Source organism: Rhineura floridana, chromosome 2, assembly GCF_030035675.1.
Source record: "Rhineura floridana isolate rRhiFlo1 chromosome 2, rRhiFlo1.hap2, whole genome shotgun sequence".
NCBI lineage: Eukaryota > Metazoa > Chordata > Lepidosauria > Squamata > Rhineuridae > Rhineura > Rhineura floridana.
Genome location: NC_084481.1, coordinates 58,191,475 through 58,479,832, shown reverse-complemented (window position 1 = coordinate 58,479,832; position 288,358 = coordinate 58,191,475). Strand labels below are relative to the sequence as shown.

General features: G+C 42.5%; 1 long non-coding RNA gene across 3 annotated transcripts; it reads left to right on the top strand.

Annotated features, from left to right (window-relative positions):
- Positions 1 to 119,206: 119,206 nt before the first annotated feature.
- Positions 119,207 to 283,234, top strand: LOC133378150 (uncharacterized). Of its 3 annotated transcripts, none has more exons than XR_009760877.1 (5): positions 119,207 to 119,367; positions 129,302 to 129,379; positions 145,966 to 146,077; positions 147,393 to 147,456; positions 147,766 to 147,843. It is a non-coding gene; the product is annotated as an uncharacterized LOC133378150 (long non-coding RNA). The 3 variants fall into 3 exon arrangements; XR_009760878.1 differs by having other exon boundaries at positions 147,815 to 147,826; XR_009760876.1 differs by lacking the exons at positions 145,966 to 146,077; positions 147,393 to 147,456; positions 147,766 to 147,843 and adding exons at positions 255,173 to 255,405; positions 282,885 to 283,234.
- Positions 283,235 to 288,358: the final 5,124 nt, after the last annotated feature.

The following is a 288,358-nucleotide window of genomic DNA, read 5'->3' as shown; positions in this document are numbered from 1 at the left end:
CCGGAAGGAAGATCTAAAGGCCAGGAAAAAGATTGGGGGGAGGGGATAGCAAACACACCCTTTAGTATTTATTTTCTCTCTGCCCTTCTCTAAACTTATACTATGGACAACTTTGTTTGTCAGGTGGAATCTAAAACGAAGATACCTAATGCAGCATCAAAGCCAAGGTCAGGAGCTCACTGTCTTTACCAAAGTAGTTCAGTTCATGAAGAATCATAGAATAGTGGAAGGGACTTGTAAGGCCATGGAGTCAGCGGCGTCACTAGCGGGAGTGCGGGGGGGTGCGGACCTCCGGTGCACGCCCTCCCAGGAGCATGGACGAGGTGGCTGGGCTTGTGTGCACGCATGCATGCGCGCGCACTCGAGGCCAGCCACCCTGTCCATGCCCCTGGGAGGGCACGCGCCGGAGGGGCACCCAGCCGGAGAAGGCCTGGGGACGCCGGCGCGCCTCCCTCGCCCCACCGATGCGCCTCCCTTGCCCCACCGACACTGCTCCTGGTCTCGCCCGCCTGCCTGGGCAACGGCGCAGGGCGGGGTGGCTCTGGGTGTCACCCCCCCTCATGGTGACACCTGGATGCGGGCTGCACCCTCCGCACCCCAGTAGTGATGCCCCTGCATGGAGTCCAACCCCTTGCTCAATGCAGGAATCTAACTTAAAGCATGCCTGACAGGTGGCTGTTCAGCTGCCTCTTGAATGCCTCCAGTGTTCCTGATCATCCTTGCTGCCCTCTTCTAAACCTGTTCCAGATTGCCAGCATCCTTCTTAAAGTGCAGTGTCCAGAACTGGATACAGTACTAAAGATGAGACCTGTGCTGAATAAAGGGGAACTAGTACTTCACATGATTTGGAAATTATACTGTTGCATGCCACTGCAATCTCCAAGCAGTGAAAGATCTTCAGGGGTCCCTGCGCTTGCCCAGGATTTGGTTTCCTTGGAAAGGTGGCGGAGTCTGTGATGTGGTGGGGACACCATTTCTGTTGGAAGTGGGACAACAGCAACTCCTGTTTGGCTTCCTTTGTTTGTATTCCAGAAGGGAGATAGAGTTAGGGTCCTCCATCTGGCTAAGCTTGACTACCTTTACCTGTGCTCTTCTTTACCTAACTTCCTTCCGTTGTAAACTGATATGCTCAGGGAAGCTGACCTGCCCCTCCTTCCTTTGTCTTCTTTGACTGACCAAGGAGAGAAGAGACATCTTTGTCTTTGCTCTCTCTCCTAAGCCATGAAGGCAATACCAGAGCTTGGAAAAGTTACTTTTTTGAACTACAACTCCCATCAGCTCAATCCAATGGCCATGCTGGCTGAGGCTGATGGGAGTTGTAATTCAAAAAAGTAACTTTTCCAAGCTCTGGGCAATACCCAAGTCTGGGCATTGCACCTCCAACTTGGTTAGAACTAGGTATGCCTTTCCTATTTCTATAAATAAAGTAGATTTTCTTATTTTCTTATTTTACTAAGTCTTAAGTCTCAGTGATCTAAATGCAGGGTAAAAGTCTGCTACTTAGGTAAATACACACACTGAGTATCTCTGCATATTTCCATAACAATTTCCCAGGGAGGGCAAACTTGTGAGTTATTTTTCCACCCACCCACAATCTTGATGTCTAGATCTTCCCTCTGTAAGACGCTCAGTTCCAAGGTCCACTCCTGTAGTGCCACAGTCTCTACAGAAGGGATAGTTGTACCTCTGCAAACCAAGAGGCCAGGGCCTTCCATCTGCTTTTGCCCTCTCTCCTCCTCCCAGGCAGCCAACTCTTTGCTTTCCTGCCTTGGGCAGTAGCTGCAGTTGTCGTGCCAACAAGGCCACCTGGATAAAGCCCACCTCAGTCTGTTCTAGAGGGACCTTCCAGAACAGCATGAGAGGTGATCCTCAGAGCTGCTGGGAGAAGGGGGATAGGTGAAAATTGCCACCGGTGCATGGTAATTCCAGATGCTGATGTTTTGTATATTATGTATGGACATTACTGTATTGGCCATTTCATTGTCAGTGCCTTTCCTAATCTTAGAATTTTCCTTCAGGATTGCACAACATTGAGCTATCCACTCTGAGCCCAAGATCTTTCTGACTTAATCACTGCCAATTCAGACCCCTATCAGCACATATATGGCTATGTTTATATATGCATAAGTATATATGCATCAATTTACACTAACTTACACTGAATCTCATTTGTCATTTTGTTACCCATTCACCTAGTTTTGAGAGGCTCTTCTTGCAGTCTGTGTGGGTTACTTGTATGCATGCAGATAAGATTAAGTTCTATATTCAACTTTAAATCAACACTGGGAACATATTTTTTGATTCATTTTTATTTTGGAACTTTATTTAATTTTCTTAGCAATGTTTTGATATAACTTGATGGATAACCCTGCTTGTTTTTAAATGTGACATTTTCAATAGTCTTTAATATCCTTACTGAATGTTAAGCTGAAGAAATATGAATAACATCAATCTGCTTACTTTAAATGTTCTGGCATGCACAGTGTAACTGCAAGAAAGTTTATCAGGCTTAAATCAGTACTTGTTCATTTTCAGTGAATCCCTAAATGCAGCTAAACTTGCCAAAATTTATTTGTTTCCCCACCCTTTGAATGAAGACGGATTTCTTGAGACACAGGAGCACAATGGCAGCTGATGCCTGTTGGGGCTGGTAGGGCGGATGGGGAACCTCTGGTCCTCCAAATGTTGTTGGACAGCAATTTCCACAATCCCTGAGCATTGGCCATGCTGGATGGGGCTGATGAGAGTCCAACAACATCTGGAGGGCCACAGGTTCCCCATTCCTGATAAAAGATAAAAACACAGGTATTTGTTTCATATTTGATCCCAACCTGCTCAAACAGGCCTGGTTTGTGAACCTCACTTACAAATTGCCTGTGGACTACACATCCAAGACCCTTTTCTATCACTCCAGGAAGCTGGCATGCATTCACTATTTCTTAAAAACAGAAAAGAAAAATTGCATGAAGAGCGCCAGGGTCTCTGACAAATACACTTGTGATGAGCAGAATAAGGAATCAACATTTTATAATCAGCTCTTAGGCACAGGTAAACCTTTGGGAAATATCTCATATTGCAGAGGAAAAAACATTTTACTGTGCTATTTAAATAAATAAGCTTTGCTGCCTCAAACAATAAAATATAAAATAAGATGCTAAGGACATCTTCTGTTAAGAGTAGCTATGTGTTCTGTTAACACCTACCAATCCCCTGATGACTCTTCAGGGAAGAGTTGAGGCACAAGAGAGACTATGTGAGGTTAGGTTAAACTGACATTGAAGTTACAGTTCTCTATATATGTACTCTGGAATAATCCTACTGACTTTACTGGGCTCTGGACAATTAGAGGCTAGGCATCAATTGACTCTTGCCAATAGCATTCTAATTCTAAAATGGATTGTTCAAAAAGAAGGTCAAAAGGGGCAGTTACCACTTAACAGAGCCCTCAGAATATCAAGCACTGTAGTAGTATTCATATGGAGTTACATAATTTTCTCTTAGATCAGGGATGTCAATAGCTTATGAGGCCAACAAGGGATTTCAGTCGTGCCCATAGATGCACAGCAGTGCTGGCATTTTCCCCACTCCCTATTAACTCTTTATCGGCTCTATAAAGTTCTTGAAATGCAATATATTCCAAATAATATCAGGGTTATTATCCCTCCGAAGAACTAGTGTGCAATTTGATCACTTGTTATTTACATGGCCCCATCATATCCCAGCCCCATTTTCTGCCCTGATACATTTTCTCCCATACCTTTGCTCCATTTGTAGTAGTGCTGCCATTTTGTGTTCGCTTCCTGTCATGAGGTTTGGTGAATGGTTCTCCATCCTGCAATTCTGTAGTCCAGGGGTGGGCGATGTTTTTCATCCTGGGGACCAGGGGGTTGGACTCGATGGCCTTGTAGGCCCCTTGCAGGCCCATGTCACGGGGAACCTATGGGCACTGCGTGCCAGTGGTGGAGATGGCCAGAGGCAAATGTGGGTAGAGCAATGGATGTGACTCTTACCTTGTACAGTAGGCTAAATGTACCGTTAAGGTTCTTATGGCCTGGGTCAAGTGGAGAACATTAAACGTTATGTCCTACACTGCCCTTTTGATGATGCAATAAGAGACAGGATGCTAGATCAGATTGTTGACAACTTCTCCTGCTTAAAAGCAGAATGTATCATCTGTGTGTTGGTGGATGCATTTCCTTATGTCAGCTATCAAGTGGCCACTTTTACTCTTTTATCTTAAAATCAGAAAGAGTTCTGCATTTGCAAATCCTACTAGACAGTTGGCTAAGTTGTAGCTTTAGGACTTGCCCTAGAACTGGATCATTTTTATTAGTGTTGTAACTACTATTTGATATTTTGAATTTGCAGTTTTATTTTCATTTTGTTAATTGTTGAATGTACGATGTTTTAATGTTTTTGTGTATGTTTTGCTTTGTTGTGTTATGACCTGTGGTTACAGCATTAAACTTAGTTACAGTGAGCTACATTGATTCCACCCATGCAAAATCAGACATTTTCTAAACAAACACATCCCCCTCTCCATCATCCATGCACGCAAACAACAGGCAATTCAAAGGCACATCCCAACCAAACACTTTGGAGGGCATGGAGCAAAGCCAGTGAGGGACATGGATTGGGGAGAGTCCTTGTTGTTGTTATTGTGTGCCTTCAAGTCGATTACGACTTATAGCAACCCTATGAATCAGTGACCTCCAAAAGCATCTGTCATGAACCACCCTGTTCAGATCTTGTAAGTTCAGGTCTCTGGCTTCCTTTATGGAATCAATCCATCTCTTGTTTGGCCTTCCTCTTTTTCTACTCCCTTCTGTTTTTCCCAGCTTTATTGTCTTTTCTAGTGAATCATGTCTTCGCATTATGTGTCCAAAGTACGATAACCTCAGTTTCATCGTTTTAGCTTCTAGTTATAGTTCTGGTTTAATTTGTTCTAACACCCAATTATTTGTCTTTTTCGCAGTCCATGATATGCGCAAAGCTCTCCTCCAACACCACATTTCAAATGAGTTGATTTTTCTCTTATCCACTTTTTTCACTGTCCCACTTTCATATCCCTGCATAGAGATTGGGAATACCATGGTCTGAATGATCCTGACTTTAGTGTTCAGTGATACATCTTTGCATTTGAGGAGCTTTTCTAGTTCTCTCATAGCTGTCCTCCCCAGTCCTAGCCTTCTTCTGATTTCTTGACTATGGTCTCCATTTTGGTTAATGACTGTGCCAAGGTATTGATAATCCTTGACAAGTTCAATGTCCTTGTTGTCAACTTTAAAGTTACATAAATCTTCTGTTGTCATTACTTTAGTCTTTTTGACGTTGAGCTGTAGTCCTGCTTTTGTGCTTTCCTCTTTAACGTTCATCAGCATTCGTTTCAAATCATTCCTAGTTTCTGCTAAGAGTATGGTATCGTCTGCATACCTTAAATTATTGATATTTCTCCCTCCAATTTTCACACCTCCTTCATCGGTCCAACCCTGCTTTCCATATGATATGTTCTGCGTATAGATTAAACAAATAGGGTGATAAAATACACCCCTGTCTCACACCCTTTCTGATGGGGAACCAATTGTTTTTTCCATATTCTGTCCTTGCAGTAGCCTCTTGTCTGGAGTATAGGTTGCGCATCAGGACAATCAGATGCTGTGGCACCCCCATTTCTTTTAAAGCATTTAGTTTTTCATGATCCACAGTCAAAGGCTTTGCTGTAATCTATAAAGCACAGAGTGATTTTCTTTTGAAATTCCTTGCTCCGTTCCATTATCCAACATATGTTTGCAATATGATCTGTGGTACCTCTTCCCTTTCTAAATCCAGTTTGGACGTCTGGCATTTCTCGCTCATATACGGTAAGAGCCTTTGTTGTAGAATCTTGAGCATTACTTTCCTTGCATGGGATGTTAAGGCAATAGTTTAATAATTACTGCATTCCCTGGGATCCCCTTTCTTTGGAATTGGGATGTATATTGAACGCTTCCAGTCTGTGGGCCATTTAGTTTTCCATATTTGTTGGTAAATATTTGTCAAAATGTGGACAGATTCAGTCTCAGTAGCTTGTAGCAACTCTATCGGTATGCCATCTGTTCCTGGTAATTTGTTTCTTCCAAGTATTTTAAGAGCAGCTTTCACCTCACAAGGAGCTTTTTGACCTCTAAAATTTCTGGTTCTTCATCATACGGTTCCTCCGTGAATGAATCTGTCATCTTTGCATCTCTTTTATAGAGTTCTTCAGTGTATTGCTTCCATCTTCCTTTTATTTCATCTCGGTCAGTCAATGTGTTCCCCTGTTGATTTTTCAACAGGGATTTCAGCAGGCCTCTTTTTCATCAGGCCACCCTAAATGTCAGTAAGTTGGGATGGGATGGCATCCTACTTTTCAGGAGGACCTAAAAGCTCCTGTCTTGTTCATCTTCCCCCCCGCCTCCCCCCACTTTGAACACCAGTTGGTAATGATTTTCCAACAGTAACTACAAGGTAAATTGTTCTTTTGAGATCCCAGTGAACATTATTGGTCATTACAGTTGACACCTCTGACGTTAGGGTAAAAATGAATGAATTATTGAATGCAAACTTTTGTATTTTGATTTAATGTAAGAGCGTAATATAATTTATTTTCATAACTTTATTTGTAAACATTCCACGATCCTAAGCAGTGCACACCCACTCATTGTCATATCTCAATAGGGCACATCCAGATTACTAATTTCGGTAGCTGTTGATTTTCTCAGAAATCTGCTAGATAGCCTAAACTTGGGATAGCAATTTATATAAATGGTTACAATAAGGAACTTAATTATGTTCTGCTGCTAAAAAAAATAAACTTACATATAAATTTTTAATTTGATTTCTGGCAAGAAGTATGTCACTAGAGATTTAAAATATTAAAAACAGTGCAAGAGGCACTGATAAAATATTAAAAACAATTGACTAATCCATGGTGTTATATTTGTTGGTAATGCAACTTTTAAAATCTCTTTGATTCAAACAGCGTTACTACTTTTGATTTATATTTCAATAATTGCACAAATATGAACACAAGCTAATTGTCTTGAAAGGCATCAGGTAAAACGAATGATACTATTATGACTGACTCAATTGCTTTGAGTCTCCTATCTTACAAATTAAATGAGAATAAAGTTTGTTTTTGTTTTCATTTTTTAATTCAGGCTGTCACTGCTGTTTGGGATTATTCTGAGGCAATCATTCACTATTCTCATGCAAAAGAAGTACTAGCTTTAAAATTCTTCTATACAAATGCAAGGTAATAGTAGAGATACAGGCCTTCTCCAGACTGGTGCTATTTTAGAGAGGAATTCAAACACATGCTGGCAAATTCAGGTTGTGTAATTATAGTTGAGCAGGAGGTCTTGCGCAACAAACCTGCATCCCCCAAAGACTGGACTTTTTGTAATAAAGAAAGTGATGGGAAAATACACTGGTAACTTTGGGCTAACACTTGCTTTGACATGTCATTTAATTTTCGTAGAAACCAATCAGGATGAATGTTCCATAAACAGGCCAGCTGAAAGCGCCCTTACTCACCAGTAAGTAGAGATGGGGAGAAATTTGAGTCAGGCCATATTGTGACCATACATTTGAAGTGCTTTTATTCCACTTCAAACAGTTATAGCTTCCCCCCAAAGAATCCTGGGAAGTGTAGTTTGTTGAGGGTGCTGAGAACTGTTAGGAGATCCCTATTCCCCTCACAGAGCTACAGTTCTCAGAGTGATTTAACAATCAATTCCTCTTCACAGGGAATTCTGGAAACTGTAGCTCTGTGAAGTGAACAATTATCAGCACCCTTAACAAACTACACTTCCCAGGGTTCTTTGATGGAAGTCATGCCTGTTTAAAGTGGAATAATAGTACTTTAAATGTATAGCGTGAATGCAGTTAAACATTTAAAACTGAATCTATCAAATCCACACTTTCCAAAAATATGAGAACCGAAACCCATCCATCCTTTGAAATTCACACTTATCTGAATTTTGCGATGCAGTTCTCTGTTTACAAAAATGCATATATTGGGGGAAAGTGTGCCTCATACCGTAGTGAAAATGACATATAAAATGCATTATATTAGCAGAAATTGCTTGCAAAAATGTGTATGCTGGTCAAAACTGCCTACAAAAATATGTTTATTAGGAGAAATTCACATTAAAATGCTGAAGAATTTTCATTAGGATTTTTTTTAAAAAATTGCAAATTACTGTAAAAATGTGGAGAACTGAATTTAAGATTGGAAAAATGAGAAATTGAAAGAACTGAAATTGAGAGATCCTTCCATTCATTCCAGTATAGATATATGTTCCTGGTTCCCCCTGTAACTGAGCCTAAAAGGGCAATGGAATTCTTGTTTCCCATTCATTCTTTACCATGCACTCTACTTTATCGAGGATAGGCTGTCCAGTTCCAGTCTATTTTAAATATAAAGAATTATAAGAAGGGAGAGCAAGGCCCTCAAAGTTGCTCATCAACAATTAGTATCCTAACAATTTTGGTATCACCTTGAGCAAGTTCAGAACTTGGATGATTCCTTTTAAAAAGTAATAAATTATCATTACAATTGCTCTGAAAGGAACTGATTACTGTTACTCAGAAGTACAGTATAATTACACTAAAGTTGCTTTTTAAAAATGGACTGCCTACAAGGTCCTGGCCTTGGCTGCTGCACATCGAAGTAGCCTAAAACAGCATTAAAAATAAACACACACATAGAAGGTAGTACAATAAAAAAAATATCCATAAGATTAACAGAATGACACAACAGAATCTCACATTCACCCCCCCCCCCCAGCAATGGTGATATGCTACAGTTTCCATCATGCCTGGGTTGCCAGGTTCAGGGCCTGAGACTGATCCTGTATCTTTAGGAGAAGAGAAAGTCAGCCAAGTGCAGGTGTTCTTGCAACACTGTAATGGGAAAAACCACAAGGTGGAATTCTCCCTTCCCCCTGCACAACTTTTAAAGATACAGAAGACCTCCTGGAGGCTGGGCCTGGCAACCAAGAGGTGTTCTGTATCTTTAAAAGGTGCACAGGGGGAAGGCAGATAATATTCATATCAAAGTGAGGTTGGCAACCCCCTGCCTGGAATGCCCTGCCTGACTTTTACCATGGCTTCTCCAAACATCTTTACAGACTTGACCCTTCACTGCAGAGAGAGGTTTGAGAAATGAGAAATGAGTTAAGAAGATTCTCTACTCTTCCCTGCCTACTCTGTGGGTGCTATAAACTCACTTTGACAGCCAACCCAATTCCAGTGAGTAATAATTGACAGAGAAAAAACACACATGGTTTGGTCTATCTTCACAGACAGTAGCTTGGGAACAACAGCAATTGAAGCCACACTTCCCAGTATGTGACTTCTCTTTTACCACTATTGGGCAAGAAACAAACCATTATGCAGATAACAACGTGCATCATCAGTTGGTTTAAGGGGGTTGAGCTGACCACATGGAACCACTGTTGTTGCTTCTGCAGAGGTATATGAAATGCAAATAGAAAACAAAAACAAAAGACAGTAATGATTTCCTAAATGCAATACCATACCAACCACAACAAGATTCCTATGAGTAAGACAGAAAACTCAGCATCCCAAAACCAGTAAGTTCCTAACCAAAACTAAAAAAATCCTGGCAGCCAGTCAGACAAGGTCACAGAAATCCCCGTGCAGCACAACCTGTCCCAGGAGCTGCATTTAGTGCAGAATGCTATGGCATGATTGCTGACATGAGTGAGTCCCTATCAGCACACAATTTCTCTGCCCTGAAATCTGCAGTGGTTGCCAATTTGCTACCAGGCCAAGTTCAAGCTGTGCTTTCCATGTTATGGTTTCCACATAGTACTTTTTCTACTCTTGTTAGAAATTGATCCTTTAATGTAGCAGTTCCTGCACTTTGGAACTCCCTGCCTATTTACACTAGGCAGGCACTTCATTGTATTCATTTTGGCACCTGCTAAAAACGTTTTTGTTTAGGCAAGCCTACCCAGGCATGTAGAAGCTATTATATTTTTTATCTTTTTAACTCATTATTGGTTTTATTTGAATGCTTTTAAATACCTGTCTGTTTCTGCCAATAATTTCATTGTTTTAATTCCTTCTATAAACTGCTTTGTGTTTTTTTACAAAGCTACTGAGCTAGTGTTTAAAAAAGTATAGTTTAAAATTGTTCTTTTCAATTCACTAAATTTAAATTTAAAGCACATTAAACATATATTTGAAGCACATGAATCCCATCACAGAGTCATGGGAACTGTAGTTTGTTAAGGGTGGTGGGAACTATAACTGCGAGGGCAAAACTACATTACCCAAAATTCTTTGGGGGAAGTCATGTGCTTTAAATGTGAGTTGGAAGTGAGTTGGATGTGCTTTAAATGTATTATGTGGATCTGCATTATTTCATAATCTTTGCCTGCATATAAATCATTTTTATTAAATTTTAAAATGGAAATAAGCTACAAAGTTTACTGGGTGACCATGGGCTACGCATAATCTGCCCCTCAAGGAGAAAACGACCATGATCACCCCATGGAAGAAGGGCACACTTAAAATAGAACTACGCCCTGCCCAACTTTTTTAAAAAAGGATTGGAGGGGGAAAGATTTATAACAAAATCCTTTCCTATGTTCTATGTTCACTCAAAAGTCTCACTGATTTGCTGCACAATGCTAACCACGTCTACCTCAAAAATAAGTCCAACTGAATTCAATGGGGTTAGCTCTCAGGTATGTGGGATTAGTATTGGAACTTTATTCCCAGAAAAGCTTCATATTGGGAAGGTTTTCAAAACAGGTTATGAATAAGACAAATTAACTGCCCTCTTCAACAGTCCAGTAAAATTTAAACTTGTTTGCCTCCTTAATTAGAAAAGTATAACACTGCAGCATTTATACTTTTAAAAACTTCTGCTCAAAAATTATTTGAAAGATAAAATGTATAATATGCCATTTTTGCAAGTAATTAAAAAACTTCCATGTACACTTTTATTATAATTATAACTAAAATTGTTTACTGTGTATGCCCACCAAGATCCTGCTGTGATTTCCTGTTGTAGTGCAGTCCTGTGCATGTTTACTCAGAAGCAAGTCCCTATCCTATACAGAGAAAGTGCTCTTTATGCTACTGAAAGCTACTATATATTTACTGAATTCCTGATGTGAGACAAGCAGGAAAAGAAACTGTTCTCAGAATTTGAAATGGGGTATAGGTATTGCCTGGGGGGGGGTCAACAAATTTTGTCAGTCACAACCCTGACTTCACTTATTGAATAAAACCCTGAAAAGGCAGGGATTAGAGCAGCCGGTACTAACAGAAACGGGGGGGGGACTGACATTTTGGTTTATATCTTTTGAACCAGACCACCTGGAAACTTAATTTTTTAAAAATGAAAGCCAAGAGTATACAGATCAAGGTGACTCACCCGGAGACCTGGAGAGGACCCCCCCAAAACTGGAGTCTCTGGGCAAAAACTGGACACCTGACAACGCTACTACTGTCTTTTTTTTCTCATTCTGAATGTTGGCCTTGCTAATCTGTGTTTCTCTGGTGGTGCCAATTTATTCTCTGTTCCTCAAGGATGTCAAGTACAATTGCCTTTATTTGGTGTCTCAGATTAGTGTGCTTCTTTGCAAATTACTGAATTTGCAGTGAACATAATCACTGTGGCCATAAAAGCAGTTAAAGCAGTTGGAGGCAAAACATGTTTTAAGGCCTTATCTGCACATTATATGGGGAATTATGTATGGAGGCTTGCAATGGCCTCTAAATGCTGACATCCTCATCACTTCTGTGTCATGTGCTTTTGCTGGTGCTGAGCACCATGTTGTGGAACATGATATGGAAATACTCCACACCATCATCAGTAATTATCAGGAATGCCTCAGTGTGATGCCCTCGTTACTCACAATAGCATAGGAATGATCAGCTTGTGAATGGAATCAAGGTTTCTGAAGGTTTCTTCTGGGTATTTTTCAGTCTGTCTTGGCTCCTTCCATTTAGCTAACTTGGCCCTGAGAATCCATGTTTCCTGAGAGCCAGGGGCTCTTTGTACCAAATACAATCCACAGTTTATATCCTGTGATAATCTGAGCATCATACTGAACGGATCTATCCATTTGCTGGAATTCCTTCTCTATATCTCATACTGGCTTTCTCCAGATATTAGGCTGGATCATGAATGTGGTTTTCCCAGGGTGAGGCTCATCCATTGCACTTTGGGTGTGCTGATCCCTACAATTTCCCTAAATGTGGGAAACCTAACTGCATAATTTCTGGTATAACATACCCTTCTGTGAGCTAAAGGACCTTTTAGAAGGAGCTCTGATTCAGTGGAGGTTCCAGTGGAGGAAAACTGGAAGGTGATTTTCACTACCCCCTTCCTCCTGCAGCCCCCCATGCCACTTCCCATACTGTTTTGGAGGATCCCTGAAATCTCCAGAGAAGGATTTTCATGGGGCTACAAGGGAAAGGAGGAATCAGCGAAATTTGCCTCCCCCTGTCTTCCACCAATGGGAGTGGAAGTATCATGGAAACTCTGGATCTAGGCCCTAGTTACAATGTGATTTTTCTTTGAACAAAGCGCTTTGCAGAGCATTATATATATAAAAGCTCAACATGTGCATTCTTTCACTTCAAATGCTACTGACTGACTGATTTATGACAAAGACAAATATTAATCTGTTGCCCTACAGAAAACTGCAGAGAGAGAAAAATAAACAGAATCATTTGAAACGACAATGAATTTCCATTTACGAGAGCTGATTAACAAAATGGCGTGGGGATGGGGACTAAGTAACAATTAGTCATTTGTTGATTTGCTATGCTCTGTCTGGGAGAACAAAGCCAATGGGATTACGTGCACTTGTTACCATGTGTATGAAAACATGGTGACCTGAGCATCCACACAAAAAGAGATAAACGTGACTGATTGTGTTTCCACCTGCCCAAAGGGTGGCAGAATTGCAGAAATTGGTTGAGTCATACTTGCATCCATACACCTGCTCCCAGTAATGACCTGCTTGTGGTGGGGCATGTGACTTCTAGGATTACTTCTGGACAAGAGGTAGTTCTTCTGGATGTCTGATCTCTCTCCTACAAGCAATTTAGGAAGTGGTTCTCATTCATGAGCACATGTTGCTTTGACTGCGCTCAGCAGCTCAGATCTGTGAGTGATCTGTTCATTTTCCTTCTGGTGTTTAATGAATCTATTTTGCAGATATGGAGTGAGATTGGCAGTCTCCCTTTTCTATTTTAGCCATCAGCCATAAATTCCTGTGAAAGGAACACAAAAATAAAAAGAGAGATTGAAATAATAGAAAATCTAAAGCTTACATATTTACTTGTTTAGGGGACATTTTGAGAATGCTGTTTTTGAGTTGTTTTAACGTGCTAATGTAAAATAAAATGACAAGCTCTGCAATCAGCTGAAGTCATGACTGTACAGGAAAGCAGCTGGTGACATCTGTTCCTGGACAAGGAAGAGGTTTTTAGAATTATTCTCGTATTATGGACATCTGTCAATGTACTGTTAGATGAGACTAGAAAGTAGATTTCAGTGTCTTTAGTATTTTATATGCCAAGCTACTGAGGTAGCTAAGATAGTATTGGTGTAATCCTTTAAAGTCCTAAACAGATTGTGGCCGATTACTTGCAGGATTGTCTTCTTCCATATATACCTACCCAGATCTTCTGAGGCTCTTCTGTTGGGATGGATGAATCTGTCCATTTCAGTTTCTCTCAAGTTTTCATTGTTCCAATCTTAAATTCAATTCTCCATATTTTCTACAATTTCTACAATTCTGCAATTTTTTAAAATTAAAAAAACCCTTCATGAAAATTCATTAGCATTTGGCTGCGAATTTCTCCTAATACAGACATTTTTGTATGCAATTTTCCCTAATATGTACATTTTTACAAAGGAATTTCTCCTAATATTATTAATTTTGTGTAGTTATTTTCACTAGCATATGGATTTTTATACACATTACATGGCTGGAGGACTGCATTACAAAATCTGGAGAAGAACAAATTTCAAAGGATGGCTGTATTTTGTCATGAATTGTTTCAAGGGTGAATTAGGCAGGTCAAATGAGAAACAGTGGGTGGTGCTAGAGATAGAGGCCATTTTCAGTGTGGCACCTGGTTGTGGCACACTGTCCTAAGAGAGGCTGACCTTGTCCTCTACGCTGGGGTCCTTTTGGCATCAGACGAAGACCATATTATTATCCCCAGCTTTCAAACTTACCATCTTTTAAATACATATGGATGATTTGGATATTTTTAGGATTTTTGTTGTGGAACTTTGATTTATTCTCTGTTGCTGGCTTGTCCTGTGATTATATGTAATGGTTCTATTTTTGTATTTAACTGTTTCCCTTTTTACTATAAGCCACCCAGAGAACTTTTGCTATTGGGCGGTGCATAAATGCCACAAATAAATAAAATAGAATGACATTTTTCCAAACTGGCAATACATTTTTTCACATCTGTTTCTGATTATCTTGAAAAGAGCCAGGCCACAATACAGTGCACAGAGGTGGTTTAGATCAGCCTTCCCCAATCTGGTGACCTCCAGAAGTTGCAGGTCTACAACTCCCATCATCCTTGACCATAGGTTATGCTGGCTGGGGCCACTGGTAGGTATAGTCCACCAACATCTGGCGGGCACTGGGTTGGGGAAGGCTGGTTTAAACCTATGACTATGTATGTATGTACTGCCTTCAAGTCGATTCCGACTTATGGCGACCCTTTGAATAGGGTTTTCATGAGGCTGAGAGGCAGTGACTGGCCCAAGGTCACCCAGTGAGCTTCATGGCTATATGGGGATTCAAACCCTGGTCTCCCAGGTCATAGTCCAGCACCTTAACCACTACACCACACTGGCTCTCTACATAAAGCTAAACTGCAGACCCCTGAAATAATCCAGGTAGAAAAATATCCATCTAAATCTCTTGGTCACCATGAAAAATCTTTAGGGTTTCTCTTTTTGCATTATACTTGTGATTCAAATTCTCTCTCATCTCCACCACAGGTGACTGAGTGAAACTCGTCCTCACAAGGTCACAGTGACCACTTTGATTTCAGAATACGCTTAATATCATATCTGGGAAGTGCATCTTTTTTTTTCCTGATGAACTACAGTAAGCTTTTTGTATAATAGGAGGAGCTCACAAGGGAAACTATAAGATCAATAAGTAAATAATTTGGTATGAGTGACTGTAGTAGGTTGTAGCATTTGGGGCATACTAGTTGCACCACAGCCATAATCTAATGCAATAGCCATTATTTCTCCCCAAGAATGTTGGGAACTCTAGTTCTGTAAGGTAGGGTTGGGATCTGTAATAGAATACTCTCAGCATACTTTCCAAATTCATTTGGTGGATATGTAGGAATGGGCAAATCTGTCTATTTGGTTTTTTCTAATTTTCCCCATCTTAAATTCACTTCTCTGCATTTCAAGTTGCAATTTTTTTTTAAAAAAAGTGTTCATGAAATTTCAGCATTTTAGTGTGAATTCTTCTTAATATACACAATATACACATTTTTGTATGCAATTTTGCCTAATATCCATATTTTGCAGAGCCAATATCATGTGTTCCTGTATGCTGTTTTCACTAATACCTGTGTTTCTATGCACATTTTATTTATTTATTTATTTTATTATTTTATTTATTTTATTACATTTTTAAACCGCCCTATAGCGATAAGCTCCCAGGGCGGTGTACAGCATTTTACCCTAGTATACGCATTTATGTACAGATGACTTGGCTAGGAAACTATATTGCCAAGTTTGGAGAAGTATGTATTTCAAAGGTTGATTAGATTTCTGTTCATGTTAGTTCCAGAAAGTGCAAATTAGGTAGTTTTGCCTTTAAATGTGAACCAAAACTATTTTTAAAAAATATTTTATTTGATTTTATTATTTAACAAAATTTATATAGCATTTGAATGTAAAGACTTCTAAGCAGTTTACAAAAATATTTAAAATTATCAATAAAACTGTTAAAACCAAGTAATTAAAAACATATTTGAAACAATAAAACAGCTACTAACTAAAAAAATTAAACAGATCAACATCTATATTTAGGCTTGTCTAAACAAAAACGTTTTAAGCAGGTCCTGAAAGGAATACAGCAGAGGTGCCTGCCTGATGTCAATAGGCAGGGAGTTCCAAAGAGTAAGTCCTGCTGCACTAAAAGAATGATTTCTTACAAATGTGGAACAAGCATTCTGTGGCACCTGTAACAGTGCCTTCTCTGCAAATTGGAAGTGCTCGAGCAGGCACATATGGGGCAAGGAGATTCTCTAAGTAAACTGGTCCCAAGCTGTTAAGGGCTTTATATACCAGTAGCAACACCTTGAACTCGGCCCAGTAACAATTGGCAACAAGTGCAAATCTCTGAGCAGAGGTGTTACATGCTGACAGGGTCCCTCTCCCATCAGCAATCTGCCTGCAGCATTCTGCACTAATTGCAGTTTCTGGTTCAAGTGCAAATAGGGTGCATTGTGGTGCATTCAGTCTTGAAGTCACCAGTGCCTGAACTACTGTGGCCAAGCCCTCTCGGTCCAGGAATTGTTGTAGTTGTCTCACTAGGTGCAGCTGATAAAAGGCACTTCTAGCTACTGAGGCTACCTGGGCCTCCAGTGACAGAGCTGGATCTAGAAGCACGCCCAGACTGTGTACCTTCTCCTTCAGGGGGCATGCAACCCCATCTAGGGTAGACAATTGACCAATTTCTCAGACACTGGGACCACTCACTCACAGTGCCTTAGTTTCACCAGGATTCAAGCTCAGCTTATTTTCCTTAATCCATCCCACCACTGTGTCCAGCACTGGTCCAGGATTTGCATAGCCTCTCCTGATCTGGATGTCATGGAGAAGTGGAGCTGAGTGTCATCAGCATACTGATGACACCTTGCCTCAAAACTCCTAATGACCGCTCCCAATGACTTCATATAGAAATTAAATAGCTTTGGGGATAAGATGGTACCCTGTCGCACCCCATAGCACAACTGCCAGGGACCCAAAAGACAATCATCCAACACTACTCTCTGGACTCAGTTCTGGAGAGTAGGACTGGAACCACCGTAACATGGTGCCCCCAATTCTCATTCCATGGAGCCTGTCCAGGAGGATACCATGGTCAATAGTATTGAAATCAGCCGAGAGATCGAGAAGCAGGAGCAAGATCACACTCCCCCCTGTCCCACTCTCTGTAGAGGTCATCCATCATGGCAATCAAGGCTGACTCAATCCCATGGCCAGGACTGAACCCAGAATTTATTCCCCATCCCTGTGTAGACAGGCATGCTCAAAGAAAACCAATGGTAAATGTTAAAAACATTAAAAACAAATATACAAATTTAAAAACACATTTTTAAAAACAATTTAAAAACACATTCTAAAATGCCTGAGAGAAGAGGAAAATCTTGACCTGGCACCGAAAAGATAACAGTGTTGGCGCCAGGCACACCGCATCAGGAAGATCATTCCACAATTTGGGGGCCACCACTGAGAAGGCTCTCTCCCTTGTTGCCAGACTCCCAGCTTCCCTCCAAGGAGGCACCCAGAGGAAGGCCTTAGATGTTGAGCGTAATGTACAGGTGGGTTCATGCCAGGAGAGTCGTTCCATCAGGTATTGTGGTCCCAAACCGTATAAGGCTTTATAGGTCAAAACCAGCATTTTGAATTGAGCTCGGAAACATATAGGCAGCCAATGAAAGCGGGCCAGAATTGGTTTTATATGTTCGAACCGTACCAATCTGGCCGCTGCATTTTGCACAAGCTGCAGTTTCTGAACCGTCTTCAAACGCAGCCCCACACAGAGTGCATTGCAGTAATCTAACTTGGAGGTTACCAGAGCATGGACAACTGAAGCCAGGTTATCCCAGTCCAGATAGGGGTGTAGCTGGGCCACCAACTGAAGTTGGTCAAAGCCACCGAGGCTACCTGAGCCTCAAGTGACTGAGATGGTTCTAGGAGAACCCCTAAGCTATGAACCTGCTCATTCAGGGGGAGTGCAACCCCATCTAGGACAGGTTGAACATCCACCATCCGGTCAGAAGAACCACCCAGTAGCAGCATCTCAGTCTTGTCTGGATTGAACCTCAGTTTATTAGCCCTCATCCAGTCCATTGTTGCAGCCAGACACTGGTTCAGCATATTGACAGCCTCACCTGAAGAAGATGAAAAGGAGAAATAGAGCTGTGTGTCATCAGCATACTGATGGCAATGCACTCCAAAGCTCCAGATGACCACACCCAATGGTTTCATGTAGATGTTGAACAGCATGGGGGACAGAACTGACCCCTGCAGAACCCCATACTGGAGAGTCCAGGGTGACAAGCAATGCTCCCCAAGCACCGCCTTCTGGAGCCGACCCGCCAAGTAAGAGCAGAACCACTGCCATGCAGTCCCTCCCACTTCCAACTCAGCCACTCGTCCGAGAAGGATACCATGGTTGATGGTATCGGAAGCCGCTGAGAGATCAAGGAGAATCAACAGAGTCACACTCCCCTGTCTTTCTTCCGACAGAGGTCATCATACAGGGCGACCAAGGCTGTTTCCGTGCCAAAACCAGGCCGGAAACCCGACTGAAATAGATGCAGATAATCAGTCTCATCCAAGAGTGCCTGGAGCTGGAGTTTGTGTCTCCAGCATGTGAAATTTAAATACTCCATGCATCCTTTGTGAGCTATTTAATTGTCCTTAATTCTTCTCTGCCTGTTAGAAGTAGAAGCAGCAGGGCATGTCTTCTGGTTAGTACCTGCACATTTTATTCTACTTCTGTTCCAAGATAGGATCAATTGTATTTACTACTGTAAACATAATGGGTGGTATTCAATGCTAGCCCTACTCAGACTAGACACATTGAAGTTAATAGACATTACTAACTTAGGTCCATTAATTTTGGTGAGTCTACTCTGGGTAGGCCTTAGTTGTACACAACCCAATCGTCTGCCTATGTTCCACAATGCACTTGAGGTTCTTAAGGGCCTGCTAAATCAGACTCTTAAGAGTCTTAAAAAAGCACTTTATGTTGTTACACAGAAGATCCATCTTAGAATATCATTTGCTTGTTTTTTAAAAAGCAAATTAGAAAAGGATCCTCCTCAAATTTTCTTCAGCAAATTGAAAGAAATTACTGCAAAATATGATAAATGGCTCTTGTTTTAATCAAAAGCATACATAATCACAAGGCAACCACTTCAATGTTTCATTGATTTCAATAGAAAAGATTCACAGAATGCACTAAACTCTTCCATTAAAATACATCCTCCCTGGGTGCAGAGGTGGTATCTGTATGGTACAGAGAAGTATTTAACATTTAGTTAGATTGGTGGTGCAGCCCCTCTTGAAGAGGTCCTCCCTGGATCCAGGAGTTTTAGAAAACTACCATCCAGTCTCTGATATTCCCTTTCTGGGCAAGGGGATTGAGAGTATGGTGAACAACCAGCTACAGGCATGCTTGGAGAAAGCAGATTGTCTAGTTCCATTCCAATCTGGTTTCTGGCCCGGTGTTGGCACATAAACAGCCTTGGTGGCTCTGACTAACGGCCTTTATCAGGAGAGAGACAGGAGTAATGTGACCCTCAGTAGCTTTTTGATACTTTCTAGAGCAACCGAAGGAGGTGGGAGGTGGTGGTTCTGCTCCTACCTGCAGGGCTCCTGCCAGAAAGTAGTGTTGGGAGACTGTTGGGAGCTGTCATCTAGGGATTTGGAGCATGGTATCATCAGTATGCTGATAACATGCAGCTCTATTTCTCCATTTCATCTGAATCAGGAGAGGCTATGAAGGTGTTGGACAGGTGTCTGGAGGCAGTGAAGGGCTAGATGGGGGAGCAATAAACTGAGGCTGAATCCTGATAAGACAGAAGTGCTGTGAGTGGGTGGTTCCTGTGTCCAGGCATTGTGTATGACCTGTTCTGGAAACATAGGAAGCTTCTTCATAACAAGTCAGACTATAGCTCAATCTAGCTCAGAGTATTGTCTACATGGACTGGCAGCAGCTCTCCAGAATGTTAGGCAGGAGTCTCTCTCAACACTACCTGGAGTTGCTGGGGATTGAACCTGGGACCTTCTGCATGCAAGGTAGATGCTCTACCACTGAGCTACCTCCCTTTTAACACATGAGGGAGGGGGTTGTTCTCTCCCTGAAGGTACAGGTTCATAGTCTGGGGCCACATTTACACTATACATTTATTCCACTATTATTCCACTAACAGTCATGGATTCCCCAAAGAATCCTGGGAAGTGTAGTTTGTGAAGAGTGCTGAGAGTTATTAGGAGATCCTGATTCCCCTCACAGAGCGACAATTCCCAGAGTTCTCAGGGAAGAGGGACTGACTGTTAAACCACTCTGGTTGATGGATGAAGCAGACTGTTCCTAGCAACCTGGAGATCACTGGATGGAAGAATGCTTTTATCTGTAACGGTTTTTAGAATATTTTTGTCTTTAATTGTTCTTAGATTGCTTTTTCTTGCTGTTAAAATATTGTGTTGATGTGTTTGCTATCCTGGGTTACTTTGGAAGGAAGGGCAGGATATACATTCAATAAATAATAGCAACAATAATTTGCATAAGATGGCTGCTGTACCATGGGCTTCCTCTTCCTAATTTCCTTTCCCTAATGGCAGTGACAGACAAGCAATATCAGCATGCAAAGTGGTGATGTGAAATTGCTTGCCTGCTAGGGTTGGCTGGTTCATGGCCAACCCAATCTTGGATTGTGATGGTGGCTCAAGCAGCTGACAGACTGCTGCCAGTAAGTGGACCAATGTAGTGGTAATAGTCTCTGTCGGTGGAGGTGGTGATGCTGGCAGCATGGCAGGTTGGCAAGTGTGGCTGGTGGTGGTAATGGACCAGCCTCACCCATCTGCAGTGATGGTGGGTTCCTTCCCTGCCAATGTCCCGTACATCTTGTTCCCTTTGTGTGTATGTGTCATCTACCTTCTCTCTCTCTCTCTCTCTCTCTCTCTCTCTCTCTCCTGTGCACTTGTATTCTCGTTGTCTTTTTTGACTAGTGCTTAAGAGTACTTCTTCACAGATACTCTGGCTGCCATTTGCTGTTAAGTCACCACTGGCATGGATATACACTGGCTTGTTTGGTCATGTTGTCCTTCAGTTGTAGCACTTCCCCATTTGTAAAATGGGTAGATGCTTTGTATAACATATTTTCTGTATATGCTTATTACTTTGAGCATATAAGACATATGTGTGATCTGACCTGAAAGCTATGGTTTGTCTCATTCTCTTGATGTATTTGCTTTGCCTGTAGGGTTTTTTTTTTATGGCTTTCTGATTGTGACAAGGTTGTTGTCTGGACAGTGTTGTGATCTGTGGTGACCATGTGTAGATGATGATGCTTGTTGGCAGTAGTTTCATGTGTGATAGGGTCTCTGGATTTGTGCCTGAACTTAGTAGGTCTTGCCCTTGGATTCACCTCTGAGACTGTAGGCCCTGCACAGGTATAAGAATGTTGAATCTGAAGAGGTGGCAAACACTGGATGTTATCTACCCTTCCCTCACCCCTGAAAAATCAGTTTGTTTCCATACAGGGCTCCTCAAGATGACATATTTATTGAACATTCATTCTGATCTGCTTGCACAAAGCTTACAGAGAGGTTAGATGATATCTTTATTGAGTCACCCCAATCTCCAGACTCTCCGTTTTCATTTTTTAAACATGTAAGTTGTTGTTGTTGTTGTTGTTTGTTGTTGTTGTTACAAACCTAAGTTCAGGCATGCACTTGAATCCCTCCTGCAAAATATTGACAGCCTGGAGGTGACCCCAGTTGGTATTAAGGAGCATTGCTTCCAGGGGCTATAGCATAGTAGCACCCATGCCCTGCTTGCGGGCTTCCCATGAGCAACTGGTTGGCCACTGTGAGAACAGGATGCTGGACTGGATGGACCATTGGCTTGATCTAGCAGGTTCTTCTTATACTTCTCCATGACGGCTCATCTGGGCCTCCCTCCCTCCCTCCCTCCAGTGGAACTTAGAATTTGTTGTTATCCCTCTTGCAGTGTTGTTTTTACTCTGAGGGACAGATTAGGCTGAGAGACAGTGAGTAGCCCATGGTCACCCAGTAAACTTTATAGCTCATTTCTATTTTAAAAATGTATTTATGTATTTTATTTGCAACATTTATATACTGCTTTATTGTAAAAAACCTCAAGGGTTTACAGAAGGAATTAAAACAATAAAATTATTGGCAAAAGCAGTTAAAGGCAGTATTTGAAAACATTCAAAATAATAAAACCAAAAATAAGTTAAAAACAGATAAAAAACACAATAGCAGGTGCTGAAGAGTACAATGAAGGCATCTGCCTAATGTACATAGGCAGGGAGTTCCAAAGTGTAGGTGCTTCCACACTAAACCACTGATTTCTTACAAGAGCAGAACAAGTACCATGTGACACCCGTAACATGGAAAGCACACCTTGAACTTGGCCTGGTAGCAAATCAGCAATCAGTGCAGATTTCTGAGCAGAGGCATTATGTGCTGATAGGGTCTCACTCATGTCAGCAATTGTGCCACAGCATTCTGCACTAACTGCAGCCCCTGGGACAGGTTGTGCTGCATTGGGATTTCTGTGACTTTGGCTGACTGGCTGCCAGGATTTTTTTAGTTTTGGTTTTTGGTTAGGAATCCTGACTGGCTGTGGGATGCCGAGATTTTTGTTTTACTCATAGGAATTTTGCTGTGGTTGGTATAGTATTGCATTTAGGAAATCATCACTGTCTTTTTCTTCTTTTTCTGTTTGCATTTCATTTACCTTTAACCTCACTCCCTTACTTCCATAGAAGCAACAACAGTGGTTCCATGCGCTCAGTTCAACCCCCTTAAACCCATTGATGATGCACCTTGTTGGTTGTATGATGGTTTGTTTCTTGCCCAATAGTGGCAAAAGAGAATTCACATACTAGGAAGTGTGGCTGCAATTGTTGTTCCCAAGCTGCTGCTTGTGAAGGTACATCAAGCCATGTGTGTTTTCTCCCCATCAATTATTACTCACTGGAATTGGGTTGGCTGTCAAGGTGAGTTTACAGCAGCTCACAAGGTAGACAGAAAAAGGCAGAGAATCTTCTTCCTCTTATTCATTTCTCAAACCTCTTTCTGAAGCAAAGGGACAAATCTGTAAAGAAGTTTGGAGCAGCCATGTTAAAAGGTAGGGGCAGGGCATTGCAGGCAGGGGGTTGCCAACCCTGCTTGGATATGGATATCTTTGCAAAGAATCTTTAGTCAAGCTTTACCAACAGCACAATCTAAACCATATCTACTCAGAAGTAAGTCCTATTGAGTTCTATGGGGCTACAGTAAGTGTGTTTGGAATTGTAGGCTTTGAGGGCATCCATCTTTACTCCTGAGTGTTCCTATATAACATCTCCACAACACTAGGCTCATTTCCTCCTACAATGGCCTTCTGGTGACTGATCTGGCCTGAGGGCACTTAAATCCTTCTTGCCAGAAGCAAGTAGGCTCGATTAAATGTTCCCTACCCAGGCTCCATCTTTTAGCTAAGATTTCTATCTTATTTTCCAATCACAGAAATGTTTTTGTTTGAATTGTATGCTCCAAGCAACTGTGGTTGATGCTTAATGTATCATGCTTAATGACATCACTTTGGCCCTCCCCTGTGGCATCACTTGGGCCTACCTCTATGACATCACTAGGTCCCATCCCCATGACATTACTTCAACCTGCCCCTGTGACATCACTAGGGCCCACCCCTGAAATCGCAGTGTTTGGGATGCTTCTGACCTGGCAACCCTACTTACAAATCACTAACCCCAAATTAAGGAGATGAACCTCATCATGTTTCTTTTTCTCCAGGTGTAAGTCCCACTGAATTTAAGTAGGCTTCTTACTTAATGCTTAAGTTCACAGCCTGAGGGGATTTTGTCAAAAGGAGGTTTGGAATCTTCCTACAGGCAAACTCTTTCCAGCCTCCCACCCTCGAGACTTATCATGTGTCTGCCTTAAATTTCACATCTCCCATTCAGTGGAAGTAGCTAGGGGAAAAGGGGGGGGGACCATTACAAATTTATCCTGGTAAATACAAAATGACAGATGTTTTCTGGCCAAATGACTTCAAAATGCCCAGGAGAGAAAGAAAAAAATGGGAACAGGCCCCAAGTTTTCAAAGAAAAAGCAGCATTTTGTCCCTTTTATCCGGCTGCTACCTCTGAACCTCTATACACACACACACTCCTGCTTCCAACAGAAATAATTTTTTACAAGAGCCAACGCATTTTCCTGGCTCCTACTCCCTAGTCTCTTTCTTGTTTCATGAAGCTTTCATCCTACTCCCCCCTCTCCCCTTTCAACTCTGCATCGTTCATTTTCTGTGTACCCATCACAACTCTTTTCTCACTCAAGTCTCATGTATCCTCTGTTCCCTTGTCTCCCACTCCAAAGCTTCCCCCTTGCCTTTCTCTCTCTTTCTTTGCCACTGCTCTGACCTCACGCTTTGCGAGCTACTTCAGTGGCAAGAAGTCACGCAGGCAAAGATATGAATGTCACCTTGTGCCCTTGCATTGAACGAGGAGGAACCTGGCATGCTGCTGCTGTTCCAGCCTCCTGGTCTCTGTGTGTGGCGATGCATGAAAGCAGTAGGACACAGCAATGCTGAGGCAAGGACGGAATTTTCTAAGAAAAAGAACAACGTATATTACTCTGAATACTGCAGTATCCTTTCATCAGTATGAGCCCACTGGTCCCACACCAAAGAGATAGCATCACCTTTGCATCACCCAGTGGAGGCTAGCTGGTCCATTAGGGTGAATGGAACAGTGCCCCACCAACCTCAGTCTGCCCTCAGCCAGTCCCCACCTGCCTACTTTCTAGGGGGTGATACGGCCTGCCAGCTTCCTCCTTAGTCTTCCTTGTAGGGAGGAGGGTGGAGATAAAACTAGAATTAATTGGCTCTGCCTGTCATTGGCTCTGGCTCCACCTACTGTGTGGGCTCCCTGCCTTCCGCCCTTCCAGTCTCAATGGACATCAGCCACCACTGGCATCACCTGGCTGTTGTGTTTTCATGCGTCACCAGCCACAAACATCAGGAGGCTGGAGCCTTGTCCATAAGATCTTTGAACCTACTGTTGAAGAGCTAGTGGACAAAAACAGTGTGCTGGTCCTTATTACAACTTGGGCTCCATATGTGTAGATACGTAATGTAAGCATTTATGCTGACTGGGGTGACCACTTACAGTGACTACTATCAGGTAAGAAAATGCCCTGAGGACATTACCAGATGGCTCTTATTTGTTCTTGTGATGGAAAAGTTGCCAGCCTTTTGGGGCCAGTGGGGACATTTGGAATTTTGAAAAAGTGCCATGGGCGCTAGTCAAAAAATGACTGCTGAGACCGAATGGCAAAACACAAGATGGCTGCCACATCTGAAAGAGCAGAAAAAGAGACAGGATTACACAGTGGTGCAGACATGTCTTCCTCCCACCAGCCATCCTATCAGTGGAGGGAAAGGCACCTATTTTAGCCACCACCTCACTCGCTCACCAAGAATGCACCTCTCCTCTGTTCAGAATGGATGGGAGGGCCCAGTTCTTGCATCCGAAATGTGGGCATATTTAAGGTGGCACGTTCAATATAGGAGAGGTTGAGCCAGTACAAACAGGAACTGGGCAGGAAGAGCAAACATTCTCTCGTGCATTGTGGATTTTTGAGAGGATATTTATTTAGTCCTTTTGCAGGCGCCATGGGATGTGCTGGCAGGCACACGGGCACCAGTGGATGCTGCTTTGGCCCTCTTTTAATGCTTCTGACTTCCAGATGTGCTACCTCAGACATCCATCCTCAGTTCTAGCCCACCTTGGTATGCACAGAGCTTGGAAGATTACTTTTAAAAAGTAATAAATTACAGTTACATGGCCCCAAAAGTAGTAATTACCGTTACAATTACAATTGCTCTGAAAGTAACTGATTACTTTACTTTCCCCCAAAAGTAATCACTACAATTACATTTCAGTTACTTAAAAAAAACGCCGACAAGGTGCTGGCCTTGGCTGCTGCACATCTTAATAGCTTAAAACAACATTAAAAATAAACACACACATACAGAGGTAGTAGAATAATTATTTTTATTCATAAGATAGCAATGGTGGTCTCTCTGCTGGTAAGGGTGGTGGGGAGGGAGGCTGAGGCCACTCCGCAGATCTTTGCATGTCAAACCAAGTGCAACCCCTGCCCCCCACTCAGCCAGCCAGTCAGCCAGCATAATCTCTCTCACTTAAGCACCTCCCAGACCCTGCCCTGCCACCAACTAAGGGATACTCACCCAAGCAAACATTTTCCCCTGAGATGCAAACAAGTTAAAATACTGCAAATGCAGCACAGTAGCCAGAGAAGGTGGTGGAGGCCACTTTGTGTGCCAAGTGCAAACACAGTATTCACACACGCACACGTGTTGTCATATTTCACCTCCACAGTTCTTTATCTCCATTCTGCTGCTGCCTCCTTCTCCTCCTTTATCCATGTTCTTGACCTCCGGATCCTTTCCCCCTCCACTTCATTCTTCACCACCACTATCCGTTTTTTTAAATAATTGTTTTCTCCACTCCACCCCATCTCACTCTCTGCCGCCTCCCTCATCGCCTTCCGCCCACCCACAGAGCATGAGGGAAGAGCGACACCACAGAAGCCCAGTTAGAGGCACATGATTTTCATCCACAAATCAGAGGAGCAGAAGACTTCCCCTGCTCCCCCCCCAAGTAATGCCCCAAAATAATTCTGGAAACGTTACAATTACTCCACAAAAGTAGTAAAATTACTCCTAGTTTTATTACAATCAAAATGTAAAGGAATTACCCACTTGTTACTAAAAAAGTAATGAATTACAAGTAATTCGTTACTTGTAACTAGTTACTTCCAAGCTCTGGGTATGCATGACTATAAAGGGAAATTGTATGCCGTGCAGGCCATGTTCCTCAGCATCTACTGCCTGAAGTGGCTGCCTCACTCTACCTAGTAGTAGGGCCAGTTCTGAACAATGTAATTTTAGGCAGATAAGAGGCATCACATGAATATGCATACTACACACTAGAACAGGTCACTCATTTTCTGTCTTTCTACCCTTCAGTATTCATATTGGATTCACTGCTGCCCAGTGATATTAGTCCTTTAATCAGTGGCTATTGTGCTGGAAAGCCCACGCACAACGGGGCTACTTCAGGGTAGCTGGCTCATTCACTGCCTTGCCTTTAAGTCTCAGAATAGTACATCTTTTAACGAAGGCTCTAATTCAACTAATGACAGCAATTTTTATTTTTGTTGCATTTGCAAAGATCTAGCTCTCCTTCTAGGCTTGAAAGATTTCTTGGAAGCTTAAATGCTGAACAAGTGTTGAAGCTTCAACTTATATGCAAGAGCCAGTAAAGAATGAAAGGGAATAGGGGTGTGAATGTTTTCTTCAATGGACTACAGAGCAGGCCTCACTTTAAACACTCGGAATCAATATTGCTTAAAATAGAAAAATAAAAATTCTTCAGTCTAGCAAACTGATTGATTGCGGGGGGAGCACCTCTGCATGCTCTGTGAAAAAAAGAAAACATTTTAAAGCTGTTAATGCCCTACACAGAGTAATACAAATATGAGTTGTGACCTGTTGATTAGGTGCAGGGCTAGGTTTTGAAGACAATGAGGCATCCACAAACTGCTTCCTTTTAAGCAACGTGATGTCAAATGAAGCCCTTTCAGTCTTGTTAAAACAGGACTCAGTCTGGTGATCCACAGTAGCCTAAATAAAAGTTGATAAGTTAGGTGCTTTGAGGCACATATATATTGTAGCTGCAATTGTCGAGGGTAAGGAACGTAAGAAAAGCAACATTAATTAAAAGCAATAAGGACAAGTTAAAACTTTTCAGAAAGTGCCATGGCAGAGCTTTGAGGATTGGTGTCTGCCACTTTTTTGTGTGCTTAAAAGGCTTGTACTCAGTTGGCACAACAGGGAAGTGCTCTGCCTCTAAACGTTTTATTTAAATTACAACAAAATAGAAACAAAAAACCAAAACGTCACCCACTGTACACCCACAGTGTACTTGCTGTGTCAGTTGTGTGATGTCACAGGTACCAGTTTATAGGGGCCTGTGCATTTCCCCAGCAGCCTGAGCATTCAGTGGGAAAATGTGACATCCCTCATAATGAAAGTCTTGGCTCAAAAAGAAAAGAAGAAGAAGAAAGCCCTTAGCTCAGTGGTAGAGCATTTGTTTTGCATGCTGAAGGTCCCAGGTTCAATCCCCATCATCTCCAGTAGGGCTGGAAGATAACCCTGTCTGAAACCCTTGAAAGCTGCTGCTGACCGGTACCTATGATTCTGAGATAAGGGGACCAATTGTCTGAGTCTGTCTCAGGCAGCTTCTTGTTCCTATGTCTTGAACCCTGCAGCGAATGAATAACCACTGGTATGTAGAACAATATTGTCTGGGAAGACTTGTCGAAAGAGAGAGAATCAAAGCGTACATGGGAATTGTAATGCATATATCCAGAGCATTTAAAAAGAAAGAAGACAGGAAGAGGGAAACTGGAGATAAAATGGTGGTTGGTTTCAATAGTGCAGCATTAAAACATGGGTCTAAAAGTAACGTTTGAAGAAGGTCCAAATGAAATGTGCAGTATATGCCCCTTGTATACCTAAATGGTGAACGTGATGTTTTAAAGCTGTGCTGTGAATTATTAGGGGACATCTCAGATGAGAATTAGGGTGGCCGTGTGTCCTACTTTACAGAGGCCAGTCCTCTCTTTGAAGGAGACCTCTGTTTGAAAGGCTGTCTAATCCAAGTCTGGTTTAAAGATAAAAAAACGTAAGAGGTGAGATCAGGGGCCTTGAACTTGCTCATCAACATAGACCACCTGGACAGCAGACTGGGCAGACACCAAAGTCACCTGGTCACAGTCTTCCTTGCCGTGGTGAGCTGAATTGTATTTCTGTTTAATTTATAGTAATAGTATTTCTCAGTTTTTATCTATGCATATAAATCAGTGTATGAAATATTTATCCAAATCTCTCTCTCTCTCTCTTGGAGATGCATTTCCTCTTTTCTGACAATGTGTAAGTGGCCACCTGTAATAAGAAGAGCCCTGCTGGACCAGACCAATCTAGCCCAGTATCTTGTTTCTCGTAGTGGCCAACCAGACGCCATAGATGCCTGCAGGAAGTCCTTAAGATACTCCTCAGCAAATGGTATTCAGAGGCATGATACCGCCGATCCAGTAGTAGTGTATATATAGCCATCAAAACTACTAGTACCCACTGATGTTAACTGCCCAGTGTTGGTTCTAAACACATTACCAACTACCTCAAGAAAGTCTACAAAAGGAAAAACCAACTGTAGCAAAACATTTCCTTGTGACTTTAGCTGTGCTTTAACATATGGATGCTATTTGTCTTCTCAGTCAAATTTCTCCTCTTCTGTTTTTCACAGGGTTTTGTTTGAGCTAGGACTCAGGAGCCCTAGAACCTGTTTCCATTGCCAGAGTTGAGCCCCATGCTTAGGTGATCAAAAGTGCACCAATAAACATGAGAACCAGAGAGCCTTTCCTTACAACTTGCTGCTACATAACTGGATTCAGGGGGAAAGGACTTACCGGCTGAGGCCATGATTACTGGCAGGCTTTGGCCTTGCTATCCCACTTTTTGAAAAACACGGTTTCCTCCCCATCTCCCTCCCCCTGAAGCCTCTCTTCTGTGCACAGTGATTCCACACCTATTATTTAGAGCCATCAATATACGTGGTGTTTCTGTCCTAATTTTCTGGGTTTGGGGAACAGTACATCTTTTTTCTATGTTGCCACACGTCTATTATCCATTAATTTTATCTTACTCCCTAGAGGGCTGTTTGCCAACTGATAGCCTTTTTGCTGCTCAATTAAGTCACTTTCTGTGTCTCCACATCCTTCTCTTTTCCCGTGACAGTCTCATGTTATATTTATCTCATTTTGTATTTTTGGTGCTCTCTGCACTAAGTGACCTGAGATGGCATAATAAATTATCTTCGGAACTGAGTCACTTCTAGTGACTGGGGATTCACATTGCTCAGATTAAAATTGAAGCAGCCACCAGATGCTGATGGCATAATATGTTTTTGAAGATGTTGTGTTTGAAGGAGATCTGAAATCAAATGCCATCTGTTTTGGAGGGGGGAGGAGAGAATTTGAGGAGGGAAAGTAAATGTTCTTGAATGGCCATTCTTCCATTGATATATTGCTACTGAAACATATTAATGTCTGAACTTTTATATAGATCAGTGTTGTGGCCATTAGTTTCCCTGGGAAACTTCCCTTCCTTAAGAGCTCATGTGTCCAAACAGTATTCATAACACCAGCCCCATACCTCTGTGTAATAATGTTTCCATACATGTTGTTACCATGATGGCCTTGGTAAGCCTTCACTTTGGTTCATACAGTGTTGGCCAAACCAAAGAGTTGTATTATTTGGGTGACTATCTCTCTGTGATCCATCTCTGTCCTGACCTTTACCTCAGCTTATTGGCACTGTGACAGGAACTGGATTGCAATAATAGTAATGAAACTATTTGGCAGCTAAAAGGTTACCAAACGCAGAGATGTCTTGTCTCCAATCTTCAGAGACAGGTTTGCTTTAGATAAATGGGGAACTACTACGGTGCAAATTAAAAAACAAAAGATGCTAATCTTGTACAGATAGAAAATCTATTCAAGGGTCTACCTTAGAAAAATAGTCTTCTTTAAGTATTCCTGGTTCTGTACACATCTCATGACCCCTCACCATTCAGGTAAAAGCCAGATTTTCCCACTTTACCTTTTCACCGCTCCTTTATGCCCGTCTTCCTGCATGCTTGCCACTAAACCTCTCCTTATTGCATTACTAGACCCTCTCCTACTTAAGATCAGAGTGTTGCTCTAGTTAGCTAGCGAACACAGCTCCAATGACTTTCCATGCATTCTCATGTCACTCTCAAGGATCAGCGTTAGCACCTTGCTGGATAGTGGACCAAAAGGTTGGTAACGATTACCTGCTTGCCTGATTACCTGCAGAGTAGCCAAAAAGAGCTTAACGCATACAGGCATAGAATTCCTGCTCCTCTGGCCCTATTTCATCTTAAAGCTGCTGGATCACTCCAACAAGAACTAGGACAGGTAAAACCTTGCTCCTATCTCTGTCTTAAGAGTTATTGGAACAAATGGGTTGTACTCGCCCACTTTTCGTTCATCTCATAATTAGGACTTCTTAATTCTTTAGACTGGTTGTGAATGTGTTAGTTATAATTGTTGCACCACATGTCTCATATATCTCTGCATGTTTCTTCCCATTTATTTTATATGCTTTCTTTCTTGTAATAAACCAACCATTTTGGGTAGTGTTTATGACAGTGTGTTCTTGAGTAAAAGGGATTAAGTAGGCAAACATTTAGAACAGTGTGTGATTGGCTCCATGCCAAAGGCCTTGTCTCTCAAGTGAACATATTCCTTGGGTAATATGCGGGGCACACATACATAGAGACTCCCACATACATGTGTAATGATGTGTACTTAAGATGCCTGGCAAGGTAAACATAGCTGTCCCGAAAAGGTGCCCTTAAGGTAGGTGTGGCAAACCCATTTTTGATGGCCCACCAACCCCATCGCAACTCAACTAACCAGTGTAGAGGTGATCCCGTGCATGAGCAGAAAAAGGAGGCTGCGTGTCATGTTTTCGGTACTGGAGCTTCCAACTCGTCAGACATTCTCCAGCTAATAAAACCAGCTATTGCACAAATTCTCTGCATTTAAAAAACAAAAACCCTTAAAAGCAGACTAAGTAAGCTGCTAGCCTGGATGGAGGAAGAATGGAAAGGCTGCTTAACCCTTTCCCCTCAGCTCATTTTATTACCTCAAAGCTACCTTTCCCAAGCTGCTGATACCCGGATCTGGACCCATTCCTCTGTAGTGGGAAAGCAGCTTGAAATGAGTGCAACCTTGAGTGGACAAATTCTCAAAAGAAAAAATTAAATCTATCTCTCCCCCTGCCCTCCCAATTTTCTGCCACACTTTCATTCTCTTTTCATCCACTGAAGCCCACTGATCAGTAAAAAGTGCCTATTGGGAGAAAGAACCACAGAACTCCATATCATATCTACATTGGTTCCTAAACAGCCAGCTTTTATATTGATCCTGTGCTTAGTGAATAGCTGGCCAACTTGCAACTTGGGTGGCCCAGGCAGCAAGGGGATTGGGGCAGGCCTAGACAAGAAGCAAGAAGGGGCCACCTGTGGCATTCAGCAAGCCCTGGACTCCAGAGCTTGTCTTGTCCTGTGTGTTGGGAGAAAAACATCGCTTGTAAGAAATAACCTGAACCGGGGGTGGGGGATATAGATAGAATGCAGTGGCGTCACTAGGGTTGGTGTCACCTGGTGCAGTAACTCCCATGTCACCCCCATGGACCTCCTCCCGTATCAGACCATACAGAGTCCTTAGTAATGTTTTTTGTACTAATGTTACTCGTAAATCATAATTCCCATATATCACTGAATGTAATGGCAATAGTAGTGACATAAACAACTAGTAAAATTAAAATTACACCTTTAAATTACAATATCATACGCACAGCTCAAATTCTTGTTCTTATTACTAATGGGAGTTAATTATATTGCGTATGCCCATAGTAAATTTTCAGATACTTTCAGACCTTCAGCAATTTTCAAGTGGTCTATGTAGAAGAAAGGTTTGGGAACCCCTGGAATAAGACACCTGCTTATGTCCCTATGCTGCTCTCTCCCCTCATTTAGGTGCCTGGGATGCATGCATGTGGACACACCTCCTTACAATTATGGAAAGTAATTCTTAATAATAAGTCTCCAGATGCAAAGTTACATAGGTATTTATCAGTTGTTTAGTAGAAAATTCAGAGCTGCAGGGTCCCTTCATGATAGTTACAGCTACGTACACCCTTTTTTGCTCCTGCATTAAGAATGAGATCTTTGTTAATGCATTCTCTCACAACAACAAACATCTCTAGGAGCCAATCAGCATGAAAGTGGAGAGCGTTAGCAACTGAGAAGAGTCTTCTCAGTGGCTGACTCACCTCCTTTCACTCTGATTGGCTCCAATCTACAGAAAAGGCAAGGAAGCATATTAGAAGACTCTTCTCAGTGACTAACACACTCCCTTTTCATGCTGACTGTAGGATGCTTGGAGACATAGGGACCCTGCTCCCAAAAAAGCAGAGGGACTAAGATTCCCTGGGCGACTACCCTCCTGGTGCTTATGGACATGACTGTAATATATTTTGTGATGTGCAAGTTCGATATTATTTATTAAGTGTGTTTAGGATTACACTGATGGCATTCCCAAATATGTACTTTCACACAGACTTTGGTTTTCCATAACACAATGTTTGTCCAAGCCTCCACACTTGGGGGGGGGCACTACTTGCACACCCCTTCCATAAGCACATCAAAGTTGGATACACACCTGAACCAAGACCCAGACAAAAGGGCACTCAAAACAAAAAGGTAATTACAGTGGCTGAGTAGATCTCGTACAGTGGTTATACTGACTGGGCAGCCACTGTCCTTCACATTTTACAAAATACTTTTTTCCTATAAAAAGATTAAATTTCTGTGTATGAAAAAGTAATATATGAAGTGGTCTCAATAGTGAGAAAAGTAAACAAATGAATGGTGATCCAAATGTTTTTCATTCTCACATTATGAAACTAGCTGCCAGATGATGTATCACCTTCCCTATGCATGCAGCGTAGACTGAAAAAACAGCACCCAAGCCACCATTCAATATGTGCACGTGTTCTTTCCGACATGAATCTACAGGTCTCAAAAAGTAATGTGTGACAAAGTCCTCAAACACCTTATAACATACCTCAAACATGGCCTCTTGTTCTACCAGCATGCCTTCACACCATCACTTTGCCAAAACATAAGGATAGGTAAATTGCTTTTAGGGAGGTTCACAATTATGATTTCCTATTTATTTAATCTAAAAATATTTAAAATACATAAAAACAGCCATGGGAAGATATTGGAGAAATATAAAATAAATGCAAATAAAAAAAGGGGGGGGAGGTGAAGAGACCTTAAATGTGCTACTCACCATCTCTCAGCCTATCCTCCCCTCAGGATGAAAACAATGGAGAACCATGACCACCCCCAGGAAGAAGGGCACACTTAAAATGTAGAGGAAAAAATAATCTACAACCATAGTGTGAAATCAAATACTTATTGGGACACAGTATGAAGAAATATTTATATAAACATGACTATCAAATATGTTTATGAATTACACAATCTTTAAATATATTTATAGTGCAATCCGATGTTTGTTTACTCAGAAGCAAGTCCCAATGTATTCAATGGGGCTTACTCAAACTGGGAAGTGTGCAGAGAACTACACCCTCAAGTGATAAGGAACTTGTTCTTTCAACTTGTTCTTTTAAGTTGAGACCTTATCCAAGTCTTTTTTTATCATTAATTTTTATTCAAATTTTCAAAGACAAAAAACAAAACAAAACAAAAACAATTAAACAATAAAATAAAATGTTGACTTCCGATTTGACGCAGATCAGTTATAGGTCTACAATATATAACAATCCTGTCTCTAAAATTATATTATAAAATCACTTTCCTCCAGTAGTTATCTTAATTAATCATCAAATCTCATAAACATTATTCTTTCCACAAAAAGTCAAAGAGAGGTTTCAATTCCTTGAGAGATATATCTTTCAATTTTTCTCCAAATAAACATGTCGCTTAATCCATCTGATTCAAATCTGTTAGGTCCAATAATTTCAATAGCCATTCTTCCATTATCTATATTAATTCCATCTTCTATCTTCAATAATCCTGTTAAGTCCAGTAATTTCAGTAGCCATTCTTCCATTATCAGTATCCCATAATAATCTTGTTGTCATAGCCATAGTCCAAATAAACATATCAATTAATCCATCTCGTCAAATCTGTTAGGTCCAATAATTTCCATAACCATTCTTCCATTATCAATATTAATTCCATCTTCCATCTTCAATAGTCCTGTTAAATCCAGTGGTTTCAGTATCCATTCATCCATTATCAGTATCCCATGATGATCTTGCTGTCATAGCCATAGTCATATAACAAGAGTCTGATGGGAATTTCCCCCATCACAAATATGTCCTTGCCATCAATTCTGAATATGTTGCTGAAATATTGTTGTAAAGTCACATCTCTGCTCTTCTTTTTTACAAAATGCACTGGCTCATCTCTTAAGAGTTTTTCCATTGTCACATATTTGTAGTTAATTCCATAGATTTTTTCTATGTCAAGCCCCATCACATCATTCCAGTCAAGAAAATTATCCAAGACATTGATAACTTTATCACTAATATCTTCATTAATTTCTTCGGAGACAACGTTGAATTCCAAACAGTAAACTTTATTTCTAACATCCGTAAACTCCAGATCTTTTTCCAATTCCATATTTGTTCCAGTCTCCAGGGCTTGTTTCTTCCCTTTAATTTTTCTTTTCTCATCTCTAATCCCATCAAACTCCTCTCTCACAGAATCCCCTATTTCTTTAAGCTCCTGCGTCATTTTGCTAAATTCAATTTTCATCTCCTGTCTACCCTGTCTCAGGGTTTGTTTCGTTATCTCAATCTCACTCATTATTTTCTGAAACATAATTTATTCCATGGTCTCAGTCACTTTCCTGGTTGCCATTCTTAGAACCACAAAAACAAAAAATTATTTCAGCCACAATTGGGTTAATATTCCAGGCTTGCTGACATCAGTGTCTTATCTCTTATATGTTCAGGAAAACAAAACAAATTTAGTTCCCAGCTTCAAACAGTTAGTGGCGTCGTGAACAAGCAGATTCGTCAAAATGAAATAGACCAAAAAAAAAAAAAATAGTCCCAGACATATAATACTCCAAAATTCATAAATCAAATTTATTTATTTTTTCCCCTCCTCGAAATAGAAATTCCTCTTCCATTAGTATCTTTAGAATGCACCTCCAGGCCAGCTTTTTGCAATAAAAACAAAGATAAGCTTTTTTCGATTTCTTTCCTCCTTAATTTTGTGAGTAAAAGAGAAGAGTTATAACTCACCAGATGTTCTTTATAGCTGATTCATTGACAAATCTCTTTTTTGCTGCAACAATTTAAAGCAAATAAAAAAAGATATAGAAAGAAGGATGCTTGCCTGTTAAGTTCCGTTTTTCTTTGAAGAAAAGATAAACGTGTCGCTTAGTCAGAAAGAGCTTGATGGAAGTCCGTCCGCATTGCTGGCTGAACTTTCTCTCATAAATTAATGAAATCCAGTCCTCCCAACAAAAACAGGCTTTGTGGTTAATCTCTACGTTTCTCCCTGCCCGGGAGAAAATCTTTACCAGTCAAAAAGAACGTTCTGACTGATTTTAGAACTGAAAAAGCTTCTTCTGAGACGAGAGCTCGACTCAGAGGCAGCACAGGCTAAGCCACCCTTCCCGGAAGTCGAGACCTTATCCAAGTCTGAGTCTGTATTGGAATTGCTTTTTAATATGTTTTTAAGCCTTTTCTTCTTTTTTTAAAAAAATGTTTTTTTAAAGCTTTGAAAAAATATTTTCGAAGATGTTTTAATATATTTTAAAGTCTGTTTTTATGATGTTTTAAAGTGCTTTTAGTGCTTTTGTTTGCCGTCCTGGGCTCCTACTGGGAGGAAGGGCGGGATATAAATCAAATAATAAATAAATAAACTTCATTCACCCAACCCAAAATTCAGAATCATGCCTCTTTAGGCTGTTTTCCAACTCTTGCTTTATGGTTATTGGATTTTAAATGGCTTTATTTCTTGTTGTGAACTGCCTTGGTTTCCAACCCTACCTCACAGGGTTGTTGGAAAGACTACACACACACACTGCAGATGTATAAATACATACAGCCCATATAATAGTTTATTGTCAAACCAGTTGGTCATTGCAGAAAAATCAGTATTAGTTTTTAAAAAATCAGTATTCGTTTCCTACAGAATAAAAACTGTAATACCTAAGTAAGCCCTGCCTACTTGCTTTAAAATAGGACTGGAGGAGGGGACTGAAAGAGAACACAAACACAATTCTTTTTTACATTCACTCCAAAGTCCCATTGATCTTCAGCACATTCATAACCATGTCTACTCAAAAGTAAATCCTATTGAATTCAATGGGATTTACTCTGGAGATATGGGATTAGTAATGCTTTTACCACCACAAAAGCAAGTATTGGGAAGGTTTTCAAAACACTGCCCAGGATCTGACTCCTACACACAAGAGGGGAAAAAACTGAAATGTATATACTTACCCAATTTACGAGATTTTCAGATAAATGGGGGGGGGACCACCATTTTCTGGCCTTGCAATGTGGTTTACTAGACACTGCCACAGGTCAAACAAACACTTCACTGATTGGCTGCAATCCTGAATGGGCAGGGTTAAAGCTACAAAGTGCTATACAGTAGTTTAAAAAAAGATTTAACGGGGCTGCTGACGTTTTTATGTATATCTCGAGAACCGGACCACCTAGAGACTTAATTTTTTTTAAATTAAAGCTGAGAATCACCCCCCTCTGATGGTGTCACCTGGTGTGGTCCGCACCCCCACACACCCCTAGTGACGCCACTTGGGGGCGGCTGACGTTTTTATGTATATCTCGAGAACCGGACCACCTAGAAACTTAATTTTTTAAAAATTAAAGCTGAGAGTCACCCCCCTCTGATGGTGTCACCTGGTGCGGTCCGCACCCCCCGCACCCCCCTAGTGACACCGCTGATAGAATGGCAACCTATTCTTCCTTCGCTGATTCCTTCTTTAATAACAACTTGTTGATATTGTTCTTCTTAGGTTTTATTTCCTTCCTCTTTCTTGTTAGTGTGTGTGTGTGAGAGAGAGAGACAGACAGACAGTAATGACTCCATAATGGCCACATGTATTCCTGTACTCAGAATGGTGTTATTTCCCAGCAGTAATAAACCCCAAGTTTCTATATTATTTCGACCACCAGTCTTCCAAGACTTAGGGCTGGTTCACATGGGGATTTCATGTGAGATGGGTGCCACCTGCACCCCCATTTAATTCGCACAGTTGCAGAGAAAGGGAATGTGTCGCTTCTTTCCCCTTTAAATCCGAATCAAAGCAACCTGCTGAAAATGAGATAAGTGAAGGAAAAACTGTCTCTGATTCGCTGCATTCCTCCCATGTAGGCTCTTTCCTCCGATGTTTTTTGCTGGGGGGTGGATTGTCACTTCAGATACTCCCTTTTCTCCACCCACTAAACTCTCCACGAGTTTCATTTTGCTTCTGGAGGCTTAACAAGGCACTTCCGACTGTTCTGTTCTCCTGTATTTGCTACAGTCTTCCTTCCCCCTCCCCTTTTCCCCAGTTAAGTTCCTTCCCTCCCCTTGTTCCTTGAAACCATTGAGAAGGAAGACAGACAGACAGACAGATACTCTCTCTCTCTCTCTCTCTCTCTCTCTCTCTCTCTCTCTCTCTCACACACACACACACACACACACACACACACACACACACACACACAGAGCTTGTTTTTTTTTAAAAAAGGTTTTTACTGATCAAATCATTTCCCTGTCAATTGCACCCCCCTCTGGCTTCTGCAGAGAGAGCAGCATAATTGACAAGAAACAATGAAACTGACAAAAAACCCCTTCCCTTCTCTATCAGCAAGATCTATATTCCAGAGGGACTAAGCATGTAAAACAGGGGGCGGGGGCACGAAACAGCAGCATGAATCCTTCCCAGAGGAACGCCAGATAGTGTGGAAAACAGTGGATGTGGAGCTGTAAGTGTGAACCTTGCAGATCTATCTCGATGACAACAGCTGTGTCTTTAATTCGAAGTTTAGCTCCCATGTGAATGAGCCCTTATTCATTGGAGCACTGTTGTAATATTTACCAAATTCCAATACTGTGCTGTCTTGACCTGGCAAAACTATCCCAAGACATATGTCAGCCAGATGCCTATGGGAAGCCCTAAAGGGTAGCCTTTAGGATCACCTTTTTGGGCTAGGATGGAAGATGAGAGAGCATGCTGAATACTGTAGTGTCTTTGTAATATCTGTTTATTGACAAGCATATAGGTGAGCTCAGAGAAAATAAACAGATGAACAGCAGACAGTACCAGAATCACAGCAACACCAGTTCTTCAAATATTGTCCAAATAACAGGAATTCAACCCACTTCTATCTTTTTTGAAGAAATGGAATTGTTAGAGAACCATTGTTGCTAACTGCAAAAAGAAGCAACGTCAAATCCCATGAGCGGCATTTCTCTAACAAAGCCCAGATTTTCTGAAGCTGTTGCTTTCTTTCATCAGCTCCCCCAGTGTTTAAAAAGGGTGGATTTCCACGGATTGCTACACAGGCAGAATGAATGAATGTAGGGCATACAAACTGCTCATATTAGGCACAAGAAACTGGATGCAGTTTAGAGATTTGAAGTTATAGGTAGAAAAATGAAAAGTACAGGGTGAATAGCTTCCAATTGTCTCCTGAAAATCAATAAACTTTCAGGGGGGTTTCTACACTAAATCAAGAAGCATTTTTTTTTTTAGAGGCTTAACAACATTTCCATTTTAGCCACTTTTCTTCCAGAAATGATTGCCAGAGCTTGGGTAATAATCCAGTCATATATGACATTTTAATAAGCAAGATTTTGTTTTTTAAAAAAGGTGAAGATCACTTAAAGTTATTTAATCTTGATTGGTTTATTTGATTATTTGTTGTAGGCTTGGTTTTGTTTATACATTGTGCCTTTACTAATACTGAGTCATTTAACTGAGTATTTGCATTTCCACAAGTGAGGCTTGGGGTCAGACTAGATGAGACAATCCTGAATTGTCTGACACCAAACCAGTGCTCTGTGGTTAGAATAAATGATGCACCTACCATGATGCTCAAAAATTGTAACACAGGGCTTTTCCAGAAACAATTTCTTGAGGCTGAGATTGCCAAGTGGAAATATCAGGATCAAGGTTTAGGTTGCTTGATTTGCTGATCATATTTAGCTGACTCGTCAGTGAAACACAACCGAGTAGCATGTACTGTGTTACCACAGAGTCTCCTTATAGTTTGGTAACAGTTTTAATATTGGACAGTCACAAAGGAAATGCAAACTTGGTGAACCTATGGCATTCATGATTGCACTGAGAAGGCGTCTATATAGATGTGACACAAGGTTATACAATATTTGCATTTTGAGATCTCTCTGTCATTACATCTGCAGACTCTGGCATGGATGCTATGTAATGTAGAAAGGCTAAAGAAAGCAATTCATGAAATGGACCTTCAAATATAATAGCTTTAAAATTTGGAAGACATTTTTAGATATGCAGATTTTGTAATTCAATATAAGATTGTGGAATACTTAAAACTCAGAAACAGAGTTTTTGGGTCAAGTGTGTACCTTCAAGTTTCAAGTACTTCCAGATAAGATCTCTAATAAGCAAATATCTTAGAACTAACCACAATATGAGAACTAACATTTTGAGAAGTTAATTAATCAAGAAAAATTAATCAAGAAAAATAAAGAACATTTATTATCAATGATATATAAACTACTTCTAAAATAACAATATGGAGCCTGAGAAAGCAAAGAGATTTATGGATAAGTGGGAACAGGCCATAGGACAAAACATTCCAACAGAAGTGTGGGGAAAACTGGACAAAAGCACATACATTATGCAGCCATGAAAGTGGCTCTATACTATAGCCAGCATGGATTTTTCACATTCCGCATTGTTAAATTGAAAATACCCCCATGCCATTCTCGTGCTTCCCATAAGCTCATTTCACAACAAATCTCACAAAACTCATAGTTGAACTCATAGTTCAAAACCTGAACGCAGAAACTCTTGCTTAACAACCCTCTAAGTTTTCATGGTGATACATAAAACACTCAGAGAGAATCCAGAGTTCAAAGTCTAAAACAAGGGTAAAATAATTCAGACCCCGTTGGACTTTTTTCTGTCAGTGGTGTCATACTTTGCTGAAATTAATTAAAAATCAGTTTACAGAGTACATGCAATCCTATTATTGACCTTGCCCCATACTCTGACCTTCATCCTCAGCAGTTTAAAAGTTAACAAAAACGTCATGGTTGATTTTTAATTAATTTAAGAAAATTAACATTGGAGTCTATGATAGCGTAGACATGCTCAGTAAGAATCAACTGTCAGTGTTCTAAAAGCCAGAGTAACAGCTGTTTGGCTTGGCTAATCAGAGGGCCACACCCACACCAGATATTTATCACATTTTAAGCAGTCATGGCTTCCTCCAAAGAACCCTGGGAAGTATAGTTTGTGAAGGGTGCTGAGAGTTGTTAGGAGACTTCTGCTGACAGAGCTCGAGTGGCCAGAGTAGTTTAACAGTCAGCCCCTTTTCCCAGAGAATTCTGGGGATTGTAGCTCTGTGAGGGGAACAAGATGTCTCCTAACAACTTTTAATCCCCTTCATGAACTACACTTTGCATTTTTATTTTTGTTGGTTTTGGTGTTGTAATAAAAAAATGATGATGGCGATGAAATGGAGATTTGCCCCACTTTCCTGTAGTGTAGTGCTATGTGTGAGAGCATAGCAGCCAAATTGTGTATGACGCCACCTTGCTCTCTTTCTTAAAGTCCTAGTTCCTGGGCACTACTGTAAACAAGGCTAAGCATGACTAACTCAAGTAACCCATGTTTCAGAATCTTTCCCCTTGCCTCCCTTTCTGCTGTTGAATTCCCTTTGTCGAATTGTATATTGCAAGCTCTTTGTGGCAAAGCTTTTTAGACTTTGCGAAGGACAATGCACAGCGTTAGAGCTAGGTGAAGAAGCAAGTACAAATGAACTGGATCTAGAAATCTGCTTGCTGAATGGGGCTGTAAAAGGTGACTCTCCTGTCCCCTCCTCTGCCCCAACTGCCAGAGTCCTCTGAAAATATACGGGCAACAGGGGTTGGGACACCTTACACAGCTGGATGGACTGTGACACAGGGTGCTAAGGGGAAAGAGACAAACAGTGGGAAATCAGGTGAAGGCATCTGCTGCACTCATAGTGTTGGCAGCGTTGCCATTTGGTGTATGCCCTTTGTGTGTGTGAGAGAGAGTACGTACCACAAGACTCTCAAAGAAGAGACGTTCGAATCGATATATCCTTTACTGGCATGATTGTATTAAGAAGAATTACATACATCTCCTAAGTTGCTTCCACGCACCCCCCCCACAGCATCGCATTCCTTTTACAACAGTTTTATAGCTTGCCAGCCGCTTATCTCTACAGCTGATTACATGCAGCTGTGGTTACTTTCCGTTGTGCTTCTCTTTGGTTTAACCCATTCTTGGACATGTCTTTTACAGAAAAACATATAGATACAACATGCTACCATTTAGTCCAACACATAGAAGGCACCTCCACCGGATGTTCTGCCATCTCTCCCTTCTCCCTCCATACTCTGTTCCACACAGCTCATCCCGCTCAGCAGGGTCTCCTGACCAAAAGAGGATTCTGAGGGCTGGCAGGCAGAGGAGGTTGTGAGAAAGACAGCTTCCATTAGCCTCAGTATGCAGGTGGCTCTCTGGATTCAACCCCATATGTGAGACTATAGAACAGCCTTCTCCAACCTAGTGCCTTCCAGAAGTTTCGGACTACAACTCCCATCAGTCCCAACTAACTTGGCTAATGGTTAGGGATCATGGGAGTTGTAGTTCAGAATGTCTAGAGGACACCAGGATGAAGAATACTCCTATAAAACACGCTCTATTAACATGGTGTAGAAGTTAAAGTGGATGCCTTAACTTACAATTTCCCTGCTTTTTTTGCGTATAGGTACATGAATGAATTTGTAAGAGTCTGTACTGTTCCTTTCAATTTAAAGTGTTGCTTTTTAAAAAAAGTTCTTTTACATTTTTTAAGTTCTAGTAGTTGCAATTGTAAAAACTTAAAAGAATTTTCTGAGATAAACTCTCTTGCCCTAAAGCTCCTGCAGGGAGGAAGGGCAGGATATAAATAAAATAATAAATAAAATAAATAAATAAAGGCATCATCCTAATTTAGACCAAGGGGCAATTTGCATGTTCTTGTTCGAACATGGCAAATCTCCAAAAGCTTGTAGCCCAAAATGAAAGTCGCAAGATGAAAAGTGGCTTGAAGTGCCAGAGAGTATAGTCTTAAAAATACATTATTACCCATTGACCTTCTATAAACCCATTAATTTGGATATTATTAGTCTCCTCTTCCTGGCTTCCTTGCCTCCTTCCTTTATAGATGGCTGCCTAATTGAGTAGTCAGATTATTTGTCTGCAGACAGACAATGGCTGGCATTATTCAATTGCTTCTCTTTCCTTTCAGGTCTTTAATCACACTTACGCTACAATACTATGCCCATTTATGTGGAAGTAAGCCCTATTGAACTCCATGGGATTTACCTCTGAATAGACATTATAGGAATGCACTGTGAAAATATATTTTTATTCCATTTTCTCTTTCTTTTTTGGGTTTTATCTGTTTACAATTTACTTCACACTTAATTACTCACCTTCAGGAAGGGGGTGCACTATTATCAAATAATACTGAGTATGGAGACCTGGGATGGTATTCATTGCTAGTTCTACTCAGAGTATACCCAGTGAAGGCATGACTAACTTAGAACAGAATCGTAGAGTTGGAAGGGGCCTATAAGGCCATCGAGTCCAACCCCCTGCTCAATGCAGGAATCCAGATTAAAGCATACTTGACAGGTATCTCTCCATTATAATCCATGAAATAGAGCACAAAATGGGTGATGGGGTACAGCTGGGTAAGTTCTCAGAAGCTTCTTTGAGATCTACAGAACAAAGCAGACAGGATTTGATGTGGTCCACCATTAACTGTCTGTGTAAGTACCTGTGGGTGCCGTTGCAGAGGTATTGAGAGTAAGGCCTTTGGGGGAACCTCTAGCCTTGTCAGGCCTTTCCAGCTGGTCCATAAGGCAGTTTTGAAAAAAGCAAAACATGCCCACCTGTCTATCACCTGATGGCATATGATGTCAGGCACTAGATTGGTGAAGTTGTGGTACTAGCCCTGCAGCCAACTTTCTTTGTTAGGTGGGGCGCCACATTTCTACATGGGGAATTGGGGGGGGAGGTGCATAGCCAATTCCCTCCCCCCCCCACACCAGTGGAGATGTGAGGGCCAGGCCAGGGGAAGGGAAAGGCAGTGACAGAGAGGCTGCTAACTTGCAGAATGGGCTATGGAAAGGTCAAGTTAACAGAATTTCAAACCAACACCAGGCGTTAAATGACTGGCATCTTTTTCCTTTCCTAAGGGGAAAAAAAAGGATGTTAACGATACAGCAAACAAGGGGACGCCAAAAGGAAGAAAACAAAGGAAATAGTTGAGGCTATAACAAAGAAGTGAACAATTCGTGTGGAGCTTGCTTTCTCAAACAATGAGTTGTAATCTTCTATCATGACTAGGGATGGGCGCCATTGCCATGGTCGGAGCCTTTTCAGTTGCATCCCATCCAACGGGCAGGCAGCTCCTGCCTGAGCTTGTGGGTTTGTCGCTGCCTTGCGCTGTTCCTGCTTTGCTGGATTTCTAACAAAGGAGAGGAAAGCAGCCGCACTGGGAGAGCGATTCGCAGGTGCGCTTGCAGTCTCTCCCTTGCTATCCCAACGCGGGTGAACCGGCTCTGAAGTTAAGCCCCCCTTTTCCTTCTCCCCACTTTTCCAAGGTTGGCTGTGGGATGTGTATCTGCCACTGGAGGCGATGATTCCGGGGCTCCCCCCTCATTGATATACCCGAAGCAGAAGGAGGTGGAATTGGAAAAGGGAAGCGAGGTAACTGGATACCCCCCCCACGTGAATGGCCTCTCCTGATCCTGAATTACATCCATAGCTACGGAATGCGAAAAGAAGGGAGATTTTTTTTTAAAAAAAACCCCACACACATATGCCCTAATAATGTAATGGATTATCATCATCTTCCTCCTCATCGTTATCATGGCAGGGTGCAAATGGAAGATGAGCAGAGTCCGTCGTTTTCCTCTGAACTGGATTGCCACTCCGGGTGAGGTCTGCAGTTGGGGTTGTTTGTCATGCTTTTCCTGGCTCGTCTTGCTTTAAGTGCAGCTGGTTGGTGCAGGGAGCTCGCTTTGTTCGTTCCTCTCTCGGAGACACACACACACACACAGAGACAGAGATCGGAGAAAAGCGTGAGCGTGAGGCTTTGCTAATGGCCACGGGAAGGGAAGGCGGGGGAAAGGCAGCCGAGGAACAGGTTTTGCCGCAAGGGGTTGGGAAGCTGCTAGGAGGTCTCCTGATGGTTCTTCCCTGACGACGCTGGTGCTGCTCCTGCAACAGAACTATACGCTGAGAGCGAGAGGCAGGCAGGGAGACAGAGCGAGAGCCCAGTATTTGCCCTCTCTCATAGCTGCTGCTGGCCCTGGGTGGACAGGGCTGGTTGCTGCTATCCCGGTGATGCAGCCTCTGATTGCTCTAATATATGCCGTGTAAATACAGGAAAGCGACGCGCTCTGTCTTTCTCTCCGGAGGAGGCATTAAACACTAGAGCAATTTCTTAAAGATGGATACAGGCACTAGCCTGATAACCAAAGGAGATTTCTTGAGAACTGTTTTGTAATACCAGGAAAGGGAAACACTCTTTCCATTTATTGATCTCACATCACTGGAGATTGGGTGTTTTGTTATGTTATTTAGGGACTATTTTTATTATCCCCCATTCCATTTATAGCTAAGAGGATCTGGAGGCTGCCTCTCTCTCTCTCTCTCTCTCTTTCTGACACCAGCAGTCTCTCAACGAAGGCATCTATATTTCACCCACCCTCGCATCCCTTCCTCTGCATGTGTCTATGCAAGCAGCCGGTCAGCATCACCATGTTAGTAAGACAAAGACAGGGTGGCCAATTCCACATTAGCAAGCAAACACAAGGTGGCCAGTTTCACATTATACTTCATGAGGTTTTAAAAAAATAAAATCCAGTGCAGGGAAAAGCTGTGGAAGTTTGCAGCATTCAGGATCTGTCCACATAGACAGTGAACAGGCAAATTAAATCTGGTGCCAACTTTGATTTTAAAGAAATTCTCACCCATCTCTAATCATAACAACACCAATACAAACAAAAAAAGGTTTAGAAACAGAGTAAGAGCACATCACAATGCAACCATAGTCAAACATTTAGGGAGAATGCTACTGAGAACAATATGCATAACTTTTTTGTTGAAGCCGATGACATTGAGTCCTTAACTTTATAAAGGACTAAGTGATTGGAAAGTCATTGTGGAAAGCAAGTAGGTTTTTTTTACTGGTTGCTGGGTTGATTTTTCTGCCCAGAAACCCTGAAAAGGCCTGATCCTGAGCTGTACACATTGGGAAAATAAAAAGTTAGACTTGAGAATTAGACAGCCTTGGTAGCCAGCCTACCAGCTAACTGTGGTATGCACAGCAGTGTTACTATTACTCTAGGCATCCTTTGCCATCAAGTACTCAAGAAAAAGAAAAAAGCCACTATGATTGTGAGTATAGTGAGCACTTTAACAGAGTGAAGTGTAACTTAGAGTAAATATTTTTTCAGATTACTTTGAAGTTATCTATTTATTTCACTTTTGAGCAATAAGCACCTAATCCTGTTCTACTCATAATAACGTCAGAGTAAATAAACTCTTACTTACTGCAGGCAGGCAAACATGCTTCTTTTTTGCTAGCTGGGTAGAGAACAAAACTGAAACTGAAAAGCAGGGCAAAGGAATGCTCAAGGGGTGGAATCTAACTCTAGTCCATAATGCAAAGTTCTAATATTCTACCATGCATAAAATCATGCATATGGTGTTTCCAGCTAACCCACTATCTCCTGCCTTTGGAGGGCTGCAAAAAGTGGCTACAGGAGTGAGACTGCGAGTAACATCATGGGTGGGGTGTTTCTAGGAGCAAAGCTGAAACTGTCTTAATTTCCTTTTATTTATTCCATATGACAAGAGGTGTAATATGGCCTGCTAAAGAATGTAATGTTATATTTATAGTACTGAAAAGGTTTGTGTGTTTGCTGTGACATTTGTTATTGCTTTATTACTGCTGTTGTATTATTTTATTATGAAGTTGTATTTGTAACTGTTGTTTGCTTTTGTTGTAAGCCACTTTGAGCACTTTTTTTTGTAAGTGGCTTTGAGTTCCATACAGGCTGTTCCCCCCCCGATCACTTAAATAATTATAGGGTGATTGTGATCATGAAATATCCACCCTCAGCCAGGGAAAGTCTAGAGTGAGCAGACTTTTGGGGGCTCTTCCAGATGAGGCTTTTGTTGTGTATTTGCCCTGTCTTATTCACTGAATTTTTCAGAGGGTCCTATTCTTAAATTGCTCCTGTTCTTAAAACAAGCTGCCATTCTTTAAATGGAGACTCATGTTCTGTCCTGTTACAAATCAAAAAGACAGTTCCCTCCCAAAAAAATCCAGGGTGGGGAGCATAGCTCTGGGATGGTGGTGGACCCATTTGCCCCACCCTGGCAACAGGGCTGTGTGATGCCAAATTTCAAAGAATGCATCAGGAGAGCACTCTGATTCTTTCTTTCTATCCAGTGCTTAAAATCAGTGCCTTTTGAATTTGGCATCTCTTTGAATTGCCCTGCAGAGAGTGACAGAAAATGATGCCAAATTTATTTATTTATTTATTATTTGATTTATATCCCACCCTTCCAGCAGGAGCCCAGGGCGGCAATTCAAGCTGACAAGTTAGAACTGGGAATACACCTAGAGGGCACTCCTGATTCTACCTTTGTATCATGGGTAGTATTCTGTTTTCTCAACTATTATAGATAAAACTTATATTTTAATAGCAAGCTATTTAAAAAGAACAGATTTTATGTTTGTGAGTTTATATCAGGCAGTTAATTAACAAGCACGTTTGCTAATGATTAATCTCTTGCACAAATATTATGAGGAATTGCTGTGTACCTCAGGTACTTTTAGATTTTAGTCTTAATATAAAATTTGCTATAATGCATCTGTGATCAAATCATTGGTATGGAGTAGAAGGAAAAGGTCAAATTATAGCTCAAATGATAATCTGAGAAATCTTTGTCTGGTCTGCATGGTGATTTAAAGGTTTATGCTGCCAAGTAACACAGAGGTCCAGAATCTTCTGGTTTATTAAGTCCACCACAAAACTAGAAATAATTTAATTTAGATCAGAAAGAACCAGCAGTAGCAATGGCATATGCTACTGTTGGACACTGTGAAGCTTTCTAAATTGTGAAGGAGCTGGAAATTTGGTATGCCAACCACTGATTCTTTTATCTGCATTTTTGAAATGGGCAGGCCCATAGCAATCTTGGTGCATTGAAGATTGCTGTAGGGTTTGGGAACTGTGCCCTAAAATGTGTGTAAACCCTTGAGTATTGTTCCTTGGTTTTCTACAGGTAATCAATGGTTTGGTGATAAACTGAAGCCTTGGAGTTGGCTTGTACTGTGCCACGTGATATAGCTATAGCGGGAATGAAGAAACTGATTGACCCAGAGGGCTGCATTCCCTTGTTGCCTGTACTGAGTGGGCCCAAAAGGTGGGCACAATCAAAGTTGACTGTAGTTGGGCTACTCTTTCGCACATATGCTTACATGCTTTGCATGCAGAAAGTCCCAGGTTCAGTCACTGTCATCTCCAGGTAAGGTTGGGAAAGGCTCCTTGAATGAAACCCTGGAGAGTCATTGCCAATCAGGGTAGACAACACTGAGTTAGATGGACCAATGGTCTGACTTGGTTTGAGGCAGCTTCCTATGTTCCTATGCACCATACACACATGCAGATAGGCACATAGCCCCCTTTTGTCAGCTGAGGCGTTATCTTCATCCTCATCTCAGCAATGAGATGTGTGGGGAAGTTTAAGCATCTTTGCCCATCTCATTTGATCGCCATGATGGAGATGAGAACAGGGCCCTCCTCGCTCTTCAGAACCATCATCTGGTTTCACGACCTGGTTCTTTGCCACTTTTTCTTTTGTGTTACATTAGTGCTGTTCTTGTGCTCTGGCGCATGCATTCACCAAATCTGTGTGAGGGAACATGGCCTTCCCTTTGATTTCTGTAACATGCTGGCCTCATCCCCAACATCCACATGATGCCAATCTGATTGCGCATACAGGCCATATACATGCACATTTGTACACACATAGGTCCCATTCCCACCTTTGGCCAAACACATGGAGATTGGGAGGGGGGCCCTAGTCAGATGATGTGGTGGTGCTTCTTCCCCTCCATGCATCTGGCAAACGTGTGGACCACAGCATAAGTGCTACTGTGCCATTAGTGTGTTCCATTAATTGTTTGTAGAGTTTGTGGTCACTATTCCTTAATTCCTAGACGTTGTTTCTTCTATTGATGCCAGCAAGAATACTTTGGAATATTCAGGTTGTACACTGTATAGGAATGGAGGAAAAATTGGTTCGGTTCTTATTTTAATGTAAGCCTACCTAATTCACACTTTCCAGAACAATACACAAACTAGAACACAGCTATCGTTCAAAATTTGTACTTCAAATTTTGTGATGCAGTTCTTCAATCAAAAGACATGTACAAAAATGCATATATTAGGGGAAAGTGCACATAAAAATATATGAAATATTCATGAAAATAACAGACAATATGGATTGTATTCAGGAAAAATGATTGCAAAATATGCGTATTAGGCAATATTGGGTACGAACATATGTATATTAGGAGAAATGTGCACTATTTTTTTTAAAAAATGAGGATTTGTCCATCCCTAATACTGTATCAGGTAATGCTACTTACTTTTCTCTTTCAATAATCATTTCCATCATTGCATGATAAACATTACACTTGAGAGCTCCTGAATGACAGAGTTGCGAAGGTCCATGTCTGCCTGTGGCTCTTAGTCTTCCTAATGAATAAAATTACTGCACGCTGCCAAGAATTAGCAAGGAAACAAGGCACCATGGCCATTTAGATAGTAGATCTCTTAAAAAGCATTTGGGTGCATTTCGTGGATTGAGATGGTTTAATAACAGGCTTCCACTGAAGCTGGAGCATCTGGATCTCCTTGAAAGCAAAGGCATGATTGTTTTGCTGTGCATGCAGTCCCCTTATTGACTGGCAGCCTGTCTCTTCTCAGAGACAGAGCTGGCATTTAACAGCTGTGCAGCTCTGGGACCTAAGACTGCCCTTGCTTAAGCCAGACAAAGGAACAGCCTCCACTGCCAGTGTTATTAAGACAAAGAGCTGGTGAGTGTGTGTGTGAGGGATGAGTGGAAAGAAAGAAAGAAAGAAAGAAAGAAAGAAAGAAAGAAAAAGAAAGAAAGAAAGAAAGAAAGAAGTAGCTTTCATTATCAAGAAACCGAGGTGTCCTACAAATGGTCTGGAAGTTAATGGAAAATTTCCTTTGGCCTTTAGGGACCTTTGGGCCAAGCTCTTGTAGGTGTGCCAGTTCATTACAGAGAAAACAAATTGTATTATACGTCCTATAGTAGTACTCTAAGAACGGAACATGTAGGCTCCTTCCTGTGTTGCTTGCAACAGGGTTTGCAAACCCTACATGGCACAAAAAGGTGGGATAACAGTGGGCCAACGCCTACCATAAAAACATGGTTTGCCCTCCCTGTCTGCAGGCATAATGGAAAATATAGTGTTGTTTCTGTTTGAAAGTATTGTCAAGGGGAAGGGTTGTAGTTCAGTGGTAGAGTATCTGCCTTGTATGCAGAAGGTTCCGGGTTCAACCCAGGCATCTCCAGGTAGGGCTCGGAGAGACCCTTGTCTGAAATCTGGAGAGCTGCTGCCAAGTCAGTATAGATAATACTGAGCTACATAGACCAATGGTCTCATTCAGTATAAGGCAGTGTTGCCATATACCCGTTCCATGAATCCTGGCAGGCTAATTTGCATATTATGCAAATTAAGCATGTTAACAGTTGCATTGTGCAGTTGTTTGTTTTTGTGCCTACTAACTACCACCAAACACTGGGGGAGGATGTGAGGGGTTTTTTTAATGATATTTTCAGCCTTAAATGCCTAGACTTTAGTTTCCAATACTATGGAATATTTATTTATTTAAGAGTATTTATATCCTGTGCTTTCACTATTAAAAACAGAGCTCTGGGCAGCTTACAAACATAATAAAAAAAATGAAAATACACAATTGGTATAAAAAATAATAAAAACACAAAATAGAAACAAACATAAAACCAGCTTCGGCTGGTAAGACAGCTGTGGCCGTTTCTGGACCGGGATAGCCTGACCACTGTTGTCCACGGACTGGTAATCTCCAGGCTGGATTACTGTAATGCACTCTATGTGGGGCTGCCCTTGAGGTTGGTCCGGAAGCTGCAGCTGGTGCAAAATGTGGCAGTGCGACTGCTCACTGGGGCAGAATATCACCAACATGTCACCTTGCTGCTGAAAGAATTGCACTGGCTGCCCATTGGCTACCAGGCCAAGTTCAAGATTCTGGTTCTGTTGTACAAAGCTCTATATAGCTTGGGACCAGGATACCTGAAAGATCATCTTACCCTTATATACCAGTTGATCACTATGCTCTATAGGTGAGGGCCTCCTGCAGATACCATCTTATCAAAGGATCTGTTCTGCACAATATAGGAAGCGGACCTTTAGTGTAGTGGCACCTAACCTTTGGAATTATCTCCCCTTAATTATTAGATAGGTGTCATCTTCGTTATCTTTTTGGTACCTATTGAAGACCTTCTTTCAACAAGCCTTTTAAATAGAGACCTTATTCCAGTCTGGGTCTATGTTGGAATTGCATTTAAAGATGTTTTGTTTTAATATAATTTAAAGTCTGTTTTTAAGATGTTTTAGAGTGTTTTTAGAGTTTTTGTTTGCTGCCCTGTGCTCCTACTGCAAGGAAGGGCAGGATATAAACAAACAAACAAGTCAGGGCAGCAATATAAAAAAGCCAGCAAAACATCAATTAAAAACAATATTGTGACCGACAGCTTGTCTGTCCCAACTATTAGGAAATGTGAAAGAACATACCACTACAACTTGTAATTCAGATAGAAATTAAGATTTCAATATTATCAATTCAGTCAATAATCTTATCTAAATAGAATAGTGACTGAGCAGTGTCTTTAGTACACTGATGCTCACATAACAGATCACGTAAGTCCTCCCATGGCAGCGCCCCACTACACCTCTGGAACACCCAATTTTTGGGGCTTCCGCTGGTCCTCTATCTGCTGTCTGTCTGTCCCCGGCAGACCCCCTGCACTGCCGACAGGGTCCTCATGAAGCCACATCTCCACCATGGTGGAGAGCTGCTGCTGGCAGAGCTGGCAGAGCTGGGAACCTCCCAGTACAGCTGGTGCTCCGTGGCATCCCAGCTCATCCCAACCTGGCAGAAAGGTGCATTGGACTGCATCCTTAGTCACTTAAAACTTTTTTTTTTAAAAAAAATAGTAACATTTGATTTGTAAGAGGATTTGGGGGAGGGGGGACAACCATGTATTTCGTCCTGGGCCCAGTGCCAGCTCTCAGCAGCCTGCAAGAGAAGAATGGAAGAAAATAAAGGAAATATCATATTTATCTATATATGAAGCTTAAAAAAAAAAGATTGAATGCTTGGAGGGCCAGTGTTGCAGACTCTCAGTACACATGATATTTCTGGATTGCAAATGTGTTTAAACTCAGTGCTGTAGCAACAAACTGGCTTACCGTGCCTCAGGATTTTTCCTATGAGAAAAACATACTACATTATACAAATATAGAAAGGTGTGCTTCCTGAGTGGGAGGCTTTTTGTATAATCATCTGAAATATCCAAAGATTTTCAGACCTCTACGAGCCCATGCGGCTCGATACACTCAGTTCACAGTGCTGAGAGACCCTGCTGCACTTTTCTACACCCCAGTTTCTTTGCTACAAAACTCATTTTTTCTTTGTTAAAACACACACCTCTAATTCAGTGGCTGCCAAATAATTTGTCAAGAGGGATCACCAATCAATAGTTGTGAGGTGAGAGGGCTAAAGAGCCTTGAGGAAGAGCCGTAGTTCAGTGGTAGAGCATCTTGTGCATGCTGAAGGTTCCAGGTTCAGTCCCTGGTATCTCCAGGTAGGGCTGGGAAGGTCCCCTGTCTGAAAAGAGCTGCTGCCAATCAGTGCAGACAATATTGAGCTAAATGGACCAATGGTCTGCCTTAGTATAAGGCAGCGTCCAGTGTTCCTGAAGGGGCATGCACATTTTCTCTTTCCATCTCTCAAGCCACAGGGAAGGGGTAACACCTGTTCCAGAGGAACAGAATAGTTAGCAAGCAGACTGGCTGGCTAGAAGGGATGTGGGGGGGGGGCTTAAATTCAGTTCACATTTATTATTGGTTGTAGTGGTTGTTGTTTAAATTTATATCTTGCCCATCCCCCCAAAGAGAGCCCAGGGCTGCAAACAGGTGATAAAGAACCAAAAACATATTTAAAAACTGTAGTGGTGATCTTATCTCATTCACACTTTCCAAAACAGTATGAGAGCTGAAACACAGCTGTCCTTCAAAGCTCGTACTACTCCGAATTTTGCAGTGCAGTTCTCCAACTAAGTGACGTGTACAAGAATGCATACACTAAGGTAAAATGTACACATATTAGTGAAAACAACATACAAAAATGCATTATATTATGGAAAATTGCTTTGCAAAAATTTGTATATTAGAGAAAATTGCATACAAAAACGTGTATATTAAAGAGAAATTCACACTAAAATGCTGATGAATTTTCATGAGGACTTTAAACTGAAATTGACAGATTTGCCCGTCCCAACTGGCCAGCCTGCTTTCTAGTTACTGCCGGTCTCTATTTCATTGCAGGAAAAAGCAATAGCATGTTTTTTTAAAAAAATAGCTACTACACATTTTATTTATTTTGAAACAAAATTGCAATAGTAAAACCACATTAAAACAAGCATACATCTACATCCCACCCTGGTCACTTAGCTACATCTGTGGATGAAGATTTGTTGCAAATGCCACACGCCCCTGCAGTAAAGCATGCTGTGACACGGGCATGTGCTTTTAGCACTGTGGCACCAGCTCTCTGCCAATTCCCTTCCCTTCGGAATAAAGAAAGCCCCGACATTGTTATGTTTTTGCCATTAGTTGAAAACCTTCCTTTTCTCCCTTCTCTTCCCAAATTAGTCTATTGTAATCTCTGCAGTTATTAATTCTTGCTGGGTTTTCTGTTTTTTAATACCATTTTACAATCAGTTTTATGTTATATATTTTATTTCTGCACACTGCTCAGGCATTCTTTGAATATGGAGCGGTTTATAAAGTCTGAAATAAATAAATAAATAAGAATCTATAAAGAAAGTACGCCAATAAAGAGCTGCTCTTGACCAATAATTAAGCAGACAAGTAATTAAAGCAAAGCATACATCAGAGATAGCCAGATGTTGTTGGATGACAACTCCCATTATTCCTGACTATTGGCCATGCTGGCTGGGGCTGATGGATGTTGGAGCCCAACAACAACTAGAGGGCATCATGTTGGCCTTCTCTGGAGTACACAAACAATGCCATCCTATAACGAATAAGGAACCCCAAACAAAGCAAAAGAAGGAGAGAACCCTATTAAAAAGAAATGTAATCTTAGTTGTCATTGATAATTAGCGATAAGCCTTATACTCTAGGAAAAGGGTTACCATCTAACTACTCCAACCCATGACTACTATTCCAAAAATCCTGAAACAATTTCCATCCTTAGGAAAAGATGACAGAGGGTCTCCCACAGTACTGCTCCCACACACACATTGAAAGAAAAGTGATGGGGGAGATAAAGGTTGTTTTAAGGGAGATGGGGCAGAAGATCTGGGGCCTTGGCATAAATTATCTGGGGCTCAGAGCCACTGAGCTACCTCATAATAATGCCTCTGCTGGGCAGCACCACTACATGAGGAAAATCACTTGGAGAGTGATGCCACACAGACAAAAGAGCAATACATGAGTGACTTGTGCAGTGTTTCCAACTAGACAAAGCAATAACTTTCCTACGAATTGTGATCAAGGAGATATCTTGACTACGAACCTGGGTTCAGACGGCACATTAAACCAAGATTTGGCTAAGCTGCTGTGCTGCACAGACCTAAAAAACCCAGGGAGGAGGACAGTGGCTGCTATCTCCTCTTCAGGACTCCAGCGTGTTTGTGCATTCACGCTAAGCCATGCTTTGGCCTCTGGGGGATAAGCTCTCACTTTGTTCGGGGTGTGACGACAGATGTTGTTCCTAACAAACCACCAGGTGGCCACCAGTGAGTGAAAGGAAAGAGAGCAAAAATGCAATTAAACCAAGAAATACACTGAAAATAAAGCCTTAGATTGGGGGGGGGCAGAGAAAACTCTTGATGATAATGAATCCGGTTAGCTTCTAGTGATGTTTATTGTAAAGGACACCATCTGACATTTAAAAGAGTCAGAGCAAACGGTCTGTAAGCCTCTTTTGTTGAAAGCAACATCCTAGCCGATCTGACCTGAATGTCCACAGAAAGATGCAGGTTCTGATAGCTTAGACAGGAGGACTAAGGCGTTAATGTATTGGCAGTGGGAAGAATTGTTTCCTTAGACATTTGTAACATGCAGCTGAAATGGTCTCTGACAGCTTTGTGGCTGGGATGGCCAGGTGCACAAAGAGAAGCAAAGCCTCTTTGCAGCTGGCAATTGTTAACAATTAAGAACCACTTTAATGTATTGTTGGCAGCATTACCCGATGCTGATGGAATGCTCTCTGAATGGATAGGAGGCTTTGAGGTTACTTGTAAGGATTGATTTGCACTACTAAAAGTTGCAAACTTATAGTAACTTTCTAATGTGAATAAGGAGGAGAGCCCTATATGAAGCTGAAATGCTTTTCTTACATACTCTTTGAATTATTGGCTCTGGCCTCCTTCCCTGTTCTTGTTTTACAGCATGTGATTTCAGTTGAACAGATAATTAATTCCTTCAGTCTCTGTGAGTGGAGGAGGCAGACATTTCTTAAGAGGGGGAAAGCTGGCATGATAAGAGTCATAATTTCCCATGGTGTATATTAGGGTTGGAGAACCTGTGACCATCCATACATTGTTGGATCATTGGCCATGCTGGCTGGAGCTGATGAGAATGGAATACAGCAACATCTGGAGATACAGAGTTATGTGTTTTGTCCCACTGTTTCCTCTGGTCAAATAGGCAGCTCTTTGAAGCACTACAAGACCCTGTGCAACCTATTTGACCAAAGTGGGATGACTGAGTGTACAACAGTGACTCTGTCGTATCATAGTTAATCCTGTAAAAAACTATCCTCTGATGCCAACCTGTGACTAAGAAGGATTCTCCCGCACACACATGAAAGCTTCAAGCAGGTATTTGCAGGGGATGGCAACATATGGTAGGGGGAAAATGGCCTGTAAAGTTGAGAACAGGCCTGCACAAACTGTAATCTTCCCAACTCCTTGAGTTTGCTGCCTGACTGGGATAGCAAAAATAAACACATAGGGTTGTATCCAGTGCTGTCCATGTGCAAGTGGAACGGATGTCCACTCATGCAATGGGACTCCACCCTCTTCTTCCCTCTTCAGTCATTTACAAACCCTCAAAATCTGCTCTGGGGGTTGAGGGACACGTTGACATCTCAGGTTGCTAGAACTCAACCAATAGGATATAACTCCCCTCCAAGTCCTACTTTTGTCACTCTTATTTTCTCACTGCTATCAGCAGGGATACATTGACATTTGGCTAGTTAAATGCCCCCGCACATTTAATCTCCTCCTTAATAAGCCTACCCATCACTTTTGTCAGCATATCTCAGAACTGAGAAAATGAAAAGATATAACTAAGAAAAATATAAGAAACTAACTTTTCTCTCCTTTTCTTTCTTCTGTGCTTTCTCTCTCTTTTTTGTCTTGTGCTGTGTTCTTCCTCACTGCTCCAGACATGTTTATCCCTCAGCCCCCACGATACAAGCTTAAGGCATTCTGGAGCCTGGTCTGCAGGTTTTGGCCACAAAGATGGAGACGATAGATTTGGTAACCCACTGTGTTCAGCTATTCATTTTTGTGTGTGTGCAACATTTCTTATGGGTTTTGAAGAATTCCAAAACAACACTTATTTACATGCATACTGTTTTGGTCCAAATATAAGTCGCTCCCAAATCTAGGATGCACTTCTAAAAAGGGAAGTCTTTGAGAGGAAAAAAAAAACTTTAAATCTCCAACACCATCCTGTGCTTTTTACAGTCTAGAAAACATGCACAGCCTAGACTCACAATTGATTACTCACTGGGCAACCAACACCATCTTTTGAGAATGACAGGTTATGTTGTTGTTGTTATGTTCCTTCAAGTCGATTTTAACTTATGGTGACCCTATGAATCAGCGACCTCCAACAGCATCTGTCATGAACCACCTTGTTCAGATCTTGTAAGTTCAGGTCTGCGGCTTCCTTCATAGAATCAATCCATCTCTTGTCTGGCATTCCTCTTTTTCTACTCCCTTCTGTTTTTCCCAGGATTATTCTCTTTTCTAATGAATCATGTCTTCTCATGAATGTCCAAAGTATGATAACCTCAGTTTCATCATTTTAGCTTCTAGTGACAGTTCTGATTTAATTTGTTCTAACACCCAATTATTTGTCTTTTTTGCAGTCCATGGTATGCACAAAGCTCTCCTCCAACACCACATTTTAAATGAGTTGATTTTTCTCTTATCTTCTTTTTTCACTGTCCAACTTTCACATCCATACATAGAGATTGGGAATACCATGGTCTGAATGATCCTGACTTTAGTGTTCAGTGATACATCTTTGCATTTGAGGACATTTTCTAGTTCCCTCATGGCTGCCCTCCTCAGTCCTAGCCTTCTTCTGATTTCGTGGCTATTGTCTCCATTTTGGTTAATGAGTGTGCCGATGTGTTGATAATCCTTGACAAGTTCAATGTCCTTATTGTCAACTGTAAAGTTACATAAATCTTCTGTTGTCATTACTTTAGTCTTCTTGATGTTCAGCTGTAGTCCTGCTTTTGTACTTTTCTCCTTAACTTTCATCAGCATTTGTTTCAAATTACTGGTTTCTGCTGGTAGTATGGTATCGTCTGCATATCTTAAATTATTGATATTTCTCCCTCCAATTTTCACACCTTTTTCATCTTGGTCTAATCCCACTTTCTGTATGATATGTTCTGCATATAGATTAAACAAATAGGGTGATGAAATACACCCCTGTCTCACACCCTTTCCGATGGGGAACCAATCGCTTTCTCCATATTCTGTCCTTATAGTAGCCTCTTGTCTAGAGTATAGGTTACGCATCAGGACAATCAGATGCTGTGGCACTCCCATTTCTTTTAAAGTATTCCATAGTTTTTCATGATCTACACAGTCAAAGGCTTTGCTGTAATCTATAAAGCACTGGGTGATTTTCTTCTGAAATTCCTTGATCCGTTCCATTATCCAATGTATGTTTGCAATATGATCACTGTGCCTCTTCCCTTTCTAAGTCCAGCTTGGACGTCTGACATTTCTCGCTCCATAGATGGTAAGAGCCTTTGTTGTAGAATCTTGAGCATTACCTTACTTGCATGGGATATTGGCAATAGTTCGATAATTACTGCATTCCCTGGGATCCCCTTTCATTGGAATTGGGATATATATTGAACGTTTCCAGTCCGTGGGCCATTGTTTAGTTTTCCATATTTCTTGACAAAGTTTTGTCAAAATTTGGACAGATTCAGTCTCAGTAGTATTGGTATGCCATCTGTTCCTGGTGATTTGTTTCTTCCAAGTATTTTAAGAGCAGCTTTCACCTCACATTCTAACATTTCTTGTTCTTCATCATACAATTCCTCCATGAATGAATCTGTCATCCTGGCATCTCTTTTATAGAGTTCTTCAGTGTATTGCTTCCATCTTCCTTTTATTTCATCTCAGTCAGTCAGTGACATCCCTACTCTTGGTTGAAATGTCCCTTTAATTTCTCTAATCTTTTGGAATAGGGCTCTTGTTCTTCCCTTTTCGTTGTCCTCTTCTATTTCTATACAATAACTATTGTAATAGTTCTCTTTGTCCTTATGTACTAGTCGCTGTATAGTTGCATTTAGGGTTCTAACCGTGTTTCTTTCTCCTCTTGCTTTTGCTTTCCTTCTCTCTTTAACCATTTTAAGAGTTTCTTCAGTCATCCATTGAGGTCTTTCTCTCTTTTTAACTAGAGGCATTGTCTTTTTGCATTCTTCCCTGATAATGTCTCTTGCTTCACTCCATAGTTCTTCTGGTTCTCTAAGTTTAAAGCCTCAAATCTGTTCCTTATTTGATCTTTATATTGTTCTGGGATGTTAGTTAAATTGTATTTTGGCAGTATGATTGCTTTGTTGTTCTTCTTTAGCTTTACTCTGATTTTCGGTACGACCAGTTCATGATCTGTACCGCAGTCTGTTCCTGGTCTTGTTTTTGCAGAATGTATGGAACTTCTCCATCTTCTGCTACCAATTATATAATCAATTTGATTCCTATATTGACCATTTGGTGATGTCCACATGTACAGTTGTCTTTTCGGTTGCTCAAAAAATGTGTTTGCAAGAAACAAATTATTGGCTTCACAGAATTCAGTAAGTCTTTCTCCTGCTTCATTTCTATCTCCTAAGCCCCATTTCCCCACAATTCCTAGTTCTTCTGTGTTCCCTACTTTTGCATTCCAATCCCCCATGATTATCAGCACATCTTGTTTTGGTGTGTGATCAATTTCTTTCTGTACTTCTGCATAAAATCTCTCAAATTCTTCTTCTGCATTTGCTGTTGGAGCATAGACTTGGATGATGGTTATGTTAATATGTTTAATCTCATTGATGTCACTCGCTCATACCTTGCGTTGTAGCTCCTAATTGCTTTTGCTACATCACTTCTCACTATTAAAGCAACCCCATTTATTCTTAATTTCTTATTTCCTGCATAAAATGTTTTGTAGTTGCCTGACTGAAAATGTCCCATTCCTGTCCATTTTATTTCATTCACACCAAGTATTGTAATGTTGATATGTTCCATTTCTTACTTGACAATTTCTAACTTTCCCTGGTTCATGCTTCTCACATTCCATGTTCCTACTGTGTGCATCATACAACTCCGGACTCTCCTTTTGCATCTGTGTGCATCAACCTCTGGGCTTGCTTTCAACCTTGACCCAGCTGCGTCATTAATCACAGCACTACTTGTACATGTCGTTTGTTTTCCCCCAGTATCTCAGTGAGTGCCTTCTGACCTGGGGGTCTCATCTTCCAGCATTATCTCGTGTTGCATTTTGGATACTCTGTTCATAGGGTTTTCATGGTAAGAGGTATTCAGAGGTGGTTTACCATTGCCTTCCTCTGAGTTTGGATGCATCTTAGTCTGGTGTCTCAGCTTTGACAATTCTGCCTTGGGTGCCCCTGCTAGGAGTCCAGCTTCTTGGTCTAGACTCCTGACGGCATTGCTCGCAGCTTCTTCAACACTCCCAAACCCCCTCACCATGTTAAGGTGTGCATCCTAAAGGGGGATACTTCTACAAAAACCATTGAAATATACCAAAGTTCCATGCAGTCTCCAAGGTCTCATCTTAAATCATGCCATCTCTACCTATAAGAGTGTGATTATAGGATGCACTCAGGTTTTATACAAGCCAGATTTGGTGAAAAAGTGTGGCCTATATTCAGACCAATATGGTATTTTCTTGGTAACTGTTTAAGGCTTTTCTGTGTACTTAAATTTGTTTTACTGTAATGTAACTAATTATCACTGTTCGGATTTTATTTGTTGGCTTATTTAGTATTTATTTATTGTTTATTTGATTTATATCCCACCCTTCCTCTCAGCAGGAGCTCAGGGCAGCAAACAAAAGCACTAAAAACACTTTAAAACATCATAAAACAGACTTTAAAATATATTAAAACAAAGTATCTTTAAAAACATTTTCCAAAAGTTTTTAAGACATCTTTTTTTTTAAAAAAGGTTAAAATATATTCTTTTTTTTAAAAAGCTTAAAAACATATTAAAAAGCAATTCCAACACAGACACAGACTGGGATAAGTTCTCAACTTAAAAGGCTTGTTGAAAGAGAAAGGTCTTCAACAGGCACCGAAAAGATAACAGAGATGGCACCTGCCTAATATTTAAGAGGAGGGAATTCCAAAGGGTAGGTGCCGCCACACTAAAGGTCCGTTTCCTATGTTGTGCAGAATGGACCTCCTGATAAGATGGTATCTGCAGAACTCCCTCACCTGCAGAGCGCAGTGATCAACTGGGTATATAAGGGGTAAGACGGTATTTCAGGTATCCTGGTCCCAAGCTGTATAGGGCTTTGTACACCAAGACTAGAACCTTGAGCTTAGCCTGGCAGCAAATGGGCAGCCAGTACAATTCTTTCAGTAGTGGGGTGACATGTTGGTGATACCCTGTCCCAGTGAGCAGTCTCGCAGCTGCATTTTACACCAGCTGCAGCTTCCGGACCAACCTCAAGGGCAGCCCAACATAGAGCGTATTACAGTAATCGAGCCTAGAGGTTACCAGTGCATGGACAACAGTGATCAGGCTATCCCAGTCCAGAAACGGCCACAGCTGTCTCACCAGCTGAAGCTGGTAAAAGATATTCCTAGCCACGAAGGTCACCTGGACCGACAAAGATGGATCTAGGAGCACCCCCAGACTACGGACCTGCTCTTTCAGAGGGAGTACAACCCCATCCAAAGCAGGCAACTGACCAATTATCTGAAATCACCAACCCACAGTTGCTAGAATTCAGACTCAGTTTATTGGCCCTCATCTAGCCTACCACCAAGTCCAGGCAGAGATCCAGGGCTTGCACGGCCTCTCTCGATTCAGATGTTACAGAGAAATAGAGCTGGATATCATCAGGGTACTGCTGACATCTTGCCCCAAATCTCCTGATGACCGCTCCCAAGGGCTTCATATAGATGTTAAACAGCATGCGGGACAAGATGGTACCCTGTGGTACCCCACAGCACAACTGGCTGAAAGGCAGTCACCGAATGCTATTCTCTGAAAACGACCTTGGAGATAGGATTGGAGCCACTCTAAAACAGTGCCTCCAATACCCATCTCACTAAGTCGGCCCAGAAGGATAATGGTATCGAAAGCTGCTGAGAGATCAAGTTAGAGCAACAAAAGGCAGTGAGTGGCAAAGGGGTGTGTAAATGTAATAATAATAATAATAATTATTATTATTATTATTGTTATTATTATTATTTATTTATTGGATTTCTTAGTCTCCCATCTGGCTGGCTAACCAGTCACTCTGGGCGACGTACAAAATAAGCAAAATAGCACAAAATGACACATCAATATAATAACATTAAAATCTAAACGCAATGATGTTAAAGTCTAGCACAGCCCAAAGGCCTGCCTGAAGAGCCAGGTCTTCATGGCCCAGCGAAAACTCATTGTAGAGAGGGCCTGGTGGAGATCATTTGGAAGGGAGTTCCATAGGGTGGGGGCCACAATTGAAAAAGCCCTTTCTCTAGTCCTCACCAGTCTAGCTATTTTGACTGGTGGGATAGAGAGGTCTTTTGAGGCCAATCTTGTTAGGCGGCATAGCTGATGATGCTGGAGGTGCTCCTTCAGATAGGCTGGGCTGAAACTGTGTAGGGATTTAAAGGTCAAAACCAACACCTTGAATTGGGCCCGGCAAGCAACTGGTAGCCAGTGCAACTCTTTGAGCACTGGAGTTACATGATCTTGCTGGCGGCTGCCTTTAATCAGGTGCGCTGCCGCATTCTGTACCAGTTTCAGCTTCCAGATCATTTTCAAGGGTAGCCCTACGTAGAGCGCATTACAGTAGTCTAGGTGAGAGGAGACCAGGGCATGTACCACTGATGGGAGCAGATGATTGGGAAGGTAGGGGCGTAGCCTCCATATCAGATGGAGTTGATACAGTACTGCCTGGCTCACAGCCGAGACCTGAGCTTCCATGGACAGTTGGGAGTCAAGAATGACCCCAAGGCTGTGGACCTGGTCTTTTAGGGGCAGTTGTACCCCATTGAGCACCAGGTCCAAGTCCCCTAACCTTCCCTTGTCTCCCACGAACAGTACCTCGGTTTTGTCAGGGTTCAGTTTCAGCTTATTCCTTCCCATCCAGGCACTCACCGACTCCAGGCACTTGGACAAGGTTTCTACAGCCAACCTCAGTGAAGATTTAAATGAGAGATAGAGCTGCGTGTCATCCGCATATTGGTGACACTGCAGCCCAAATCTCCTAATGATAGCCCCCAGCAGCTTTGTATAGATGTTAAATAGCATCGGGGAGAGGATGGAGCCCTGCGGCACCCCACAGGTGAGAGGCCAAGGGTCCGAAACCTCATCCCCCAGTACTACTCTTTGGTACCTATCAGAAAGGAAGGAATGGAACCACTGCAAAACAGTGCCCCCTATGCCTAACCCCTCCAATCGGTCCAAAAGGATACCGTGGTCAATGGTATCAAAAGCCGCTAAGAGTTCCAGGAGAACAAGGAAGGTGCCTTCACCCCTATCCAACGCTCTCCTCATATCATCCACCAAGGTGACCAAGGCTGTTTCAGTCCCATGTCCAGGCCTGAAGCCCGACTGAAATGGATTCAGGTAATCCGCTTCCTCCAAATGCGCTTGCAACTGCTTCGCCACCACCCACTCGACCGCCTTGCCCAAGAACGGTAAGTTTGAGATTGGGTGGAAGTGTTCAAATCTTGGGGATCCAAGGAGGGCTTCTTTAAGATTGGTTTTATTACTGCCTCCTTGAGAGCTGATGGCATCACGCCCTCTTCCAAGGATGCATTTACCACCGCCTTGACCCCCTCACCCACTCTATTCTTGCAGTTCATAATGAACCATGATGGGCAGGGATCGAGTAAGCAGGTGGTTGGCCTTAAGGCTGCAAGCACCTTGTCCACTTCATCAGAAGGAAGAAGCTGGAACCGATCCCACATCACCGGAAAACCACTGGCCCACTCTGGCTCGCTCACTGTATCCACAGTGTGCGGAATCGTACTCTTTAGACTATCGATTTTATCCGCAAAGTGCTTTGCAAACTCATCACAGGAGGTCTTAGAATGTCCCATTGGTTCCAAAGCAACTGGACCGACTAGGCTTTGGACCACTTGGAACAGCCTCCTGGGACAGCACTCTGCGGACGCAATAGAGGCAGCAAAAAAGGATCCTTATTGCCACATGGTAGGCCACTGCAGCTGCTCTAACCCGTGTCCAATCGTCCTTGGAGCGAGATTTCTGCCACCGGCGTTCTAGCCGTCTCACCTCCTGCCTCAGAGTTCACAACCGTTGAGTATACCACGGTGCCATCTGAGTCCTATTCAGGGGGAGAGGGCATTTCGGAGCCACCCGGTCTAATGCCCCGGTGATCGCCTCATTCCACTCCTTCACCAGGGATTCGGCTGAGTGCCCATCTGCAGGCTCTATAAAATCCCCAAGCGCATTCAGGAATCCATCTGGATCCATCAAACTCCTGGGGCGGGCCATCCTAATGGGTCCTTTGCCCCCACAGAAGGTGTGTCGCATCAAAAGGTCTACTCTCACCAGATAGTGATCTTACCATGACAAGGGGGTAAGAGATGTAGCCCCCATTTTCAGATCACTCCCCTCCTCTCCCAAGGCAAATACAAGGTCAAGTGCATGACCAGCTACATGTGTGGGCCCCATGGAAATACGGTGCAGCTCTCAGGAAGCCATGGTTTCCTTGAAATCCCGAGGTGCCCCTGTGAGGGCGGGCCCAGCATGTACATTGAAATCCCCCAGCAACAGCAAATTTGGGGATTGCGCCTGCACATCCGAGACCACCTCCAGCACCTCAGCCAGGAAGTCCGTCACGCAGCGGGGTGGATGGTACATGAGCAGAATCCCTAAGCTGCCCTTTGGGCCGAACCTCCAGTACATGTAATCCACAACCTTGGTCTCATGGAGAGGAGGTCTGGTGAGAACCAGGGACCCCTGATAGATGACCGCCACTCCCACTCCCTGTCTCCCAACCCTCGGTTGCTGCACATATAGGAACCCAGCTGGACACATGGCCTCAAAGATGGGAGCTGCGGCCTCATCCAGCCAGGTTTCCGTAATACATGCCAGATCCATGCCCTCATCCAATATCATACAGTAGGGCCCTGCTTCCCAGTGCTTCGCTTCCTGGCATTCCGCTAATGCGGCGGCTTTCATTCCCCATTTTAAAGCTGCTTTTGAGGCATTTTGCAGCATTTTGGCGTCATTTTCGCACGATGCGCCCCATTATACTCAGTGGGGTTCCACTTTATGGCGATTTCCGCTTTACGGCAGGGGTCTGGAATGGAACCTGCCGTATAAGCGGGGCCCGCCTGTATCATAGATGAGAGATGTCTTTTGGGTGACGGACCTGGCATTGCACAGCAACAGCCGAAGGTCAGAGCATGGAGTCCTGCATCCCCCAGCTATCTTCTGGTGTTGGGCAGGCCCGGAACAAGGGACAGATATTACGTATCTCTCCCTAGTTCCTCTTATCTGACGTGGCCTGCCACTAGCACCCCACCAGCATCTGCCGTCCAGCCTCATTATATCTTGGCCTCCCCCCCTCCTTCCATCACTCTCTCCTGATATACACATGCCCCAACACTGGAGCCTGCAACTCAGGCAGGACACCCACCCTTAAAACCACCCCAAATCTGCCTTTAAAACCACCGAAATTACTCTAAAAATGAGTCAAGGATCGAGCTGTCCAGTTTTCAGTGTCTCTCTGCCCCTTGTCCCTAGAGGCAGCAGCCAATCGCCTTCATCGGGGTCCAAAGGCCCTCCACCAGTTCTCCAGTTGTTACAGCCGAGGATGACAGCACTTGCTAATAGGAGCTAGGATTGGACAAAGGTAGAATTCTTAACAGAAGTCTCATGAGAGTCTCATAAGAGGATAATGTAGTTGTTTAACAACGACTCTTCTGTAGTGATGTTCCTAGAGGAGAAATCCTCTCCACGACTGATGTATTAGGATAACCTAACCCTTGCCCAACTCCTGGATCTTTCTGACCTAGCTCCCCACTAGGATTATCACAATTACTGTAAATATGATAAGTGCAGGTTTATTAGAGTATATGGTAAGTAGACTGAGTGCGAGGGGGGAGTACATGGGTTGGAATATTGATGAGTGTTGTATGATGATTGGCTGAGCGTCTGGGTGTCTGAAGGTATAAACGTGAGGATGACAGTTGTGAGGGGGTTCGAGTGCTGAGAGGGGTTTTTGGAGAGTGGTGGTTGGTTCTGGGTTTTGGAGGGGTGGATTGGATTTAGATGGGTAGTGAGGCAGGTTATTTATGACTAAGAAATATCAAGAGTAATAAAATATAAAAGAGTAAGAAATATCAAGAGTCTGCGTCTGTGTTAGAATTGCTTTTAATATGTCTTTTAATATTTTTAACCCTTTTTAAATATATTTTTAAAGTTTTTAAAAATGTTTTTAATGTTGTTTTGTTTTAATGTATTTTAAGGCCTTTTTATGATGTTTTAAAGTGTTTTTAGCATTTCTGTTTGCCGCCCTGGGCTCCTGCTGGAAGGAAGGGCGGGGTATAAATAAAATAATAAATAAATAAAATAAATAAAAATAAGAGTAACACATCTTATGAAACCACACACATGTTGACTGAACCTTTAGGTAATCTTGTTATTCCCTGTGTAAATAAATAAACAGATAGTTCTTGGTTTACCAAAATGCCTGATCCTTGGCTGGGTTTCACAGAGCAGAAGGGTGGGCAGGGCATATACCAAGGTTGGGAAACAGTATCAATGGTGGCAGCAGTGAAGAGATAGTGTAACATCAGCAGGTATCCAAAACAACCCAGGGCTGTAATCTTTGTAGGCACGAAGATACAAGGGGGTTGAGGCCTGTAAGTGCACCCAGGCACAATGTAGCAATAAGCCAGGAGGAGACTAAGGCACAGTCTCAAGGCAATATTGTTTACAGAGAGTGTCAGGTGGTGGTGCCTAGCAGTGGGATCTTGAGAGATCTGTGCTAGGGCTGGTGAGTGAACGGTTAAGAGACTAGGACCCTGAGGTGGGACTGCGACAGGGTGGTGACCATAGGAGGGGTCCCGACACACTCCCCCTGTCCTTCTCCCGATAAAAGTCATCCATCAAGGTGACCAAGGCCGATTCAGTCCCATAACCAGGCCTGAACCCTGACGGAAATGGGTCAAGATAATCTGTTTCATCCAAGAGTACATGCAATTGCTGCGCCACAACCCTCTCAATCACCTTCCCTAAGAAGGGGTATTTGCGACCAGTTGGTAATTGTCGCAGACCAATGGGTCCAGGGTGGGCTTTTTCAGGTGCGGTCACATCACCACCTCTTTCAGGGCGGCTGGAACCACTCCCTCCTGCCATGATGCTTTGACCACACCCTGGATCCACTCAGTCAACCCCCCTCGGCAAGCTTTAGTAAGCCAAGAAGGGCAAGGGTTGAGAGGACACGTTGCTGGCCGCATCATCACCTTGTCTATGTCATCAGGCCGCATCAACTGAAACCATTCCCAAGAAGTTACAGCAGACATTGCACTGGACACCTCACTGGGGACTACAATAGATGTGGATGGGGCATCAAGACCGCTGCGGAGGTGAGCAACTTTACCCTCAAAGTGCCTTGCAAACAATTCACATTGGGCCTTCAATATTTATATACCACCTTTCATCCAATGAGTTCAAGGTGGCACATAGTGTTTCCTTTCCTCTTTGTTTTTATCTTCACCACAACCCTGTGAGGCATGTTAGGATGACAGAAGAGAGAGTGACTGGCCCAAGGTTACCCATGGGCTTGGTGGCTAAGTGAGTATTTGAACCCTGGCCTGACACTCTAACCGCTGTGCCACATATGGTAGGAAGACCCAATGTGGCAAACAATATGCTGATTGTTGTTTAGGGGAAACACCTGGTAGATACATGCCTGCTAACACATATTTTAATAAAAAATAAAAAGAAAGCTTTAAATTTCAAACCGTCACTTTTCCTAGGTTGGAGCTGCAAAACTGCATCCAGCTATACCATATTTTCTCTAGCTGGGACGCTGCTGAACCCCCTCCATCTCCAAGCTGGTGGAGACCAGAAAGGGGGGGTGGAGAATAGGGATGGGGGAGAAATTTGATTTGGTTCTCATTTAAAGCCAAATCTATCACATTCACACTGTCCGAAACAATGTGAGAACCAAAACACAGGCATCCTTCAAAAATCACACATATCTGAATTTTGTGGATGCAGTTCTCTAACCAAAGAATGATCACATTCTTTGGATTGCGCTGTTAGCCACTATGCAGCACCATCTGACTTTACAGAGAGTGATTTCTCTATGTTGTTGCATTAACTTGTTTTATAAAATGTGCACTACTCTTCTGCCTAAAGGAGACTTTTTGTTGCATATTATTAAATTGACAATGTAAGTTAATATTTAACATTTCCTTATCTATCGTTTAATATTGAAAATGAAGCACAAAGCCGACCTTGGTTCAACTTGGCTGACACATTCTCCCTATGTCTAAAAGCTGCATAACATAGCTGAATTTTAAGAAATTACTTTAACTTAATTAGAAGGATTCAAGCTGGTGGCAGAACAATACGAAAGGGGTTAATGGTAGAAAATGGCACCAAAACCTTTTGTCTCATTTAAAGAAGAAAGTCTTGCTTCTTCTCCCGTGATGGCTCTTCTGGATTCATCTTCTTATTCTACAGCTACGGTGCATCCTGATGCAAAATGAATCATTATTTAAATGTGAACTTTTTATGCTGCTACTTTCCAAGCTGAGCTCGCCATGTGGCATTGGCTGCATTAAGCTAATTTATAGAGTAACCAGCTGGGAGTTCAAAAGACTGTGACTTGGAACAGGAACAAGCAGTTCGAGCAGACAAACTTTTAGAAATGAAATCTGAGTTGTATGCAAATATACTTTAGGATGATGGCATTGTTATTTCAGTAGGGTTTGATGAAGGTGGGGAATAAAACCTCCAAAGAGATACTTTTACCTTATCAAATGGTGCCTGTAAAAATCCAGTTCTACATAGAAAGGCTGCCGTGGTTTACACTTGAATTACACTTGAAGTAAGTTTAGTAATATGAATAGACACTTTGAAACAATGTACCAATTAACCTTACCCAGCAGCCAACACACAATACAACTGTTGCTTGTGTGAGCTGGCAATAAGAGTGTGGATAAGGCCACGATAGCTACGTTCTGTCTCCACTGTCGGAGGCAGTATGTCTCTGCATGCCAGTTGCTAAAAATCACAAATGGGGATTTAGTTGTACTCAGATCCTGCTTGCGGTCTTTCCATAGGCTTCTGGTTGGCCACTGTGAGAACAGGATGTTGGATTAGATGAGACTTTGGCCTGATGCATCAGGCTTTTCATATGTTCTTATGTGTGCAATAGATTTGGATGAATCCTGAATCTGGATGTCTCAGAGGGATTCTGGGCTTCTCTGAGGCCAAGTGGGATTGCACGCAAAGGGCTTCAGAACTACTGGGCCAATTTGTCTGCAACTGGGCAGGTTTGTCACTTAGGGGCACCGCTCTCATGGCTGCTGTTTTCAGACCAATTGCCCACAAAACAATAGGGGAGATCAAACAATTCCTTCCACTCATAAACTGTAAAGGCTGTCAGTGCAGGAAAACCATTGCAGCCATTCTTCTGAGATTTGACAGGATTCATTCCTTTAGAAGGGTTAAGCAAACCTGCAAATATAATCAAATTTTGCCCCAAAATTTAAAAATTAGAGATGGTTCCTTTTTTAAAAAAAAAAACAAAGGTGTCCAGCACAAAAGCCCCTGGATCTCTTTGCCTGCAATTTGGCGGGCTTTATCCACTCTGGAGGGCTTACACTTTATCTGCAGATTTCACCCACATCAGTTAAAAGGACGCTGAATAGATTGGCCTTTGGTCTGATCCAGCAGGACTCATCTTATGTTTTTATGGTTTGGCTTCCTGGTGACAGTCACATTGTCGGAGTAGCATATAAACTGGGACACAGATTCTAATCTTAAAAATGTTACTTATGAACCATTTATTAAAAGCCGTCTGCTGAATGAGGACGATCATACAATGAAGAAAGGATGTGGCTCAGAGTGAATAAACAGAATGAGTGGCTTACTTTAGAAGGGGTAGATGTAGGATGAAAAAATGGTGACTCTAGCATTTCTTTATATAACCAAATGAAAAGGAATGTCTTTTTTGTCTTCATAAACAGATACTTTGTGCAAAAAGGTTGACTGTCTTTTGCTTGTAACTAAGCAACAACAAACCGTGTGTTGTACCAGAGAGAAAAGCACTTTACTGAGATTTTTGCACTGGTATAATGAGATTTTTTAAAGGACATACACGCCAGTTATTATTACTATCTTTTTCACCTTCTGTGGTCTAAAGTTAAAGCACTGAATGTAGAAACTTTTCTGCTTGTCTTTTGTTAGGACTGCTGTGAAATTCTGAAGGTCAGCTCTCTGTTTCTTCATTTGGAAGTTCCACCTATTCTCTGGGCTTTTCTTACCCTTTTGTGGCCACTCCTTTGCCCTTTCCTCTGGAATATATATGAACTTCTTTGTGTCCTTTGTTAGTGTCCTTCTATTCTACAACTTCTTAAAAGGCAATGCAAAGAGTCACCTTCCCCAACAATTCAAGACCTTAACTAATTTTTTTTATGGTATACTAGCAAAATGGCCATTGTTATGACAGGCAGGATGGAAAGAGGGCAGCACATGACAAGGAGCATGGAGTGATATGCAGTGGATCTCGTGTGAGCATAGATATGCTGCACTTAAGACTAACAGTGCATGTTTATGCACTGTTCAGCAGTAAGCCAATGGAAACTACCCCCAAATAAGCAAGAATAAGATTGCAGCCTAAGAATACATCCTAAGTATGAATTAAAGTACCAGCAGCCATCAAACCTTTGTTATTACTGCCAAACTCTTAGTAGAAATTATCACTTCACAATTGTCAGTGTTAATTGACAGTGTTAACAAGGAATAGAACCCATTTCAGGCACATCTGCACCACAATTTCAAAACAATGTCAAATCTGTTTAACTGTCATGGCTCCCAGCCAAGGGGTCCTTGGAAATGTAATTTATGAAGCGACAGGGAATCTCTGGCCAAATGGACAGCATTCACCCTCAAATGCAGTTCACATGATTCTTTAGAGTGCATGTAGGAAAATTTTGGCCCTCCAGATGTTGCTGAACGACAACTCCCATCAACTCCCGCAAGCATAGCTACATCAGCAGTATAGTTTGGCAGGTTCCCCACACCTGCTTTAGAGGAATCTGTACTAGTCACACAAATTGTTTTACATGTATAATATTGTTGATGTACTCAATTGATTTCAAAGAGATTTTCTTGTGTTCAGGTCCCTTAGGGTTATTTGAAATGGTCTCAAAGTGTGTTGAAATGTAATAATGTCATGAACTACATTTACCTATAGGGGATAGCCAGCATGGTGCCCTCCAGATGTTGTTGGACTACAACTCCCATCATCTCTGACCATTGTCCCCCTGGCTGAGACTGAGGGGAGTTGTAGTCCAACAACAAAGAGCCCCATGCTTGCTACCCCGATACGTCCAGCAGCTCTTTAGGCATACTGATGAGACACAGAACTTAGAAGAGCTTTTGGCACTCTCTTTCCTGGTTTATTCCTTGGCTTCGCCTTCCCCATACTCCTTCTCTTCTTTGATATATAATTATTCTTTTAAATGAGAGTTTTGTACATTTTCAGAAATTTATTTTAAAAGGCTTGGTTTCAAACTGCCTCTTGTGTGAGCAGAAGCACTTCCGTACATAAACGAGAAGTTTTTTCTTTTTTTCTGCTGACCACCCTGCAAGCTACTCATAGCCCGCAAAAATCATTCCAAAGGGCAAACTTCTCCTCTGCATCAAGAGTGGCCTGCAATGTGACGTAGGTGGTAGAGGAGGGAGACAATGGCAACCACCCTGTGCATAAACAGAGCCTTTGCCCACAGAAGCATGACTTTTTTGGGGGGGGCATAGTTTCTTCTTACGTGCAGCTGGACACATTTTGTGCCATGGAGCAAAAACATTGAAATGGAAACCAAGGGTGCTTCCAGGCTGTTGCTGTTTTCAGGTGGGATTCAGTCACATGCCAACTAACTCAGGCTACACAATTATCATTGATTGGGAGGTCTCGTAAGCCCACTTCTCCAAAAACTGAACTTTTCATGATAAAGAAAGCGATGGGAAAATGCACTGGAGTGTGAGATAACACTTGCCTCAATGCAACATCATCTAGCCTTCCACAAACAAATCTGAGTGGAGGCTCATTACATAGCCAATGCCATCTAACAAATCAGGATCTAACCAGGGCTGGCGCCAGGCATGCCTGGGCCCTTGGACACCAGCCTTCCCCGGGCCCACGGCACCTTAGCCCAACACTTTCCCCTGACACAGGCAGTGTGGGGCTAATAAGCCCTCCCACCCACCCCTTACCTCTCGTGTTGTGTGAATGATGTGTGCGCATAGTGTGCATGCCTGCTATCAACCAAGATTGCAGCAGGGGCTTCAGCCCCTTAGGGAAGTCTCCACTGCCATCTTGGGTGATGGCAGGCATGCATGCACAGCATGCACAGCATTAACACTGACGGGAGAGGTAGGCAGGGTGTGCATGAAGCCTGCACTGTCTGTTTTGCGGGGTGTATGCCTGGGAGCTCCCTCTCCACGATCCATGGCAAAGTCAGGTTGCAGGACTTTAATGATGATGATGATGACACTGCTGCTGATCACGGAATGGGAGTGCTACCCTCCCACCCTAAGGAGGGACCCTTCAGGGGGGCCTCTGGGCTGCAGGGGCCTTCGGCCTGGGCCCAACATGGCCGTCCTCTGCCATCGTCCCCGGATCTAACAAATCAGAAACCATCAAACAAATCAGGATGAATGCTCAATGAACAGATAATCTGAAAGTGACCTAAGATGCTGTGCAGTTTGGCAATTGGAGTTTAAGAAAGAGCTATGGCTGTTTCACAAAAAGGAAAGCAAGGGGAAATGAAGATGAAATGGGGGAAAAAGATTTCCTTTCAATCTTCATATGGACAGTATACGAGAGCTTTCTTTTCCACGTTCTTTCTATTAGAAAACGTTCCTTGTGGATTTGGAGGGGATACACCAGCTGCTTTCCTCCCCAATCAGCTCTTTATTAGGGGTGAGGAAGCTTAGAATAAATTTTTGCTGTGGATCCAAAAAGCATCTGTAGATTTTCAGTCCGAATGTTACCCTCCCTCCCCAAATAAAGGAAGGAGGGAAAGAACACACATGTAGTCCAGAAGACTTTGTTGACAGGGCAGTGAGCACACGTTCTAAATTAGTAAGTAGGTTAAGCAGTCAGCTAGTTGGTCAAGGCTGTATCTCAGAACTCATAGTTCAGCCACCAATCAATCGCTAAGGCAGTGAGTTGTTACCAAACTCCTTTCCTTTTGTGATACCTGAAATGTTCATCCCCAGCTATTAAGAAATAAATTGCTAACTCTGTGGGGGCCCTTTCTCAATGGAGCTGGTCAGCTGCAGCTATTTGTTGGCAGATGGCAAGAATGCTTTTGAATGGCTTCTCTGCATCCAGAACATTGTAACTAGGGTTGCTATGTGACGGTGGTTTGAGGTGGGGAGCAAGCGGGGAATGGCACAGCCAGCTTTATTCTTTGTTTTTAGTTCTGGGGTCGCATTTCAGGATGAGAAGAAAGCACAGTTTTTCCTCCTTCTCCCTACCCTAATCTAGTTTTTCTGGGTTGTATTCAACTCCTACTCAGAGTAGACCCACTGAAATTCATGAACCTAATTTAGTCATGCCTATTAACTTCGGTGGGTTTGCTCTGAGCTGGACTAGCATTAAATTCCACCCTCTGTACCTATTTATTATTTCTTTAGGGCTGTATCCAACTAAGTTCTACATGGAATACATCTAAGTTAGAGAATCATAGAAATAGTAGAGTTGGAAGGGGCCTGTAAAGCCATTGAGTCCCAACTCCCTGTTCAATGCAGGAATCCAAATTAAAGCATACCCAACAGGTGGCTGTCCAGCTGCCTCTTGAATGCCTCCAGTGTTAGAGAGCCCACCACCTCCTTAGGTAATTGGTTCCATCGTTGTACCACTCTAACAGTTAGAAATTTGTTCTTGATGTTCAATTGAAATCTGGCTTCCTGTACTTTATTCTGTGTCCTGCACTCTGGGACAATCGAGAAGAGTCCCTGGTCCTCCTCTGTGTGACAACCTTTCAAGTACATGAAGAGTACTATCATATCTCCCCTCAGACTTCTATTCTCAAGGCTAAATATGCCCAATTTTTCCAGTCTCTCCTCATAGGGCTTTGTTTCTACTCTCCTGATTGTCCTTGTTGCTCTCCTCTGAACCTGTTCCAGTTTGTCTGCATTGTTCTTAAATTGCGATGTCCAGAACTGGACGCAGTACTCAAGATGAGGCCTAACCAGTGCCAATAGAGGAAAACTAATACTTCACGCAATTTGGGAATACTTCTGTTAATGCAGCCTAAAATAGCATTTGCCTTTTTTGCAGCCACATTGTACTGATGGCTTATATTCAGCTTGTGATCAACAACAATTCCAAGATCCTTCTTGCATGTAGTATTGCTGAGCCAAATATCTCCCATCTTATAACTGTGCATTTGAGTTCTTTTCCCTAGGTATAGAGCTTTGCACTTATCCCTGTTGAATTTCATTCTGTTGTTTTCAGCCCAATGCTCCAGCTTATCAAGAGCCCTTTGAATTTTGTTTCTGTCCAGGGTATTAGTTATCCCTCCCAATTTTGTATCATCTGCAAATTTGATAAGAATTCCCTGCACCTCTTCATCCAAGTCATTAATAAAAATGTTGAAGAGCACTGGGGGCTCAGGACTGAGCCCTGTGGTACCCTACTCATTACCTCCAGTTTGAGGAGGAACCATTGATAAGCACTCTTTGAGTAGGATTCTGTAGCCAACTGTGGATCCTGATAATTGTTTCATCCAGCCCACACTTAGCTAGCTTGCTAATCAGAATATTGTGGGGCACTTTGTCAAAAGCTTTGCTGAAGTTAAGATATATTATGACCACAGCATTCCCATAGTCTACTAGGGAGGTTACTCAATCAAAAAATGAGATAAGATTAGTCTGGTAGGATTTGTTCTTGATAAATCCATGTTGGCTTCTAGTAATGACTGCATTGTTTTCAAGGTGCTTACAACTTTATAATCTGCTCCAGAATTTTCCCAGGGATTGATGTCAGGCTGACTAGTTTGTAGTTCCCAGGTTCCTCCTTTTTGCACTTTTTGAAGATAGGGACAATATTAGCCCTCCTCCAGTCATCTTGCACTTCACCTACCCTCCTCAATTTTGCAAAGGTAATAGACAGTGGTTCCAAGAGTTCTTCAGCCAGTTCCTTCAATACTCTAGGATGCAGTTCATCCTATGGTTTTGAACTGATTCAAAGTTATTAGGTATTCCTTGATCATTTGTCTATCAGTCTCAAGCTGCCATCCTGCCCCTTAAACTTCACATTTGCCAGAAGGGTCATAGACCCTCTTTTGGGAGACAATTGGGCCAAAGTAGGAATTGAGCACTTCTGCCTTTTCTTTCTCATCTGTTATCATTTTGCCATCCTCATTGAGTAGCTGTACCACCATTTCTTTTCTCTGTCTTTTACTATGGGTGTACCTGAAGAAAGCTTTTTTGTTGATTTTAGCATCCCTTACTCACCTCAGCTCATTCTCAGCTTTAGCCTTCCTGACACCATCCCTGCAATTCTGTTATACCTGACTGTACTCTTCCTTTGTGATCTGGCCTTCCTTCCACTTCCTGTATGTGTCCTTTTTTGTTTTCAGGTCATCTCTAAGCTTTCTGTGAAGCCACATTGGCTTCTTCTGCTGACTCCCCCCCCCCTTTTCCTTGTTGGAATTGTTTGCCATTGTACCTTTAGAATTTCCCTTTTTAGAAACTCCCATCTTGGACTCCTTTTCTCATTAGTGTCACTTGCCATGGAACCTTACTTATCAATGTTCTGAATTTATTAAGATCAGATTTCCTGAAGGTCCGGGGTATGTCTACTCTCAGCTTTTGTTTCCTTTAAAACCAAGAACTCCAGTATAGCATGGTCACTTTCCCCCAGAGTTCCTGTAACTGCCACTTCATCCACTAAGTCATCTCTGTTGGTTAGAATGAAGTCAAGGACAGCTGATCCTCTAGTTGCTTCCTCTACTTTCTGTAGGAGAAAGTTATCTCCAGCACAAGTAAGGAATTTCTTGGAGGGGCCGTGTTTGGCAGAATTTGTCTCCCAACAGATATCAGGATAATTGAAGTATTTCTTTACTACTACATCATGCTTCCTCATAAAATTGAAAATTTGCTTTTCAAAGGTTTCATCCTCATCTTCTCCTTGATTGGGTGTCTGGTAGTAGACTCCAACAGGCGTGTAGTCATCAAGGGTCTCAGGGGGTCTTAGACGCCTTACTTTTCGGGGATTCAGGTCCCAGCTGGGTTCCTCTGTCTCCAGAATCCCATGAGCCAATAAATATCAAAGGAAAATGTGCTGGCCAGTGAGAAGATTTTTCTAACATGCTTCCTTGTCCTTCCCGGCTGATTGGAGCCAATCAGAGTGAAAGAAAGTGGGTCAGCCACTAGCCAACACATCCCCCTTTCATGTTGATTGGCTTCTAGGGATGTCTGTTGTTGTGGGAATAGGCATTAACAAGGATCTCATTCTCAACCCAGCAGGTAAAAAAAGGGGGAGGATGTGAATCCTCATGATAGTGTCCCATCTACATAATCAAGCAGTTTGATAGCAGGAGGAGGAAAAGTGTGGACAGTGAATTCAGTAATTCAAGAAATACCTCTGACAGCGAGAAAGGGCAGTCAAATGGTGACAGTGACAGAGAAGCAGAAAGCAGTATTCAAGCCTGGCCAGATTATTGTATAATCTTAGAAGGCTGATTAATTTTAGAAGGGGCATGGCTGTGACTATCATGAAGGAACTCTGCACTTCTGAATTTGCCACTACACTACTGGACTCCAACCATCATGGTCCATTTATTTCTTGCCCCTTTTATTTTAATCTAGATCAGCCTTTCCCAACCGGTGTGCCTCCAGATGTTGTTGAACCACAACTCCCATCAGCCTCAGCCATTGGAAATGGTGGCTGAGGCTGATGGGAGTTGTGGTCCAACAACATCTGGAGGCACACTGATTGGGAAAGGCTGATCTAGATACTCTCAGTAGAGCTACCAAACTCATCCTCCTGTATGTCTGTTTAGGGATATATATTTTTAACATACAGTGCAACTCTGCCTTCCTTTCTATTCCTTCTATTCTTTGTGAACAGGTAATATCCGTTAATTGCTGTATTCCAGTCACGTTAGTCATCCCACCATGTTTCAGTTATACCTATCATGTTGCACTTACCCTCCTGTTTTAAGAGTTCAGGTTCATCCCATTTGTTTCCCATACTTTGGACATTAGTATACAGACACTAAAGACCATGTGACTGATGATCTGGCTTCCTTCCTACATTTTTATGAAGAGTATTATTGGACCCCTTTAGAGCTGTTCTCTCAGTTCCTGTGCATAAGCCTTCATCAATCGTTACCTCCAAGATTACATCTCCCTCCCCCTTAGGATTCAGTTTAAAGCTCACCTGATGAAGTTCTCCATGCTGTGGCCAAGCACATTCTTTCAGTCCTTGTGAGGTGCAGCCCACTATTTGCCAGCAATCCATCTTCCAGGAAGCGTAGCCCATGGTCCCAGAATCCAAATCTCTCAAGTTGGCACCACCTTCGCAGCCAGTCATTCACCTGGAGTATTTTTCTTCCCTTTCTACTCCTCTTCTAAGTACTGGAAGCATGAATAAGAAAACTGTATGCACCCCAAGTTCTTGAGTTTCCTTCCCAGATCTTCGAAATCTGACATGATTTCTTCATAGCTCTTCTTGGCAGTATAATTTGTTCCCACATGGCTGAGAAGAAAGGGATACGTGTCAGTGGGCTTTAAGAGTGATGGCAACCCTTCAGTCACATCTCTAATCTGTCCTCCAGGGAGACAGCATATCTGGCGAGTCCATGGGTCTTCTTGGCATACTTGGGTTTCAATCCCATGCAGTAGGGAGCATCCCACTACTACTACTCTTCTCTTCTTGTTGTGCAGTGTGGTTTCATTGCCTCTGCTTGACTGAGCTTTAGCCTCTTGCTTGCTGTCGCACTGGGTCTCCTTTGATTCTTCCTCTGGAGGCTGTTCTCTGGTCTCATCCTCAAGTGCCTGAAAGTGATTCCATAGTTCTACTGGTGATAGGTGTTTTCTCACTCTTCTGCTCCTGTTACTTTTTTCCAAGGGGTTTCCTCCACTTTGTTATTTCTTTCCACAGCAGTCTCCTCTTCTGCTTCAGCATGCTGCTGTTCTTCCACCTTCTGTACTTCTCTTTGCTGCTGTTGTTCCAGTGTTATGTCTAAGAATTCTTCAACTTCTCTTATACTCTTGAGCGTGGCCACCTGTCGCTCCAGGCCTCTCACGTTTTCTTCCAACAGCATCACCAGCTTGCACTTGTTGCACATGTATGTGATGTTATTCTCAGGCAAGAAAACACCTTACACACACACCTTACAGGTCACTACCATTGGAGTGTCATTCCCGTCCATTGCCTCTACTACCTTTTGTTTCTTTCTTTCTATTTGTATTAGAATGGTCTGTGCTTTGTCCTGTCCTGCTTTAGCGTAAATAGGACAGTCCCACTGGTATGTAGTGTGCGATACAAAAAATATTGTTTGGTTAGGGACCTCTCAACCTCCCTTGCCAAACTCCTGTTAGCTCTCCCAGTTTGCTCGCTCTCTGAGAGCTGGCTCACTTGTATATCCTCTGGACCAGCTGAAACAGGCTCTCTGCTCTGCTCAGTTAGGAGTCAAGAAACAGAATATTAGTCATCTTCATTAATTTCAGTGGGTCTACTCTAAGTATAGCTAATGCTGGTTACTGTCTTCAATGTTCAATTGTTTAAAAAAATGCATATATGTATACTAGGGCCACTTCCAGATGATCTGTTTATTCAGCATTCATCCTGATTGGTTTGCACAAAGTTTGCAAGGAGATTATTTATTGAGCATTCATTTCAATTTGTTTGTGGGGAGGTTATGTGACATTGCATCAAAGAAACTGTTATCTCATACTTTTCAGTGCATTTTCCCATCACTTTTCTAATTGCAAAAAAGTGAGTTTTTTTTGGTGGGGGGAAGCCAGTCTGTGGCACACAAGCACCAAATCAGCTTAACTGCACAACCTGAATTTACCGGCATGTGGTTGAATCCCATCAGAAAATATCAACAGTCTAGAAGCATGCCTGAGTATGTAAAATCCACATAACTACCGTGCTTGGTCATTGCCTCCAGGGCTTTGCTATTACAGTTGCAGCAGCAAGGCAGAAGCTGAATGAATGCTTTGTCTGCTGGTTTGCTTGTTGGGGGTGATGACTCAAGTAGCAGTGCCAAGATAAGATGGACAGGCAGCAAAGAAGTGTTGTCCTGACTGGCTCGCTTTCTTTGCCTACTCAAGGTCAGTAGCCCACCCTAAGGCCCTACCTATCATCCCCAGCCTCAGGCTGTGCACACAGCGTATCTTTAAAGCCCATTCAAAGTCCCCCCTCCCAAGAATCAGGAACTGTAGTTTACCCCTCATAGAACTATAATACCTAGCACCCTTAACAAACTACAGTTCCCAGGATTCTGGGGTGTGTGGAAATGTGCTTTGAATGTGCTTTGAAGCTATAGTGTGTATGCAGCCCGGGTTCCTGTTTGTCCCCCTGTCAAGCTAGATGGTGAGTAGTGGCCAGAGACAGTGAAGGAATGATGCTCAGTCCACATGAAGGCTGACAGGCATCCAACGGCAGAGAAGACCAAGCTGAAGAAACCAGATTTTTTTTTGCAGTGGTCTGTGTGTGTGAGAGAGAGACAGAGAGAGTTGGCAGAAATGTCTGAGATGGCATCTTCTTGTCTTATGTGCGTGTGCATGTTGAGAGATTGAGGGTGCTTCCAGGCTGTTACCATTTTCAGGTGGGATTCAATCACATAATGGTAAATTCAGGTTGTGCAACTAATGTTGATTGGGTGCTCTTGCACAACAAAAATGGGACTTTTTGTGATAACGAAAGTGACAGGGAAATGTGCTGGAAATTGTGAGATAATGTTTGCTTGATGCAGCGTCTTATAACCTCCCAACAAACAAATCAGAGGGAATGCTCAGTCGAAAGCCGACATCATCTAATCTCCCTGCAAACATGTATAAGCAAATCAGGATGAATGCTCAATGAGTAGGTCATCTGGAAGCAACCAGACAATAAGAAAAAGTGTTTAATTCCTCAAACATACGTGAACTTGAGATTTCTCCTCTTAGATGAAACTGCTTGAGATCTGCATTAGTTCCTGAGTTCCTCCTTATTATCCCTTTACCAACAGAAATGTGGTTGAGGGAAACCAGCTCAGTGGCAGAGCACCTGTTTTGAATCATAGAATAGAATCATAGAATAGTAGAGTTGGAAGGGGCCTATAAGGCTATTAAGTCCAACCCTCTGCTCAATGCAGGAATCCAAATCAAAGCATTCCCGACAGATGGCCGTCCAGCTGCCTCTTGAATGCCTCCAGTGTCGGAGAGGCCACTACCTTTCTAGGTAATTGGTTCCATTGTCGTATGGCTCTAACAGTTAGGAAGTTTTTCCTGATGTCCAGTCGAAATGTGGCTTCCTGCAACTTTAGCCCATTATTCCGTGTCCTGCACTCTGGGACGATCGAGAAGAGATCCTGGCCCTCCTCTATGTGACAACCTTTCATGTACTTGAAGAGTGCTATCATATCTCCCCTCAGTCTTCTCTTCTCCAGGCTAAACATGCCCAGTTCTTTCAGTCTCTCCTCATAGCGTTTTGTTTCCAGTCCCCTGATCCTCCTTGTTGCCCTCCTCTGAACCTGTTCCAGTTTGTCTGCATCCTTCTTGAAGTGCGGAGACCAGAACTGGATGCAGTATTCAAGATGAGGCCTAACCAGTGCTGAATAGAGGGGAACCAATACTTCACGCAATTTGGAAACTATACTTCTGTTAATGCAGCCTAATATAGCATTTGCCTTTTTTGCAGCCACATCCCACTGTTGGCTCACATTCAGCTTGTGATCAACGACAATTCCAAGATCCTTCTCACATGTCAGATAGAAGGTCCCAGGTTCAATCCTTGGCATCTCCAGGTAGGTCTGGGACAGAAGCATGTCTAAAACCTTGGAAAGCCACCGCCAGTCTGTGTGGACAATACTGAGCTAGATGGACCATTGGTCTGACTCAGTATAAGGCAGCTTCCCATATTCCTATGAAATATGATGCATAAGGTGTGACTTTAAGTGGCTTGGCTCCGTTTCTTGACTGGCTTGATCCGCTGCATGTAGGTTATTTTCTGCTTCCTGATGGTAGCCCTGCTGGAATCTGGATTGTGTTTTGCTTGTATCCCTCTTCAGATCTTCTCCATGTGTACAGCGTATGCTTGGGGAAGGGAGAACAGGACCCCTAGTGTTGCCCATCCTGCTGGCCCCACCCCTGTAGGTGTGCGGATGTCTTTTTTCAGGCTTGTGAGCTCTAGTCACAAAGTTCAGGGGATGGAAAAAGTCTGAAGAGGGAACATGCATGGCTGGTATTGCTTGGATGTCCGAAGTTGCAAGCATGTGTAATAAGGCATACACCTTAGACTGACAGAGCATTTTCTGTGCACTCTGCAACCTGGCAGGTTCCATGCCTGGGCCCCACCCAGTTACTAAAATTCTGTATGTCAGGAGTTGGCAATCATCATTGGAACTGTTCCATGAAGCTACTGAACATGTGGGGTTTTTCCTTGAGGTTAGTTCTGGAACAGCATGGAATAAGTAGGGATCTACTCAAGTTTTCAAATTCATGGTCTTTGGAGATATATCAAACGTCACAGTTATAATCACTTTGCTGCCAAGTGAATGCTTTTCATGTTATGTTGCAGAATGTTTTAAAGCTGCTGCCGCCTCTATTTTTAGTGCTTAATTTTGTTGCTTGCTTTTGTGTTGTGAATTGTACATCACTCTTGAGTATTTTTACCTACCGACGCAAACATTTACAAATAACAAATATGTAGAGATACTAGCCACAATCCAGCAAAAGATGGGGCTAGCGCTGTGTACTCAGTGAGATTCCCCACCACCACATCTCCCCTATGCACAAATTGCAAACTTCCTCTAACCGTGGGGGAACTTCAAAAGCAGCTTGCAGTTTTGTGGGTAATGTTGACAAGGAGGAAGAGATGACAGTCTCAACAGATGCTTTTTGGACATCAGAAGGGGTCCACTGAGTCACAGCTAGAGGATCAACATTTGTCTTGCTGCTGAAGTCCCGCTCAAAGTCACAGGGTTTTTTTTAAAATATACCTTTAAAAAATGTACATCAGAATGTGGGCTTAGTGCATCCATTATTTTTCTCTCACCAGGTAACACATATTTCCTGGGACATTTCTTCTATAAAATTGTTGATGGGCTTTCAGAAAAGCTGCAAGTTATTCACAAGAACGTGATTGTCTCTAAAAGGTTTGTTTCCATTTACTGCCCACAGAGGATTAAAGATGGAAAGCGGCATTGTTGGAAAACATACATACCAGCTACTGAAGAACTTTAATTTCCCACTTTGTTGCTGTTCACATACAGCTTTGACAACTACAGAACAATGCTTCAGAAGCAAACCCAAATGCTAAGGCATGAATGATTGTCTGTTCTCTCCCCCTCCCCTTTATATAAAGCTGAAATTCCAAGTAAACTAGTCTCCTTATTCAGGTCTTCGTCTATTCTTGTGAATCTGCACAAGAGTACAAAAGCCCACAAAATCCAGCTTCTTGAGAATTTATCTTTTTTTTATATATATAATCATGTTTAAAAACAAGACTCTAACCCTCAAGGCTGAAAAGATCATGGCCAATGCTTAGTGAGATCAATAGTATCTCCAGTCTTCATCAGGTGGAGATTCAGCACCATAGCTTATTGCTCTCTCCTTGATGGGAAGAAACAGAATGAATTATCCAAACAAAGGAAAACATACAAATAAGCTTACTTAAAACAGGTCAGAGAACTGAGATTGAATTTGAGTTACATTAATGCAGATGGGGTGGTGGTGGTCTGCCTCTTTATTCACTATTTCTCCTAACGCATAGTTCTTTTCTTTAAGTGCTAACTTTACTTACTGCCACAACCTTTTTATCTTTTGGAAAACTTTTGAACATACACATTTCATGAGCTAAAAAACTCAAATATGGATCATGAAAGACAAAAATGTTTCTGATGCTTCACAAGAATGAGCAAAGATGTCCCGTCACATTCATCATCATCATCATCATCATCACTGTTTATTTGTATGCTGCCTTTCCATAACAATTTATACACAAGGCAGCTCACAACATGAACAGAAAAAAAGTTACACAACTCACTGTAAGAAATAAATGCAAATGGTCAATAAGTTAACAAAAACATCATAAAAACATGCAATAAATTGATACATCCTTATAATTCCTAAGAAAATGCAACAATAAAATACAGAAGCATAATACCCATAACAGCAAAACAAAAACCAGACCATCAGAAATTAAACTTTTACCCAAACAGAAGCCCCTAAACAACACCCCACAGTCAAGGTGGTCTCTGGCATCTTCAGGTAGTGATCCTTTTACAGCTGCAGTCATTCAAGGCCCCACCCTTCCAGGCCAGGTGGAAAGAGGCCAGCAAGCAGGGAGAGGGTCTTACAGCCAAGATGGTCTCACATTCTTTATGTGATCATTCATCTAAGAATTCACTGAGTAATGCACTTGAAAATTGGGGGGCAGTAGTACAGAAGGAACTCCCCTTGTTGACCTCACATGCATTTTGTTCATTGCCCACTTGTAGCTGCTTCATTTCTTGATCTAGAGCATAGATGCCATTTTTATAAAAGATGGGCTTTTTCCTGAAACAGTCTCAGTCTATCAGGGGTCATATGGTATTGTCATTATGTAATGACATTATGCAGCCAATAAAATTTGTGTAGATAAATATTGCTGCACGCCTCCCCCAATCTCCGAGCAGTGAGATTTCAGGGGTCCCTGCGCTCATCCTTTGGGAAGAAGGTCAGCGGAGACTGTGTGGTGTCTTTATGAAATATGGTTTATTCAGAGCTTGGAAGATTACTTTTAAAAAGTAATAAATTACAGTTACAGTTACATGGCACCCAAAAAGTAGTAATTACCGTTACAATTACAATTGCTCTGAAAGTAACTGATTGCTTTACTTTTACTCAAAAGTAATTGCTACAATTACATTTTAGTTACTTAAAAAAATTGCCCACAAGGTGCTGGCCTTGGCTGCTGCACATCTAAGTAGCCTAAAACAACATTAAAAATAAGCACACAAACACAGAGGGTAGTAGAATAATTTTTTTATCCGTAAGATTAACAGAATGGCATAACAGAACCTCACATTGTTTCACCCCACCCCCAGCAATGATGATACCCCAACACACATATTTTTTGTATATATATATATTGCCTCCAGCTCTGTTCTCCTTCCACTCCTGTCAATTTTTAAACAATTGTTTTCTCCACGCCGTCTCGCTCTCCACCTCCTCCTTCATTGCCTCTTAAGCACCCATAGAGCATGAAGGAAGAACAACACTGCATAGAAGCCCAATTTGAAGCACATGATTTTTATTCACAAATCAGAGGAGCAGAAGACTTCCCCTGCTCCTCCCCAAGTAATGCACAGAAGTAATGCTGGAAACATTACAATTACTCCTCAAAAGTAATGAAGTTACTACTTGTTCTATTACCAGCAAAATGTAATGAAGTTACCCACTCGTTACTCAAAAAAGTAATAAATTACAAGTAATTTGTTACTTGTAACTAGTTACTTCCAAGCTCTGGGTTTATTTATTTACACACATTCCAACCTGAGCTCAAGAATGGAGGGGTTCAATACATGAGCAGTCTAATGACCAGCTTTTCCATCTGGGTGCAGGGGCATCCTATAGCCATGATGCAGCGAGCCAGCCTCTCTGCCTGCCTGAAGCCACAGCAAAATCTCTAGACACTCTAAAACTACAAGCACAAAACTCTCCTAGGCTCCAGGAGGGGGGGGGATGCTCTCCTGAAGAGTTTCAATAACAAAAGGATCTTTCTGGCCCATTTCACCAGTTGCCGGGGCAACTAAATAGGCCCATTAACTACCTGGCCACTCTTATTATCAAAACATAGGACTCATCGGCCAGCAGAGCCAGTTCCTCATTCCAAGGTACAGGATTCCAAATCAGGGGCTGGAAAGGTGACCCATAGAAATCATCCATTCCAACCCCCCATGCTCATAACACTATGTCACAAAGCCAAATCAGAGCGAGGGCCAGAACCATTGTTCTTGCTGGTCCTGTTCAAGCATTCTGCCTGAGAAGAGAATGCCAATATGTGTGTGTGATGCTTCTGGTGCCACTGTTCTCTCTCATTCCAGTCCCACCTGCTTCACTTTGATATTGGGGAAGATCTGAAGGGAGCTTTTAAGGTGCCCCACATGTGTGATCTGGCTCTCTGATCACTACAAGGCTTCTAAGTGTGTTCAGTCAAATGAACTTAGAAGCCCCCTCAGACCTTCCTGCTCAGTGTGGTAAGTTTGGTGGTAGAGTGGGCAGCTGATGGAAGCAGGGATGAATGGCTGGGGGTGAGGCCTGCATACCCTATTCATGTTGGCATTTCCTGTTCAGGCATAACGTCTGAACAGGGCCATTCTGAATAGCTCAGTCAAAGGTGGGAAACACAAGTGGGGAGAGCACTGTTGCATTCAGGTCCTGCTTGCGGGCTCCCATAGGCAACTTGTTGGCAATTGTGAAAACAGGATACTTGCCTAGATGGGTCCTTGGCCTGATCCAACAGGACTCTTCTTATGTTCTTCTGACAATACCACTTCAGCCAATACGATTTGTCAATGTGATGATGTTATGAAGCCAAATCTGAGTGAGGGTGGTGCTTCCTTCCTGCTTTCTGAATTGGCTAATTTTTTCACTCTGTTTTTAGTTTCCCCTCCCCAACTTGCTGACATGGAGGAAGTCCTTTATGGGGGAAACATTTTTCATGAAATATGCACCACTTTTTGCCCCAGCTCTAAAGTTAACCAGATCATCTTAAACTTGTTCATATTTTGCTGTCTTTCATGTAGTTCTTTAAATATAAATTAAATTGCTCTGATCCTCTGATCCCTTGCAGGGGACTGAGAAAGTCCATATATCCAGAATTTTCACAGCTTGGCAGCTCTCTTTCTGGCCATTTTCTATGAAATCTGCCACCACTTTCTGTGCGGGAACCTGCTCTATTAGAGCTGTCAGCCTTTTTGCAAGCAATTAATCCACACTGAGGATCCAGAGACAAGTAAAAGAGGACAGTCAGATTGGGGTACAGGCCCTGAGATCATTATGTGACTGGCTTTTTACAACATCGGTGTTATCACTTTAGCGAACCATGTGTGGCTGAGTCAGAGTGAATGACAGGAGACAGACTTCCTTGTTCGTCTCCTTCCATTATTTTATTCATCCTTCAGTTCTGTTTGCTGCCCCTTGGCTGAACTAAATTTCTCTTTTTTTATACTTCTCTGAGCACGACATCTTAATTGACACTTCCTCCCCCCCTCCCTGAAGTTTCAAGCACTAGGTGAGCACCATTGAGCTGAGCCTATGCACGTTTCACTGTGGCCAGCCTGGCTATCCAGCAAGGTTCTTGTTAGTGACTGACAAGAGGAAGTGCTCGAGGCAGGCATGCTCATTTAGGCATAGCATGAGACTGTGAGGCTGACAGCTGGAGTGGGAACAGCTCCAAAGAGAGAGAAATAATCACCTACCATTTTCCTTCGGTGGCTGAATGGAAGGAAGCCAGGGACACATAAAGGAGGAGCTTGTCCTTTATGGTTTATGTCCTGTAGATACAGATGTTGGAAGGAGAAGGTAAGAAGACAGGAACACTGCTGGATCACACCAATGATCCAGGGATAGGGGAAATTGTTTTAGCCCAAGGGCCACATTCCCTTGTGGGCAGCCTTCTGGGGGCCACATGCCAGTGGCAAGCAGGGCCAGAGGCAAAAGTAGGCAGAGCAATGAATGTAAATTTTACCTTTGTACAGTAAGCTAGTTTACACACACACACACACACACAGAGAGAGAGAGAGAGAGAGAGAGAATTCAAGGGCACATTCCTGCCAGGCAAAAACACTCAAGGAGGCCTGAGGACAGTTCCAAGGGCCAGATAGTGAGGCCTGTGGGGCCACATTTGGCTCTCAGTTTGAGTTTCCTCACCCCCGACCTAGACCGGTGAGCCAGATACCTGAGCGTTTATATGGTGCTTTTCAAATATAACATTGCATATTCTGTGTCTGTTCCCGGTCACATTGCCTTCCCATCAAAATGTAGGGTGGGAAGTTATGAACAGATCCATCTATCCCTTGCTCCAAGTCAGCATTTCCATGTATAAGCCGATTCCCTGCCCGAATGAATAAAATAATCCACATTCATGATTTATACAAGCAGAAACCGGGAATAAACAAGCATCCTCCGTGTGACTCAAGTAACTGAGCTCATGGAAATTAGTTGCACAACCTTTCCTGTTCAAAAAGGGAAGGAGGAGGTCAAGCAAAAGGCTGTACACATGACCATGCCACATGTTACCTTGCAAGTATGTGCCATTGCTTCCATTGTAATCAGCCTGTCCGTGGATGGGCTACTTGGGTAATTATATAGACCTGACCTAAGTCTTCTCAGAAGAAAATTTGTTAGGATCACAAGCCCACTCCAACCAACCCAATAACCTATTTCTAGTTAAAGCATTCTTTTTTTACCCTAGCAGGAAAAAAGAGCCTCGTTCTAGCTGCAGAAACCCCCGACCTGACTGATCTTAACCAGCCATTTATTATGATAATGATAATGATCATCAGTATGGTTTGTTGGCTTGTAAGCCTTTACACCTTATGGGTGAACAGTTGGTACTTACACAGAAAAACACCCTGTACAGAAGCCATAAACAGCGCAAGACTAATATAACCCAATGAGATCCCCCATAAAAATTAATTAAAAACATCAACAAATGTGTAAACCACATTAACTTAAATACAAATTGAATGAAATACAGATTAAACAAAGTCTAACGCATACTGAATCTAAAACATGCCACTAGTTTAAGGTCAAACTACATTTTACCTTGTTAGCTGCTGCTGCTGCAGAAACTCTGTTCACTCTCATTTCAATGGTGGCTTGCAGTGCCATCCTAGGAATGTTTACTCAGATGTAAGTCCCACTGTGTTTAACCAGACATACTTCCTAGAAACTGTGCTCAGGAATGGACTGCATCCACTAAAGGAGAGAGAACTAAAGGCAGTTGAACCCCATGCCCAAGTGCTCTGCCGGGTTTTTTAAAATTATTATTATTATTATTAGTATTAGTATTAGTATTAGTATTAGTATTAGTATTAGTATTAGTATTAGTAGTAGTAGTAGTAGTAGTAGTAGTAGTATTCCCTTCCCATTGGAAACAACTGGGAGGGAAATTCACTATGACAGCTTCAGGGCTAGCATAGTTTCCCCTGTGGTGTGAGGCACATCCCAGGGAACTGGGAAGGCTATAGATCTTTTGGGGCCATACCTTATCCCATCCCACCCCAGTGCCCACCCCAATCTTTCTCAAACCCTGTTCAGCGCCACAGAAATTGGAGGATGACAATTCTGATCCTGATGCCGGCTCAAACAGGAAATCATGAGGAAGATCTGATGTCTGTTGTTGTGGGGAAGGCATTAACAAGGATCTTATTCTCAACTTGGCAGCAGAAAACAGAGAGGGGGCGGCTGTGACTAACACGCAGGGACCCTGTGCTTCTGAACTTGCTACTGGACTCCAGATCTTTTGGACTGCAGTTTCCATTAGCCCAGCCAGCGCAGCCATCTGGAGGACACCAAGTTGGGGAAGGCTGCTGTACAACATGCTTGATGTGCTAGACGCTAGAGACTGTTATGCCATCCCCACAGGGGACTGCTCTAAGAGGTAGCAGATGGTGGGGTAGAAGGCTTACTTCTATCCTGCTTACCTGAACTCCCGCAGGTGGGTTGCTGCTGCTTACTGGCAGGGAAAGTGCAATGGACAAGGTGGCAGGGAGGTTGGTGCTGTGCAAAAGCATTGGCAGGAGCTTCATATTGGCTCTGCTACAGGCACTTGATTCCGCAGCAGGGAAAGTCTTCCTGACTGAACTTAGCTAAAAAAGCTATACTTTCTTAGTTATATTTCTATATCCCCCTTTGCTCAGTATTGCTGGTAAAATCCTAACCTTAAGTGTTTGTAGTGCTCTTGAAGGGAAGAACATTGTATCTCATATCTGTTCTGAAAGGTGGCCAAGAAAAGCTAGATTAACTTGTTTTGAAATATTATATATTTATTTTGTATTTTTAACTTTTCTATGCTTCTTTGAGGGGCTTTGACTGAAAAGCAGCAAACAATCAAATAATAACACAACATAGTAATTGCTGTCTTGTTCATCCCCTCCCCTCAGATGTCTCAGTTTCTAGACAGTTCATCCTGAAGTCTTCCATCCTAACCCATGCATTGCAAAGAAGATGCTGGCATAATGCTTTCAACACATTTTGGTGTGCCGATTAAATATGCAGCACAGTACACCCAATTATGCAATTGCCTGGAAATAACACGGTCCTAAAATATAATAATTTGAGCTTGTTATGAAACCTCTGCTTCCCGCTGTTGTTTTACCTGGTCAATAAAGGCAGTTCATCTCCCAAGATGTTATTTGCAAATGCAATTTGCAGAAAATAAATGATCTTGTTTACTTTCTTTGTTGAAAGCCCTATATGAATTTTTCTGTTGAGTCTGGCACGTACCATTTCCCATCAAAGTAATTAATAAAATTGACGTTGTCATCTTGGTAGAGATGGGGTGTGGAATGATATGTGAATCTTGAGAACCACTACAAGACATGGGCATTGGTTTCTGTGGAAACCAGTTGTGACAAAGGTAGAAAATATGGTCCATTATTTCACAAGCAAACAACAGTGACCCAATCAAGCTAGGAACATATACAAATGCATGCCGGTTGCACCATGTGGGAGGGAGGAAGGTGGGTTCATTTCCGGTTTGTGAGCTTGTGAAATGCTTGATAATATCTGATTTGGAACAGCAACGAAGGATGGAAACAAAAATCAGCTTATTTCCTAATCTGGCTGTTTTGAATTTTAAATAGATAGATTTGTTTTGCCTTTTTTTTTTTTTTTAAAGGCATTTGAACTTCTTTTTTTGAAAACTGTTTGCATGGCTGTTTATGTAAATGATGCTAGATAATTCTAAATCAGATTTTAGGGCAAGTGTGCTTTCCCATCAATACTTTTCATCAAATGGCAGGCCTTGCAGTTTTAAGTAAACTGCCTCAGGAAAATGGGAAGAGGTTTGATTATGTGTAATTTCTGTAGAACTTTTCGTTATCCACATTCAAACACCTAGTCCTTTGTACCATTGAGGCATGCATTGTTTTCTGAAGTAGGTTAGATAGATCCCACAAGGCACTTCTACATTAAAAACATGACAACAGTAACGAAAATAGAAAATCAAACAGGAGGATTTTTGTTTCATTCCACCATCTCTGCTGGGAACTAAAAAGACACTTAGTACATTGTGCTTGGTGCTGGAATTTCCTAACATCGTTGTGCAATGAATTAGGCCTCTTTTCTAGTAATGGAAAATCCAAACCCATTAGCAAAGGTGCTTAATAGCAAATCTTCCTCTGTCTTCGCCCAGAGACTGCAAAGGCACTTTGTTGTTTGAGAAGTGTGCCACATTAAAAAATAACATATGTTACATTAGTAACTACAGTTTTAAAATGTTTTCTGAAAGTGAGATTGCCAAACAAACAATGGGACTCTATTAGGTTTGATCAGTAAACCAGCATCCTTTACGGAAGCCAGCATTGGTTGGGGACTGAAAAGCAAGTACAACAGAGATTCCACCAGGTACAAACCATGGTTCTTCCGGGACTGAAATTGCCTAGGGGTTCTCCTCTCTTAGGCTGCATACACACCATAAGTTTAAAGCACATGATGTCCCCCAAAGAATCCTGGGAATTGTGGTTTACCCCTCACAGAGCGATAATTCCCAGCACCCTTAACAAACTACAGTTCCCAGGATTCTTTGGGGGAAAGAATGTGCTTTAAATCTATGGTGTGTATGTAGCCTGAACTGCTGAAAGGAAAAGTGGAACATAGGAAGCTATCTTATACTGTCAGATAATTGGTTCCTCTAGCTCAGTATTGTCCACACTGACTGGCAGTGGCTCTCCAAGACAGAAGCCTCTCCCAGCCCTATCTGGAGATGCCAGAGATTGAACCTGAGACCTTCTGCATGCAAAGCTGAGGTATGGAATATAAATGTAATGAATAATAATAGGGTTAAAAAGCAAACACGCTTGAAAGTTTGCAAGAGCATACAGTAGGGCCCCGCTTATAAGGCGGGTTAGGGACCAGACCCCCGCCGTAAAGCGGAAATCGCCGTAAAGTGGAACCCATAGACTATAATGGGGCCGTCGCGCAACAATGACGCAAAAATGTCGCAAAATGCCACAAAATTGGCTTTAAAAAGGGGAATTTCCCACCACCGCATTACCGGAATGCCGGAATGCGAAGCGCCGGTAAGCGAGGTCCTACTGTATTGTGTTTCCAGGACTGGTGATGATCTTTACGTAACTGCACCCTGTTTAACTTTGCCCACAGTTCTGGAGGAGGCTTCTGCAGTAGAGATAAGCAGGACTTAATGGATCACTTGCTCACCACCACCATGCAATGACATGAAACAACTGGACTTCTTACCTGTTTCTGAAAAAAGAAACATGCCCTTTTATTCTAGGAAGCAATTTCAGCATGTACAGAGCAGGTACTGCTATCATTTAGAACAATGTCTGTTTCTAAAGTTGGCAGGCCATTTACATATCCCCACCCCTTGCAAAAAAAGAGGAAACACGTCACCAAAAAAGAATGCACTAATCTGCATGGCATTTGCACCAATGCTAATTTATATGTGTAGGTGCAAATTTAGAAAAAATGACTGTAATTTAAACAGAAATATAACACAGCTCACCCTAACAGTTAAGACTGTGGCTGGCTGACATGTGTCCCTGCTAGGGATGGAGGAGAAATTTGATACAGTTCACATTTAAAGCTGAATTTATCACTTTTCAAAATAATGAGAATTGAAACCCACCCATCCTTTGAAATTCATATCTGAATTTTGCAATGCACTTCTCCAACCAACCAGTGTTTACAAAAATGCATATATTTGGGGAAAATGTGCACAAAAATGAATGTATTTGGTGAAAATAGCATACAAAATGCATTAGGAGAAATTTCTTGCAAAAATGTGTACATTAGTCAAAACTGCATACAAATATGTGTTTAATAGGAGAAATTTGCACTAAATGGTTTTTTTTAAAAAAAAGGAAATTGCCACAGGAATGTGGAGAACTGAATTTGAGATTGGAAAAATGACAGAGAGAATGGAAACTGACAGATCTTTCTATCACTAGTCCCTGCTCAGTCCAGCCCTGTAGTCAGCCTTCCTTGTTAGGTGGGGCAGCCACATTTCTAGGTGGGAGATTGGGAGGGGGAGAGGCGCATAGCACCAGGCAACCTCCCGCCATGGTGAAGAGGATGTAAGGGCCAGGCCAGGGGAATGGAAAGGCAGTGACCATCCCTGTCACTCCTCCATCCAGAGAGTGTGTTGGCTTACATGAATGAAGTTTAATCTGTTGAATTGTGTCACCCTGTTTTGAAAGATCCCCAGGAACACCAGACTCAAAAGCTTGACTTTGCCTATAGCTACAGTCCCCTTTCATCTGTGGTCTGTCATTGTTTTGTGATTCTTCATAAACTGAACTACTTTGGTAAAGACAGTTTCCTCCCAAGCATGGCTTTTATGCTGCATTTGGTATCTCAGTTTTAGATTCCACCTGAAAAACATACTTGTCCATACTACTAGCTTAAGGAAGGGCAGAGAGAAAATAAATACTATAGGGCGTGTTTGTTAACTCCTCCTTGAGAGTTCCTCCTTCTAGTTTTGTTCCTGACATTTAGATTTTCCTTCCTGTTGGACAATCAAGGGGAAATGTTTTAACTGGCTGCTAAATAAAGGACAAACTAAGCAATTGTGGAAAGCCATTGGAATTATTTTTACTGGTTACTAGGTTGCTTTTTCTGCCCAGAAATCCTGAAAAGGCCTCATGCTGAACTGCACATATTGGGAAAATCGGAAATTAGGCCTGAGTTACAGCTTAGGCATCCAGCCAGCCAGCCAGCTAAGTGTAGTATACACAGCAATGTTTCTATTCCTCTAGGGCTGTTTTCTGCCATCAAATAATCAAGAAAAAGGAGAAAAAATAGCCACTATGATTCTGAGTATAGTGAGTGCTTTAAAAGAGTACAGGGTAGCCATTTTGTCAGATCACTTTGTTATCTCTTTATATCACCTTTTAGCAATAAGCACCCAATCCTGCTCTACTCATTATAATAACTGCAGAATAATCTTTTACTTCTTACTTCTTACTGCAGGCAAGCAAACATGTTTCTTTTTTTTGCTGGCTGGGTAGACAATACAACTGAAACTGAAACTGAAAAGCAGAGCAAAGGAAAGTCCCAGGGGTGGAGTTGAACTCCAGCCCATAATACAAAGTTCTAATATTTAACTCTTCAAGGGTCATGTCACTATGCAGCCTGTTTTGTTTCAGGATCACTTTAGTAATTATAGGGTGATTGTGATCATGAAAAATCTACCCTCTGTCAAAGTCTTGAGTGAGTAGACTTTTGGGGGCTCTTCCAGATGAGGCTTTTGTTGTGCACTCGCCCTGCCTTATTCACTGATTTTTTTCATATGGTCCCATTTTTAAATTTCTCCTGTTCTTAAGCAAGCTGTCATTCTTTAACTAGAGGTTGTCATTGTTGGTCATGTCACAAATTAAAAAGAAGACAATTTCCCTACAGGGGACGAAGCACAACTCTTGGGGGAGGGCAGCAACCCCATCCCCCCCCCCGCTACAGGCCTGGCTCAGTCTGCCAGGAACAAACTGTTGATAGGCAACCTCAAATCCCCCTGCTCTCCCTTCTTACAGGTCTTTAAACTGGATTGGAACTGGACAGCCCTTGAAGTAGGAGGAGTCTCCTTCAAACAGAGGACTGTTCTCTGTAAAGGAGGATGAATGATCACCTTTTTCTAAAGAGGCTAGTCCCTGTAAATTAAAGAGGCTTCCAGAACATCTGTGGTTTTCTAGAGATACTAGAGATTTTCTGAATTGTCCTGATGAAGCTTAGACATCTGGCAATCCCATAAAAAGCTTAGCCACACACTGTTTAGTGAGATTGCACAAATACTAAGCGTGGGCAGCTTCCTCTGTGTTTACCCAGTTCAACACTCTCATAAGTGCATTGTTGTTGACATTGATTCCCCAGAGGAAAAGCTGCAAGTTACACACACCTGTCCGCTTGGGTTTAATTAGTCTATCCTATTGCCACCAGGAGGTGCATCTTGCCTTTCAAAATGCAACAGAAGCGTTTATGGGATCTCCGTTTGACTCCTCCCAATCACGTCTCCTCTGTTAAGGCTGTAAAAAGTTAATATTTTCTCCTGCCAAATGTTGTGACTTATTTCCTCTATATATCTTCCTTTGTTAGGGCTTTTTCATATTATATAGTGTGGACATTCTTTCGGGAGTTCTAGCACAGTGTTGTTCATCTGCTGGATCCCGAGAATGTAATATTGTCACCTTTTAATATGCCACATTATGGACAATTCAGCCATTCACAAAAACAAGAAAGACATCAAGAGATCTGTTGCAGTCCAAGCAGAATCATGGATATGTAGTTACTACATGAAAAGAAGGCAGGGTGCCTGCACCTTTAATAGTCCTGTCCTCTCTTTCCCCTGGCCACCCTTGCCGTGAATCATTTTAATGCCTCCCATTAAGAGGGCATTAATAATTTTAATGATTAAATATAAAATTTGGAACAGGTCACTAATGCCTAATAATCAGCTCTCAAAGAGAATATAACAAAGCATCACTGTGTATTTGTACAAAATAATACACCCTGTTTAGTGGTGTTGCATCTATTTTTAAGAATGCTTACTTACTATTATGTTTTGCTTCTTCACACATGCTTGATCCCTGAACTATTATTTCTGGAACTAATGGCAGTATTAACTGAGGTTTTTCAGCTACATAAGTCTGCCTTCACAAAAATACAGTTAAATTCAACCCATAATAATTTTTCTGTTTTTCAAGGACTCCCACAATATGAACAATTAAATGATGAATGGGTATAGTCCCTAAGGAAGACCAGCCAAGGTGCAACACTGGCAAAGCAACAGTGGTAAAAAAAATAAAATCTTATAGCTGGAAGGATTCTGCTAGCAAGTGTTGCAGTCCTTGGCTAAGATTCTGGTCAACTAGCATATATTTACCCTGATTGCTCTTATTTTGTTTTAAAAGGCTGCTGTTGGGTCAAAATAGTTTTACGTATGTTCCCAGTTATCTTTCAATGGCTATCAAGATCACCTTTAATTGGTATTAGAATTGACTTTATGCAAGCTGACTTGGCATTACTGAGTACCATTTCCAAAGGGTACCAGCAAAGGTAACATTTAACAATAGTGGAATCCTCATACCTGGAATATCATTATAAGATTTATATACGATAAGTGACTCAAGAGTTCTCTCACCTTCCACATTTGCAAAGCTTGATGAGCTAAAGTCTCCAGAGCCCGAGGGGGACCCCTTCCTCACATTCTCTCTGTTATGCTCTAGAAGTATCAGGAGCCACAAGAGCTTCTCTTATAGGTGGACAAGGGCAGTTAATGAGTTGCTGGGAGACTCTCCCCTTGTGTCCTCTCCTTGGGAGACATAGACCAATTGAGAGTCTGGGAAAAGTGTGTATGGGGCATTTTTTACTGATTTTTAAAAAAAATGATTTTTACTGATATCAGATTTTACTAATATCATATGTTCATTCCTGAGAACAGCCCCCACCCCAGACCTGGCATTTCATTTTTTAAAAACATCACACGATTGCTGATTATGTCATTAACATCACATGTAGTTAGATCCTCAGGGGCTGGCTTGAGGAGTGGTTTGCATCATAAGGAGGGAAGGGAGGAGGGGAGTTATAAAGACTGCACCTTTCATGCAAAAGGGAGGGCGCTGTCATTTTCTTGCATGTTTGAAATCTTTGCAGCTCTGGCAATTGAATGAGGCAAAGATTCTATGTACAACTGCACAACTATCTGTGTATAATACAAATGCTTTTCACACAGATGAATAGTAAATCTGCTGTGCAGAAGAGGCCTGTTCATCTTCCTTCTTTTATGCATTTTATTGTATATTTTTCAAGTTTTTTCCCTTCCCCTCTTCTTGATAGTCAAGAACGTTCTGTTTAGATCTTCTGTGACCTACAATGATGAGATTTTGCCCGTAGGGAACAACATGCTGTCCGGTCACAAGATAATGCTACCCATAATGGCTTCTCTTAATTCTGTACCTTGTGCTTCCTCCAAAATTAATATCCAACTGTTCTAATGAAAGGTCACATTTTGTTAAAACTATTGCTCTCTCCTACAAAAGGGGCCCAAGAGATCTGCTCAGTGTCAGGGGCAGATTAAGCAAGTGATGGCTTTAATATTTTCAAATGGTAGGCATCCATAGCGTCTTTGTCCCAGTATTCCTTGAGGCAACCCTGGATCATTTTCACTGGACAATTAGTCTGCAAAGAAGTTCCTGAATTACCATCTAAAAACTATGAACTGGGTTTCCACTGTCTTCTCTACCAAGAACATAGTTCAACAATGGGCGAATGACTATAGCTCAGTTTGCATGCAAAAAGCCCCAGGTTCAATCCCTGGCATCTCCAGGTAGGGCTGAGACTGTCCCCTGCCTAAAGACCTGGAGAGATGTTGCCGATCAGTGTAGACAATATTGAGCTAGATTGATCAGTGTTTGGATTTGTTATAAGGCAGCTTCCTCTGTTCCTCATTTGCTACTACAGGTTGTAGCGATGGCCACCACCTTGGATGGCTTTAAAAGGGGGTTAAATAAATTCATGGAGGATAGAGGATAGCTACTGGACACAATGATCGCTGAACACCAGATCTGCTGGGAAGCATACGTGGGAGAGTGCTATTGTGTTCATATCCTGCCTGTGGGCTTCTGAGAGGCATCTGGTTGGTCGCTTTGGGAAAATAATATTGGGCTAAATAGGCTTTTGGTCTGATCCAGCAGGGCTTTTCTTACATTCTTAACATTGTCTTGCATTTCTTTTAGTTTTAATACTGAATCTGAGAGTAAACAACATATTACATGGACATAAATGAAAAAAGCCCCTCCCTCCAAAAAAACTAACTTTGAGAGGCTTCAGTTTTGTGCAGGGTGGTGCAGAGGAGAAGGTTCTTCATCCTCTCCTGGCAGTTATTTTTCTAATAAAAATTGCTCCCCAAGCTTATTCTCTTCCTGTGGAGTTCCAGAGCGGTATTTGTGTAAAGATGTATATTTATCCAGGGCTGGCACCAGGCATGACTGGGCCATTGGTCACCAGCCTACCCCAGGTTTGCAGCACCATAGCCTCCCCCCATACAGGCAGCACAGGGCTAATAAGCCTGCCCGCGTATCCCACCGACCTCTACTGTCCCTCTGAATGACGTGCACACTGTGAGTGCATGCCTTCCATCAACCAAGATGGCAGAGGGGGCGTCAGTCCTGTAGGGAAGTCTGTGCCGCCATCTTGGTTGATGACAGGCATGCACACACAGCATGCACATCATTCACAGGGAGGGGAAAGATAGATGGGGCAAACTTATTCAAGTCTGTACTGACTGTATTGGGGGGATGCCTGGGAGCTCCCTCTCCGCTATTCGCAGCAGAGTCAGGAGCTGCTGCTGCTGCAGATCGCAGAATGGGAATGCTACCCTTCCACTCTAAGGATTGGCCCTCAGGGCCCCCACTAGGCCACAGGGGCCCTTGGCCAGGGCCTGACCTGGCTGCCCTTTGGCGCCAGCCCTGATTTACCTTTGGTAGAAAGCAGCTCGGTATCAGAGGGCGGAAAAGGTTGAAGAAGTATTGCCTCCTCCCATCATCTCTCCTCGTTGGTCATGCTGGGCTGGAACTGATGGGAGTTGAGTCCCAACAACTTGTGGAGGGCCACAGCTCCCCAGTCCCAGATCTTCAGCTCATGAACCCTAGAAGCAGTTTTCAATGCCTGAGCTTCAGTGCAGTATTTCTGGAATTTAATATTTAATGAAATTGAGAATATAACCAACAGATTGTTATTTAGCTTTATTAAACATTCTCAAACAGCAATAAGGATTTGAAAAATAAAATGTTAGTAAGTGAAAATGTGGATAAGCCATCTTCAGAGCATGGAACATAACTTTTAAAAAGTAATAAATTACCGTTACAATTACATGGCCCCAAAAAGTACTAATTACCGTTACAATTACAATTGCTCTGAAAGTAACTGATTACTTTTTCTCAGAAGTAATCACTACAATTACATTTCAATTACTTAAAAAAAACACCAGCAAGGTGCTGGCCTTGGCTGCTGCACATCTAAGTAGCCTAAAACAACATTAAAAATAAACACACACATACAGAGGTAGTAGAATGGTTCTTTTTATCCATAAGATAGCAATGGTGGTCTCTCCACTGGTAAAGGAGGTGGGGAGGGACGCAGAGGCCACTACTCAGATCTTTGCATGTCAGACCAAGTGCAACCCCCCCAGCCAACAAGCATAATCTCTCTCACTTAACTACCTTCTGGACCCTGCCCTGCCACCAACTAAGGGACACTCACCCAAGCAAACATTTTCCCCCGAGATGCAAAAAAGTTAAAATACTGCAAATGCAGCACAGTAGCCAGAGAGGGTGATGGAGACCACTTTGTGTATCAAGTGCGCGCGTTCGTGCACACACACACGTGCGTTGCCATCTTTCACCTCCACAGTTCTTTATCTCCATTCTGCTGCTGCCTCCTTTTCCTCCTTTATCCATGTTCTTGCCCTCTGGCTCCTTTTTCTTTCCACTCCATTCTTCACCACCACCATCCATTTTTTAAAAAACAATTGTTTTCTCCACTCCACCCCGTCTCACCCTCCACCTCCTCCCTCATCGCCTCCTACCCACCCACAGAGCATGTGGGAAGAGCGACGCTGCACAGAAGCCCAGTTTGAGGCACATGATTTGAGGCACAATGCTGGAAACATTACAATTACTCCACAAAAGTAATAAAATCACTCCTATTTCTATTACAATCAAAATGTAAAGGAATTACCCAGTTCTTCCTCAAAAAAGTAATGAATTACAAGTAATTCGTTACTTGTAACGAATTACTTCCAAGCTCTGGCCATCTTTTAATGGCAGCAAAACTAATGATTGCCCATTTCGGGAAGGATTTGGAAGGAGCTACAAAAGAATACTGGTATAAACATTTTTGGGATGCAGGTTTGGTTGAAAAGTTGACAAAATAAAATTGGCTAGAGGGTCTAAAAAGAGGGATAGTTTTGGATCAGAATGGTCTGACTTTGTGATGTATGAATAAGAGACCAAATTATGTAATGTTGCCATCTTGTTATATTTTTATTTTTGGTGTTGTAACATTAAGAATAATAGTGACATTTGTTATGTTTCTACTGTACAGAGTAGCAATTTTGTGTGATTTTTGCTGTGGCTATTAGTGTCTGGAACTGAGTTTTATTTTAAGTTATGTTTTGTATGTTTCTGTGGATGACATCAATAAAATATATATTGAAAAAGTAGTTACCATTAAGTGAGTACCTTGACCATGTACAGAATGCTTTTCAGTGACCACAAGTTGGTCCTTTAGAGCAGGAGTTGCTAGCCTATGGCCCTCCAGATGGTGTTGGACTCCAACTTCCATCAGTGCTAGCCAACATGGCTAATGGTCAAGGATGAAGGGAGTTGTAGTATATAACATCTGGAGGGCCAAATGTTAGTCCTCCCCCTCATGCTTTAAAGAAAAATGTGTGAAGATTATACAGATTATACAGATTATACAGATACCTCATTTTAGAAACTGAACAGCTTACAAATTGCAAAGATCGGGGTCTGAACAAGATATAAAGGGCATCTTCTTTATTCTCTACTTTGCCCATGCTGCAGACTTTTTGAAGGTGGAAAGATATGAATGCTTCTTCCTTCTTGATCGACAGAAGCTGGCTGCTACTTTGGAAGATGCAGCTGGCTTGAGAAGTTGCCTCAGGGACTGTTCTGGGTAATCAATATATTATCTTAAAAATAAAAATAAAATTAAAATCCCAGCCTTGTGTGATTCTGCAGCAGTAAACTGGTGCTTAATGATGACTTCCTTTGGGAGACTATTCCCTGAAGTGTTGAAATGTGGCAATTAGTTAAAATGGAAGGGAAAATCCAGGGAAAGCAGGAAAAGGTGGCTCAATTGGAGCAAGATAAAGGAAGCCAAAACGTCTGCAAAGAGAGTCCAAGAAGCAGAGCCAACCTACCGCTGCCTCATCACTTAACTAATTATAGGGTGATTGTGATCATTCAGTAACTTATTCACTTAATTTTTCAGAGGGTCCTATTCTTAAGAACATAAGAACATAAGAAGAGCCTGCTGGATCAGGCCAGTGGCCCATCTAGTCCAGCATCCTGTTCTCACAGTGGCCAACCAGGTGCCTGGGGGAAGCCAGCAAGCAGGACCCGAGTGCAAGAACACTCTCCCCTCCTGAGGCTTCTGGCAACTGGTTTTCAGAAGCATGCTGCCTCTGACTAGGGTGGCAGAGCACAGCCATCACGGCTAGTACCCATTGATAGCCCTGTCCTCTATGAATTTGTCTAATCTTCTTTTAAAGCCATCCAAGCTGGTGGCCATTACTGCATCTTGTGGGAGCAAATTCCATAGTTTAACTATGCGCTGAGTAAAGAAGTACTTCCTTTTGTCTGTCCTGAATCTTCCAACATTCAGCTTCTTTGAATGTCCACGAGTTCTAGTATTATGAGAGAGGGAGAAGAACTTTTCTCTATCCACTTTCTCAATGCCATGCATAATTTTATACACTTCTATCATGTCTCCTCTGACCCGCCTTTTCTCTAAACTAAAAAGCCCCAAATGCTGCAACCTTTCCTCGTAAGGGAGTCGCTCCATCCCCTTGATCATTCTGGTTGCCCTCTTCTGAACCTTTTCCAACTCTATAATATCCTTTTTGAGATGAGGTGACCAGAACTGTACACAGTATTCCAAATGCGGCCGCACCATAGATTTATACAACGGCATGATGATATCGGCTGTTTTATTTTCAATACCTTTCCTAACTATCGCTAGCATGGAATTTGCCTTTTTCACAGCTGCCGCACACTGGGTTGACATTTTCATTGTGCTGTCCACTACAACCCCGAGGTCTCTCTCCTGGTCGGTCACCGCCAGTTCAGACCCCATGAGCGTATATGTGAAATTCAGATTTTTTGCTCCAATATGCATAATTTTACACTTGTTTATATTGAATTGCATTTGCCATTTTTCTGCCCATTCACTCAGTTTGGAGAGGTCTTTTTGGAGCTCTTCGCAATCCCTTTTTGTTTTAACAACCCTGAACAATTTAGTGTCATCAGCAAACTTGGCCACTTCACTGCTCACTCCTAATTCTAGGTCATTAATGAACAAGTTGAAAAGTACAGGTCCCAATACCGATCCTTGAGGGACTCCACTTTCTACAGCCCTCCATTGGGAGAACTGTCCGTTGATTCCTACTCTCTGCTTTCTGCTTCTTAACCAATTTCTTATCCACAAGAGGACCTCTCCTCTTATTCCATGACTGCTAAGCTTCCTCAGAAGCCTTTGGTGAGGTACCTTGTCAAATGCTTTTTGAAAGTCTAAGTACACTATGTCCACTGGATCACCTCTATCTATATGCTTGTTGACACTCTCAAAGAATTCTAATAGGTTACTGAGACAGGACTTTCCCTTGCAGAAGCCATGCTGGCTCTGCTTCAGCAAGGCTTGTTCTTCTATGTGCTTAGTTAATTTAGCTTTAATAATACTTTCTACCAGTTTTCCAGGGACAGAAGTTAAGCTAACTGGCCTGTAATTTCCGGGATCCCCTCTGGATCCCTTTTTGAAGATTGGCGTTACATTTGCCACTTTCCAGTCCTCAGGCACGGAGGAGGACCCAAGGGACAAATTACATATTTTAGTTAGCAGATCAGCAATTTCACCTTTGAGTTCTTTGAGAACTCTCGGGTGGATGCCATCCGGGCCCGGTGATTTGTCAGTTTTTATATTGTCCATTAAGCTTAGAACTTCCTCTCTTGTTACCACTATTTGTCTCAGTTCCTCAGAATCCCTTCCTGCAAATGTTAGTTCAGGTTCAGGGATCTGCCCTATATCTTCCACTGTGAAGACAGATGCGAAGAATTCATTTAGCTTCTCTGCAATCTCCTTATCGTTCTTTAGTACACCTTTGACTCCCTTATCATCCAAGGGTCCAATCGTCTCCCTAGATGGTCTCCTGCTTTGAATGTATTTATAGAATTTTTTGTTGTTGGTTTTTATGTTCTTAGCAATGTGCTCCTCAAATTCTTTTTTAGCATCCCTTATTGTCTTCTTGCATTTCTTTTGCCAGAGTTTGTGTTCTTTTTTATTTTCTTCATTCGGACAAGACTTCCATTTTTTGAAGGAAGACTTTTTGCCTCTAAGAGCTTCCTTGACTTTGCTCGTTAACCATGCCGGCATCTTCTTGGCCCTGGCGGTACCTTTTCTGATCTGCGGTATGCACTCCAGTTGAGCTTCTAATATAGTGTTTTTAAACAACTTCCAAGCATTTTTGAGTGATGTGACCCTCTGGACTTTGTTTTTCAGCTTTCTTTTTACCAATCCCCTCATTTTTGTGAAGTTTCCTCTTTTGAAGTCAAATGTGACCGTGTCGGATTTTCTTGGCAATTGGCCAGTTACATGTATGTTTAATTTAATAGCACTGTGGTCACTGCTCCCAATCGGTTCAACAACACTTACATCTCGCACCAGGTCCCGGTCCCCACTGAGGATTAAGTCCAGGGTTGCCGTCCCTCTGGTCGGTTCCATGACCAACTGGTCTAGGGAATAGTCATTTAGAATATCTAGAAACTTTGCTTCTTTGTCATGACTGGAACACATATGCAGCCAGTCTATGTCCGAGTAGTTGAAGTCACCCATTACTACCACATTTCCTAGTTTGGATGCTTCCTCAATGCCATATCTCATCTCAAGGTCTCCCTGAGCATTTTGATCAGGGGGACGATAGATCGTTCCCAGTATTAAGTCCCTCCTGGGGCATGGTATCACCACCCACAACGATTCTGTGGAGGAGTCTGCCTCTTTGGGGGTTTCGAGCTTGCTGGATTCAATGCCTTCTTTCACGTATAGAGCGACTCCGCCACCAATACGTCCTTCCCTGTCCTTCCGATATAGTTTATATCCAGGGATAACCGTATCCCACTGGTTTTCTCCATTCCACCAGGTCTCCGATATGCTCACTATATCAATGCTCTCCTCTAAGACCAAGCACTCCAGTTCTCCCATCTTGGTTCGCAGGCTCCTAGCATTAGCGTACAGGCACTTGTAAGCAGTGTCTCTCTTCAAGTGTCTTTGGCACTTGTGGTTAGGCCTGTGGTAATTTTGCTCTTCTGAATTTATATCCTGTGCCCCTGCTCTCACAATGCCTACTTCTAGGCCTACCCCTTTTAAAATTTCATCATTTCTTTGGTTTTTATCCCAGGGGGGAGGTTTATTCCGAACCGGACCTTTCTCAGCTCCTGTCGGGTTTCCCCCCTCAGTCAGTTTAAAAGCTGCTCTGCCACCTTTTTAATTTTAAGTGTCAGCAGTCTGGTTCCATTCTGGTTCAAGTGGAGCCCATCCCTTTTGTACAGGCCCGGCTTGTCCCAAAATGTTCCCCAGTGCCTAACAAATCCAAACCCTTCCACCCGACACCATCGTCTCATCCACGCATTGAGACTGCGAAGCTGGGCCTGTCTGGCTGGTCCTGCGCGTGGAACCGGTAGCATTTCAGAGAAAGCCACCTTGGAGGTCCTGGCTTTCAGCATCCTACCTAGCAACCTAAATTTTGCTTCCAGGACCTCACGGCTGCATTTCCCCATGTCGTTGGTGCCAACATGCACCACGACCACTGACTCCTTCCCAGCACTGTCTACCAAACTATCTAAACGACGGGCGATATCCGCAACCTTCGCACCAGGTAGGCAAAACACCTTGCGGTCTACACGCCCATCACACACCCCACTGTCTATGTTCCTAATGATCGAATCACCCACTACAAGGATCCCTCCACCCCCTGGAGATATATCCTTGGCACGAGAGGATAGCTGCTCATCCCCCAAGGAATGGGTCCCTTCTAAGGGATCGTTTCCCTCTTCCTCAGCTGGATGCTCTCCTTCCCCGAGACCATCGTTGTCCATGATAGCAGGAGAGCTATCATCGTTGGAGTGGGACACAGCTATAACGTCCCTGAAGGCCTCCTCCACACACTTCTCTGCCTCTCTCAGCTTTTCCAGGTCCGCCACCTTGGCCTCAAGGAAATGAAGTCGTTCCTGGAGAGCCAGGAGCTCATTGCACCGAGAGCACACCCACGACTTCTGTCCAACAGGCAGATAGTCGTACATGCTGCAGGCTGTGCAAAACACTGGAAAGCCCCCACACCCCTGCTGGCTTCTTACCTGCATAGTTTTGTTTAAGGTTTATTACGTCAATGGGTTGGAGACTGCGGTTTGGTTGAGGTCAGGGAACAGAAGGGCAGAGTGGGGGGCCCTGGCCTCCTTGCCCTGCTGCCGAACTCGCTCTGCTGCTTAACTCGCCTTGACGCTTCATCAGCTGGGGCTCCCTCTAGCTCGTGGAGCAGGCTCCCTCGCTAGGGTGCTCTGACTTTATATGTGTGGCTGGTTCCTCCCAGCTACTGCTGCCAGCCAATGATGTGTTACTTGAGGCTGATGGCTATCAGCTGGGGCTTAACTCTTTAGTATTCTCTCAGGCTTCCTTCCTGAGCGAGGGGCGGGGCTGTTTAAGCTTTTGGCTGCTTTTAATCTCAGCAAGGGGCTGCGACTTCCAGGCAAGTCTTTTGTGTTTGTTGTTTTCCCACCTAGAACAGCCTGACCTTTCTTTAACCTAGGGAAACAGAGCTTGTGGTTGTGTTTCAGGAAGGCTGAAGCTGCCCTTTTTAGCAAGGACTGAGCTGACTCTCTCCCTGTATGTATCGGTGGAGTTTCCTTTTCCCCCTTCTCTTTGACTGGAATTTAGCCTTGTTTACAGTGTCCCCTGAAGCTTTCCTGCTAGGGTGGTGTTGAAAACTAGCTTTCTATACGCTTCCTTCTCCTAGGATCTCTCTCCTAAGATATAGGTTCTTTCAGGATTTGGCTCCTAGCTCAGGGTGACCTTGGGCTGCCCTTATTAGTTATTGCTCTGAGCTGTTTTACTTCAATTAAATAATGGAATAAATGGGAGCTACTTACCCTCTTTTCGCTCTGCTGCTTAACTTGCCTTGACGCTTCGTCAGCTGGGGCTCCCTCTAGCTCGTGGAGCAGAGATCACTGTTTTTTGAATACATACAGCATACACATTTACACTTTGACAGCCTCTTCTAAGGTCTACTAAGTTCCACTTGCTTCATTCTTTTTGGTTATATCTCTCCCCCCAGCCCTGATATATTTTTGGTCTCTTTTTTGGTATAAAATGAGATGCCAGAATTCATACCTTGATAAAAGTACCCATGGGTGCCAGCACAAAATGGCTAGCATGGGAAGTATATATCTATATCCCCTTATGGGCATTACCAATCTCTGAGCTTTCAGAACTATACTGGACATCATAGCACAGCAGCCTGAATATGGTATGTATGATAAACCCCATGACCCCTTCCATCCTTCTGCTTAACAAAACTGACTAGGGATTTGGGAAGTCATAGAATGACCATAAGTAAGTACCTTATCAGTAAACTACATGGATTGCTGTACAGACAAAATGGATACATATCTTGGTTTTCCAGCCATAACTGGTATGGAAAAGCGTGGCTTTCAAAAAATAAACAAATAAAAAAAGAGACAGTGCAGGCCAGACAAACAGTAACATAATCAATCATGAATTTTAAAATGAACCAGACAACCAGGTTGGGTATTTTCCATTAAATGTCAGTAACGCACAATATGCAAAGCATTTTATTTGACAGAGAGGGTGTGTGGATTATGGGCGCACTGTCATGTGCTTTGGGAATAAATATTTGTTACATTCCAGCATTATTTATCTTTAGGCAGTTTCAGTTGAAATGGCTTTGTGGGACTGAAAAAACACAGAGCTGAATAATAAAATTAGATTTTTTTCAAGGGGGAGTAGACCATTACCTTTTGTCCTTTGTGTTTTAATACATTTTTTCCTGTGAAGCAGTTATTTCCCTTTGCCTAGATCCAGTATAGTCCTGCCAGTGGGGGCATTAGGGAGAGGACAAATTGGGCAACTGCCTGGGGGCCCTCACTTTAAGGGGCTCCCAAATCTTCTACAAAACCCTGCCTGTCTCCTTTATAGTCAGTGAGTCTCTGTCTGCCTTGTCTTTAACTTAGCATGATTGCAGGCAAGCAAATCCCTTCCTATAGAAACACAGGCATAGGACCTTTCCCTCTTTAAGCCAGGCCCATCAATGTCAGTAGTGGATATCAGTAGAGATAACATTTCCAGAGCAACATGTGAGAAATGCAGACTTTCCCTATATGAAACATCAGATGATCCCATTCTTGATCCAAAAGACAAATATTGCATAGAATTCTTGAAGGCAGTACATATACATTTTTAGATGAAGCAATTGCTCACCTAGATGACAGATTTAAACAAATAGTGCAGTTTAAAGACAAGTATATATTCATATTTAAGCTTTGGCCAAAGTGGGAGATAAGAACAAAATAACATAAAAAGAGCCTGCTGGATCAGGCCAATGGCCCATCTAGTCCAGCATCCTGTTCTCACAGTGGCCAACTAGTTGCCTATGGGAAGCTGCAAGCAGGACCTGAGTGCCAAGAGAATTCTCCCCTCCTGCGGTTCCTAGCAACTGGAATTTGGAGGCATATTGCCTTTGACTAGGGAGGCAGAGCATAGCCATCATGGCTAGCAGCCATTGATAGCCTTATCATCCATGAATTTTTCTAATCCTCTTTTAAAGCCACCCAAGTTGGTGGCCATCACTCCCTCTTGTGGGAGCAAATTCCATGGTTTCACTATGTGCCGTGTGAAGAAGTGCTTCATTGGATGTCCACTGCCAGCTCAGACCCTATGAGAGTTATGTGAAATTAAGATTTTTTTTTGCTTGAATATGCATAACTTTACACTTGTTTACATGTAATTGCAGTTGCCTTTTGACCGCCCGTTCACTCAGTTTGGAAAGGTTATTTTGGAGCTCTTCGCAATCCCTGTATGTTTTAACAACCTTGAACAATTTAGTATCATCAGCAAACTTGGCAACCTCATTGCTTACCCGTAACTCTAGATCATTTATGACCAAGTTAAAAAGCACAGGTCCCAGTACTGATTCTTGGGTGAATACACTTTCTATATCCCTCCACTGGGAGAACTGTCCATTTATTCCTATTCTCTGTTTTCTGTTTTCTAGCTAGTTTGTGATCCACAAGAGAACATCTCCTCTTATTTTATGACTATTAAGCTTACTCATGAGTCTTTGATGAGGTACCTTGTGAAAGCTTTTTGAAAGTCCAAGAACACTATGTTCACTGGATCTCCTCTATCTATATGCTTGTTGACACTCTCAAAGAACTCTAATAGGTTAATGAGACAGGTTCTGCTTCTGCAAGGCTTGCTCTTCTATATGCTTTGTTATTTTATCTTTAACAATTCTTTTCTACCAGTTTTCCCGGGACAGATGTTATGCTAATGCCTGTAATTTTTGGGATCCCCCTGGATCCTTTTTTAAAGACTGGTGTTATAGTGGCCACTTTCCAGTTCTCAGGTATGGAGGCAGATCTGAGGGACAAGTTACATATTTTTGTTAGAAGTTCAGCAATCTCACAATTGAATTCTTTGAGAACTCTTGGGTGGGTGCCATTTGGACCCAGTGATTTGTCAATTTTTATTTTGTCTGTTAAGCTTAGAGCTTCATCTCTTGTCATCGCTATTTTCCTCAGTTCCTCAGACTCCTTCCTGCAAAAGTTGTTTCAGGCACAGGTATTTGCCCTATATATTCCACAAAGAATTCATTTGGCATCTCTGCAATCTCCTTATGCTGGCACGTAATTGTCTGTGCCAGAGATAATCGTGATGTACTCCTCGCTAGGGCCATGACGAGTGCCGATGACTGCTGGACATATCACCGATTAATTCGATCCACTATGGCCATTAATATTGTTCCTCAACGTAGGCTCCAAGGAAGAAAACCAAGGCGTAAAATGAAAATCCACGCCCTTCATGATCCTATAAAGTGAGCCTGCTTTCAAACAACTCTCAAGAAACATCTACCTACAGAACTCCCTGAAAACGTTGAGGAACACTGGATTAAACTGAAGACTTCCATTATTGCAGCATGTGAACAAACTATTGGATACCAAACTAAGAAACTTCAGGACTGGTTTGATGAGAATGATAGTGAGATTGAACATATCATTGACAAGAAAAGGAAAGCCTTCCAGATATGGCAAAAAGACATTAACTGTGCTGCTAAGAAAAAAATCTATGCCAGTGCAAAGGCTGAGGTCCAAAGAAGAATTAGAGAACTTAAGAACGCCTGGTGGATAAAGAAAGCTCAAGAAATCCAGCATTTTGCAGATGCTCATGATGCACGGGGCTTTTTTAATGCCACAAAGGCCATCTACGGACCAACAAATTACAGTACAAATCCCTTACGCTCAATAGATGGACCAAACTTCTAAAGGACAAAGAGTCTATTGCACTGCGTTGGAAAGAGCATTACCACAACCTCCTTAATTGTAACTCTTATGTGGCTGGTGAGGTCTTCTCGCAAATCCCACAACAACAAATTAGAGATGAGCTTGCAGTATCCCCTAATTTGGATGAAGTCAGTAAAGCCATTAATCAAATGAAGAATAACAAAGTTAGTGGACCTGATGGGATTCTTGCTGAAGTCTTTAAAGAAGGTGGGCCTGAACTTACACAACAACTTCATAAGCTCATCAAAAAAATTTGGATGAGGGAGGAGATCCCGAAACACTCTAGGGATGCCATAATTGTCACTCTTTTCAAGAAGGGTGATAGAACAGATTGTGGGAACTATCGAGGTATCTCTCTTCTTGCTACTGCAGGTAAAATCCTTGCAAGGATCCTCGCAAATCGCCTCCTACCTATCTCAGAAGACATCCTCCCTGAATCCCAAAATGGTTTCCGTCCTTCCAGGAGGACAGTGGACATGATCTTCACTGCATGACAGCTTCAAGAAAAATGCAGGGAGCAAAACCGACCTCTGTATATGGAGATTATTGATCTGACTAACACCTTTGATACTGTAAATCAACTGCTCTCTTTTGAAAATTGGATGCCCTGATAAATTTGTGAATATTTTGCGACTCCTCCATGACAACATGACGGTGACAATTTTGGATGACAATGGCTCTCAAAGTGATCCATTCAAAGTGGGATCAGGCATCAAACAGGGATGTGTCATTGCTCCGACCTCATTTGCTATTTTCATTGCCATGATTCTACACCTTGTTGAGGGGAAACTTCCCACTGGCATTGAAATCACATATTGAACAGATGGAAAGCTTTTTAATCTCAGTAGGCTAAAAGCAAAAACTAAGGTAATGACAACCTCCATCATAGAACTTCAATATGCTGATGATAATGTAGTCTCTGCACATTCAGAGGAAGATCTTCAAACTATCCTAAATGTCTTTGCAGAAGCATATGAAAAGCTTGGCCTCTCACTTAACATCAAAAACCCTGAAGTGCTTCATCAGCAAGTGTGAACCAATCCCTCTGTAGCACCATTGATCCAGCTTAATGGTGTGATGCTGGAGAATGTCGACCACTTTTCTTATCTTGGCAGCCCTCTCTCTGTAAAAGCTGACATCGACGCTGAAATTCATCATCGTCTGAGCTCTGCGAGTGCCTCATTCTCCTGAATGAAGCGTAGAGTGTTCGAGGATCGGGATATTCGCAGGGAGACCAAAATGCTTATTTACAAAGTCATTGTACTACCGACCTTACTGTATGCCTGTGAAACATGAATCATTTATAAACGCCACTCCCAACTTCTTGAAAGATTCCACCAACACTGCCTCCAGAAAATTCTGCAAATTACTTGGAAAGACAGACTGACAAATGTTAGCATTTTGGAAGAAGCAAAGACTATCAGTGTTGAAACAATGATCCTTCAACATCAACTTCACTGGACCAGCCATGTTGTTTGAATGCCATCACTGTCTTCCAAAGCAGCTACTTTACTCCCAACTTAAGGATGGAAAATGGAATATCGGTGGACAGCAAAAAAGGTTTAAAGATGTTCTCAAAGCTAATCTAAAAAAATGTAACATGAGCATCGAGAACTGGGAAGTCTTGGCCCATGAGCGTCCCAATTGGAGGTCGGCCATTATCAAAGGTGCTATGGACTTTGAAGAAGTACGAGTACAGGGCGAAAGGGACAAACGAGCTAAGCAGAAGGCACGTCAAGCAAATCCTCATTGTGACCATCTTTAATCTGGAAACCTATGTCCTCACTGTGGGAGGCTGTGTGGATCCAGACTTGGCCTCCACAGTCACTTATGGACCCACTGTTAAAGACCTTACACTGGAAGACAATCTTACTCGGCCACGAGTGATCGCCAATGAAAGATGCTGCTTTAGCACATCTTTGACTCTCTTGTCATCCCAGAGTCCAACCACCTTCCTAGATGGCCTCCTGCTTTAAATGTGTTTGAAGATTTTTTGTGTTTGGTTTTTATGTTTTTAGCAATGTGCTCCTCAAATTCTTTTTTAGCATGCCTTATTGTCTTCTGGCATTTTTTTTTTTACCAGAGTTAGTGTTCTTTTTTATTCTTCTTGTTCAGACAAGACTTCCATGTTTTGAAGGCAGCTTTCTTGCCTCTCATAGCTTCTTTGACTCTGCTTGTTAACCATGCTGGCCCTAGTGGCATGATATGCAGTATACACTCTAGTTAAGCTTTTAATATTGTGGTTTTAAACAACTCCTAAGCATTTTGGAGTGATTTGACCCTCTTGACTTTGCCATTCAACTTTCTTTTTACCAATCCCCTCATTTTTGGGAAGTTTTCTCTTTTGGTTAAAGGTGACCGTGTGCAATTGGCTATTTAAATACATGTCTAATTTTATAGCACTATGGCTGCTGCTCCCAATCAATTTGACAACACTTACATCTCACACCAGGTCCTGAGTGACTCTTAGGATTAAGTCCAGGGTCGCCACCCCTCTGCTCGGTTCCATGACCAACTGTTCTAGGGCACATTTAGGGTATCTAGAATTTGTATCTCTTTGTTGTGACTGGAACACATAGGTAGCCAGTCTATGACCTTTAAAAGGGCTGCATGTTGAGGAAGACATTGATTCAACAGAGTTGCTGACTGACCTCAAGAGTTTGTTTGTTTTGGTTATATAATCCACCTCAAGAAAAAAGTGCAGCTTTGGCAGCCCTTCAACTTATTCATAAGTGTAATATTCAAGATATTTACCCTGATTTATGTGTGATACTTCACCATATCGGTCACTGTTGTATCTGGTGAGAGGTCATTTTTCGAAGTTGAAACCGATGAAAAAAATGATCTGTGCTGTTTTGTGTCATAAAAATGCCTGGTAGTATTAGCACTGATTTCAGCTGAACATAATATTGGGAGAGGTTTGGATCACAGTGATTTGATTGAGGACTTTGCTTCCAAGATGGCTTGAAAAAGTTAATTTCATTAAAAAGGGTAATAGAGAATTGAGTCTTATTTTTTAATCACTATACCTTTATTTATTCATGAACTGGCTATCACAATTCACAATATTCCCCTCCTATTATGATATCATACAATAGATTTTTTTTGGGGTGTGTGGAAAGCTGTTTCTATTTTATTTTATTGGGGTGCAAAGCTGTTTCTTCTTACATATGAGCATCACAAATGGAGGTCACAGCTTGTTTCTTTTTGTTTATGACTTCCATTCATGTATTTACAGTTTAGTGTTTATATCATGTATAGTATTAAGTAATCTCTACTCCAGTTGCAATATAAATTGACCACAATGCATGCATTACAATACATCTATCCATGCTTTCATTGCAGCTTCATTTATAGAATTAAGTGAAGAGTCATGCCTGCCTTTCTTTCATACCCTTAAAAGGCCCCAAATGACTCTCTTGTCCAAGGCCCCCAAACCTCCAGGGCCACCACTGGTCCTGGACATCCAAGTGAGCCTTGTTTTTGTTTTTTGTTTTGCAAGGTAAAACGACATGTTAACTTTGGCAAACACATACTAGTGGGTAAACATTAATGTGGAGTGGGTGTGTTTTCAGGGTGTGGTGGATGTGCTTAACCTATCAATAGGACTTGGGCCCTGTTTATTTTCACCCTTTTTTAAAGCCAGTCACAGTATCGCTATAGGTATCCAACGATACTTAAGTCCCATTGTTTGGTATTCAACACTAGTCCTATTCAGAGAAGACCCACTGAAGTTAATAGACACGACTATCTTAGGTTCCAGAAGTTTAATGGGTCTACTCTGACTAACATTAGATATCACCCATAATTTGTTCTGTAGTCATCTCAGCATTGTAGCTTTCTTCATGGGAGTGTTTATCGTGTAGCTTTTAATCAATTGGATAATTCTAAGTCTGACTATTGGCAAGACAAACAAGCCAGGAAGAGCTAAGCCCCCCTATCTCACCCTCACGACCAGGGCCGGCTCCAAAGGACGGCCAGGTGGGGCCCTGGGTGAGGGCCACAGTGGCCCCTGAAGGGCCCCTCATTATGGTGGGGGAGTAGTGCTCCCCTTCTGTGGCAGGCTCCCTGCTGTGGATTGCGGGGAGGGAGCTGCCCGCACGCACACCGGCCTGCCCATGCCCGCTTACTCTCTGCCCATGCCTGCCCCCTCACTAGCTTGCCCTCTACCCACTCACCCTCTGCCCCTGTCCACTTGCTTGGCCTCCCCTGCCCCCCCTCGCTCACCTGCCATCCCGCCCCCTTGCTCACCTTCCCCCCTCTCACCCTCCCCTGCCCCCCGCTTGCTTGCCTCCCCCCACCCCCTGCTTGCTCGCCTCCCCCCACCCCCTGCTTGCTCACCCCCTGCCCCCTGCTTGCTTGCCCCCTGCTCACTTGCCCATCATCCCACCCCCACCCACTCACTCCCCACTCACTCACCCACTCACTCACCCATCCACTGTCCCACCCCCTGCCCACTCACCTGCCTGATCTCCTGTTCCTTCGCCAGCCTGGTAGGTAGGTATGTAGGTGGGGCGTGTGTGTGTGTGTGCGCCAGGGCCCAGGGCAGGCTGGTGCCCAAGGGCCCCAGCATGTCTGGGGCCAGCCCTGCTCAGGACTCTCCCTAGGTCACACATTCTTCCCAGCCATATGCCCTGCTGGCCCTTTGTTGTACCCTCCTTGAGTGCTTAGGTGGAACTCTGATAATGGATGGAGGATAGAGAGGGGTGTGTGTGTGTGTGTAGAAAATAGCCTACTGTAGAAAGGTGACATTGACTTCTTTGCCTCGAGCTCCACCCACTGGCATACGGCCCCCCAGAAGGGAATGCAGCCTTCAGGATAAAAAAGATTCCCCACTCCTTATATAAAATCTCCAGGATAGTCCTAAAACATCCCAGTGTCCAAACAGTTTAACAGGAGAGACCGGCTTTTCCTGATATTCATTAACAGAATGCAAGTATTTAGATATGGAGACCTGTTTGTGCACTGAAAATGGAGGGAAAGACACAGTGAGTAAGTCAGTGCCAGACTGCTTGCTGACATTTACTTAAAGTAATATAAAGGTAAACACACAAAGACGTTATTCCTTGTGAAATTTGGAAATGAGCTTGGCGATAAATATATCTTGTACCCCTTGGCTCTGCTGTATCCTTCCGTGTGCTGTGGATCTTCTTCTGGTTGCAGTTATTTTTAATAACCCAGATCCTGAAATAGGTCTAGCCATCTATGTTTACACAGGTAAAGCAACTAGAGGCGTTTCACTGTTGAGGAGGCTGCTCAGTGATAGATACTGGTAATGAAAGCCATCCCATCAAAAACAGATATGAACTGAATCAGGCATATCAAGCATAACAGATTAAAATTATTCAGGAGAGTTGGACTTGGCTGGAGAAATTTGGAGAACTGTCAATTTTGAATGATGTCTATGTTTCAGTTCTGATACTGTTTTGGAAAGTGTGAATTAGGTAGGTTTGCCTTTAAATGCAAAATGAATCAAATTTCTCCCCCATCCATATTCCCAGATAAGTGACTATAGGATTAGACTCTAAGAGGTGGAAATGATGTCAAAAGTGGTTCATCTGCTTTCTACATGATGCAATATAATTCTGGGAAGTTCACTTGAAAGCCTCAGAGAAATAAGAAAGTCCCAGTATAAATGGGATTTTAAAATTAGCTACATTTGATGGCTCCAGGCAATCATCTCCATAACTGAGGCGTCATAACATTTAAAGCACTATTTAAACAGTCATGGTTTTAGCAAAATAATCCTGGGAAATGTAGTTTGTTAAGGGTTTTGAGAATTGTTAGGAGACTCCTATTCCCTTCTCAGAGCTACAATTCTCAGAGTTCCCTGAGAAGAGGGATTGATTGTTGAACAGTCTGAGAATTGTAGTTCTGTGAGTGTGATCAGGGTCTCATAAAACTCCACACCCGTAACAAACTACATTTCCTAGTGGTATGATACTGGTTTAAATGTATAGTGTAGATGTAGCCTGAAACTTCTGTAAATCCTCCAGAGAAGCCCAACATCTGTTTTCCCATTATGGTGCCCCACATTTCCAGGATTAATATTTAGTAATATCCCATTTGAGTAAAGGACCATAGCTCTGTGGCAAACCACGTGCTTCATGTACAGGAGGCCTCAGGTTCAATCCCTGCTGCCTCTAGTTTTTTTTTTTTTTAAAGGACCAGGTAGCAGGAAATGTAAAGACCTCTGCTTGACACCTTGGAAAACTGTTGACAGTCAAAGTAACCAATACTGGGCAATGGCTTGCCCTGACCCATAAGGCTGGACCCTGTTTTATGTGTTTGAATCCTCTGAATTTGTTTTGTTTGCTTTTATGTGCTTTTATACTACTGCTTTACTGATATTAGGCCATGCTTTTTGTTTTTGTTTTTGTGATATATTGTTTGTGTGTTTAGACTGTTCACCGCTTAGAGGGTGTTGAAACATTAAGTGGCTTATAAATGCTTTAAATTAATTAATTAATTAAATGGGAGCTTCCTTGGTTCCTAATCATAAAGGTGTTCTGTTACATAAGCACATTTATGTGCATGCCATACAGTAGGGATGGAATCCTCTCCTTTTTTATGTTTCCTTTTTAAGTGTGGCCCCCTGGTGATTGTTAACAATCTAATTCCTTTCTCCTCCACTATCTTATCCTTTTTCTGATCTGATCTGATATTTTTTTTGTTTTGTTTTGCAGAGAACTATTGATATCATAATTGCTTTTTATTCATGACTCTCCTCCACTGGTATCGATCTTTATTCTGAACTCTGTAATGATTGCCTGTTTACATTTCTTTTCAAGTGCAGATTAGGCAGGTAATTGCCCATCATCAAGTTAGTGCTTCTGCTCCTTTCTATCAGTTTCCTAAGATATTCATTGAAAACCCTTACCCCTGCAATTAAATGAGGCTTGCATATTTTAAATTAGCTATGTAATGTAATAAACACTCACGCTATTGATTTCAAAGCTGATTAAAAAAGAGTAGAAAAAAGTGAATTGGAAAATAGGTGTGGACAGTTGTGACTTCTAAATCCTCTCCACACAGATAGAGAATATTAGAAATAACAGATAATCCAACAGCAAATTTGATTAATGTGGAAACGGAGCCCATCACTACCGTACACTTCCTTCTTCCCACAGCAGCTCTAATTTTATTTTCACTGTAAGATGGGAAACAAAGCTGTTTGGTTGGCATGAAGGCTTTTCCTGAAACTGGGAAAGCTGTCTTGAGCACATTTATCCTTGTTGCAAAAGCAGGTGATACTGAGGGAAGAAGAGCTAGTGTTTGACACTGTCCCTCTCCTTGAAAACTGTTGCCCTAGTGCAGCTTACTGTGGGCAAAAATACTGCTGCCAGTGGCAGAGTATTTCAAGGGCAAATCTGTGGGCAATCAGAGGCTTATGCAAATCTCTAAGCCAGTGGTCTTTTTATTTAGTTATTTATTCCTCATAAGCAATGCCCAAGGCGGCTAACATTTGTTTGTATGTATGCATGGTGCTTTACAGAGTTCAAGAGGACAGATCCGTGCCCAGAGGAACTTCTAATCTAAAACTCAACATAGAGGAAACAAGAGAGGAAAGGGAGGTGGGGATAAACAGAGAAGCAATATGCTGTTACCGGTGCTTCGGAACAGTTACAGGCCGAGCTGACACCAGCAACAGATACAAAGAATCATTCAAAAGTGGAATAATATAAAACATGGAAAGGGCTGCAAGCACCTGTGAGGCAACTTGGTCTCTTTTAATGTGGCAGGTCTTGCACGACCTCTTTTTATTTATAGTGATTTCTTTCTAGGTTGTGTTGTTGTGTTTGTTGTTTTAATGGGTTTGCTACAATTGGTTTTAATCTTATTGTTGTAAATTGCTTTGGGTAGTTAGTCGCTTTGGGAAAGTGACTAATTAATAATAATGATGATGATGATAATGATAATAACAATAACGGGCAATAGCTTTTCCTTCAGAATGTTTCCAATCTGTTCCGAAAATTGCTAAAATAATCACTGCTGTGTGACCAAGTGCTGTACTGCTGTCAGCTTAAGCCAGGAAGGATGGTACAGTGCTCTGCTTATCTCTTCCCTTGTCAGTTTTGGCCCCATTTCCCATGCCATCCAGATTAGATTACTGGAATGCATTGTCATTATTAGGCAAAGTGAGGTGACAGCAAAAGCTGGGAAGCAGCAGCCATCTGGTAATTTTTCCTGGGCCCCCACTGTCACATGGTTGGAATGAACGGAAAACTCTCTGGATTCAAAGTACATTGTTGCATCATGATTCATGAGCCAACCTACTTTCCCAATCAGTCCAAACAAGACCTTCTGTTTAAAGCTCAGCATGAAAACCGCTATAATTTTGAAATCATTAGAAACAGTGGTGCTTTCACATGATCATTTGAATCCATGGCTGACATGGCTAGATTGAGGGTAACATAAGTAAAAGAAATAACTGCTTAGAAAGAAAGAATTACTTACTTTCTAAGCAGTTATCTCTTTCTCCCTTTCTCTCTCTGAATAGAGAGATTCTTTCTCTCTCTCTCTGGCTGTGTAGTAGTACCCACTCCAATTTACTCTGCATCCAATGAACTCCCACTGCTGGTTTGGGAAGCAGTGTACACACGGCATTAGCCACAATCCATATCTATCATGTATCTATCCTGTTGTTTCCTATGATATACTGCATTTTGATGCATTTTCTCCCAAGCCAGTTTCAATCTGAATTGAGAAGAAAGAACCACCTAGCTGTGTTGTAAGTTGGGAATGTGTACATAGCCTCTCATAGGTGTGTGTGTTCTCTGCCAGAGACCTTTTTGGTGGATAGCTATAATTCAGTGAAAGAATGTGCTGCAATTTATAATAAAGTCATGCTGCAGGTGCTTTCTGGTCTGGTGTAGTGATTGCTTTGTATGAAACTGTGGAAGAAGGAAGATGAGAACTAAGTCACATAAGACGAAAATACCAGAGAAATTAAATCATTCACTGGTGAGGCTCCTACCATAAGAGAGATGAGGTGCTGGCTGTAGTGTTATTCACACATGCCTTGGGTTTTCCTATGCTTGTTGTGACTAAGGGCTTATCCAAATGGAGCGGGATAATCCACGGTTTCCATATTCGGTTTGTCATCTGATCGTCCTCACTTTGCCTTTTAGTTCGCTCTTTCCCAATTAAAAAAAAATGTTTTTTTGCACCCGCACATGCAGCGCTAAGACCCCTACATTCTTTTCACTTTTTCCAAGCTCCGCCTCTAAAACCTCCCCCTATCAACCAATTGGTCAGCAAAAAAATGATGTATGCTCCTCTCCCCCGTTGCAATGAAGCACAATATGCCTGTAAAGGAGTTCTCGCCTCCGAAGGAAAGGCTGCTGGTCGGTTTCATGCCCGCCTTGTTTGTATTTGCGATATTATGCTTAAATGAATGTATGCTTTTCAGCCTTTATTGATATTTAAGGAGATACACATGCTGGCAATTGCACATATTTCTCCAAAAAAGCAAGAAATGTGTCACCCCCCCTTCTTCCTTTCCTTCCCACGGAGAATGAAATTGACAAAGCTTTCCGGAGCAGACGTGAAACCGACCAGCAGCCCTTTTCTTGTTTGTATTTGCAATATTACACTTAAACAAATGTATGCTTTTCTGATTTGAAGCAAAAACCCCAGTAAGTACAATGAAATTGACAAAGCTTTCCGGAGGCAGGCTGAAACCGAGCACCCCCTTTTCTCGCTTGCTGTGCATTGCAGATCTCACCCAGAGCGGCCACCCAGTTTGCAGGCTGGCAAAAATAATGCATCTGCGCAGTAGTTGCAGACCCCCCCCAACACCCCACCATTGTGATGATTGGTTCAATTTTCCTGGGCTTATTCTCATGCGCAAAAGTGCAGATACGTGATTGGCTGGAATGAGGAGAAGGGGCAAGGGGAAATGCCCAAGAACCACCCATCAGCTGTAAAGTCCGCGGTATTGCATCCTAACTTCTGAAGGCACAGCGGATGATTCCCGATTTTAAACAGCAAATCGCATTTTTGCCGGTTGTCAGCTCTGCACTGAGACAGCAGTGCAGGCGGGGGCTGGAAATTCCTGGGTATTTACCAGGGCGGGAAAGTCCTTAGCTGGCAGCTTGGTCGTAAATCTGCCAGGCTAACGAGGATGAAGCGTGATAAGGGCAAGGCCCTTTCCAAGCTTACATGCCAAGCCAGAAGTCCAGAAGCAAGGTCAGTAAAGGTCTGGGTTCAATTGCCAAGGGGTCAGTCCAAGATAAGCTTCAGGGAATCTGGAAACACACGAAGCCACGTCTGACATTGTAGTCAGCAACAAGCTGAAGCCAAGGTTTGTCTTTTAAGGAGCAGGTTTGTCAGCAGGTGTGAGCCATCAGCATTTTGGCCTTAAGTGGACAGGCCTGCCTCTCTTCTGCCTGACCTTCTGTTGTCTACGTTCTACAGGTGAGGGGGGAGTATCCTGTTCACTGTCTGCGTCTGGCTGAAGGGCTTCAGCTGTGTCTGGGGTGCTCTGCAGCTGAGGGGGAGAAGGAGCTGGGTTCTCAGGAGTTTCCTCCGTTTCTCCTTCTGGGTCTGCTGCTTCTGGGTCTGCTGCTGTTACTCCCGAGTCATCCTCGTCTGATGAGTCCTCCGACGGGGCCATGACACCAGTATTGCAAGGAGCAGATTTAACCCACGAAAATGTATAACAGTGCAAGATGTCATTTGGATGACCAAAAAATAATGAACACACATAGCAGGCGTGTCACACATTTTGCAGTCATCTGGATGAGCCCTGAATGAGACTACTAAAGAAGTGTGCGTGCGTAGCTGAACAAGGCAGCAATCCTGAAGTCATGCCAGGTCTGGGAAGATTATCACATCTCAGGCTGTACAGGGTATATTGGGACAGCCACATTTTAGCAAAAGTTGAATAGGGTAGTTTGCTTGCATATGTAGGCACAGGTGACAATATCAGCAGTGTCTCTGTAAAGAGTGTGCTGCTGTTTTGCTAGAAGATTGATTGCATGGAAAGGCTTAACCTTTTGGGCTTCTCTAAATTGTCCGTGTTGATTTACTCTAATTTAGTACCCTCTGAATTTTAGACCCGCTATCCAAAATGTACAGTGCACCCCAAACATCTCTCCCCACAGTGCTTTAATATGCTCTTGGCTTCTATTTAGACATCCATGTTATGTTTGCTCATATAATTGCTACTAGACTTTATGTTAATGGTTTGAACTTTATCTGTTCTCAAACACTGCAGATAATTTCTCTGCTCAGTGAGGTATGGCTTGTGATTAATAAAGGGATATTAACTCCTACAGAGTTCCCCATCAGCCGCTTGGATTATGAACAGTTCACTCAAAACATACAACTCTCATATTACTAAAACTAAGCAGAAGGAAATCTAAAACCAGTTCCAAAGCACACACTTCTACACAATTATTCCAGAAATTGGGCTCAACAATTTGATTTTGCTCACGCTATTCTCTTTATGGAGGGGTGATATACACATAAATATACATTGATTTGCCATCATTTTATTAGTCAAGATTTTATTTCTGATTTGCAACTGGATATACACATTTCTCTGTAGAAAAGCATTGCGTTTGAGGTTATGTGAGGAAATCCTCTCTCTGTGCTCTGCTCATTACTCAGAAGTGCAAGCCATTACCACATGTGTGAAGCAGCCTGAGGTCTCTTTGGTTTCATCCTGATATCACTAGGACTTCTAGAGTCATGCAATTTGTTAATATCTCCTCCAGATGCTGTGCTGCAAAAGCAATAAAATACAGTAGGGCCCCACTCATATGGTGGGTTACGTTCCGTACCCCCGTCGAAAAGCAAAAACCGCTGAAAAACGGAACTCATTGAATAGAATGGTGTGCGATGCCCAAAAACCGCTGTAAAAGCGGAACAAGAGCCATATGAGTGGGGCTTCAGTCTAATTGCGTCTAATTGAGACCGCCGCATTAGCGAAGTGCCGTAAAGCGGGGCCCTACTTTATAGAGAATCACCAAGTTGAATGTTCTTTATCTATCCAGTCTACTCATGATGCTGTGCCTGGACTTAAGTAGATTCTTCCCACTTTTGTCTGTTTCCTTTCTAGGCAATGTAAGGGCAGATTCTGATGGCCATGGGTTTCTGCTAGCACTAGTTGAATGTTAGCTGCACAGCTGCACTTTTAATCTGGAGTCTGGACCATGTGCATATCATGCATAGACGCCAGTGGAGGGCAGTTTTTTTGTAGACTGACTCTAAGCACACAGCTTTTTCACATAGTTGTAGCCTAGGGCCTGTAACACAAAAGAGTCTTGGGCATGGAACTATTCTTCTCATCTTCTGCCAGTTTTCTCCTTCTCGTCACCCCTGAGCCTTTCTTCAGAAGTCAACCCATTATTTATTTATTTATTTATTAAACTTATATACCGCCCCATAGCTGAAGCTCTCTGGGCGGTGCACAAGACTAACATCAAAATACAATAAACACATATTAACAATTTAAACACATTAAAAGATTTAAAAATTTTAAAAGATAAAACAATTCCAACACATACTAAAAACATATTAAAATGCCTGGGCAAAGAGGAAAGTTTTAACCTGGCGCCGGAAGGATAGAAGTGTTGGCGCCAGGCATATCTCCTCAGGGAGATTGTTCCATAAGTCAGGGGCCACCACTGAAAAAGCCCTTTTTCTTGTTGCCACCCTCCGAGCTTCCCTATGAGTAGGCACTTGGAGGAGGGTCTTTGATGTTGAGCGTAGTGTACGGGTAGGTTCATATCGGGGGAGGCGTTCCATCAGGTATTGTGGTCCTGTGCCGTGTAAGGCTTTGTAGGTTAGAACCAGCACTTTGAACCGGGCCCGGAAACATATAGGCAGCCAATGCAAGCGGACCAGAATCGGTGTTATATGTTCGGACCGTCTGGTCCCCGTTAACAGTCTGGCCGCTGCATTCTGCATGAGCTGCAGTTTCCGAACCGTCTTCAAAGGCAGCCCCACGTAGAGCGCATTGCAGTAATCTAGTTTAGAGGTTACCAGGGCATGAACTACTGAAGCGAGGTTCTCTCTGTCCAGATAGGGGCATAGCTGGGCCACCAGTCGAAGTTGGTAAAAAGCATTCCGTGCCACCGAGGCTACCTGAGCCTCAAGTGATAGGGATGGTTCTAAAAGGACTCCCAAGCTACGAACCTGCTCTTTCAGGGGGAGTGCAACCCCATCCAGAACAGGTCGAACATCCACCTTCCGGTCAGGAGAACCACCCACCAGCAGCATCTCAGTCTTGTCTGGATTAAGCCTCAGTTTGTTAGCTCTCATCCAGTCCAGTGTTGCAGCCAGGCATCGGTTTAGCACGTCGACAGACTCACCTGAAAAAGATGAAAAGGAGAAACAGAGCTGCGTGTCATCAGCATACTGATGGCAACACACTCCAAAGCTCCTGATGACTGCACCCAGCGGCTTCATATAGATATTAAAAAGCATAGGGGACAGAACTGACCCCTGCGGAACTCCATACTGGAGGTCCCAGGGTGCTGAGCAATGTTCCCAAGCACTATCCTCTGGAGACGGCCCGCCAAGTAGGAGCGGAACCACTGCCAAGCACTACCGCCTACTCCTAGATCAGTGAGTCGTCCCAGAAGGTTACCATGGTCGATGGTATCAAAAGCTGCTGAGAGGTCAAGGAGGATCAGCAGGTTCACACTCCCCCTGTCTGTCTCCCGATACAGGTCATCATACAGGGCGACCAAGGCTGTCTCCGTGCCAAAACCGGGTCTAAAGCCCGACTGAAATGGATCCAGATAATCAGTTTCATCCAAGAGTGTCTGGAGCTGGCTGGCATTATGTCTTGCTCCTTAGTTATTTGTTCATGTAAACCAGGGATGGGGAACCTGTAGCTCTCCAGATGTTGATGGACTACAATTTTATAATCCCCAGTCATTAGCCACGCTTGCTGAGGCTGATGGAAATTCATGTCTGACAGCTTCTGGAGGGCCACACAGGTTCCTCTTCCCTGGTCTTCTAAATATTAGCAGTGGTGAAGTAGATGCCCTCTTGCTCAGAGTGTACTTAGCTGTTTGTGAAATGACTCATGCTTCCTGGTGTGGTGCTATTTTCTAATACCTAAGATGGGAGCTTGGCCTTCTTTTCATCTGCCAGGATTCCACCCAACCAGGACTTTAGGGAGACCTTCTCAGAGGATCTGAAGAACCCACTATAGTCTTAAGGCAGCTCTAAATACCTAGTCTCAGTTGTTATCTCACCTGGGACCCCTGACAACTTCTCCAACCACATCCTGAACCTTGCTTTGATTCACCCTCTGGAGCTCTGAACTCATTTGGATGCTAGGAGGCTTTATTGTGGGGGCCTCCTCAGAAGAAGGATGAAGTTGGAGAAGGTTCAGCTGTGAACATGTCAGATGGCCAGGAAGGGGAGGGACTGGCAGTAAAGATATATAATATCTGAAAGACCGCCTCCTTCCCTACAGGGCCTTTAGGGGGTTGAGATCAGCAGAGGGGGCCCTTTTGGTAGTTCTACCTTCCTTAGAAGATTGGGATGGTGGTGGCCCAGGAGAGGATATTCTCTGTGGCAGCCCCTAAGTTGTGCAACTTCTTCCCCACTGAGGTGTGTCTGGCTACCTCACTATGCAGCTTTAGGTGACTATTGAAGATGCACATGGCCTTTGACACCTGATATGTATATTTATAAGGACCCACCCTATTTTGTGATTCTGGTTGTTTTTATTTGTAACCTGCCCTGGGACCTCTGGGTGAAGGGTGAGCACTAGATGCTAATAATGAATGTAATAATGAAAGCATCTAGGCTTCCCCTGTGCTCTTACTGCTATAAAAGTTCCAGCTCCAGCTCCTTGTCATGGACATAGCTGCATTATCCTGACCCTGCACTAGAAGCCCACACATCTTTCACAAGCTCCATTTCAGACATTACAAAGAACCATAGGAAGCAGAATATGCAAGAGTCTCTTGCTTCTTTTCTTCTCAAGTTTGGGGTCTCAGTCCTAATGTAATTTCATTGTCATGTCTGGTATGAAACAGAATGTGGTAATTATGCCTATACCATGTGGGATGGGTATCCTATTATTCCAGTGTATTTAGTAGTAAACATTCAGGGCTATGTGCCACCATAGTAACTCAATGGCTTGAAGAACTGGAACGGATCTCTCTCTACCATTGAAAGAAGGTCTGCTTCCTCTCTGCAAAGCAAAACATGCTCTTCCTTGAGCATTTTGGGGAATACAGACCTGGGCAAATAGACAGCATGTACAGTATACAGAAGACTGGGTGACCTTGAGCCAGTCACTGCCTCTCAACCTCAGAGGAAAGCAATGGTAAACCACCTCTGAATACAGAGCTGCCCCTCTGTTCATGTGAAAGGGGGAGACTATGTGGCTGACAGAGAACATTTATGGAAATGATGGTGCTCTTGTGTGTGGAAGGGCTACTGAGCTAAGTCAGTTACATGAAAATAAGAGCTGGAGAGCACATTATGTATGCAATGGAAATGCTGCGCAAAATGCCACTTCCCTGTGATGGTTGATCTCCCTTTCTGCCATAGCATAGTGGATTGAGAACATCACTTGGTTTGCACCCATGACTGTCGGGAACATTGCATGGGAAGTGTGGATGCTCACACAACACAATGGCCTTGATTCATGTGATGAGAACAAGTAAATGTTATGTGAAGGGTAAGGCTTATGGGGTTGCCATTTTCAGCAGCACCTCCAGGGGCAAACATAATGTGTATTCTGGCCTTTAGATTTCACCTAGTTGTAGCATTCAAAGACAGAATACACAGCTGCTCCTGTACTGACATTTTCCAGTCCATCCTTAATCTGATAAAATTCAATCACATCCCTTACTTACTGCTTGTTTCCTAAACTGGTTAGGTCTACCTTCATTTGCACACACAGATCTCATAGAGCTGACATTTTTACAGTACTTATGTAGATGGTTTTAAAATAGATCCTCTTGCCTTTGGTGTCTGTTGTCCATTTTCCATGTGTTTCTTTTTTCCAAATGCAAGAAAGATCTTAAAATTTGGCCAACATTTTCCACTTGTTTACATTTGTTTTGATTGCCCACACTTTGCTATTTCTCATACCATCTTTTATGCTTAGTTTTAGCTGCTGATCCTATCTCCTCGGTTGATTGTTTTATATTCTTGCTTTAAATTTTTAAAAATTGTATTTTAAAGACAAAATCCAACAAACACAAACAAAATAATCAGCCATAACTTAAAAAAGAACAAAAAAAGCAGAAAAAAGTATGCTCATCCATCACTATGTACCAGGGAAGAAAACTATTATATTTTCATCTGCCTCCTCTGCTCAGTAGTCCAACAGCTTTTAGCCTATAAGGTCGACTTCAAGAACAACTGAGAAGGAGAGCCCTAGTGATTTTATTATCCTGGGAACTGGGGCATTTTAACGTGGTTTTTGGGGTTGGTGGCCTGCCTGACTGGCGGACGGGGATAGGGGCATGTGTAGACTGGAGGGGAGCATTACGAGGAGAGTGGGGGGTCAAGGTAAAAGAAGGTTGGGTGGCAGATACTGGAATGGTGCTGGTGACAGACCACGTTATATTGAAGGAACAAGAGATAGATACGTAATACCCATCCCTTGTTCCAGGCCTGTCCAGAACCAGAAGATAACTGGGGGACGCAGGACTCCGGCCACCCTTCGGCTGCTGTTATGTAATGCCAGGTCTGTAGCACAAAAAACATCCCTCATCCATGACATGATCTTGGATGAGGGCGCAGACCTGGCATGCATTACGGAGACTTGGTTGGACGAGGCCTCAGCTCCTACACTTGAGGCCATGTGTCCACCGGGTTTCCAATATGCACAGCAGCCGAGGGTGGAAAGGCGGGAAGGGGAGGTGGCAGTTATCTATTGGGGGTCCTTGGTTTTCACCAGACTGCCTCTCCATAGGACCAAGTTTATAGATTGCATGTACTGGAGGTTGGGCCCGAAGGGCAGTTTGGGGATTCTGCTTGTGTACCGCCCACCCTGCTGCACCGCAGACTCCCTGACCGAGGTGCTGGAGGTGATCTCAGCTGTATGAACATTGTCCCCTGAACTGTTGGTGATGGGTGACTTCAATGTGCATACTGGGACCGCCCTCCTTGGAGCCCCTCGGGATTTCATGGAAACCATGACTTCCTGGAAACTGTACCTTAGTACTACTGGGCCCACCCATGTAGCCGGTCATGCTCTTGACCTTGTGTTTGTCCTTGGAGAGGAGGGAAGTGCTCTGAAGATAGGGGCTATTTCTTCTACCCCTGTGTCATGGTCAGATCACTATTTGGTGCACATGGACCTCTTGATGCCACACACCCTCCGCAGGGGAAAAGGACCCATTAGGATGGTCCGCCCCAGATGCCTGATGGATCCGGATGGATTCCTGAATGCCCTGGGGGAATTGGAGCCTGCCGAAGGATGCCCGGTCGAAAACTTGGTGATGGAGTGGAATAGAGAAATCGCTGGGGCATTAGACCGGGTGGCTCTGAAACATCCTCTCCCCCTGAATAGAACTCAATTGGCGCCATGGTACACTCCAGGACTGCGAAAATTGAGACAGGAGGTGAGACGACTAGAGCGCCGGTGGCGGAAATCTCGCTCCAAAGATGATCAGACACAGGTCAGAGCAGCAATAGTTGCCTACCATGTGGCAACAAAGGCAACAAAGAGGGATTTCTTTGCTGCCTCTATTGCGTCCGCAGAGTGCTGTCCCAGGAGGTTATTCCAAGTGGTCTGAAGTCTGGTCGGTCCAGTTACTCAGGAGCCCATGGAATATTCAAAAACCTCCTGTGACATATTGTGAGGATGCAGGATTGGGGTCCTGGCACTTCAGAGGATGAGGAGGGGGAGGAGATCATTTTCCCAGAGTTGTGTGAAGAAGAACCAGAGGAGGGGGGAGGAATTCCAGAGTTAGTGTTGCCCAGCAGTAAAGACCTTGAAGCTCTAGCCGACACAGATACAGACACAGACTCTTCCCAGGAACTTCCCACACTCACCCCCCTTCCCAGGTCAGAGCAGTTAGAAACGGAAGGAGGGGGAATTCAACTCCCTCCTCAGCCAGAGAAAAGCCCGCCTGATGGGCATGGCATCCACCCCCCTCTTTCCCCAATACCCAAGGTAGAATCCTCAGAAGGGGAGGGGGCAGCGCCTCCCCCTTCACCACGAACCCGGAGAAAACAAAAAAGAGCAAGGGGGAGAGAGAGGAGGGGTGTGGAAGAGAGCACCTTGAGGCGGAGTGAGAGAATTTGCGCCAGAAAGTCCCCCTTATAAGAGTCGGGGGAGCAGAGATTCCTTGTTCTGTCAACTCTCTTGCATGTCGCTGGACACGTGTTATTGTGTTGCTTCATGAGAAGGCGTAGCTTCTGTTTGGATATTACTTTAATAAAGACTGAATTGCTTTCACCAACTGGTCTGGTTCCTGAGTCCAGTCCTGGACACGACACATATTTGCAAAGCACTTTGCTGATAAAATTGAGCATTTAAGGAGCTTAATCCTGTACACCGTGGATGCAGTAAGCGGTCCAGAGTCGGCCAATTGCAATCCAGTCTTGTGAGCTCGGTTTCAGCCTCTTCCTTCTGAGGATGTGGCCAAGGTGCTCTTAACTGTGAAGCTGACCACTTGTTTACTTGATCCTTGCCCATCGTGGCTCATTATGAGCTGCAAAGAGAGGTTGAGCGAGGGAGTCAAGGCAGTGGTAAATGCATCCTTGGAAGAGGGTGTAATGCCATTAGCCCTCAAGGAGGCAATAATAAAACCCATCTTAAAAAAGTCCTCCTTGGACCCCCAAGATCTGAACAACTTTCGCCCAATCTCAAATTTACAATTTCTGGGCAAGGTGATTGAACGAGTGGTGGCCAATCAGCTACAGACACACTTGGATGAAGCGGATTATTTAGATCCATTCCAGTCGGGCTTCAGGACTGGACATGGAACTGAAACAGCCTTGGTCGCTCTGGTGGATGATATGAGGAGGACATTAGATAGGGGTGAGTACACCTTCCTTGTCCTCCTGGACCTCTCGGCGGCTTTTGATACCATTGACCATGGTATCCTGTTGGATTGTCTGGAGGGATTGGGTATAAAGGGCACCGTTTTACGGTGGTTCCGCTCCTTTCTCTCCAATAGACACCAACGGGTAGCATTGGGGGATGAGGTCTCTGACCCTTGGCCTCTCACTTGTGGAGTGCCACAGGGCTCTATCCTGTCCCCCATGCTATTCAATATCTATGTAAAGCCACTGGGGGCTATCATCAGGAGATTTGGGCTGCAGTGTCACCAATATGCAGATGACACTCAGCTCTATCTCTCGTTCAAGTCCTCACCAGAGTTGGCTGTGAAGACCATGTCCAACTGCCTGGAATCCATGAGTGGTTGGATGGGAAGAAACAGACTGAAGCTAAACCCTGACAAAACTGAGGTGCTACTGGTAGGAGACAAGGCAAGGTTAGGTGATATAGACCTGGTATTCAATGGGGTAAGATTGCCCCTAAAAGACCAGGTTCACAGCCTTGGGGTCATTCTTGACTCCCAGCTGTCCATGGAGGCTCAAATTTCTGCGGTGAGCCAGGCAGCTTGGTATCAATTACATCTTATACGAAGGCTGCGACCTTACCTTCCTGTTCATCTGCTCCCGCCGGTGGTACATGCCTTGGTCTCCTCTCGCTTGGATTACTGTAATGCGCTCTACGTGGGGTTACCCTTGAAAACGGTCCGGAAACAGCAACTAATACAGAATGCGGCAGCACGTTTAATTAAGAACAGCCATCGCTATGATCACATCACCCCAGTGTTGGTAGATCTACACTGGCTGCCAGTTGCTTACCGGGCCCAATTCAAGGTGTTGGTGATGACCTTTAAATCCCTATGCGGTCTCGGCCCAGCTTATCTGAAGGAGCGCCTCCAGTATCACCAATTATGCCGCCAAACAAGATCAGCCACACAGGGCCTTCTCTCAGTTCCATCAGCTAAATCAGCTCGGCTGGTGAGGACTAGGGAGAGGGCATTTTCGGTGGCGGCCCCCACTCTCTGGAACTCCCTCCCATTCGATCTTCGTCATGGCCCTTCCCTGAATGTTTTCCGCCGGGCCTTAAAGACCTGGCTCTTCAGGCAGGCCTATGGGATTTCTGTGGCGAGTTAGTTTTGCTGCTACTGTTAATTATAGTTCTTGGTTTTAACCTATTAATTATTGTATTTAATTATTGTTATATTGTATTTTATTAATGGATTGTACGTCGCCTAGAGTGGCCGTTTTTTGGCCAGATAGGCGACTCAGAAATAAATTATTATTATTATTATTATTATTATTATTATTATTATTATTATTATTATTATTATTATTATTATTATTATTATTATTATAGAACAGCAAAAAAGAAGGGGACTGTACCCACCCAGAAAAACCATGAAGTTGACTACAGTAGAGAGAAGCATAACAAACTGTGAGTCATCAGTGTAACTGATAAACCCCCAATTGTACTTGGGCGGGCTGGGGAGTGTTGGCTTACAACCAACTCGATTAAGGAAAACCAGAAAGGGCCACCATGTGTAAGTGAATGTATTCGATTCACTGCACCCCTGCAGAGCCTATTCTGCCGAGTTAGTTTTTCTAATAAAAACAGGTCCCAGATTTTAGCCCACCACCCCTCAATTGTAAAGGGGGAATTGTGTTTCCAGTGCTGTGCTAGTTCCAGCGTGGCAGCTGTAAGAAGGTATACAATCAGCTGCTTATACCACAACTGCTGCATATCCTCCAGAAAAATAGACAATAAAGCCAGATGGGAGTTTGGTGGCATATCTTGTTCAACAATGTTGGAAATCTCTTGGAAGATTTTGAGACAAAAGGTGCTCACCACTGGGCAAGCCCACCACATATGGTAGAATGTGCCCATCCTATGACACCTCACCTACACTTCAATGACATATTCATGAACATTCTCCCCAGTTTGATTAGAGTGAGATACCAGTGCAGGACCACTTGGATCAGGGACAAACTCGTGCGGAAATAGAACAAGTGGGGGATTTCTTCCACATCACAGCCCAGGCTTCTTCATCTATGCGAACCTCCATGTCAGACTCCCACACAGTTTTCAAACTGTCCACCAACCCCATTGTACCTGACAACAAACCTTTATAAATCAATGACACAACCTCTTGAAGAAAGTCAACGTGGTGAACACCGGGACCATATAAGGACCCCAACCTAATCTGTTATCCTTCAAACAAACCTTGTATTAGTGAAAACAAAGCAACCCTTAGAGTCTATAATAGTCTCCATAAACACAACCAGACATTTTTTTGGCCAGTATAATGGAGACTCCCCACGTTTTAAATTACTCACATGAGCTAAGCTGTTTCCCCAAGCAACTTTCAATCATGTTAATGCACTCCGCCTTTTGGTGAGTTTCCTGCAAAAATATTATGCTAGGACTCTCCATTTTCTATAATGAAGCTATTCAAGCTCTTTTCTGCATGGCACCTAAACCCTTGATGTCAAGAGATAAAACGTTTGATTTATCCACCATCAGTAAGTGTGTCAAGAATGCCAATACTTCCCAGTCCCCTAATGAAGATATGTGGTATCTCCCCCACAAAGGTAGAATAGAGAACTTCAAAGAGTAAATAGTGTAGCACACAGAAAAGAAAACAGCACACGCACACAGAAATAACTGACCAAAGAAAAAAACACCTTGAGGTGTGAGATGCTTCAAGTGTCCAAAGAAGGAGCAACTCTTGTGCCCCTAACCATGAGGTATGATGGTGGGGCAAACCAGTAATAAAGAAAATATCTTTAACCCTCTCTTGCCCCCCTCTCCGAGTGAGCAATGCAACAAGTAACAGAAAGAGAATGTTGACAGAAAGTCTAATGCTGACAGAGACCTCAAAAAAAAAAAAAGATCCGTGACACCTCTGGAAAAAAACATAAGATCCAGCCAACACTAGTCACTGAGCAACAGAGTAACAATCTGCATGCTGTAGTACAAAATTATAACAGGAGTGCTGATGTAGACAAACTGAAATCTGGTGACAGTTCCTATCTCCGACACCATTCTTTCTTTAGCCAGCCTTCTTTTTGCCATTCTTCTTCTGCTGCTGTGTTTCCCACTCCGGAGCTTGACTTCCATTCTCGCCATCCGCATCAGCGTCATCAATATCTTGTTCCGCTGGGAGGCTGATCTGTACAACACCTTCACCTCCTTCAGTGTACTGTAGCTACTGTAAGGAATTAGTTCTTGTGATGCTCTGCCATTTTGAGGGTGAAGCCCTAATGGTATGCGATGCCTGCCTTTTGTAAAGCTTCAGTTTCCAGCTTGAAAGAGTGCCTTCTTTTCAACATATCAGTGGACATCTGGGTAGATTTGAACTTCTGCATCCCCTTATTTCAATACGTGGTAATTTCACAGGGCTTTATACACCAGATCTTTTATGTGAAATTTATCAGATCTGATGACTAGAACCCAATTGCCACCTGGTGCCCTATTTGAGTGCATGGCCCTGGAGCTTGATATATTTGCTCAATGGCTTGAGGGAGGGAAATCTTCACCGATTAGTGCAGATCCTTGAACCACTGTAGAACAAAGTCCATCAGGGAGACCTCCTCTTCAAAATCAGGAATCCCTCAGACCTGAATATTCACTCTTTGGTTTCCTGCTCCTCCACTTCATTTGTAAATTATCAGTAGTCATTTTCAACTTTTCAAGCTTAGACTCATGGTGCAAACCAAGATCAAGAGCTTCAGTGGCTATGGTAGCAATCCCCATAATCTGAGTTTGTAGCTAAGGCAATTTACCATAAAGTGATGAAATTGCAGTTTGCCAGTCACCCACAAGTTCTTTCTGAAGCAATTTCAAGTAATCTGCTATGTCTGCGTTGTTAGATAAATCACGTCAGTTTTCCACCTTTCCCTTGATGGAGCCCACCGTGTGTCATGTCAATTTCCTCTATGCTTCATAGCTCTGACTCCTCCCAAGGGTCTGCTTCAGCAGGAGATAGCTTAAGAGCTTTCTGTTTTTGTCCCAATTGCATTCCCTAGCCTGTGGTGCCATTTAGGCTATTATTGATATTGAAAATCCATCAATTAATGATTGAAAGACCCACTTGGGGATGGGAGCAGATGGCTGAAGCAGCCATCTTGCCAAATGGCAAACCACGACCCATATTGTTGCTTTTATGAAATTGTAAATTTAAACATTGTAGGCTGGATTGACTGGTGCTTTTGGACCAGAAGGGAGAGATAGAGACATTTTAATAAATAGTAATTTAAAAATTCCTTTGAACTGAAGTATTGGAGCCTGCAGCTATCTTCAACAGACTGATTCTCCTTGGGTGTTCTTCTTCTGCCATAACCTTCTCACTTCTCATGCACCCAGAAAATTGGCCTGCACAGACTGTCCCCGATGTCCGTTGTTGAACATGGTCAGCAGCTGTTTTTGTCATTGCAGAGTTTTGCCATAAAGTGCATTCTGTCTGTACACAAGGGGATTTGGCCAGTGATTTTTGTCTTTGGGCATCAATTTGTCTTAATGCAGTGCCCTTGAGAGAGGAATCTCATTTTGATATATGCCGTGCTTGACTCAGAGCTCAGCTCTGGTATGAGTTCTCCGTGCCAGGTGTCAAGCCTAGAATGGATTGGGTAGGAACAGAGGAAACTGGCCTGGACTAGATGCAGAAGGCATTTCCTTAACCCCTGAGTAACTACACAGGTGCCTTACACATCATGTCATAGGGGAAAGATGTTCAGATCCTGTAGATGTTCTTTCCAGACATACTTGAGCCCTTCAATATTCCTCCCAGGCCACATCGCTCACTGTTCCTTTTTCATACCCTCTGTGAGTGTCTTTGCCTGTGTCCTTAAACTCTTGTGTGCCTGCATGAAGAACAGAGAGAGATGTGTGTGCGTGGGGGGGGGCATGCACATTGGAATGTGACATACTGCTCTTAGAACGTTTTCCATGCAGCCCTTGGGCTGAAAAAGGTCCCAGCACTCCTGACTTAAGGGAGACTTCCAGATCCAGTTGGTGGTGTTTTTTTTCCAGATGTATTTGAGCCCTGGCACCTTTTCCCCCTGCACAGAGGAATTAATCCCTGGCTGGACTTCAAAGAGAGTTTTCTGTCTGTGCCACAGTCAATCTGGGGGGTTTCCTAACTGCTTTGAATGATCTTTATAACAGTTTAATGGGCTTGCCACAGTTCATCTCAGGATACCAACAGAGTCTTGAACTTGAGAAGTGGAATAGTGGATCAGATTTTCCAAGCCTGAGCAGATGCATGACATTCAGGTGTGTCAAATCCAGTACTGCTCCTTGACATTGTCGAGGATCTGGAATGAAGCAGGGGACTGGAAACAAAGCTCAGTGAGGAGAGGCTGAAAGAACTGGGCATGTTTAACTTTGAGAAGAGAAGACTAAGGGGAGAAATGATAGCACTCTTCAAGTACTTGAAAGGTTGTCACAGAAGAAGGCCAGGATCTCTTCTCAGTCATTCCAGAGTGCAGGACACGGAATAATGGGCTCAAGTTGCAGGAAGCCAGATTTCAACTGAACATCAAGAAAAGCCTCCTAACTGTTAGAGTAGTACAACAATGGAACCAATTACCTGGGGAGCTGATGGGCTATCTAACACTGGAGGCCTTCAAGAGGCAGCTGGACAGTCACCCTGTTGGGTATGCTTTAATCTGGATTCCTGCATTGAGCAGGGGGTTGGACTCAATGGCCTTATAGGCCCCTTCTAACTCTACTATTCTATGATTCTAAGCCTGCTCTGTCTTTCTGTGCCAGTTTTCTCCAAGTAATTTTGTTTTTTGAGGCAGGAGTGGGCAGCTTGTTCAGCCTCTATGGATTGCCATGGCAACAGTATGTGCTTGAGGCCTGCAGTGTATTTGCATATTTATTTACAAACTGTAGACCCAATTTGCATGCAATCTTCATGAAGAAGGTGTACGCCACCTGACAGCATCTGCTGGATGTGTCATTTTTATCCATTTGAGCAGTGACAGTCGCAACTCTTAGAATATTTTCATAGCATGAATCTATTTAGCTTATTCTCCTTCAGGGCAAGGAAATGTTCCCCCTCCCCCACCAAAAAAGTATGCCAAAGCAAAGTTTATATGGATATTATTGCACCAATCTGATGTTTTTAAGGAATCAGAAGCCTGTCTGGTAGAATGTTTGGACCAGTGATTGGGTAGAAAAACTGATTATGCATCTCTGCTTATTGACACCTGTCAGTCTATGGCATTTTTCAGTGTCTAGACTTGCTTCCTTGTCCTGCCATGTGCTTGTACAATTATGGTCGAAATGAGACTCAACTGATTCTTGAACCTCCATGCCTCACATGGAATAAGGAATGGGCACACCACTCAAAAACGCCATAGGCAGCACCTCTTAAGACAGTCAGAATGACACTGTTAGATCTACAGCTGTGATTATTTAGAGAACCTACTAGTGCCCTGTCTCATTTCTAAAATGTGATGCTGAAGATAAAGTGGTGCATAGCTCATAGGTCATTGGCTTTGTAGTAAAGCAGCCCAGTTCTGGAGAGAGGCTGAAACTCATATAAATATAAGTAATATCCAATTGCATGACTTTTCCCTACCCCATCCCATTTAGCAGTGGGATATATCTCCAGTATTTGGGACACATCATGCAAAAAATGATACAGAGACCTGCTGTAGGAGGGTTTTTTTTAAAAACTAATCTGACATGGAAGATCAAGCTGTGCTTCCCAAACTGAGCTAGGCATAGAAGACATGCTAGCTATCTGTGTTAAAAAGGGGAAACACTATAAAAGAAATTCCTTAAACTCAATTCAAACATTCAAAATAATGCTTTTCCTGGAAGAAGCTTGTGAGCACATTCAGGGGGAAAGGGCCATAGCTCAGTGGTAGAGCACCTGCCTTGCATGCAGAAGGCCCCAAATTCAATCTCTGGCATCTTCAGGTAGGGCTGGGAATGTACCCAGTCTGGAATCCTGGTAAGCTGCTGCCAGTCAGTGTAGACAGTACTGAGCTAGATGGACTAAGGGTCTGACTCAGTCTAAGGCAGCTTCCTCTGTTCCTAAGGTGTTTACAAGCCACCTTCTGATTGGAAACCCTGATCTGAAATCTTGAAAAGAGCTTTGAATGTGTACAAGTCAATTTGGAGACTGTACACACAGAACTGTTTCAATAGCAAGCTTTTAGATTTAATCAATTGCCCAAGAAGTTCTCCATTCCATTCTGAGCTTGCTACTTTCCCTGCCGACCATCAATTTTCCCTCTAGAGTTGGGAGTCATTCAATGAAGCTGGATCTTTGGGAAGATTTGGGACAGGTCAAAGGAAGTCCTTCCTCATGCAGCAGCACATAGTTAAACGATAGAATTTGCTAGCATGAGATGTAGTGACAGCTACCAACGTCAATGGTTTTAAAATGGGATAACAACACATTCATGGAGGGTAAAGCTATCAGTGGCTACTAGATGGAGGCAGCATTCTTCTGAATCCCAGTTGCTGGGAATCACAAGCAGGGAGAGCACTGTTGCACTCAGGTCCCGCTTGCGGGCTTCTCGTTTGCCACCATGGAAACAGGATGTTAGACTAGATGGCCCTATGGCCTAATCTAGCAGGGCTCTTCTTAGGTTCTCAATGGCCTATTTCCCCCCATTGTTCTGTTGTTATGTTTGTGCTGCTGTGAGGAGTGCATGGGAAATTTTGGATCTGTTGTTGCCCATTTTGTAAAAAAGGAATCCAAAGTCGGGTTGCTGACACAAGAAATTCTTGATACTTGTTTTTTCCCCTCAGCCTCCCATCCAGAAGCTTTTAAAAAATCACTTTACTTTTAAATAAATAAGAACAAAATCAGATAATTCGACATTCTGAAATGTACACATCCCAAAGTTTAAAATGTCCTCTCATCTAAGAATAAACATGAGAAGGCAAATCTGGAATGAATTTTATTTCTTGTGGGTGTAAAGATAATTATCAAGGAAGGCCTGGCCCCATGCTCCTTTAGCAAATCTATTAAAATAAGACACACTTTAATTTTCTGCTATTCTGCAGGAGAGATAACCTTGCTAAGGGGGATAGATATGCTTGTGTTTGCCTCTTTTACGACATCAGGAGGAACCCATATTTCTGTACTAAATACATAATAATAATTGGCAGAGTAATCCTGCACATGGGAGGGGGATTGGAGGGAGAGATCCACAGCATCGGTAACCCTGTCAGCTCAGGGTGGTCTGATCAGGAGATAGGTGTGTGTATGCATTGTCCTATTTTTTTTTAAAAAAAGTTTCCCTCCTTTCTTATTGAGGACAATGAGAGGAAACTAACTATGCCAGCTCCAGAGCTGCTGTAGTGAAGATCCTCTTTTTTCACATGTTGGGGGGAACAAGAGGGCATAGGATCCTGTAGATCCAAGCCTATCCCTGATACACCCCAACTCCCCAAGAACAACCCATTTCAGGCCCTACCACTGGCAGGAACACTGCCACTGGTACATCTCTGCCTGCAGATATTCAGGGGCCTCTAGGGTGGATGTGCTGCTGACTCTGTACTGATGGAGAGGCACTTGGTGTGTTGCTGCTACATCCAATGGTCCCTCAGGTGGCCTGGGAAGGGAGAGTTTAGGATTGCTCCCTTAGGAAGCTAAGTGTTGATAAAATGATGATAGCGAGTGGAAGGGAATAATCCTGCTTATTTTTTGTTCCATTTAAACACATACCACCTCCACCCATCAACATGAGAATTCAAACACTGAAACAGTATAGTGGATGAACATATCCACTAACAGGAGTATTAATTAAGATGGCATGGAGAGGATTTGTACTGCAGATCACTAATGATGCCTCAGGGATTATCCACTAGGGCCCTGATCCAACTATGCATGTGTAGAGCTCTACCTCATAACCTGAAATTATGTCATCAATTGCTTGGTAGGGGTGGGAGGCAATAACTCCAGTTTGTCTCTGGTTACCGAACAGCTAATTGGTGCAATTTCCATCTGGAAAATCTTGTACCCAGCAACAATTTGCATGCTGATTCCCCCATCCAGCTGAGAATAAGTCTGTGAAAGTCTATTCTTGTGTGTCTATGTCCCCTAGCTGGATCAGGACTAAAATATACAAAGATTGTGCTAGGTAAGTCTTCCCCAACCTGCTGCCTTCCATATGGTTTAGACTACAACTCCCATCAGGTTCAACCAGCGCAGTTGTAGTTCAAAACATCTGGAGGACAAGAGGTTGGGGAAAGCTTTGGCATGGTGAAACAATATTTTCAAAGTGACAAGAAGTTGGTTTAAACCATGGCTTGGCACCATGTGCATGAGACTTGGGGGTTGTATGCTCCCTCCTCACTGCTTTCTGTCCTGGTTTGTGGCAAATAATAGTTTATTCATTATGTTTAGCACTGACCCTGCAAACTAGAATCAGAAACCAGGATTAACCATGAACTAAAGCATGGTTTGCCGGTTCAAATGAAACTACAAACTATGATGTGCTTCACGCCAGGAAAGAAAATATTGTCATACATGAGGGAAGGCCGGAGAGAATGGAGCATGTAGCTTAATGGCCAAGTCAGACTCATGCAAGAATGTCACCACACCAAACATAATCCACTGTTGTTGGAGCATTAGCAAAATATGATAGCCCTGCAGCTGCAGAATGTACAGGGAAAATGGCTGGATCTCCTCCTACAAATGAATAATCACTACACATGTATTGTATGAAGATGACTCCCCTATATCTGGCAGGATTTAGAGTAAGTGAGAGAAACTGAAGGGTTAATGGTGTGACCACAGCTAGAGCACCATACTTAACTGGGACACATCCATCACATTCTAATGCAATTCCCTAATTAAATCAATTTCATGCAATCAATAACTCTTCGTATGTTCAGAGAAAGAGAGAGAGAGAAAGGCAATAAACATCTAGGGAAAATAAGCATGTCTGTGTCTGGAATGGATCAGTTCAGAATAAAAACAGAAATATATAAATAGTTATGCTGATTCCCACACAGCATAGTATTGGCTCTCTGCAAGATGCTGTCTGCAGCAAAATGAAAGCTATGGCCCAGGGTGAGCCATGTGCAGTTCTTTAGGCTGTTTCTATTAATGGATTCAGGGATGGTGATCCACTGGTCTTATGTCATTAGAAAGATGACCATGTGGCCAGCTGCTTGGCAGCTGGCTGTGAGTTAAAAGATCTGAGGCTCAGAAGGGAACTGCCCTTCCATGAAAGAGGTTTGGTTCAAGAACAAGAGGGATCCACCAATACTTAGGCAAAAAGGGAAGAACCCGTGTCACATATGCATTTTGACAGAGGAGGTGGTAGATCTGCTACATCAGGCTTGCTGGGAAATTTATGCATGCTCAAGGATAATGACTGAGGTTGTTTTAAGTGGCACAGTGCACTAAAGGGTTGGAAGTAAGTGCTTCTTGAAACTTAACAATAGCCTACAGTCAGCCTGTGCCTTCTCTGATTTGTTATGTTTGGAGATGTCAGTTTTAATTTGTACTTCGTAACTGTACTGCAAAGAAGAGATACTGTATTTTCAGAACAGAGCACCTCTTTTCTAGGCACAAAAATGCAAATAAAGATGGTGATTAGTAGACAAGTTCTACTAATGTGTCAAAGTACACACACACAGAGTCAGAATTTTACTTGTGCCTCAGGTATGGATTGCTCAGCACATGTAATATATGTTGCATTTTGGGGAGGGAACTCCTATTGTTTAATTTTTTAAAAATTTGCTTCTATTTGTGAATCACTTCACATAATATATCTCAAAGGTATTTCACAATGAAAACATTTTCAATGTTAAACCTGTTTATTGGAAGGGCCATAGCTTACAGGAAGAGCCGTGGCTCAGTGGCAGAACATCTGCTTTGTATGTGGAAGGTTCCAGATTTAATCCCTGGTATCTCCAGGTAGGGCTGGGAAAGAATCCCAGTCTGAAACCCTGGAGAGCCCCTGCCAGTCAGTGTAGACAATACTGAGTGAGATGGACTAATGGTCTGTCTCAGTATAAGGCAGCCTCTTATGTTCCCTTGCTCCTAGAAATAATTATAAGAATTGCAAAGAGAGAGAGACAGAGACAGAGAGACAGAGAGAGCACTTTCATAAGCAAAAACTATGAAAAACCATTTCGTATGTAAAAACAATTTCATATCCAATACGGATACTGACTGGGATAAAGATCTCCACTTAAAAGGCTTGTTGAAATGGGAAGGGCTTTCATATGCAGGGCCAGCGCCAGACATGCTGGGGCCCTTGGGCACCAGCTTGCCTTGGTTCCTGGTGCATGTGTGTCCTCCTACCCCACCCAATTGAGAGGCCCCTCAGAGGCCTCTGTGGCTTCAGGGGCTCTCGGTCAGAGCCCGACCTGGCCACCCTTTGGGACCGGCCCTCTTCATATGCTCCCCAAAGACAACAGAAACATACAAAGAGTTGTTTCTGGTAAATTGCTTGATGCATTGACTTATGTTTTAAGACTCTGCTAATCCCCTCCCTCCAGCGATCAAAGTGGATTTCCCCTCTACCCAATTATACTGTGTTTCTTTTCATAATGGAAAAGAGCTCTAAATTTTGGTAAGCATCGAATTAAATGCATTTTTCATCATTGTTAGGATAATAAACTCATTGTCCACACAGGGTGGGAACAGATCCCTTGGTAGGATGACACTAGAGGTTCTCTGATCAGCAAGTAGCCATGTCCTGCTGGCACTGTTCTGTGATCTGTTTTTTTGGGGTGAGGCGGGGGTGGGGCAAAGGAGCCACAGGATCCCAAGTCCTCTCATTCCTTCCACAACCTAGTGCCTTACAGATGCTTCAGAGTACAATTCCCATCAGCCCCACCCTGCAAAGTTGTAGTCCAAAACAGCAGGAGGGCAACATGTTTGGAAAGATTTTGCTAGCTGATGTGTGGAAAAATACATTTCCTAAGTAGCAAGGAGTTTCAACTTAGTGACAAACCATAGTTTGCATAGTCCCAGAAGGAGCCCTTGACTATGTCAATCCCATTTAATTATAGAGTTGGTGCAACTCAAACAGCGCTCACCAACATTTATTGTCAGTGGTAGCTGGTAAAGTGGCTTGCTAGGCCAAACTGCTGAGTGATGACTGAGAGGAGAGGGGGATTACTACCCTTATCATCAAGTCCTGGAAGATGGTGTTGGAGACAGATGGTGTCTCTCAGTCAGCAAAGTATGAGCATATAGTTACTAACTGGAAAGTCTCCCCTCCTGAATTTTGTAACCCCTATTTGAATATTCACTAACAATAATCTCAGAACAGCTGTCTATTATCTTTGCGAAATCATGGAGGACTGGTGAAGCGTCGGATGACTGGAGGAGAGCTAATGCTGTCCCTATCTTCAAAAAGGGCAAAAAGGAGGAACCGGGGAACTACAGACCAGTCAGCCTAACATCAATTCCTGGAAAAACTCTGGAGCAGATTTTAAAGCAGTCAATCTGTAAGCACCTTGCAAACAATGCAGTGATTACTAGGAACCAGCATGGATTTATGAAGAACAAATCCTGCCAAACTAATCTTATCTCGTTTTTTGATTGGGTAACCTCCCTTGTAGACTGGGAATGCTGTGGACATAATATATCTCGACTTCAGCAAAGCTTTTGACAAAGTGACACATGATATTCTGATTAGCAAGCTAGTTAAATGTGGGCTAGATGGAACAACTATCAGGTGGATCCACAGTTGGCTCCAGAATCATACTCAAAGAGTGCTTGTCAATGGTTCCTTCTCAAACTGGGCGGAAGTAACAAGTGGGGTACCACAGGGCTAGGTCCTGGGCCCAATGCTCTTCAACATTTTTATTAACAACTTGGATGAGGAGGTACAGAGCATGCTTATCAAATTTGCAGATGATACAAAATTGGGGGGCACAGCTAATACCATGGAAGACAGAAACAAAATTCAAAGGGACCTTGATAGGCTGGAGTATTGGGCTGAAAACAACAGAATGAAATTCAACAGGGATAAATGCAAAGTTCTACACTTAGGAAAAAGAAACCAAATGCACAGTTATAAGATGGGGGATACTTGGCTCAGCAATGCGACATGTGAGAAGGATCCTTGAATTGTCATTGATCACAAGCTGAATATGTGCCAACAGTGCAATGAGGCTGCAAAAAAGGCAAATGCTATATTAGGCTGCATTAACAGAAGTATACTTTCCAAATCATGTGAAGTATTAGTTCCCCTCTATTCAGCACTGGTTAGGCCTCATCTTGAGTACTGTGTCCAGTTGTGGTCTCTGCACTTCAAGAAGGATGCAGACAAACTGGAACAGATTCAGAGGAGGGCAACAAGAATGATCAGGGGACTGGAAACAAAGCCCTATGAGGAGAGACTGGAAGAGCTGGGCATGTTTAGCCTGGAGAAGAGAAGACTGAGGGGAGATATGATAGCACTCTTCTAGTATATGAAAGGTTGTCACAGAGAGGAAGTCCAGGATCTCTTCTCAATTGTCCCAGAGTGCAGGACATGGAATAATGGGCTGAAGTTGCAGGAAGCCAGATTTCGACTGGACATCAGGAAAAACTTCCTAACTGTTACAGCCATATGACAATGGAACCAATTACCAGGAGAGATAGTGGGCTCTCCGACACTGGAGGCATTCAAGGGGCAGCTGGACAGCCATCTGTCGGGAATGCTTTGATTTGGATTCCTGCATTGAGCAGGGGGTTGGACTCAATGGCCTTATAGGTCCCTTCTAACTCTACTATTCTATGATTCTATAAAAGTATGTGTGAGTGTGTGAAGAGCATATATTTAAACTGATAGCTTGCAGCTTTTAAGTCAAGCAACATGATGTTCTTCTCACACAATGGCCCTTCTCTTAGGCCCTTCTCTCAGTCCCAACACCTTCACAAGCGCAATTGGTGGGGACGCGAGATAGGGCCTTCTCGGTGGCTGCTCCTAGGTTCTGGAACTCCCTTCCTAGGGAGGCATGAATGGCCCCCTCCTTGCCATCCTTCCGTCGGCTTTTTTATTCTGACAGGCTTTTGAGATAGAAGGTGTTTAGGATTGGGCTCTACAAGGTTTGTTTATTGTTTTATGCTGTTATTTGTATTATTTTAAATTGTTTTTTAGTATTTTAAGTGCCTGTTTCATGGTTTTAAGGTTGCGTATAGTTTAATTGTATCTTAATTGCAGAGCTTGGAAAAGTTACTTTTTTGAACTACGACTCCCATCAGCCCCAGCCAGCATGGCCACTTGATTGGGCTGATGGGAGGTGTAGTTCAAAAAAGTAACTTTTCCAAGCTCTGCTTAATTGTATATTTTTGTATGTTTTTAACTACATGTAGTTTTATTTGTAAGCTGCCCTGAGTTCCACTTTGGAAAAAGGGCGGGGTAAAAATAAAGTTTCCTTCCTTCCTTCCTTCCTTCCTTCCTTCCTTCCTTCCTTCCTTCCTTCCTTCCTTCCTTCCTTCCATGTATTATCAGCCTATGGAAATCATTGTCGCCTGCCCTTCAACAGCCCTTATTCTGAAAGGCTTTGTAAAAAAATTTAATTTGTGAAAGATAAGTCAGTGAGTTGACTATTAGCAACTGCATTTACAGAGACAATGGCTATGTTTGTGTGTCATGGCAAACCATAGTTTACCATGAATGTTCAGATGATTTCCTGTTTGTGAGCAGGAGCAGCAAACTGGCAAACACCTCAATGGTCATGGTTTGGTTCACTCCAAAAAAAGGCTTGTTCTTTCCTTATTAATCATGGTTTGTTTGAGTGAAACAAATCACTAAATTGGATTTGGATGTAACACTAAGCTTGTGATAGTGATTTGTTGTTCCTGCTCAGGGAAGGAGCAAAGAGGAAGCGATTTCTGCATTCACATGGTTTTCCATGATATGCAGACTGGAAATATACTCTTGTATGTTAACAATGGATATCACCATTGCACCCTGTCTGTGAAACTGCAGGAGTCATCTGTAGACAACCTGCAGAACTTCTTTGCCTATTGGTGTGATCCAGAGTGGCAGAATGGATGATATGTTGTGATTCCTGGACTACAGTTCACAGCCTATTTACCCCATATTATGGCTGTAATCCTGAACATATTTCTATAAAATATGTTTTCAATAAACATAACTAAAGCTGAGTTTTAAATCTTACTGGTAGTATTCCATAGTAAGTGAGCTTTATGAGATAATTGTGCAAAACCTTTGGGTATACACATATCTAGTGGATAATGATCATTTTAAATGAATTCTAATATGCTCCTTAAATTGTTACACATACTGTTGTTCATTGGATATTCTGTGAACAATTTGGGGCATATTTTGTGGGAAAGTGGCATATATGTAAACAGATGACGATTTTGACAATTACTCTAGCAGAGGGTATGACATGAAAACACATAGGCTTGGATGATAAGAAGGAAAAACTCCTGTCCCCTCCTTCCACTTGCAGCCACCGGCATCCCTGAAAATTCTCTCTGAATGGTTGTGGTGGGCCTCCTGAATGATGTGAGATGGGTGTGTAAGCAGGCATCCTGGGCGAGGAGGGGACTGGAAACTTTACGTCCATGAATTTTCTTAAGTTCGCTTATCTTAGGATAAAAGCCTGATTTTGTGCAATCCCCTCCTTGCGTGGCAGCCCTGTAGCCAGGGTGGGGCAAATGGGTGCGCCACCCGTTCTAGAGTTGTGCTTTGTCCCCTGTGATTATTTTTGTAAAATTGTCATTTAATTTGTGACATAACAATGACAGCCTCCTTTTAAAGAATGACAACTTGTTTTAAGAACAGGAGCAATTTAAGAATAGGACCCTCTGAAAATTCAGTGAATAAGGCAGTGTGAGTGCCAAACAAAAGTTTAATCTGGAAGAGCCCCCCAAAGTCTGCTAACTCAAGACTTTCCCTGAACGAGGGTAGATTTTTCATGACCAGTGATCCTGAAAAAAACCCCAGCCTGTATAGTAACATGACCCATGAAGAATTAAATATCAGAACTTTGTATTATGGGCTAGTTAGACTGCACCCCTTAGACTTTCCTTTCTTCTGCTTTTCTGTTCTGCTTTCTTCTTTCAGTTTGGTTGTGTTCCCTACCCAACCAGCAATAAAGAAGCATGTTTGTTTGCCTGAAATAAGAAGTAAGAATTTGTTTATTCTGCAGTTAGGATGAGTAGAGCAGGATTGGATGCTTATTGCTAAAGGGTGAAATAGAGAGATAACTTAAAGTGAACTGAAAAAATATCTACCCTAAATTACCCTTGACTGTTTTAAAGCACTCACTATACTCACAATCATAGCATCTATATTTCCTTCTTTTTCTTAAGTTGCTGATGGCAAAGGACGAAAACAGCCCTAGAGGAATAGAAATATTGCTGTGCACACTACAGATAGCTGGCTGGCTCACCACCTCGGCTGTCACTCAGGCCTAATTTCTGATTTTCCCAATGTGTGCAGCTCTGCTCAAGGCCTTTCGAGGGTTTTTGGGAATTAAAATCAACCCAGAAATCAATGGGAAAAATCTAATTACTTTTCACAATTAGTGTCAAATTATTTACTTAGTCCTTTATATAGCAACTAGTTAAAACACTTTCCCTTGATTGTCCAACAGGAAGGAAAATCTAAAGATCAGGAACAAGACTACAAGGAGGGACCCTCAAGGAGGAGTTAACAAACACACTTTAGTATTTATTTTCTGTCACTGCCTTTCCCTTTCTCTGGCCTGGCTGTCACATCCTCTCTACCAGTAAGGGGTGGTGGTATTGGCTGGCACTATGTGATCCCCCCTCAATGCCCCACCAAGAAATGTGTTTGTCCCACCTAACAAGGAAGGCTGGCTACTGGTCCGCTCCCCATCCAGAGAGGTTTTTCAGGGAGCATAGATGGCTGCAGAGGAGAGTAGATGGAAGGATGGGACAGCTAAGGATACCTTAGGATCTAAGCAATAACTCTGAATTTAGAGATTGTTGTGTAACAATGTTTCCATATTCCATTTGACTCCTGTTTCTAACTAATCCTTTCTGTTACAATTTGTATTGCACTCCACAAGAATTCAGATGATGAAAATAATAAAAAGCTGAAGAGAAGGCATGCCTGCCCAATTTTGATTATATTAGCACTGACAAAATGCCAATTAGTGAGGCTACATGTTGCAGTCTGACACATCAAGTACTGTGAAATCATTGGGAAAGGAAAGATCTGTTTGTTTGTTTTTAAAAAAACCTATTTAATGGTAGAGCAGTGTAAAATCAAGAAGACTGTACTCAAGCAGTGCCTTTAAAAAAAATTGTGTTGTAGTCAATGTGCCATAATCATCGCTCTTATTCCTTGCCTAAAGAAGTTTTTTTTTCTTTTGCTGGCCAGTGTTATCATACAGAGCATATTTTTACAATACCCCTCCAAAGATGTTAGTAATAACAAATGTCTATTCAGCTTTACTCATACCTGTCTAATCTCAGGATGGAGAAAGAATATGGTGAATATGAATTCTGAAGTGGACTCACTTGATCCTGAACTGGAGAGTGGATTGGACATGGGTCCACTTCAGAATTTGCACTCTGTGGATTCCTTGTTGAGGTGGCCAAGCACATTGGAGTCTTCCTAAGAGTACTTACCAGGTGGCTATGGGCTGGCTTTGGACTCTATTCCTTTTGTGTGCTACTTAAAACAGCTAGTGCTGCGCTGTGCTACTTTTGGGAAGGAAGGGTGGAATAGAAAATTAATAAATAAACAATAAAAAATACTAGTGTACTCATTGCTTGCTGCACTTAAAAATAGTCTGCAATTCCCCTGAGGTAATGGGTACTGAAGACGTGTTGCCACTGTCATGGGGGCAGCCATGTTTTTCCCCCTGAGAACCATCAACCACCTTGTAAGTACTGTTTTTTAAAAGCACTTTAAATGTCTGAAGCCTTTTTAAATCGATGTAAATATTAAAGGATTTTTGTATATTTTTTTCTTACAAATCTGCACAGATAATGGTATGGAACAGACTTTGTTCTTGTCCAGGACAAAAGTGGGACAAAAGGACTTATAATCATCTTCCATCCCTAGTAATAATTACTTGTATACAATCTTTAGGCAAGAATTGATTTTCTTATGAATGGAGATGAGGAACCTTAACTACCTTGACCGGTCATTTACAATGGAGCTCTCACTCTCCCTTCCTCCATCACCCCATCCTGGCATTATGGTAAGCTTAGAGTCTTTACTTTGGCTTTCAGCAGGTGGTTGTCTGTAGTATTTTGTTGATATCTGGATCACTGAGGTGCCATTAATTGCTTCAGGGGGTCCTGTTTTGTCTCATGCCACTTCATTCAGATTCAGATTCAGATTCACCTTTGACAAGCCAAAAATCCCTCTAGGCATTTTTCTGAATTTATTTGTAGGGGGAATTCACAGGAAGACTATTGTATTGAGGAGGTAGAATGATATGTGACAATTATTGCTTCATGTCTTACTCTCCGTGAGAGCCTAGCAGGCCAGGACATTTAAGAGATTGCAAGCTTTTTTGGCTTAAGTCTTTGCTTTCTCAAAGGTGGTTATCTGCTGAGGATCAGCACATGACCATCATCACAGGTGTGATTGATAAGGTTGTTGCAGAAACAAATAGAGCATTTAGGTATATAAGTCCCCAAGATTTTGTAAAAATGAACTTTGATGCAGACCTTGGACTAGTAAGATGCTGCATATTGCCTATCAGCTGGAGTCTCTCTGTTTTTCACTTGGAGAGCCTAACAACTGCATAGACAAAGTAAGCTCAGTAGATTTTGTTTTCTTGTACCCTTTTGCCTGCTACTTAATGAAGTCTTTATCTTCTACGTCTCTGTGTGTTCATTGTCTCTGAATCCACATGAACTCTTGGCAACACATCATTCAAATTCACTGTACAGATGTATGTGTGCAGTGCTCCTCTGTACAAGAAGGAGTCCTGATTGTCACAGTGGGTATGGCTAGTGCATACTATAGCGGTGAGGAGTGTGATCAGTGGGTATATCTTATCTCTCATGCACAAATTATGTAGGCCAGTGTTTCCCGAACTGTGGGATTTCAGATGTTGCTGGACTACAGTTCCCATCAATCCTTGCCATTAGCCATACTGGCTGGAGCTGATGGGAACTATAGTCCAGCAACATCTGGAGTCCCACAGTTTGGGAAACACTGATGTAGGCAAACTTTGCCATGTCACATTGGCACTGTGTGCACAGCTGGAGGGACAACATGGCCAGCATGCACATCAGTGGTGAGGGGCATGGTGAATGGGTGCAATCCTATTGCCCTCTCACGTGCATGAACTCATAAGAGTAACTCATGTGAACCCTCCTCCTATGATAAAATGCAGATGTGAATAGGCCATCATGGATACAGTTCCACAAGTAACACTCTTGCATCACCACAGACACTGTGGGTTGGATCAAAAGGTATCTTCTGTGAACAGAAAATGTACTTCCACTCATACAAGCTGCTCACCTGAATCCCATCAATTCCTCTTCCCCTATGCACTGCAGTCCTCTCTGCCCCATCCTACAGTGTCCCAGAGGACTCCTTACTCTCAAGAAGGAGCAGTTGCCAGTAAGTATATTAACATAGTTTGTCCTGTAACACTAGAGATTGTTTACTGATCCAATCTGCAATAATTACTTTACCTAGTATAGTCAGTTTGATCTTTCCTTGGCATCAATCAGTACCCAATTGGACATTCCTCAGGAAGATCTGAGTTCAGTCTTGAAGACGCAGGGGGTGGGGATCCAAAAAGTAAAGCAAGAGCACACACAAATCAGGCCTCATCATGTTTATAGAAAATGATTTACTACAATTATCATGTATCTTATCTTAACAATGAGATGAACACATCTATAATTTTGACTTATTTCTAATTAGTTTTGATGTTCTTCCTGTTGCTTCTGGGGTGCTTCCAATAACTCCAAAGAAAGAAGAGTTTCATATTATTTTGAACATGTGCAGGTGAGTTTGGAATGTAAGAGAGGACATATGCTGACCTTTCCTTATCTTATCTGTAGTTCCTTGCCTGGAGTTTTACTTGTAAACACATTCTAAGCCTTTAGCGCAGTCCATCTCTCTTGCGTGAAATGGCTGCTTAAAGCCAAGACATGGTTCTTTAACTTAGTTACATTGTTTGGCCTAGAACTGTGTGGCTAGTCTATGATGTGACATGCTAACAAAGGCGATATCAATATGAAAGCTTGGGTGTGTATGGATTTGGATAGATCCCATATCCTGAGGAGACGCAATATGCCTCAGAGGTATTTTGGCCTTGTTAGAGCCAATGTGGGGTCTCCCTGAGTCAAAGCAGGACCTTGAAGCACTCTGAGTAGGGCTGCTAGGTTCAGGGCCTGAGACTGATCCTTTATCTTTAGGAGAAGAGAAAGTCAGCCAAGTGCAGGTGTTCTTGCAACACTGTAATGGGAAAAACCACAAGGTAGAATTCTCCCTTCCCCCTGCACAACTTTTAAAGGTACAGAAGACCTCTTGGAGGCCGGGCCTGGCAATCCTAACTCTGAGCTTTAAAAACAATGTTGCAGACAAGTGCCTGCTGAAAGCAAAAGTGCACGGGTACAGGATGGGAAATACCCAGCTTAGCAGTAGTGCGTGTGAGAAGGACCTTGGAATTGTAGTGGATCGCAAGTTAAACATGACCCAGCAGTGTGATGCTGCGGCAAAAAAGGCAAACGTGGTTTTGGGCTGCATAAACAGAGCTATAGTTTCCAGGTCGAGGGAAGTAATAGTCTCACTATATTCTGCATTTGTCAGCCCTCATCTGGAATACTGGGTTCAGTTCTGGGCGCCTCATTTTAAGAAAGATATAGACAAGTTGGAGCGGGTTCAGAACAGGGCGACGAGGATGATAGCCAGTATGGAGAACAAGTCTTATGAGGAAAGGTTGAAGGAACTTGGCATGTTCAGTCTGGTGAAGAGAAGGCTGAGGGGTGACATGATTACACTCTTTAAGTACCTGAAGGGCTGTCACATAGAGGAGGGTACAGATTTGCTCTCTGCTGCCCCAGAGGGTAGGACTAGGTCTAATGGTTTTAAGTGGCAGGAGCATAGATTCAGGTTGGACATGAGAAGGAACTTCTTGACAGTAAGGGCAGTTCGGCAATGGAACCGACTGCCTAGGGAGGTGGTGGGATCCCCTTCGCTGGATGTCTTCAAGCAGAGGCTGGACAGCTATCTGCGGGAGATGCTCTAGCTGTGGATTTCCTGCTGTGAGCAGGGGGTTGGACTCAATGGCCTACAAGGCCCCTTCCAACTCTATGATTCTATGATTCTGTCTGTAAGCTTACCATACTGTCATAACATCAGAGTGTGATTATGGGTGAAGGGACAGCAAACATCAGACTGGGAAGAGGGTGCAAGGAAGACCTCCACTGAAGCTCCATTGGACTAGCTTGTAATCAGAGAGAATTATTTCACCAACACTCTCCAATTCCATTGCATTGGGGAGGGGGCAGTTTTGCAAGAGCAAAACATATGTATCTGGGTGGGAAGAGGGAATGATTTTTACCAGTAAAGCAAATGAATCCTTGGTCCTCCCTACCTTCAAAACAGGATTAAAGGAGCTTAGCACAAAAGCCTCTGGCCCCATTTGTCAGCAGTTTGGCAGGATTCTTATCCAGGGAATCTCTGCAATTTTCAGACTAATTGCATAAAACACTAGGAGTAATAGCTGCCCTTGCAGGAAAACCACCTGATATTTAGTAGGATTCAGACAGCCAGAAAGGGTGGTTCCCTTTTGGGAGGGGGTTCCATTTTAGAGATGTTCAGCAGAAAAGCTCCTGGACCTATTTGCCTGTAAACTGGCAGGCTTTATCCATTTTTGATTTTCAAATAGTGAAGTGGGGGGAAGGGAATGAAGCAGCCAGACCCCAAGCTGAATTGAGCAGCCTGCAAAGCACCTCAGACTGAAGTGGAGTGAGCTGCGTTTTCTAATTTTGGCACAGGGGTCCAGACCAAAATTCATGATAAGTGCGCATTCTACTGTACATTCATAGAAACTGGGAGCAAGTCAACCCTAACAAAGGAAGTCCCCACCAAAAAGCACTTGTGATGAGACAGTGTCCTCTTCTATACCTCAGGGCAGCAAGCAGGTTACAGCTTAGGGGACTGCAGAGTAGGGATGGAAAGATCTGTCCATTTCGGTTCTCTCAGTTTCTCACTTTTTCTAATGTTAAATTCAGTTCTCTACATTTCTGCAGCAATCTATGAATTTTTTAATCCTCATGAAAATTCTCCACCATTTTAGTGCAAATTTCTCCAAATAAACACATTGTTCTAGGCAGTTTTGACAAAGGTACCCATTTTTGCAAGCCATTTCTCATCGCATCATGCCTTTTTGCATGTGGTTTTCACTCATATATTCATTTTTATGCACACTTTCCCCTAATATATACATTTTTATAAATATTTAGTTGGCAATCTGCATCCCAAAATTCTAATAAATGTGAATTTCTAAGGATGACAGTGTTTTGTAAAGTGCGAATTTGATCAATTCTGCTTGAAGTGTGAACTGAATCGAAATTCTCAACCGTCCCTAGTGCAGAGCAGAACCTATGGCACACACACCTATGTCCTGTCCTCCAGCCCCTCACCAATGTTTCCTGCCCTCCTGGATGTGCCACTTGAAGCAGCCATCTCTTCTTAGCATTGGCCCTGCCAAAAGCAATCAGTAGGGAGAAAATAGGGGGCAGTGATTTAGCAGGGATCAGGACCAGAAAATGGAAGTGTTCCTAGTAGTTAGGGAGAGTTGGAGCGCACGATGCAACCCTATTTTCTTGTTTCTATTTGTTGTACAGTACACGGCTGAACCATATGATTCTTCCCTATTTGTTAATCAGAGTGCTATTTCTATTGGTACTTCATGCCACTTTGCTTTGCAGAAAGAGAGTTTGTTTTAAGTGTCTCAACAGTCCTTGGGCAACATTTTAATTTTAAAAAATGCAAACATAAATATTGGTTAATGGATTTTTTTTTAAAAGTCACTTTAGGGGAAATGATTCAATTGTTTAAAAGAAACAAATGGATTTTTCTTTTCACATAAACGTAGGCCTTTTAAATTTATCTTAACTTCCATGCATTTTTCTCCATGCCCTTTGATTAATGGCTTGTGAGCCTTGCCAGCATGGACTTATAAATACTTTTTAGTAAGTACGCTCATGCTGAAAGGAATATTAACACTTCCCAATTAAAAAATAGCCATTGCCATCTTTAGGGTAAAGAATGAAAAATGAACTTGCTTGGTATATTTTAAAAATGGATAGTTTTAGGATATGTATAAATACCCTTTGGGCTTAATATGAAAACTGGTGCCTGTGTTGTTTAAAGCTGGAGTTATGTATATTCTGCAAAAACACTATCTCCACCCTGGGGGAAAAAACTTGTGGGATAAGAAAACCCAAATTGGGCATACGGTAAATTATGACTGCAATATTTGTAGGTGCTAGAATATTGAAAAACCATAACAGAGATTTGCACTATGAAAGCAGAGCAGAGCAATGGTAATGAAGAGTACAATCCTATGTATGATTACTCAGAAGTAAGCACCACTATGCTCCTTTGTGAGCAGAGGATTGCAACTGTAGAGCTCTAAGGAGGTATAAAGAATGAAGGCATATGTCACAGCAGATTTATGCCTCTGCAAATCCTGTCCAGTGTTGGTTGTTGACGATCCTTGAGCAGGCTTTGAGCTCACATCTTCCAAGACTTTATTTGAAGCAATGAAGTTAAGATAATTTTTTAAAAATTCAGTGATGTGGATCTCAAGAAGCCATATCCTGCACCTGGAGTTCATACTGCAGTAAAGATCAAATTTGAAATATTCCTAGTATTAAACAAGGCGCTGTATAACTAAGGACTTTTACAGGAAAAACAACAACAAACAAACGATCATCCAATGGAATGGATGAATCTGCCAGTTTTTGTTTCTCTCAGTTTCCCATTTTTTCCAACCCTACATTCAGTTCACCATATTTCTGCATTGGTTTGTGATTTTTTTGTTTTTAAAAAAAATAGTGCACATTTAGTGCACATTTTTACTAATATACACATTCCGTGTGCAAATTTGCTGAATATGCACACATTTACAAACAATTTGTCCTCTATATATTTTTTTTACTAATACTGCATTTTTGCGCACTTTCCATTGATATATGCATTTTTAAAAATAAAGCTCATAATCAGCTTTCATTGTTCTGCGTGTAAGATAACAATATTATGTGGCTGTTTAATCATATATGCATTTTTGTGCAGTTTTTTTGGTCTGTGTGCAATGTGCAATATGACTGTGTGAATGGCCGCTGGCATCTAATGGTTAATATTTATGACAGTCAACTATTGCCATTCTCCTCCACTAAATACCTGCAGCATTTTTTGTTCGGTTTTGTTTGGTTTGCTTTCTCCCCTGTTTAGGTTGTGAATTCTTTGTTATACAGAATGGGATATTTGCTTCTAGTTTCAGTTCAGCTCACAGTGAATACAGGCAGCTCCTTTATACTGAATCAGACCGTTGCTCTACCCAGCTCAGTATTGTCGACTCTGACTTGGCAGCAGCTCTCCAGTATTTCAGACAGGGGTCTCGCCCAGCCTTACCTGGAGATGCTGGGATTGAACGTGGGACCTTCTGCTTTCCCAGTGTGAACTACAGCCCTTCCCTGAAAGAGAAAGTGGCATCTCTGCAGGAATGCTGCTCATAGCATTGTTAAGTGTAAAAACAAACAAAAACCAGAGAACAAGAACAATATGTTTCTAGTATTTTGTGAATCACTTGCTTTAAAAAAAGGATAATTCCTAGAGGGTGCCGTCATTTTCTTCAGCCTTTGAATGCACATATCTGCGAGTTGGTGATTTTTCCACAATACAGCTTTTTCCTGTGGTAAAGCAACCCACATCCTCTTCTATCCATTCAATGGAAATAGAATAGTGGTCCTATCCTAAAGAGGTAGTGCTGTCTCAGCACTCTCTTAGATACTAACAGATCATTTTGGTTTCTCTTCCTTATCTGGAAAAACCCTGAAACAAATGATAAGCTCTCTTGAAAAACTTACTTTTTTTGGTGAGCATTTTTCACATGTCTCATAGCTTTAGTATATTATGTTTTTTCATTCAAGGCACAGGAAGGGCCCTGAGTGTACTCAAGAAGATGACTGAATGGGTCTTACCCTAGTGACCTGAGAGTTTCAGTTGTACTTCAACCCACACATGAAAGCTTATATAACTTTTTCACCTACAGACTGTATTGCTTTTACTGATGTTGGTATATCTAGTTTTAACTTTTTTTTTTTTTTAAAGCAAGAAAACCACCACGGGCAATTCTTTGACACTTCTAGTTTATAAAATCTTTTACAATTGGAACACACATTCAGCTGGCTTTTCAAATTTGCAGTGTTCTTGTGGGGATAAAACAAGCTGTGTTGCCCTACTGATGTTCTCTTCTTGAAAGAAAATCAAAGAGCACCTCATCTACAAAGCTGACCTATAGAATACTCTGGAATATAAAACTTAGTGTAGTTTTGTTCAAGTTCTGGTGCAACTGTTAAGCCAATTAGTTTCCTAACATGCATAGTTATAGGGTCACATCTCTGTTCTCTGTTAGGGTGGGACCACACATCTCAGCAAATGTGCATTCTGAAAATTGAATTTGCTGAGAGGCTTGGTAAGTAGGAAAGGCAATTCCTGCTTCTCGTCTGAAAATAACTCCTGTCCTCATGGCCATTTTCTTCCAGGTGGGCTTACTTTGTGTTTCTAAGCCAGTTGGGGTGAAATGATTGGCATAGGAAACATTTGCAGAAGATGAGTGCTGGACAGGGGAAGTGGTAATTGTCTCCTACTGGTATTTGGAAAGGTACCTTTTTTTAAAAAAAATGGTAGTACAAATGAAATAAAAACCAGTTGTTGTCTAGGGCCAGTCATAAGCAACAGACTGACTGAAATTCTGTTATCACTTGGAACTTTAAACCATCTTCAAAGACACTGCACTGCAGAAATCCAGTTGGGAGGTAACTGAATGGTCATCAAGGGCCAATCAGGTTGAAAGCTTCTGAGAAGTCTAGAAGAACACTTCACCAATCCTTTTTGAGATATAGCTCTTTGACCATGGAGCATGTAAGATAGTTCACTGGGGCCTCCAGCATTGTGCATTAGAAAGAAGATACCCCTCCCCCAGCTCGGTGCTGAGGGGTTAGCACTGTCTAGGGAGGGCCAGTGACACGATGGCATGTGCATGTGCCGGACATTTCTAGCCATTCAATATAGGCCAATTGCCTGCTTTGAGTGGGGTTGCACTCCTGCTGAAGGAGCAGGTACATAGTTTGGAGATACTTCTGGAACCATTGACATCACATAAGGCACAGATGAGCCCTGTGGCTAGGAGTGCCTTTTATCAGCTTCAGCTGGTATGCCAGCTACAACCCAACCACTGCAGGGCCGGTTCTAAAGGGCGGCCAGGTTGGGCACTGGTCCGAGGGCCCCGGAGCTACAGGAGCCCCTGAGGGGCCCCTGAGGGGCCCTCCGCTCCACTTCCGTGATCCGCGCCCCCCCACTTACCGTTTCTGGTCTGGGATAGCCTGACCACTGTTGTCCATGCACTGGTAACCTCCAGGCTGGATTACTGTAATGCGCTGTATGTGGGGCTTCTCATGAGGTTGGTCTGGAAGCTGCAGCTGGTGCAAAATGCAGCAGCACGACTGCTCACTGGGGCAGGGTATCACCAACATGTCACCCTGCTGCTGAAAGAATTGCACTGGCTGCCTATCAGCTACCGGACTATGTTGAAGGTTCTGGTTTTGATGTACAGGTTGGGACCAGAATACCTGAAAGATAGTCTTACCCTTTATATACCCATTCGATCACTGCATTCTGCAGGTGAGGGCCTCCTGCAGATTCCATCTTATCAGGAGGTCTGTTCCACACAACACAGGAAGCGGACCTTTAGTATAGTGGCATCTACCCTTTGGAATTCCCTCCCCTTAAATATCAGACAGGCACCATCTCTATTATTCTTTTGGCACCTATTGAAGATCTTCCTCTTTCAACAAGCCTTTTAAATAGAGACCTTATCCCTGTCTGTGTCTGTGTTGGAACTGCTTTTTAACATGTTTTTAAAGATTTTTTAAAAAGACATTTTTAAAGATGTTTTGTTTTAATATGTTTTTAATTGTTTCAATATATTTTAAAGTCTGTTTTTATGATATTTTAGAGTGTTTTTAGTGTTTTTGTTTGTCACACTGGGCTCCTGCTGGGAGAAAGGGCAGGATATAAAATAAATAAATAAATAATACATTTGCTACCCTTGTGTTAGATATAAAGCATGGCCTCTGGTTTCTGGAACACCAGATTTCTCCTGGTACCTGGGGCAGGGATTGGAGTTTTATATGAGGAAACTAAAGTGGGCTTCAGAAATATAGCTGCACTTATGTTATTCTGTATAGGATGCAACACTGGTGTAACTGTGCCTCGTAATATTTTGGTAATCACCTGGATGTTGTATTATTTGAAGCTGAAAACCATTGTTTGGAAGATGCTTTAGTAAGCAGTCAAAGTCACACCAAAAATTCTGCTCTATTATGTCTCTTATCTCTATTCACTTAAATGTTTTAAAATGTTCCGCCATTTGGTTCAGATTTACATGGTACAGTTGAACCAAATATGGCATGCAGTTTTGATCAGTTTGAAAGAAGCACTTCATATAGCTTTAAAAAACCCTGAGAGTGCTCATTTTGCAGTGGCAAGAATGATGTGTAAAAGGTCCAAAAATAGCTAATTAGGATTGATCATGCAATGCCAATTACAAAAGATTATTCATTAGAAAAATAGCAAATGTAGTTCTAAGAATATTTGTCAGAAAGTCAGTTTTGGAAACAAAAAAGACCCTAATGAATGACAAAATGTTGTCATTAATATCGTGAAAGAAAATGTGAAGACGGTGCACCTGTCTGACATGGAACTGGTCCAACATTGACCAGATGCTTCTTAGCAGATGGTTCACATTGCTCCATGTGCCAAACCTGAGCATTTGTATGAAATGCTCCCTAATTTATTGCAGACATGTATACACTCAAGCAGATCTTTGTGGTTGTAGAATTGGAGAGATCCACTTTAGTGTTAGGATAATAGAATGGAAGACATTGGAAAAAGACTATTCCGGGGATATGGCCAGGACTCCTGCTTGCTCATACACAGAAATACTGCAGGAACATGGGAAATGATTGTCCCTTGAGGGTTTTGTCAAATTCATTTGAATCTGACCAAGTCCCACTCTTGTGTTCAATGTAGCAACATTTTTCTAATTTAGGAGTCCATGTAATGAGACTGGAGTAGTCAGCATGGTGTCCTCCAGATATTTTGGCCTACATCTCCCATCATCCCTGGCCAGCATGGGCATGCCTACTCCCTGCCTGCTTCACCTTCCCATTTTCACACATTTTTCTGAATGCTTGGATAGGTCTATGGACTCAGGACAGCCCTACCTTCCACTCACAAATGGAGTAACTCTCTTTCATTGAGAGAGACACAGGCTGCTGGTTATTGCTTTCAGTGGAAATAGCCCTGAATTGAGAATTAAACAATTTAAAAAATCACTATGATAATTTCAAAAAGCGAAGGTAGTTTCTGGTGTAGTATGGTATGGGACATAGCATTCTTGGAAAAGCTTCCAGACAGATTAAGGATGGCACAAGATATAAGAATGAGAGACAATTTTACAGTGCCTTGGTTTGATTTTATTAGATTCATAGCCTGGCAGTACTAACAGCATTTTCCCAAATATGAAACAGTTGATTGGATGGTCAGAAGGAAGGTAAACCAAGCTCCCTGAAATAATCCTGGGAAGGCAAAAGGCAAATGGATTACAAACTAATAGCTAGGTAACTGATTTAAAGGACAGTATAAAAGGTAGGCCCAATGTAATATCCATATGTAAGGAAGTGATGTATAAAAGATGTAATGATGAATATTGCATTTTGTTTTGCCCCCTTTTTTCTTTCTTTTCCTCTTTTCCTTTCTTTTTTAAATTTTGTTTTCCTAAATTTATAACGAGAAAGCAAAGGTATTAACAGGAGAGGCACATGTGGTGGGATGGAGTTGCCCTCTTGACACTGGTGCTGCTGCTACTTACCTGGACGTAACAGAGCAAGGCGAGGTTGGGGCTGTGGGGGTGTACCGGCAGGAACATTGAATTAGTCCCGCTGGTGCACCTGCATGACCCTAACTTTGCTGCCACCCTGTCTCCATCCCCATCCAGATAAGCAGCAGTGCCACTGGTGTTGGGAGAACAGCTCCATGGGTCCACTCTACCACATGTGCCGCTACTAGGTCCATTTCATTTCTCTCCGTTTCCCATTACAACCTTAAATTTGGTTCTCCACAGTTTGCGATTTTTTTAAAAAAAATCTTCATGAAAATTCTTCCACATCTTAGTGTGAATTTCTCCTAATGAACACCTTTTTGTATGCAATTTTGACTAATGTACACTTTTTTCAAGCAACTTCTCTGAATATAATGCATTTTTGTATTTTATTTTCACTTATTCACTTTAATGGGCACATTCCCCTAATATAGACATTTGCGCAAACATCGGTTGGTTGCAGAACTGCATTGTGAAATTCGGATAAGTGTAAATTTTGAAGGCTGGCAGTGTTTTGGTTCTGGTATTGTTTCAGAAAGTGTGGGTTTGATAAATTCAGCTTTAAATGCGAACTGAATCAAATTCTTCCCTGTCCCTATTAGATACTAAGAATGGACAGGAATCCATATTTGAAAACACAATTGGAATAAATTTTCACAACAGTTCATTGTGGTCTCCTGGAAAGCATGACTTAAGGGGGTGACATAACTGCTTCACTCGTTAAATTGCACCATGTTGCACAAAGCCAGCACCTTCCTTTTCAATTGTATGTTGCGTTAACAAAAAGAGCAAATTATATTTACATATTTTTCTTTGGCAATATATGCTGTGAAACTTCTGATATAAATCAAATTCTTTTGCAGCAACACAAATAAGATCAGATCTAATGCTCCTATATTCATCTTCTATTCCCTTCTGAGCTTATTCTGTAATGTGAAGGCAATTTATAATCCAGCACTTAGTTTGCTCCCTTTGATTTAATCAGCTTGTGTTGGGTCTGTGAGAAAGGCATTCATTATAGACAGCCTTACTTCCTTGTTCATTATACAGCCACAAGAGTGGTTGTATGCTATAGCCAGCATGGATTTTTCACATTCTGCAATGTTAAATTAAAATACCCCCCATGTCATTCTTCCCATAAACACATTTCAAAGGAAAACCTTACAAAACTTATAGTCCTGAACTCAGAAACGCTTGCTTAATAACCCTCTAAGTTTTCATTGTGATACATACAACAGTCAGAGAGAATCAAGAGTTCAAAGTGTAAAACAAGAGAAAAAAATATAGACTCCTGTTGGACTTTTTTCTGTCAGAGTTATCATAATTTGTTGAAATTAATGAAAAATCTGCCATGTTCACAGAGTACCTGTAATCCTATTACTGACCTTGCCCCATGCTCTGATCTTCATCTTCTGCAGTTTAAAAGTTAAAAAAATGCCTGGCTGATTTTTAATTAATCTAAGAAATTTAGCATTGAACTCAATGATAAGGCCGGGCATGCTCGGTAAGAACCAACTGTCAGTGTTCTAAAAGCCAGACTCACAGCTGTTTGACTTGGCTAATCAGGGGGCCAAACCCATGCCAGACCTTTGTTTCATTTTAGACAGTCATGTCTAAAGTATCCTGGGAAGTGTAGTTTGTGAAGGGTGCTAAGAATTGTTAGGAGACTCCTATTCCTCTGGCAGAGCCCCAGTGGCCAGAGGGGTTTAACCGTCAGCCCATCTTCTGGGGATTGTAGCTCTGTGAGGGGAATAGGGCCTCTCCTAGCAACTCGCAGCACCCTTCACAAACTACACAAGATTCTTTGGGGGAAACCATGAGTGTCTAAAGTGAAATAAAGGTCTGGTGCAGATGTGGCAAGGGACAGCTTTGGTTTAAATTTGGGTGGGAGATTACATATGTCTGCTGTAGAATAAAAAGGTGGGGAAAACCCTGAAAAAGGATGATATTGTTCACAATGTTTTCCTTTTGAAAAGGAAAGGAGTTTTCCTCTGCCCAGTGCCTACACACCCAATCTCCTCCCCTCCCCCTTTCTCCCTATCCCTCCCCTTCTTCTCCTTCTCTCCCCTTCCCCCTCCCTGCCCCTTGCCCAGGTCAGTTTCACCTTTCCTAAGCATGATTGTACATGAGTAAATCCCATTGAACTCAAAAAGCATGCAAATGATCAAACCTGCCTCTCCCCTCCCCTCTCTCCTCTCCTTCCCCTCCTACCCCTTGCCTCTCCCTTCCTCCTCCCTTCTTCCCATCTCCTCTTCCTTCTTCCTCCTTCCCTGCCCACTTCAGCCCTCCCTTCCTCCTCCTCCTCCCTGTCGGAAGGCAGAGCTGGGGTCCCAATCCCGGGGAGCTGGATCCCGGAGAGTTGGGAGAAGAGTATTCGGATGGATGGCAGAGGGAAGGGGGAGGAACTTCCCCCCTTTGGAGCGAAGACGAAACAGAGGAACTGCCAGTGATAAGGTCGCTTAGCAACGGGGAGCCTGAGCCCTCCCTGGACATTCTCACCTCCCCCTCTTTCAGGCTCAGAGCAAGAGGGGAAAGAGGGAGGGCTGCTCACAGCCGAAAAGCGGGGAGGCAGTTTACCATCAGCCCCTCCCCTATCCCCCATCCTGGAATCGGAAACTTCAGAAGAGGAGGGGGTGATGCTTCCCCCCTCACCGCACACACGCAGACAGCTGAAAAGACAGGAGAGAAGGGGGGGAAGGTGGGCAGTACCTGAGGGGCAGTTAAGGAGGAGCGAAAGATTGCGCGCCCGTTTGGCCCCTTCTTAAAGAACAGGCGGGAAGAAGTCCCTTGCTCTGTCAACTTTCTCCCAATGCCGCAGGACCTGTATCCCTGTATTGCTTCATGAGAAAACGTAGTCTTTGTTTGGACATTACCCTAATAAAACACGAATTAACTACAGCCGTTGGTCTGGTTCCTGAGTCACATCCTGGGCCTGACACTCCCCCATGGTCAGTTTCACCTATCCTAAGCATGATTGTATGAAGTAAATCCCACTGAACTCAATAAGCATGCAAATGATAAAAACTGCCCTCCCCTCTCCCTCCCAATGGCTTCTCCTCTCTGGCCTTCTCCCCTCCCCCTTCACTTCCTCCTCCTTCCCTCCTCATCCCCCTGTGGTCAGTTTCACCTATCCTAAGCATAACTGCACAGAACTAAATCCCATTGAACTCAATAAGCATGCAAATAATCAATCCATTCTCAGCAAACTTGCACAGGATCCCATTTCTTACCTCCTGGATTAGAAAGCAGAGAAATTCACTAATGGGCAAAAAAACCTTGTGGTTTAAGAACATGCCTATAGACAACAGATATTTCTATCAAACTTTAAAAAGCAGGGAAATTGGACAGCTATAGTGAATGCACCAGGGGAGCAGGAGACCTGACCTCTCTGAGATATTGGACTGCCCTACAAATTGATCAAAATGCAAACACAATTTGGGTTGGTCTTTCACAGTCCAATCTACTTCCTGTGTAGCTTGGAAGAATTTGGTAACATGCCTACTATTGATCTGCTCTAAGCAGCCAGAGAAGTGCAGAGTGCTCAGATGGACCGTCACACATTTTGCCTCAGAGGATTTGGCTGTCTGATTTTTCCTGGAACTGATTTCGAAATCAGACAGTAAGGCCTCTGAGGCAGGAAACTAAACCTGATGGTAGGACATCTTATTCTCTTTCCTATTTTTTTATTCACACAAATGTTTATAGAATTTAAAAGAAAAATCAAGGCTTGAAAGTTTAACAATCTCTTTTCAAGAGCAACAGTGTTTTGGTTTAGTTTTGACGGCATTAGACTGAAGATGAATATTTATATGTGAAAGTGGCTCCCATTAGAAGAGGCCGACATAAAGAGCAAATGCACATTACTTAGAAGCAGGTCTTAAAAATACTAATAAACTTTGTGAATTAGATTTTATCAGACTAGCCTCGCTTGCTTTGTAATTCACTGCTAAATTGAAAATGTATACCAGTTTGGCTGTGTTGCCATGACAAGCCTCTAAACTGAGACAACTGCAACAGGCTGGACCTCAGCAAAACTCCCACACTTCTAGGAATGTAAATTAGCACTGCCCAAATACATGGCTTTAGTTTAATGCCACATGTAGGGATGGGGGAGAAATTTAACTCCATTTGGATTTAAAGACTAACTTACCTAACTCGCACTTTCTGAAACCATAGGCAAACCGAAACACACCTGTCCTTCAAAATGCACACTTCTCTGAACTTTGCTATGTAGTTCTCCTGTATAATGTGCATAAAATGCATATACTAGGGTAAGAGGTGCATATATTAATGAAAACAGCATACAAAAATGCATTATATTAGGTGAAATTGCTTTGTATATTAGGTAAAATTGCATAAAAACTGTATATATTAGGAGAAATTCGCACTAAAATGCTGAGGACAAACTGATGTGGGAATGTGGAGAACCAAATGCAAGACTGGAAAAATGAGAAACTGGGAGACACTGAACGGGATGGATTCTCCCGTCCCTAGCCATATATGCATGCAGAGGCCCTCATGTGTGCAAGCATGATTCAAGGATTTTTGAGAAGCAAGAGTCATGGAAATTGGATTTCTATGTGGACAGTGAGCTCAGCATGTTATAAAATTTATTTATTTATTTATTGCACTTGTATACCGCCCCATAGCTGAAACTCTCTGGGCGGTTTACAGCAACCAAAAGCATTAAAACAAATATACAATTTAAAACACATATTTTAAAAACAATTTAAAACACAATTTAAAAATCTAAAACAATTTAAAACACATGCTAAAATGCCTGGGAGAAGAGGAAAGTCTTGACCTGGCACCGAAAAGATAACAGTGTTGGCACCAGGCGAACCTCATCAGAGAGATTGTTCCATAATTTGGGGGCCACCACTGAGAAGGCCCTCTCCCTTGTTGCCACCCTCCGAGCTTCCCTTGGAGTAGGCACCCGGAGGAAGGCCTTTGATCTTGAATGTAGTGTATGGGTGGGTTCGTATTGGGAGAGGTGTTTGTTGGCTCAATTCGCTGAGTTATTCCTCGTGTTGGGAATGGGTTAATTGTTGCACTGTAATTATGTGGAGGACACACAGCTGCACCAGATCAAAGGGCTTGGCTATAAAATACAAGCTCAGAGAGCCAGTCTGTGTGGGGGGATGAAAGTAGGAGAGAAGTTTATGTTGGTGATTGTTGTATCTATGCACTCTGATAAAGTTTGTTTTGCTTGCACGAAGCCGAAGAGTGTTGGAGTGCTTTCTGACCGTCTTACTACCCAGACACGCTGTGCATTCGCACATCTCTGTGTTTTCCGAGCGACAAGCCTCGAGTAACCTGTTGCTTCGGGACATAGAGCCTAACAGAGGGTTATGGGCCCAGCCATATCAGCGCTTTTGGAGCAGTGAGAAGGACGCAGAAACAACAAAAGCCGAAAGAAACCGAGGGGTAAAAGGATGGCAGCGTTTGGAGGCGCATCCATTCCCTTGGAAAGGCTGGGAAGCACCAACTACGCCTACTGGAAGGTAAAGACAGAGATGCTGTTGGTGAAGGAGGGCGTGTGGCACACAGTTGCAGAAGATGACCTCCCTGCACCCCCACCACCAGAGTGAATAAGAGCAGAGGAGAAAGCAAAGGCTCTAATAATCCTAGCTCTGGAGAATGAACAATTAATACATGTAAGAGGAATACAAACCGCGAAGGGAGTGTGGGCTGCTTTAAGACACGTACATGTGAGGAATACAGCGGGCTGCAAAGTCCTACTCGCAAAAAGACTGTATCAAACGTGTTACCAAGAAGGAGAAAGAAGGAGAGTCCATGCAGAGGCATTTACAGAACTTACAACGTTTGTTTGCTGACCTGCAAGAAATGGACGTGCAGCATACACAAGAACAAATGGCATACATAACGCTATCCACGTTAAATGATTCCTGGGACGGCGTAATTAGCGCTCTGGAAACTTTGCCAGACGCGGAGCTCAGCATGAATTATATTACAGGAAAGTTACTACAAGAGGCACAACGCCGACAGGAGAAAAGCAAACAGAGCCACAAGGAAAATCCGGAGCGGAGTGAGCAAGGATCCAAAGCGTATGGAGTGAGACGCTGTTATAGATGCGGTTCCCGGACTCATCTGCGCAGACAATGCCCAGCTGAGAGGATGGGAAAAACACAACAACTCAATAGAGACCCTTTCACAGTGCATGTCGTAAGAACAAAGGAAAAAGACAATGAAATAAACAGTACATCCTGGGTGATTGACTCGGGAGCAAGTCATTTTTTGGTCAAAGATGAAAAACAGTTTAAATCCATGACCCCAACAACGCAACAAAAGGTCTACTTAGCAGATGGAAGCTGTCAAGCAGTAAAAGGGGTAGGAGTGGTGTATTTAGCCTGTTTACAAACTCTAGTAACTAATGTTCTTTATGTTCCTAGCATGGATAGAAATATGTCTGTTGCCAAGTTAAATGACATGAATTATGCTGTACACTTTGAAAAAGGGAAATGCACAATATGTAAAGGCGATAATGTATGTGTGAAAGGAGAATTTAAAGAGGCATTGTTTATAGTAAATGAAAAATCCCCAAAACGCGTAAATGCAGTAGGAAATAAGCCAACTCATGACAAATGTATTCAAATGTACCACAAAAGGTTGGGTCATGTAAGTTATTCAACGCTTCTAAAAACACAGAAACACAGTGCAGATCTGATGTTTAAAAACTGTATTGAGTATGAGAGCTGTGATGTTTGTAATGAATGGAAGTCAACAGCAGCTCCTATCCATAAAGAAAGGCTGAAAAGCACGCAGAGACTGTTTCAGCTCGTACACATGGATCTGGCCGGTCCCTTTAAACAATCAAAAGGCCACACCAGGTTTTATTATGTTTTAGTTGACGACTACACGAGAATCTCGTTTGTTTACTTGCTGCATAACAGAGCAGAAGCGGCTGGGAAACTGAAACACTTTGTAGAATGGGTGGAGGCTAGATTCAAAACACGGATCTCAGGACTCAGGTCTGATAGAGGAGGAGAATTCATATCCTCAAACCTGCAAAAATACCTCTTTGATAAAGGAATAAAACATGAACTTACAGCCCCTTTTTCTCCACATCAGAACGGGCTGGCAGAGAGGTACAACAGGTTTTTACAAGACACAGTGAGAGCAATGTTAGCTGACTCCCCACTTACTAGGGAATTCTGGGGTCAATGTACTATATACGCTAACTATCTGTTGAATAGAGTATATACAAGTGCTGTAAACTGTACGCCTTATGAAATGCTGTTTGGGACAAAACCTTATCTAAACCATGTAAAGAAGTTTGGTGCTGTGTGTTGGGCTCATATGCCGAAGCCTCAAAGGAAAGGGAAACAAGGTGCAAGAACACTAAAAGGCTACTATCTCGGTTTTGAGGGGGCATGTCATAGAGTGTGGTTGATAAAGGAGAAACGTTTACAAGTGTGTAGGAGTGTGCAAACCCAGGAGCAAAACTGGGACAACAATAAGAAACACACAGAAATAATGATAGATAGCAATCTAGAAGAGTTACAGGAAAGAAACACAAAGCCTAATCCCCGGGAAGAGAGGGGAGGGGAAAAAGAGGAAACCCCAGTAACAGATGTAAAACAAGAGGCAGAGGAAATTGAGGAAAATGAGTGTGTGAATGAGGAAGAGCAAAACATAGTACAGACCGAAATAACAGAACCCATTGACGAACCTGCACCCATCCTAAGGAGATCAGAAAGATCAAACCTTGGAAAACCGCCAGATAGATTCAAAATAAACAACGTTGTATCCAGTAATGTAGAACCCACCTCGTATGAGGATGTAAAAGGGTTACCTGCCAAAGAAGTGCAGCTGTGGCATATTGCCATGAAAGAGGAACTGCTTGCAATGTCCAAAAATGGTACATGGGTGCTGGAAACCCTACCTTGTAACAGAAGGGCTATAGGGTGTAAGTGGGTCTTTAAGATAAAAAGAGACAGTTCAGGAAAGCCACAACGCTACAGAGCATGTTTAGTGGCTAAGGGTTTCCATCAACATTATGGCTCTGACTATGATGCCGTGTTCGCTCCTGTGGTGAAGCACGAAACAATAAGGCTTATGCTGAAAGTGGCTGCCACCAGGAATATGCAAGTAGATCATTACGATGTTGACACAGCGTTCCTGTATGGGGACCTCCAGGAAACCATATACATGGAGCAACCCCCTGGTCATATAGAGAGCCCAGCACTAGTCTGCCGACTGAAAAAGGCTATCTATGGACTAAAGCAAAGTGCCCGTTGCTGGAACAAGAAGTTACATGACATTTTGACAGAGATGACTGTGATGTTCCTGTATTAATGTATATATGGTAAGTGCTGTTTGTATAGAAGATACATGGTAAGTGGAATGAAAGAGGAGGGGGGAGTAAATGAGCAGTAGAATGCAGGATGATTGGCTGAGTGTTTGAATGGCTGGGAGTATAAATGGAAGAATGACAGTTGAATCGGGGTGGAGAATCTGTGGTGAATCTGGGTGGACGTTGCTGGGTTGTTGGAGAAGTGTTTAGTGGTGTTTGGAGGTGGATGTCAGGAGCGTGTGGAGAAAGAGAGAGTGGGAGTTCTAGTTCATGATAAGTCAAGTATCACAGAAATAGATGAAACCATATGCTTAAGTACCATTAGAAAAGTAATCTTGTTATCTCTGTTATTTAATAAAAACTATATTTGGTTTACCAAAGGCCTGATCCTTGGCTGGGGTTTCACAGACCAGAAGGGAGGGTAAGGTAATGACCAAGGCTGAAGGGAAACTGTAACAATTGGTGGCAGCGGTGAAGAGGAGATTATAACATTCATAAGTATCTAGAGCAACCCTGAGTTATGAGTTATCTGCAGTGATACAAGGGGGTTGGGGACAGCTTAAGCACGCAGTCACAGAGGTAACCTGATTGAGAGAGACTCAGGCAGAGTCTCTGGGGATACTGGTTATAGGACGTGACTGGTGGTGCTGCCTAGCAGGGGGATCTGGTGAGGTCTATGCTAGAGCGGAGAGAGAAACCATAAAAAAGGACAGTCCGGACTGGTGGAGTCCCTGGTGGTGCCTAGTGACAGGCAGTAGCCACGAGCAGGTAGGAACCTGACAGGGAGAGCCAGGGAAGGTCGTCACAATGACGTTTTGGCATAGTGTAGCTGATCCCTGCCTATATATTCGTGACACAAAAGAAGGAAAGACGTTCTGCCTAGTTTTTGTAGACAGTATTTTATATGTGTGTGGTACTGCATGTGAAGAGAATGCATTCAGCACACAGTTGCAGAAACATAAATATAAAGTGCCTAGGTCCCATACAGCAATACCTTGGAATGGAGATACTTAGGCAGGCAGACGGCAGCTTTGTGCTGCATCAGACCGCAAAAATACAGCAAGTACTCAGGGAGGTGGAAATGGTCGAATGCAAACCGGTGAATACCCCCATGGTGGTAGATTTTCAAAGAGAACGAGATAGCCAGAAGATGTCAAATCCCAGTGTGTTTAGAAGTATGGTGGGCAAACTATTGTATATTGCGAACATATCCCGGCCGGATATCAGCAATGCAGTAGGGATCCTTGGCAGGAGAGTGTCAAACCCCACGGAATATGATTGGATAGGCCTAAAAAGGGTGATAAGATATCTCAAGGGCACCTGTGGTACAAAACTGTTAATATCAGCCAGTCAGGAGAACGGTGTAGAATGTTATGCGGATGCAGACCACGCATCTGACTCCACTACTAGAAAGTCCACAACAAGGATAGCCATAATGATACAGGGATCCCTGATCGAGCGGACTAGTAGGAAACAGTCTGTTGTGGCCATCTCCAGTACTGAGGCCGAATATATAAGCCTGTCCACTGCATGCAATGAGCTCCTATGGTATCAACAACTATTGCAGGACATTAACCTTGCCATAAGAACACCCTATATTATGCAGGAAGACAACCAAGCTTGTATACACATGGCCAATTCGGAAAACAACACAAAAAGGACCAAACACGTAAGTGTTCGATACCATCACGTGAGAGACTGTGTGCAACGTGGTCTAATTGAGCTACACCACTGTGAGACCACCAGAATGGTTGCCAATGTTCTCACAAAGCCACTATGTGCAGATAAGCACATACACCTCACAAAATTGCTGGGACTCATATGACTGATGAAATGGATGTACTCTGTTTGTATGTATAAACTGTTGTAAATAAAAATGTAAAATGTAACAAATGTAACAACGGAGCAACAGAAGCACCCAACATCGTGGAATGAGGTGGGGGCTGTTGGCTCGATTCGCTGAGTCATTCCCCGTGTTGGGAATGGGTTAATTGTTGCACTGTAATTATGTGAAGGACACACACCTGCACCGGATCAAAGGGCTTGGCTATAAAATACAAGCTCAGAGAGCCAGTCTGTGTGGGGGGGATGAAAGTAGGAGAGAAGTTTATGTTGGTGATTGTTGTATCTATGCACTCTGATAAAGTTTGTTTTGCTTGCACGAAGCCGAAGAGTGTTGGAGTGCTTTCTGACCGTCTTACTACCCAGATGCGCTGTGCATTCGCACATCTCTGTGTTTTCCGAGCGACAAGCCTCGAGTAACCTGTTGCTTCGGGACATAGAGCCTAACAGCGTTCCATCAGGTATTGTGGTCCCAAGCTGTGTAAGGCTTTATAGGTCAAAAACAGCACCTTGAATCGAGCTCGGAAACATAAAGGCAGCCAACGCAAGCGGGCCAAAATTGGTTTTATATGTTCGGACCGTCTGGTCCCTGTTACCAATCTGGCCTCTGCATTTTGCACAAGCTGCAGTTTCCAAACCATCTTCAAAGGCAGCCCCACATAGAGTGCATTGCAGTAATCTAATATGGAGGTTACCAGAGCATGGACAACTGAAGCCAGGTTATCCCTGTCCAGATAGGGACGTAGTTGGGCCACCAACAGAAGTTGGTAGAAGGCACTCCGTGCCACCGAGGCTACCTGAGCCTCAAGTGACAGAGATGATTCTAGGAGAACCCCCAAGCTACGAACCTGCTCCTTCAGGGGGAGTGCAACCCCAACCAGGACAGGTTGGACATCCACCATCTGGTCAGAAGAACCACCCACTAGCAGCATCTCAGTCTTGTCTGGATTGAGCCTCAATTTATTAGCCCTCATCCAGTCCATTGTCGCAGCCAGGCACCGGTTCAGCACATTGACAGCCTCACCTGAAGAAGATGAAAAGGAGAAATAGAGCTGCGTGTCATCACCATACTGATGGCAACGTATTCCAAAGTTCCGGATGACCACACCCAATGGTTTCATGTAGATGTTGAACAGCATGGGGGACAGAAGTGACCCCTGTGGAACCCCATACTGGAGAGTCCAGGGTGCCGAGTAATGTTCCCCAAGCACCAGCTTCTGGAGGCGACCTACCAAGTAGGAGCGGAACCACTGCAGTGCAGTCCCTCCCACTCCCAACTCAGCCAGTCTCCCCAGAAGGATACCATGGTCGATGGTATCGAAAGCCGCTAAGAGATCAAGGAGAATCAAGGTCATCGTATAGGGCGACCAAGGCTGTTTCCATGCCAAAACCAGGCCTGAAACCCGACTGAAATGGATCCAGATAATTGGTCTCATCCAAGAGCGTCTGGAGCTGGCCCGCAACCACTTGTTCAAGGACCTTGCCCAAGAATGGAACATTTGCTACCGGCCTATAGTTATTAAGATTTTCTGGGTCCAGGGAGGGTCTCTTCAGGAGTGGTTTCACTACTGCCTCTTTCAGGCAGCCAGGAACCACCCCCTCTCGCAGAGAGGCATTAATCACCTCTCTGGCCCAGCCGGCTGTTCCATCCCTGCTAGCTTTTATTAGCCAAGAAGGGCAAGAATCCAGCACAGAAGTGGTTGCACGAACCTGTCCAAGCACCTTGTCAACGTCCTCAAGCTGCACCAACCAAAACTCATCCAAGAAATCGGGACAAGGCTGTGCTCTGGATACCCCGCTTGATTCACCTGCTACAACACTGGAGTCTAAGTCCTGGTGGATGCTAAAGATTTTATCCTGGAAGTGCCTAGGAAATTCATTACAGCAGGCCTCAGATGGTTCTACCATGTCCCTGGGGCCAGAGTGTAATAGCCCCCGGACAATTCTGAAGAGCTCTAATCCCCTGCCCTGCCCTGCCCTACCCTGAATGGTCCAGAACACTGCTACATCTGGGACATTCTGGGAGTCAAATGGCAGCCACTATAAAAATGTTGAATTGAAAATTCCCTCCCCCCAGAATGGCATTTGGGGGGCTGGGGATAGCTTCTGCTAGTTAGAAACTCAATTTTGAGATAAGCTTAAAAAACACTCTGTGGCAAGATTCCCAAGGAGCCCTGAGCAAGCCACTCTCTTTCAGCCACCTCTACTGTATGAAGTTTTTGTATGGATAAATGGGGTATGAATGGCAAAAGCATTGAACACATTGAAAAAATGTTAAATAATTGGCTAAATGGAAATGTAGCTCCTTTTGAGCAGCTGGGCAATAGTTATACACACAACTGGGCACTACAGCTACCAGGCTGAGATCAGGATTCTGGTTTTGGTGTGTAAAGCCCTACACAGTTTGAGACCAGGGTGCCTGAAAGATCATCCCACCCCTTATACATCCACTGTATCACTGCGCTCTGCAACTGAGGGCCCCTTACAGATACCATCTTATCAGGAAGTCCGTTCTGCACAATATAGGAATTGGGCTTTTAGTGTTGTGTGGCACCTACCCTGTGGAATTCTCTTCCTTTCAATATTAGTCAGGCACAATCTCTGTTGTCTTTTTGGCACCTACTAAAAGCTTTCCTTTTCCAACAAACCTTTTAAGTAGAGACATTTATCCCACTCTGCATCTGTATTAGAATGGTTTTAAGTTGTTTTGTTTTTAAGATTTTTTATTGCTTGTGGTTTGCAGCCCTAGCCTTCTTTGGGAGGAAGGGTGGGATAAAGATTTAATAAATAATAATAATAAATAAGAGGAGACAATAATACAACTGCCCAATGAACTCCAGTGTGAACACATCTTCACTAATAAATGCAGCCACTGAACCTGATAATGTGACCCTAGGGGCTGCAGGCTGATAGTAGAATATTGTGTTTCAGGCAGTGATTCTTTGCAGTACTATTCTTTAGAGACCATCACAGTTTCTTATATGATAGCCCTGACATGAAAGGATATCTGGAAGACTTCTGAAATGAAAACTCATGGGCTATGATCCAGCAGCCCACTGGCTGCATTCTTTTATGGTTCTGTCCTAACAAAGCTATATGTAATGCATTGGTTGGAAACTGTGCATGCAGCAGGTCTCTGAAATTTCGACTGTAGTGATTTGCTGTACCAAAATGCAAGCTACTTTTCAGTTTAAAGTTTGAAACATGTGGTGGAAAGTTCATGGAAACTTCTGACTCCTTAGTATTTTCTGTTATTATTTTCATTGTGGATTCAGGGTCCAGCAGTAAGGGCACCAGGGACCACTAATGGTCCCCAGTACATTGTTTAAAAACTTGTTTGAGCTCTTCCTTTGACAGTAGCTCAGAGGGTGCTAACAAGGGAAAGGGCTTTTTTAGTGGTGGCTCCTGTTTGTGGAATGTCCTGATTTGTGGAATGTTCTCCCCAAGGAGACTTGTTTAGTACCTACATTAATGTGTTTTGCGTGCTAGGTGAAGACTTTCCTCTTGCATCTGGTCTTTGACTGTTTACATGTGTGAATGTTTCAGCTGGCTAATTTCTTGATGATTGTGATCATGCATATGTGGTTGGAGGAAAGTAGGATTCCTGTCTTTTGCTTTTTGAATTGGTCTAAGCTCATTTTAGTGCTTTTTTAAAAAAATCCTTTTGTATATTTTATATTGCAATGTATTTTTTGTAGTGTTGAGTTACCTTGAGCCTTTTTGTAGTAGGCATCTACCAAATGGAATGAATAAACACAAGCCTGTTATCAGCACTATGAGGGTGCACTGGCAGTGATGCCTGCCCTGGGACCCCGGTGCCTGCCTGGCTGAAATAATGGCAGACTGCCACTTTACTTTCTCACAATGCCCCTGAGGTAGCATCACACAAGGACATTGTGGGAAATTTAAATGGCAGCAGCAGACAGCCTGTAGGCCTGTGCCTGGAGTTTACTACTGAAGGGAGCCCACTAGAGGGCACTTTGCCAAGGGTTCCCTCAAATCCATCCCTGACATTTTTTGGAAGATGATGGCAATTATTATGAACACTCCTGCATTCTGTCGTATCTATCTATCTATCTATCTCAGAGCTCTGACATACTGTTTTTCATGAAGGAAATAGATCAACTTGCTTCAAGTGTCATTTGTGCCACAATCATTCTTAATTAGAAGAGAAGTTATTGCCATGCTGTCTGAAAGGTACCTGAAGTGCACTTAATTGACCCAGTTTCTTTCTCTTTGCTGCTTCTAGCCAGGAGAATCATCTTATCCTTGGCTATTATATATTAGCTTCCACTTCTCTAAGAAAATTGGCTGTAGACAAGTTTGCATGCTTGCTGCTTGCACTCCTATCCTAAACCGGTCATATGTGATTGGAGTCCAATCAAAACAGTTTAAAGCAATTAATTTCCTAACATTATTTTTAAAAGTGGTGGGTTTTTTTGCATGTGGAATTGTCAACAGTGTTTTCATTCACCACCACCACCCTACACCTGTAATCAGTGTTTATGGTAATGGGCTTCAGAATGTGCAATATAATCCAAAGGTCATTTTTAAATGATATTCGGGAATTGCATTGATTTTTGCTGTTGCTGATCTTCATATCGACACACTGAGCACCCAGATCAGTGAAAGTGATAACTGAATGCTTCAAAACTGTCCAAATATGATGATGTTGATGTTGATGATGATGATGGTAGTGTTCACAAAATTTACCAAAGCAACTGCCCTCAAAGTGTAACTTTCCTGGAGTGGAAATCAATTCATCCTGCCTTTCCTCATCTAGCATTGGAGCGATTGTTCTTCTCTGCCCCTCTTTATCCTCTGAGACTTGACTGGGCCTACTAACAAACAGGGCCAGCGCCAGAGGGGCCCTGGCTAAGGGCCGCTAGGGCTCCTCCTAAGGGTGGGTGGGTGAGTAGCGGTAGCTTCCACTAATGGCCTGATGCCTCTGCTGCTATCTTGGTTGATGGAAGACTTGCACCCACAGCGTGACAGGCCCCGGCATGCCTGGTGCCATCCTGCCGACCAGCATTTACTTTGAGAGGTAGGCGGAGCATGTTGCAGGTGGCTGTCATGGGTGTGTGTGGCAGTGCGGGTGCCTCGGAACTCCCTCCTGTGATCCGCATTGCAGATCGTGGAAGCTACTGCCACCCACCCACCTAAAGAGGGGCCCTTCAGGGAGAGGTAGGTGGGACAGGTGTGTGTGTGGTGTGGGCATGTGTGTGCTAGGGCCCAGGGCAGGCTGGTGCCCAAGGGCCCTGGTGTGCCTGGCACCGGCCCTGCTGACAAACAGCTGTTTTTGTAGTCTGAGGAGCTGAGGCTGGCTTGCATTTTTCCTGCCATATGCCACCTTTTGACCTGTGTGTGTGTGTGCATGTGTGCACGCGTGTGTGAAATATTATTGTGGCTAATTGCAGTTCCTTAATCATTGGCCTTATGAATTAGGCACTTAGACGTTTGAGCCGATACAAATATAATGGGGCTATCACTAGATAATGGGGTTATCACTAGAGTCACCTTTCACTGTGTCATTGTCCCCTCTGCCCCTCCGTCGGCGGCATGGTTCATACCTTTTAAATCTTATTTGTACAGTGCCTTTGGGAAACTTGACAGAGAAAGTGCTTTATTGACTTTATTGGATTTTATTATTTCATTGTAAACTACCATAGGCTATGGAGGTACCTAACCCTGCAGCCAATCATGAAATGAATAATGGATGGACAGAAGAGCAGATCGGTGTGTCTTCCATGCAAGTGAAGGAGGAAAAAAGCAAAGGCTTTTGGCATTGGGCATAGAATTCAATATTCAATTCAAGACCTAATCTTTAAAAAAACAAAACAAATAAACAGGTTTCTGGTCCTTATAGCTGTGAAAATAGGCCCAGAAACATGCTAGCATCTCCAAAGCCCAGAGCCAGAGGATGCTCAGGAGAACTTTCTGTGTGTGGCATCAGTACCTTCTCTAGCTCTATGTCCCCTTCATGATTTGCAGAATTACAATAAATCATGCAAATATCAGGCTAATTGGTTTAATTTGCATCATGTAGGAAATTCAGAACATCCAGCTTTTCTCAGTGCAAAATTTAGGTTACCTGAGCACAGTTTTATTTTTATATTATTATTATTTTTTCAAGTGCAGATAGTGTACACATTCCTTCCTTAGAGATGTCTCAACTGTTTCATAAATTGGTATTTTATACCAGAGCTTGGAAGTAACTAGTTACAAATAACGATTTACTTGTAATTTTATTACTTTTTTGAGTAACGAGTGGGCAACTTCATTACATTTTGCTGGTAATAGAACGAGTAATAGAACTTCATTACTTTTGAGCTGTAACTGTAATGTTTCCAGAGTTACTTTTGGGCATTACTTGGAGGGGGGAGCAGGGGAGGTCTTCTGCTCCTCTGATTTGTGCATAAAAATCATGTGCTTCATATTGGGCTTCTGTGCAGCATTGCTCTTCCCTCATGCTCTATGGGTGCTTAGGAGGTGAGGAGGTGGAGAGCGAGGCGGGGTGGAGAAAACAATCGTTTAAAAATGTACAGGAGTGGAGGGAGAAAAGAGCCGGAGGGCAAGGAGGCCGCAGAAAAATGGACATGAAGAACTGGCTGCGGAGGTGAGAGATGAAGGGGTGTGTGTGTGTGTGGCGCATGCGCAAAGCTCGAGCGGTAGCTTCTGCCTCCCTCCCCACCTCTTACCAGTGGAGAGCCAAAAGCACGGCTTCAGGGTGAGCGAGGGGCAGGCAGAAGTTGCACCAGCAAGCAGCCAGGGTCCTAAAGAGCTGCTGCTTCCAGTTTTCTTTCCAGCCCTTCCTTTCTTCCTAACAAGAAGGATGCATCTTCTGTGCAAATCCTCCTCCCCATGGCAAATGTAAAGAGTTTCAAACAGGCACTTGTCCAGGCACTTGTTAAAAATGATTGTATAGCGGACTTACAGTGCAATATATACAAGTCTACTCAGAAGTAAGTCTCTTTATGTTTAATGGAGCTTACTCCCAGGTAAATCAAACTGGGTACAGGATTGCACTAATTAGGCAAGTTGAACAACTGGTTGAAGCTGTACCAATTTGCAGGGGGGGAGGAGAGAAAAAATATGACCCTTTATAGTACAAAGATGCATCAGTCTGGTTAAGGCAAGTACAATCTGATGCATGTAATACAAGGACTAACCTGCAATCCAGTACTTGTCTACTCAGAAGTAAGTCCCATTGGGTTTAATGGGACTTACTCTCAGGCAAGAGTGTATTGTGTACACACTTACCTGGGAGTAAGTCCCATTGAACCTAATAAAGCTTACTTCTGAGTAGACATGTATTGCATTGCAGCCTTAGTTTCCTTCTTTCCCGTCTTAATTCTGCCTTCTGTATCTTCACAACAGCCCTGTGAGGTAGGTTAGGCTGAGAGTTAGAGACTGGCCCAAGGCAATAAATAAAAACAATGATGAGTTAAAATTTAAAATGTGAAAATTCTCATAGAGTATTTTTGTCACTCTTTGTCAAGGCTATGTGTGTGGGTTTTTATGTCTACTGTCTCATAACTTCTTTTTGCCTGAGAATGTCGTATTTCATACTTACAGATGTTCTTTTTTTTAAAAAAATGCCCAAATTCTGGTGTTTGTTTTGTTTTTTACGAGTTCTTTGCATGGTTTTGGGGTGGTATTGCAGGAGATCAGGCTCTTATGGACAGGTAGAAATTAAATGGAGTAAGCCTTTTTTGTATGAAAATACAATTATGGGGAAAGCTTCACCTGTTAACATTCTATCTGTCAGACATCTTATTACTTGTGTGTGCTCCCCTCCCCATATTTACTTTTGATTTGCAAATGCCATGACCATTGCCATTCCCTCCCCCCGTTTATCTTTGCAACAACCCTGTGAGGTAGCTTAGGCTGAGACAATATATGTACATAAGCAGCAGTTGCTAGTTGCAGTTGATACAGCATTAAAAAAGTATAGCCCCTGAAATGCTGAGATGTATTCTGGTGGAGCAGTCCAGTCCTATATATGTCTACTCCAAATTAAGCCTCATTGAGTTACAACTCCAATCAGTCACAGATAGCATAACGACATTGAAGTTGGTTCCTAGTTCCCAGTTCTTTATTTGCTTGAAAGTTAAAAACATGAAAAAAAGAAAAATTCACAGCTACAGTAACTCCAAGCCAAAGTTAACATGTCTCTGAACCCCAAAATATATGTTGGGGTACCCCGTATCATATATCGCTGTGATCTGTGGACTCTCCCCATCAAGAATAACAACAAATGTATTCAATCAAAATTATCAGGCTTCTAAAATGCTCATAGATGCATAATGATGTCATAAAATCATAAAAAATAAGTAACTGGGTGTGCCCACCCCACAATCTGTTCTGGGCCAGGACAACTCATACACCCCAGGGAAGGGGAGGGTGTCCTCTACAAGATGCCAGTGTGTCCCACATGGCCCAGAGCTTTTGCTGGGTGCAGGGCAGGGATAAGTGCATCTATGCACAACCTAAAGCAACAAAAATATGCAAAAAACAATAAGAAACTGGGGGTGCCCACCCAAAAATCTGCACTGTGCCAGGCAGTAGTGTAGTGGCTAATTCAGAAGTGCAGGGTCCCTTCATGATAGTCTCAGCCACAGCCAGACCCCTCTCCCCCCTTATTTTGCTCCTGGGTTGAGAATGAGGTCCTTGTTAACGCCTTGTCCCACAACAACTGATGTCCCTAGGAGATGATCAGTACGAAAGGGGGAGAGTATTAGCCACTGAAAAGAGTCTTCTTAGTGGGTGACTCACTTCCTTTCACTTCGATTGGCTCCAATCAGCAGGAAAGGACAAGGAAGCATATTAGAAGACTCTTCTCAGTGGCTAACACACTCCCCTTTCATGCTGATCAGCTCATATGATGCTGGAGACATAGGGACCCTGCTCCCAAAAAAGTAAGGGCTCTAGGACTCCCTGAGACCCTGGACAACTACATCCCTGCTGGCAGGACAAATCATACATCCCAGGTAGTGGGAGGGTGATCTCTACAAGATGCCAGTACTTCCTACCTGGCCTATAGTTTCTGTTGGGCGCAGGGCACTCATAAGGTCATCTGTGCAGAACTAAAATAATGAAGAGTAAGTAGAGAAAAATATGTAATTTGGGGTGACCACTCCAAAATCTGTTGTGGGCCACGAAACATCATTCACCTGAGCAAAGGGGAGAGTGTCCTCAACGAGATGCCACTGCATCCTGCCTGGAATGGATTTTCTTGTGGACACATGAAATGGATATGTGCATCTATGCACAACATGCAATGAAGAACATTTGCATTTTTCTTTGATGATAGGGGATTGCCATATTGATCAAAATGTATTTTAGTTGAAAGGGGTGCTCCATTGTTTTTTGCAGCACAACACAGGCATGCCTTCAAGAACCGCAGTAGAACACCTGTTCAGTACTGGTGGCAACATAATCTATAAAAAGACATCCCCTGTCTGACATGCTCTTTGAGCATCCTGTTCTTTTGAGACATAACAGAAATGTATTGTAAAATCAGCAGTTCAAGAGTAAAATTTGATTTCAAGTGAATTTTATGTGTGTTGGGGTATCATCATGGGTGGGGTGATGTGAGATTCTGTTATGCCATTCTGTTAATCTTACAGATAAAAAAATCTATTCTACTGCCCTCTGTGTGTGCTTATTTTTAATGTTGTTTTAGGCTACTTAGATGTGCATCAGCCAAGGCAAGCACCTTGCAGGCAATTTTTTAAAAAAAGTAACTGAAATGTAACTGTAGTGATTACTTTTGAGTAAAAGTAATCAGTTACTTTCAGAGCAATTGTAATCGTAACGGTAATTACTACTTTTTTGGGCCATATAACTGTAACTGTAATTTATTTCTTTTAAAAAGTAGTCTTCCAAGCTCTGTTTTATACTAATGATGAAGCCATGGGATCAACTGATATGGATACACAAGCATCTTGGAGTAGCATCCCTCATTTGCTCCTGCTTTTATGGTTGTCCACTGTGGCTTGAGATATGGGAGGAAAAACTGTGCAGCTGAGGCCTGGGGAAGGACAATTTCAATGTTAGGGTTCTAAGGCACACTGTTAACCCTCCCTTCCTTTATTCTATGTCTATCTTTTTTTCAAAAACATGAGGTATGCTGGGCCTTTTCAGTCATGGCATCTCATCTTTGGTACTCCCTGCTTCTGTTAATTTGCCAAGCACTCTTACAGATGGGTTGTAAAGCAATAGGTAAAACATATTTATACTAGCTGGCTTTTAATGGCATGTGATAGTAATGTTGCTGCTGATTTTTTTTTTTTTTGGTTTAGCTTTATTTGCGGGTTTTATTGTGTCATCATGATGGTTATGTACTACCCCCAGTATCAGAGCCCTTGGAATACGAGTTGCTGGAAAACATATGTGGGGAGAGTGCTGATGTGCTCAGGTCCTGCTTTGGGGCTTCCCACAGTCATCTGGCTGGCCATTGTGAAAACAGGATGCTGAACTAGAAGGGCCATTGGCCTGATCCAGTAGGGCTCTTCCCATGCTCTTATGCTGCTTTTATATGCCTTGTTAACACCCTCAGGAATCTTTGATTGATTGAGAGGTGAAGTACAAATATGAAGATGATGACAATTATGAAGATAATGATAATAATGTTAATAATAATATACGAGAACCTTATTCCCTTCACAGAGCTACAATCTCCAGAATTCTCTGGGAAGAGGTGCTGACTGTTAAACCACTGGCCGCTGGATGTCTGTCAGGGGAATAGGAGGCTCCTAACAACTCTCAGCACCCTTCACAAACTACCCAGGATTCTTTGGGGGAAGCTATGATTGTTTAAAGTGGAATAAATGTCTGGCATGAGTGTGGCCCCCTGATTAGCCAAGCCAAACAGCTGTTAGTATGGCTTTTAGAACACTGATGGTTGGTTCTTACTGAGCTTGTCTGCACTATCATAGACTCCAATGTTAATTTTCTTAAATTAATTAAAAATCAGCCATGCATTTTTTTTAACTTTTAAACTGCAGAAGATGAAGGTCAGAGTATGGGGCAAGGACAGTAATAGTATTACAGGCACTCTGTGAACATGGCTGATTTTTAATTAATTTCAACACGAGAGTCCAACAGGGGCCTAAATTATTTTACTCTTGTTTTAGATTTTGAACTCTGGATTCTATCTGAGTTTTTTGTGTATCACCATGAAAAATTAGAGGGTTGTTAAGCAAGCATTTCTGAGTTCAGGACTATACGTTTTATAAGGTTTAGTTTTGAAATGTGCTTATGGGAAGCAGCAGAATGGCATGGGGGTATTTTCAATTTAACATGGCAGAATGTGAAAAATCCATGCTACCTATAGTATACAGCCACTCTTGTGGCTGTATAATACCAGCCTGTTAGGTCAATGGAATACTCTCAAACTAGCACCAGCCAACAAATCCCATCCCTACTTGGAGCACACCCAATTTAATTAAATGAGATTTACTTCTGAGGTGGACATGTGTAGAATTGCACTGTTAGTTAACTATTTAGAGCAGGAATAATTAAGTCTAAATTGATCCTTTCATGTGGAAGCAAAAATGGTGGACAGCTGAAGTTATAACGGGAATCCAGTAGAAGCAGGTTATAAAGGTGACTATAAAAATGGTAAATGTAAAAGAAGCCCAGATATAACAATGGTGAAAAATAGTGGCATTTGCTTGAATTTCTTTTTGTTAAAGGAGCAGACAAGTTTGTATTGTTCTCAAAAATAAAACTCAGTGGCCCAGTTCACATGTCACATTAAAACATAGTTAAAACAAACTATGTTTGCATGTGAATGGAGTAATATGCCGGTGCATGCTGATCCAAAGTTCTCACTCCACTCCTTCACCCCTTCTGTCATGCTGTGAGAAAACAAGCCAGAGTCTGGCTTGTTGTGATATCAAAACCAGGGCTTATGCTTTGTTTTCCCCAAACCATGAGCAGTAAGCCAAGAACAAACCTTGGTTACTGCTTGTGATTTGTTTGGAGGGAAACAAATCATAATCCTGGGTTCAGACGTCATGGCAAACCAGATTCTTTTCCTGGTGGTGCAGTGGCAGCAGGTGGGGGGGGGGAAGAGCAAAGTGAGAACTTTTTAGCAGCATTCATTAATATGCTGCATATTCACATCAAACTATTGTTTTTAATGTGAAAAACCAGGCCAATAAGCCTGTCTTGATAAGTCTGCCTGAAATTATTTGGTGCAGAATTTTAAAAGCTGTTTTACAAGAGGTTTTGGCTTTGCAGTGATAATATTCTTAAACTGTGCATCTCAATTGATGGGGTAATGCATGAAATGTTCAGGAAAAGGAAAACTCGGCAAACAAGAGAATTCTGAGAGTGGAGCGAACATGGCTGATTAAAAATAACCTGAATCAGTGCCACTGCTTCAATACATGTATGGTGGTTCTTTCCTGTCAACTCCTCACACAGCATATGGAGTGAAATTCAAGGATGCTTTGTACTTGAAGGAATACCTTATGAGAGGAACCCGTTAAAAAACACTCCCTCTGTTTCTGAAATCAGAAGTGAGTGTGGATCCTTACGTAGCCAAAACAGAGTCACCCAACCACAGGAGTGAGCCCTGAGGTTTGCAGAACTGTATCAAATCTTGGGTAGGATTGGGGGATCCAGTGGTGGTTGCTGCCCATTGGGACTGGTGGGCAGAAGGCAAGGGGCCCAACAGTAGATGGAGCCAGAGCTCCATCCTCCTCCGTCTCAATTCTTCTCCTTGCTGAGCTCTGCAAGAATAACACTGAGATTAAGGAGGAGGAAGCAGACAGGCAGGCCCACCCCTTGGACTACCTGGACTGGTTGTAAGTAAGAAGGCAGGCAAGTGGGGGCTGGCTGAGGGTTGACTAAGGTTAGGGGGGCAGTGCCCCACTTGCTCTAATGGACCAGTTCTTCCACTGAGGGGACCACAAAACAGCCCAATAATAACTGAGCACAGATTGTTGATTGGCTGTTGGAAAATTGGAAAGCCAGGAAAAGGGGGATGGAATGGAATATCCTGGAAAAGGGCATGGCTGGAATTCTGAACCAAAGCACTCCACACTTGCTGCACCATTTTGTTGCAGGTTCCACTTGTAAAGGCATTATAAGCATGCACATGTACCCATTCCAAAGCTCTTCATCATCATTTGTTTAAGAAATGAAATCTCTTTCTGCAGATAGGCGTCTGCATCACTCAAATAAATAAATAAATCTGGGCTCCTAGAAATGCATAAGGTATTGGGAAAAGAACAGGGCTGACCCACAACATTTTGCTGCCTGAAGTGAAGGACATGATGGTGCCCTACCATTCCATATACAGAAGTCAACAAGACCAGCAACTCAATTTTATTTCAAGACTGGTGATGTACCTGAAGAAAGCAGGCCAGTTATGGAGGTGCAGGACAGGCTAATATGGCACACACAGCTCTGTCCTCCAACGTGTACTGCCAGGGCACTGCTGCCACCTGAAACAATAGTCTCACTCTGAGTCTGACTAATGGTAGGGCCGGCCCCATGAAAGAGGAGGAGGAGAGGGAAATTAGAAAATTGGAAAGTGACTCAAGACAGTTCTTCACACTTCTTTACAACTCATTTTTAGACTCTCTGTAAGTACTTGGGGTGGATTGTACTGACAGCTATGTCAGTAGAATATCACAGAGCGTGCCATTATGTTGGTACTATCACAATGTTATTCAGTGAAATTGTTTAGGATTAGGCTTCTAGGTAAAAAAGCAACATTTTGTATATTTGGCAGATTTGCGATCACATTACCTTAAATGTATGATGCACATCGACCATAAGATTCCATTTGCGTGCACACCATACATTCAAAGCACATTATTTCCCCCAAAGAATCCTGAGAACTGTAGTTTGTTAAGGGTGCTGAGAATTGCAGCTATGTGAGAGGCAAAATACAGTTCCCAGGATTCTTTGGGGGAAAGAATGTGATTTAAATGTATGGTGTGTATGCAGCCTATAGTGTAAGTGCAAAGCAGTAATGGTATTTCAAGTGAAAGCTTTATCTCTATGGTGATGCAACATCCCCAACGGGATGTTTGTGGTTTATCTGTCTGAGAAACAGTAAGGGGTCACATGGGACTGGCTGTGTTTAGACTAAATAACCCGCTAATGTCAACTTAAACATCCTGCAAGCCAGTAAAATGTACATTAAAAGTCTGGAGACTATGCAGGAGTTTCCATTTCGTAATTAGGCTTCTAAACGATCACAAGTGTTTTATTTCTAGCTCAGAATTTTTGAAAAATTATGTCAACTGACTTCTCATTACAGAGGAAGCAACCTGAAGCTACTGTGTTGCAAATGTTCTGTTCAAACTAGACCAAAAAAAATCGAATTCATTTAATACAGAGTTTTGCAGGCTTTTGGCTTATGGTGCAATTATTTTGAAAGGTACCATTTCCCCCTGTTTATAAACCACTCCACGTATGGCAGAAATCGGAGCCCACAGCTTGATCTTTTTCTTATCCTGATATGAAAATGATGTATGGAATATGTAAGGTACTTTCTACTTGCAAAACACGATAGTAAAGAATACAGAATAGTTTTCTTTGGAGGACATACTGAGAGGAACCTGAGACCTGATTGGGAAGCAAATGTAAGAACTAATTTGAATTTAGCTGTCAGCCAGTCCTATGCCCAATAGCATCCATGTAGCTATTTTTGATGCAATCCCTGTGCAATTGCAGTGTTTGGAAATTGTGGATCCTGGCAACCTACTGTCGTGGCTGTGAGTTTTACCTTGATTTAAGTTAGAACCAAAGCAAGAATGTTTGAGATCATTATTAATTATGTAGCCAACAAAGTCATATTCACAGTTGACCCACTGAAATCAGTGGACTGAAGTTAATCATGCCCATTGATTTCAATGAGTCTGCAGTATGACTTAGTCAAATACAACCCATAGTGCTGGTGGTGGTGGTGGTGGTGAAACAAGCCCTATATAAGCTATGATTGTAGGAAAACAGAAAGTGAGGGGTAGGGAACTACTATGTATATAACCCTTTTATAGAGCAAATGCTTCCAGACTCATATTGAGGAAGAGATGAGTGATAAGTGAAGAACACTGGTTTTTCAAAGCACTGCTACAAGTGTCTTTTCCTACAGCATGGGATTGTTGCTTAATCACTACCAACCTTACTATATGCCTGTGAAACATGGACCATTTATAAATGCCACTCCCAACTTCTTGAAATATTCCATCAATGCTGCTCTGGGAAATTCTGCAAATTACTTGGGAAGAGAGATGGACTAATGTTAGCGTTTTGCAAGAAGCAAAGCCCACCAGTGTTGAAACAATGATCCTTCAACATCAACTTCTCTGGACCTGCCATGTTGTTTGAATGCCTGACTACCGCCTTCCAAAGCAGCTATTTTATTCCCAACTTAAGGATGGAAAACAATATCAGTGGACAGCAAAAGAGGTTTAAAGATGTTCTTAAAGATAATCTTTTTTTTTCAATTAATTTTTATTCTAATTTTCAAAACCAAAATAATACAAAAAGAAAACAACACAAATCAATAACTAATACAATACAAAAAAAATACATATATATAAAAATATTGACTTCCGATTTGTCATAGTTCAGCTATAAATCTATAATATATAACAAACATATCTCTTAATAGATTATAAAATCACCTTCCTCCAGCGGTTATCTTAGTTGGTTTCAAATCTCATTAACATCATATCATTTTAATATTCCACAAAAAGTCAAAGAGAAGTTTCCAATCCTTGAGATATATATCAATCAATTTTTTTTCTAAATAAACATGCCAATTAATCCAGCTCATCAAATCTACTAAATCCAGTAATTTCAAAACACTATAATTCAACTATAAATCTATAATATATAACAGACCTATCTCTTAATAGATTATAAAATCACCTTCCTCCAGCAGTTATCTTAGTTGGTTTCAAATCTCATTAACATCATATCATTTTAATCTTCCACAAAAAGTCAAAGAGAAGTTTCCAATCCTTGAGATATATGTCAATCAATTTTTTTTTCTAAATAAACATGTCAATTAATCCAACTCATCAAATCTACTGAGTCCAGTAGTTTCAAATCGCTCTTCTGTCATTATCCATATTGGGTCCATCTTCCATCTTTACGCACCCAAAAATCTTGCTGTCATAGTCATATAATAAAAGTCTGATAGGAATTTCCTCCATCACAGATATTTTCTTACCATCAAATCCAAACGTAACACTGAAGTATTGTTTCAAAGCCGCATCTCTGCTCCTCTTTTCCACATGATACACTAGTACATTTCTTGAAGGTTTTTCCATTGACACAAAACAGGGATTAATTCTATTAACTTTCTCCATTTCAAGTTCCATCAAATCCTTCCGGTCCAGGAATTTTTTTGAACCGATAATATCTTTATCTCCAATCTCTTCAATTCCTTCAGAGACAGCGCTGTATTCCAAACTGTAATATTTATCTCCAGGATCCGTCACAACCAGGAAATCCAAATCTTTTTTCATGTCCATATTTAAGCCAATCTCCATAGATTGAACCTTGCCTTTAATTTCTCTTTCATCCTTTTTTTGTTTTCCAGATCTATCTTTATTCTCCTTTCTCATAGAATCCTGAGTTTCTTTCAGCTCCTGTCTCATTTCATGAAATTCAGTTCTCCACGCTTGTCTATTATTTCTCAGTTCTTGTTTTATTGAGTTAATCCCATCCATTATTTTCTGAAGCATGTCTAGAAATAAAGTCCCTTCTTGTACATCCATGATCTTCTTAATTGCCATTCTTAAAACCAAAAGAACAAAACTCCTTCAATTTTCAATGTCCCAAGCAAAGAGCAGTTTATTTCTTTATCCAGTTTCAAAGGAGTTAATCTTTCCAACCAACTAACGTCACACGCTAGACAGTCCTTATCTCTTAAATGTCCAGAAGTGCAAAAACAGCTTTTAGTTCACAGTGTTCAAATAACTAGTAGCAGAGAGAATGAGCAGATTCGTCAACAACAACAAAAAAGTAGATCAGAAAAAATAGTCCCTTATATATATTACACAAAAGTCTTGTAAATCAAAAAGATTTCTTATCTCTCCCAATCAGAAAGCTCTCATCCGTTGTAATCTTTAAAACGCAATTTTCCATGTCAGCTTTTTGCAATAAAAAAAAAAAAGATAAGCTATTTATATTTTCTTCCCCCTTAGTTCCGTAAATAAAGAAGGAAAGTCTTACCTCATCTAGGTTATCTTAATTGCTGTTACTTTGACAAATCTCTTTAGCTATATAGATAAGAAAATGATAAATGTAGACAGGAGGTTTGCCTGCTAGTCCGTTAAAAAAAAACAGGTCACTTATCCAGCTGAGCTAGCATAAAATCCTCGCTCTGTCTGAACTGCTGGAAGACAGACAATTCTGACGAATTCCAGGCTCCAACAATCAAAACAAAACTATGTGGCAGATCTCACGCTTCTTCCTTATCCGGAAGAAATCATCCCCAGTCAGAAAAAACCCTTCTGACTGAATTTAAAACTGGATAAGTTTCATCCAAGACGGGAGCCCGTCTCAGAGGCAGCACAGGCGGAGGGATCCTCCTGGGAAGTTCGTTCTTAAAGATAATCTAAAAAAATGTAAGATGAGCATCGAGAACTGGGAAGCCTTGGCCCATGAGTATCCCAGTTGGAGGTCTGCTATTATCAAAGGCAGGGCCGGTTCTAAAGGGCGGCCAGGTTGGGCACTGCCCTGAGGGCCCCGGAGCTACAGGAGCCCCTGAGGGGCCCTCTGCCGCCGCCCCGCGATCTGCGCCCCCCCGCCCCCCACTTACCTGTCAGATGGCTTTTTAGTATTGCCCTTAATGAAGATGGCGGGCTGCAGCTTCCCTAAGGTACTGAAGCCGCTGCCACCATCTTAATTGATGGCAGAGATGTGTGCAAGTAGCACGCACGTGTGCCATCAACAAAGATGGCGGCGGAGGCTTCATTCCCCTTAGGGAAGCCACAGCCGCCATCTTCATTAAGGGCAATGCTAAAACAGACCTTCATTAAGGGCAATGCTAATGCCCAGACAGGTAAGGGGGGCCGCAGGGGGGGTGAGGGGGGCCATGGGGGGACTGGGGCAAGCTGATGCCCAAGGGCCCCCGCATGCCTGGAGCCAGCCCTGATCAAAGGTGCTGTAGACTTTGAAGAAGCACGAATACAAGACAAAGGGGACAAACAAGCGAAGCAGAAGGCACATCAAGCAAATCCTCATTGCGACTGTCTTCCATCTAGAAACCTATGTCCTCATTGTGGGAGGCTGTGTGGATCTAGGATTGGCTTCCACAGTCACTTACGGACCCTCTGTTAAAGACCTTATCTTGGAAGACAATCTTACTCGGTCATGAGTGATTGCCAATGAATGAATGAATGTAAGTTATATGTAGTCTTCTGGCTATCATTGTGTTGTTGCTAGGAAGTGTCAAAGTTTGACTGATGATATTTTTCTTTCTTTTTTTGCTTATTGTGGTATGCATGAGGGTTCAGTGTGTGGTTTCAGCTTTTTACTAATGGAAGTTTGTGCTCTCTGAGGAGCATCTGAGAGTTCTCTTGACAGCCTAGTCCACAGATGAGTTGTTTAGGAAACCATGTTGACAAGCTGAGTTTCTCTTTTTTATTGTATCATTTAAATGAAAGGAACTAGAAGCTGAGCATCAGCTTTGGAAAGCAATATTCTAACTTAAAATAAATTCTCAGTGCTTCCAGGGGACCTGTACATTATCTTACTTTTCCATTTAAAAAGATGTTGTTCACTTTCCCTTATGATAAATTCACTCATGGACTTGATTAAGAATCAGAAACATCTGGTGGCTGTTAATTAAAATCAAATGTGTAGCCTCTGTTGACAGGAGTTATGTTAATTTTACTTTGAAACTAAGGCTATAATCCCATGCATATTCACTTGGGGCTAAGTCCCACTGAATTCAATTGTATTTCCTTCTGAGTGAACATTCATAGGATCGTGCTGCATAGAAATCAACATGATTGTGGATGAACTAACAACTAAATGATCATTGCAGAAATGAACAAACAGCTTTTCAAGTGATAACAAGTAAAGCAAGTGTGTGAATTTCTTTTAGACTGGCTTCACCCTAATTGAAAGGTAGCCAATGTGGTGTCCTCTAGATGTTGTTGGACTACAACTCCCATCATCCCTGATGATTGGCTATGGTGGCTGGGGCTGATAGGACTTGAAGCTCAACAACATTTGGAGGACGCTACATTGGTTATCCCTGCCCTAGGGAATGACTTGCAATGAGGAATGAGCACAGGAAGCATGATACCGTTGAGTCTACTGGACATCTCAGTGTGTTCAATACCACCCATGGTATCCACTTATTATGTTGCATCTCAGGGATAGGATTGGATGCCTCTAATCATTCCTTGGGGGCAGGTCTCAGAAAGTGATGCTGACAGTCAAGTTTTCATGTTCTGTCTCATTGGCATTGGCTTAAAGAGTTCTGCAGGGTTTCATCAGCATGACCCAAGCTTTTCAAAACCTACACAAAACCACAGGGTGAAGGCCTCTCTCATAATACTAGAACTCATGGACATTCAAAGAAGCTGAATGTTGGAAGATTCAGGACAGACAAAAGGAAGTACTTCTTTACTCAGCGCATAGTTAAACTATGGAATTTGCTCCCACAAAATGCAGTAATGGCCACCAGCTTGGATGGCTTTAAAAGAAGATTAGACAAATTCATGGAGGACAGGGCTATCAATGGCTACTAGCCATGATGGCTGTGCTCTGCCACCCTAGTCAGAGGCAGCATGCTTCTGAAAACCAGTTGCCGGAAGCCTCAGGAGGGGAGAGTGTTCTTGCACTCGGGTCCTGCTTGCGGGCTTCCCCCAGGCACCTGGTTGGCCACTGTGAGAACAGGATGCTGGACTAGATGGGCCACTGGCCTGATCCAGCAGGCTCTTCTTATGTTCTTATGTTCTTAAGGCATTCAGAGATTTGGGCTGAGGTGTCATCAGTATGCTGGTGACATATAGCTCTGGCTCTCATTTTCATCAGAACTAAGGGAGGCAGAAGAAGCCCTGAATTGTTGCCTGCCAGTGAATGGCTAGATGTAGTTAAACAAACTGAAACGTGCTGGCTGGATGACCAATCAATGTGGGGATAGGTGTATAGCAGGGATTGGGGGGGGCATGGCCCTCCATAACCTTTAATGTGGTGGCACGTACCCTGTGGAATTCCCTCCCCTTAAATATTAGACAGGCTCCATCTCTGTTATCTTTTTGGCACCTATCGAAGACATTCATTTTTCAACAAGCCTTTTAAGTTGAGACCTTATCCCAGTCTGCGTCTGCGTTGGAATTGCTTTTCAATATGTTTTTAAACCTTTTTTTAAAAAACAACAACACCAAAACAGTATGTTTTTAACCTTTTTTAAAAAAGATGTTTTGAAAGCTTTTTAAAAAGGAATATTTTAAAAGATATTTTGTTTTAATTTTAAAGTGTTTTAAAGTCTGGTTTTTTTACGATGTTTTATAGTGTTTTTACTACTTTTGTTTGCTGCCCTGGCCTTCTGCTGGGAGGAAGGGCGGGATATAAATCAAATAATAAATAAATAAATAGATAAAATGTTGTTGGGCTCCAACTTCCATTAGCTGCAGCCAATGCGGCCAGTGGTCAAGGATAATGGAAGCTGTAGTCTGACAATGTCTGGAGGTCCACAGGTTCTCCATCCCTGCTACTGCTGTGTTCATACTTGCCCTTCACGGTTTGGAGGTGCTCCTTGATTTCACATGGTTTCAACATGCTCAGGTGGAAGTATTGATCAGTAGTACTTTTTGCCAGCTTTGGTCAGTATGCCAGCTACATCTCTTCCTGGAGAAGATACATTTGGCCATGATCATTATGGTTCAGTAACTTCTACGCTGAGCTATTTTAATGTGCCTTATCTATTTTGTTTATTTATACAGATATTTCTATGCCACTCTTCCAGTGCCTATGGATTACTGAGGGAGGCATACAGCAATTTAAAATCACAATATCAAGGAGAACAATGCTTTCAATACAAATACAGTAAAAAAAACATCAGAGAGGCAGAGACCACAGATTTAACACATGTAATTAGCAGCGTAAAAGCCTACCGGAATACAAATGTCTCTCCCAGCCAGAAAAAAGACAACCAGAGGGGGGCTATCTGCCATTCATGGGGCAAGATGTTCCACAACATTGGTGTAGCCACTGAAAAGGCCTCAACTCTTTTACATGGGTTTGCCCTTGAAAATTCAATCAGAAACTTCTGTTGAACAAAAATGGTGCTCCAGTCTGGAGCTGCCTGGACAGATCATATTAAGTCAGTTCTTTTAATCTTTATTGGTTACCTATTTGTTTCCAGATTCAATTCAAGGTGCTGGTTCTTACTTTCCAAGTCCTAACATCAGGGTAGCTAGTGTGGTGCGTTCCAGATATTGTTGGACTCCAACTTCTATCAGCCCCAGCTGGCATGACCAATGGTCAGGGATGATGGCACTTGTAGTCCAGCAACATCTGGAGGGCAGTGCATTGGCTATTCCTCTCTTAGGGAGTCCAACACCTTTGTCTTGTACACTTCTCCACCCGCATAGGAACATCTCTAAATTGGGGTTCTAGGAGAGAAGTGAGATGTGGCTACCCCAAGTAGAGGGTCCCCACCATAGCACCCATGGGCACTACAGCCTGTCAAGGTCCTTTGTCCCTCTGAACATTTTAATTTTTTAAATTATTTTTTGGGAGAGATTGGTTGTTTGTTTAAAGAGGTTTGTTTATTTTAGGGGGTTAACTGTTTTGTCTATGCTTTATTTGCTTTGTTGGGATGTGTTTTTCCTGGTGTGTGTGTGGTTCTGAGCACTGCCAGCTCTTCTTCTGCGGTATGGGTATATTGTGGTGCCCATGCCAGTTCCTTTCATTTTCAAATATGCACTGGGTCCAGTGCCCCAATGTGAGGTATGGAGAGCTTCTGCTTAGACAGCTGAGCCTGCTAAAATGCAGCACACTTCACAAAGCTGGTGTATTGAGTGTTGAAAGTACTGTGCTGGAGAGGGGAGGCTTTGCTGACTTCTTATGAGTGAACATAAGAACATAAGAAGAGCCTGCTGGATCAGGCCAGTGGCCCATCTAGTCCAGCATCCTGTTCTCACAGTGGCCAACCAGGTGGATGATCTGAACAATTGCTTCACTTGTTCAGGGGTTTAAATTCTAGTCCAAAGCTATGCTCTACCCTACAGTAGTATTTTCAACAAAATAAGGTCCTAAATTTGAATATTCCAAGGGAAGGTTTTCCAAGAGTAAAGGTCTGTCAGCAGAATCCACACCTTGTGAATATACAGATAGGCCAATCTGTCAATTTTGGTTTCTTTTAGTTTCTCATTTTTCTAACCTTAAATTCAGTTCTCCACATCAGTTTGTGATTTATTTTTTTAAAAAGTTCTTATGAAAATTCAGTAGCAAGTTTCTTCCAATGTGCAAATTTTTGTATGCAGTTTTGCCTACTATACACATTTTTTGCAAAGCAATTTCCCCTCATATAATGAGTTTATTTTCATTCATATTCACTAATAGGCAAAAACCCTTGTGGTTTAAGAACGTACAACAGATATGTCTATCAAACTTTAAAAAGCAGGGAAATTGGGCAGCTATAGTGAATGCAGCAGGAGACCTGACCTCCTCTTTGAGATATTGTATTGCCCTACAAATTTGTCAAAATGCAAACACAATTTGGGTCGGTCTTTCACAGTTCAATCCACTTGCTGTGTAGCTTGGAAGAATTTGGTAACATGTGCCTCTGAGCATATGGTGAACACTGATGGTTGGTTCTTACTGAGCATGCCCAACATTATAATAGACTTCAGTGTTAAACTTCTTAAATTAATTAAAAACCAGCCATGCATTTTTAAAAAACTTTTTAACTGCAGGAGATGAAGGTCAGAGTATGGGGCAAGGTCAGTATTAAAATTACAGGTACTCTGTGAACATGGCTGATTTATAATTAATTTCAACAGATTATGGGAACTCTGACTGAAAAAGTCCAAAAAGGGTCTGGTTTTCCTCTTTCTCTTTTTACACTCTGAACTCTCTATTCTCTCTGTTTTCTGTATTGCCATGAACATTTAGAGGGTTGTAAGCAAGTGTTTCTGAGTTCAGGACTACAAGTTTTGTTTAGTTTTGTTTTGAAATGAGCTTATGGGAAGCATCAGAATGGCATGGGGGTATTTTCAATTTAACATTGTGGAATGTGAAAAATCCATGCTGACTATAGTATACAGCCACTCTTGTGGCTGTATAATATGCATTTTTGTGCATGCTTTTGCCCTACTATATGCATTTCTGTACATATAGGATTACATTGCTGGAGAATTGCATTGCCAAACTTGAATTTCAAAGGATGGCTGCATATCTAGTTCGTGCACTGTTTTGGAAAGTGTAGATTAGGTATGTTTGCCTTTAAAAGTGAATTGAATTGAATTTCTCCCCCATCCTTCTCTGAGTACTCCATGAAAGAAGTGCTGGTAGCTTCTTTGTTCCTCACCCCTAATTCTATACATGTCTACTCAGAAGTAAATCCCACTGAGTTCAATGGAGCTTATTCCTAGGCAAGCTGGTATAGGTTTGCAGCATTTCTCTCCTTTAACTGTTACAAATTCATTTTTTTTACATGAAGAAACTGGCCAGTCAGTTTAAATGCCTATTCACTAGCAAACCCAGTGTCTGCCAAAATGTAGGTGTTGGCAGTAATACATCCAAGCCAATGTACAGTTTGACAAGCAAGTACTCATTTTAGCAGTCTGGAAATGTTTTATAGCCACATAGCGTGAAAGGTCTTTTATCTTACTGTTGGCCCTGTACATTTCAGAAGCAGAGCTCCTGAAACTTACAAAATATGTCAGAGCATCCAAATGGTAGAGGAACTTGGCCAATGATCATGAAACGGATTCAGACTTAGTTTAACTTAGGTGCCATTAAAGTCATTACAACAAGTTTAGTCATTATTTGACTCGTCCCATTAGTTCAATGGAAACAAAATGGAACCAACATAGTCTGGATCCAGCCCCATATTTATTTACAATAACATTTTGGTTAATTGTATTTAATTAACTAAAATGAGATTATAACTGGCTTTGATTCAATTGTCTGATTCAAATGAAAATTAAAACATTGTTTCTCAGTGTTCATGAAAGGATATGAAATAGTCAAAACAATAATTTTATTGTAAGACTTGAGCTGTGATCTTAACCACAAAGCTGAGAGTTACTATTAGAATGGAGCTAATTTATTCTACCTCTTGTTTACTTAAGAAGACTGTTGCTTAGTAGCTGCTCCTTAAGCTTTAAATAATAGTTTGTTACAATGTAAAAACCCAAAAAACAAACCACCATTCTGCAACTATTTCCTTTATCAAAGAGGATTAAGGAGGAAAGCTTAGAACATAGTACAGTTCGAAGGCCCTTTCAATAATAAGGGCCCTTTAATAATGCCCTTTCAACAACAACAACAACAACAACAGCAACAACAGCAATAATAATAATCCTGGCAACACTGACTTGGAACCATTTCCATTCAGCAGAAATGCATTTCACACTTATATTTCAGTTTTGTTGTTCTCAGATTTATTTTAAAACTGTTTTGGAAACTGCCACTGGCTATCATTTGAAAATTTGCCTGGTTTTTCTAATGAACAAACAAGTTGCATGGAAATGAGCTGGAAGACTTGTGCATGCATAGCTGTGCCCCAGTATAGAATGGTTGCCATTCAACCCAGTGAGAGTCCTATTTAGTATTCTTGGGCCTTACAAGAACCATCTGCTGAAGGGTAGACTGCCACAGCACAAAATGAATAAACTTTCAAAAGCCTTCTAGAACTTAGTGTAAGTATATACATATCAGGTCAGCAAGAAGCCCTGCTGTATTCAGTGGAGCTTATTCCCAGGTATGTATGTATGAGACTGCAGCCTAAACTATTTTATGAGGCAGTCCCAGGGACTAATTGAACATGAAAAACTCAATTATAGTATTCCACATGCTTGTTTCTCTGAATCTTGTCGGGCAGTTTGATGCCAAATCCTATTTCTGCATGGCTAATGGCTGGTGATGTAGAGGCTGTACCAAACTCTCTCTTTTGTATTCTCTGATGTGGAATGTGTATTGATATTTTAATATTTTTATCAGTAGAGAAACAATAAACCATTTTTCAAAACTGGAAATTCTGAAAAGCAAAGGAATTTCCGGTTTTGAAAAATGTTTTATTATTTCTTTACTGATTATATACATGTAAAAACACTCATCATAATTAAATAACGTCATTAGCCATTTGATCTATATGAATTCACAGTCCAATCATAGTCGGAGGCAGGATGCTTCCAAATACCAGTTGCTGGAAACTGCAAGAGGGCAGAGTGCTCTTTGCACTCAGGTCCTGCTTGTAGGCTTCCCATGGGCATCTGGTTGGCCACTGTATGAACAGGAGGCTGGACTAAATGGGCCATTGGCCTGATTCAGCAGACTCTTATTATGTTCTTATGTTCTTATCGTCTGTCTTTTTCCAGGCATGTAAGAAGATAAGAACCAAGAGAAGGAGGGGAGAAAGGGGGGGATTTGTGTGCCAACTGGGAAATCAGCCAGATGAGATATTAGATCACAACAGCTGTTGTGTTTACGCAGGGGTAACTAACCTGAACTGCAACTCCCATCACCCCCAGCCAGCATGGCCAATGGTCAGGGAGAATGGGAGTTGTAGTCCAAGAACAGCTGGAAGGCCACACCCTGGTTTTAAGATACACTATTTCTCCCCATAATGGCATAATTTGTGGTCTCTCTGCGCTTGATGCATGTGTGCAGGCATGTTTATGCTAGTCCTCCGGCTGTAGTTTTTGTCCAAGGTACTCCAGAATGGTCCTATTGACTTCAGTGAAAGAACAGGATGAAACGGTGAGCGCTGTTTCCTTTTTGAAGTGGTAAACAGCATTGAAGGATCAGCTCCTTTAACTAGGTTTCAAAAGGGCCTGTAGAATAAACTTGACAATGGCTCTAATTATAACGTTTTCATTTATTAATATGAATGCCTAGGATCTTCCCCTTGGCTTGGGAGTAATGTGGTTATAATTCTAATACCTCACAGCTAATCTCCGTTGTTAGGGATTGACAGTGTATGGTAGGTGTTAATGAAGCTATCTACATGAAGGAAATAGGAAAGGTTAACATGCAATCTGTTTGTCTGATATTACTTCAGATTTTACTTCAAGAAATCCACGTAATGAGAGTTAGAGAGACTTGTTCATGCAAATCTGCTTTGCCTCCTATTATATTCCAAATCCCAGGGGCAAGTAATAAACCCATCACAGATAGCATTTCAAGTTAGTTTTGCAGCTCTAATGAGGCTAATGTAATGTTTCTAAACCAAAGTGTCCTCCATTATCTAGATTTGCTGTTTGCTTTCCTCTTACAGAAAATGAACTTTTGTACTAAAAAAGGGAGATGATCTTGTCCCCTAGGGCCAACACTTAGACTTCGCCAAAAATGAAAGCAAAACAAAAAAAGAAGATACAAGAGGACATTAATCTGCATAACATTGACATGTACTAATTTGGGAGTATAGGTGCACATTGAGAAATAATGACTATAATTTAAATAGAAATAGAATACATCTCACCCTAGTGGGGAAGACTGTGAGCAGGTGATCTGTGTAGATGCTCCATCTGGCAGTGCAGGTTCTCGCTGCTGTTGCTGGTCAGTCAACTTCAAGGCCCCTGATTGCCCTTCTTAGGGCTCTTTATCTTAAAACAGGACTTGGACTGGATCAATCCTTCAAATAGAGAAGGCCTTCAAACAGAGGACTGTCATCTGAAAGCCTTTCAAACAGAAGGCTGTAAAGTTGAACACATGACCAACCTATTGTCCACTGGGACAAAAACTGTTGTCCTCTCCATATGTATATGTATATGTGTATGTATGTGTATGTATATATATGTATTCCGTTTGTGGTAGATTTCCATCCAGCATCTCCTAACTATCACCGAGCAATCAAGGAGAGCTACCCATTACTGGCAAACTCTGAACATCTTACCAGAGCCATCAGCAGGCCTCCTGTTATAGCATTTCACCAACCTCCTAATTTGCGCAGACTGTTGGTGAGAGCTGTGCTTAAGCCACCTATCACCAATCCAAGGTCTCATCCTTGTCATTCCAAACGCTGTATCACCTATGTGTACCTCAGGGAGACAGCCACTTTCACAAGCACTAGGACAGGCAGGACATATTACATCAAACAGAACATCACCTGCAGGTCCTGCAATATAGTTTACATCATCGAGTGCAAAAGACCAGGATGTCATATCCAATACGTAGGAAAGACCACAACTGACCTATGCACGTGCTTCAGGAACCACAAGTCAGCAATTTTGACAAAAAAAGTGGACCAACCAGTTGCAAAGCATTTTAACATCGAGGGTCACAGCCTGTTGGACTTTTCCATTACAGTGATAGAGATGCCAGCAGATCCAGCAGCATTGATCAAAAGGGAGAACTTTTGGATTTACTCTCTGGACACATTGGCACCACATGGCCTGAATCTGGAGGACAGTGCCACCACTACTTAGCTTCTGCAAATAAAGCCCCTCTGAGCATTCCATCCTCAAAGCTCTATAACTGCCACCTTGGTAACAGCATTTGTATGTTGGCAGCTGATGAAGGTGGAAGCTGAAACGTTTTGTTAATAGAATAAAAACCTCTGTTTGGTTAATCACAATTTCGTTCGTATATATATATTTTAGGTGATTAACGGAATCCTTATAGGGATCCAGAGCAAGCTTGAGTGAAGTTCTGTTTGTTGCTTTCAAAACTGTCTTATATGTATATATATATATATATATATTCTGGGAGAGAAAGAACAATTGTGACCATGGTTGCTTCTGTAAAGTCTGATTTATTTACACAACCTTAGAAGAACTGCTTGTATATAAACTGAGTATATAAAAAACATCTGAAGCAGCTCCCATAAAACAATGAAGTCTATCTTAATGGAAAGCAATAAAGAAAATACAGCCAAGGAATAAGACTGATGTAGTTTTCTGAAGTGACAAACTATTATGATCCATTAGCACAGTATGTTGTATACGCTTATCCCTTTACTCCACTGAATTTTAAGCATGCTTTTAGCAAATCTCCATCTGGGTCTTGAGGGTATACATATAGTTTTAAATAGAGGAGGAGGAAGAGGAGACTTATGTCAGGTATCTTACTTTGCCTTTTGATCTGTTCACTCTAATCATTGTTTTAGGTAAATAGTTTTGTCCAAGATCGTAGTTGTTCATCCCAGTACAGAGTGCTGGTGCCATTTAGCTAATCTTTTGTATTCTGAAGATAGCATCTGAGTTATGGTGTCATTATGGAGATATATATATTCTCTCCCTGCCCCAATGGCAGCAGCAGAAGGCCCCCAAACAGAGCATTCTAGAGGAACTGGCCCAGGATCTGTTGGATCTCAAGCCAGTGTTTCTGCCGTTGTGTGATGGCACTGGGTCCAGTCCTGGTCTACTTGCTGCACCCATTCCAGGCTGGCACAGCTCTCATCTTACCCACACAACTTTCTGTCCCAGCCATTGCATGTGGCAGGGTAGATATGGAGGTGGCTCCACCAGTCAGTGGCTGATGTCTGGATTGCCTCCTTCTTCCCAAAGCAAGGGCTTTCCAGTGGCCCAAACATGTGCTGCGTTACATCTAAACAGCCCAAATCTATAGACCAGGGATGGGGTCAAATGTGCTCGTACCCGAAACTAGCCTACTATAAAAAGATAAGATTCACATTAATCGCTCTGTCCAACTTCTGCCTCTGCACACCACTGGCAAATCCCCCCACCCACAGGTTGCCCAGAAGGGAGTGTGGCCCTCAGGCTGAGAAAGGTTCCCAAACACTGCTATAAACCATCTGCAAAACATACTCAGTCACTTCACTATAAACATCATGGGCAGGCATCAACACAGGACAGAGCTGTAACCTGAAATGGTCGGTCCTTGGATGACCTGATCTTGCATAATATCACCACAGCAAAGAAAAACATGTTCTACTCCATTATCACGGCAACTGGGAGTGCCCTTGAAAAAGAATAATTCCCTGGGAGCTGTATTGAGACCTGATGGATTTTCTGTGACACATCAAGGCCTGTAATAAGAGATGAATCAAAGTGTCCCATGTAGCATCAAATGTATGCCTGTCATTAGAGCTGGCAGTGGTGTTGAATCCTAATAAAAAGTTCTGCAGTCATGATGGGAGTCAAAGCATTTTTTTAAAAAAATGACAAGTGGCTACTTGGAAATATGGATAAGAAATATGCAAAGTTCTAATAGGGCAGAAAATACCATCAGATACTGGTGTTATATAATTTTCGGTTTCTCTCTTTCTATAAAATCAATTGTCCTGGAAGCTGCATTGCATGCTGACAAGTGGGAGCACTTTGTCACAAGCAATTATGCCATGCTATGTTAAACTGCCATATAATCTATGACGTTCCTCAGTGTTTCTCAGCCAGGAGTATCCTCAGCTCCATTAAGTGTTTGCTTAAATTGGAGTTGTACAAAAACTTTTGGCTTTGGTTCGCTTTTTGTTGTTGTTTGGAAAGAAATCTATATTATAGCTACACAAAGGTACAACCAGTAGCATTGTGTGTGGTGGGGTGGAGCCACCCTCCCGACAACTGCATTTGCTGCTGCTTACCTGGATGGGGCTGGGTGGGGCAGGGTTGTAGTGAGGCTGGGGTCACACAAATACATCAAGAGTGCCAGATTTGCAGCAGTAGTTCTGCTGGCCTGAACCTCCCTACTGCCCTGCCTCAGTTCCATTCAGGCAGGCTAGTGAGGTACCAGTGTCAGGAAGGGTTGTTTTTTTTAAAGGGGTGATGTGTGACTAGTTCACAGGCTTTTTAAGAACTGGAGAGGAAAAGTTGTTAGTCAAAACTAGGGATGTGATCCGTTGGCCAGTGCCAGTTCGAAAGCATTCAGTTGACCTAAAAGGCTGGTATCGATTCGAGTTTGTTCTTTGTCTGCAAGCTGCTGCTTTTACTGATCTGTTCTTTCCTCTCTCAGAAGAAATATTGATATTGATATTTTTTAAAGGAAATATGGATGTTTTCAAAGGAAATGGTGATAAAATTGAAGGAAATAGCAGTAAAAATATTGATATAAGTAGCAATATTTTAGCAGGTTTTTAAAAAATCAATTCCCCAAAATTGCTGCAGAAAATCACTACTTAAAAATCCAATCCACAATGACAGTGAATTAATGAAAAATTTGGTACCAAATCCAAATTGGGTGGAATTCTAACACACCCCTAGTCAGATCTGGCTTGAAACCAATCAGCAGCTCTTAGAGACTGAACAGAAGGAAACAGCTCCTAAGTTTGCAGTTGTATGTCTACCTTTGGAAAAAAAATTTACAATGTTTTGTTTGGAATCAGAGCTCAGCAGTCTTAAACAAAACAAAACACTACTTTGCCCTACCATACATGGCACTACTGGGTACAAGTTTCCTGATTAGGCCTATACATTTAAAAGGAATTGTCTTTGTTTTAATGAAGAAGGCCTTTCACACAATAGGGTGAGGCCAGACATTTGACTACAAATAAAGGGTCTTGTCACAGGGGAAGGAAGAAACAGAGGAGGCATTATGTAAAAAAGCTTGAACGAGGAGGTTCAAATAAACAAGGAGAATATTTGAGTAGATAATCAAGACTGACCACACACTAACAGAGTGTGGACACACTGCTTCTGCTAGTGACAATCTCTGCCAAGCTGACAAGAACCCCTCTTGATTTCCATGATGGTCTATTTCTGGGAGGGGAGACCTTTGGCCTTCTAGATGTTGTTAGATTCCAACTTCAATCAGTCCCAGACAGCTGGCTTGGAAGTTGGGCACTTGGAAGTTGCCCATCCCTGGGACTAGATAATGATTCTGTAATCTTTAAGAAAAGAAATTCTAGTTCCAGATCACCAGCTAGATGGGACATGGGTGGCCTCTTATGTATTGCCAAAAAGACAACAAAAGGGGACAATGATTTACATGAATATTAATTTATATTAATTTATATTTATAGATGCAAATTTAGCAATAATTGTTATAATTTAAATAGTAATACAGTAAATCCCACCACAGTGGGGAAGACTATGATAAAGTGACCTGTATGTCTAGGGTTGCCATATTGCCCGGTTAGCTGGGTTTTACCCTGATTTTTTGCATGCCACCCGGCACCCGGCTAGCCCCTTAGCTGGCCCGGATTCTCAGCTTGAATTTTTTAAAAAATTAAGTTTCTAGGTTCTCGAGATATACATAAAAACGTCAGCCACCCCTTGACTGTTAATTTTTTCTTTAAACAGTACTGTATACAGTACTATAGCACTTCATAGCTTTAACCCTGCCCATTCAGGATTGCAGCCAATCAGTGAAGCCAGGATTGTGTTTCAGTTTCATTGACCTGAGGCAGTGTCTAGAAAACAAAATGGTGGTTTCCCCCCCGTTTATCTGAAAATCTCATAAATTGGGTAAGTATATACATTTCAGTTTTTTTCCTCTTGTGTGCAGGAGTCAGATCTTGGGCAGTGTTTTGAAAACCTTCCCAATACTTGCTTTTGTAAAAGCAATGCTAATCCCATATGCCCAGAGTAAATCCCATTGAATTCAATAGGACTTACTTTTGAGTAGACATGGTTATGAATGTGCTGAAAATCAATGGGACTTTGGAGTGAACGTAAAAAAGAATTGTGTTTGTGTTCTAACACTTTTTGTCCCCCCCCCAAGTCCTATTTTAAAGCAAGTAGGCAGGGCTTACTTAGGTATTACACTTTTTATTCTGTAGTGAAGTAATACTGATTTTTAAAAAACTAATACTGATTTTTCTGCAATGACCAACTGGTTTGACAATAAACTATTATAAGGGCTGTATGTATTTATACATCTGCAGTGTGTGTGTGTGCGCGTGTATGGAGTCTTTCCAACAACCCTGTGAGGTAGGGTTGGAAACCAAGGCAGCTCACAACAAGAAATAAAGCCATTTAAAATCCAATAACCATAAAAACAAGTATAAATAGTTGCAAAACAGCATAAAGTGGCATGATTCGGAATTTTGGGTTGTGTGAATGAAGTTGCTTATCACTTGAGGTTGCATTTCTGTCCCTGTTTGAGTAAGCCCCACTGAATACACTGGGATTTGCTTCTGAATAAATAAACCTAGCACTATAAATATCTTTACAGTTTGTGTAAATAATAAATATTTCTTCATTTATCATATTTTTGGTTTTTGGTTAGGAATCCTGACTGGTTGTGAGATGCTTAGTTTTCTGCCTTACTCATAGGAATCTTCTTGTGGTTGGTATGGTATTGCCTTTAAGAAATCATGGTACGAAATGGCCTGAATCAGTATAAGGCAGATTCCTTGGTTCCTAAAAGTGGGAAGAGACTCAAAGGCCACAGTGACTCCAACATTTATTTATTTTTATTTACAACATTTATATACCGCTTTATTGTAAAAAATCTCAAAGTGGTTTACAGAAAGAATTAAAACAATAAAATTATTGGCAAAAGCGTTAAGGACAGATACTTAAAAACATTCAAAATAATAAAACAAACAATGAGTTAAAAACAGATTTAAAAACACAATAGCTTCCACATGCCTGGAGAGGCTTGCCTCAAGAAAACTGATTTTAGGGACTTCCGGGAAGGGTGACTTAGCCTGTGCCTGCTTTTGAGACGGGCTCCTGCCTCAAAAGAAGCTTATTCAGATATATCAGTCAGTTTTTTCTTTTTTTTTGACTGATTAAACTTCTCCCGGGTAGGGAGAAACGAAGAGATTAACCTCAAAGCCTATTTTTGTTGGGACGACCAGATCTCATTAATTTATGGGACGAGGTCCAGCCGACGAAGGTGGGACGGATTTTTAACAGCAAGCTCTATCTGATAAAGCGAACGTTCACCTTATCTTCTAAGAGAGAACGCATTAACAGGCAAGCACCCTTCTTTCTATATTTTTCTTTTACTTGACTTAAATTGTTGCTGTTTAAAAGAGATTTGCCAGATTGATCAGTTTTTGACATCTCACTGGGGAGCCATAACTTCTCTCTGCTACGCACTAATTAATAGCTTATCTCTGTTTTTGTTGCAAAAAGCTGTCCTGGATTTGCATTCTAAAGATATACACAGAAGAGGGATTTCTATTCCAGATTTTTATTTTGAAAAATATTATACTGTTTTGAGACTACTCTCTTTTTGGTCTATTTTATTTTGACGAATCTGTTTCTTGACGATTGCCATTAATTGTTTCGATCCTGGGAACTGCATTTTGTTTACTTAACTATTGGAGAGATAAGGCTGTCTGCTCTGTTTATACTGTGATGTCACCAAGTTTGGAGTATTAACCCAATTGTTGCTGAAATAAGAAGTGGTTTTCCTATATTTTTCTTTTAAAATGGCAATTAAGAAAGTGGCTGAAAATCTGGAAATAACTATGTTTCAGAAAATAATGGATGAGATTGAGATAATGAAAATTGAATTGAGTAAAATGAAGCAGGAGATTAAAGATATAAGGGTCCCTGTGAGAGAGGTGACCCTGGAAGGGGTCCCTGTGAGAGAGGAGACCCCGGAGATTGGAACAGGGGTCCCTGTGAGAGAGGCGACCCTGGAGACTGGAATAGGGGTCCCTGTGAGAGAGGAGATCCCGGAGATTGGAACCAACGTGGAACAGGAACAAGATTTGGAGTCTATGGACTTTAGAAATAAAATCTATTGTTTGGAACTCAATGTTATCTCTGAAGAAATGAATGAAGATTCTAGAGATAAAGTTATCAATGGCATGGATAATCTTCTGGACTGGAATGATGTGATGGAGCCCAATATAGAGAAAATCTATGGAATTATCTGCAGCCATGTGACAATGGAAAAACTTTTAAGAGATGACCCAGTGTATTTTGAAAAAAAGAACAGAGATATGATTTTACAGCAGTATTTCAGCAACCTATTCAGAATGGATGGCAAGAAAATATTTGGGATAGAGGTAATCCCCATCAGACTCTTACTATATGACTATGGCTTTGACAGCAAGATTATTATGGAATACTGATAATGGAAGATTGGATATTGAAATTACTGGACTTAACAAGACTACTGAAGATGGAAGATGGAAAATGGAACTAATAGAGATAATAGAACAATGGCTACTGAAATTATTGAACCTAACAGATTCTGATGTGATGGATTAATTGAAATGTTTATTTTGACTATGGTTATGACAATAAGATTATCATAATTAGTAATGAGATGGATTAATCGATATGCTTATCTGGAAAAAAAAATTTGATAGATATATTTCTTAAAGAATTGAAACCTCTCTTTGACTTTTTGTGGAAAGAATAAAGTAATGTTTATGAGATTTGATGATTAAGTAAGATAACTACTGGAGGAAAGTGATTTTATAATATGACTTAAGAGACAGGATTGTTATATATTATAGACTTATAACTGATTTGATCTTTGACAAATGGGAAGTCAATATTTTACTCTTTATTTTTTATTTTTGTTTTTTTTTTCTTTTTTTCTTTTTGTTTAACTATTTTTGATTTTGTTTTTTGTCTTTGAATGTTTTATGATTTTGTCTTGTATGTTTTATGAAAATCTGAATAAAAATTATTGAAAAACAAAAAGAAAACTGATTTTAGCAGGTGCTGAAAAGAGGTGTCTGCCTAATGTCAATAGGCAAGGAGTTCCAAAGTGTAGGTGCTGCCACTTAACAGGACTGATTTCTTACAAGAGCAGAACAAGTACTATGTGGCACCCGTAGCATGGAAAGCACAGCTTGAACTTGGCCTTGTAGCAAATCAGCAACCAATGCAGATTTCAGAGCAGAGGTATTATGTGCTGATAGGATCTCACTCATGTCAGCAATTGTGCTGCAGCATTCTGCATTAACTGCAGTCCTCAGGTCAGGTTGTGCTGCATGGGGATTTCTGTGACCTTGGTTGACTGTCTGCTAGGATTTTTTTAGTTTGGGTTTTTGGTTATGAATCCTGACTGGTTGTGGGATGCTGAGTTTTCTGCCTTACACATAGGAATCTTGTTGTGGTTGGTATGGCATTACATTTAGGAAAGTGATACTGCCTTTTGTGTTGTTTTTTTCCTATTTGCGTTTCACTTATCTTTAACCTCACTCCGTTACAGCCATAGAAGCAACAACAGCATATGCAAGATAATTAACTCCCATTAGTGATAAGAGCAAGAATTTATAATTATTATTTCAATTAAAACAAGAGGCTTATCAATACTTTGAAGAGGACCAGATATTTATTTTCTTTCTGAGCCCAGGATTGGGTCTTTCATGATGCCCGGGGGGGGGGGGGAGCAGGAGAGTAGTCGATAAGACAGACATCCTGGCATTAGTAATGTAATTAGCAAGGTATGTGTGGGGTTGTTGCACACTTCCAGGCCCAGTTTCATTTTGAGTATGGAGGTGGAACCTGTGTAGATGTGGTTGATCAAAGGGAGAAGAAATTTTGAGTTAAGCAAAGCTCTGCTTTTATAAAACCTAAGAAACATACAGATACTTTGAATGTCTGAGTGCCTGCACCAGTGGAATACTGGAGGAACTTGTAAAACTTGCTGCAACAGTATTTAGAACTGAGCATGTGGTGTGAAAGACTCCTTTTACTAACATTTTGGCTTCTTATTTTTCTCCACCCACCACATCTTTGAAATATATCGTATATGGTTAACCGTACTGCTGCCCTGACTTACTTTATGTTTGTTGCTATTTTGTGTTTTTATTATGTTTTTATATTGATTGTGTATTTTTATTGTTTTTATTATATTTGTAAGCTGTGCTGAGCTCTGTTTTTAACAGCAGAAGGGCAGGATATAAATCCTCTTAATCAATCAATAAATACTCCATAGTGTTGGAAACTAGAGTCTAGGCATTTAAGGCAAAAAATGTTGCTTTAAAAAAAAAGATTTCTCACATCTTTCCCCAGTTTTTGGTGGTAATTCCTAGGCACAAAAACAGAACAACTGGACAATCAAATGCTAATAATTTGTATAATATGCAAATTAGCCTGCCTGGATTTGTGGAACTGGAATATGGCAACCCTATGTATGTCTGCTCTATCTGCTTCACAGATAGCAACTGCTGGCAGGCAAGTTCAAGGCCCCTTCTAATGGTTCATTGTCTTTAAACTGTACTTCTACCACATTCCTTCATAGGACCATCCTATGCAAGTAGGGCACATGGGTAACCCAGATGGAACTAAAGTAGCAGAACATTAAAACACTGTTGTCGAGAAGCATATCTTGCAAAAAAATGGAAACCCCTAACAGGACTGTATATAGATCGTTGGGCTTGCTGGCCTCTTGACCCTTGCAACCAATGAGAAAGTGACTTATGTGAAAAGAGAGATTCCAGATAAATTTGACAATATCTGGCAGGGCTTCCTCAATCTCTTTGGGGATTGTGTGGAACTTCTGATTACCTGTAGCAGCTGCTGGAGAATCTCAGAAAATCTCTTCCCCTTCTTGCTTTTTCCTTTATCTCCCTTTCTGTTCCCTGTTCTACTCTTTTTGCCTATTTGTTAATTTAGTTAAGTGGGCCTTATCTGATTTAGGACTCTGAAGGTGAGACTCTGGGAGGCTCGCAAAACATTTTTATGAGAAAGGAAAGAATGGATTAATGATACACCAAATGTTTTGGAATACACATCATTTCATTGTACTTTTATATTTCCATTTTGATTTTTAAAAATGAATTTTTGTAAAAAAAACCCTCCTACAACACCGTTTTACATGTTGTTTTGTCTTAAGTTACGTCGTCTTCCTGAGTAGATCTTTATTTTCTTTAACAGATCCTTATTTGTATGTGGCTTCTTCAAAGCTCTTGCCACTTCCCCAAGCATGCCTCACTGCCAGATATAGAGACCAGATATAGTTTGAGTAAGGAGGCAATAAGGGGTCCCAGAGACAAGCCCACAGTAAAAATCTAGCCAGGCTAATCTTCCTTATGAGCCTTAAAGTGTCTTCCCAGAATGGTTTTGAATGTAACATGTAGGTAGAGTACTGCCCAGTGCAATTTCTGGTGAGACATTGAGCTATGAAGTAAGCAGTAAGAGAATGTGGCTTTTTTTGTATTTGATAAATGTTGAAGTGCATCAGCAGAGAGCTAGAAGGCAAAAATGATTTTCTTTTACTAGCAAAGACAGATGTTTGAAGGTAGGCTATAAATTAACAATGAAAAGCCACTTTTGAAATAGAATCATATTGCCTGAACATTACTAGAATTCATAAGCACTTAAAACTGTCTAAGGCTATGAAATGGATCTGATTTGCTTTCAAATAATGTTATGTTTTCTTCAGTGAGAATAAATTACACATTTCTCATATTTGCAGTGCAACACAGGTTCAAAGGATTAGGGTTGTATCCAACATTAGTCCTACTCAGAGTAGACCCATTGAAATGAAAGACAATAGGACCATTAATTTCATTGGGTCTACTCTGAGTAGAATTTGGTAGGATACAATCTATAATGTATACTTTTTTATCATTAATTTTTATTCAAATTTTCAAAAACAAAACAAAACAAAACAAAAATAATTAAACAATAAAATAAAATGTTGACTTCCGATTTGTCGCAGATCAGTTATAGGTCTACAATATATAACAAACCTGTCTCTTAAATTATATTACAAAATCACTTTCCTCCAGTAGTTATCTTAATTAATCATCAAATCTCATAAACATTACTTTATTCTTTCCACAAAAAGTCAAAGAGAGGTTTCAATTCCTTGAGAAATATATCTATCAATTTTTCTCCAAATAAACATGTCAATTAATCCATCTCATCAAATCTGTTAGGTCCAATAATTTCAATAGCCATTCTTCAATTATCAATGTTAATTCCATCTTCCATCTTCAATAATCCGGTTAAGTCCACTAATTTCAGTAGCCATTCTTCCATTATCAATATCCCATAATAATCTTGCTGTCATAGCCATAGTCATATAATGAGTCTGATGGGAATTTCCTTTATCACAAATATTTCCTTGACATCAATTCTGAATGTGTTGCTGAAATATTGTTGTAAAGTCATATCTCTGTTCTTCTTTTTTACGAAATGCACTGGCACATCTCTTGAGAGTTTTTCCATTGTCACATATCTGTAATTAATTCCATAGATTTTTTCTATGTCAAGCTCCATCACATCATTCCAGTCCAGAAATTTATCCAAGACATTGATAGCTTTATCTCTAATATCTTCATTAATTTCTTCAGAGACAACGTTGAATTCCAAACAGTAAATTTTATCTCTAATATCCATAAGCTCCAAGTCTTTTTCCAGTTCCACATTTGTTCCAATCTCCAGGGCTTGCATCTTCCCTTTAATTTTTCTTTTTTCATCTTCTAATGGTTGTCCAGTTGTATCTCTGATCTCATCAACCTCCTCTCTCACAAGATCCCCTATTTCTTTAAGCTCCTGCTTCATTTTGCCAAATTCAATTTTCATCTCCTGTCTACCCTGTCTCAGGGTTTGTTTCGTTATCTCAATCTCATCCATTATTTTTTGAAGCATAATTACTTCCAGGATTTCAGCCACTTTCTTGATTGCCATTCTTAAAACCACGAAGAAAAAAAACCCACTTCTTATTCCAGCAACAATTGGGTTAATATTCCAAGCCTGATGACATCACAGTATAGACAGCACAGCCTGCCTTATCTCTTATATGTTCAGGAATGCAAAACAAATTTAGTTCACAGCATCAAAACAGTTAGTGGCATCGTGAACAAGCAGATTCGTCAAAATGAAATAGACCAAAAAAAATAGTCCCAGACATATAATACTCCAAAAGTTCATAAATCAGATTTATTTATTTATTTTCTCCTCGGAATAGAAATCCCTCATCCGTTTGTATCTTTAAAATGCACAAATTCCAGGCCAGCTTTTTGCAATAATAACAAAGATAAGCTTTTTCAATTTCTTTCCTCCTTAATTTCGTGAATGAAAGAGAAGAGTTATAACTCACCCAGGGATTCTTTATATCTGATTCATTGACAAATCTCTTTTTGCTGCAACAATTTAAACCAGATGATAAAAATAGAAAGAAGGATGCTTGCCTGTTAAAATCCGTTTTCCTTTGAAGAAAAGATAAATGTGTCGCTTAATCAGTTAGAGCTTGTTTGGAAGTCCGTCCGGCACTGCTGGCTGAACCTTCTCTCATAAACTAATGAAATCCAGTCCTCCCAACAAAACACAGGCTTTTGTGGTTAATCTCTACATTTCTCCCTGCCTGTTCTGACTGATTTTAAAACTGAAAAAGCTTCCTTTGAGACGAGAGCTCGTCTCAAAGGCAGGCACAGGCGAAGTCACCCTTCCCGGAAGTCTATAATGTATACTTTTCAAAACAGAATATTGATTTTCAAAACACAAAAGTTGGCAGTGTATGGTAATTTACTGTTAATATGCATGTACTTCGGAGTATATATATGTATGTAATCTATACAGTGAATGATCTGTACAATTTGTGCAATTCCAGCATTCACACCTCCACATGTCAGAAACTACCACAGGGAACTGTAAACTCTAATATGTGAATGAGACCTTGCAGCTAGGGCCCCATCTGCGCTATATAGTTAAAGCAGTATCATACCACTTTAAAGAATCTCAGATTCTATCACTGTGAATAAGGGAGTGCATCAAGGATGTTTATTAGCACCTCTTTTATTTATCCTGTATCTCAATGACGTACTTGTCTCCCTCTCCAGTTCAGAGTTCTTTCCTCTTCATTTAAGAGATAAGAGTATCTCTGCATTACTGTATGCAGATGATAACGGTCTTTTGTCAGATACTCAGGTGGGGATGCAAAAGCTCCTAAGGGCCTTAGGCTCTTATTGTGCCAGCAAATCTCTACAGATTAATTATGCCAAAACAAAAATAATAGTTTTGGAGAAGAGGAGGAAGAAATATTGATGGCAATTTGATAATCAGTTGCTTGAACAAGTCCATACATATCAGTATTTGGATGTGACACTTCAAAGCTCAGGATCTTGGTCTGCATGCTTGAAAGATATAGCTCTGGTAGCTAATGAAACTGTGAATGCCACCCTTCATTTCTCGGTTGGACCAGGTGGGAAGACGGTGGCACCTTTGATGGAGCTTTAGGAGGGTAAACTACTTCCCTAGGTGCTGTATGGAGCACCCGTGCAGGTTCATTCAGATAGTGCAGCATTGGAATTGGTACAGCCCAAATTCCTGTTCAGAGTGTTGGGGGATACCTAAATCTACCTCTAAGACAATTGTTTGAATGGAGACAGCTTGTTACTCAGTGGGCATGCTTGCCTGGAAAGTGGCCATTTTCTTTTGGCTTAAGATTCCAGCTGGCTTTACCTCCAGCTCCTTTTGGCATATGAGGACACAGGGAAGGATTCTTGGGCAACTAGGATGTGTTCATTTGTCTCTATGCTGGGCTTCTTGGGGATTAGGCAGAAGTGCCCCTCTGCCCAGCGCTCCCAACTGAGCCAGCTTCCCACTGGATACTGAATGAATGGGCAGGAATGCTGTTGCCCATAGCCAGTAGACGTTCCTGAAATGGCAGTTGGCAGAGGTGCCGCTCCATCCAGGTCCTCTGGCAAGCTGGCCTTCCACCAGCCTCATAACATACAGACATAGGAAGCTGCCTTACACCATGTCAGGCCTTCCTAACCACCACCACTTAGCTCAGTATTGTCTGCATAGACTAGCAGCGGCTCTCTAGGATTCCAGTCCTAACTAGAGAGAAGCTGGGGATTGAACCTGGGAGCTTCTGTTGCTCGGAGTCATGTCTGTTTTCCAAGGATAACATAAACCAATAAATAAATGGGAGAAAACCAGAGAAGGGATGAAACAAGCAAAGCAAACAATCTAGGTTTCCTCTTGTTCTCTCCTTTAAAATACTTTGCCTGGCAATCATTCTCAAACTACATAAACCCCTGGCTGTGGCAGTCAAAAAATAAATATTTGGCAGTAGTATAGAAAGACCACCTCCTGTCAAAATGATTGATGATGCCCCCTGACCTCTGACCCCTTACCCCAACCCCAGCCCTTACCCCCCCTTCCAAATGACATCACCGACCCCAACCCCTGTCTGTGGACCTAGGAGTGTTGATTTATGACCCTTGACCTCCCCCCACCTTCCCACTTTCCCCCACCCACAGCCCTTTGGAAATGGACCCCTTTGGGGTCCATTTCCAACCCTCCCCCTCCAGATGGCCCCACTGTTGCTATGGCAACCATCAGGCCAAGGTTTTGAACCAATCAGGAAAGGGGGGTGGTCAGAATATCTAGAATATCTAGAAATTTTGCTTCTTTGTCATGAGTGGAACGCATATGCGGCCAGTCTATGTCCGGGTAGTTGAAGTCACCCACTACTACCACATTTCCTAGTTTGGATGCTTCCTCAATTTCATATCTCATCTCCAGGTCTCCCTGAGCATTTTGATCAGGGGGACGATAGATCGTTCCTAGTATTAAATCCATCCTGGGGCATGGTATCACCACCCACAACGATTCTGTGGAGGAGTCCGCCTCTTTTGGGGCTTGGCTAATTTTATTTATTTGTTTGTTTATTATTTAATTTATCCTGCCCTTCCTCCCAGCAGGAGCCCAGGGCAGCAAACAAAAGCACTAAAAACACTTCAAAACACCGTAAAAATAGACCTTAAAATACATTAAAACAAAACAACTTTAAAAACAATTTTAAAAAAGCTTTGAAGACATCTTTAAAAAAAGGTTAAAAAACATTTTTTTAAAAAAAAAAGGTTTAAAACATATTAAAAAGCAATTCCAATAGGGAAGCAGACTGGGATGATCAAGCTAATCAGATAATCAGACTAATCAGGGGGCCACTCCTGCAGCCGGCATCCCATCTTGCCCTGATTTTTGTATCTCATATATGCCAAGCAGGATTCATGGGTGTGCGTGAATCCTGCCCTTCCTCCAAGAAGAAGCCCAAGGTGGTAAACAAAACACTAAATGCACTTTAAAACATATTAAAAACAAAACATCTTTTAAAAATGAATTTATTTGATTGGTCTTTTAATATTAAAAAGTTTTATAGCCCACCCTTCATGTGTTCTTATGCTAGGCTGGGGAAGATTGTTCAGCCCAAGGATGGCCTTCCCTTGTGGGCAATGGCAGTGACTTGTCTTTGTACATTTGGCTCCATTCCAGCTTTGCAAAAATCAAAGGTTTCTGCACTTTCCCATCTCTCCAGTCCACTTAAGCAACAGGTGTCATCACAGTTCAAGGACACAAAAGCACTTGAGGAGGGTTCGGAGCTGGGCCTGTGATGGGCATGGCCTGGGAATATTTCTGAGGGCCGGGCAGAACGTGTTGGAGGGCTGCTGAGATTCCCCACATCTCTGGGATAACAAGGCTAACTGAACACTATGTTCATATATATATAACCAGCCCATTTTGTATGCATGCCTAAGCATGGCGATTGGCTTATGGTATGGAATTTATTTAATTATTTTACCTTAAGTTGTGAGTTTTTTATTGGCTGTCCTATAGCACGGGGTCCACCGCAAAATTCCCCTAGAACAAATGCTTGGGACCATTTGTTCTTCCAAGCTTTGTAGAGCAGCATTTTCAAGGCTGCTTTGGAAATTCCACACGTTTTTACAAAATAACATGGATAACTGCTTTACAAGATTAATCAGGTATGTTACAGCCTCAATGAGTATCTATATATTTTATATAGGTTGTGACTGCTTGTTTTTAAATGATACATAGGTCTGATTGATTATATATACCTACATTGCTGACTTTTAAAACAAAGGTTGTAAAGGAGGGATAGAGGTTGGGTGGCTTGGGGGGGTTTCACCCATGTAGACTGTCTACTGCCTGCTACCATGTAATGTTTTCTGTATAATTCCCATGCTTTTAAACAGAGCTTTGGCATGTAAGGCATCTCATTAAGATTGTATAAACCTACATAGCTGGCTTTAAACAAAATGATGTGATGGGGAGCTGTTATCATTGCAGGTTTTAAAAAGCCTGCATTGGGGAAGTGTTTTAGCTTCCCATCTCACTTACAGTATCACCCTCAATATGATATCTGTTACAGTTCATTGGGAACCTATGCATTTTATTGTTTTCTATTTAAAAGTAATGAACAAAGGGAATTGGGTTCCATAGCAAAATTAAATAAATAAATAGATCCCTGGAACAAATGGTGGGGACCATTTGTCCCTCCCAAACTTTTGTAGAGCTGGCTTGGGAAATCTAACTTTCCACATGCATGGTTTTAAACATACAGCAACGGAGAACTGTTTTAGCACCTCAATGCAGGTTTAAAAAGACTGCCATGGGAAACTGTTTTAGTAACCCATCTGGCTTATAGTATCACCCTCAATATAATATCTGATACAGAGCATTGGGAACCTATGTATTTTATTTATTGTTTTCTATTTAAAAGTAATGAACAAAGGAATGCTGCCTTAGGATTGGGTATCACTGTATGGCTTTATGGGTTGTGGGGATAAGGGTTGGGGGTTGGGGAAAGGCTAGGGTGGGGGAATGGGGGGAGGAGGCTAGAGGAGGGGAGGGGGAGGAAGGGGCCAGGGGGGTCATCAATCATTTTGTCAAGATGTTTTTTGTTTAAACTATAATTCCCAGACTTAAACAGACTTTAAATACATGTTTTCAAATATAAACTTTATTGTTCAACAACTTTAACATCCTTAGTCACCAGAGAATATTTCATCCATAGTTTCTTGTGTTAGAACAAGACAATTCATACTGTAAGCTGATAAGATAACAACATGGAGCACTCATTCTCAATTTTAGAGGACGAAATCTGCCCTCTAAAATTGAGAACTGAAAAAACTTCTATAGCCTCTGTTTCTGATGACACTTTCAACATGTTTTAGAAACGTTTGGTCAGTGTGCTTCAGGATCTGATCAATAATTTTAACAGAGTCCTGGGAATGCGCTACCTTTGTAACCAGATTTAATATCTCATTAACAGCTTCTTGTGTTAGAACAAGACAATTCAGGCTGTAAGCTGTTAAGATAACAACATGGAGCACATCTTTAAAGCATATTTTGCCACTAATAAATCGTAACTTCCTAGAAATCTGTTTCCCTCCAGAAAAGACACTCATGAGAACTCTGTCCCGGGGCATCTGTGACACATCCAGTGCATGACTCCCTCATGTGTTGCATTAAACAGTGCTTTAAATGGCATACACCGTTCTGACAATGGCTTTCATTGCCCCCCTACGTTTTCTTGGTAAAATATTGTCCATTTCATCGGCTTGAATCCCAAGAATGCTTCTAAGGATGAGATGGGAGGGCTGATTTGTTGTCAGATCTGCAGAATCCTAAATAATAATAATAATTTAGAAAATCATACACAGACCTTTCTTTGGTTTTATACTACATCATGGAAATAATGACTCCACAAACCTGCACTTTAATGCTTCCTATTGATGCCATTTTCCAAAGAGCTGAAGGTGTTGGCTGTTGACAAACTTCAACAGAGTTTTCAGTTGTTGAAGAACCCTAGAAAATTAAGCACATGCTTTAACATTTTTGCAATCTTTATTTTACACCTCCTCAATCATTTACTTTCCAAATAAAAGCTTACCGGCATTACAGCGTTATCTGAGGCAGTCGTCTCCAACATGCTGATCCATCTTAGGTTGACCTCATTCGCTTCCTCTTTTAGCAGTTTAGCTGGTGGAAAACAATCATCTTCATCAGAACTTCTGCTAATATAGCGCTTTCGAGGTTTAGGCTCCTCTACTGCTGGCTGCTTGGTTAATTCCCCTGGACTCTTAGGAGTGTTGGCTGCTTCCATGTTCAAAACTCAGATTGTGTTCAAAGTTCAGAACAAGCCTGGGCATGCAATACTGGGCGGGGATGAGTTCAAGGCACAGAACATGCCTGGGCATGCAAAATGCCTGCTCTGACTGCCCCCCTTTCCTGATTGGTTCAAAACCTTGGCCTGATGGTTGCCATAGCAAAGGGGTCCATTTCCAAAGTGTTGTGGGTGGGGAGGACGGTGGGAGAGGTCAGGGGTTATAAATCAACACTCCTAGGTCCACAGACAGGGGTTGCGGTCGGTGATGTCATTTGGAAGGGGGGTAAGGGTTGGGGTTGGGGAAGGGGTCAGGGGCCATCATCAATCATTTTGACAGGAGGTGGTCCTTCTATACTACTGTTGGCAACCCTATTTGCAACTGAAAATATAAATGACAGTAGCGGGGATGACAGATTCAGTGCTGCATGCTGAAAATAGGTGAAAAGATAATCTGAGCATTCAAGAATTCTCATTACCCAGTCAGTTATTTGACAGCCTTGCAGAAAGAGGGAGCTAGCCGAGCTAGAGGGAGACCCAGCTGATGAAGCGTCAAGGCGAGTTAAGCAGCAGAGTGAAAAGAGGGTAAGTAGCTCCCATTTATTCCATTATTTAATTGAATTAAAACAGCTCAGAGAAATAAGCAATAAGGGCAGCCTAAGGTCACCCTGAGCTAGGAGCCAACTCCTGAAAGAACCTATATCTTAGGAGACAGATCCTAGGAGAAGGAAGCCTATAGAAAGCTAGTGTTCAACACCACCCTAGCAGGAAAGCTTCAGAGGACACTGTAAATAAGGCTAAATTCCAGTCGGAGAGAAGGGGAAAAAGGAAACTCCACCGATACATACAGGGAGAGAGTCAGCTCAGTCCTTGCTAAAAAGGGCAGCTTCAGCCTTCCTGAAACACAACCACAAGCTCTGTTTCCCTAGGTTAAAGAAAGCTCAGGCTGTTCTAGGTGGGAAAACAACAAACACAAAAGACTTGCCTGGAAGTCGCAGCCCCTTGCTGAGATTAAAAGCAGCCAAAAGCTTAAACAGCCCCGCCCCTCGCTCAGGAAGGAAGCCTGCCTTCCTGCCTTCAAAGGAAGGAAGCCTGAGATAATACTAAAGAGTTAAGCCCCAGCTGATAGTTGAGCCATCAGCCTCTAGTAACACATCATTGGCTGGCAGCAGTAGCTGGGAGGAACCAGCCACACATATAAAGTCAGAGCACCTAGCGAGGGAGCCTGCTCCACGAGCTAGAGGGAGCCCCAGCTGATGAAGCATCAAGGCCCCAGCTGACAAAGCGTCAAGGCGAGTTAAGGAGCAGAGCGAGTTCGGCAGCAGGGCGAGGAGGCCAGGGCCCCCCACTCTGCCCTTCTGTTCCCTGACCTCAACTAAACCACACTCTCCAACCTATTGACGTAATAAACCTCAAACAAAACTATGCAGGTAAGAAGCCAGCAGGGGTGTGGGGGCTTTCCAGTGTTTTGCACAGCCTGCAGCATGTACGACTATCTGCCTGTTGGACAGCAATCGTGGGTGTGCTCTCGGTGCAATGAGCTCCTGGCTCTCTGGGAATGACTTCATTTCCTTGAGGCCAAGGTGGCAGACCTGGAAAAGCTGAGAGAGGCAGAGAGGTGTGTGGAGGAGGCCTTCAGGGACGTTATAGCTGTGTCCCACTCCAGCGATGATAGCTCTCCTGCTATCATGGAGAACGATGGTCTCAGGGAAGGAGAGCATCCAGCTGAGGAAGAGGGAAATGATCCCTTAGAAGGGACCCATTCCTTGGGGGATGAGCAGCTATCCTCTCGTGCCGAGGATATATCTCCAGGGGGTGGAGGGATCCTTGTAGTGGGTGATTCGATCATTAGGAACATAGACAGTGGGGTGTGTGATGGGCGTGTAGACCGCAAGGTGTTTTGCCTGCCTGGTGCGAAGGTTGCGGATATCACCCGTCGTTTAGATAGTTTGGTAGACAGTGCTGGGGAGGAGTCAGTGGTCGTGGTGCACGTTGGCACCGACGACATGGGGAAATGCAGCCGTGAGGTCCTGGAAGCAAAATTTAGGTTGCTAGGTAGGATGCTGAAAGCCAGGACCTCCAATGTGGCTTTCTCTGAAATGCTACCGGTTCCACGCGCAGGACCAGCCAGACAGGCCCAGCTTTGCAGTCTCAATGCGTGGATGAGACAATGGTGTCGGGTGGAAGGGTTTAGATTTGTTAGGCACTGGGGAACATTTTGGGACAAGCCGGGCCTGTACAAAAGGGACGGGCTCCACTTGAACCAGAATGGAACCAGACTGCTGGCACTTAAAATTAAAAAGGTAGCAGAGCAGCTTTTAAACTGACTGAGGGGGGAAACCCGACAGGAGCTGAGAAAGGTCCGGTTCGGACTAAACCTCCCCGCTGGGATAAAAACCAAAGAAATGATGAAATTTTAAAAGGGGTAGGCCTAGAAGTAGGCATTGTGAGAGCAGGGGCACAGGATATAAATTCAGAAGAGCAAAATTACCACAGGCCAAACCACAAGTGCCAAAGACACTTGAAGAGAGACACTGCTTACAAGTGCCTGTACGCTAATGCTAGGAGCCTGCGAACCAAGATGGGAGAACTGGAGTGCTTGGTCTTAGAGGAGAGCATTGATATAGTGAACATAACGGAGACCTGGTGGAATGGAGAAAACCAGTGGGATACGGTTATCCCTGGATATAAACTATATCGGAAGGACAGGGAAGGACGTATTGGTGGCGAAGTCGCTCTATACGTGAAAGAAGGCATTGAATCCAGCAAGCTCGAAACCCCAAAAGAGGCAGACTCCTCCACAGAATCGTTGTGGGTGGTGATACCATGCCCCAGGAGGGACTTAATACTGGGAACGATCTATCGTCCCCCTGATCAAAATGCTCAGGGAGACCTTGAGATGAGATATGAAATTGAGGAAGCATCCAAACTAGGAAATGTGGTAGTAATGGGTGACTTCAACTACCCGGACATAGACTGGCCGCATATGTGTTCCAGTCATGACAAAGAAGCAAAGTTTCTAGATATTCTAAATGACTATTCCCTAGACCAGTTGGTCATGGAACCAACCAGAGGGACGGCAACCCCGGACTTAATCCTCAGTGGGGACTGGGACCTGGTGCGAGATGTAAGTGTTGTTGAACCGATTGGGAGCAGTGACCACAGTGCTATTAAATTAAACATACATGTAAATGGCCAATTGCCAAGAAAATCCAACACAGTCACATTTGACTTCAAAAGAGGAAACTTCACAAAAATGAGGGGATTGGTAAAAAGAAAGCTGAAAAACAAAGTCCAGAGGGTCACATCACTCGAAAATGCTTGGAAGTTGTTTAAAAACACTATATTAGAAGCTCAACTGGAGTGCATACCGCAGATCAGAAAAGGTACCGCCAGGGCCAAGAAGATGCCAGCATGGTTAATGAGCAAAGTCAAGGAAGCTCTTAGAGGCAAAAAGTCTTCCTTCAAAAAATGGAAGTCTTGTCCGAATGAAGAAAATAAAAAAGAACACAAACTCTGGCAAAAGAAATGCAAGAAGACAATAAGGGATGCTAAAAAAGAATTTGAGGAGCACATTGCTAAGAACATAAAAACCAACAACAAAAAATTCTATAAATACATTCAAAGCAGGAGACCATCTAAGGAGGCGATTGGACCCTTGGATGATAAGGGAGTCAAAGGTGTACTAAAGAACGATAAGGAGATTGCAGAGAAGCTAAATGAATTCTTTGCATCTGTCTTCACAGTGGAAGATATAGGGCAGATCCCTGAACCTGAACTAACATTTGCAGGAAGGGATTCTGAGGAACTGAGACAAATAGTGGTAACAAGAGAGGAAGTTCTAGGCTTAATGGACAATATAAAAACTGACAAATCACCGGGCCCGGATGGCATCCACCCGAGAGTTCTCAAAGAACTCAAATGTGAAATTGCTGATCTGCTAACTAAAATATGTAACTTGCCCCTCGCGTCCTCCTCCGTGCCTGAGGACTGGAAAGTGGCAAATGTAACGCCAATCTTCAAAAAGGGATCCAGAGGGGATCCTGGAAATTACAGGCCAGTTAGCTTAACTTCTGTCCCTGGAAAACTGGTAGAAAGTATTATTAAAGCTAGATTAACTAAGCACATAGAAGAACAAGCCTTGCTGAAGCAGAGCCAGCATGGCTTCTGCAAGGGAAAGTCCTGTCTCAGTAACCTACTAGAATTCTTTGAGAGTGTCAACAAGCATATAGATAGAGGTGATCCAGTGGACATAGTGTACTTAGACTTTCAAAAAGCGTTTGACAAGGTACCTCACCAAAGACTTCTGAGGAAGCTTAGCAGTCATGGAATAAGAGGAGAGGTCCTCTTGTGGATAAGGAATTGGTTAAGAAGCAGAAAGCAGAGAGTAGGAATAAACAGACAGTTCTCCCAATGGAGGGCTGTAGAAAGTGGAGTCCCTCAAGGATCGGTATTGGGACCTGTACTTTTCAACTTGTTCATTAATGACCTAGAATTAGGAGTGAGCAGTGAAGTGGCCAAGTTTGCTGACGACACTAAATTGTTCAGGGTTGTTAAAACAAAAAGGGATTGTGAAGAGCTCCAAAAAGATCTCTCCAAACTGAGTGAATGGGCGGAAAAATGGCAAATGCAATTCAATATAAACAAGTGTAAAATTATGCATATTGGAGCAAAAAATCTGAATTTCACATATACGCTCATGGGGTCTGAACTGGCGGTGACCGACCAGGAGAGAGACCTCGGGGTTGTAGTGGACAGTACGATGAAAATGTCGACCCAGTGTGCGGCTGCTGTGAAAAAGGCAAATTCCATGCTAGCGATAATTAGGAAAGGTATTGAAAATAAAACAGCCGATATCATAATGCCGTTGTATAAATCTATGGTGCGGCCGCATTTGGAATACTGTGTACAGTTCTGGTCGCCTCATCTCAAAAAGGATATTATAGTGTTGGAAAAGGTTCAGAAGAGGGCAACCAGAATGATCAAGGGGATGGAGCGACTCCCTTACGAGGAAAGGTTGCAGCATTTGGGGCTTTTTAGTTTAGAGAAAAGGCGGGTCAGAGGAGACATGATAGAAGTGTATAAAATTATGCATGGCATTGAGAAAGTGGATAGAGAAAAGTTCTTCTCCCTCTCTCATAATACTAGAACTCGTGGACATTCAAAGAAGCTGAATGTTGGAAGATTCAGGACAGACAAAAGGAAGTACTTCTTTACTCAGCGCATAGTTAAACTATGGAATTTGCTCCCACAAGATGCAGTAATGGCCACCAGCTTGGACGGCTTTAAAAGAAGATTAGACAAATTCATGGAGGACAGGGCTATGAATGGCTACTAGCCGTGATGGCTGTGCTGTGCCACCCTAGGCAGAGGCAGCATGCTTCTGAAAACCAGTTGCCGGAAGCCTCAGGAGGGGAGAGTGTTCTTGCACTCGGGTCCTGCTTGCGGGCTTCCCCCAGGCACCTGGTTGGCCACTGTGAGAACAGGATGCTGGACTAGATGGGCCACTGGCCTGATCCAGCAGGCTCTTCTTATGTTCTTAAAGAAGAGACAAAAGCTGCCACATTTAGAGACACTTCATGGTAAGAGGACATCTCGCTCTCAGTGAAGCTTTTGTGTTGTATTGCACTCATGGCACTGTAAACACTTTCAGTATGGACTCAGCCATTTGTGGGCCAGACTGCTGTTTGTGTGCATGGTGAAGACATTCAGTGGAATCTCTGAGCCGCTGTAGGCAAATGAAGGAAACAAACAACTGGGAGGTCAAGGGCATGAGTCCCAAGAAAAGGGTTTACTTCCACACAGATCAGATTTCTTATCTGTTTACAAAGATCAATTTATACAGACAGGGAGGTTAGTGGGAGAGCTTTTCCTGTGGTGTAACACTTTAATCTAGGTGGGATGGAGCAGATTTGCATGGTTGAAGATTTTTTCTCACTCTTTCAGTCTTAAATTAAGTTCACCACATTTCTGCAGCAATCTGCATTTTTTTTAAAAAAAATTCTAATGAAAATTCATCAGCATTTTAGTGTGCATATCTCCTAACATGCATATTTTTGGAGGCAAGTTTGCCTAATATACACATTTCCCTTAATATAATGCATTTTTCTACATTATTATACAGCCACAAAAGTGGCTGTATTCTATAGTCAGAATGGATTTTTCACATTCTGCAATGTTACATTGAAAATACCCCCATGCCATTCTGATGCTTCCCATAAGCTCATTTGAAAACAAAACCTTACAAACCTTATAGTCCTGACCTCAGAAACACTTGCTTAACAACCCTCTCAGTTTTCATGGGGATACACAAAACAGTCAGAGGGAAACAAGAGTTCAAAGTATAAAAAGAGGGGGGTGGGAGACCAGACCCCTTTCGGACTTTTTTCAGCCATGTTCACAGAGTACCTGTAATCCTATTACTGACCTTGCCCCATTCTCTGATCTTCATCTTCTGCAGTTTAAAAGTTAAAAAAAATGCCTGGCTGATTTTTAATTAATCTAAGAAATTTAGCGCTGAACTCAATGATAAGGCCGGGCATGCTCAGTAAGAACCAACTGTCAGTGTTCTAAAAGCCAGACTCATAGCTGCTGGACTTGCCTAATCAGGGAGCCACACTCATCCCAGACCTTTATTTCATGTGAGACAGTCATGGCTTTCCCCAAAGAATCCTGGGAAGTGTAGTTTGTGAAGGGTGCTGAGAGGAGACTCTTATTCCCTTGACAGAGCTCCAGTGGTCAGAGTGGTTTAACAGTCAGCCGCTCTAATTGTACCTCTGTGAGGTACCCAATTAGGAACTCTCAACACCCTTCATTAACTACACTTCGCAGGATTTTTTGGGAGAAGCCATGACTGCCTAAAGTGAAATAACAGTCTGGTATGGATGTGGCCAGGGACAGCTGTGGTTTTAATTTGGGTGGCAGGCTACATGTGCCTGCTGTAGAATAAAAAAGTGGGGGAAACCCTGAAAAAGAATGATACTATTCACAATGTTTTTCTTTTGGAAAGGAAAGGGGCTTCCCTTCTGCCCAGTGCCCGCCCACCCACCCAATCTCCTCTCTTCCCCCTTCCTCCCTCCCCCTCCCATTCCTGCCCTCCTTGTCCCCTCCCTGCCCCTCCCCCAGGTCAGTTTCACCTATCTTAAGCATGGTTGCATGGGAGTAAATCCCAGTGAAATCAATAAGCATGCAAATGATCAAACCTGCCCTCCCTCCTCCTCCCTCCCATCACCTCCCTTATGCCCCTTCCCTCCCCCTTCCTTCACTCCTCCCCTCCCCCTTCTAATCCCTCCCCTTCCAATTCTCTCCTTCCCGCTCCCCTTCCTTCTGCTCCCCTCTCCCCTCTTCCTCCTTCCCTATCCCCTCCTTCCCCCTTCTCCTCCCCTCTCCCCTCTTCCTCCTTCCCTATCCCCTCCTTCCCCCTTCTCCTCCCCCATGGTCAGTTTTACCTATCCTAGCCATGATTGCATGGGAGTGAATCCCACTGAACTCAACAAGCATGCAAATGATCAGACCTGCCTTTCCCCTCCTTTCCCTCTCCTCCCTTCTTCCTCCCCTCCCCTCTTCCTTTTTCCTCCTCCCCTGACTACTGACCCCCTATGGTCAGTTTCACCTATCCTAAGCATGATTGCACAGGAGTAAATCCCACTGAACTCAATAAACATGCAAATGATCAAACCTACCCTCCTCATCTCCTTCCTGCCTGCTCCACTCACCTGCTTCCCTCCCCATCTCCTGTGATCAGTTTCACCTATCCTAAGCGTGATTGCAGGGGAGTAAATCCCACTGAACTCAATAAGCATACAAATGATCAATCCATTGTCAGCAAATCTGCACAAGATCCCATTTCTTACCTCCTGGATTAAAAAGCAGAGAAATTCGCTAATACGCAAAAAACCTTGCAGTTTAAGAACTTACCTATAGCCAACAGATATTTCTATCAAACTTTAAAAAGCAAGGAAATTGGGCAGCTGTAGTGAATGCACCAGGGGAGCAGGAGATCTGATCTCCTCTCTGAGATATTGTACTGCCCTACAAATTGGTCAAAATGCAAACACAATGTGGGTTGGTCTTTCACAGTCCAATCCAGTTCCTGTGTAGCTTGGAAGAATTGGGTAGCATGTGTCTGTGAGTGGCGGCAACACCTGCAATCAGCCCAAATAATAGAAAGAAGACATGTGCTGTGCTGATATTGTTTTAGCAGGGAGGAAGCAACAATATTAAAACAGTTGATATAGTTCAGATAGTCACTTTATGTTAGATTTACTTTGCAATATTAGTGAAGTTTTCTATAGTAAATCATTTTCTGTTGCTTCTGTTTCTGTGAATATGTGAAGTACAGCAACACTTTGCAAACTAAAACAAAGCTCCAAAAACAATTGTGGAATAATGGCACTGTCTGTTCTGCAGAATAGTTTCCAATGGACATGAGGAGTGTCTCAGTTTGCATGAGATAAAACAATGGGAGGTGAAATATATTCTAACAAATTCTCCATGTGCTTTATGTTTTTAATCGACCGTGCCCACCTTTCCTTAAGTGGAGTAGTTTAAGCATAGCAGACTGAAAACATGCATCTTGGGCAGGCCAAGTTTGTTTTTTCCAACAGCTAGAGTCATTGCTTAAGTAGCAACATACTGTAATCAGTCTGATTTTACATCAAATTGACATCAAAGTGAGAGAAGTATAATTTTCTAGGTTAGATTCTCTGTAGAAACAGTAGTAACACAGAAAAGAAGCAAAGTAAGAAGAACACTAACAAATATACAAAAATGTAATTCTCCATCTTTGGAGATGGAAGGTGTTGCCTCCACTCACCATATGCTCAGAGGCACATGTTACCAAATTCTTCCAAGCTACACAGGAAGTGGATTGGACTGTGAAAGACCAACCCAAACGGTGTTTGCATTTTGATCAATTTGTAGGGCAGTACACTATCTGAGAGAGGAGGTCAGGTCTCTAGCTCCCCTGGTGCATTCACTATAGGTGCCCAATTTCCCTGCTTTTTAAAGTTTGATAGAAATATCTGTTGGCTATATAGGTACGTTCTTAAATTGCAAGGTTTTTTGCCTATTAGTGAATTTTCACTAATATGCATTATTATGCACACTGCCCCTAATATATGCATTTTGCACACATTACTTGGCTGGAGAACTGCATTGGAGAACTCTGAAAACTGTGAATTCCGAAGGATGGTTGTGTTTCAGTTCACATATTGTTTCAGGAAGTGCAATTTAAGTTAGTTTGCAGTTAAATGCCTACCTCTAGCTGACTCTTACTAAGAGAAAGCACAGTCACTTTCTTTTTTATTCTGTTAATATCTCACTCTTCTTTTGGGGAACTCAACGTGACACAAGCTTCCCAGGCATTCTCCCATCCAGGCAAAAACACAGACCTGATGAACTCTAGCGAAGTTACTGCAAGATGTGAGAACATAAGAAAAGCCCAATCACACCAGAGTCCATGTAGTTCAGCATTCTGTTCCTGCAGCAGCCGACTAGATGTCCATTGGAAGCCTACAGACTGCGCCTTCAGGCCATGCCCTGGGACTGACGTCCTGCTAGGAGATTTCCTTTCCCCAGGCACCATTCCAGTCACAGGCTGCATCCTGCAGCATCAGGACAAACTCAACTACTTTGGTTCCTATTAGGAGGTAAGGTCGATCTCCAGATCAAAATGGATGTTCCTTCACATGAAGGCAGCTCTTTCATGCTTGGAAAAAACTGAAGAATTTGTTTTGGCTCTTTCTCCCATTATTAGGAAACATGTTGTGTCAGCCTTCCTCAAAAAGTAACAGATGATCTGCACATCTGGTTATCTATGTATCATATAGCGAGTAGAATTCATTTAGAGTGTTACGAAATGCTAATAGGACTGACAATAATATACAATGCATGTGGTATTTATTTACTTACTAAGGACATTTGTGTGCCATCCCATAACAAAGTTCTGTGACTTGCATGTTATATATTGCCACTTTATACAACACAATGGGTGCACAAATGGGTGCAGCAAACGATGTTCCCTCACCCATCATTAGGGGTGCCAGCTGTAAGCATTTGAACATTCTATTCCACTGGTGCTTTGAAGCAAAGCAAGTATATCCTCGAGCTCTAACTGCTGAAGCACTTTCTGTTTTTTTTGCGTTGTCTGTGAAAACTGTAATTTCTTCCAGTTGTCTGCGACTGTCTTGGAAAGTGCAGTCAGGCATTTCTGCAACAGCTGTTCCTCACACCTGCTTGTAGATAGCAACACTTAACCCCCGCCCAAAAAGTGGTTCTTTAAAATTGATCACAGTCCTATCTATAAATTCATCTTTTCTTATAAAGTGCCACGTTCGTAGTAATTTGTCTTGCTCTCAAAGTGTGTTTCATTCTTAGCTATATGGGGGGGGGGAATGCTAGTTCTCCACTCTAATAACTTTGCTTTTGTCAAAATACAACTGGTGCTATGAATTTCAAGGGCCTTATTGTCATTGCTGAATATGTAAGACAGGCGTTTTAGAAACAAATTATTGATTTCCATTTCCTCTTTGTAGGAATTTCTTTTGGAGTTCAGATTACTTATTGTTATTTATTTAACAAAATTTATTAGCTGTTCAAAATGCAATTTTTTTTGTATATGATATTGAAAAAGTTGTCTAAATTTTTACAGTAAAAGGATGTCCCTTTCCCCTCTTCTGTGGTTGGCATTATAGGGCAGATACCAGGTGAGGTCCATTTCTTATGATTCCTCCGTCTGATTCTCTCTCCCTCCTCATCTTCCTAAGCAGCTATCCTACCTGCATCTCTCATCCAGCCTGGATCTGCTCACCAGCCTGTAAGTCGTTCCCTTCAAAACTGCTTTAGGCCTTCCATTCTAAAGCACGGTTAAGAAACCTCAACTATTTATGCAGCCGCAGTTAGTGTCTACACACACACATATATACAAAATCGAGCATGTGATGAAAACAATCTTTTCTTAAATTCTGAATCCAGACTAAGTCATTGCACATAGATTGCACTGAAAAATCAATATGAAAATTTATTCATTACTTAAGTTCCATTGATTTCAATAAGCACTAAGAGCAACCAATTAACAAAGCAATCCAAATCCCTGTTGCACCAGCCTGTGAGTGTGTGAGATTGTGGACTGGGCAGACATGGCCCACTGCCAGCCTTGCCACAGCCTGTTGAGTGAGGCCAGAATCACTCCAGCATGGAGTTCCTCTGTCATGCCCCCCTCAGAGGACTCATCCAAGGAGGAAGAAGAATGGGAGAGCACAGACCCAGGAGAGGGGACAAGCAGGGAGACAGCCCAGGACCCTTCACCAGACCAGAGACATGCCCCTGAGGGAGCCTGCCTGCTAGAATCAGGAAGCGACCAGGAGACTGCCCCTTCCCCAGCAGAGAGAAGACACCAACAGGTGTTGCAGCAATGAAGGCAATCAGTGCAATTAAGGAGCAGGACAGCTTGCAAGAACACAGGCTGATTGGAAGCACCTGGGCCAGCATGCAGAGTACAAAAGCCTAGAAGGAAAGGGAGACTCCTTGCTAAAGTCAACGTCAAGCCTTGCTGCAGACATTACTCCAGCTCTACTGTTAAACTCGTGCCTTCAACCCTTCCCTGCCTGATCAGATCTCTTGGTTTCTGGACATTTGGACTCCCTTAAGGACTTCTCTGGCTCCTCCTTTGGCGCTTCCCAAATGGTAAAACATGCTGGCTGACCCCCTGGTTCCTCCTGACTGGAAGATTTATGGTCTGGCCTTATCTGTTCATTAGCTGCATGCCTCTGTGGACCCCTGTGTTTGACATCCTCTTTCTGCCTGCCAATCATACAGGTGAGCAGAAGTACTGCTGGTGGGATTTCTGCCAATGGCAGCCAGTAGAAAGCTCTCAAACAGGGCTTTCCAGGGGTTGGCCTGAACTAGCCCAAGATCTGTTGGATCCCAAGCAAGCTCCTCTGTCTCCACATGATGACATGGGGCCCAATCCAAGGCCAATCACTTTGCCCAACAACCCATGTGTGATTGGGCTGCAGATGCGGTGGTGGTCCTGGTGTTCTGTAAAGGGGGGAGAAAGATTTTGGATTGCTCCCTTAGTTGGAATCCACCCCATTAAAATCTTAATTTTAAATACACATAACTTATTTTAGATGCACTGCCCATGCCAAAATAGTGCTGCATGGAACAGTTCATTGTGGGCCGATCTTCACTGCTTCCACTTCTATTGCACACCAGAAGCAGGTGGAAAGAAGCCCAAGTGCCACACCCCCAAAATGTCAGCAGCTTCTGGGGTTGCAAAAAAAGCCTACTGACAATTCCTATAGCTTTGAGGTGCTGCAAGAAGTTGCCTAAAGCAAAATCAACCATGCTCCAACTGATGCGCCTCTCAACATATTTCAGTCATACTCCAAAATGGAACATATTGATTTCTCAGGTATTTATTTATTTACTTAAAACATATATATCCAGTCTTTTCTTTTTAAAAAAAACTCCAGATGGCTAAGAACAAAATCAGAACATAATTTAATAAGTCAAAGTAATTGGTTAAGAAACAGTAAAAATAAATAAGCAGTTAAAAAAAACCCAGTCAAAATCACCACCACCACATCCACAGCAGCAGTTTAGCAGATTAAAACCAGTGCAGTACAACACAAATACCTTCTTAAGGTTTCAGCTAACTTTTGGAAGGCCATTAAAGAGAAGTGAGATGTGCCTCCCTTGGGAGGGAGTTTTGGAGTCTTAGACAGAAAGGGTCCTCCTCTCCCTGGTCCCAACCTAGCATATTTCAGCGGATGTTGGACATAGTGGAAGGTCTCTGAAAATTATCTCAATAGGTAGGCAAACTTGCATTGGAGAAGTTGGTCTTAAAGATACCCAGGGGTGCAACTGTCCAGGGTCTTGGGGTGTGTGTCTTAGATCCCTTACTTTTTTGGGAGCGGGTCCCAGCAGGATCCCTATGTCTCCAGCATCCTACAAGCCAATCAGTGTGAAAGGGGAGTGTGTTATCCAGTAAGCAGACTCTTCTAACATGCCTCCTTGTCCTTTCCTGCTGATTGGAGCAAAAGGAGGTGAGTCAGCCACTGAGAAGATGCTTCTCAGTAGCTAACATTTTCCCCTTTCATGCTGATTGACTCCTGGGGATGTCTCCAAGGATCTCATTCTCAACCCAGCAGCAAAATAAGGGGGAAGGGGTGTGGCTGTAAGTATAATGAAGGGACCCTGCACTTCTGAATTTGCCACTACACTACTGAAGACACCTGATCTGAAACCATTTGAAGGTCATAAAATGAGCATATAAAAGTTAATGAGTGGCTAAAAGTAATTCAGCTAGGAAGAATGTCTTTAAATATTTTTTGAAGAAAAGGGTTGCCAACATTTGATTTAAAAAATACGATGGACCTGGGGATGGACCTGGGGAGGGAGTCTGGGTGCAATCTGGCGAGTCACGGGTGGAGAGACAAAGCTGAACCTGGTAGGTGATGGGTAGGGATGGATAAATCTGTTACTGTTGGTTTCTCGCAGTTTCTCATTTCACATCTCTTCCCTTCTCCACATTTCCACACCAGTTTGTGATCTAAAAAAACAAATTGAAAGCATTTTCATGCAAATTTCTCAGAAGATACAGTTATATGTAATTTTGACTAATGTACACATTTTTAGGGAAGCAATTTTCCCTAATATAATACATTTTTGCAGAGCTTGTAAAAGTTACTTTTTTGAACTACAACTCCCATCAGCCCCAGCCAGCATGGCCACTGGATTGGGCTGGTGGGAGTTGTAGTTCAAAAAAGTAACTTTTCCAAGCTCTGCATTTTTGTATGTTATTTCCACAAATATATGAATTTTTATGCACACTTTACCCTAGCATATGGTTTTTGTACACATTACTTAGCTGGAGAATTGTAGTGCAAAATTTGGAGAAGTGTGACTTTGAAAGCGTAGCTGTGTTTCAGTTCATGTATTCTTTCAGAAAGTGTGACTTAGGTAATTTGCCTTTAAATGTGAAATGAATCAATTTTCTCTCCCATCCCTAATTAGGGATGAAACTAGGGTAGGTCCTGGTCAGTAGCAAAGCTGGGTGAGTCTGGTGGTAAGATCATTATAAAAAAAAATCTTTGTTTGGCCAGTTCTGAAATACACTAGCTTTTCAGACCCCTATTCTTGCTGTCTGCCAGAATGAATTTTTTTCAGATTGGACCCCTAAAAAGTGGGTAATTAGAAACCCTATAAAAAATCTTTCATAAGCAATACATGTCAATCTCTACAAATCTCTTGCTTGCTTTCATCATAGACAAAATGGCAAAAGTGTTTAAGGCAGTTTCCTATTGGTTCTAGCACTCCCAGCGGGAAGTGCAAAGTCATGTTTTATTTATTTATTTATTAAATTTATATCGCACCCTTCCTCCTAGAAGGAGCCCAGAGTGGCAAACAAAAACATTAAAAACACTCTAAAACATCTTAAAAACAAAAGACTTGAAAACATATTAAAACAAAACATCTTAAAAAACATCTTTTTAAAAAGCTTTAAAAACACCTTAAAAGCAATTCCAGAACAGAAGCAGCCTGAGGTAAGGTCTCTACTTAAAAGGCTTGTTGAAAGAGGAAAGTCTTCAGTAGGTGCCGAAAAGGTAACCGAGTTGGTGCCTGTCTAATATTTAAGGGGAGGCAATTCCAAAGGTTGGTACCACAACAGTAAAGGTCCATTTCCTGTGTTGTAAAGAATGGACCTCCTGAGAAGATGGTATCTGCAGGAGGTCCTCCCCTGTAAAGTGCAGTGAACAACTGGGTATATAAGGGGTAAGATGATCTTTCAGGTATCCTAGCCCCATGTTGCATAGGGCTTTGTACAACAAAACTAGAGCCTTGAACTTGGCCTGATATCTAATGGGCAGCCAGTGCAATGCTTTCCGCAGCGAGGTAACATATTGGAGATACCCTGCTCCAGTGAGCTACTAGTGCTGCAGCATATTGCACCAGCTGCTGCTTCTGGACCAACCTCAAGGGCAACTCCACATAGAGTGTATTACAGTAATCCAACCTGGTGGTTACCAGTGCATGGACAACAATGGTTAGGCTATCCTGGTCCAGAAACAGCCACAGCTGTCTTACCAGCCAAAGCTGGTAAAAGGCAGTCCCAGCCCTGAGGTTACCTGGGCCTCTAGTGACAAAGATGGTTCCAGCAGCACCCTCAGACTATGAACCTGTTATTTCAGAGGGAATACAACCCCATCCAAAGCAGGCAACTGACCAGTTATCTGAACTCGGGAACCACCAATCCGCAGCGCCTCCATCTTGCTAGGATTCAGACTCAGTTTATTGGCCCTCATCCAGCCCACCACCGAGTCCAGACACTGGTCCAGGGCTTGCACAGCCTCTCCCGATTCAGATGTTACAGAGAAATAGAGCTGGGTATCATCAGCATACTGCTGACACCTCACCCCAAAGCTCCTGATGACTGCTCCCAAGGGCTTCATATAGATATTAAACAGCATGGGGGACAAGATGGTACCATGCGGCACCCCACAGCACAGCTGCCATGGAAATTACCTGGGAGGTAGGACTTGAACATTGCTTCTGACACCCATCTTGTCAAGTTGGCTCAGAAGGATACCATGGTCGATGGTTTCCAAAACCGCAGAGAGATCAAGTAAGAATAACAGGGTTGCACTCCCCTTGTCCTTTGTCCAATAAAGCTTATCCATCAGGGTGACCAAGGCTGATTTAGTCCCATAAGCAAGCCTGAACCCAGATTGGAATGGGTCAAGATAATCTGTTTCATCCAAGAGTACTTGCAATTGCTGTGCCACAACCCTCTCAATCACCCCTAAAAAGGGGGTATTTGCAACTGGGTGGTAGTTGTCACAAACCAATGGGTCCAGAGTGGGCTTTTTCAGGAGCAGATGGATCACCACCTCTTTCAGGGTGGCTGGGACCACTCCCTCCTGCAAAGACGCATTAACCATATTCTGGATACACTTGGTGGTACCCCCTTGTCAAGCTTTAATAAGTCAAGAAAGGCAAGGGTTGAGATGACACATTGTTAGCCGCGTTGTCACACACACCTTGTCTACATCATCTGGCCTCACCAACTGAAATGATCCCAGGAAGTTGCAGCAGATGTTGCTTTGTTTTGCCAATAGACAGACTTTTCTTCTTTGAGAATTCAGCCAATTAGTTGTAATTTGAACAGAATATTTGAAACGTAAAGCTTGGTTCAAAAGACTCTGGGGTTCGCTTATGAGACAAAGAAGGCTTTGAAGTCATTTGTCCATTTTAAACTATAACAGTTTGCCAATTTTTCATGACAATCTAGTCAATGTCAACTAGTGCTCCTCCAAGGTTGGCATGGGTATCATTTTATTCATTTCTGTTAAGGATTTACATCTGGATCAAGCTACAGCCACAGATACAAGTAAAGAGATAGCAGGCATATAATGACCATTGCTGCATATTCTTTTTTTTAAAAAAGAGATACTTAAGGGGAATGGTAGTAAATAGGTTTGAAACGAGAAAATACAAAGAAACAGGCTGCATAACAGATGGAAAGTGTGTGAACGACTGCCTGGGGTAGATTGCCTGTCTCGTACTGTGCTGTTGTGGCATAACTGATAAAATCACAACCTGTTTTTCAAACACAGCCCATGAGGGAGAAAACTGTTAACAATAATGGCTTTTGGAAGACAGCAGTGGTTTATCACTGGGAATAAACGAGAGGTACCAACCAAGTGTCTGACTCAGCCCAGCAAGAAAAAGAGTGTACATTTCAAAAGGCAATATTTGTGCATTAGGCCTTGAACACTCAACAGAGGAGAATCGATGGATTTACCATAGTTTCATCTACATGATAGTTTTTTTCTTCTTGTTTTGTCTACATCAATAAGGAGCTCTTTTTTTTTTTACTGTGCCCGTGCGTGTGTTGCATTTCTTATTTCCCTGAATGGTAGGATGTTTCAAAGAAGCCTGTTACAGAATGAATTCTTTCTAGAGAGATGGATTGCTGAGGACAGTGTGGGACTTTTGTAATATCTGTGTATACATAATTGTACAGGTAAAGCAAGGACCATGACTCAGTGATAGAGCACATACTTTTGATGCAGAAAGTCCGAGGTTCACTCCCTGATATCTCCAGCTAAAGGATCAGGTAGGAGGTGAGGTGAAAGACGTCTGTCAGAGACTTTGGAGAGCTGGTGCTAGTCAGAATAGATACCTATGTGGTGTTCTCCAGATGTTGTTGGACGGCAGCTCCTATGAGCCTCAGCTAGCATGGCCAAAGGCCAGGGATGATGGGAGCTATTGTCCATATAGTCCATATCTGGAGACTCAAAGGGTTGTCTACCCCTGGAACAGACAATACTAGGCTAGACGAACAAAGAGTATTACTTGGCCTAAGGTACTTTCCAATGTGCCTATGCTCCAAGGGAGCTTATAAACATTTACAGAACTACGCATTCCTTACTCGCTAGCAAATTCCTAATAAAGGTATTCTACAGCTGTAGACTTTGGAGTTTCTTTGTATGGATCAACATAGCTACCTTTGCTTTTGATGTAGTAAAGCTGTGCGTTCCATTCCCTCCTAAGGCAGCCAGGGTTGTGCCAGTGGAATAAGATAGAGTAGGAAGGTAAATGCCAGCATTCGGTATGAGTTTAACTTCACACACACAGCATCTGACACATACAATGAGCAAATAGACACCACATCTATTTAATGAATGGCATTTAAAGGCAAGCGCTCTATATACAGGAAGTACCAAAGAGAACAATTTGTGTTACTCACAGATTTAATTATGATGTATGATACAACAGTTAAGGAAAAAGGCAGGTTTTTGTCTCCTCCTCCTCAGAGAGATCTCCGAGGCAATCAACATGTTTTAATTTAGCAGTTAAATTAGATTGGTTCCAGCAGCTGCACCCAGATCGTTGGAAGCATGGCCCTCTGCAGTGATCTCCTCCTCCTCCTCCTCCTCCTTTTTGAGATCTAATAGTCACATTGACTTCTGTAGCACAGAACAGCTCTCTCTCCCTCACCCCCCCCTAAAGCTGAAGCACAACATGCCAAAAAAATTCCGTGACCCTTGTCACTTCCTTGGAAAGGACATCAGAAGAATAATATTAACCTTTTGGCTGAGCTTGTGGTGTTCTTTTTCACTAATTGCAAACCAATACAAGTGTAACGGCAACTGATGTTTCTTGTGAATTAATTGCTTTGAACAAGAAAAAAATCAGGAGAAAAATGAATCAGGCTCCAGAGCAATCGTTGTCCAATCTAGCTAAGAGCCAATGTGAGCTTTACTGTTTCTGTTCAATAAAATTTAGCTGTCACCAGAATAACATAACATTTTGATATAAACAGCACCTGATTCATGTATGCGCCTTGCAGCATGTCGGACTGACATCAAGGGTCCGCGTGGTTAGGTATCTGCCAAGGGCCCACCCCCAGCAGGGGGCATCACTGACAAGCACCCCTCTGGACCCATTTATCCTCTTCACCATTGGAACCTGATTGTTCACCAGCCTCTCCCTCTGGCCCAGATAGCGGTGGTAGTGAGAGGAAGTAGATGCCACTGCCTGCTTGCTCATTGGCTCTCTGCTGCCAAGCAAGCAAATGGTAGCGATGATGGGGATGAAGAGAAGCAGCTGATGATGGTGGGGGTGATGAGGCAGACTCAGAAAGAGAGAGTGCTTGACTCTGGAGGGTGATTTGCTCCTCCAAAACCTGGAGTCACCACTGGCAGCATGATAAAAGTGGAAATGGGCTGCCTTCAAGTCAATCCCGACTTATGGCTACGCTTTGAATAGGTTTTTCATGGGAAGCGGTATTCAGAGGGGGTTTACCGTTGCCTCCCTCTGAGGCTAGTCCTCCCCAGCTGGCCAGGGCCTGCTCAGCTTGCCACAGCTGCACAAGCCAGCCCCTTCCTTGTCTGCAACTGCCAGCTGGAGGGCAACTGGGCTCCTTGGGACTATGTAGCTTGCCCATGGCTGCGCAGGTGGCAGGGCACGTAACCCGAGCCACTCCCTGTGGGAGTGATCTTTAGCTGGCCCTTGACACCCAGGAGACATGAGCGGGGATTTGAACTCACAGACTCTGGACTCGCAGCCAGGCTCTCCTGCCCACTGTGCTATACCAGCTGTCGGCAGCACGGTAAGGTGCTTGGAAAGACAGGCATTTGGAGGTAGGGTCGTGTATGTGATGCAGATGCTTTTTGTGTGATGCAGATCCTGACCTGGTTGTGGTGATTTTTACTGTGCCTGCGAGTTTGTGTTGGCAGGGTGAATTTTTATAGGCAGAATGGATTCACTTCACCTAGATAGTTTGTCCTCTGGATTGTCTCTGTTAGTATTTTCAAACAGCCTTAGGACTCGTTCACACCCGTTTGTACGCCCTTGTTGATGGGCTTTCTTGTATCAGATCTGTACAAATGGTGACAGGGAAGTTGAAATGAACCCCACCAGGGTGACTTGCTATACTTATTCTTGCTGGCCACCTGGAAACACAAAAGCAGGGGAGTTGTCAAGCACCTGATAGGCTACAAAGTCCCCAAAGAACAGTGAAGAAAATGGAAATGGACTGCCGTCAAGTCTATTCCAACTTATGGCGACCCTATGAATAGGGTTTTCATGGTAAGCAGTATTCAGAGGGGGGTTTACCTTTGCCACCTTCTAAGGCTGAGAGGCACTGAGTGGCCCAAGGTCACCCAGTGAGCTTCATGGCTATGTGGGGATTCGAACCCTGGTCTTCCAGGTTGTAGTCCAGATAGTGATTAAAACAGTATTCCAAAGATGATCATTCTAAAAAGGTATTCAAATTTGATATATTGCATAGAAGTCAACCACTGCCAATCATACATGTATTATATATATATCCTGCCTATGGATAATAACATCCAATTGATTTGTAAGATTTCATATACACTGGACATTTTGTGCAACCTATTTATTATTATTATTACTATTATAAAAATAATAAAATATGTGTCAAAGTTGTATGCAAGCAGGATATACATCCAATATACTTGGGTTGTGCATGGGCCCCAAGACTCAACTTCTATCTGTGCATTTTTTAAAAAGTCTGATCTGCTTCTGAGTCATCCTGTTGTACCTCTGCTTCATTTTTTGGGGGGGGGGGGCTCTGAGTTGCTCTGTATTAAATGAAACTGTGTCTCCTCATTCACTATAATGGTGAATCTAAAATGTACTGCATATAACTCCCCCCCCCCGTTGGCCAAAGCGAATGGCATGTAGAACCATAGGAGCCCCTCCAGAGTGGATTTAAGTTTGCCAAATTGCAGACAGCCTGGTCCATGGGCTTTTTGTGGGGGAAGTAGCAAGGATTCCATTTCCTCCATAATCTCTTATGAGTGGGGTTTGTCTCTTTCTCACCTTAAAATAATTTTGAGGTGGCTGAATTGTGTGTATATTTGCTTGCACATTTTAAAAAAACTTTGCAGCTTCACAGCAGCTTTTCTTTTCTAGTACTTGCGTCCTCTGATAGGCCTTACAGTGTGAGGCTGTCTAGAATGCTGCTTGTAGAATTCTGAAAAGCTCTGGCTTTTGATTTGGTTGGTGGTACACAATAAAAGCTGTAACTGTGGCTTGTTTGAGATATCCTCATAAGTGATATCGCAGAAAAAAGCAGAGCAACTGGACTGATATTAATTCAGTGGTCATCCGTGTACCTAGAACTGTGTGACAGACCCACTATCTGTGTCAGATCCTTTGTAATTCAGGTACTTGGGTAGATTGGAACTAATATCAAGGAGGTTTTTGGGAACTGATGCTGTCTGAAGTGTTGCAGATTGGGTTGCTGTAACCTTGCCCCATAACTTCCTTTTCAGATACCAGTTAGTGGTGACATTCTCCAAAACACAGAGGTTCATCAACATTTTCATGGAAAAACTTTAACAACAATGTTGAGATGAGCAGTGGGGAAGAATGTAATCTATTCACATGTTTAATCACAACTTAGGTTTTGATCTGATGTTGTCTTTGCAGTATGGGAACCACTATTGGATGACCCCTCTCCACATTGTTTCAAGACATGTGGCAGGAGTTTCCATGGTACTTCATTCCTACACCAGTGTTGCCCTATTTCCAAGAGAGGCTGTGATCTGGAGCTTCTGATATTATGTTTTGATTTGGGAAGTAACCATGTGGCAATTTCCATGCCTTGAAGGTAGCATGAAGGGGTCAATGGGAACTTTCAACACCAACATTTGGACGAGGATGGAGATCTAAGTTCAAATCCTCCCTCAGCATTGAATGGGGGCAATGGTACCAACGGGAGCTTTCCTCCCATTGTGAGCTGCAGACACAGGGAGGGCATGATCAGGATCATGGCAGGGGCAAAGGGTTAAGAATACTCTCCTCCTGCCAGGCCATGGTCCTGGTTCAGCTTGTGTGCCCCCCCTTTTCTTTAGCCACTTTTTTTTTTTTTAGCGCACAGGACAAACTCATTTTGCTCCTAGTGTAGCCCTATAATTATTCAAGGTATCCTTCCTGATGAATTCCTGACATTATTGGAAACTTCCTTCTCTGCTTTTCTTTTGCACTTTTGATGAAGCCCTCTTATAAATTGCCTGCACTGGCTTGTCAGAGATCTTGTATGCTATTTCCCTACTTGATCAGGAGGAACAGTTTCCTTAATAACCAACTGACAGAACTACTAGCGAGGTGAAAGCTTAAGCAGTCATCGGATCACCTCCCAAAAGGATTCTCCTCTCGGAAGTATTACCATCTAGCAGCATCTTGCAGCATTTCCTTCTGTTTGAAAATGCATTTCAAATTGTCCACAGAGAAAATATTAATGTATCATGCTTGTTGTGTATGATACAGTCATTGTTTTTGGTTTTCAAAAGGAGCTGGCTTATTTTGCTTGAAAAACCTGAGTTAAATGCCTTTCTTTCTTTTTTAAGGACAGTTATTGTTGAAAGGCTTCCAACAGTTAGCAAAATGACCCTGTTTTTATAAATTAGAGTTAGTCACAAAGGAACAAATAGGAGAAATTAGAAGGGGATGAGATTAAGGAGAGGAATAATTAGGCACCCAGAAGAAAAGCTCTCATTGTGATTTAGTTAAAAGAGCACAGGATGCATTCAATAATGATGTTCAGGAAAACAGATCCACCCTCATTTGACTAGCTGGGGTGATGCTGCTTCTCTTGTAACAGTAAAGAGTGACCTATCCAAAATCAGCATTGTTCATCTATCCATCTCCCCCCCATCTACTAGCTCATAGGAAGCTACCTTATATCAGGTCAGACTCTGTGTCCATCTAGCCCATTATCTTACTGCTCCAAATGTAGGGAGCCTTTGGTACTCCAAATGTTGCTGTACTACAACTCCCATCATCCCCAGCCATTGAGCATGCTTCCTAGGGCTGATGGGAGTTGTAGTTCAGCAACATCTGGAGGGCCAAAGATTCCCCACCCCTGTAGTACTCTTGACTAGCAGTGATTCTCCCGGGTCTCGGGCAGAGGTCTTTCACATCTGCCCTATCTAATCCTTCTATAACTGAAGATTGAACCTGGGACCTTCCGCATGCAAACCAGGTGCTATACCCATGAGCTATGGTGCCTTCCCTAGTTCCCTCCATTCTGCCACTTTTTAGCATGGTGGCAGCTATTGAAAGGAAGAGGCAAGGTTATACACAGGAAAAAGCATTCTTAATGACTGGGATAACAAGGAACAGGTCTAGCCTCCATCCTAAAAATGTTTCCCCTTTACTTTCTGACCCATGGAAAATGAGGAAAAGTGAATGGTGATAATTCATTCCTATAATGCAGAGATAGACAGACTTGAGGCTTGTGGTATCTACTTTGTGTGTGTGTGTGCTTTTACTAGAGCCCAAAGTCATCATCCAGAGCCATGCCCCAAAGAAAACAATAGCTTGGAATGGGTGAAGGAAAGAACAGGGTTTCACTTGAAAACATGTTCAGACTGGAAATTTGTTTCTAGTACCAGAGGTCAGCTCACAGGGAGCATAGCAAGCTGCCTGATAGTGAATCAGACCATTGGTCCACCTAGTTTAGTATTGTCACACTGTTTGGCAGCAACTCTCCAGGTTTTCAGGTAGGGGCCATTCCCAGCACTACCTGGAGACGTTGGGGATTGAAACTGTGACCTTCTGCATGCAAAGCAGATGCTCTATCACTGAGCTACAGCCCTTCCTTGGTTGAACCCTAAAATTCTATCCTGGTTTCCCCCCAAACTATCTTCATTTCAGCAGCCTATTTTAGAAGGCAAGGGGAGGTTTTTACACTGTAACCCTATAGGGGTCTATATAGGATGCTCCTAGATAAGGATTGCAGCTTGTATTTCTTCTGTTGTCAACATCTGAGAGTCAAGAAATCCTTGCTGATCTACTACAAAGATTCATCCAGAGAGTGATTTATTTATTTTAGTAAGTTTATATCCTGTCCTTCCTCCAATAGATACCAATATACCTTCTGCCCACCCCGTTAAGGAATGGATGGGGAACCTGTGACATTCCTGTTGGTCATGAGGCTGGGGGCAATTTGAGCTGGAATCCAACAGGGCCTTGATTATCACTATAAAGGGATCCCATGGGGAATGGTGCAAAACTTCCCTGGATTCTTTGCAGCATACAAGACTTTCTCCCACACACACATCCAATCTCCATTGTGATGGGCATTTTGCTGGTAAAAAATAAAAGGAGACATGGTTTGGATCTGTCTCAAAGAATTTGTAGTCTCACATCTGAATATTTAAAGTAAACCTTGGGATGCTGTAGAACAGGGATGGCCAATATGATGCCCTCCAGATATTATTGGACTGTGACTCCCAACACCCCTGACCATTGACTTTGCTAGTCTTGTTGTCCTCCAACAACCTCTGGAGGGCACAATCTTGGATACTCCTGCTGTAGAACATTGCATGCTGTCAAATGGTCTTTCTTTCAGATTTTCTGCAATGATTTAGGTAACAGGAATGGGTGCAGGCATCTGAGCCTGATGCTCAGCAGTAAATGACAGATATTGCTATCCATTGGAATAGTAAATACTTGTCTCCAGTGTTGCTTCCAGTACCCCATGTGAACTCATCTCTGGCTTATACAAGTAGATAGGGAGACACGGCATTCTCATCTTGGAGATTTCACCTTGCAGGTACATTTTAGTTTTCACGATGGAGTTCTGGTTAACCCCTGCTCCATGGATAGATTTCTTAGCCAGTATTTTCTGAAATTGTAGCTTCAACTAATGGTGGAACTGGCTTCTGAAATCAGATTACAAAGTAACTAATATAAATATAATTTGATTCTCTCTGCTGCTTCTGAATGAAAATGAGGAAAACTCTTGGCTTCAATAAGAACTGCCACCTGTGCCTGGGAGTACAATATTCAATATTTCAAAGGGCTGGAAGGCATTGCTGAAGCCCACTCTGATTCTCATTGCCATTTGTTCCAAGCCATGGGCTCATCTATTATACTGCCTACAGGTTTTTGCTTTGCATTTTGAAAGTTGGAATTTGGAGCATGTGTCACATTCTGCCTTGGAATTTGTTTTGGAAAAGACTAAAAGTGTTAATAGCACTGCTAAATGGTTGGTATTTAAACTGCCACTTTTGGACATATGAGAGGGAATATAAAACAATAAAATGTCACACAAAAGCTATAACATCTCAGGCCAAAGTATAAATGTTTAACTTGGGATGACTGGAGTTTCATTATTCACTGTCAACATTTTCTCTTTAAAACAACAAAAACCCAACCATTCAGGAAGTCTGGTCACTAGTACAAGATGTATCACTGAAGATAACATAAGCAGAGCCCCATTATATTTCAAACAATTGACTATTTCATCTTCCGTAAGGTCCTCACAGCAAAGTCAGCATAAGACTTCAGATTGATATCCTACTGGGATTAGACTAAATAGTTTTTTGGGGGGTTCCTATCCCCAACCCTATGGTCAGACATGTTTGTAAAGTAGATGATCAAGTATGACAGATTTGTTGCCACAGGGGCTAATGACTGGAGATCATTCTGGAAGGTGGCATGTCTTTGTGCTTTCCCTTTGCTGGCTGGTGGTGATGTCATCAAAGATTGTTGTCAGGATGACCTGTATATAAACATTCATCCTGATTTGTTTGCAGGCAGGTTAGACAACATTACTTCGAGGACGTGTTATTTCACACTTTTTGGTGCATTGCATTTCCAAAGCAATTCAGTCACAATGTTTTGCCACAGGGGTGATTTTTCCCTGAACTAGCACATGTATTGCTGATAGGTTTGGATCAAAAGGTTCCCTTTCTCTGACAAAAAGATTCCATCCATTGACAGGAGTCCCTTCATTAGTTAGTTAGTTAGTTAGTTAGTTATTGTTTATTTCTACCCCACTTTTTGGCCAAAAGGCCCTCAGGGCAGCTTACAAAAAATAAACACAAACATAAAAATACATCAATAAAAACAATGACATCCCCCATTACTTTTCTCATGACAGCCCTCATTATTCTCCTCAGAACATCTCCTGCCCCAAAAAAATTCCTCTTCCAGCTTCCAGTCATAAACCCACTAACTACCCCTGTATTAATTCCCCATAATTATTCCTCTCAGGACATCTCCCCCCCCCGCTTTCCTGATCAAAAAACACCCCCACCCCAAATATTCCTCTCAGGAATCCCATCCCTGGTCTCCATGCAGCTTCCAGTCACAGCTTCCCCACCCCCACCATATTAATTCCCCTCAAGGCACCTCCCTCCCTCCAATAACCCCTTTCCAGGTCAAAGGCCCCCTCCCAAAAATTCTCATCCTTATTCTCTCCACCATTACCCCCTTATCAGGACAACCAACATTCCCCATTCACATTCTTTCCCAACCCTGAATTTGGCCTCCTCTCCCTCCATAAATTAGAGGAAGATGCTTTCTTGCAGGAAGGAAATCTTTGGATCCAACCCATTGAGTCATGTGTTGAATGTGGTTGACCAAATCCATGGCCCATGTGATGAGCAATGAGGGTTGCTAACTCTTCCCACTACATTGCATCACTTGCAATGAAGATGATTTACATATAGATCCCTGAAATGTGATCTCCCTGATTCTGGCAATGGAACTCAAAGAATCAAGGCAAAACAAGATGAATTCTGTAATACAGAGATGGGGAACCTGTGGCCCTCCAGATGTTGGTGGTCTAGGACTCTCACCAGCCTTACCATTGACCATTCTGGCTGGGGCTGATTTGAAATGGAGCCAACATCATCTGGAGAAGCACAGGTTCCCCACCCTTGCTATAAAACATAAGCAAGGCATTCTCTTCCCACTCCCCCTTCAAGGCCCATCTGTCATTGTTGAACAAGTTGCAAGAGGATCGCACAGAGAAAAAAGTAGTTGAAGATGTACTTTACGAAACTGTATGGATAAAGAACAAATTTCCCTGTATCTTTTCAGATGGCATCTGTTCTCCTAGCCCATTTGGGTGATGATAACCATTTGACTAGTTAGCAGCTACTTTACAGTCAGAAAAAAAGTGAGCAGCAATTATGTAGCTGGAAGCTTCTGTCCACTGCGAACTGTAGTTGTAAAACATGCAATCCAAAATTACAATTCCTGACCTTTTTCTCCCTAGACTGCTCTGTGGCCTCAGACATAATGGTGGCTCCAATGGCTTTAGTGAAAAGTGGCATGACTCCTGGTTAGGGCCTGTTCTGACATCACTCTTCTTTCTCCAAGGGAAAGAGTGACAAAAGGAGCTGCCGAAGGCAGGAGGTTCATAGTTGGGTGATGGAGCTAATGCGTTATATGCAGAAGATTCCAAGTTCACACCCTGGGATCTCCAGTTAAGACCTCAGGTAGTGAGGGATGGGAAGGACCTGGAAAGACACCAACCAGCCCAAAGCGGCAAAAATGGGAAATGGAAGATGGCTCAGTGGCCTAAGTGACTTCCCTATGTTCCTATGAGCAAATGAATGGATCAAAAGGCACTTACCTGGCTTCATGCATGCAAATGTATATTTGTTCCATAATGTTGAAGGACTGTGTGAATATTTTTCTAGAAACCCAGGACCACTTCTAGTAAGTCTGTTTAATGGTAAGGGCCTCTGTGCATAATGAAGTGCTTTGACCTTGATTTATCACCAGCATTTTTAGTACTGAACTGACACACGAGTCCTTGCTTCCTGTAAGATGTGAATCACAGTTGTGTGAGGTCAGGTTCCAGCTATTACCATTGTACATGACTACATTGACCTGAAGGTGAATGTGACTATTCTCTGTCTTTACAATAGGCTTGAAGAAAGAAAAGATTCCTTTGAAGCTGAAAATGTTCTCTCTAACAGCAACAGGAGCGCACACAATTTGCATATAGGAATGGTATAAAGGTACAGAAGTATACAAGATGGGCGATCTCTCTCTCACACACATACAACACATACACAGAGAGAGCAAGAGCTAGCCCAAGACATTTTGCTGCCTGGTGCACTGCATTAAAAGGCAGTCCCATCCACAAGTCAAGTGCATAGTACCTAGGCTGGCCAATTTATTTTGGCATCCGAAACAGATAATCTCAGAAGCAAAATTCCAACAACAATTTGCCTTCAGCCTCCTGGGACAGCTACTTTACCTTTCTCATGGTAAGGCTGCCCCCCCCCCATATGAATGCATGTACGTATGGGGCAAGGAAAAGGCTCAAGGAATGAGAAGTCTGTTGACATTCTAGCTGCTCTACAAAGGGGAACATAGAAAGTTTAGTAGAGTTTTTTAAAACATGGCCACAGAGTCTGCATGTGGACTTATTTGTCAACTGTGCTGTAAAGCCAAGTCTTATAAGTCTCAGGGCCTTACATTCAGTGTGAATACTTTTGGAATTATTCCAAAAAAAATAAAGTTTTTAGCACGGTTCTTGTGCACAACATGCAGAAATCCAACAGGTGCAGCCTCCTCATTCTAGCACAGATATGTGATGTGAAAATATTCACTTGTTGAACTTCTGTCTGCTCATGAAGTTGTTGCACAGGAGTCCTGTTAGGAAAATAAACCCATGCTATGCAGGAATATATATAGAAAACATCAATAACTGAAATCCCATATGGATTTTTCAGGGGAAGCCTGCATTATACAGTATACACACACGTTATATATACACACACATTACACACACTCACACACATTACACACACTCACACATATTACATATGTGTGTGTGTATAATATGTGTGTGTAAAGAAAATCCATGTAGTTTTATTTTATTTTTTATGTTAACATTTTCTATATGTGTTCCTCCACAGGAATTATTTGAAATGGAAAATTCATGCTGAGGAAAATTTTGTATCAGAAGCCTTCAGGATTGCCACAATCTTAATCATGATTTGATCTTACATCAAATTACAATTCCCAGGATTTTATAGGGAGGGTATGACAGTTATAAGAGACTGCACTTTATATCACTTTACCTGTGACATGTCTCTATAATATCTAGGGAACTGTTTGATGAAGTGCCAAAAATCCTTTAGCAATTCCTAGCCCTCTCCCTTCACAGAAGTGCAGTTCCCATGTTTCTCTGTGGAAAGGGAAGGCTGTTAACCCAGTTTAAATCTGTTGTTTTGATATGCCCATAGATTGTTGTTGGACTCCAACTCCCATCAGCTCTACACAGAATGTCCAACAGTCAGTCAGGAAAGATAGAAATTGTAGTCCACCAATATTTGGAGGACCTCAGATCTCCCACCGCTGTCCCTTAAGGTCATCATATCACCTTAAGATCATGTCACTTATTCCATCTCTTCAGAGAAACCTGGAAACTAATTCTGCAAGGAATCTACCCTTATCAAGCTGCAATTCCCAAGATTTTGGGGGGCATGCTAATGTTTGTAGGATGTATATACCAATATCAGTGGTGGTGGGACCTGTGGTCCTCTAGATGTTACTGGACTACAACTCCCATCATCCCTGACTACTGGTTATGGTGACTGATAGCTGGACTCCAACAACCTTTGGATAGCCACAAGTTCCCTTTCCATGATTTAGGGTAGAAACACATTCACTGTTCTGCCGGTTCCAGTGCATCTCTACCTCTCTTCTGAAAACTGGGGCACATGACACTACTCAAACCCTGCCCCTTTTTCCAGTAAAACCTGGTAGGAGCTTGAGTGCATTTTTTTAAAAAAATGGCTTCTAAGAGATTTCACAACTGATCGGCACATTAAACCCATTTCTCCTCCAGATTTGGCAAATGGAAACACTTTGAATTCAGCGACTAGTGTGTTTACAGCTTATACAGTTCTGCATTGCAGATGCTGACGCTCTTGATCTCTTATCATTGGCTGTTTCCCTTCCAAGGTCACTACTCCTGTCTTCATGAATCTGTCTTCTAAGAAAGCTCCAGAAGCTCTTGCCTCAGGTTGCTTCACCCTGAAAAGACAACTGGTTCATCAAAATCCTTACCTTGCAGGCATAGCAAGAGCATGCCGGTATTTCTCATCCATCTTCTTTTTCATTCTTTCTGTGATGGATGTGCCATAATCACATTCTGCTCAGAGTTAATGAAAAATTATAATTGGGTTTACAAATAAGCTAGACAAATGGTTCCAAGGTTCCCCATTGTTCAAGGTTGTGGATATTGATACTCCTACTCTTCAAGAGCACATTCTTCCATTTAAGTTTTATGTATAAACTAACAAAGCACATATACTCAGCATTCATTCTACTTCCTGTTGAGTTATAACTACAGTTCCTTGCCACAAATTTTGAATTCAGCGACCACACAGTGAGTGGGCCTCCAAAGGAGTGCGTAGAATGAAACTGCAGCTTAATCTTACAGATGGGGGATGGGGAAAATGTTATGAGGAGGTGATGAATCCTACCTTCACGTCTTCTTTCTGATGAAATTAATTTGGTGGAAACAAAGCAATGTGCAAAAATGCGGCGCCTGCATTTTAGAGACAGTTCTACATGCCTCCCCCCAAAAGCCCTTTTTGCAAGGAATTCACTCCCTGGAGAGTTTCACAAACAAAGCCTTGGTAGGACCAGTTCTGTTCATTAAAACGGGTCTTAATAACATGGTAGCTGGCCTCAGATTTCCGATAGCATAGATCAGAGCTTGGAAAAGTTACTGTTTTTGAACTACAACTTGCTTCAGCCCCAGCCAGCATGGCCACTGGATTGGGCTGATGGGAGTTGTAGTTCAAAAAAGTAACTTTTCCAAGTTCTGGCATAGGGAGGGATGTTATGACATTTCCTCATTTCTCCTTGCTCTGAGCATGGCCAAAAAAAGAGAGAGCATTTCCCACCCCATGTAATCCCTTCTTTTGGGTGCCTCAGTGGCACTCTCTCCATCTCCACAAACATAATGTAATGTTATGCAAACTACTTAGAAGCTTATTTTGGCAGTAAGCAATATATCAATGAGTTAATACCAATAACAACAACATATGATGTGGGTGCTCCATGTGGAAGCTCACATGTGCAAAAACCTGATTTGTGCAATCTCTTTCCCACAAAGCAAAACCCCACGACACAGTTGTAGCATGCCTGTGTTGTGTGCAGAAAGCCTCAAGTGCTCTTTATGGCATCCCCTGTTAACCAGAAGCAAGGCAGGGGGACATTGGAAGCTGCTGTACACAGTCAGACCACTGGTCCATCCAGCGGTTTCAGGTAGGAGCCTTTCTCAGCCGTAGCTGGAGATGCCACGGATTGAATCTGCTTTGTGTGCAAAGCATGTGCTGTACCACTAGGGATGGAGGGAAAATTTAATTCAGTTTGCATTTAAAGCTGAATTAATCATTCACACTTTCTGAAACAATATGAGAACTTAAACACTGCTACCCCTTGAAATTTGCACGTATCTGAATTTCATGAAGCAGTTCTCCAACCAAAGAATGTTTACAAAAATGCAAATATTAGGGGGAAATTTGCATAAAAATGAATATATTGGTGAAAATAACATACAAAAATGCATTATATTAGGAGAAATGGTTTGGAAAAATTGGTACATTTGTCAAAACGGCATACAAAAGTTGTTTATTAGGAGAAATTTAATTTATTAAGTGAAATATAAATGCTGATGAATTTTCATGTTTTTTTTAAAAGGTTGCAAACTGCTGCAGAAATGTGGAGAATAGGGTTGCCAAGTCAGAAGCACCCAAAACCCTGAGATTTTGACAAAGTGCCCCATGATATTCTGATTAGCAAGCTAGCTAAATGTGGGCTGGATGGAACTATCAGGTGGATCCACAGTTGGCTCCAGAATCATACTCAAAGAGTGCTTATCAACGGTTCCTTCTCAAACTGGGCAGAAGTAATGAGTGGGGTACCACAGGGCTTGGTCCTGGGCCCCGTGCTCTTCAACATTTTTATTAATGACCTGGATGAGGAGGTACAGAGCATGCTTATCAAATTTGCAGATGATACAAAATTGGGGGGCATAGCTAATACTGTGGAAGACAGAAAGAAAATTCAAAGGGACCTTGATAGGCTGTGTCCAGTTCAAAGCGAGAACAACCAGTCAGAGATGAGGGTGCAATCAATTCTTGTTTTATTAAAGTAATGGATACATCAAAAGTTGTGCGCCTCATAGAAACCCCTATGCTAACTCACTACAGTCCCTAACTGCACTCCAGACATGCTCTGAAACTTGTGAGGAAAGTTGACTCAGCGCCCACTTCCAGGCATGGTAGCCTCAAATAGGAGAGGTCTTGGGGCGTAACCTCTCACTCCGTCGCACCCCCTCTTCTGCCCTGTCCGCTTCTCCACACGTCGTGAGTACAGTGAGGGGGGGGGCGAGCCTCCGAGGGCTCATCGGAAAGCACAGGTTCCTGATTGGCAGGCAGGAGAGCGGAGGGCGGGGAAGCGTCGGGCATTTCTAGGATACTGCTTGGTGAAGGAGGAGTGTCTGCTCTCTCAGGAGCATCCCCCAACAGTCCCGTGGGAGTGCTGGGGGGCTCAGCGCTGTCCCATTGAGGGGCAGGACCAGCCATGGGAACTAGCGGGGCGGGCAACTCACTCTCTTCCCCAAGGTCGGGGTTAGACTCAACAACAGCTGGATCGTCCATGCTCCCTAACGGCTGAGGCTTCTGAAACTCATGCCTTCCCCCTCCTTCCTTGGGAAGGAGGCTGGGTCCATCACCCCTGGGCTCAACAGGCTGGAGCATTGGGCTGAAAACAACAGAATGAAAGTCAACAGGGATAAATGCAAAGTTCTATACTTAGGAAAAAGAAACCAAATGCACAGTTATAAGATGGGGGATACTTGGCTCAGCAATACAACATGTGAGAAGGATCTTGGAATTGTCGTTGATCACAAGCTGAATATGAGCCAACAATGTGATGTGGCTGCAAAAAAGGCAAATGCTATATTAAGCTGCATTAACAGAAGTATAGTTTCCAAATCATGTGAAGTATTAGTTCCCCTCTATTCATTACTGGTTAAGCCTTATCTTGAATACTGCATCCAATTCTGGTCTCCACACTTCAAGAAGGATGCAGACAAACTGGAACAGGTGCAGAGGAGGGCAACAAGGAGGATCAGGGGACTGGAAATAAAGCCCTTTGAGGAGAGACTGAAAGAACTGGGCATGTTTAGCCTGGAGAAGAGAAGACTGAGGGGAGATGTGATAGCACTCTTCAAGTACATGAAATGCTGTCACATAGAGGAGGGCCGGGATCTCTTCTCGGTCGCCCCAGAGTGCAGGACACGGAATAATGGACTCAAGTTGCAGGAAGCCAGATTTTGACTGGACATCAGGAAAAACTTCCTAATTGTTAGAGCCATACGTCAATGGAACCAATTACCTAGAGAGGTAGTGGGCTCTCTGACACTAGAGGCATTCAAGAGGCAGCTGGACAGCCATCTGTCAGGAATGCTTTGATTTGGATTCCTGCATTGAGCAGGGGGTTGGACTTGATGGCCTTATAGGCCCCTTCCAACTCTACTATTCTATGATTCTATGATTTCAGGGATGTGTCCTAGTGATGTTGTGGGGGCGTGCCCTAGTGATGTTGTGGGGGCATGCCCTAGTGAGGTTGTGGGGGGGGTGCCCTAGTGATGTCATGGAGGTGTGCCCTAGTGATGTCATTAACCATGATATATTAAGCATCAACTACAGTTGCTTGAAGCATACCACTGAAACAAAAAAAATATCTGATTGGAAATTAAGATAGAAATCTTAGCTAAATGAGGGTGTTTCCAGGTCCAGCTGAAGTGACTGGATCATTCCTTCTCACCTGCTTGGAGAGATTGGGTAGGCAACATTTCATCTAGCCTACTTGCTTCTGGCAAGAAGGGTTGAAGTGCCCTCAGGCCAGGTCAGTCACCAAAAGGCCATTGTAGGAAGAAAGCCTAGTGTTGTGGAGATGTTAGCTGCGAGCACTCAGGAGTAAACATGGATGCCCCTCTTGTAAGAAATTGATCCTTTAGTGTGGCAGTACCTACACTTTTGAACTTCCTGCCTATTTACATTAGGCAGGAGCCTTCATTGTACTCATTTTGGCACCTGCTAAAGCCATTTTTGTTTAGGCAAGCCTAACCAGGCATGTAGAAGCTATTATGTTTTCATCTGTTTTTAACATATTGCTGGTTTTATTATTTTGAATGTTTTTGAATACCTGTCTTTAACTGTTTTTGCCAATAATTTTATTGTTTTAATTCCTTCTGTAAACCACTTTGAGTTTTTTTGCAACAAAGGGGATATATAAATGTTGTAAATAAAATGCATAAATAAATTTCTGAGTCACTGTGGCCCTTGGGTCTCTTTCCTCTTTTATACCGACTCAGGCCATTTGGTACCATCTAGCTCAGTACTGATGACATGGACTAGCATTGGTTGTCCAGGTTTCCAGGTAATAGTCTCTTCCAGAGATTGAATTTTGGACCTTTGCATGCAAAGCATGTGCGCTACCACCGAGCTACAGCCCTGTTTAAAAAAGTATCTTTTAAAATTGTTCTTTTCTGTTCACTAATGAATGCACAGCATACTAGGGTAGATCCACACCATGCATTTAAAGTACATTCACCATACATTTGAAGCGCATGAATCCCACCACAGAATCCTGGGAACTGTAGTTTGTTAAGGGTGGTGGGAACTATAACTGTGAGAGGGAAACTACACTTCCCAGGAGTCTTTGGGGGAAGTCATGCACTTTATATGTGGGTTGGATGTGCTTTAAATGTTTTATGTGGATCTGCATTACTTCATAAACTTTGCCTGCATATAAATCATTTTAATTAAATTGTAAAATGGAAATAAGCTACAAAGTTTACTGGGTGTCCATGGGCTATGCACCATCTCTCAGCCTTATCTGCCCTTCAGGGTGAAAACAAAAGAGGGGGACCATGATCACCCCAAGAAAGAAGGGCACTCTTTAAATGTGGATGAAATAATAATTTGTAAATAATAATGTACAACCATAGTGTGAAATCAGATACTTATTGGGACATAGTATATTGAAATATGTATATAAGCATGCATGTCAAAGATGTTTATTATTTACACAACCTGTAAAGATATTTATAGTGCAATCCTATGTTTGTTTACTCATAAGCAAATCCCAATGTATTCAATAGGGCTTACTCAGACAGGGAAGCATACACAGAACTTCAATTCAGTGATAAGAAACTTCACTCACCCGATCCAAAATTCAGAATCATGCCACTTTAAGCTGTTTTGCAACTGTTTTATACTTTTTTTTATCGTTATTGGATTTTATATGGCTTTATTTCTTGTTGTGAGCTGCCTTGGTTTCCAACCCTACTTCACAGGGTTGTTGGAAATATTCAATATATACACACACACTGGAGATGTAAAAATACATGCAACCCATATAATAGTTTATTGTCAAAACCAGTTCGCCATTGCAGAACATTTTTTTTAAAAAAATAAGTATTAGTTTCCTGCCAAATAAAAGCAGTGACACCTAAGTAAGCCCTGCCTAACTGCTTAAAAGGATCGGAGGGGGAGAGAAAGATTTACAACATAATCCTTTTCTATGTTCACTCAAAAGTCCTATTAATTTTCAGCACAATCCTAACACATCTACTCAAAAGGAAGTCCTACTGAATTCAATTGGGATACCTCCCAGGCAGAGCTTGGAAGTAACTCGTTATTTTTAACGAGTTACTTGTAATTCGTTACAATTTTAAATAACGAGTGGGTAATTCCATTACATTTGGCAAGTAATGGAATGACTAGTAATTTCCCTACTTTTCAGCTGCAACTTTAACGTTTCCACGTTAGGTTGGACGGGGGCGGGAACAAGGGGTGGTCAGCTCCTGGCTGTGATTGGTTAACACAAGACATGTGCCTCACACTGATTGGACCTCTGTGCAGACTGTCTCTTCCCTCGTGATCTGTGTTAGGAGGCACGAGGGAAGAGGTGAATAGGCAGGCCCTGCTAGCGTCTGAGAGGAAAAAATGGACGCCGGAGGAAAAAGCCAGGGCAAGGACAACGGAGGAGAAGACAGCAGCAGAATGGCGAAGAGCTGTGGAGGTGAGTGACGATGATTTGTGTGTGTGTGTGTGTGTGTGTGCCCCCCGCAGCCCCTTCCGCCCCGTGGCATTTTTGCCCCCCCATGGCCCCTTCTGCCCCCCCACTGCCTCTCCTTGCCTCGTTGCCGCCCCCTCCATCAATCACAAGGCACTTCTGAAACTTCGGCCTACTCAGAGCTTGGAAAAGTTACTTTTTTGAACTACAACTCCCATCAGCCCTAGGCAACATGGCCACTGGATTAGGCTGATGGGAGCTGTAGTTCAAAAAAGTAACTTTTCCAAGCTCTGGCCTACTTCTCTTCCTTCCCCCCCTTTTTGAACTCTCCCCCTTGTTCCCATGCATACTGTGCTGTATTTATCCAGACAGAGCACTCCTGCCTTTTAAAATGCCGGCTAACTTTCTATTGTATATTTATTTGAACTCCATCTTTCTTTTTATTTGTATTTTTGTCCTGTTTAATCACAAGACTGAATTGTATGTGGGACAAAAACGGTCTCAGTAATAATAATAATAATAAAAATAAAAAATCATTAGGCGTATAATAAATGGCTTAAGGCTGATTTTTTTTGTTCTTGGCAGAGATGAGGTGAGAAGTAGGGTCCTTGCAGCTCCTCCTCTCAGTCCCCCAGCTCTCAAACTCATGTTCTGTGAGAAAGAGAGAGATTCCCAGTCCCAGAGAGAGATAGACTGTTGACAATCTCTGCTTATACAAATGTACATAACATGCATCACCTGAACTCACATGATCTAGAGTTACCTTAGATCTTGCAAGATTTGCAAATGAGAAGCAATAGGGTTTTATATTAGTTCTGATTGTCTATTGGGCTATCATAGGTTATATGTTTTTTTCATTTTCTATGGCAAAAACTCCAACTTCAGTGGAATTTATGTGATGTGTTCTAATAATTTAGCAGTAGTACTAAAATATTAATAAAAAAGAAAAGGGAAAGAAAAAATACTTTACATACATCATTCAGCTGTATTGCTAATTATAGATATAGATATAAAAGATAAACGGCATTTTGTCAAAAGTATTTTTGTCTACATTTTATACCTCATCCTTGGTTTTCCAAGCTTGGCATGGAATGCTTCTCATACAGAATTAATTTGAAATGCTGCATATTTATTATCATAATCATCATATTCAAAATAAAAAATATATGTAACGCCTTCCAGTTGATTCCAACTTATGGTGACCCTATGAATAGGGTTTTCATGAGGCTGAGAGGCAGTGACTGGCCTAAGGTCACCCAGTGAGCTTCATGGCTATGTGGGGATTTGAACCCTAGTCTCATTTTGTTCTCACAACAACCCTGTGAGATAGTAGGTTAGACTGGCCCAGGCAGGGTTATTCAGTGAGCAAAAATGATGCAAATAGGATCTCTTTTAATTGTGCTATCGACCTGCTTACTTCCACTCTGACTTGCAGCATGGGGAAGAGATGGGGGCACATCACAGCTGAAGTTCACCCATATAGGAGCATTATCTCTTGTTTATTACAGAGACGCCTGTTGCAGGTTTTGCTGCTGAGAGCAGCAGTCAGTTAGTGCGGCCACTTGAGTCACAGCTTGTTGATCCTGAGGAGGCAAAACTAGAAAGTGAGGTTCAGAAAGGAGGCCCTGTGCACGAGGAGGAGGGCATGAAGCAGTGCCAGTTGCCCACAGCCACATCTGCAGAACAGCAGGTGCCATGGTTTGGCTTTGAGAAAGCTTGTACATTTGTGAGCCAGAGTGGGAAAAATGTTGTTGTACGATGCAATTGCTGCCTTCCAAGGATCAAAAATCTGAGATCAGCTGTTTCCTCCTCATCCAATGTGAAGAAACATTTTGAGGTAAGCCTTTGTCATGCTGGTCCTCAAAGAGTGTCCATTGTCTATTTATGTTTAAATTGTGAAGTTCCTCTTCCATTTTTTCTTGGATTCATGCTTTGTTCTTCTTCCTCAGAGGGCACACCCTGAGAAGCTGAGAGCAATTGAAGAAGCAATAAAGGCAAGGAGACATGGCCTTCCTGAACCAATGCATGACACCCCTCCTCCCAAAATGCTGAAGCAGCAGCAGACAACCCTTGAGAGGTGGGGATCTGGCAGGGAGCCTGTCACCCAGAGCAATCTCGACAGGAGAATCATTGATTTCATTGTAGAGGAGACATTACCACTTCAGACTGTGGACAAACCATCATTCATTAATCTGGTTCGCATTGGAGTCCCCAAAGATCTCACCATCATATGTGCCAAGACTCTGAGAGACAGAATTGAGAAGAGAGCATGCCACATGAGAGAAACTCTTGCAAACCGAATGGGTGCTGTGGCATATATAGCAACCACTGCAGATTGTTGGACCAATGGCAAGAAGAGTTACTTTGGGGTAACAGCCCACTGGATCAACCCAACTACCCTGAAACGTGAGGTCGGGGCCTTGGCTTGTAAGCGTCTGAAGGGGCGCCATACATACGATGTCCTTGCAAAAGCACTGCATGATGTACATGTGCAGTACAGGATCCACAACAAAGTTATGTGCACTACTACAGACAATGGCTCCAACTTTGTGAAAGCGTTAAGAGTTTTCATGGCCAAAGAACCAGTGGAAGCTGCAGGCACCAGTGACGATGATGGTGATAACCAGGAGGAGGAGGAGGCTGAGGTGGAGTTTGTGCCTATCTGTGAGATCCTGGACACAGGACCTGAGGCAGAGGAAGAAGCTGCAGACTCAGGAGAGGATTTTGTTTTACCACCACACCAGAGATGTGCTAGCCACACCCTCAACCTTGTGGCAACACAAGACATAGAGGCCATGCTTTCTGACTCCTCCAAAAGTAGTCTTCTTGGTCCTTTCAAGAAACAGTTTCGTTCCTTGATGGGAAAGTGCAGCAAGTTGTGGTCCAAGCAGAACCAGTCAGCACAGATTGTTGAGTATATCCGTGCGCAATGTGGTGTGTATCTGAAGGTACCGAATAAGACCAGGTGGAATTCCACCTTTGATGCGTTGAAGCAACTACATGAGCTCCTGTCAACTGTGCCACTAAAAATGCATGCCATAATGGACCGCTGCTCCTTGTCCAGGATCACAGCTGCTGAGATTGAAGTGGTACAGGAATACACAGAGATTATGGAGCCACTAGCCCAGTCCCTAGATATCCTGCAACGGGAGAACGGCATGTTCATGGGGTATTTGCTACCAACGCTCTGCAATCTGGACCGCAAGTTAGAAGGACTGGAAAACAAACCTGAGAGGTACACATACTGTTTTCAGCTGCTGAGAGGTGTGCGCGAAGCCCTAAGAAAGCGGTTTGCAGCTATCTGGGAGGACAAGAGGCTTCTTCTGGCAGCCTGCCTACACCCTCGCTTCAAACTAGATTGGCTGGAATCGTGTCAGGCCACCATCCATACCAACAAGTAAGAACATTAGGGAAGCCCTTTGGGTGGATTACTCCAAGGGAAAGGTTGTCTCAAGGGAGGCATCAGAGGGCTTAAGGTGGTAGGCAGGGGCTGGTCCTTTTCTTCCTGGGGCTCCTCATCACAACCTTGGGTTGCTGCAGGTAATCCTTAAGGGTCTGCTGTGCTGCCCCATGAGTGTGGTGACTTGGTCACCTTCCTACCTTCCATGTCATCATCCACAGGCTCAGGCTGGACCCTGAACCAGGGGACATGACAAGCATCAGGAAATGAAGAGCAGATGATGGTTTCCTAACATATATGTGTTAACATATCCTCTCTCTTTCTTAGATACACAATGGAAGCCTTGTTGAAAGCTGAAATAAAGATGGGTGTACTTAATGAGGACAGTGATCAGTCTTCAGATAAAGACCAGGAAGGAGATGACTTAGAAGATGACTTCTTTAACTTTCTGCCCCAGGGCAAGAAGTCAGCAGTGGACACTGCTGAGGAGGAACTGGTGAGGTACCTGAGGTCTCCCAGCAGGGAAGTGTCATCACTCCATGGCTTTCCACGTGTGCTGCGGTGTTTTTTGCAGCACAACACAGGCATGCCTTCAAGCACCGCAGTAGAACGCCTGTTCAGTACTGGTGGCAACGTAATGACTATAAAAAGACATTCCTTGTCTGACATGCTCTTTGAGCATCTTGTTCTTTTGAGATATAACAGAAACATATTATAAAAGCATTTCAAATGTAAAATTTGATTTCAAGAGTTGGGGTATCTTCATTGCTTGGGGGGATGTGAGATTCTGTTATGCCATTATGTTAATCTTATGGATAAATTTTTTTATTCTACTACCCCCTCTGTGTGTGTGTTTATTTTTAATATTGTTTTAGGCTTCTTAGATGTGCAGCAGCCAAAGCCAGCACCTTGTAGGAGTTTTTTAAAAAAAGTAACTGAAATGTAATTGTAGTGATTACTTTTGAGAAAAAGTAAAGTAATCAGTTACTTTCAGAGCAATTGCAATTGTAACGGTAATCACTACTTTTTTGGGCCAAGTAATTGTAACTGTAATTTATTACTTTTTAAAAGTAATCTTCCAAGCTCTGCTCCCAGGTATGTGGAATTAGCATTGCAGCTTTATTCCCAGAATAGTTTCATATTGGGAAGGTTTTCTAAGCAGGTTATAAGACAAATAAACTGCCCTCTTCAACAGTCCAGTAAAATTTGAACTTGTTTGATTTCTTAATTAGAAAAGTATAATACTGCAGCATGTACACTTTTTAAAACTTCTGTTTAAAAATTATTTGAAAGATAAAATGTATAATATCCCATTTTTGCACGTAATTAAAAAAGCCTTGCATGTACACTTTCATGCCCACCAAGATCCTGCTGTGATCTTCTGTTATAGTGCAATCCTGTGTGTTTACTCAGAAGCAAGTCCCAATCTTGTACAGAGAAAGTACTTTTTATGCTGCTGAAAGCTATGTATTTACTGAATTCCTGATGTGAGGAAAGCAGGAAAAGGAAACTGTGGGTTTAGGTATTGCCTGGGGGTCAACAAATCTTGTCAGTCGCAACCTTGACTTCACTTATTGGCTAAAAACCTAAAAGGGCAGGGATTAGAGAAGCAGGTACTAACAGAAGTTGTAGGGGGTGGCTGTCTGACATTTTGGTTTATATCTTTTCAACCAGACCACCTAGAAACTTTGTTTTAAAATGAAAGCTAAGAGTCCAGAGATTAAGGTGACTCACCTGGAGACCTGGAGAGAACCCCCAAAACCGGAGGTTCCAGGCAAAACCTGGAGACCTGGCAACCCTAGTGGAGAATCAAACTTAAGACTGGAAAAATGAGAAATTGAGAGAACCAAAACTGATAGTTCCTGCCATTTCTATCTGTCACTGAACTATAGTCTCTCCCCTGGGAACTGGAGAGTTTGCAGCCAGTCAGACTGAAGAGATTTGAGCTCAACAGACCAATAGTCTGACTCAAGGAAAGGCAGCTTCATAAACTGGGCATGTGAAGGACCTCCGCATTGCAACATATTATGTTGTCTGAGTGGGAGAGGGGAGTGACGTACATCTACATCTCTGTTACTTGAATACTTTCAGTAGCTAAGTACTCACCTGAACTGAGCCATTGGTAAAACAGAAGCTGAACTCCAAGTAGCAACTAAGGGCACAATGCATCATGAAGCACCACTGCACAAGATCCGTTGAAATGTATGGGCACTTCACACAGAGTTTGAAGGGGCCCTTGGGAAGCATCATTTGGTGGGTTCCCTTCTGTATGGCTGAGCAGAGATGATGGGAGCAGCAGACAGCAGGGGTGAATGGTTAGGAACTTCCAGAGGGATGTAACATAGGGGGCAATGTGGGAAATTAAAAAGGCAGCTCCCAGACCCAATGACCCAGCTTTGATCACAGTGCCTGAAATATAATGAAAGGGAGGCCTAGAGCAGGCATCAGCAGTCAGTCCTACTGGGGTGCTGGCAGGGCCAGATTAATGCATGCTGAGGCCCTAAACTAGCAACTAGCATGTGCTGGCCTAGGGCTGATGGGAGTTGAAGTCCAAAACTTCTCAAAGGCATTGGGTTGGCAAAGGCTGCCCTGAGCTATGTCAAGTTTAAGAGGCCCCATAGAATTACCAAAAAATTGTATTAGTCTAACAGACAGAACAATGAAAATAGAAATAATAAAGTTTTATATTTGCATATATACCAGAATAACGTTCCTGCCCATTTGGCTGGGGCGAATTTGCCTACAACCTATTAGAGGGAAGGCTCGGGAAGGTTCCAGAAAATTGTGTAATAGGTCAGGTGGTGCATATTGACCAATTGGGCAAGGGTTTTGAACAGGCTATATATAGCCTGCTCCTCCTTAAGTGCGCGCCTTTTTTCCCCTTGCGGCACGTTGGAAAGGCTCTGTGACTGGTCTCGACCTCGCTGCCTCGCCCTAGCTCCTGTTTCGTTGGTGGTTGTATTGCGTGACGAGTTTTTTCCTGCTTCTAATTTGTTGCTTAGTTTAATTGTGTTAGTGGTGTACGGGTGGGTGGGGAATTCCCCCTTTTCCCTGTAGCCCCCATTGCCCTATACACCCACCCTCTTCCACTCCCCGCAATATTTGTTTTTTCCCCAATCTTTAGCTGGGACGTTAACGTAGCGTATTCTTTATTTTCCTAGCTCTATAATCTGTTCTTGTGCTTTTGCGGCTCTGCTGTTGCCTGTTACATTAATATAATATAAAATCCGTTGCTCATTTACCGCGTCGTGGTTCAGTGCGTGCCGGGCGGCCCCTTGCTTTGTTTATTTCTGCATTGTGGGCTTACCATGCTTGTTTGGGAGTTTTTATTTGCGGAGGATTCGGCGGGGCGACGCCCGCGGGTGGCCCGTCTGCATCGTGTGCGGACGTTTAAGTCCCCGCACTGTGCTTGCCTCCGGCTTGATTGTTTGGGGATTGCAGTTATAGTTAGCTATTTTTTGTCGCCTTTGGGAGTTTGCCTATTGCCATTAGATTACCAGGCTATTTCATTTAAAACTCCCCCTCCCCTTCTCTCAGTTCTATTCTTCCGCTGATCAGCTGTGAGGCTGGATCAGCTGTGAGGCGGTGCGGGAGGCTTTTCCTTGTTTCCCTCCAGCCGTTTGTATCCGTTTGAATTTCCCGCTTTTTTGGTGTTCTCCCCAGTTTGGTTATAATTTATATTTGCAGCGTTCCTCCCACCCCCTATTTGATATAGCAATCAAGTAGGGATTAATTAATTGGTTTTGAATTAATTAAATAATAAATAAATTAATTAATTTTTTAAAAAAATTTTCAGTATAACTTAATATTTGCGTTATATTGATAATTAATTGATTAGTAGGTGTTTTAATATTTGGGGAATTTCTTTGCGTGAAGCGATCAATTATAGTAAGTACTGGGAAGTGATTGGTGCTTCAATTTTTAGCCCACCCCCCTCCCCCTCAATTTTAAAATATATTGTGTTTCAACTTCTTTTGGGCTATTTGCATTGTGCGTTCGGTTGCATCGTATATTCCTATAATAGTTGTTGTTCTTGTTACTATTGCCAAGTTTCACTGGAATTCATCATGCCTCCGAAGAAGGTTCAACAAAAGAGAGGGGTTAGTGTGGTGAAGCTGGCCGCTAAGTGCCCCCCTGCACGGCAAGAGTGCATTTCCTCGGATGATGAAGACGACATGGGGACAGTTCGTGCTCTGGTGGCGCGTGTTGAGGCCCTTGAGAGGGAGAGAGGGCGCCCTTCTGAGCCAGGGGCTGGGCCTAGCACCATCCCTTCAGGTAAGAAGTCGGCCCGCTTGGCTACAAAAGCGACTAAATCTGTTATTCTCTCTGATTTGGTTGCCAGAATTGGTACCCTTGAAGCAGCAGCGCCCAGAGATGCCTCCACTGTCCCTTTGGCCCAAGCTGGTCCATCAGTGGCTCCTTCGGCACTCATCTCTCCTGGTCTTCTGGTCTGTGCTGGTGCTAGTATTCCTCAGGATCAACTTCAGCAGATTCAGCCGGACACGCAAGTTTCTCTTCTGGTTACTTCTGCTGTTGCCACATCGGCAGTGGTCGCATCGCCAGCTGCTTATACGGGTGAGTGGGGTGTACCTTTACATTCTGATGGTGCGCAGGTTCAGCAGACACAGCAAAATCCTGTAGCTATTACTGCGCCTGGTGCTGCACAACAGTCCCTAGTCTATATGGGAGGCATCTTAGTCCCACAGCAGCCCGTGCTTCCTTGGCCCTCGGCAGCGGTAACCCCATGGCAACCGTCATTGGCCTCCACTAGTACAACGGCTACTTTGCTGCCTCTCCCCTCTGGCGTTTATCCGCAGGGTGATGCTTCCCTGCCATTGGGCGATCATCTGCTGTCTTCAACTAAGGAAAAGATCTGGTGGGGTGAATACATCGATATATTCACACTACTTTTTCGGGAATCTGAAGTCAAACACAAGGATGGCTCAGATTCCAACGAGCGAGAAGTAGTGATAAAAAAGAAGGTGGATCGCATATGGCCTAATTGGCTTAATGCGTTTACCGTATATATGGGTGTGATGACTCAGGTTTATCCATCCAGGGCCATGTCTCTAATTAAGTATCAAGACATCATTCATAGAGCCTTTAGAGAATTCTCTGGGACCGCTTGGTTGCGGTACGATGAAAATTTTTAGGCAGAGGGCCGCTTTGGACCCCACGCTTCGCTGGGACATTGAACATCCTGGTCTTTGGCTGCGTTCTATGACTTCAGCCAGACCTTCATTGGGAGATAGAGCCGATAGTGGGCATCTTTTGGTGAGTTTGCAGACTTTAGCCTCCGGTTCCACCCGGGGCTGGCAGCGGGTTCAACCCCCTCAAGTCTGTTGGTCCTTTAACAGTTCTGGACGTTGTTACAGGCGCCAATGTCGGTTTAGGCATGCATGTGGACTCTGCGGTGGCACTCACCCCAGTTCCACTTGCCAGAGAGCCCGTCCGGCTTGCCGGGGACCAGGGGAACAACAACAACCTAAACGTAGATCCGGCAACAGCGGCAGTATGTCGCAAGGCCAGTAGCCCTATTAGGTTGCTTCCCCTAGCCAGATTATTGAACAGTTATCCCAACAGAGTTGCAGCTAGGTGCCTCTGGTATGGTTTTTCGGAGGGTTTTCGTATTCCTTTTGAAGGCCCGAGGGTTCCCACTTCCACTGCCAACCAGTCTTCGGTGTTGGCTTTGGCTTCTGCAGTCCTTAAAAAAATAAATAAAGAAATAGCAGCTGACAGGATTTCTGGCCCTTTTAATTATCCTCCCTTATCCAATTTGAGAATTTCTCCTATCGGAATTGTTCCCAAGAAACAGCCAGGCGAATATCGCCTTATTCATAATTTGTCTTTCCCTAGAGGTGCCTCTGTTAATGACGGAATCTCATCATTATATACATCTGTTCGCTATACTTCCTTTGATGAGGCTGTTAAGGTAGTAAGGAAGGCTGAAAAGGGCGCTTTGATGGCGAAGTGAGACATTAAGTCTGCATTTTGGTTGCTCCCAGTTCACCCTGGAGATGTGGATTTATTAGGTTTTCAATTTCAAGGCCAATACTATGTAGATAGGGCAATGCCTATGGGATGCTCTGTGTCCTGCGCGGCATTTGAGACCTTTAGCACATTTCTGGAGTGGGCTTTGAGGACAAGGGCAGGTTCCTCCTTGTCTGCTCATTATCTGGATAATTTTTTGTTCATTGGCCCTGCAGGCTCTTCTCACTGTTTGCATTTGATGCGAACTTTTGAGGAGTTAACTAGGGAATTGGGTGTCCTGTTAGCTCCCGAAAAGTCGGAGGGCCCTGCCACTTCCCTTTCATATCTGGGAATTATTTTGGATACGCAGTCCCAGTCTTCTTGTCTGCCTCAGGATAAATTGTTAACACTGCGGCAGAGACTGTGTTCAGTTTTGGCTCTTAAAAAGGTCACACTTGCTCAGTTACAAGAGCTTCTGGGTCATTTAGTCTTTGCTTCTAAAGTTATTTCGCCAGGTAGGGCATTCCTTCATCGTCTTTGTGACGCTATGAAGGGAGTTCGTTCTCGCTTCCATTTTGTTAGGGTCACGTCAGGGATGAGGGAGGATTTGACAATGTGGCTTACCTTCTTAAATGATTATAATGGCCTCTCCTTCTGGCATGAGGACTTATTATTGGAAGCTGAGCTTCAGGTGCATTCCGATGCCGCGGGGGGCATTGGTTTTGGGGTAATCTTTAGGTCTTATTGGTGCGCTGAGAGATGGCCCGCTAATTGGTTACTTTCTGGGATTATTTCAAATATGACCTTTCTGGAATTCTTCCCAATTGTGGTGGCGGTTTACATTTGGCCTCTAGCATTTCAAAATCGCACTGTACGTTTCTGGTGCGATAATCAGTCTACAGTGTGTGTGGTCAATACCCAGACTTCCAAATCACCTCAGGTGATGCGCCTGGTGCGGGCCTTTGTGTTACAATGTTTGCGATTTAACATTTTATTTGTAGCGCGCCATGTTCCGGGGCTACAGAATTGTGTTGCTGATGCTCTCTCACGCTTACAGATGGCACGCTTCAGGGAATTGGCGCGAGGAGCGGCTCAGAATTCTGTCCCGGTCCCTTTCTTCCTGTGGAGCCTTGGGAGTTAGAAGTTGGGGCTGCCATAGCGTCTGCGCTTGCTCCAAGCACTCAGAGAGCGTATCAGCGGGCTCTTGTGACGTTCCGGGCTTTTCGTGCCAAGGGTGCTTTACCTGATGAGTGGCCTATTCCTGTATCGCACTTGCTGCAGTTTATGTTATATTTAAAAGGGCTAAATAATCCTGTTTCTACTGTCACCGGACACCTCTCTGCGCTGGCTTTTATTTCCAAGGCAAGAGGAATGCAGGATCATTCTGTAGATTTTAGGGTCAGGAAGGTCCTTCAGGGTTGGTCGCGTTCCGCTCACAGGCCCACTGATCGAAGGAGACCAATCACGCCCGACGTTCTCCTTCAGATCCTGCCTTTATTTAGGTCTCTGTGCTCATCTCAGTATGAGTCGCACCTGTTCGCCGCAGTAACACTGACGATGTTCTATGGTGCTTTTCGCCCTAGCGAAGTACTGGCTTCCTCGAAGCGCGATGTGTCCTACCGAGCCTTCTGCTTTGGCGATTGCACGCTAGGTGCAGATATAATTAGGCTTTCCCTTCGAGTCTCTAAGACTGATCAAAAGGGCCGTGGCAGTATTATTTCATTGAGAGTTTGCCAGGTCCCTGAATTGTGCCCAGTGGCTGCAGTGCGCTTATTTCTGTCAATGAGGCCAGTGGGCCTGCGTTACCTCTTTATACATGAGGATGGTTCTGCCCTGACTCAATTTCAATTTTGGGCCGTTTTTCGGCGGGCCTTGTTGGCCAGTGGTCGCGATGCTGGAGTCTATGGGCTGCATTCCTTTCGGATTGGGGCGGCTACAGCCGCCGCCCTCGTGGGCATGAGCGTTCAGGATATTCAGGCGATTGGACGGTGGCGTTCTTCCGCTTTCAAGTCTTATATCAGGTATTGATTCTGATGTATTGTTCTTTCTTTTCTTGGGTGTGCTGAGCCTTCCGGTGCCTGCGAGGGTCGTCCTATGCGGCCACTCGATTTTATTTTGGGCCCATCGGAGAGCCTTTTCTACGCTTGCCGGGACACAGCCGCAGCTTTCCGCTAGAGCAAGGGTTGGCTGGGAGGCTCGGAGGGGCATGCTTTGGGATGCGCTCATGCCTTTGGTGTGTCGCCTTATGGCATTGCGTAACCAGCCACATGTGTTGGTGGTTCATTTAGGGAAAAACGACTTGGTGCAGCAGCCGGGTATGGATTTGCTGCTTAAGATTACCCGGGATTTTAATGCTCTTATCCGGTCATACCCGGCCCTTGTTATAGTGTGGTCCAACATGCTGGTGCGGCGTGTTTGGAGGGGTGCACTGCACCCCAACAGGATCGACAGATCCAGAAAGTGGGTGAATAAGAAAGTTAGGAAGTTAGTTTTGTCATTGGGTGGGGCGTTTATTCCACATGATAGGATTCATTTTCATGCTCCATATCTGTTTCGAGATGATGGTGTTCATCTTTCGGATATTGGGTGTGATTTGCTATTGGAGGATTATAGGTTGGGTTTGGGGGCTTTGTTTTCTTTGGGTTGAGGGGTCCAAGCTTCAGCTGATCCCCTCTTGTGGCGTTGGATTCGGGCAGGTGAGGTAATTGGGGTTAAAATTGAGGTGGATGAGGCATTTGGGAAAAGGGCACCCCCTGGTGAAACATTAAGGCGTAATGTCTGGTGTGGATCCGGGGGGTGTCCACGTGGGACCAGCTTGCACATCATGGTGAACGCCTGTACGATGGGGCCAGGATGCGGAGGTTGGAACCACAAACCTGACTCCAATTGCAAGGAGGGAGAAGTTTTCCCACATCCTTGTCTGGGGAGTTGCAGTACGATGTGACTGACTTGCCTCCTGGTTGGGAGGGTCTAGACCCTCATAGATAGGTTGAGCCTCACCTGCCCAAAGGATTTGAGATTCTTTAATTGGCGGATTGGAATTTGATTGATTATGTGTTATATTTTAATAAATATAACATTTCAACCATACATGTGTCACAAGTCTTCCTTGGTGTGTTGGCAAAATAAGCTTGGATACATCTAAAAACCAAAACATTTAACTAAAATATGTATCTTGCAATAAACCTATTTGCAAGTGAAATGAAAATATCTTATGACTTCTTACTTGGTATATATGTCAAACACTTTTGATGTATAGCAACACAAGAGCAGTTATACAATGTATTGCAAATTAGTTCGAGATTTCACAAGGCAATGAACACTCAGGTGGTGAAGAAGTTAAATGATTTATTAAAGCAAAGCTGTTTACATTGAGCTGGCTGGCACTTGCAGGCAATAAAACACTAAAACAAAATTGATGGCTAATGGGTCCCTTCCTCCCCCTGCCTTTGCCCTAATCTTACGTTGGTCTCACTGGCTGGAAGCCGCACAGCACAGCACAGCACAGCACAGCACACCGAAGATTCTTGTTTGAAACCCTGCTTTCGTGATCCCTTGAGCCTTATCTTGATGTTACTTTGAGGCTTTCCTGGATGGTATTTTGAGGCTTCGTTGCCCCAATCTAGGGCTCCTCTATTTATACCCAAAAGACCCTCTGGGAGGGGGCACCTTATACCTATTAGATCATTATCTTCCCAGCATCCAGGTTGCTGGATTCTCATACAGGTGACTTTTGTTTATCTCTCTTGACTCTGAATCTGCTACAATCTGGGCTTGGAAATACAGCTGTGACATTTATTCCCAGCTCTTGCCCATGCTTTATTTTGACTACAAAAGTCTTTCTCTGACTCTTGTTTACATAAGCAGGGTGAGAGCATTTGCAAACCAATTAAGCTCACTGTCCCTTCTCAGCTTGGGAATGCCATAAACAAGCCCACCTGTGCAAGCAGGAGTGTGAGCTGAGCTGATTGTTTTGGTTACTTGAACAACTTTTCCCAAGTCCTGCTTAGACAGAGTGAAAAACTTTCTCAGCTTCTTATAAACCATGTCAGAAAGCCTGTGCTTTGAGCTTTCCAGACTTCAATACTATGCAATAGCAGTGTGCAAGCAATAAGCACCCCAATAAACCAGGGGTATAGGGCAAGAATTATGGGACAGAGAGAATGGGCATGCCATGCTAAACCACCTCAGCCCTCACATCTAGATTTCTTTCAGAGATATTTGGCATTACACACATACAGTTTAGCACTTACTAAATGGAAGAGGCAATACAGTGCACATTGTGTGTTCTACACACCTGACATAAATTTAGAACACTTTCTCTAGTGATTTGTTTTAGTAATATTTTTATATTAACAGACCCCTCATAATCTGAGGCCCTAAACTGTAGTTTACTTAGCTGGCACATAAATCTGGCACTGGTAGCTGCGCAAGGGTGCTGTGTGCCGACGCCAGGCTTAGTTGCAACATTCATTTCAATGGGGACTACATATGATATTAGAATTTTATGGTAGATTGGGCCCTGGGGAATTTAACTCGATGAAATTGTAGTTTTAACTGAAAGTGAGCTATAACATATAGCTGCTTTCTAAGATGTAAATAAAAAGGAATGGATTTTCATATGACGTCCTTCTGCAGAAGATGCCTATTAAATATGAAACAAACTTTTGGATAGTTTTTCTCCCCAAATTTATACTAAAATTGGAGTCATTAGAATAGAATACAATTGTTTTTCATTCTCAGTATTATAATTATCTAAATGAGTGCAAAACAGAGCAGAAATCAGACTATTACGTCAAGTTTGTGTGGGTGTTAATTGGACACCTTTTTCTCAATTTTACTAAGACACCTAAGACGTTATATTACATTCCAGATTAGCATGTTATTGTTCATTTGTATTAGAACAGCTCCATTTTTCTATATTCTTTCTGCAGTTTCTATCTCTATCATTTAGTTGAACAAAATAGCAAGAGGGGTGTTTGTTTTTAAGAAAACCTATTGAGCCAGCACAATTTTTCTCCCAAAGCTGTTTCCTAAAAATGCATTTGACTGTTTTAAAAATCCTGCCACATACACTGTGAACAATAAATCTACTGCTTGGCAGCAGAATTCAGTTTAACAACATATCACTTAACATGAAAATTTTACCATCTGTTCTGTATTCTAATTATACAGTCTCAAAACTAACCAATAACAATTATGAGTTTATTAGGCCATACCTCATATACAAGATTTAGGAATACTACTTGCAGCATATCCTTACACCAAATCTATTGCCAAAATGCCAGTGTTAGAACCCTTTATGCACCCTGGTTTTTCATCTGTGGACAAAGGTAGCAAAGCGCCTGAATCCAAGTCCTAGGTAGGCCTTCCCAAGTGAAGTAGATCAATTGGCTGTACCCTGAAGGGAATGGCACAGAATATTCGGACTGAAAAAAGACACACACATTTATTTGGGAAATTCAGGAAAAGGATGGGTTATGTAGTCTACAAATCTATTTTAAAGCACATTTCTGTGCTTAATATATGCCTTGGGCCACCAATGAAGTCTTCTGCCTTAATGGATTTCAGGTGCTCTAATCTACTGTATCATCTAGGATAGGCCAAAATTACATTATGCCAGGTAAACTCCACCAAATGGCACAGCTCTACTGGTGGAGAGACAGAAAATGGGTGGCATCAGGAGAGTGCTGGAGAAAGAGTGAGGATTTGTTTACAATGCTAGTCCTAGTCAGAGTAGTAGACCCACTGAAATTAATAGATGATGAACTTAGGTTCATTCACTTCAATGGGTCTCCTGTAATGTTCTTCAACATTGCGTCCGCAGATGTCGATGGGCTACAACTCCCATAATCCCTGACCATTGACCATGCTGGCTGGGGATGATGGGAGATGTAATCCAACAACATCTGGGGACACAAGGTTGAAGAACAGTGGTCTACTCTGAGTAGGACAATTGAATATATCCCTTAAGTTTCTTCAATCTCTGCTCCTGGTCTCAGTGCTAGCATAAATGTTATGACAACAAAAGAGGTGGTGTAAGTTAAAGTGCTTCCACTGAAGTCAACTGTAAGCCCCAAACCACTGTTGTTCCATCCCGGGATCTGCCTACATTGGCACAACAGAGCATAGGATTCTGGCACACTCACAGTAGAATATAAACCCCTGCCAAGGAACACACAACTCAGATAATAGGTTACATGGTATAGGGCATTAATCTCTCTGGTATCATGTCACACCCACTTTGAGTGCACAAAATAGAACTATTGCAAAACGGGGGGGGGGTTCCAGAAAGCACATTTACTGCACAATTCTACATGTATTTTCAGCAGTAAGTCCCATTGCATCCAATCAGGCACGTTTTTATGAGATGGCAGACTCAGTGTGGTTTAAATGTTATATTCAAACAAATTCAGAACTGGACTTGGAAATTATTATTGGAATACTTGTAAATGTTTTAAAACATTGCATCTCAATAGCATATATTTCTCTTATGTTGCTTAGATTTTAAAATGGGAAAAAGAAGGCATTGGAAATTGTTAATATACTTATTTGAACAGGCCTGACGACTGAGCTGTGCACATAAACATATGTGTTTCCTTGGGACAGTCACCTGAAAAAAGATAATTCCCACTTTGATTTTAGATTTAACCGGTATTGTATCCATTAATTTTGGGAAACATGCATTTCTAAAAGTGGGAAAAAATCATATCAGTGGAAATATTTCTAGGAAATATTTCTAGGGAAATGTCTATGTCATCAGACTCCACATCACTACCTGGCATATCTGGTTGAGTTTGTGAAGTGGGCATTTTGGGGAAAGGGCCGTCATTAAGTGGCAGAGAACATCTGCTTTGCATGCAGATGTTCCCAGGTTCAATCCCTGGCATCTCCAGGTAGGGCTGGGAGAGATTCTCTGCCAGAAACCCTTTGGGGAGCTCCAAAGGGCAGACCTGGAGGCCCTGAGCTCAACATCCTCTACCCCAGTTCTAAATATTGTCATACGATAAACTGATGTTCCCTCTCGTACATTTCTCATTTTACTTTTCTAGAACCAAGAGCCATGACAAATCTTCTTCCTTCCTTCCCTCCATCCTTCCCTCCCCTTCTTTCCTCTCTCTCTCTCTCTCTCTCTCTCTCTCTCTCTCTCTCTCTCTTTTGCAAAAAAAAATCTGGGAAACTTTCTAAATGTGTTTCAGTGAACCACTGTGATAAAATGAAGTCTTTTAAATATCAGCAAGCTATTTAAATTTTTCTTCTTCTTCTTACACTCCTTAGGGGTATGCAAACAGTGCTGATGAAAGCCATCTTTTAACAACTGTAGATTATTGGAAATTGTCTATCATCATTGCCAAGTCATTTTCCTATTCTGCACTCGAGTCTCAGCACCCCAAAGTACCTTGTCAATATCAGGATCATAAGAATGGACTTGGACTCTATTGTGCTGATGGTACTCTTCAACTGAGCTGAGCCTGTCTAGGTAGATTCCCTGTGTTTTTCCATCTACACTCAGAGTTCTTCCATGTGTTATATAAGAATTACTGCAGATACTGGTGTTCTCTACAGATGGAAAATGTGATGGGCAAACACACATCTCTAGAGCTAGAACTGGTCACAGCTTCCAATAATTTCTGCCCTATACATTGAAGGGAACACCAGTATTACTGCATACATTGCCGAGCAGCTCTTAGCAAAATGAAACTGGCATTTCCTTCTTTTGGCAAACCATTTTGTGTCATCTGCTGCTGCAGTTCTCCAGACAGTATTCCACATGGGCACAATCCACTCAACATTAATCACGTTTAGATCCCATTGATTTCAGTGGGAGAGAATTATGGATGTATTTAAATCTTGTTGTAACATGCCCTGAGACCTTTGGATAAAGGGTGGGTAATTGTTGTTGTTGTTGATGATGATGATATCAATGGGATTTAGCAATGCTGGACAATTGAGTCTATATTCCCCACTGCAAAAAACAAACAAACAAAAAACAGCAAAGACTTTTGTAGCCCCTTAAACACTAACAGGTTTATTATGGCAAAGTTTCATGGAGTAGAGTTTACTTCATCTGATGCATGGTGTAATTCTCAGTTGGCGGGCATATATATATATGGGTAGGGAGGAAACAAATAGTAAACAGTGGAGCCAAAGGGCTATGCAGGAGTAGCCATGATGCCCACCAGATGTTTTGGACTACAATGCAATCAGCCCCAGCTAGTATGGCCAATGGTCGCAGATGATGGAGGTTGTAGTTCAGCAACATCTGGAGGGCACCACGATGGCTATCCCTGGGCTATGACATGCAAAATGTACAGTTCATGATAAATCTGCTGGTTGAACCCTGAATGCCTTTCCATTGGATCAGTGTACGCAGAATGTACTCTGATCCAAAGGAGCTCTCACAGACATAAGAAGGGGAGGCACTTTTTGCCATTTCTCCCATTGTCACCTCCCATGCTAATTTGGAGGGTCCCACCACCTTCTGCAGCAGGCTTAGGACGGCATGGGGAAAAGAGCAATCTATGAAAATGGACCCTTTCCCTTCCACCAGCAAAAACATCTGGTGAGCAGAGTTCTTGTGGGAACTTAAGATTCAAGCAAACAAAGGGAACATTCAGAGAAGCAATGATGTACCCACACCTAGTATTGCTGGTGTTAGTTAACACTTGTCTCATATTCACATGCTATGCCCTCCAGAAGTTGTCTTTCTTACAGCTCCTCATTGCCCATGAGCAATATTTAATTTCTAACATAAGAGATACTGGGCTCACTTATCCCTGATGGTCATGTACTTTGATCTAGAAGTTCCTTCCCCTAAACCAGGGGATGGGGAACCTGTGGTCCTCCAGATCTTGTTGGACTTAAAACTCACATCAGCTCTAGCCAGCATGGCCAATGGTCTGGATCTGGATTATTGTAGTTCAGCAATATCTGGAGGGCCACAAGTTCCCCACATCTGCTCTAAGCCCAATTGTTGAAGAGGAGAGAGCTTAAGCGATAAGCAGTCTGCCCATGCTCAAAAGCCCACTTTTCTTTTTTACTTCTGATGCCCTGATCCTCAACCCTGTGAGAAGAAAAAAGCTTCTTCGTGTAACTACTGATTCCCCCTACTTTGATCCTGCATTACTCTTGCTGTTTGTGCTGCCATTTGATTGTGCCCTAGTTTGGTCAGCATGCAACAGCTGCCCACACATTATTATTACTACAGCAAAGTTCATTATAAATATTGGCAGCTGGAGCTAACGGAATGCTACTTTAAAGGCTGGCTTTGGTATTATGTCTTCAAACAAAATAGGTCATGTCACCCTGGAGTCCCAAGATTCAAGCAGCTGTTTGGAGAGTGGAGGTGAGGGAAAAACCTGATGCAATGGTGCAGTTAGATAATTTTAATAGACTTAATGAAGGGTGGAGGATTTATAGCTGGTTATGGGGTGGTAAGCCAACCCTGTTGCATTTACACATCCTGCTATTCATTGCGCTGAATGGGGTCCTGGACATCTGCCCCAAATGGCATCGCTAGACTGATCAAAATTTGATTGGTTGAATGAAATTGGATGAGGGAGGACAGGATGGATGGATGGAAGCTGAAGAAGGAAAAGGATAAGAGCACATTTATTTATTTATTTATTGCATTTGTATACCGCCCCATAGCCGAAGCTCTCTGGGTGGTTTACAACAATTAAAAACATTAAAAACAAATATACGAATTTGAAAAAAAAAAATTCAAAAGCAATTTAAAAACACATGCTAAAATGCCTGGGAGAAAAGTCTTCACCTGGCGCCAGAAAGGTAACAGTGTTGGCGCCAGGCGCACCTCATCACAGATATCATTTCATAATTTGGGGGCCACCACTGAGAAGGCGTTTTCCCTTGTTGCCAGACTTGTTGCCAGACTCCCAGCTTCCCTCCGAGGAGGCACCCGGAGGAGAGCCTTTAATATTGACCGTAGTGTATGGGTGAGTTTGTGTTGCGAGAGGCATTCCATCAGGTATTGTGGTCCTAAGCCGTGTAAGGCTTTATATGTTAAAAGCAGCACCTTGAATTGAGCTAAGAAACATATAGGCAACCAATGCAAGCAGGCCAGAATCAGTTTTATATGTTTGAACCGTCTGGTCCCTGTTACCAATCTGGCTGCGCATTTTGCACAAGCTGCAGTTTCCGAACAGCCTTCAAAGGCAGCCCCACGTAGAGCGCATTGCAGTAATCTAGCTTGGAGGTTACCAGAGCATGGACAATGAAGCCAGGTTATCCCTGTCCACATAGGGGCATAGCTGGGCCACCAACTGAAGTTGATAGAAGGCACCCCGTGCCACCGAGGCTACCTGAGCCTCAAGTGACAGAGATGGTTCTAGGAGAACCCCCAAATTAGGAACCTGCTCCCTCAGGGGGAGTGCAACCCCATCCAGGACAGGTTGGACATCCACCATCTGGTCAGAAGAACCACCCACTAGCAGTATTTCAGTCTTGTCTGGATTGAGCCTCAGTTTATTAGCCCTTATCCAGTCCATTGTCACAGCCAGGCACCGGTTCAGCACATTGACAGCCTCACCTGAAGAAGGTGAAAAGGAGAAATAGAGCTGCATGTCAGGAGCAATCATGTCAACCACCCGGGTCATTTCTGTATTCCACACTTCAACCAAGGTTTTGACAGGAGCGCAAGCCCTATCAGCTAGAAAACTCCCCAGAGCCCTTTGGAAACCATCCGGATCCATTAGTCTCTGGGGGCAGACCAACTTAATAGGTCCCTCACCCTTGCAGAGGGGAAAAGCCGCTGTAAGTCTAAACTTCAGCAAGCAGTGATCTGTCCATGACAGAGGAACTGATGTAAGCCCCCCCCCCACCTTCAGATCACCAACTCCATGTCCAGTTGCAAAAACCAAGTCTAGTATGCCCTGTTACATGTGTTGGGCCAATGGCATATTGGGACAGTCCCATGGTTGTCATGGAGACCATGAAATCCTGAGCCGCCCCGGATAAGGTGGCCTCAGCATGGATGTTGACATCCCCCAGAACCAATAGTCTGGGGGATCTCAACAGTACACTCGAGACCACCTCCGTCAACTCAGCTAGGGAGTCTGTTGGCCAGTGGGGTGGGAAGTACACCAACAGAATCCCCAGTCTGTCCTGCTGACCCAACACAAGGTGCAAACACTCCAGACCAGTAGTCACATGGACAGGCAGCTTGCAGAGAGAGATGGAGCTCCTATAGACCACAGCAACCCCCCTCCCCGACCCTCAGGTCTACCCTGATGCTGAACCAGGTACCCTGGCAGACATAGCTGGGAGAGACTGACTCCTTCCTGCTCACCCACCCAGGTCTTGGTTATACATGCCAGATCAGCTGCCTCATCCACAATTAAATCATGAATGAGCGAGATCTTATTATGCACTGATCTGGCATTTAGGAGCAGCATCTGGAGGTCTGAGAGCTGGCTGATAGGGCAACCAACAAACCTGTGGGTGTGGGAAGGACTGGAACAAGGCACAGCCGTTAACTGCCTGGGCTGCGTTCCCCTTACCTGGCAAGTCCTCCTCACAACGCCATATCTCCCTCTACCCATCACTACACTAATTGGAGCCCCTTCAAGTCTCCCCACTTGGCTCGGAGTCCTCTCTCCCAGGCACATGACTCAAGACCCACAAAAAGCCAGGCAATCTGCAAAGCAGGAGCCACTGCAGCCAGCCAGCTTATGTATCTCCTCCAGGGAAGGGACACGTGAACGATATCAGCAACAGCTGGCTGAGTGCCTGGGGGCCTGGTCCTGCAAGGCGTGACACCTGCAGAGCAGAAGTCCAACAGGGAGAGGGTGGTGGTGGTAGCTGAGCAGCAGCAGCAGCAGCAGCAAGTAAACAGGCAGGCAGACAGCAGCAGCAAACGGCTCTCCTTCTTCCCTGGGCGATGGTGGTCCCCTTCCTCCTGCAGGCACTAGATCTCCATTATGAAGATGATGTAAGCTTAGAGAAACCTAGACAAAAAATGCTTAGGAGACCACACAAGATAGGATCCAAATAGGAATGGGGGGGGAATCAATTTTGTTTGCATTTTAATGAAAAATTGCTTAACTCACCGTTCAAACCATTCAAAATGCAGCTGTCCTTCAAAATAAGCAGTCTCCAGATTTTGCTATACTGTACAATTATCCAGCCAAACAATGTGTACAAAAATGCATGTATTTGTGCATCAAAATGTATGCAAAGCGTGCATCAAAATGTGTGTATTAGTGAACATAACATACAAATATGTGTTATATTAGGGACGGTTGCTTGCGAAACTGTGTATGTCTACATACAAAATTGTGTTTATTAGGAGAAACTCACTCTAAAATGCTGATGAATTTTCATGAGTATTTTTTATTTTATTTTTTATTTTTGCAAATTGCTGTGGAAATGTGAAGAACTGAATTTAAGGCTAGAAAAATGGAAAATGGGGAAAAAGCGAAACTGAGAGATTCATCCAACCCTAGATCCAGGTATGGGCTAGAATTGAAAGAGCAGGGACATAATGGTGAATTAGGAGGCTGCAAGGAAAGCACAGCAGCTTAATGAAGGCTATGACCTGGACAGCTTGAATAAGCCGCAGATAGTATATCCATTCTGTTCTAGTTCCAGTCAAATTTTCCATGAGTTGTTCAGCATTCACATCTCTATCCTGGTGGTGGGCAGAAGCTATACTGTGGTTCCTTGTTAGATAACTGGCTAATTTGTGGTGGACTTCCTAGTATCTGCTGGTTGGTAGAACTGTTGTGAAAAATAGTGTTCTGAACTCGGTGAGCCTTGGTTTCATGGGGAAATATGTTTGATTGGACCTTAAGCAAGAGTGAATATTCAGGAGTATTGAACACAGATTTGTTATGTAAATTTAAAATTTAAATTTAAAACACACCAGTGGATTGTGAAGTTTTAATAAAAAGAGGAAAAAGGAAGTATTAAGACAGATATGAATCCACTCCTGGGCAAGAAGGTTTTTATGTAAACTATGAGGAAGCCTATGCATTCCAAAGGATATGTGGAGATGGAACATTGTTAATTGACAAGTCACTTATTTTTCTTATTGCTTTTCTTCAGCTGGAATTGTTTATTCCAAAGTTTTGTTGTTAACAAATGAATGTGAATAACAAGAATGGAAATCTTCAATGCCAGATGACTAAAACTTGGCAAAATTGTTATGTTTTAAATAATACATCTTTCCTTGATACATTGCCTGCAGGGAATCATCTTGACATGTCACCAGAGTTGACACTTCCTTGATTTTGAATACAAACCTCAGCAACTCATTATACTTTTCTAAAATATAAAGTGTGAATAATGACTTCTGAGTTCTTCTCCAGCTTGGAATTTAATCTGAGACATAGAACTCACCCTCCCTCCCACTTAAACCCACTGGCTCTCACTCTGCCAAAAGCTGTTCCCAGTTCAGCAGTGGGGAAAAAGAAGTGTCTCCCCCTTTACCCTCATCATCATGCTACTGATATTGCAATGACCCAGGCCAAGGCACTCTGTGGAATGTAGTTTTCTGATGGATCCTGTTGCCTGAGTTTCTTTAGCAGGATTCTAAGTGCCAGGAAGTACAGAATAAAGATGAGGCAGACCTTTCTCACCTACCACCACCAGAGCAGGTAAGGAGGCTTGGTGGAGGAAGATTGACAGCTCATGGGAATGTGCAAAATGGATTCCCATTTTGGTTTGTACTAAACCAAGCTGTTTCTCAACGTGATGATACCTTGCTCACAGTCATGATGCTTACCCACTAAGTTTGCAGTGTTATGCATACACTCGGGACTAAAGCCCAGTGCTTAGGATCAGGATGCACTCAGCCACTATATTTTCTTTTGAAATATGGTGTCACATGGGCCAGACAGGGGAAAATATGGAGGGGAAAATCTATGGTAGTGCCGTGCTGTTTCAAAGCTATTGGATGTGACAGACATCTCACATCTATTTTTCCCTTCAGTGATCTGCAACTTAAAATTAAGCACACTGGAAAGAGCTGAACCTTACAGTGGTAATTTCTGGTGATTAATGCCTTGGGGAGTTCTGATCCCCATAAAAGCCAAATAAAATCTGCTAATGAAATGCCCTTTCCTTATGGTAAGCCAGCAACCTGAAAAGTGGTTATACACATGCTATTTACCTATCCCCTTTTAGTTTTTTGAAAAAGGTTCTTTGCCCTCCGCCCCACTTGATGAGAATTAGAGTTGATATGAGAGGTAAGAATGACAGCCAAGAACCACCTGAGTCCTAGGTTCAAATAGCACAACCACATGAAATTGCTAGGGCTGAAGGAGGCAGATGATAATATTTAAGGGTGCTGAAAGCATATGCTAGAAGCACACACGTTCCCATTTGTCATCTCTTGACTAAGCACATTTAGCAAGTTTTGGAAATAACTATCCCAACATGTGAAACCAACTGCTGTCATAGTGTGGGCAATAATGTTTCTCTGAAAGTAACTATTGTCACTTTCTAGGTGGCACGTTCCCATCTGTGATAACTAACACAGGGATAGGAATACTCGCCTACCTTAGAAGTCATGATGTGCGAGCACACCCACCTGACAACTGTATTTGGGTTTATTTCCCCAAATGTTCCTACTGAATACTAGAAAAACTTCCAAGGTTTTATTTTCAGCTTTTGACAGGAATGTTGAAAAGCCCAGATGGATGAAGTGCAAGCTTTTATCCCCTGCATGTTCTCACTTCTCTTCCTCAAGCAAAGAAGGGGGAGGAGCTAATAGGCATTGAGTAAGGAAGGCTTACTATTACAGCTGAAAGGCTCTGGGATGACTACCATTAGTTGTAAATGATGCATGGAGTGGTCATTCCTGCCAGAGGCTGTGGGCTTGTAGTTTGAGGCAGAGAAAACTACAAGTTCTGTGATCCCCAGCGTGAAGGGATACTTTGAGAGCCATTTCTAGTTCAGGAGAGGCCTTGTGTAAGCCCTCCCAGATATCTGTGGTGTAGTGATAATTTGTTAACTGCATGGGCTCATCATGACAACCCACCTAGCCATATCCCTAAACAGCAGCAGTACATAGCATCACACCCAATCTATTGGGGCCAGCTGACTGTCATAAAATCATGAATTGGCAAAGGCTGGCATTATAGTTTTAAATGCTGTGTTTTAATGGGATTGCTTTATCACATAGCTCAATTATGGGTGTTTATATTTTAACATTTGTGTAACTGATTTTATTTTCACATTAATTGGGAAATACATACATTAGTAAATTCATGTAGTTAGCATATTGAACTTTGGCTGAAGGTACCTGGGTTCCATTCCTGATCAGTCATGAAATTCACTGGGTGATCTGGGGCCAACACTGCCTGAGGCCAGCCTACTTAACAAGGGTATCATATGACAGGCAAGATCTGTTCTTCAATCCCCAGGCTCAAAACATTGTCAAATAGCAAGACTGTACCAGTAGGTAACATATTAACTTCTTCTGCTTAAAAAGTGCAGGAGCTGTGCTCACTTGTGTTCTGGCTCCATTATATCACTGCCCCTCCTCCCATGGTACAGCACAGCGGAAAGGGAAGCCTGGCTGGGAGTCCAGAGTCTGTGAGTTTAAATCCCTGCTTGTGCCTCCTGGGTGTCAAGGGCCAGCTAAAGTTCACCCCACAGTGAGTGGTTCAGGGGTTACGTGCCCTGCCACCTGTGCAGCCGTGGGCAAGCTGCATAGTCCCAAGGAGCCCAGTTACCCCCCGGCTGGCAGTTGCGGACAAGGAAGGGGCTGGCTTGTGCAGCTGTGGCAAGCTGAGCAGGCCCTAGCCAGCTAGGAAGGACTAGCCTCAGAGGGAGGCAACGGTAAACCTCCTCTGAATACCACTTACCATGAACACACTATTGATAGGGTCGCCATAAGTCGGGATCGACTTGAACCAGTCCATTTCCATTTTTCTCCCATGGTAAGGCTTTTATTTCTTGGGGAAGGATGGGAGTTACTGGCAAAGAAGGCTCACTGTTATACTTTGGTCCTTGAAATGTGGCCAGGTCTGTCAAGCAGGGCAAGTTTTGAGCTCCTCCAATTAGAAGCCTCACACTATCACTATTTATGAGGTGATTGTGACGACTGCATATGAGAATGTAGATGACACCCTTTGAATACTCAGAAATCATTATATAGATGTGAAAAGTTATTATTGGAGTACTTTATGGAATGTGTGCTGAGTTATACATATGTGCTGTGTTAATATATGTGCAGTGCATGCATTATAATGCAATTTGTGTTGATAAGTATAAAAGAAGAAGATGATGAAAAAGACCAGGGTAGCATCATGTAATATAGAACATTGGCTCAGCACTTAGCAAAACACTGTAACAGCTTTTGCAATCACAGAGATCTAATTATCTATGTGCTAAAACGCAGCTTGCAAATCACATGCTAGCTTTAACTTAAGTCAGGCCTATTATTACACAGGTAAACAAAGGAAAATAGATACACAGAAAAGGTAGAGACATCTTTCTTTTAGTACACTGTAAACCTTTTGGTTGCTCTGATTCGGCAATTGTGTTATTAAGGGCAGAACTGAACTTTATAAGAAAATTAGGGCTGCCAGTGAAAACAGCAGCTCCTTCTCAAGTTTCCCCCTTCCGCTATGTAATCTCTAGCGTAAATTGCCTTGTGTCCTGATGTCATGACATTAGCTAGGTGTGCACCCTGCCACCTGCCAGTGACACAGTTTTGCCCTGCCCATGCCGGTAGCTGTGGCAGCCAATGGCCATCTCCCATCCACCTAGTAAGGCTCTCCACCTTTTCCCTTCCTAAAGCCAGTCAGCGGCACTCCACAGACCCATTTCCAAGCTGCAGCAAGTGTAGTGTGTTTCTCAGGGAGGCTAAATAAGGCTGGCTCCAATCACAGTAACTTCTCTAGCCTCTACACTCCTTTTCCAGCTGGATGAGTGAGTTGCCCTGGAAGGGGGAACTTGACATAGGCTATTTTTTTTTTTTTTTTGTGAGAGCCCATAAGAACAGAAGAAGAGCCTGCTGGATCAGGCCAATGGCCCATCTGCATCCAGTCCTCACAGTGGCTAACCAGATGCCTGTGGGAAGCCTGCAAGCAGGACCTGAGAGCAAGAGCACTCTCTCCTGCTGCAGTTTCTAGGAAATGGTAAATGTTCCTTCCTGGGAACCTTAAAAACAGTCCGGAAACTGCAGCTGGTACAGAATGCGGCGGCACGCTTGATAAAGCAGAGCCGTCACCGGGATCATATCACCCCAGTGTTGGTAGATCTACACTGGTTACCAGTTGTTTACCGGGCCCAATTCAAGGTGTTGGTATTGACCTTTAAAACCCTATACGGTTTCGGCCCAGTTTATCTGAAGGAACGCCTCCAGTATCACCAATTATGCCGCCAAACAAGATCAGCCTCACAAGACCTTCTCTCGGTCCCACTGGTCAAAACAGCTACGCTGGTGTGGACCAGAGAGAGGGCATTTTCAATTGTGGCCCCCACCCTCTGGAACTCGCTCCCTTTGGACCTTCGACATGCCTCCTCCCTGATGGGTTTTCGCCAAGCCTTAAAGACCTGGCTATTCAGGCAGGCCTATGGGATTTCTGGGGTGGACTAGTTTTTATGGTGTACTAATTGAAGGATGGTTTTAGATGAATTGATGTTATGGTTTGTTGACTGTATATTGATTTATATATTGTATTTTGCATTGCTGTAAGTCGCCTAGAGTGTCCGTTAGCTCGGACAGATAGGCGACTAACAAATAAAATTTTATTATTATTATTATTATTATTATTATTATTATTATTATTATTATTATTATTATTATTATTAATAATAATAATAATAATAATAATAATAATAATAAGCTTTGCCTTAAGGTAGCCCCAGTGCAAAACAGAAATGGAGCTCCTCTAAGGCTGATGAAAAAACGTATTAGTGTCCAAAAGTTACAGAGGGAGAGGGAAATAATTCACACTGCATTCACAGTTGCATTCAAGTGGAATTTCTAGATCATTAAATTATTATTTGGTTGTCTTGAGAAAAGCAAATGGCAATCATTTTTTCAACGCTCCTTGCAAAGGTCACTGTTGGCGCAATGTGTATATGCTTTCAGCAAGGCCAGAGAGTAACCCAAGTCCCTGGCCTAGCACAGGGAAAAACTGGCAACGTACTAGACACCACTGTCTTCTACTGGCAAATAAGTGCAGACACTTTGAGGTAACAGGGATTTCCTATAGTTCAGGGTCCTGGATGATAGATTATTATGTGTAGCAGAACTGCTATATAGAAGAATCTCTTTCCATTTAACTGCAGATATCAGACATTGAACCTGGGTTCCTCTGCATGTAGTATGTGTTCTACCACAAAGCTATTCAACCCTTCCCTTTAGGTGAGGGTGCCTCCAGGGCAACCTTCTGGGGGCCAGAGGCAAAAGTGGGTGGAGAAACACATGCAGATTTTACCTTTGTACAGTAGGCTAGTTTCTACAGGCAACCCTTTCTGTCTTCAATACAGTCAAGCAACAGGCATTATCACAATCCAAGAACACATGTCGCCCAGGCAAAAACACTCAAGGAGCGTGCAAAGCAGATATTGGGGAGGGTGTGTGGCCTGGATAGAGTTCCAAGGGCCATATACAGATACCTGGAGGGCCATATTCAACACATAGGATTGAGGTTGCCCACCCCTGCCCTAAGGAATCCATGTATTGTTGTCACATTTTCATCATTAAACAGAGCTTGGAAAAGTTACTTTTTTAAACTACACCTCCCATCAGCCCCAGCCAGCATGGCCACTGGATTGGGCTGATGGGAGTTGTAGTTCAAAAAAGTAACTTTGCCAAGCTCTGCATTAAAATTGTTAACATTTCAGGATTGTTCATAATTGGTAGAAACCAATTTGTGTGTGAGTGGTCACTGGTGTCCAAACAAATTTCAAACTTCCTCTGGTTCAAAACTATATGTTTGAGACCAGTGCCTTGTGTTGGGTGACCAACAGTCATTCTTTTCCTGCTGGGAATTTTGACTCCTCTTAAACCCATCTCTGAAGCATGAGATTTTTTTTTTTTAAAGGCCTTCTTAAGCTTCGCAAGAAGCTAAAATTGTAAAGCATCATACCAAAAGCATGATCTCTTCAGGCTTGAGAGCTGTTAGGAACAAAGGTATTTGTCATTTTAGACACTCCCCCCCCCCCACACACACACATTTGTCAGTGTTATGGAAAACAAACCACACAAAAGGAGCATTTGCTGCTTGGAACACATGCTCTGGGTGCACTGTTAAAAATATCTGGCAGAACAAGCTATCTGGTAGTTCTAACGAGATCACTGTTCTGTCTTGCTGCAGAATCCTGGTCACATGGGAAAACCAAAGGCAGGATCATCACGTCAATCTAGTGTAGACAGCTCACCAGAAAATAAACATGCTCACTAACAGCTAATGCCTTTACACATCAAGCTCCTGTTCAAGGCTGAAAAGTTGGTAACCAACTATACAATGTCATGACCAAATCACACGGAACAGCCTATAAAAAGGTAACAGGGTAATAGGAGGATCTAAGTGTAATGTCAAATGCTTTCCCTAACAGGCACAAGACAAATTAGTTCAGAATTTCGAAAGGACAATGAACACTGCTGGTGATGAAGAAGTTAAAGGATTTATTAGGGCAAGCTGTTTTCATTAACTGTTAAGCAAGCAGTAAAACACTAAAACGAAGCTAACACTACAGCTAGCAAGTCTCTATCTCCACCACCACCACCCCCATCTTACATGTGCTGGAAGCCTTTTGAACAGCACAGCCTGGGAGGGGTAATGGCTCATCAGTCTTCTTGATGTTGCTTCTCGATGGTACTTTGAGGCTGTGTCAGCCCCCTGGAGGCTTGATCTTTACCTTGGGGCTTCTGCAGCCCCCTGGAGGCTTAATCTCCCCAGTCTAGGGTCCCTTATTTATACCTGAAATACCCTCTGGGAGGGGGCACCCTATACCTATGAGATCATTATCTTCTTATCATCTAGGTTGCTGGTTTCCCCCTCAGGTGATGTTTGCTGATCTCCCCTGACCCTGCCCGGGGTACAACTTGAGAACACAGATGCACCCCCAACTTAATGACTCGTTTTGACTATCAAGTGCCTTGTTTACATAAGCAATGTGAGAACACTCTTAAGCTAATTAGCTCACTGTCCCTTCAAAGCTCCAAGCTTTGTCACAAAGTTACAAGCAATTCTATGTGGAAAGCTAAAGTGTGGGACAAGCTGGATTGTTTTGGTTAACTGAGCAAAGTTCCTCAGACTCTGTGTTGTTTTTGAACACAGAGTGAAACATTTCTCAACTTATAGTCAGAAATGGCATGTATTTTGAGCTCTCCAGCTTCCAATACATTGCAATTACAGTGTGCAGAAGCAATCAGCACCCCAATAGATCAATCAGGGGTATGAAGCAAGAATTATGGGACAGGGGCCATGCACGTGCCATTCTAAACCTCCTCGTTACATCTACATTCTTCCAGTGATTGGCAATACATGAAGAAAAAAAATGCTTCAGTTGTATTGATTGGCATTTGGCAGAAAAGGGGAGAATATGGTTGTATAAGCATTAGATTAGGAAGACCGGTTGAAGGATGCAGTTGTTGGGCGAGGAGTTAAGAAGTGCTTTCTCTGCATGCATGAAAGAGTATGATGTATTTAATCTCTGTCTTGGTTGGAGTTGTAGTAACAGACTCTCCTTGCCTCACAGTGGGTCCTTCTAGGGAGCAAAACAGGGTAGCAGTAGTGCAGAATTTTTTTCCTATCCCCTACTGGGCTGAACAATTCTAGGATGCATTATTCTGCTGATGTAGCAACACCATCTCTCTGGATCAACATTAGATGACAATCACAGTATGGAAGATGATCCTTCAGACACCCTGGTCTCAAGCCATTGTTGGCTGTAAATATTAATACCAGTACCTTGAATTGACTCTGGAAACTAACTGGTAGCAAAACCCAGTGGCCTTGGTGTCCTTAGATGCCACCAAGACTTTGACAAACTGGAGTGGACTTTTTTATTTAAAGAATTAGAAAATATGAATTTTGGACCCTCCTTTTTCCAAATTTTAAAATTCCTGTATGATGGCACCTTTGCATGTATTAAGGTAAATGGAATTGATACCCAATGATTTAACATAAGTAAGGGCAAAAAACAGGGCTGTTCCCTTTCATCTATTTCATTTGCTTCTGCTCTTGGACTTCTAGCTAATGTGATTTGGTCTCACCCTTTGATAAAAGGAGTCATGATCAACAGACAGCTCTACCTCTTTGCTGATGACATAGCGTTAATGCTATCGAATCCTATAGAAGCAATCTCCATTTTACTTCATGAAATCCATCTTTATGGTGCTGTTGCAGGGCTTGAAATCAACTTCCAAAATTAACACTACTTCATTTTAACATGAATCCAGAGCAGATTCAAGAAATACACGTACTCTCCCACATAAAAATATGTTGTAGATCTTTTAAATACTTATCCTTTTAAATCCTGAAAAATCTAACCAAATTGTTACATTTAAATTTTACCCCTCTTATAAAAGATGTTATAGGCAAACTGAAAGACTGGTCGCACTTTTCCCTATCTTGGCTGGGTAGAGTGGCTGCAATAAAAATGGCTATTCCAACCAAATTAAATTTCTTATTTCAGGCCATCCCCATGTTGATCCCTAAAGACAGACTCTGACATTGGCAATTAATTAGTAACAAATTTATTCACCAAGGCAACAACCCTCATTTGGCTAAGAACAATTTATATAGGCACTCAAAAAAGGGAGGTTTAGGTATCCCAAACCTTCAACTTTATCATGACATCTCCCACCTTAAAAGTTTTCTATCCTTAATACAGTGACACATAAAAAAAATTAGGCTAGACATGGAAAAAACTTGGATTTCTTTACAAGAACTCAGAGGTTACCCATTTATCATACATGGAGGGGGGGAAGGAAAATTTATATAATCCTTTCCTTAAAAATAATTTGACAATTTGGAAAGGTTGGAGCAACCCCCCCCCATTTCCCCGTTAACTCCTATAATAAACCATCTGCTATTTTATGAGAGTAATACATTTCAACAATATAAAGAATGGAAACTTGCAGGTTTGTGTCATATCAAAGATTTTTATATTGGATCTAATCCCAAACACCCATTCAATTAAAAACTCAGCTGACAAACATTAAGGTCTCCTGGTTTCAACTGCATCAAATATTCCACTTTATAATGATGCCAGCTATTAAACAATAAGCAACAAGACCTCTGATACCTTTTGAAAATTTTATCTCCCAGTCCTCAGGATGTGGCAGAGGGACCCTGCCCATGATTGATGGAATCCTCTCAGACGAAACTACAGGAACTTGCTTAAATTATGAACCAATCTGGGAATGTAATTTACAACTTGAAATGAAAGATTCCTCATGGAATAGTATGTGGAATAAAATGTCATACAAATCATTATCTGCAAGGATCAGGGAGAACACTCTGAAGGTAACATTCTGCTGTTACTTCACTTCTCACCCCTACACAGAATTAATAATACTCCTCCACCCTTATGTTGGAGGGGATGTGGGGAGAGAGGTACGTTTTTTCAAATGTGGCAGGCTTGCCCATTGCTTACTACATTCTGGCGGGATGTTTTTGGGGAAATCAGTAAAATCATCAAACTATCTGATCTAATGATGGCCCTATTGCTTATTTTTGATATGAAAGCATGTTGTTCATAAAAAGCTCACGAGTTTCCTGCTTATTCCTGCCAGATCAGTAATAGCTTTAACCTGGAAAACACTAGACTCCCATATGCTCCAAAGGTAGCATCCAGAAGTGTGGAAAACAGTGCTCATGGAAAAATTTGAGAGCATTTAAAAAAGAACTTTATGAAACATGATACTGCTTTATTGTACGTGCAAGTCAGGGGGATGGTGGCTGCGCTTCTCTGGCTTCCCATGGCCAACTATGGCAGTCTACGCTGGGTTGAACTCTGTAAAGCAAAATAAGAATATGATTAATAGTACATTATTATTATTATTATTATCCTAATCATTACATTATATATTTATGTAATGACTTACCTGTCCTCTTGTTTATCTCTTACATTGTTGTAGTACATGTTAACTGTTTATGTTTCCGAACCTAAAGTTTAATTATATATTTTTTAAAAGAACAGAAACTAACTGGTAGACAGTGCAAATCACATAAGACCAGCTTGATGAAATGAAGTAGTCAAGTACCTATCAGCATCCTGACTGCAGCATCATACTGGTGACCATAGTAATTTAACCTAGATCAGTGGTTCCCAGTTCCCCCCCTCTCACAGACCGCTTGAAAATTGCTTAGGGTCTTGGTAGACCACTTAATGATTTTTATAGTACTGTAACTGCAATGCACTGTCCAAGATGCTATATGATTTTTATTGTATGTTTATTGCTGCTTTTATTTCTTATATTATATTTTATTATATTGCAGCTTGCATTCCATAGCACTCACATTGTACTTCAACAGAATACAACACAAGAAATTAAGCAATAGAAATACAATTATAAATCAATATGAATATTTAATACAGGCATGCCACGGACCACCTGAATGAAGCTTATGCACCACTGATGGTTCGTGGACCACAGTTTGGGCACTCCTGGTCTAGAAGCTTCAATTGGCCCAAAATGCAGTGGCCAGATTTTTGTCTGATGCTTGCAGATCACAGCATATAACTCTGCTCTTACATCAGCACCACTGGCTTCCTATTTGCTCCCTGGCTCAATTCAAAGTGCTTGTTCTGGCCTCTAAATAGCTGAGAGTTATTGCTATGGAGTGGTTATTCCCACGTAGGCCTGCATGAGAATGAAGATCACACTCAAAAGGTCTGACTCTCAGTGTCATCTTGGGAAATCCAGCTAATGAACAAAAGAAACAGCCTATTTTCAATGGTGGTTCTGTGACACTGGAATACTCTCTCAATTGGCATTTGCCCCTATACCCAATGAACTGGTAGGAAAGGTTATGCTGATTATTCTATAACAAATAGAAGATCTGTCCAGCATTCACCAAAATGTGCATGTCTGGCCTAAAGGGTACCCCCACCAAGACCTACCAAGCCAAAGGCAATGAAAGGTGCCTAAAGAGTGCCCTTAACCTAATAATGCTTCAGTGCACCCATCCTTGAAGGTCTTAGAATTCACCTGCCCACTCTAAATGCCAAACACATAACCAAATTAGTGAAGCGCCACTCCTAGCAAGTGAGCTCAAATTCCCAGCAGTGTGGAGTAGGTATAAAGGGGCCCCCTAAGGGCCAGTCAAGGATATCCTCCTGCTGAGCCCTTTAAAAAGGGGAACTAGTACCAGCAATACCGCTTTAGGGAAGGAAGGTGCCACTTGGAGCTGCAATGAGAGGAAGGTGAAGCTGAAAGCAGAGCTGGCTTAAATGGCCAGCTTCCACCCTCTCTCTTACTGGGGTGTATAACCCATATGATTTCCTCACTCCATCCCTCCCTTTGGGAGTAACTCTGCCAACCAAGACTTGTTTTACAGAAAGGAGGATGAGTGGAGGCAAACATGCCCCCTGCCTTTAAATCAGGATCAGCATTGTCAGGCTCTCTCTCACCAGCAATTAAAAATAGTAAAGCCTTATTGTAATGTGCTAACACCAAGTTTTAATGCTGTCACTTTTAATGTGTAATATGTTTTTACCCTTGCTGCAGTTAGGCTTTTTATTTTTTGTTTTGAAGTGTTGCATTGCATTCTTCTTCCCCCCCCTTTGGTTTTAGAAATTGGGTGCTTTATTTGTACTTTGTATTGATAACATTTTTTTATTAGGATGTTGCACTGTTAATAGGAGGGTGGGATATAAATTTATTGCTTAGCCTCAGGCAGCACAGTGCCTGGGGCCAGCCCTGGAGTTCAGATCTTCTGGCGAGTCATTTTTTGAGTTATTTTTTCTTTAAGTCTGATGGAGACTACTGGATTTTTCTGATGTGTAAGAGCAGAATTTGTGCTCATAAAATGAGGTCTTTCCATTCTAACATCACGTGAAAAATATAGTTTCTGCGCTCCTCTGGGAACCTTCGTTGTGGTTACATTGTTTATATACTATGAAGAGAGATGTCTTCCAGGTAATCTGAAGAGTCTGCTAAATCTTGCCCCCCCTTTTTTTCCCTTGGATTACCTTTTTCTCACCTTTTTATTCTTGTTCCTTCTACTGTTTCTAATAAAAGAGAAGGGAGCCTATTGAATAGAGCTGGATTAAAATGCATGGGACCTACTACTCAGAATTATATTCTATGGATCCAGACTAGAGATGTGAAAGCCCAGGGGGGGAAACAGAATTTTTTAAAGAAAAAACTATTTTCCCTTGAAAATTGTTGGCTTATGAAATATTTTCTTTTAGAATGATGAATAAAACGTTTAAGATGAGGTGTTTATATTTTGTCCCCCCAAATGATTTAAAAAACCAAATAAGAGGAATACATTTAAAGAAGACCATGTGCAGTATCAGATCATTACAATATCCAGCTCCTGTATCCATCTGCAGTATCCCTACGCTGGCTGGGGCTGATGGGAGCTGTAGTTCAAAAAAGTAACTTTTCCAAGCTCTTGTATTGACCACAAGCAAGTTCTGAGTGGCATGCTGAGAGTTTGACTTTCAAAGCAAGAAAAATATGCATGTTTGCCTCTAGAGGGCGCTGCCATTGACACACGAGAAGGAAGAATTCAGTGCCTTCTGTGCTTGTGGGCTTCCTCTTGTTGGCATAGTTGGTGGATCTGTTTACTTTGTCTTGACAAGGCCCAAAGGGATTGGGTTGTTGTTGTTATGTGCCTCCAAGTCGACTACGACTTATGGCGACCCTATGAATCAATGACCTCCAAGAGCATCTGTCATGAACCACCCTGTTCAGATCTTGTAAGTTCAGGTCTGTGGCTTCCTGTATGGAATCAATCCATCTCTTGATTGGCCTTCCTCTTTTTCCACTCCTGTTTTTCCCAGCATTATTGTCTTTCCTAGTGAATCATGTCTTCTCATGATGTGTCGAAAGTATGATAACCTCAGTTTCATCATTTTAGCTTCTAGTGATAGTTCTGGTTTAATTTGTTCTAACACCCAATTATTTGTCTTTTTCACAGAGCAACCCAAAAAAGTAGAAACTCATAGTGATAGAGAAAAAGAAGCTGACTGGATTTCATGTTACTACTTATTCATTGAGTCTCGCTTCCCCTGCTCACTCTTTTTCTCAGCTCCTTCCATGGAAATAAGTGTATTATTGTCTGCTTGACACTGTGTAGGACTTGAGGCATAATTTCTTTGTCTACTTTTTAAAAGATGTTTTTAGATGTTTTATGGCTTGTGTGTTTACCACCTTGGGCTACTTTGGGAGGAAGGGTGGGATGTAAATTTAAAAAATAGATAAGTAGATAAATAAATACAGTGTTGATGTTTTCTTCTGTCCTTATTGTTTTTTGCCTGCTTGTCATAAACTGGCAAAATCAAAGAGATGCTAAGTTCCTTACAGTTCAGCAGCTTGTAGCTCAATTTGTAGCAACAATTTTAAAGAATTTAAAACGTAAATTCAGTTTGTAATTATTGTCTGAATAAACTGCTTTTCATATATCAAACATGATAGTTTTGATATAAGTAAGTTATATATTTATGTTCCTAAAGTAACAAAGTGACTTGGTCTGTAAAGGGTGCTAAAAAAAGAAGCGTTCCATATTTTTCAATTTTTCTCAAAATTCTGTTTTTCTCCCATGGCTTTGAAATTTCTGGAAATTTTCCATCTCTAGTCCAAACCTTCATTTACCTGCATTTATGCAGACATACAGAGTGTATTATCTTTCCCATTACCCTACACCTGGTATTTTACATGGAACAAAGAGGAGGATTAATCAGCTTCTTCCTTCACCACTATTTTTAGTTTCCCATAATGGAAAACTGGCCACTCTTACTGTGAATAGGAAGAATACTGACACATTTTTCTCTGGCAGGGTGTGCACGCATGCGCACACACATACACACACACATGGTAATTCAAAAAATGTGGTTTTCTCACCATGGAGATAACCTGTTGAACATCTCCGTGTTGCACAGCTGTTAAAGGCACAAGAGCCCTGTCAGAGTAGATGCTGGCAGTCTTAGATGGTAAGGGAATAGTTGTTCTGAGCTCTGTTCTTTTAAAAAGCCTAAAGTACAGGAACAACACACTCTCTGTTCAGGTAATTATACAAAATTCCTGATGCAGCTAAGGCCCTGTGCACTGTGGCATATTTAGCCTAATTTTTAAACGTATGGTCATCCAACATGAGAAGACCTCTGCTGGTCCATCAAGTCCATCCTGGCCCATCCTGTTCTCACTAGGGTTGCCAGGTCAGAAGAATCCCAAACCCTGAGATTTCAGAGGTGGGCATGTCACAGGGGCAGGCCCGAGTGATATTAAGCATAATACATTAAGCATCAACCACAGTTGCTTGGAGCATATAATTCAAACAAAAACATTTCTCTGATTGGAAATTCAGATAGAAATCTTAGCTAAAAGATGGAGCCTAGGTAGGGAACATTTAATCTAGAAGATTTTAAGTGCCCTCAAGCCAGGGCAGTCACCAGAAGACCATTGTAGGAAGAAAGGAGCCTAGTGTTGAGGAGATGTTAGATGAGGTAAAGATGGATGCCTCTGAAGGCTGCAATTCTAAACACACTAAGGGTCTAAGCCCCATAGAACTCAATAGGACTTACTTTTGAGTAGATATAGTTTGGATTGTGCTGTTGGTAAGGCTTGACTAGGGATCCTCTGCAAAGATATCCATATCAAAGCAGGGTTGGCAACCTCTGCCTGGAATGCCCTGCCCCTACCTTTTAATATGGCTGCTCCACACTTCTTCACAGATTTGACCCTTCACTTCAGAAAGAGGTCTGAAAAATGAGGAAGAGTAAGAGGATTCTCTACCCTTTTCTGTTTACCCTGTGTGTTGGTATAAACTCACTTTGACAGCCAATCCAATTCTAGTGAGTAATAATTGACAGAGAGAAAACAGACATGGTTTGGTCTACCTTCACAGGCAGCAGCTTGGGAAAAACAACAATTACAGCTACACTTCCCAGTATGTGAATTCTCTTATCACTATTGGGCAAGAAACAAACCATAATGCAACCAACAAAGCGCATCATCTGTGGGTTTAAGGGGATGGATCTGAAAGCATGGAACCACTGTTGTTCAGGCATGCCAAGTCGGAAGCATCCCAAACCCTGAGATTTCAGGGGCAGGCCCTAGTGATGTCATGGGGGCAGGTCCTAGTGATGTCATTAAGCATGATACATTAACCATCAACCACATTTCCTTGGAGCATACCACTCAAACAAAACTCTCTGATTGGAAATTAAGAGAATCTTAGCTAAACGAGGGTGTTTCCAGGTCCAGGTGAAGTGACAGGATCATTCCTTCTCACCTCTTAGAGACCCTGGGTAAGGAACATTTAATCTAGCCTACGTGATTCTGGCAAGAAGGGTTTAAGTGCCGTCAGACCAGGCCAGTCACCAGAAGGCCATCGTAGGAAGAAGGGAACCTAGTATTGTGGAGATATTAGATGGGAATACTCAGGGGCAAGGATGGATGCCCTGAAGGCTGTAATTCTAAACACACTTACTAAGGGAGTATGCCCCATGGAACTCAACAGGACTTACTTCTGTGTAGATATTGTTAGGATTGTGCTGTTGATAAGGCTTGACTAGGGATCCATATCAAAGCAGGGTTGGCAACCCCCTGCCTGGAATGCCTTGCCTACCTTTTACCATGGCTTCTCCAAACATCTTTACAAACTTGACCCTTCACTGCAGAGAGAGGTTTGAGAAATGAGTAAGAGTTAAGAAGATTCTCTGCTTTTTCCTGCCTACTCTGTGGTCTGCTATAAACTCACTTTGACAGCCAACCCAATTCCAGTGAGTAATAATTGACAGAGAGAAAACACACATGGTTTGGTCTACCTTCACAGGCAGTAGATCAGGAACAACAGCAATTGAAGCCACTCTTCCCAGTATGTGAATTCTCCTTTACCACTATTGAGCAAGAAACAAACCATCATGCAAATAACAAGGTGCCTCATCAGTGGCTTTAAGGGGGTTGAACTGACCACATTGAACCACTGTTGTTGCTTTTATGGATGTAAGGGAGTAAGGTCAGAAGTAAATGAAATTCAAATAGAAAAAGAAAAACAAAGACAGTAATGATTTCCTCAATGCAATACCATGCCAACCACAACAAGATTCCTATGAGTACAACAGAAATCTCAGCATTCCACAACCAGTCAGGGTTCCTAACCAAAACTAAAAAAATCCTGGCAGGCAATCAGCCAAGCTCACAGAAATCCTCATGCAGCATAACCTAACCCAGGACCTTCACTTACTGCAGAATGCTGTGGCACAATTGCTGACATGAGTGAGACCCTATCAGCCCATAATACCTCTGGTCTGAAATCTGCACTGGTTGCTGATTTGCTACCAGGCCAAGTTCAAGGTGTGCTTTCAATGTTACAGGTTCCACATAGTACTTGTTCAGCTCTTGTAAGAAATCAATCCTTTAATGTACAAGTACCTATGCTTTGGAACTCCCTGCCTATTTACGTTAGGCAGGCACTTCATTGTACTCTAAAACATTTTCATTGTACTGCTAAAAACATTTTTGTTAAGGCAAGCCTACCAAGGCATGTAGAAGCTATTATGTTTTTTATCTGTTTTTAACACATTGTTGGTTTTATTATTTTCAATGTTTTTAAATACCTGTCTTTAACTGTATTTGCCAATAATTTTATTGTTTTAATTCCTTCTATAAACCGTTTTGAGTTGTTTTTTTTTTACAATAAAGCGGAATATAAATGATGTAAATAAAATAAATAAATAAATTTCGGAGTCACTGTGGCCTTGGGTCTCTTACCTCTTTTAGGCATAAAGGAATCTGCCTTATACAGAGTCAGGCCATTTGATACCATTTAGCTCAGTACTGATGACATGGACTAGCATCGGCTCTCCAGGATTCCAGGCAATAGTCTCTTCCAGAGATTGAATTTTGGACTTTTGCATGCAAAGCATGTGCCCTACCACTGAGCTACAGGCCTGTTTTAAAAGTATCTTTCAAAAAACATTTTTTCCCCAATTCAATAATGAATGCACAGCATACTTGGACAGATTCACACCATGCATTTAAAGTGCATCAGAGCTTGTAAAAGTTACTTTTTTGAACTACAGCTCCCATCAGCCCAATCCAGTGGCCATGCTGGCTGGGGATGATGGGAGTTGTAGTTCAAAAAAGTAACTTTTCCAAGCTCTGCATTCAACATACATTTGAAGGACATGAATCCCACCACAGAATCATCAGAACGGTAGTTTAAGTGTGGTGGGAACTATAACTGAGAGGAAAACTCTCCTTCCCAGGAGTCTTTGGGGGCAGTCATGTGCTTTAAATGCAAGGTGGATGTGCTTTAAATGTATTGTGTGAATCTACTTTATAAACTTTGCCTGCATATAAATCCTTTTAATTAAATTTTAAAATGGAAATAAGCTACACAGTTTACATGGTATCAATGGGCTGCTCATCAACTCTCAGCCTAATCTGCCCCTCAGGGTGAAAACAACAGAGGGGGACCATGACCACCCCAAGAAGCAGGGCACACTGAAAATGTAAAGGAAGTAATAATTTGTAAATAATTTACAACCATAGTGTAAAATCAGGTACATATCAAGACATAGTATGAAGAAATATTTATAAAAGCATGAATATCAAAGATGTTTATTATTTACACAACCTGTAAATATTTATTTATTTATTTATTTAATTTATATACCGCCCTAAGCCAAAAAGGCTCTCTGGGCGGTGTACATAAAAGATAAAACAAGCACAATATATAAATACAATAAGTATAACAAAATCAAAGATCAAAACAAACAATAACAAAGAACCAACAACGTCAAAATACAACAATAATGAAAATACTGATAAAATACACTATAAAATACACTATAAAATACAATTTAAAATACACTTTAAAATGCCTGGGAGTATAAAAAGGTTTTCACCTGGCGCCGAAAGGATAGCAGCGTCGGCGCCAGGCGTACCTTATATATTATTTTATATAAATAAAATATATTTATAGTGCAATCCTATGCATGTTTATTCAGAAGCAAATCCCAGTGTATTCAATGGGGCTTACTCAAACAGGGAAGCATGCACAGGACCACAATTCAGTGATTCCATATACACACACACTGGAGGTGTAAAAATACATACATCCCATACAATAGTTTATTGTCAAAACCAGTTGGCCATTGCAGAACATTTTTAAAGTATTAATTTCCTGTCAAATAAAAGCAGTGACACCTAAGTAAGCCCTGCCTAACTGCTTAAAAAAAAACATTGGAGAGAGGAAGATCTACAACACAATCTTTTTCTGTGTTCACTCAAAAGTGCCATTGATTTTCAGCACAATCCTAACTATATCTGCTCAAAACTAAGTCCTACTGAATTCAGTGGGGTTAACTCTGAGGTATGTGGAATTGGCAGTGTAGCTTTACCCCCAGAAAAGCGTCATATCAGGAAGGTTTTCAAAACAGGTTATGA